This window comes from Dromiciops gliroides, chromosome 4 (genome assembly GCF_019393635.1).
Source record: "Dromiciops gliroides isolate mDroGli1 chromosome 4, mDroGli1.pri, whole genome shotgun sequence".
Lineage (NCBI taxonomy): Eukaryota > Metazoa > Chordata > Mammalia > Microbiotheria > Microbiotheriidae > Dromiciops > Dromiciops gliroides.
The window spans coordinates 482,700,811-482,988,348 of NC_057864.1; the positions used below are offsets into that span (position 1 = coordinate 482,700,811).

The 287,538-nt window shown below is 50.1% G+C and overlaps 1 protein-coding gene across 5 annotated transcripts; it reads right to left on the bottom strand.

Annotated features, from left to right (window-relative positions):
- Positions 1-12,618: 12,618 nt before the first annotated feature.
- Positions 12,619-174,347, bottom strand: VPS8 (VPS8 subunit of CORVET complex). Of its 5 annotated transcripts, none has more exons than XM_044001871.1 (48): positions 174,283-174,347; positions 163,528-163,741; positions 162,730-162,798; positions 158,225-158,355; positions 157,115-157,208; positions 146,655-146,687; positions 145,793-145,847; positions 142,857-142,862; positions 136,220-136,344; positions 133,357-133,443; positions 132,533-132,600; positions 130,519-130,672; positions 130,357-130,416; positions 128,668-128,775; positions 122,053-122,133; positions 119,881-120,051; positions 118,809-118,883; positions 118,311-118,346; positions 117,703-117,793; positions 117,337-117,383; positions 115,394-115,483; positions 101,157-101,203; positions 96,502-96,724; positions 95,106-95,195; positions 93,105-93,156; positions 92,079-92,121; positions 91,299-91,371; positions 91,017-91,136; positions 84,918-84,989; positions 80,217-80,336; positions 79,655-79,711; positions 77,701-77,783; positions 76,419-76,503; positions 75,698-75,796; positions 71,992-72,081; positions 68,883-68,929; positions 55,497-55,644; positions 54,885-54,974; positions 47,243-47,285; positions 46,265-46,368; positions 43,101-43,182; positions 42,707-42,789; positions 40,387-40,467; positions 38,853-39,022; positions 37,994-38,159; positions 30,158-30,211; positions 15,107-15,187; positions 12,619-13,315 (listed from the first exon to the last, which is right to left on the bottom strand). In XM_044001871.1, the coding sequence occupies exons 2-48, from the start codon at positions 163,678-163,680 to the stop codon at positions 13,166-13,168; spliced, it is 4,287 nt and encodes a 1,428-aa protein (XP_043857806.1). In that variant the 5' UTR covers positions 163,681-163,741; positions 174,283-174,347; the 3' UTR covers positions 12,619-13,165. The 5 variants fall into 5 exon arrangements, with proteins under 5 accessions (XP_043857806.1, XP_043857805.1, XP_043857804.1 ...); XM_044001870.1 differs by lacking the exon at positions 174,283-174,347 and adding an exon at positions 174,020-174,148; XM_044001869.1 differs by lacking the exon at positions 174,283-174,347 and adding an exon at positions 163,871-163,997.
- Positions 174,348-287,538: the final 113,191 nt, after the last annotated feature.

Consider the following 287,538-nt stretch of genomic DNA (forward strand, 5'->3'; position numbering starts at 1 on the left):
CAAACAAACAAACAAAGCCCCCGGCCAAAAACACTTTATGGTAATCAATTTTCCCTTAGTGTAGGAAGGATGGAACCAAAGAATTTTTTTTTTTTTTTTAGTGAGGCAATTGGGGTTAAGTGACTTGCCCAGGGTCACACAGCTAGTAAGTGTTAAGTGTCTGAGGCTGGATTTGAACTCAGGTACTCCTGACTCCAGGGCCGGTGCTCTATCCACTGCACCACCTAGCTGCCCCTTTTAATATATTTTTACTTTTTTTTTGGTGAGGCAATTGGGGTTAAGTGACTTACCTAGGGTCACACAGCTAGTAATTGTTAAGTGTCTGAGGCTGGATTTGAACTCAGATCCTCCCGAATCCAGGGCCAGTGCTCCATCCACTGCACCACCTAGCTGCCCCAAGAATTTTTAACAGTTGTTAAAATACCCATGGTCTGTGCTACTAAGCAAGACAAAAAAAAAAAAAAATAGCCAAGATGCGTTTTCAAATCAAATCCTATCTGAGTGAAATACAATTGTGGGCTGCCTTCCCACCTGTTACTTTCTTCTTATTGGTTCTATCCCCTACTATTCTTTTTAAAAATCTTAATAGTATTTTTTCCTGTTACACGTAAAGGTAATTTTCAACATTTGTTTGTATAAGATTTCGAGTTCCAAGTTTTTCTCCCTCTCTCCCTTCCCTCCCCCTCCCCAAGATAGAAAGCAATCTGATATAGATTACATATGTACAGTCACATTGAACATATTTCTGCATTAGTCACTTAACCCTCATTGCCCCATGAAAAAACAAAACAAAACAAAACAAACAAAAAACCAAGAATAGTAGGGAATGAGAAAAAAGAACTGTGGAATCTGGATGCATATTGAACCACACTATTTCTACTTTTTGTTGTTGTTGTTTTTTCTTTTTTTGAGGTTTTTCCCTTTTGTTCTGATTCTTTTATTTGTTTTTGTTTGTTTTGGGGGGGCACTGAGGGTTAAGTGACTTGCCCAGGGTCATACAGCTAGGAAGTGTCAAGTATCTGAGGCCAGATTTGAACTCAGGTCCTCCTGAATCCAGGGCTGGTGCTTTATCTACTGCAACACCTAGCTGCCCTAATTCCAAGGATATTCACCAGGTACAGTCTAAAATGTCAGTGCAATGCCACAGGCCAGCTTTGCCTGGCACTGGATAGAGCCTTTTCTGGTGGTGGGGTGGGGATTGTTTATGATCTGAGGAAGACCAATCTCAAATAACAAGCATTATTAAGTACCTATTATGTGACAGACACTGTGCTAGAGGATACAACATGGGAAGGAAAAACAGTATTGAACCTCACTTACTCAGGAGGATACCGCATCTAAACATCTAAGTGCATGTAGCTCAGGGTACCCCAACGACAGGGCTGGACCTGGCATCTGATCTTAGGAGCCTGATCCCATGGAGACCAGTTTCACTCTGGCTCAAAGCCCCTGCAGTGTTACTCCAGGGAAATAGCCAAAATAAAGTTTAGTTATAGCTTGGGTCCAGGTTTCCCCCAAACATCAATAACAAGAGCCCCAGCTTCACACAAGCATTCAATAAATAATATGGTTATTGGGTATGGGACAGGCTTTATGTCATTGCCAAAGAAAAGGAATATGATGCAAAGGACTCTCAGGAGCCCATGAATGAAACATTCAACTAGCCTATTAGACCCCCAGAGGGAAGGAAAACACACTTCAGAGGAAATCGAACAAACATTTCCTTTCATACGGTCCCAACTTGCCAATGGATTTAATTTTTCACCTGCCTGGAAATCCTTCATTGGCAATCCTTTTCTGCTTTCTGAAGCACACAGTTAATAAAGTCTTCCTTTAGGTGGTGGGTGCCTGAGCCCTGGAATTCAGGATTGAATTGGGATTGAGATTACCCTTGGGTAATCCCTTGGTGTGTGTGTGTGTGTGTGTATGTGTGGGTGTGTGTGTGTGTGTGTGTGGGGGGGGGGGTAATCCCAAGGGATCACACCAAAGCAGGCACTGCTCAGGACATCTCTCTTCTCTGATTAGATTCTGAGATTGTGCTGCTTGGGAAATGGAAAATTCCCCTTCTCCACACGGGAGGTTGGGATTCAGGAGAGGTGTCGTTGTCCTCCCTCTCAGGTCACATGCAAACACAGGAATCCCAATGCCATGTGTTTTTGCTGTAAATCACTATTGATATTCCTGGGGTACATGCATGTGTATGTAGAACTCACCCTGGCCCTAACCCTTCTTACTATCTTTACTGTTCTCCCATCTGGTCATGCAAGGGAAGGGGAGGGGGCTAAAAATGGCTAAGGTAGTGTCTCGGATCACTTTTATTATCCATGGGAGAGGGGGCAGCTCTAATAACAAGATTTCACACACACACACACACACACACACACACACACACACACACACACACACACAGTCTGAGACACCAGTCATCTTGGAGGCAGCACTAATGCCTGGAGACCACTCAGGAGTAGTAAGTGCTGAGACTGAATTTGAACTCAGCTCTTCCTGACCCGAAGCCCAGCGCTCTGTGCACAGTGGCACCACCTAGCGGAGGCAGAGATCATTCACAACTCAGGATCAGGAAAGACTAATTGACAGGTGTTGGAAGTCAGGGCTTCTGTGAGGCAAAGGTGAGACGGGTGAACACTGTGGGTGCGGAGGAATACTTGCACTAGTGTGTGTTTGTTTTTCTTTCTTTTTTTCTTTAAATCTTTTTTTTCCCACTCATGTCTGTGTGGGGAGGAGAAGGGCAGGGAGAGGTTTTTCTCTTCCTCCTGTCTAACTTTTCTCTCCCTGCTGTCTACCTCCCAGTGATTCAGCTGTTGGCATTTTTGTCTCTCATCTGTGGTGCTGGACATCGAACACTTTCTATGTCACTATGGAGGGAGATCCCTAGTGGAGTTCCTCAGTGATCTGCCCTGGGTTCTGTTCCATGAAACATTTTTATCGATGGCTTGCCTAGAGGCAGAGATAGCATGCTCAGCAGATTTACAGATGGCACAAAAGAGGGAGGGAGAGCTATGATGGATGACAGAGGCAGAATCCAGAAAAGCGCTCAGTAGGCTGAAATGATGGGCCAGATCTACGAAGGTGAAATTGAAGTTCACAGCTAAGCTGATTGGTGCTCCAATTCTGACCTCTGGATGCAGCAGATGACTTCTTTGGGAGAGACACAGGGCTGGGGTGAATGAGGATTATTACAGGGATACATACATTCACAGGAACATCAGTCTGTGAGGTGCCCCGGTAAGAATACATTGGCTCACTGTGGGCCCTGGACTAGCAGCTGGAATAGCATCAGTCCAAATGCTGGCTTCCGGATCACTGGGGACCTGGCCAATCCTGCTCACACATCACCAGGAAGGTGCTAGTGGTCAGCACCACTCCCCAAATGCTGAGCAACTCAAAGACCTTTCCTCACTTTCTCTGGGGAAAAGAGTGTTTGCTTGTTTGATTTGTTTTTCTTAAACATCCCTCAGGGGCTAGATGGGGAAACACTGACTCATGCAGTTTTTTTTTCCATTGAGGTTGGTGGTCACAGGAATTTAGTCAATTATGGTACCTTGCTAGGGACTTTGTGTCTGTTTCAGGATGAACTCTTCCATGGGTGGTACTGAGCAAGGTGAAGAGGCAGTACTGGGGGAACCTGTCCTCTCTCTGGTGGGAAAGCCAGGAGCTGAAGGAAGTCAATTGCTGGGATTCAAATTGAAGCAGAGAAGCAAAACTCAGGCTGTGCATCCATCAGATAGGCAACCAAGAATACAAGCACTGTCCTTTACATGGGGTTACATGGGGATGAATGTAAAGTCTTTTGTGAGGGTTCAAGAAGTCAACTGCAAAAATACAGGATGGGGGAAAGTCTAGCTAGAGAATAATTGGTGTGAAAAAAACCTGGGGGTTTAATAGACTGTGGACTCAATATGTGTCTGGCCTTTCGACCTACTGTGATCCTAGGCTGCAATAATGGAAGCTGTGTTCAGAAGGAGGGTGGGGAGGGGCAGCTAGGTGGTGCAGTGGATAGAGCACCGGCTCTGGATTCAGGAGGACCTGAGTTCAAATCCGACCTCAAACACTTGACACTTACTGGCTTTGTGACCCTGGGCAAGTCACTTAACCCCAATTGCCTCACTAAAAAAAACCAAAACAAAACAGAACGGAGGGTGGGGAAGAGTTCCACTGACCTCTCTTCTGACCACTTCTTCAGTATTCTGTTCCCTTCTGGCTGCTCTGTTTTAGGAAGGACATTGACAAGCTGACTCATGCCCAAATGAAGGCATTTCGAATGGTGAGACGACTGGAGTTCCTATACTGTCATTATCATCATCAGCAGCAGCAAGCGTTTATTAAGCACCTGCTGAATGCCAGGCACCGGAGATACAAAGATGAAAATGAAACAGATTCTTCCAAGTGGAGGGATTGGGGACATTGACTTGGAAATGAGAAGATTTAGAAGGGACAAAGGAGCCATCTTCAGATGTTTACAGGGCAGAGAAGGTGAGTGGGGCCGCCTCAGTAGTGAGTTACACAGACTGGATGGCCGTTGGACAGGAATATTGTGTGCCTCGGTGTTCCTTCAAGCTTGAAGATCCCAATCCGGGATTCTAGGTTGGTAGGAATTTGAGATAAGGAGCAAGGGTGCAAGCCTCATCTAACCGGAACTCATCGGACAGCCTCAGATCCACACCTCTGCCCCCAAAGCTCCCCCAAAGTCTAGGTCCGTATCACCCACTGGATTGTACCACCTGAGAGTTTCACAAGCACCTCAGATAGAATACATTAAACTAGTCTGGCCAAGGTGGGGAGGCCTGGGTTCATGTCCTTCTTCTGCCATGTACAGACTGTGTGACCCTAGGCAAGTCACCTCTCAGCGCCCCAGGCAAGGGGCCGATCTGCACCGGCGCAGAGAACTGCTGCTCCCTATACTGGGTCGGATTAAAAAACCAAAACACCCAACCTGAGCCGCCGCCCCCGCCCCCGCCTGCCTCTCCCCGGCAGCTTCTCTATTTCTGTCCGCAGAGTTGCCACCTCCTACTCACACCTGCCACCTTGGACTCCCGCTTCACCTCTCCCTTCACTCTCATTCCCCGTTAAAGCAGCTGCCGAGCCAGCGCTGCCAACATCCCCCTTATCCGCTCCCTCCTTCCCTTATTTGAAATCAAGCGAGACAGCTGAGTCGGTCAAAGCCAGGCTTCTTAGCAGGCCCGATCTCCCCTTGCTGGTGGAGTCTTCCCGGATTTCCATCCAACTCCCAGCTGCCCGAGGCCAGCCTCTTCTCCCCTCCTCTCCCCTCCGGCCTGGACCATTCCCACGGCCTTCGAACTGACCTTCTTGGCTCCATCCTTCACACAGCTGCCTCAGTCGTCTCCCTTGGGTGCTGCTTCCATCATATTGGTCCCCCCCCCCAAACCAGTGGTGGCAACCCAGGGTCAGTTGAACCAGACTGACACTCAGGGCCCCCCCCCATCTCTACCCACGGGCTCTGGAGTCAGAGGACATGAGTTCAAATCGCACCTCTAAAGCTTACTACTTGCATGATCCAGAGGCAAGCACAACCTCACTGGGCCCCAGTTTTGCTCTTTTCGAGGCAGTGGGGTGGTAGTGAGGGGGATGGTACATGACTTCTGAGGTAGCTGGACGGCCTGAGTTCAAATCCTATCTCGGACATATACTAGCTTTGTGACTCTGGGTAAGTCACTGAGGCCCTGCCTCAGTTTCCTCATCTGTAAGATGGGGATAATAACAGCACTGGTAATCTCCCAGGGTTGTCATGAGGGTCAATGAGAGAACACACATCAGTAAATGCTCATGATTGCGCTTCTGATTTTGAGAACCCCTCTGGCTCTAATTCCACGATTCGGCCTTTCTGGTTCCCTTCCCACCGTCTACGTTGCAGCCCCAGCCCCTCTCCATTCCAATGCCTTCCCTCTGCTAATTCTTTCCTATTAATCCTGCACAGAGCTTGCTTTGTGTGTATTTGTTAGCATGGTGTCTCTCCCACTGGATTGTAAGCTCCCTGAGGGCAGGGACTGTCTTTGGCTTTTGTACCCCCAGCACATAGCCCAGTGCCTGGCAAACAGTAGGCACTTAATTAATGTTTACTGAATTGAACTGGGTTACTACTCCCTTCCCTGCCTTTATTCCCATTGTTCTCCAAGCCTGGAATAGATTTCCCTCTTGCAGATGGATTCTCCACCACCCTGTTTATACATATCAGGAACCAACCGCAGAATCTGAGAGCGGCAAGAGACCTCAGCAGCCATCTCATTCAACCACCCAGGAAGGAATCCCCAGTGCGACATACCTGACAAGTGGCCATTCAGCCTCCGCTCACAGACCCCCCCCCAGGGTGAGGCAGCCCCTTCCTCCTCTGGGCAGCTTGGATTACTGGGAAGTTCGTCCTGACTTCCAGCCCCAATGGTCTCTTTGCCCCTTCTTCCTGTGGTTTTTCTCCCACCCTAGGATTACACGTGTTTGGGACATAGGGTCTCTCTCCTAGTTATCTTGGTGCCTATGGTTTCAGACTTTCCTGGTTTTTCTTCCTTTCCTCCAAAGGGCCTATTGCAACACCTCGAATCTGAAAGGACAGGCCCTCATTTCATCTCCAGGACCTTTCTAACAATGGACAACAGAATGCTTAGGGGCAACCTGCTGAATACACGAAATCCTATTTGAGAAGACAAGAGCTCCTTAGTGGGGACTAACAGACACATGTTGGGTAAAGTTCTTAGCTGAGTGCAAACATAAAGATCCAAAATGATTCCTCTGTGCTGAAAATGTAGTCTCTGATAAGGAACCTAATGATGTGAGACAGAACTGAAAGGACAGAACTAGCTTGCTCATGGACACCCTGTCCCAGAGCAGTTGGGTTTCCCAGGAAGTCACTGGAGGACAGTTGAAGAGCCAAAGAGACAGGAAAACTATAACAAGCAGACACAAGAACAGAAAGCATGTCATTCTGGAGCTGTTTAGTGTGAGGGAAATAACCCTATGCACCCTGATTGACCCAGAGCCCATTGTTACATGACAACACAACGTAGCTATTTGACATTTACAGTAAACATTCATAGTTATCAAGAAGATATTAAATTATATTCCTTATCCTTTAAAAAGGCTAGGAAATATGTAGCACACGGTAGGAAGGTGACCACCTGAAATGGTTAATTTTTTTTTAAAAGGAGATAAATTAGCCACACAGAAAGTTCCAGTATCAGGTGTGCCTGAGTAAATGAACCGAGGTCTACAGACACAGAATCACAGACTTTGAGAGTTGGAAGGGACTCATACATGAAAGGATACCCCACAAAACCATACACGACAATACTGCTTGAAGACCTCCAAGAACCTACCAACAGTCCAGTGCACTACTACACTATTTGTTTTCTTTACATCAACTCCAAATTGGCTCCTTTGCAATGGGTTCTGCCCTATGGGCTCAAACAAAATTAATGTAATCCTTCATCCACATGACACCCTTCACCCCACCTCCCCAACCCCAATCTTCTTTTTTCCAGGCTAAACATCTTCAATTTATTCAAATGAACTTCATGTGGCATGGACTCAAGAGCCCTCACTATCCTGGCTGCTTTCCTCCGGACCCTCACCACGTTGTCAATATCCACCTGTTACCCAGAACCAAGCACAAGGCTCCAAATGAAGTCTGATGGAGCGGAGTCTACTGGGACTGCTATGCTTCTGTTTTTGAAAGTTAAGCCCCTCTTAATGCAGCCTGAGGTTACATTGGCTTTTTAGGAAGCCACATCACATTGAGCTTGTGGTCCGTTAAGCCCCTCAGATCTTTTTCAGAGCAACTTCTAACCATGTCTTCTCCACCCTGGACTTATGAAGTAGATTTCTTGTCCCCAGTTGTAAGACTTTACATTTATCCCTACTGGATTCCATCTTATTAGATTCAGCCCAGGGTTCTAGTCTGCCAAGACCCTGGAGACAGAAAGACAAAAATGAAATAGTTGCTGCCCTCAGGGAGCTTCATTTTATTGAGAGATAATGGGTACACACATAAGCAAATACAAGTCATACACAAGGTCAGTACAGGAATTGAACTTTGAAGGAAATAAAGGGTCCTAAAAGGCAGAGATGAGGTGGTTGCATTCCAGTCATTGGGGAAATTCTGGGCAAAGGAATGGAGATTGGAGATGAACTGTCCTGTGCATGCAGCAGTAAGCAGGCCAGGTTGGGTTAACATAAGATTATGTAAAGGGAAGCCATGTATAAGAATCCTGAAAAGAGGTTGTAGGCAGATAGAGAAGAGCAGCCCAATAGAGAGGGTTTTACCTTTGTTTTTTCATATGGGGTTGATGGAAATTGTTTTCAATTTGGTTCAACATTCATTCGTTCATTCACTCATCCACTCATTCATTCATTCATCTATCCATTCATTCATCTATTTTTGTGTTCATTTGTGTACACGTTTCCCCTGATTGAACATTAGCTGCTTGAGTTCAGAGGGTGCTCCATCTCATTTCTGTGTTGTCAGGGCCTAGCACAGGGTCTGCCCTTGGTAAGCGCATGTTGACGGACCTAGCTCAGGCTATTTATGCTGAATGAGCCCACTCCTGTTTGGCACTCATGGGGCATACTCCGCCAGGTGAGGTAGGCATGATTTTTCAGGTGACCTGGGGGCACTGAGGAGTCCCCACACCGCCCCCACGGCATCCCGGCATGCTCAGAGCCCCTCACCCTTGGGATAGGCAAACTCTTTAATACCAACCAAAGTAGCGGCCAATTAGGGTGTTCAGGAAGGAGAACAAGGAAGCTGGGAAGGCGGGCAGCTCAGGCTGGAGTCGCCAAGCAGAGAGATCTAGATTGGACTCTAGGGCCAATAAGGACCTACTGGAGTTTATTAAGCAGAGGAGTGACATTGTCGGGTCCCTAATCCTCTCCATTTCAGTGCCTTCCACTGTTAATCACTTCCCGTATACCCTCAGTGCCACATGCTTTGCTTATTCTATAACGGCATGAGCTCAGTGAGAAGGAATGGGGTCCTGGGCACCCTCATTCCTACAGGTAGAGAGTATAGAGTGCCAGTGACAACCGTGCCAGGGATGGACTCATCACGCATCACTGGCCCTACTGGAGCAGTGGGAACACCCTGGCCCCTAAGCAAGTCCATCCTCAGGTGCAGATTCCTCTGGATCAGGGTTAACCTTGGGTCTTTGACCTTGGTGTGTATGTATGTGTGTGTGCATGTGTGTGTATGTATATGCATGTACATATATATAATTGGGGTGTTACATAATTGGTTTCCTTTGTAATCCTGTACATTTTATTCCATGTATTAAAACCATGCGTTATTCTCTGAAGGCTGCCACAGACTTCTCCAAACTGTGACCAAAGGAGTCCGTGACACACACAGCAAAGGTTCCTGTCCCTTGGTCTTGATCTTCTTGGAAGGGTTTGGTGATGCCTTGGGCACGCTGGGTCAACATCAAGGAGCAAGTCTTCAGTGAGTTTCTGAACCACCCATGGGTGGGGAGGCTCCTTGACCGTAGCCGAAGCCCCTTTGCCCCGCCTCAGCCTGATGTGCGTCGATCGAGATTTCTACAGCCTGAATGGACACGGATGGGGACATTTGGAGGACTGGACCCCTGTTTCCTGGCTGCACACCCAGTCAGGCTGGAAATGACTCCAATCACAGCAGAAACCTTGAAGACATTAGCGGGCTCTGACTGCACCAGGCCTGTGACGTTCTCCTTCTCTGAGACGCATCTCTCAGAAACTCCAGGAGTGATATGACATACCCTTGGCAGAGATTGCTTCTCTCACTAAAGCCAAGGAGCCTCTACGTGGATGAAGTCTCAAGGCCCCTTGATCGAGTGGCTAGCATATAATTATTATCCAGGACTTAATGTATGCAACATAATTAAAGTGGAACATCATAATCACATACAACCTTCTCTGCAATTTCAAATCTTGGGGGAGAGGTTCTCAACATGGGGTGTACGGAGCCTCAAGAGGGCCCATGGACAGATTCCAAGGGTCCATAAACTTGGGGCATAGACCATTTGGACAGCTGCAGTTCAATGCCATGGGCTTCCTTCGTAGTTAGATGTATTTTATTTTATGAATTTACCAGCATTATTGTGAGGAGGGGTGCCTGATCTTCTCCAATGTTCTGCCCAGAGTCCATGACAAACACACATTTAAGAGCACCTTCCTTGCAGACTTGCTGAGGGGCACAGAGATGTTAAGGGACCTACTCAGTTAAAGGGTTCAAATAGCTGTTTGAAGACGAATGTCTTGCTAGAGCAGAAGGAATTCACAGGGCTGCCCTCTGCCCTTCCCAGTGAGATCTGCTTCTCGAATGGAAATGTGTCCTGAGAACAATCCCTTGCTTACACAGCAGAGACTCAGTTACTGAATCTGCTATCTACTATCTGGGCAAATGAATCAACAGTCAAGAAACCTGGGAGTCAAGAGTCTGGTGAGTGACAGTGAGTCCTGAAGAGCCAGGCAGGAAAGAAGGAACGTGGATGTGATCTGGAGACTGGAAGAACTAAGAATGCCTGTGTTTCCTGGACAAGGAGGTCCCCTTTGGATGAATGGGCCAAGTGGGCATATTCCTTTTCCTGAGAGGCCTTTGGCCTGGGCTCTGTTGCTTTCACAAGTAGGGGACTTTGCTAAACCATCAATTAAGATGCATTTATCAACGCTGTGTGTCTGAGGCCCGGGGAGGGCACCCATTGGGGGAGCGAGGAATGAGCTCTCTTGCCCAAGGGCAGTGAAGCATGGGAGCTGGAGGGAACGGAATCATTTCTGGATGGACAAGTGGGCAGTTTCTGAGAAGGGACCGTGATGGCTGACACTGGATAGTTGCACAGGGTGGTGTCCGTGGGGGCCTTGTGGCCTAGGTTTTCCTAAGGGACAACATTTGCTTCCACAATGAGAACCCATGGGTCCCTCTGCCTGGGACTGGCCCCTCCCTGCCCTCCCCAGTCTAAGTAGACCCTACACCACAGGGCTGTGCTAACAATCCAAGCAGAAATGGGTCTCTGGGGCCACACACTGGCTTGGAAAACCACAAGTCACCATGATCTATGTTGTTTTGCATTTCACACCATTTTGCTAAGTATTTTCCAATTGCATTTTCTTCTGGGTCAGCTGCCCTGGGAGTGCTGTGGGCTGCAGGCTGGACCTCTCTTGTTTAGGGGGTAGAGGGTTGGACTTGGAAGACTTGGGTTCAAATCTTGCCCCTGATGCATAGTTGCTCGGCCTTGGGTCAGTTACTTAGATTCTCTGGGCCTCAGTTTTCTCTTCTGCCCGATGAGGGGTCAGCCTGGGCGATCTCTGAGGTACCTTCTGGCCATAAGTCTGAGTGGGATCTTATGCTCTTAGCTCAAACTCCATTAAGTAGCAAAATGCACCAAGGGTACAAAACACTTTTCACGCATTCTTGAAACAGTGTTCACTAGTCCTGGAAGTGTCAACGGCTCTGTCCCAATTAAGAAGTGTGAGGAAGAAAAAACTGCGGGTTTGTGGGGAGACTGAGCTTGTCAGGAACCCTCTGAAGAGCAAAAAGGAAGGGGGGGGCGCCACTCCTTGGAGCGCCTGGCTGGGGAAACCACTCAGGGGACCGTTATTCAGGTGGACTCCCCACCATCACTGAGGTCCTGGGTTCCCTGGAGACGCTGAGGATCAAAGGGTGGGCGGGGGCTGGATGACTGAGAAGGGGTGGCAGTCTCACTACCACTCCTTGGTGGTCATCTTTTTATGTCAATACTCATGTGGGTCTGGGGTCTCATTGTTCAGGGGCTCCCTCCCATGATACCCATAGTGACCCACCTTGTGCAGCTGTCACCCTTGGCCTTGCCTTCCCATTGGTTTGCCAGCACAGGCCCCACCCACCCTGCTGGGGGCCATTGTTGGCGAGGGCTGCCCATCCATCCATCCATCCATCCCTCCCTCCATCCCTCCATCTGTCTGCCCATCCCTCCGTTCGTCCATCTGTCCATCCAGCTCCTGTGAGGGGCCCATCTTTTTTTTTTTTTTTCCTTTTGGTGAGGCAATTGGGGTTAAGTGACTTGCCTAGGGTCACACAGCTAGTAAGTGTTAAATGGCTGAGGCCGGATTTGAACTCAGGTCCTCCTGACTCCAGGGCCGGAGCTCTATCCACTGCACCACCTAGCTGTCCCAGGGCCCATCTTTTTTGAGGCATCATGGCTACACTTCCTTCTTGCCTTTCCCAGAAGGAACATATTTCTTTTTCTACACAGATTACTTGGCTGCATCCTCACGTCTACCCCTGGCAGGGAGGGATCAGGTTCTTGTTACAATGAGAGGGAGAAGAGGGAGGCCTGGGGGGGGGGTTAACACGCCTTGCCCCAGGTCCCACAGCAAACTGGGGACATCGTGGGACGAGTGCCCGCCCCCCTCCCGGGCTCTCTCCATTGACTCCGGCCCCAGCAATGACCAACATGCTTGGGGCTCACAATGGCTGCTGCCCAGGTGTTACAAGGGGGAATTGGGGGTGGGGGAGTGCACTTCTAGCTATGGGAGGGCAGGTGCTCTGACCGCAGCTGGATCCCCGCTCCCCCTTTGCCCCGACTCAGCCTGATGCGGCCCCATCAGGATTTCTACTGTCTCCTTGACAGACAGACACCAGGCTGCAGAGTTAAAGGGACATTTATTGTGGCAGGGGCCAAATAAGAGCCGGTTTTCTGTCTCCTGACCTCTGCAGGGTATGCTAGCCACCCCCTCCTCTTCATTGTTCTCAGGACCCCTTTCAGATGACTGACGGCTTTCTTCTCGAGTAGCCCTCCCTTGTGTGCCCTTCCATGAAAGCTGGGGGTCAGGAGCAGTTCTGGGTCCCCTCCACGGACAGTCCTGAGGACCCCTGATGCTCCAACCTAGCCTGGGAGCAGGAAACCTCCGGTGGGAGCTTTGGGCCTCCCAGGGGCCCCCAATGAAGAGGAGAAGGTCATGTGGAACTGGGGTCTCTGGGCCGATCAGTTCCTGAGGAATTGGGAGGGAGACACATGATGGCGAGCAGACCAAGGACAGACAGAACCATTGAGCCAGATGTTGGAACAGGCTCGAGGGAGGCCTGAGACTCCAAGACACCAAGAGATGAAGGGACTCAGCCCCTCGGAAGTGGCCTGGGCTCCTCAGAGACGCTTCCCTGAGGGCCCAGCTCACCCTGGCTGGGACACCCTCAGTCCTGGGTCAGGGGGGGAGGAGCCAGGTGGAGCTGAAAGTTCTCATTCTGGAAGATGCTGTTGAGGGCAGGGCTGCTCTTGGAGACCCCGAGGAGCCTGTGACTCTCACTGCTTTGGGTCTGCGAGAGCTCCGTCAGCAGGGCCAGCTGCAAGACAGCGATAAACAGCATCAGAAGGGCCTCTGCCAGCACCCAGAGCTGGGGGTTGTGGGAGAGCCCATTACGGGCTCCCTTGGGATCACTGCCCCCCCACAACGATTGTAAAAAACGGGCGCCCTCACCCCAGCAATATCTGACACCGCTGAGCCCCTCCCCTCCTCCCCATCACAGGGCATGGCGCAGGGCAGTCCTCCATTCACTAAGGCTTTCTCCCTCCCTTGTTCAGCAATCATTCCTCTCATCCTTCTGGTCTTCTGGGTATGTGGGCTGTCTCCTCTTAAGCAGTCTCAGTTTCTTAGCACCTGGAGTGGCCTCCTCCTGTGCTAAGGTGCCATCCCTGGGCTTGGGCAGTATCTTATTATTATTATTATTATTATTATTTTTTGCAGGGCACTGAGGGTTAAGTGACTTGCCCAAGGTCACACAGCTTGTAAGTGTCAAGTGTCGGATTTGAACTCGGGTCCTCCTGAATCCAGGGCCAGTGCTTTATCCACTGTACCACCTAGCTGCCCCCTTTGGGCAATATCTTTGCCAAGAAAACTCCAAATGGAGTCATGGAGTCAACAACTCCTTAGCGTGCCCCTGGCACAGGCTCACTCTACCTGTGTCGCCTTGCTGACTCTCCCCAGGCAGCACCCCCTGCTCTAGTGGGGCTGGGCATGGGTCAGCTTGACCCTTCTGAGCTTAGCTCAGAGCTCCTGAGCTCAAGCAATCCTGCACCCTCTGCATCCCGGCAGCAGGGATCCCAGGTGGGTGGCATTTGTCATCACTAATGATCTCCCAGCTGTCCACTGCCCGTACATGCCCTGGCTTGTCTGGCTTATGCTCCGGGGCCAGCCCCTGAATACGCACAGATGTTTATCAGGCACTGTCTCTTTAGAAAAATGACACCCATGGGGGCAGCCCCCTAGGGATGCCAATGGCCACCCTATACTGCTGCCATCCCTGTCTCTTGCTGGTTTATCTGCTGGAACCAATGTCCTTGGCGGGGCCTGGCTGCCAACCCGGGCCCAGCTCCTGGTCGCTGGCTGCAGCTCCCAAGGAGGTCTCACGAGTGCTGGGCTGGGCCCAGGGCTGGACCAGGGGAGTGAAGCTCCTTTAACTCAGCTGTGCAAATGCCCAGGATGGAAACGTGAGTTGGAGGTTGGGGGGCAGCTGAGCTGGGGGGCCGGAGGCCTCGCCCCACCCTCCCAGGTCCCAGGAAGCAGGATCAAACAGAAGGGGCCTAAGAGGTCATCCAGGTCCACCCCTCCTCCCCTGCCCCCCGCCCCGGCCAAGGCAGGATTTCTCTCAGGGATCTCCACAGCCCTTCTTCCTTCAATGCTGCTGAATCTGGGCCGTCCCCTGGCGAGCCCTGCCATCCCCAGGGGCTTACAGCGCTCCCCTCCCCTCCATCAAAGAGCTGGAAGAGACATTCAAGGTCAATGCCCTTGTTTTGCAGATGGGGAGACCGACTCCCAGAGGAAGAATGACCTGACTGGGGTCACTGGGTATTAAGTGGCAGGGGCAGAATTTAAAGCCAGGTCTGCTGACTGCACCAGGAAAGCCTCTTGCTAGCCCTCTCCCTTTACAGGCCAGGATGCTGAGGCCCATGGAGAGACATCTTCCTCCCAGTCACACCAGCCTCAGTGGCCGGGCTGGCGCTGGGAGCCAGGGCATGTGTTTGTGGCTGGGTTTCTCTAAGCTGGGAAGGAGGCCAGAGACAGAACTCAGGCTTCCAGAACAATAAATCAGAAGAATGGAACTCAAAGATAAGCAGGAAAGGGGGGGGTGCTTTACCCTGGAGGTTCCCCGGTAAAGGCGGCAGAGCTGGTCGAAAGCCTGGATTTGCTGGGGATCCAGTCCTGGTTCTGATGAGGTCTGAGAAACCAAAGGGGACAAGCATTAATCGACTCCCCCCAACCTCCATCCCCACAGGGGTTCCCTCCCTCCTAAGGGGCTATGGGGGGGGGACAGATGGACACCCCGCTCTGGTACCTGGCTAGTGTTCCAGCCTTCTGAGCCTCCAGTCTGCAAACATGCACAACACAGGGAAACAAGCCACGGCACCAGGAGGGGCAAAGTCAACATGGAAACCGGGAGCCCCTCAAAGCAGAGCCCCACCAACCCCCCCCCCCACCAAGCCCTGTCTCCAAGGCGGGAGGCCCTGCCAGTGCGGCGCCAGGTGCACTGCAGACAGGCTGGCATTGCAGGGCTCAGAGGACGCCCCTGGGCATGTCCCTTCTGTGGGGCTCAGGTGCCAGGCCGCCCAGGGGCATCCTCTGAGCCCCCCAGGTCCTGCTGCACAGCCCTCCACACAGAAGGTAGACCAGGGGAAATAGGCCCCCATGTCTGCCACGCTCAGAGGCTTCCTGTGCCTTGGGAGGGCCAAGGACCATGGTCCCATTTTACAGACGGAGAAGCTGCAGGTCATTAAGCTCAGCTCAGCACCACGTGCTGGGCCCTTCTTGTATGATGAGCGAGTTCAGGGAGCTAACACTCTACACAGCTGAGTGGATACATACATGTGCACACCCCGGGACAAGCAGCACCTTGGACCCCAAAGAGACCCCGTCCCAGATTGAACCTGTACTGCACCCCCCCCCCGCCCCACCCCAGTCATTCTGAATACCCGGCAGAGACGACACGATGCTGGGAGGGGGGAGTGAGGCAGGATCCCCAGGCCTACATGGGGCGGGAGGCAGGGCCAGATGAACAGGAATGAACAGGAAGGCCTCGGGCTTATCCCTCCTTCCCTTTGCCCAGAAGTGTGCGCCAGTCTGGGGCTGAGCAACAGTTTGTATTGAAAACCAGAAATCATCGGGGCCTTCGGTGGGCAGCAGCAAGTTCAACGAGTCATTAAGAGCGCCGGAAAAGGGGAGAATGGCGGTGGCAGAATCTCAGGGTGAGGAGGGTCTTTAGATGGTCGGCCAGTCTGAGCCTCCTCGCGGGTGGGGCTGTCGGCTGTCCTCTGTATCCCCAGCACCTCTCGGCTCAGTGCCAGGCATACAGCAAGCGATTAATAAATGCTTACTGACGGACAGAGGCTGCTGTCCACCAAGAGGAAGGTGGGAGTCCTGCTGATGGGGGTGCGCCCCATTTGGAACCCTCTGAGAAGCTTTATCTCATGACAGAACGTGGCCAGGCTGGGGAGGGGATGGCTTCCCCAAGCATCTGAAGGGCTTCCTGTGAAAGAAGGCTTGTTCTGCTGGCCCCGGAGGGCAGGCACAGATGGAGCTGCTGCTGCTGCTGCTGGTGCGCTTCCTCCCATTCCAGTTTGGAGCGGACCAGATGCCTCTGCATCCATTCGGGGAAATGGGGAGGGGAAGCATAGGGGGCACTGGGAGGGACAGCGGCAGGATGGAGCTTGGAGTGCTGGGGGGGGGGGGCAGCTGGTATTCAAAGTAATTCCCGAACACGACTTTGCTGGGTGAACACCTGGTGCCTAAACAACAGCCCTGGAAAAGATGGGCCAGGAGCCCCCAGCAGACCTGGGTCAGCCTGGGGGGGAGGGGCAGGTAAGCTCCACCAGGGTGATCATTTGTGCTTTGGTTAGAAAGCCAACAGCCCCGTCAGCAGACGGCAGGTCGGGGGAAGAGCTCCATCCTGCACCGCTCCAGCCACAAACAGATCTCCCCCTGGCAGCCCCCCCACCCCCACCCCGCCCCGAGCACAGCAGCAGCTGCTGTTTCCTTTGTTAGAGATCCTGGCGTGGTCCCAGAAGCCTGCGACTGGCAGCCAGGGCGGGGGTCAAACAAGCTGAGACAGTGGACGGTGTGAGCAAAGCAAGAGGGACTGTCTTTCCTTCACTCAGTGATCCCAGGTGTGGTGAACCCAGCACACAGTGCCCAGCAGTAGGGACAAGAGCAGTGGCAGCAGCAGCACCGACAGCACATGGGACTTGAAGGTTCTCATCAGGCAAGCAATCAGAATCGCTCACCAAGTCAGCCTAGGAAGGTGACAGGACTTTACTGTCTCACCAGATATGACGGATTCAGAAACACAGAGAGATCCACATGAACGGACGCAGAGTAAAACGAGCAGGAACCAGGAGAATGAACGACACAGTAACAATGATGATGACGTTGACTGGACGGCTCTGAGCTACCCCAGAGCTTTGACCAAGCTGCGGGCAGGCAGCCTCAGAGAAGCTGATGATGAAACAAGCCTCGTCGGGGCTGATGGCCCAGAATGAGAGGCTCCTTCTCAGCTATGGCTGAAGGAAGGGTTGTTTTGCTTTAACATACTTGTTACGAGGGAGGCTGGGGTGAGGTGAGTTAGTAGGCAGTGACAGGTGTGAAAAAAATAAAAAGATGCATTAATGAAACATTTTCCAAAAAATTCCCAAGAGAAAAAAGTGCAGGAGAGTAGAAAGAGGCAATTTTGCTACTCCTCTGACTTGGTAGATTTATTTCTTTAAAAAATGAAAAAAGAAAACTGTATAAAAGGACACATTTTTTCACACAATTCTCTTCCCTGTTCTCTGCATCTTGAAATGGATTTTGATGTTAATAATGATAATGATGATGAGGGGCAGCTAGGGGGCGCAGTGGATAGAGCACCAGCCCTGGAGTCAGGAGGACCTGAGTTCAAATCTGATCTCAGACACTTAACACTTACTAGCTGTGTGACCCTGGGCAAGTCACTTAACCCCAATTGCCTCACTTAATTAAAAAACAAAAAAACAAATAATGATGATGGTGGTGGTGAAGATGGGGCCAAAGGTCAGAGCTCTGCTCTACAGCCTTTCTGTTACCAAGCCCTGGGTTTCATCAGGCTGGTCACTTGACCTTAGTGGGCCGGTTTTCTCATTTTTAGTACAGGAATATCACCTATCTCATTTTATTTCCAAGGGAAACGATGAGAAAATAGATGGGAAAGGATCTTGGAAATTAACATTCTGAACAAGGTATTATTGTAATTAAAAGCTAATCAGGGATTACACTGCAAAATCAGGAGCAAATGAGGGTGACACCCTTGCACCTCAGCCGTGGTGACTCAGGAGGATAGAGAGAGGGAAATCAGAGATTCTGTCCACGAACGCCGCCCAGAATAATTGATTTGCCAAATAAAAATCAGGCATAGACGGGGAAGCAGGAAGCAGCATGATTTGAGCTAAATCTCCATTTGGCAAATCAATCTATAGAAAATGTCTCTCTCAGTACTTTGAGATTATCCCAAACCCTAACCCAGGGTTGGATTTGAGGCAATTTCGCAATTGGAAGGGAAGGGAAGGACATCGGACACTATCTGCTCCTGCAAATCTCTTTTTCTTCCCATGTAATTAAGTCCACTGATAGGAGTTTAAAATTAAACTGAAGCTGAGCATCCCGGGCAGAAGCGGTGACAGCCGGCCAGTGACCTTGCCACACACTGCATTAGAGCAAATGTGGTAGAAGATGAGGTCTCAGTGATCTGTAAGAGCCCAAGGGAGAGGGGCTGTTGGGCTAACACAAAGCCCTGAGCACATTTCAAAGCTTAGCGATTCACGGATGTGGCGGAAATGAAGGTTGCAATGACATCAGCCAGAAGGAAAAGAAAACAAGCCGTCCTTCTGGCTCCATCGGCCCTTTTTCCGCAGCATGTCTGACCCCGGCCTGGCTCGAAGGCCAAGCTGGATCCTGGGCATGAATCGGGGGCTCCCGGGCTAAGCAGGTGTGAGGCCAGTGGCAAAAGGCTGACTTCTGACGATGACCTATCCCCCAAGCTCGTCTCTAGAAGTCAGCTTCTCTTGTGTGTTCACTCACTAACAGAGTGGCTCAAACCGCGTCAGAGGCCTAGGGCTCAACATCGGAGGAGAATAAATCTCCCCTATTAAAGATGCCACACAATCCCCCCTTGGGCTTTGTGGCGCCTGAGAGCAGAGAGTCAGAACACAGGGCCCTTCAAGGTGCTCTGTCTGTTAACACGGGTGACATCCTTCCCAAGAAAAAGGGGAGGAGGCTTTGCTGTGGCCTGAAGGGGCCCTGGGCTCCTAGACTCCCAGTCCTGGAGCCAGGCGGGCCCTCAGAGGCCACCATTCCCACCTCCTCATTTGCAGACTAGGAAAGGAGAGCTTAGCCCAACTCCTGGCACCTAGTAAACAAGGACTAGGGGAAGAGCAGAGTCCTGCTTCTCAGCCTGACTCTCTCCACTGCACTCCAAGGCTCTGGCCTTGGGCATTGGCCTGGTCACAGTCTCATGTGCTGCTTGTCCAACTCTGGCTTGGCTAAGTCTGGGGATGAGTCTTTCAGCCACAGGATCCCTCAAAAACTGTGGGGGTAATTACCCACCTGAACGAAGCCCAGGTCCTTACAGGACAAACAGGGAAAAGGCCGTGTGGATCTACCCATGTGGATTATGAAAAAAGACACCTGGCAGACACACCCAAGAGCTTCATTAGCCCTCCCCGACCCTTGCAGCAGGAGGGTCTGGATTGAAGGAAGGCCTTGACTGGCGGAAGGAGGAAGGGAGGCTGGGAGTGAACACAGGCTGAGGTTTCCTGAGCTAAGACAGCCTCTGTGGGAGCTGCAGCAGCCTAGAAGGTTGTGCATGTTCAAGGGCCTGAGAGAAACTGGCCTCACCAAACATGTGCCATTCCACCCACAATGTAGGGGCTTCCCTACTGATGCTCTACATTTGGTTCTTGGCCTCAGGTGGGAGGACCAATGATGGCTTCGTCGATATTGTAAAAAATACACTTACATTAAAAATGCTTTTTGGTTGCCTTGGTTGCAAGCAGGGCAGCTGGCTCAAATGAACAAACGAGCTAGATTGTGCTCATTGAGATTATGATCAAACAAGAATCCAGGTGGAGGCACGACTCTTAAGAGACAGTATCGGATCATTGATGAGTCTTCAAGACTGAGCCTGATCAATACATTCTCAATCAACACAGGGGAAAATATACCACTATGGTTTAAAACCTACAATCTTACAATTAGAAGAGAATCTCTAAAGGTCATTTAGGGATCTCTCGGTATGACAAAGAATTGGGGGGGGGGACCCAGACCCTCTAAGACTCAGCAACAGGCCAGGAACCTTTCCTAGAGCAAACCCGGCAATGTGGGCGAAAGTGTGGTTCAGAGAGTCAGTAACCATTCATTAAGCTCCTGCTCTGTGCTGGGCACTGGGAATGTAAAAGCAGAGGTCAGAGAGTCCCTGGGTGCAAGGAGCTCATGGTGTGCTGGGGAAAGGGACAAGTGCCTGGGCCGGTGACTACCAAACACATACCAAAGCAGCCCAAAGTAACTGTGGGGAGGGGGCTGCCCTCTACCCACCCCCACTGTCTTTAGCCCTGATATTCCCTCATCATCCTTAGGGTCCCATGCATCCAGCAGGAGGGCACAGCGCAGTGATAGCAATAATAGAAACTGGCACCTCCAGGGACCGTTAAGGTGGGTGAAGTATTTTCCATAGGGCTTATTACTTGGCCATGACATTGAAGAGCAGGCTGGCATTCTGCTGACTCGGCACTCCACCCGTTGTTTTTTTGTTGTTGTTGTTGTTGTTTTTTAGTTTTTTGGGTTTTTTTGCAAATAAAGTCTTTCTCCAAGTTGCACAAAAGCGGCTCCACCAATGCCTCGGCTCTGCATTGGAGGCCTGAAGGCTCAGGTCAGGGTCTGGCCCTACCCTGGTTCACGGGAGGAGATTTTTAGCTCAGAAAACTTGCTGAGTCTGAAATGTGAAGTCAGTTTTTACTGTGCCTAAGATGGAGCAGGCAATCTTAGGGCAGGGCGCGGCCGACACTTCACAGCCAGACTCATTACATCTGGTCTATTGTTTCAAACAATATCAGATTTATGATGGGAAAACGCCACCGAGGCTGTCTCAGCCAATCTGCCTCGTGGGCAGAAACCTCAGCTTCACAAAGAGCCTAAGAAATAACTGGAGGCTGCAGCCTCCCTCCCCTCACCCTGAGCTGGTGGCATTTTTGTTAGTCAGCATCAGCGGGGGATGCCAGGAAAGTGTGGGAGATCATTAACAAGCACAATAAAGGTTATTGCATTAGGCGGCCAGATGGAAAACAATTGGCCTGGGATGGAGGCCGAGGTGTAGCCCAGCCACTCCCACAACCTCTTGGCACCTACAGCGATGACTTCATGATGATGGAGAAGTGGGAACAGGGCAGGCCTTGGAGTCAGGAGGACCTGGGTTCAAGTCGAGCTCCTAACACAGATTAGCAGTGTGAGCCTGGGCAGGTCATTGCCTCAACTCTGAGTGGCCCAGATGACAGGAAGGAGTTTCTGAGCCAAGAGTCCTGCACTTGGAGTCCTGCACCACGGGCCCGGTCGGAGAAGCCCTGCCGGTCCACAGGAGGGCGGGAGGTTAAGGACAACAGATTTCGAGGAGTCTGAGTCTCAGTGTGACCAATGCAAACCTGGAGAGTATCCACCTGGAAGGTGTGATTAAGGCTTGTCACTCTGTGATTATCTGCCTGTTGCCTACTTAAGTAGAAGGTGTCAAACAATTACCCTGATGGATGCTGCTTCCACAGAGCAATTATGACAAAGAGCCTGCAGAGGCTCTGGGTCCTTAATGATTTTTCCATCAGAGGCATAATCGGTGAAACACACATGATAATGGCTCGGGCCCAGGAGCAAGGAACCCATGGGCTTGGAGGCCTCGGCTTCCACGAGAGCAGGCCCTGTGACACGAGCCCCATGAACCACGGCACTTGCCGCTGCAGCTGGGGGGCCTGGAACCACTCCACACAAAGCGTTTTTAGGTTAAGCTTTTCCTAAGAGTGTGATGGAAGAGCAAAAGAAGGTAAGATAAAGGGAAGAAATTGAAACTTTGCTAGGTGACTGACTGTACATTATAATAAAAGCAAAACCAGAGTAATAGGCCCAGCCTCAGACACTGCGCAGATGCTCTGATAACTTGAGACAGAGAGATCCAGGCTCTCCCTCCTGTCCAAGCAGAGGAACCACAGAACTTTAGAACCAGAAGGGCCAAAGTGGCCAGCCAGGCCAGCTCTGTCACCCGAACAGTAGTCAGCAGACCTCAGCCTCCCCAGCTCTGGTGAGGGGAATCCCTCCGGAGGCAGGCCCTGCCTCTGATGGCTGATAACCAAGGTAAGATGTGAATGAATCCCTCTTGGGCCTTGGTTTCCAATGATGGGGTTCGTCTCAGTGGCTTCTGAGGTCCCCTCGAGCTCTCACTCTAGAATCGATCCAGTCACTGGTTGGAGGTACACAGTAAGAGCTTAATAATTGCTTGCTGAATGAATGCCTTGACTGATTTTGTGTGTGTGGGGAGGGTGGGGCCAGGTAATAAACCAGGCATCCTGAATGACAGCATGGGGTTCTTCTCCGTCCCTCTAAGGGACTACCAATGAGCCAGGCTCACACTGGGGCCACGTGTGCAGGCCACTCCTGCTGGGAATCTGATGAGTTTTTAGGAATAAATACCAAGAATCAGAGGCCACAGCAGCCAGCTTGATTCACATGTGGGTCACGGTACTAGACAGAAAAGCCCTAATGATGGGACAGGAAAGAAGGGGCAGCCCCTGGGCCCCTGCAATGCTTGCCTGGCAACTTGCATGTGCCTGAGAGCAGCTCAGAGGGCCCCATGGCACTTGACATTTCTCTGATTTCAACCTTCACCCTCAGCCTGAGGCACAAAGGAGGAAATCTTAAATGCAGGATAATGGGCTGCTAGTGGTCCTCTCTAGCCCACACTCTGCTGGAAGGAAACCCCTCTGTCTTCTGGGTAAGAGCCCCATCAGCAAAGGCCTGGCTGGGGGAGTAGCCCCAACATAAGCGGATCACAGAGGTGCGTGCGGTTTGTTCCAGACACCAGAGCAGGCCGAGAGGAAGGCATCGGTCCAGATTTTCACCCCGAGGTCAGTCTGCAATGGCCAGTGCAGTGTGTGAGGCACGTCTCAGGGTGGTCCGAAGGCTGCCTGGGAGAAAGGAGTTGCAGGCAGACAAAGGCTCAGCCACAGGCCCACAAAGGGCCAGGAGAAAATAAATGCAAGTGACCTCATTCGACTCCTCAGTGAAAGTCACAAAGCAGCTCTCCTCTAAGTGGGAGAAAATAGCCCATTTCCACCCTCCACTGCCATGGGTCTTCAACTCCCAGCAGCTAAATGTGCTGGATCCCGTTAGGTGTCAAACACATCAAGCCAGGAGATAAGAGTACGATGACAGATGAAAAGAACTGTTATCACCATTAGGGAAGAAGAAGAGGTCTCCCACAGTTGACCTTTTCCTATTTGCTGTTGCAATTCAGAGAAGCGACGGCCAAGCACGCCTCCAATGAGCCCAGCGCCCACAGTGGAAGGCGGTGACACCAAGCTCCGTCCATCGTGTGCCAACGGTGCCATCTTGAATTCAGGACTGACAGCAATCTTAAGGCACTGAACACAGCCAACAGAGTAGCCCCTTGGCACCAGCCACACTCCTCCCCAACAGCCTTTAGCTGAGAATCCCAAGAGCCTGGAGCTAGAAGGAAAATGAGCCGGTCCACACGCTCACTTGAGTCTCCAAGGAGAGCATCGTGTAAAGCCTCATATGTACCAGGTGCCACATGCATTCTGATTCCCTTCCCTTGCCTTCATCTCCTGTGGGAAGGTCCTGTCCAGCATCATCCCTGACAAGCAGTATTCTGGTTTCTGTTTGGACTTCTTCAAGGACAGGAGGCTCCCCATCGAAAGGGCAGCTCATTCCATTCTGGTCCATTGGATTTAAAGCCCCCTCCTTTGAACTCTACCTCCTTGGTTCTGGTTTTGCGCTCGACAGCCTCAGAGGATAGGCCCAAATTTTGCCCTTCACAGATGGGAGATGACTGTGCCTCGCTGCCCCTTCCTCCCCTCTGAGGGGAGCTGGAGTGACCCCACCTGGGCCTGCCCTACTGGGAGCTAGTTCAATCATGCCTGTGGCAAAGCAGGATCCCCAGCAGGCCCTCTGTTCTATCTACTCTTTGGACAGAAAATCCTAAGAAGGAGAGAGTCCGACAGACACCGTACCTCCCCCATAGAAGTGCTGCCCTTCTCTTTGGGTGATGAGTGGTCCTAGGTGCCTGGGGGGAGAGAGAAAGGAGGCATCAAGGCTCATCTCTGCTTTCTGCCACCAGATTATGCTTCTGCACAATCTTAGAGCAGGAAGGGGTCTCTGTAGCTGCCAGTCCCAGCCCTGCCCCAAGTGGCTGGGGATAAACCGGGCATCTAACCACTGCTTGCAATCCCGCTGCTGGGCGGCTCTCACGGGTATGCCCTCAGACCAGGAGAAGGCCAAGGCTGAAGCATCCTTGTCTTTTATTCCAGGCTCTATTTCCCTTCACTTTTGTCCAACTAGTAACCAGCTGGGCTCAGGTCTGGCTAGTTGATACTGCAAGCCCTTTTTTCTGTTGTTATGGAAACACAAGTGCTGTGAGGCCTTTTCCATTCTTTGAAAAACCCCGACGAAAACAGCCCCAGTGCCCACCTTGAGTAGCATGTCCTATGTCTCTCTGCTCCTCACACCGGACGAGCTGTCTCCCACCTCCGTGCTTTTGTCCTGGCATGCTGTGAGGACACTCCGTCCTCACCTCTGCTTCTAAGAACTTCTCTTTCCTTAGGATGCAATTAGATGAAGCGTTTCCTGTTTCCTCCAAATGGAAGCCCCCTTCCTAGGCCTTTCACCTTAACTGCTTGCATTTATTCTGTACAAACTTACAAATGTACCTGGTCTTTCGCTCTAGAGAAAGTAAGTTACTTGAGAGTCGGAACTCTTTCTTTTTTGGTCTTGGTATCCTTAGCGTGTTGCACAGGCGTGGTGCCTGGCACACAGTGGGGTTTAATAAGTACTTTCTAACAGTTGCTGATGATGTTGGTGGCACAAACTCACCTCTACTCAGGACACAAATCAGCTCCCCAAGTTTAGCACCCACTGGAGCAATGAAGTGGTATTTGAGAGACAGGGCAGCGACAGCTACGAGGTTCAACACCATCACATTTCCAAAGGACGACCCCCCTTCTTAATCTAAGCCAAGTCCCTGTTGCCAGAGCTTCGGCCCCTTCCGGGGGAAGGTCCAACCCTTTGTGCCAGCCATGGGCTAGAGGATAAAGAAGCATCAGGGGCATTGATGAGAAGGCAGCACTCACACTGGGCACCGAGACTTGGCATCCTCCAAGCACCCAACTCCAAAGGAATGATGTAAATAGGGCCTGTGAGAACCCCTGGTGTGAAGGGCTTCTTTTTTTTTTTTTTTTTAGTGAGGCAGTTGGGGTTAAGTGACTTGCCCAGGGTCACACAGCTAGTAAGTGTTAAGTGTCTGAGGCCGGATTTGAACTCAGGTACTCCTGACTCCAGGGCCGGTGCTCTATCCACTGCGCCATCTAGCTGCCCCTGAAGGGCTTCTTAACAAAGTGGAGGAGTCTGGCCAGACCCACAGAGGACTGAGCAAGCACCACTAGTGCCCATCCCCTAAATCGAGATACATTACTAAGGGTCTGCTGTCATAGGAGCTGACTCGTATGCTGAATTCTGGCACAGATGAGAACTGTGGCAATCTCAGAGAACAGCTGCGGGGGTGTGAGTGTGCGCGCGCACACACGCACACACACGCACACACACGCACACGCACACACACGCACACACACACACGCACACACACACACACACACACACACACACGGCAGCATCCTAAAGAAGGACGGCTCTTACTCTCAGCTCATTGCTGACCCAGCACTTGACCAAACTGATACTGCAGGCACAGGCCCTGTGGGTTTTCCTTCTCCTGTGTTTGGTCAATGATCCTGAGGCTCTGGCTTCATGCGGTAAGAGGCTGATGCTGGCAACCATGGAGCCAAGATGGCGCCTTGACTTCGGCTGCCAGTGCAGCCCAAGGTGGGGCTATGGGAGCCCAGGGCTCCAAGAGGCGGCTTCTGGCCCTTGCCTTAGTTCCCAAAGCCTTCACTTGTAACAGAGAGTGAGGCCACACCTACCGACGTCTTCCCGCGTGGGAGGAGAATGAGCTTTCTTAGCTCCGCTAGGGGGTCACTGCACTGTTTATTTCTGAGGCACAGGTGAGGGGCATGAGCTGCCTCTCGGGCTTCACCTGGATCCAAATCCTGTTTCTGACAGTGACTGGCTGTGTAACGCTGGCAAGTTTCTCAAACCCATGTGAGCTTCCTCATCTGAAAAATGGGGCTCAGGATACCAGCCATTTCATGGGTCGTTGTGGAGAAAAGATGACATGATGCTGTAAAGCGCTTACTATTATTGTCATTGCATCCTTTGTGCTTAATCGCTGTTGGGACAGTGAAGATTCTGTTCTGGGCTGCTGCCTGCTAAGGAAACTTCCTCCCACGTGTCTCCAAATTCCTCATATTAGTCATTTCTTAGGATGCCATGCAGTTCCACGCCATGCCCAGACCCCATTTTGTAGCCATTCCCTAGTTGGCGGGGCCCATTAGTGCTGCCAGAGATGTTTGGCCTACCAGGCCCTTTGCCAAGTGTCTCTGTGATCCGTGGGGCGATGGCCGGCAGAGGGGTCTCTGGGTCGTCATTCAGTTCTGGAGATAACAGCGGTTTCCTGCTGACCCTTGCTGCGTGTACACCAGCTGTGAGAAGGGCCGCTTGGTAGTGGGGAGCAGGGTGGTGCAGTGCTTCGGGCAATGGCATTTCACTGGGATCCAGAAGCAAGAAACAGTCCAGAGCTGTCTCAGCCCCACCATGTCCTTGTGATCTCCATGGAGCCAATAGCAGTTTGAACATGGGCTTCTTCTCTCTGTCCGCATGATTTAGTTTTGCTCTTTTCTTTTTTCCTCTTGGAAGAGTCTCAGTGGAGACCGTATCCAAGGCAGAGAAAAGGGACCACATTTTTGGCACCGAGCCTTTGAAGGAGGAACCTGCTGTTAGCCAACTGAACGAGCAAGTTGTTCTTTCTGTTTTACGATTCTTTGTTGAACATGGATATAGGAGGAAATTGTAAAGAGGCCAAGGAGGGAGCACCCATACTCCCCAACGCTCCAATTATCAGAGAAAGAACAGGAGAGAAAATGCCCCAGGAGCTGCAGGTCTGCCGGTTGTTCAACTGTGTTCTTACATGGCACGAAGACACACAAACCAAAGCCCTTTCAAACAGCAATGGTGAATAAACGGGCCAGCAGAGCGATCCGCCTAATCTGTGCCATGTTTGCCACTAGGGACCAATGTGGCACCAAGGACAGCCAGCATCCCATCAGTGCCTGTGTGACCCCCCCCACGTGGCTCGGGACAAGAGATGTACGGAGCACCTACTATGAGCTGAGCATGTTCTGGGCATCGGAGGTACAGAGGAGAGGAAGAGGCTTTAGACGGCCGAGGTGGGAGTGGATATTCAGGGCAAGCCAGAAAGAGGAGGTGGCTTCACGACTCTCGGCACTCGACCCCACTGCCTCTCCAAGTCTATCCACCTCCTAAACTCTCAGGACCTCCTATCAGTGAGCCATCAAACAAGGATAACCTCCTTACTCCTCCTGCTCTGGCACCGAGCTGGTCCTCTTGGGAATGACCTTCACGATGCCAGTTTCCTCATGGTGTGTCTCCCCTTCATCAGCAGCGCCAGCACTTTCCCCTCAGTTGACTACTCCCTTTCCTGCTCTAGTTGTGCTGCGTTAACTCAAAAGCTTTTCAATTCCATGTAATCAAAGTGATCTATTAGATCTCTGGCAATCGCTGCCATCCCTTGTTTCATTAGGAGTTCATCCCCTGCCCACAGTGAATGTCTGGCCTCTCTTCTAATTTTTTTAATGGTATGATCTTTAAAAGCATTTTGGTCATGTGACATTTTGAATTTATTGTAAAATATGGTGCAAGATGTTGGTCCTGGCAATTTCTGCCAGACAGCTTTTCCAATAGTTTTCCCAGTAATTCTTCCCAAATAGGGAGTTCTTTCCTATGTAATTTATGTTTTGGGGTTTATCAAATACTGGGTTACTTGAGATCAATGATTTCTCATTTTTCCTTGTCTAGTCTGTACCACTGATCTACTTTTCTATTTTTGAACTGGTACCAAAAGATTTTAACAACTGCTGCTTTACAATGCGGTGTGAGGCAGCTAGGTGGCACAGTGGATAAAGCACCAGCCCTGGATTCAGGAGGACCTGAGTTCAAATCCAGCCTCTCAGACACTTGACATTAGCTGTGTGACCCTGGGCAAGTCACTTAAACCTCAATGCCCCACAAAAAAACAAAAAACAAAAAACAAACCCAATGTGGTGTAAGGTCCCAAAGTGCTACTTCCCCTTCATTCCTGCCTTTTTTGTTATTTTCCTTGGCATTCTAGACCTTCTGTCCCTCCAAATGAATTCTGTTCACATTCTGGCTAGGAGCTCACTTCTAATGGAAGAGACACCATGGACATAAACAGTACATAGCAGATACATGCAGGGATGGATGGCAGAACCAGAGGGGAGGGCACTCTAGGGTGGCTGAGGACACTCGGGCTGAGTCTTTGAAGGAAGTAAGAGTCCTAAGAGGCAGAGCTGAGGAGGGAGAACATTGAAGAGGAGGGACAGTAAGGACTGGACTGTGTTCCTCATGAAGGGGAGTGAGGGCTCAGAAGACAGCACTTTCCTCCCAACACTTCAGGGTGGGGAGGGGCTTGACTAGCTGACAGATCCCTCACACAGCCACGTAACTGTGGGCAGCACCAGAGAGAAGAGGCGCCACTGAGAGAGATCGAGGACAGGGCGTGTCAGGTCAGGGCATCCTCCACTCGTGATTTTGTCTCAAGCTGGCCCCGGGGGGGGGGGGGGCTGGGAAGGATCGCTAACACCCTGGACAGGAGTCAGGATCAGAACCGATGAGGAAAGAACAGTGGGTTGAACTGAATGAAGACATTTTGTAGAGATCAATATAAAGTCTGACACTTGGCATCTAAAAATTAACTCTGCAAGCAAAAGATGGCAGCGCCATGGCTGGCTAAAGATCTGCTAACCAAGTTTCAGTGGACCGCAAGCCCAGGCTGAAGGAAGTTCATTCCCCCTTGGACTGCTAATGAGGAGGGGCGCAGCTCGCAGTCCTCGTGCCCTGGAGGTTGGCCCCATAATCTGCACTGTGCTCCCTCCTCCCCATTCCCTCACAAACCCCAGAGCACAAGGCCCACATCAGCTCCCACTGGAGTCCTGGCCTGGTCCCTCCCAATGAGGAACTTTCTCTTTCCAGAAATGACTCTGCAGAAGCTTTGGTTTTACTTTCTCCTTTCCTCCACCACCACTCCCAGGAGCAGGTAAGCACCCTGAGGGCAGGTCACGCCCCAGCACCTGGGCACAGTGTCCCGGAGGCAGACGTTTCATGGACACTTGTGGCAGTGAATGACAAAATTGTAAGTGGGCTAGAAAAGGCACAGAAAGTTAGGAGAAGTGAGGAGGAAATCTGAGAAGCCAGGGCGAAGTCAGAACCTCCCAGCCCACCCTGGTCACGTGCTGACAAACAGAAGCGGAGAACGACAATGTGTGAGACGGTCATTCCTCAGAAGCTTAGAGAGCCCCAGGGGAAGCACCAACGTGAACCAATGGGCAGGGGACAAAGACCAGCCAGCCTGGAGAAGACCAACACCAACACAAGGGAGCTGAGGGACACAGGAGATCACCCAAAACCTCAGCAACAAGGGGCAGGTCGTCTAGACACACGCCCAGACCTGTCCTGGCAATGGACGCCACTGAGGGGCCTGATGAGACACCAGAGGGAGACTGCTGGCCCCAAACTGCCCGCAGGCTCTGGCTTCCAAGGAGGCCCAAGGCCCCCACAGAGACATCTACTGGGCAAAACCGCCATCACTTGGCACAAAGTTGACCAGAAGAGACAAAACAGGTGAGTGGGGACGGGGAAACGGGACAATCCTGGAGTCCAAGGAACATCGGCCACGTGTTTCGCGGCCTGGAAAAGAGAGTGAGCTTACCTTCTTAGCAGCAGAATCTCCGCGGGGTGAAGGACAGGAAGGAGACATTTTCACCTATGAGAACCAAGGACATTTTTGTTACGATCGTTTTCTGTGACGAAAACTCAAGGAATCGGGAGAGAACAAGAGCAACTGAGACGACACATTTTGTGTGAAACAGGAACGTCCAACGCCCACAGCTTGTGGACCTTGAGAGACCAGAGACATTGGCGAAGGAGGAACCCCAGGAGCATCAGACGCGGAAAGAACGGACAGGACAGCGGGCTCCACAGGGAGCAGTTTTACTGGTGCCTTCTGTTTTCACAATCACAGCCCCTTTCTGGATAGATTCACTTTCCCATGCAGGGGCTCTTCTCATATGACAAAGACAGTCAGTTCAGCACGGCTGACAGTGTACAGAATGTCCTGTGCTCTTGGCCCCGGCTGTCTAGAGGAAGTTTCTTTACCTCCTCTCCTGGACTAAGATGGGTTCTCAGTGTTCTCGGTATAACCTTTTAATGGCCAGCCAGAAGAGTCTGGAAGATGCTCCCCAAGTTTTCAGAGAATACGGCCCTGATGTCACGAGGGACAAAAACAGAATTCAGCTGCTGCTCTCCATCTCTCATCTCCCACGTTCACCTCCTAACTGCCCCCTCAGCTACGGCCAGGCCCCTCTCTGGTCTGCCTTCCCCCAGTGGCATTTCTAACATGGACGTGCCCGAGCCATCCCCTCTCCCTTCCCAAATCCATGTTCAAAGATCTTCCACGGCGCCTATCCTCTGGAAGATAAAGTCAGACTTCTCCATGGGGGGCACCTCCCAGAGTTCAAATCCTTCCTCGAGACCTTGAATGCTTCCAGCCTTGGTTTTCTCACCTGTAAAGTGGGCCTAAGCGTAGAGCCGAGCCATAGGGCTGTGGTGAGGACAGGGTGAGGTTCTCCGTGTAGCCGGCAGCCGCTGTAGTCCATCCAGTACCACAAACACATGCTTGCTGTGGACAGTCTGTGCCATGCCTGAGGCAGCCTCGAAGACTTCAAGTTGCTCAGAAGTCTCCCTGCATGGGTGCCCCTGCCTTTCGGTCCTGGTTCCTGAGCCCACGCTGCCCGCTCTGTGCCCCCCTCACACCAGGCACCGTCTCCTCCTAGCCTCCTCTCTGCGGGGCAGCTCTGGCCCCTCCCTCTGGAGCGGGCGCCCCAGACCTGCCCGCCTCTTTCCAGACTACGCCCTTGCAGGAGAATGGAAGCTCCTGGTTGGCAGGGAGTGACTCAGTTCTCTCTGCAGCTCCAGGGCCTGGTGCCTGGCAGGAGCCTAAGGAAGGTTGGCTGAAATCAGGATTGAAAATGACCTTGTCAGGCTAGAAAGCTAGGCCCGGATTAAAGAGCCAGACATTTCACAGGGATAAATATAAACATCTGGCATTTAAATTAAAGAGATAAATCTCACAAATCCAGGACGGGAGGAGGGAAGGGAACCGTTTGGCAGCAGTGGCTGTGACCAAGGTCTTTGTTTGCAGGAAGCTGAGTCTTCAGCTGCAGACACAGCAGCGCAGGGCTCGGATCCCAGGAATTCAACCTCCAGCACCCCCCTCCCCCCCTCCCCAGCCAGGCTGCTCCAGCTCAGAAGAATCATCAAATCAGTCCTGCAAAACCCATCTTCTGGCTCCCGCTCTCTGACAGGAGGGGGCCTGTTCCCTGCCCCAATGGAAGGGACTCTTGGCTGGCTTGGATCTTGACACAGCACGGGCCGACACAGCGGCAGGCACACAGGGAGCACTTCCTGAGGGCACCCTGCCTTTCCCGTCACCCACAACTGTGATCCTTCAGACACAGGGATGCTTTGGGATGTGCAGCCGCATGACCCCGCTGGGAGGATAAACGGGGCGGGGGTGTGTGTGGAGCAGCACTTTCCCCGGTGCCATCTGTGCCCTTCTCAGGGCGGTCAGAAGCTGTGCCAAGTACATGCCCAAGTGGGAGGGCAGCGGGGCCAAAACTACGCGCTTATTCCTCTGTTCAGTGTAGACACCTGGCCCCAGTTCTGCTCGTGAGACACGTTCGTGATCTCTTCTGAGGAGTCCCCAGCCCTTCTGTTGAGTGGGAAGCCCCCTCCCATCTGCACTTTCCTCCAGGACACCGTGACCAAGTGGCAAATACCTTGGCAAGTGTCAGTCTCAGGTTTAGGCCTTGCCTGGTATTGGTTAATAACAGATCCCTGAACAAAATTATCTACACAACTGCATCAAACAAGAACTCTTATGGGATCGTAGCATTCTATTCAATCCAATCCACTTCAACAAACATTTATTAAGGGGACACGCTGGCCTGCACAAGGAAGACAGAGCTGCTGGGGAACTGAGAAGTCAGGACAGAGCATGTGCCGGTCCAGACAAAGGATGCCCCGAAGAAGGCAGAGGACGGGCACTCACTATGGTGGGGAGGGGAGGGGTGGCCAGAAAGGCCTCCCTCACGCACGGCAGAGCCTGTGTTGGAGGAGAGCAAGCCTGCGAGGCAGCCTGTCCACACGCCTCTAGTAAACTTGCCCTTTGCAAGAACAAGTGCTTCATGCCTCACAGGCCTGTGTGCTACCCAGAGGATGGGGTCAGCGAGAAAGGTTGAAAGTGGTTTTCTGTCTGGGAATGCCATCTATTTTACACACACAAACAAATGTAAATATACACACATATGCATATAGGTCTATATAGACACATCTACAAAATACAGAGAACCACTTTCTATGGTATAATAGGCTTTCTATACAAACACATGCACGTGTGTATGTATAGAAGGCTGGTTATTATTTGCCTTCCCAGCTCTCAGCCCAATGTCTACATAGTGAATGTTTGTTCATTTGCCCTAAGAGAGGCCTAATAAACGTGAGCTGACCGACTGCTTTCCTGCTGTTGTGAGTTCTCTGTACTGATGGAATGCAAAGTCCTTCTCAGAAGGGACCGGTGTCCCAAATGCCTAGAACAGTGCTTTGCCGAAGCAACAGACGAAGTGTGAAAAATCACACTGAACTGGGCCAGTAACGGGAGCAGTAACGGGAGCAGTTCCTTCATTTGGCCTGGAGCCAGATCTCCACACAAGATCTGTTCTCCTGACTCACCTCACTGTGTCAGAGTTCAGCCGGTTTAATGCTTGCCCCTGATCCTCTGCGCTGGCTTTGTTGGGAAAGCCTAGAGTCACGGTTCCTTAGAGCTAGAAGGCATCCTGACGATCATCTCATCGAGGTCCCTTAGAGTAAAGATGAAGGCGCTCACTTCAGCTCATGTCTGGGTCTGAACGAGGGGAAATGACTCGTCCAAGGTGTCACAGACAGAGTCGGGTCTGGAGACCAGAGTGACTCTAGCCTTGTGCTCTTGCTCATCTTCTTGCGTGCTCTGGTTAAAATGATGGACAGCATTCAAATCTGGCACATTCAGATGGATTTCTGTACTTAATCTTCTGGGATTTAAAGAATATTGATCATTACTAGTGGAGCCCAGGATTTGAACCACTGTCTGCCCAGAATGCCCTTGAGGTCCTGGAGTCTCCGGATGGTGGTGGGGGTTTGCTAGGAGAGCTCCTGGCAGGCCCAGTCCAAATCGACAGCTCAGTTTACGGTATAATGAGCACAAATCTGCAGACCTTCAACAGCGAAGCGTCTAGAGCTGGATGTGAGGCTGGACAGCAAAGGAAGATCACAGGTGCCTGTCCAGAGAGAGCTGCTGTCTGCACGCTCGCGGGCTGGGGCTCGGGCACCCCTCATAAAAGCCCGGTTTTCCCTTACTGGGATTCCTCAAGGAAACACGTCTGGATCATCATCATAAGAACGCCAGCCAGCAGCTGCAGGCAGAGCTCCTCATTATTAGGAGCCGCCCTCACAACAACTCTGTTCGCTATTTCCTATTTAGCCTTGATGGGACTTGTTCCTACACAGGATTGCGTGTTGTCTCCCCCATCAGACTGCAAGCTCCCCGGGGGCAGCACTGCCCTTTGCCTTGCCTCTTTTTGTGTCCCCAGCACCCGGCGCCCAGGAAGGCCTCCCAGGGGTTATCCCGTGTCCCTGCCCCGTGACAGGTGGCCCTGTGACGGGCGACCCCGCGCGTCTCCCCGGCTGCATCCTTTCTGCTGCTGCTCCTGCAGGACTCTCATCTGTGACCTGTGGCAGTCTGCGTCCTACGCTTCCCATGTGTTTTCTTGCTGTCCTTCGGTTGATCCCATTCACGTTCTTCAGAGACCAGGGAGCCGAGGACTCATCACCGTACAAGTCATCAAAGAGCAGCTGTGTTAAGAAGCCAGGCCTTTGTTGTAGGGAGAAGCGTGGAGTCATTTAAAAAAATTAATCCCATCCACCAAAATCTATGTTTTTCTCCCTCTTCCCCAATGGGGGAGAAAAAGAAAAGCAAACCCTTACATCCAATAGGCAGAGTCAAGCAAATCTGTGCATCGGCCATAACCAGAAATCCTCTGTGTCCCTCTGGCCCGAGTCCATCCCATCGCGGGCAGGAAGGGGGCAGCACTGTCCTCGGTGTTCCTCAGGAACCATGGCTGAGCGCTGTGTGAGCATGGCTCAGGGTCATTTAAAGACTCACAGGACCCTAGAGCTGGAAGGGACTCCAAAGCCATTGTGTCCAACCCCCTCCTTTTACGGCTGAAGAAAACGAGGGGGTTCAGTGACACCCTGCCAAGCAGCAAGTGCTGGCAGGGGGATTCGAACCCAGAGCCCAGGACCTGTCCAGTTTGCCGGGCTACTCTGCTCTTCACTTCCAACCCAGCTTGCAGGCCCCTCACACAGAAACCAATAAAAATCCATGGAACGTTAAGACAAGAAGTAGCCTCCACGTGAACTCCTGCTTTGCTGATGAGGCTCCGGAGGCGAGGTCGGGCCCAGTCGGCCCAGTGCTCTTATGTGGCCGAAGGCGTTTCCTTCATGCTCTGGGTGAAATAGACGGCGCTGCGCAACCCTCTTGCCAAGCAAGTTTAAGGAGCTGCCTGTTCCCCTTGACCCTGAGAGCCGAGCACAAGATGGACTGGGTGGATCTCTCTTCCTGGCAGACCATAGGCTCCCTGGGGGCAGGTGGCTCCGGGGAGGCCGGCCGCCTGGGCCTCTGTTCCTCCATCTGGCGCCTCCCTAATCCCCACCCACCTGTCCCAGGTATCTCCAGGCTGCACGACTCTGGCCATGGTGCAGGGACAAGGCATTCTCAAGGCACTTTCCTTGTATCGAAAAGAAACCGTCACCTCTCTGCTCTTCTGCATCTGAAGACCGACCCCGTGGAAAGCGCATTAATTTCTGGCTGCTCTGTATTTTCAGAGCCATTTTGCAGCTACCAGGCACTGAAACCTCACTTCTCCCCATCTAAAGTCCCAGATAATGTATTTATAATGGGGAGTATCTATTTTTACAGCAGAAAGATCCCCCCAAACAGGCGCTGCACCAGCCCTCCTACTCGGCTACATGAATGTGAAATAAAGCCATAAATTAGCCAGAACAGGAAATAAAAACCAAACAAACAAGCACCGTACCACGGATCATTAACAGAAAATGATGACTGGTGATCATAAATAAAAAATCATCCACTGAATAAATAATTACTTTGAGGAGCTAAATCTTTCCCAGGGAATAAGATTTTCAAAATGCAGCCATCAAGAAAAATGTGGATTTTTTTTTCCAACTGGAAAACCTTAGGCAAAAACGGGAAAACCAAAGCACCCTTTCCTAGTAGAGGGGAAGCCCTTCCCTTGGTTTCCCCCGTATTCGCTCTCTCCTGCATATACCCAGCACTGCCCGCCACCTTTGGGGAGGGGGCCTGTGGCCTGCACTTTGGGCTGGCGAGCTCAGTTTTGATCAGATGCTGAAAAGATATGAGTGCTAGATGCCTTCCCTGAGAGCCAGAAGGGGGCTTCGGAGGTCATCGGGGCAGCTCCCTCATCAGAAAGAATCCAGGTTTGGACCGAGAAGCTCGGCTCCGTTACTTTGTTGGCCGAAGTGCAGAGAGATGAACAGTGTGGCTGCTTCTGGCACGTGATGACACAGGATGCGCCGCATGCTTCTGTGTGTGTGTGATGAATTTGTCTGTTTCATTTTGATTGTACGGAGAACTGGCTTCCTCTTAAAGTTAACGCCCACAAGGACGGCGATTTGCTACCATTTGTAAAATTGGGAACGCGCTACACTGGGGGAGGAGAGGATCAAATGAAATCCTGTATAGAAGAAGCTGCATAAAGAATTCTGCAAATGTTAGTTCTTGTTAGTAGGAATCTGATAAACACAATAAAAAGCAGAATGCCAGTTTGGCATCTGGCGCCTGGCATCCTGGGTTCCAGTCCCAGCTCAGTCACTTCCTGCTGCCATGACCTTGGGCAGGTCACTCTGAAGGCCTCTGGACGGCAGGAGTGGTTGGGTCACTGATTAATGCCTAGGATCACATGACTGCCCCTGTAAGCATGCCAACTCAGAAGAGGGGGGAGCACTGGGAATGGAATTAGAAAAATAGGGAGCAAGAAAGACAATCAATGAAACTGGACTTCCAGTGGAATCGGCCTGACTGGTGCCCGCCGCAAGGCTGAGGGCTGGCCCTGTGCCGTCAGCCTGTGGGGAAGGAAGGTGTGGGGTGCACGGGGCCAGCTCTGAGCCCCTGGGAAATGTTGCTGCTGAAGGAGCAATCGAGGCTCCCTCCTCAGCCGCCAGGCCCTCTGGGCACTCCTGGAGGGCAGCCCAGAGCTGGCCGCGGGGGGACCACTGGGGCTAGCAGGTAGTTGCCAGAGCAGAGGTGGGGACGAGGGCAGGGGACGGGGGAAGGTGCCGTTCCCCGACATTACTCTGCAGGCTCCAGGAGAAGGTGAGTTCCTTTAAGGGCAAAGATGCTTCCTTGTTGTTTCTGAATCCTGGCATCGGGCCCAGAGTTCGAATCCCACGAAATGAGGTGAACCCGTAGCCAGCAGCAGAGTCTGTAGCAGCCAGAGGAGGCCGCAGGGGAAGCTTTGTGACCAGGCCAGGGTCAATGAGAGGGACAGTGTGGGGAAGAGGACAGCATGGGAGCAAGGCTGGAGATTCTGTATGCTGGAGCCCAGGCCGGGGGGACTCGGGGCTTTCGCCAGCTGAGTGAGTGTCTGTGGTCCAAAGCAGGTGATCCCAGTGGTGATGACCGGCTTGGCTGCCCACGCCAGGGCGTGTCCTTTCAGGAAGGAGGGGGTCAGTTGACACTGCTCTTTTGGGGCAGGAAATACCCTCCCTGCGCCGGCAGTTGGGGGAGTATGAGGAGGAGTGTGACCCCTGACCAGTCATGGCCCCTCTCTGGGCCTCAGTCTCCCAGAAAGGCTAGGCTGGAGCACGTTTGAAGCACGGCACAGTCGTTGGCACTTCCCGTCACGGTGTTCCAGAGAAGTTTGAGCATTTATGTCCCACTGCCCCGCTAGATCGGGTGCTCACTGAAGGCAGGCGAGGGCTGCCATGCCTGAGCACACTGTGGTGCCCCACACCCTCTGAGGACAGAGCTCACTCCCTTGGGGAGGCAAGAACCAGAGAACCAGAATTAAGAGTGGGTTAGAGGGGGGCAGCTAGGTGGCGTAGTGGATAAAGCACCGGCCCTGGATTCAGGAGGATCTGAGTTCAAATCTGGCCTCAGACACTTGACACTTACTAGCTGTGTGACCCTGGGCAAGTCACTTAATCCTCATTGCCCCTGGTGGGGGGAGGAAAGAGCGGGTTAGAGCTCTTGGCTGTCGGGAAGACCTGGGTTCAAATCCTCCCTCAGCTACTTTCTACCTGTGTGGTCCTGGACCAGTCATTTGCCCTCCTTGAGTCTCGGTGTCACTATGGGTCAAATGAGTTTGACCAGGAAGCAATGGGCACCCGTGGTGGTAAGTGGGGTTCTTACCTGGGCCTGGGCGAGCTGTCCTTTCTTCATTTCAGATGCATTTTCACTGAGCTTCCCTATCTTGTTGCTTGAGTTGCACCTGTAGCACATCCACCTGGCCTGGCTCCCTGTGCCCACGGCGCACTCCTTGTTCAGCAGGCACAAGGAGTGATACAGGTGGCCACAGCTGCAAGACGAAGGCACCCAGTCACCCGCTGTGGACACGCCCTGCTCCTCAGGCCTGCGCAGCCCAAGGCCGGGGAGGCGGGTCCTCTGGGGGCCCCCCATCAGATTCGCTCCCTGACCTCAAGTCCACCTGCATTCTTCAAGGCCGAGAGGCCTAGACCATGACCCCCGAGTCAGTCCAGGGCAAACTGTGAGGAGGGAAAGGAGCTCTCCGGGCAGGGCCTGGCGAGGCAGCCACTAGCCCTGACACGATCCCCAGAGTCCTGTATAAATGGGTGCGCCCCTGGAGGAATCCCAGACGCCTACGAGGAAGGGCAGATCCCCATTCTGGGCCTCCCCCACCTCAAAAACCACACGAGGGGGCCACCCGCGCTCAGATAGAGCTGGATGTGGGGGCAGGACACTCTCACCGTGTGGCTGTGGGCAGGTCACCACCCTCTGTCCCAAGTGGGTCCTGACAGCCCCCCGCCAGGCTTCTGGGGACCCAGGAGAGAAGGCCCGTGAAGGCCCCATGGCCTGGAGGCTCTCTCCTTCCTGCCATCGCTGCTCACCAGAGGCCTGGATTGGTTCCGGGGACCACCTGGGGTGCAGACTGCCTGTTGGGGCAGGGGGATGCCTGCCGGGCTCCTCCAGGAGCCCCCGCACCCCTCTGGCCTGGGCCGCAGCCCCGCTGGAAGCCAAGGTGGTGGCGCACCTGAAAACGACGATGTCGTCGGCCACCTCCTGGCGCCTCTTGTACTGCTGCAGGCAGACACAGCAGGAGTCCTGCTTGGGGCTCAATCCTCTGGTGACTGACGCCCGCAGGTTACACAGTGACCAGTGGAGGTCGTGGTTGAGGAGGCTGGTGGTTGTTTCCAGGAGGGTCTAGGAGGGACAAGAAAGAGAACGTGCTCAACAGGGTTAGCAGAAGAAAGCTGGGAATGGCGACCACCGGCTGGTCTGTGACCAGAGGGAAGCTCAGAGGGGTTGAGGAGCGCCAGGGCTGAGGGGGCATGGGAGAAGATGGTGGGCGGGTGTCTGCCCTCGCCCGTGGCTCCTGTCCTGCCTGGGAGCTGCCCCCTTGGACCTGCGGGGCCTCCAGGCTTTCCAATGACTATGGAAATGGAAGAGAGTCCGGCTCTGTCACTTTACTACAATGACCGCCAGGAGAAGGTGCCTGGTGATTGAGCTTCCTTCTCCCCCCACCCCCTCGCAGCAGGGGGCGGCTCCCAACCATCTCCAGCTCTCTGCTGCCCTCCCTGTTCTCAGGAGCCCCTGAGCCAGTTTCAGCTGGGCCCTTGCCAGGCAGCGACTCCACAGCTGTTGTTTATATCCCTGGGGGTTCTTGATGTGGCTGGGAAGGTGCCAGACCACCTCATTTCAAAGCAGCACCCTCTCCCTGAGCCCTCACTTCTGCCTATTGCCAACTAAAGTGCCCATGGTGCCGCCATCATAGCCAAAGGGCATCAGCAGTCTTACACATAGCCACTAAAGACAGTTCTTTGCTTCTGCCCGAACTACCCAGTCTGGGACTTACTGAGAGGCTGACCCAATATGGCAAACCTGAGTTAGGGGGCACTGCAATTATCAAAACTGATGAGGTGGGACAGCTAGGTGGCACAGTAGATAAAGCACTGGCCCTGGATTCAGGAGGACCTGAGTTCAAATACAGCCTCAGACACTTGACACTAACTAGCTGTGTGACCTTGGGCAAGTCACTTAACCCTCATTCCCCCACACAAATTTAAAAAACACCAACAAAAAACAAAACCAAAAAAACCCAAAAAACTGATAGGTGTTCACTGACCTTACAGAAGGGGCTCAGACAGTATTTTGTGAGAAGATATAATTATGAACTTTTAAATGTGGAAAGTCTATCTGACACATTTACGACTGAGTTTTAAACTATGAATCAGTCAATCAACAAGCATTTACTGGTGCTGGGCACCAGGCTTCCCAGATAGACTTAAAAGTGAGCAGAGCTTATTAAGCTTTTATTTTGTCACTGGGTGCTTTTTTAGGCCAATTAATGTATATAAACAATGTGAAAAAACAAGCACAGACGGTTTAATGAGAGGGATTCCCCCTCCTTCCCACTCATTTTCATTCTGCACGATAAATTCCCAACAGCAAATCTGTACTAAAAAAACCAAAACCAAAACAAACAAACAAACAAACGAACAAACAAAAAACCCGGCTGAGATTTGTTTCTAGCATTGGGCAGATTTGGAAACCACGTGTAACTTTACTTGTTCATAGTTAAAGGTATCCAACATTCCCAGGATGAGTCCTTGGATCTCGCCAAGCTTTCCCCTTCCATAAACTGGGTCCTGCAGAAAAATTATCCCAAAGAAAAAGGCAAAGTTAGTCTGCATATTTTAAATGCTTCATGAAAGACATTAAGACATAAGAGAGAGAGGGAAGGCGTCTCCACGTTTTTTTTTTCTTTTGTCTGCCCATTCTTCCACTAATTTTCTGCAGGCCATACATGGGCTCCCCCCCACCCCAGTTACAACCTTTCTGCTTGTGTTATTGATGTTATTTAAAAATATATTGTTAGTTGACTAATGTTTAATGTGATTGTACCTATATAACCTATATCAGATTGCTTTCTGTCTTGGGAAGGGGGGGAAGGGAGGGAGAAAAATTTGGAACTAGAAATCTTATGAAAACAAATGTCAAAAATGATTTTTATATGTAACTGGAAAACAATAAAATACTTTTATGATAAATATATATATAGTTAGTTCTCAATGCCCATGGGCTCCCAAAGGCAGAGTGGGCCATGGCCCATCTTCTCAGGGCCAAGTCAGGGCCCCCACTTTGCAGAAACACTCATCTGGAAAATAGGGAGCCAAGCATGTTTTTTTCTGCCCAATTAATGCCTTTACAAATAAATCTGGTCTTTTGGCAAAGTATCAACAACTAGCAGAGAAGCCAAGAAACTTCTCAACATCAAACCCACAAGTCTTCATTAACCTAGCACAGAAGAACAACTTGGGCAGTCTGGGGATGACAGAAAAGAGACATTTTGAGGCTAACTTGGGGAATCAGGGAGCGTCTCTGTAGGTCATTTCTATATTTGTCAGGACATTCCACTTTGGTATACATAATTGAAAGGCAACATCAGGAAAAGTGGGTCCTGCTGGGACAACATATAAATAAGAGACAGCAGCTCAGTGGGTGCTCGATCCTTGCCCTAAGACACTGGAGAGAATCCTGAGCAGGGACGAACTGCTGAGGGCTCTCCAGCGTGTATCTGTCAACTACAGAAAGTGTCCGCCCCACGCACAGAAAGGGCCTTTGGAAATGCAGGCTTTCAAGAGACAGGCAGCTGGGTGACTCAGTGAATAGCGCACAGGGTCAGGAGTCAGGAAGACCTGAGTTCAAATCCGGCCTCAGACACTTACTAGCTGTGTGATCCTGGACAAGTCACTTCACCTTATCTGTACAGTGAGGTGGAGAAGGACACGGCCAGTATCTTGGCCAGGAAAGGGGGTCACGAAGAGTCAGACACGGCTGAAATGACTGAACAACAATAGATTTCCAAAAGAACTGACTAGTGTTTTCCTGCTGCTTATCTCTTCGGTCTCAACGATGGCTTATGGTCACATTTGAACCCTAGGCCATCAGGCATTCGCTTAAATGGGAATGCTGGCCTCAGCGGCCCAGGTGAGTGTGTAATTTAAGATTCTAAATGTGGATTCTAATCTGTTCCCCCAGTTTTGGGGGAAACTGACTAAAATCACTGATAAAACGAGTTTAGGTTTTTTAGGGGTTTATTGGAAAATAGAAAGAAAAAGATTGAGAACAGAATTCCAACAGCCTGGCATTCCTATCTTTCCTCAAATTTCCTGTGAAGTCCTCTGCCACCACCACCACCAAGTCAGGAACCCAAAAAACACCAGAGCTCTCCGTGCAGGCTCCCTCTCCTCCTTCCTGTCTCCTCCCAGAAAATAGGAGGCTCCTCAAGTTGATTGGCTGGTAGCCTTGATAGGCAGCACCCATGAGTAAACGTCATTTCCTGACGCCAAGGAAAAGCCACAATGCCTCTGTTTCCCACAGCACGTCTCCAGTAGGTGGCGTCATTCCAATCATTACATGAGTCAGGCAGGTGCCTTCTCCCCTACAGGAGGAAAGGTTTCCCCAAGGTAGGAAAGGATTTCTACGGGAATCTGGAGCGTCACAAAAGCAGGAAATGAAGATGAAGAAGAGGAGATGACTCATGAACACAGAGCTTTGAGACCAAACTGGACACAGTAGGGCAGGAACAAATGCAATAGCCTGAGAGGCCTCAGTGGGCAGGTGAGGAAGGAGAGGGAGCACAATTCAGTGGAAAACCACAACACGTGCCTTCTCTTATTTAATGGTGTCCATGCAGAGGTGAGCTGTCGGTGCCACATGACCAGGCCTAGGACCCTAGGGCTTTCCTATGGTCTGAGGAGGCGCAAACCCAAGAGCACTCACCAAGGGTACCGCAGGCTGGCCAGCGGCTTGGCCTTGACAAGCCAGTCAGAGTCTAAGGGAGGCGCCATGGAAGCCCCCGCACACCCCCTTCCCAGTACTTACTTGCAGGATTCGCTGCAGGATGGATGGGAGGGCGATGAAGGCCGCCATGCTGTTCAGCACCCGCATGGTCAGCGACTTCAGAGCTGCAATGGTGAGAGAATGGCCAAGAGAAGGACGATTAGCATGAGGATGCGCGACGTTTCCCGCTCAACCCGTCACTCCAGGGAGAGGCTCCCACAGAGGGCGGCTCATCCACGTGGCCAGACACAAGCTTGGCTCACCAGGAGAGACAACATCACTTGTAGCTGAGCCCTGTGATTGTGGCTCAGAGCAAATGAGCGACACGTGAACAGAGGGGAGGGGGCCAAGGGGAAGAGGGGGAGCCGCCAAAGTCTTGGCCCATGCTCAGTGACCATTCCAGATTTCTGGATGGGGTCCCTCCCAAGGGCCTTACGTTCTGCATGTCGAGGTGGTGCGGATGAGCTGGACAGCTTCTGAGGGGCCATCATCGCCTCCAACAGGGGAAACCAGAGAGCCTGCAATAGAAACTAAACTGAATGAGAGCAAAGCTTCACACTACTGAGGCCAGTCCTGTGGAGAGCCCCCTCCTTGGCTCTGCTCCAGACCGCACCCCAGTGTTCTGTGCTGTTTCCCTATTCATCTTGGTTGACACAAACCCAGATACCAAATGCACGGACGCCTCATTTACAAGAACCACGGACAATAGCAGCTACAGCCAAAAGAGACTAGAAATCACCTAATTCTTTCATTTTTTGGAGAAAATGGGGGAAAGTGAGGCTCATAAGGTTAAATGACGTGACCACAGGCAGCAAGTAGAAGAGCTGGGGTATGTTCCCAGTGGTGAGGGTTCCTGCTTTTAAAACAAACTCACATCACCCAAAGCCCTAAATGTGGTGGAACAAGGATCCCACAAACTCTCTCCTTATGAGACTTGTGGAAATAAAGCTGGGAGCATCAGTAAAATGCTTACTGCAAGGACAGAAGGACCACAACATGTGCTAGTTGGCATTTTGGAGTCCAGAGTATTCCTTTCTTGGTGACACACGTAACCCTCCCTTCTGCCACACCACACTCCTATTGCTAACAGAGTAAGAACAAGCATGGAAAGTTGAAGGAGGCTCCCATTCCTGCCTCAGATCAAGAACCACTTAAAGGGAAGGCCCGCTGCCTAGACAGCCCAAGAAGAGCATTTTGTGCCTGGCTTGTGCACTGCTCTGGGGAACTCGGGCAGCTCCCAGTCACTGGGAAGGAAAGCTGTTAAGTGGGCCTACCAATTCTTGGCTCATTCTCACTTCACGATGGAGAGCAATGATGGACAAAATGCAGTGAAAGGCCGAGAAGGCTGAGGAAGGGGTGGAGACCCAGAAGCAAGATAACGCCTTGGGACTTTCTCATGAATGCTTCAACTTTTTAAAGGGGTGGGTAGGACAAGCCATAGCCTGGGCTGGACCTAATCCCTTGCTAAATAAAAGAGAAGGGCTTGAGTCCACTTCCTCTCCCACAGAGGCAATGCCAACCCAACATTGAGGTGGCCTTCATGAATGTATCTTTGAAAGATAACAGCAGCATTACATACTAAGCCTGTAGTGACGTGTTTATTCCCACTGGTTTAAAAGGCACGGAGACTGAGGAGGGAGGGAAAGGATGACAGAGAGAGGGAATAACTGGGGTCTCTCGGAGGGGTTCAAGCCTCTCTCTGGGGCAAGGAAGGCTTTGGTTTGTGGGATGACCGGCTGCTTGCTAGGCTGCTGCTTCCTGGCATCCCCAGGCCTGGGGATCCTTCCAGTTCTTCCATTCTTCCACCTTTCCAGTCACTCGTGAAGCAGGATTTGTCTCGGGTAATGAGCATTCATTTCTTTTCAAGACTTTGAATCCCTAAGTTGTTTTGAGCTGAAGAAAAAGGATGAGGATCCAAGGTTTGATCTGTGGCCTCGTTACTAAGCTTATTTCCTGATGAGATTATTTAGAGCTCAGGGCATTATTGCCAAGCCTTCTGGGTCTTTAGAGATAGCTAGGTGGCTCAGTGGGCAGCGGGTGGTGCAGTAGAGAGAGCACCAGGCCTGGAGTCAGGAAGACATCTCCCTCAGTTCAAAACTGGTTTCAGACACTTCCCAGCTGTGTGACTCTGGGCAAGTCACTGAACCCTGTTGGTCTCAGTTTCCTCACGTGTCAAATGAGCTGGAGAAGGAAATGGCAAAACCACCCCAGTATCTTGGCCAAGAAAACCCCCAATGGGGTCGTGGAGCATGCTGACAGGCCAATGCTTCTGTGCTGCAGCGGCAAAGATGGGTTTATCCTAGTATCTAGCTGAACACTTCAATGTAACACCTGAGAAGTAAACAAGAGAATGGTTTTGGCCCCCTGGGGCCCATTCCACCAACCACTCGGGCCTCAGGCCCTGCTTACAAGGTTCTTCTCCATTTATCACCTTGGAAAAATCACTGTTGGCAAAAATGTAGCTGAGAAATTGTGCCCCTGTCCCCGGGAGGATTCTGAGTGGTTTAAAAGAAGGTTTGTCACAGAACCCGTGTTGTTCTTTCATCTCTATACAGCGAGGGATGGGGTGGGGTGGATGCAGTGGGTAGAGGGCTGTAGCATGATTGGAAAAGACCTGAATTCAAATCCAGCTTCAGACAATATCTGCCTGCAAGTCACTTAACCTCTGTCTCAGTTTCCTCAATTGCAAATTGGGGATGATAACAGCCTCAAAGGGTTGTTTTGAGGCTCAAATGAGATAATAATTGCAAAGCACTTTACCAACTTTAAGGCACCCGATAAATGCCCACCACCTACCATCGTCATTGTCACCCTTGGCAATGAGCTGGAAGCCAGAATGATACCAGCATTGAATGTACTCGCTGTGGTCTAGTCTGGTCCCCCAGCCACATCTGGCCCCCCTCCTATTTCTGTATGGCCTCCAGGCTAGGACCACACAGGGGGTGGGGCAGATCTGGCACCACACCCCTTCTAGCCCATCCCTGGTAGCCAAAGCATCCAGCAGGAGACTGGAGTGAGGAGGAGCCCACATACACCTCAGCCCTGGGGGGTGGGGGTGGGGGGCTGCCCAAAGTACCCAGCATCCCAGCTTTGTGAAGAATGCTTCTATGATTCACCTGTCAAGCTGCATTTCTTCAGTTATTGCCAGCAGCAGAGGCACTTCATTCATTTATTCCCATTTCCTCCTGGGAGTCAGTTACCCTCCCCTGCCCCAGGTGCCCCACAGACTTCTGGTGCTGCTTCTGAGGGTCTCATTTTCCTTCCCACCCACAGGGACCCAAGCGGGTGGGGGTAGCTGAGGCTTCTGCATTCTCCCTGTATGGGAAACTCTGGGAAATCCAGCCCCGGGCAAGGGGGCTGCTTTTCTGATTCAGCATGGAGGATGACTCCAGGGTGGTGAAGTCTTCCACACTAACCAAGAGGCCAATCAGTCCTGGTGATAATGTCAGGAATCTGCTCCTCCTGGGAGCACTCAACAGTGATTAAAATCCCATTTAATTAGACTCAGGTGGCTGAGAGGGCACCGCAAAAAGAATTCATTCCTCCTTCCAAGCCTGAAAGTCTGCTGCAGCCCCCGAGACCGGCAGGGCAAATTCTCACCTCTCGCTGTTGCTGGTTCAAACTGTGTGAATTCCTCTGGCAGAGGGCAATCGTCTCTACCAAGATCTCTTCCACGTCCTTGAATGAGGGGTCCTCTCTCATGTCTGAGTTGAAAAGACAACAGAACATCGCATGGGACGGTCACACTCCACCCCCCCCCACCCCCCGCCCCGAGGAAAGGAAATTGGCATTCTTCGTCTGACCGCAGGTCTTCACAACATGCTATCTCAGGCACGGCAGCAGGTGAATGGCAGGATGCTCCATGGAATAATAAAGGAAGACAACAGACTCAGTGCCATCCAGGCGGGGCCTGCCCTGGCATTCTGGAGAACTGAAGCTGGGCTCATCTCTAGCTCAGAGACAGCGTCTGCCCCATAGACCCCTCCACTCGCTGGGTCCTTGGAGGGCGGGCACTAGCTCTGGTGTGCTAACGGGCCAGCAGAGAAGAGCCCATGCTCACAGTCTGACACTGTGGGTGCCCACGTCAGAGGATTCTGTTCCCTCCAAGATGCCTGGTTATACTCCCACCACGAAGAACACAGGAGACCGCAAACAAATGACGGTCATCACTGGACTTCTCTAAGTGAGGGGCTGGAAAGACAACTCCAGACTGTTGGGGAGACTGAGACAAATTGCCTGATTTCCCTCAAGTCTGCCTGGTCTGCTCTTTGTGAAGCTTGCGCTTAAACCCAAATCACTCTGAAAAAGATGCTTATAAATGCAACAGATGTGATCTCATGGGTCAGTCAAGGATACTGCCCTCAACCTGAACTGCAGGAACCAATGTGGTTCCTGTCTTCAAGAAATGTATTATCTGATATGTGCAAGATCAGAGAGGGAGGAAGGCGTAATCAACAAGGCGTCCTGGGAGGAAAGGAAAGGACGGAGCCGGTAATGGGCTGAGGTAATCTAGGACCGCGTCGGCAACGAAGCATCCAAGTGAGTGCCCAGAATAAAAAGTGGCCATCCAAAACTTACTTTCACTCTCCTTTGTAAACTCCTGGAGCTTGCTCTGTAGTCTCTAGGGGGAAAAGGAAATGTTTCATATTTCTTATCTCCCAAACGCTTGATTTCTTTTTTAAAATTGAAAAACATTATTCTGACTTCCACATTCTCTCTCTCTCCTCACCCCTACTCCCACCCATCAAGAAGGCAAGCAAGGGGGGGCCGCTAGATGGTGCAGTGGATAGAGCACCGGCCCTGGAGTCAGGAGGACCTGAGTTCAAATCCGGCCTCAGACACTTGACACTTACTAGCTGTGTGACCCTGGGCAAGTCACTTAACCCCCATTGCCTAAAAAAAAAAAAAAAAAGAAGGCAAGCAAGGGAAAACCGTTATACACATGAACTCATACAAAACATTCCCCCATTAGCCAGGGTGCAAAACATAAAAGCAAGAGCAATGATGTAAGTTAAGAAAAATTCCTTGATTTCTCCTCAGGCCGTCAGCTCTCTCTCTGGGGGGGGAGAGCACTTTCCATCATGAGTCCTTTGGAAAGGTCCTGGATCTGTCCCGATCAGAGCGGCTGAGGCTCGCCCAGTGGGTCATTGATAGAATACTGCTGTTGCTGGCCCGGCTCACTTAACTTTGCATCTGTTCCTATGGGTCTTCCCAGGTTTTTCTCCTTCCTTGCAGGAAGGAGAGAGAGAATTTGGAACGCAATAATAATAATAATAATAATAATAATAATAAAGAATGCTAAAATGAAATAAATAACAAATTTATTTTTTAAAATGACGATGTGACAGGGTAGCTAGGTGGCGCAGTGGATAGAGCACGGGCCCTGGAGTCAGGAGGACCTGAATTCAAATCTGGCCTCAGACACTTAACACTTACTGGCCGTGTGACCCTGGGTAAGTCACTTAACCCCAATTGCCTCACAAAAAAACCAAAAACAAAAAACCCTAAAATGATGATGGGGATGCACAAGGTCCACCCAGGGAGAAAGGCCAGAGGAAGAGGAGAGAGGGGACACAGAAGCTACTGCCTCCACACTACAGGGCGCTGGTAACAAGGCAGGTCCACTGCCCTGCCGGGGCATACGGCCAGGATGGGGCAAAGTACCTTCCAAGACCTGTCAGACCTGATGGCTGTTAATTCATGTCAGCAAAGATAATGCTGCCCCAAGGACTTTAGAAAGCACTGCTACAGATGACACCAAGGACCTCAGGGGCACAGAGAGACCTTTATCATTGCTGACAGCAGAAGGCCAGGGCTCAGAAAAGGGCCCGCTGGAGGAGTGAAGACGGGGCCTGCCGATGAGATCGAGACTTCCGAAACATGGCTTAAGATCCAGGAGTGAGGGGCTTCCAGCCAGAGCCAGTGAGCACAGAGGTGCTGGCAGCCCCGCACATGCACTCCTAGGTATCCTAGACTTGGGGGGAGGATGCCAAGGACAGACGTGAGGTTCTTCTTCCAGAGGAACAGGCCAGACAGAGCAGCCCTGTGCTTCCTGGAGGGGCACCTGAGAAGCACGGGGGAAGGGGGTGCAGCACACCACATGGCCACACCCAGGTCGCCCACACAGAACAAAGAAAGAGACTGGGTTTGGGAACCAGATCCCAAGCCCGGCATGGGTACCTGACATAGCGGTGATGAAGGAGACGCATTACCCAGACATCTGCTGGAATGCTCTCTCAGCCAAAAGCAGATCGACTCGCCCCCTTCTGACCTGCCTCAATGATTCTTCCATCCTTCAAAAGGTGGAGCACCAAACAGGGACCTCCGGCTCTGGATCTGAGTTTCCCTAGTGTACAAGAGCTGGTTGCCAGGGTACGGGAGCCTTGAGGGAGAGGGACCATTCCATCACAGGATTTATGACAGAGAGGGAAAGGATGGTCAGGCACTGTCTGACACAGAGCAATCCATCCAGCCCCCAGGACATCATCAGTGTGAAAGCTTCCTGCACATGCAGGTCAGAGCCTGGCTATGAATTACTCCGTAGATAAGCTGTAAGGCTTCCTGGAGGCTCAGAGAAGCCAACTGGCTTACCATGGTCACACAGCTAATAAGGGGCAGGGGCAAGATTTGTACCCAGATCCTTCTGATGGCAGGCCCAGCACTGTAGCCACTACTTAACACTGCCTCTTTTGACCTGATAGGCACCTAGATTTTGGGAGACCCTATTTCAAAAGGCTCAAGCAGGACTACAATTTTATGAGGGGAAGTAAGCCAAGGAGAGAAGCAAATCCCTCAAGAATGGAATCAAGAAGGCACACAGAGAAACCACCCATGAGATAAAGGAGCCCTTCCAAGAGACAGAAGGGGAGGGAGGGAGACACATGAGCCCACACAGCCAGGCACCCTCGGTTGGTTGCCTCTGTGTCCATCTTCTGGATGTCTCTGTAAAGCCCAGTGTGGTATGGCCCTTTAAAAAGGGGCCAACAGCACTTCTAATAAAGGCCATATTTCTAAAATATATCGAGAACTAAATAAAATCTATGTGAATCCAAGTAATTCCCCAATTAAGAAATAGTCAAAATATATGAACAGGCAGTTTTCTGGTGACGAAATCAAAGCTATCGCCACATGAAAAAATGCTCTAACTCACTATTGATTAGAGAAATGCAAATTAAAACAACTCTGAGGTACCACCTAACACCTGTCAGATTGGCTACTATGACAAAAAAGGAAAATAATAAATGTTGGAGAAGCTGTGGGAAAATTAGAACACTAATACATTGTTGGTGGAGCTGTGAACTGATCCAACCATTCTGGAGAGCCATCTGGAATTATGCCCAAAGGGCTATAAAGCTGTGCATACCCTTTTACCCAGCAATATTACTACTAGGGCTTTTCCCCAGAGATCATAAAAAAGGGAAAAGGACCCACATGTACAAAAATATTTATAGCTGCTCTTTTTGTGGTGGCAAAGAATTGGAAATTGAGGGGCTGCCCATCAATTGGGGAATGGCTGAATAAGTTGTGATTTATGAATTGTGCTGTAAGAAATGATGAGCAGGCAGATTTCAGAAAAACCTGGAAGAACTTGCACGAACTGATGATGAGTGAGATGAGCAGAACCAGAAGAACATTGTACACAGTATCAATATTGTGCATTGATCAACTGTGATAGACTTGATTCTTCTCACCAATACAACGGTACAAGAAAGTTCCAAAGGACTCATGATGGAAAAGGCTCTCCAAATCCAGAAAAAAAAAAAAAAGAACTGTAGAATATGGATGCTGATTGAACCATACTATTTCTTTTGTTTTGGGGGCTGTTGTTTTTCTTTTTTGAGGTTTTTCCTTTTTGCTCTGATTCTTCTCTTATAACATGACTAATGTAGAAATATATTTAATGTTATTTTATATACATACATATATATATATATATATATATATATAAACCTATATCAGATTACCTGCTGTCTAGGGGAAGGGAGGAGGGAGGGTTGAGAGGGAGAAAAATTTGAAATTGGAAATCTTATATAAACAAATGTTGAAAACTATCTCTACATGTAACTGGAAAATAATAAAATACTTTTATCAGGAAAAAAAAAAGAAAAACCCAAATGTGAACATAACATGACTGAAAAACATGTGAACAAGAATCACTGTCATATACTTACCATATTAAAGTTTAAAAATAAAAATAAAATTTTTAAAAATTGGAAATTTTATAAAAACAAATGTTGAAAACTATCTCTACATGTAACTGGAAAATAATAAAACACTTTTATTAAAAAAAAAAAGGGGGAGCCAACAAGTGGTGGCACATGATTGTGATGGGAGAAGTGAAGAGCAGGACGGGTTAAGAAAACCTGGGAAGACTCACGTGAACTGATGCAGAGTGAAATGAGCAGATCAGGAGAGCATTGTGCAAAGTAACAGCAACACTGTGCGATGATCAGCTACACTGATCGATATAATGATCCAAGAAATGCCAAAAGACTCACGACGGAGCACGCTCTCTGCCTCCAGAGAGAGCTGACGAACACTGACTAGAGGAGGACCGGCACCCACACAGGTGCTGGTAGTTTTGCAAATCTACTTGGGAGGTATACTCAGCTTCCTGGGATAGCACCTATGGCTGACATATGGCTCTGGAAGGGTTGTTTAACCTTTTAAAAAATGAACAAGAAACACATTCATGGTGGGAAAAAAAAGATCTCAGAAGGCAGAGGATGGCTGGTCATGAAGGAGGGGAAATGGTGGGTGATGAAGAGAAGGCGGGGCTGCTCTCTGGTCTGTGACCAGGGAGTGCTCTCAGTGTCAGGGTGGGAACAGCAAGAGCACCAAGTGCCCTGGGTGGTGGTGACGTTGAGGCGCCGGCCAGTGTGAACTACATTCCAAGTCCTGACCAGATCAGCTGTGGTTGGTGCTGGGCCCTTCTCGGCGACCTCTGCACCATCATGGAAAACTGGGGAGGTTCTGCAAGACTCTCACATTCCCAGAAAAGGACGAGAATGGGGGCCATCAGCCGGTCAGCCTGATCCCCGGGGAGCCTCTGGGGCTTCTATGAAAGGGACGGCTAGCGGGTGTCTTGAAAAGGAAGCAGTGATCACAAAGCGCCAGCACAGCCCCTGCAAGACAGGTCCCGCCTGGTGAATGTACCAGCGATAAGGTGGCTTTGGCTGACGCCACGGTCTGGGACACGAGCCCTTGAACAAAGCAGACACTGGAGACCTATCTCTGACCCCCGGCAGCCAGGCTGAGCAAGGGGCTGTAAGCGCTCAATTCCCCACTCGGACCCTCCTCGTCCCCCACGGTCACGGAGATCCCAATGGCAGGAATGTGCTCAGGCCGGGGCAGGGCTCAGCTGGAGAATGGAGGGGCACGAGGAGGGGGGCAAGATGTGGGCTCCACCAGCCCGAGGGGAGAGACCCCACGTCCAGCTGGGGCTGCTCTGTCCTCCAGAAGTTACTCGGGGTAGAGGCTGAAGCTGGTGAACCGTGACTGAGCCGGTCTGGGAGAAGGCTGAGATACTCAGAGATCTATTCCCCAGGGAGTCAGCATTTAGCACCAGCTACCAGTGTGAGGCACTCTGCCAGGGGATTCACAAATATTCTCTCATTGGATCTCACAACAACCCTGGGAGAAAGGTCTTGTTATTATCCCCATTTCATATGGGAGGAAACCAAGGCAAGCAGAGGTTAAATGACTTGCCCAGGGTCACGTAACGAGTAAGGATCTGAGGCATGACTGGAACTCAGGTCTTCCTGGTCTGGGCCCAGTGTTTTATCTACTACACCAACTAGTTCCAAAGAAGAGAGAATCAAAAAGCGAGTAATGGGGAAAAATAAGATAAAAAGACTAAAATTACAAACAAATCTCAGGAGGAAGCAAACTCAATTAAAGACCTTGAACACAAGTAGATAAACCATCAGAGAAGACGTGAAGAGCAGAAGGGAATCCAGCTCCAGATGCGGGGAAAAACTCAGGCATCTATGAATAAATATCACACAACAAAGAGAAATGAATCAACACTCAGTGAGACTGAGGGCCCTGTGGACTCCCAAGAAAGCACGGAACCACAGCACGAGGTTTCTGAAGGGTTTAAAAGAGAATTACAAATTGTGAAAGCAGAGTCTGGTCAGCACAGCACAAATAATTAGCAGAAGAGAAAGACTTGACTCTGGGTAGTGGGTCTAAAAGAAACAAAAAGGGAAAACTGGGAAACTGACACAAATATGTGGAAGTAAAGGACAATCTGGAAGAAGATAAACAAAAAGCAACATCCTTAGAAGAAAACACGATCTCCATACAAGCAAAATATAATGAACTTGAAGATGAGATTTGCAGAGGTAGCTTAGATCTCCAAGAAGAACACGATAAGTCCAAAACACTATGACAAACAATATAAGAAAACTGCCCAGAACTTATGAACACAGAAGACAGCAGTGACAATCAAAAGAATCACAGATTGCCTCCAAACACAGTGCCAAGGCACCTAGTGGTTAAATGTAACGACTCTACTGACAAAAAATAAATTCTGCAAGTGACCAGGAGAAAGACCTTCAAATATAAAGGATAGAAAATCTGAATAACACATGACTACTCTGCACCCATCAGAAACCGTAAGAGGGAATGGAATGATGTTGCAAAGAGCAGAGGAACTCAAGAAGCAATGCAAGGTGATCTCCCCTTCAATCTCAACCTAATCATAAATGAAAAAAGACAGACATCCAATAAGAAAAGAGGCATTCAAACATTCCTAGACAGACAACAATTCCTCAGGAGATTATTTGCTTTCCAAACACGCCGTGCAACAGAAATAAGAGAAGAGTAAACAAGAACAGCATTCTAGGATAAGGACAACAAACAACAATAGAGAGACCACTAAGAGATTTCTTTCTCAATCTATATGAGGAGACAAGGGTGAAAGCGTAAGTCAAATAGAAGCGAGAGTGGGGAAACAGGCCTGAAATATCATGGATTAAATCTCACAACACCCCATCTCTGGGTGAATCACTGGTGTTTTTGGTTTTGAGGGAATAAATTACAGATTGGGAGGGCGCCTCAAAGGAGGGCAGAGGATGAACACAGAGGAAAATATGTGATGTACCTTAGTCCTGTCAAAGGAAAGAAAAGAATCTCCTCTAGTTTTCCAGGATGAAGAGAGTTTATGGGAGAATGAGGATGGAGGTAAAACGGTCATTGAGAAGGGGGAAAGGAAAGGCGCAATCTTGTCTCACTGGCCAGCACCGGGTGGGCAGCCAAGGAAGCCTGATGACCAGTGGTTATGAGGGAAGGAAGCACGCCTTCTTCATCTACGTATCCCCAGTAGCACCAGCCCAGGTCTGTAACAACTGTGAGTTAAATTCATGCTGGTCTCACTTAATGGTAAATCCCTATCATTTCCTTTTAATTTCTCAAGTGATTTGGCTCAGTACAGTACTGAGGATACAGTATTTCTCTGATGAGACAATGTGTGTGTGTGTGTGTTCATGCGTGCGTGTGATTCCAGAGAAATAAAAGTGAGGGTTTCTTGTATGAGAGAAAAGACGAACATGTACAGACAATCCAGACCTCAAGTGAGGAACCTCAGTGGTTGGGTAACCTTGCCACCCGCTCTGAGGAGGCATTCAGCTTCTCCAGGTGGGTCTGCTGGCCCTGCTCATCTGGGCTGCTGTATGGGGCCGCTAACCAGCGCCATGACCTTGCCTCAGCCTAAAGTGGGCCTGGGGAAGTGTGCGGGGGCAGAAGAGCATAAACCTGCTTGAAAGACTATCTGAATGGTGTCTTTTGGTTACCCTGCATGGCACTGAATAGTCTACGAGATCCTCACTGTGATGACTGTCAGCCTCCTGTGTGCCCAAGGACCAGCCTGGTAGCCACATCGAGACAGGCTCACCATCAGAATGGCCACAGGGGGATGTCGGCTAGCCACAGTCACTACTGGGAGCCACATTGGCAAGACCCCCGGATCCCTAAAATACTGCATAAGTATGGGCCTAGGGAGGCCACCCACCGGGCTCTCTGCTTAGCCTGACAATGCCAGGGCTGGAAGGAATCTTGGAGTCTGCCTTCTTCCTAATCCAAGCAGGCCCACACCTGGTCCCCGGTGAGATGAGAACCAATTCCATCTGAACACTGCCAGAGGCAGAGAATCTTTCAATCAGCTTGTGAAACTCATCTGAAATACCCTATGACTCACTCTCTCCGGATGTCAGCTTACCTCAAGCATTATTAAGAAAGCACCGTGAACATCTCCTTTCTTCTCTAAGAGGTAGGCACACACTTCAAGAAGCTGGTACTTCTGGGTAATCTAAAAAGGGAAGATTCAAATGATGTCCCCTTAGCACCAAAGAAAAGGACGATCAAGTTCTGAGACTGGAAATGAGAGCTTCGCTCCCTTAGTGGCCCATCCCTACAGCTTGGGAGCACTTTCAAACTCGGTGATGAGAAGATCTCTGCTTAAAAGACCTGAAATTAGGGGGGATTATGGCCAGTGCAGCCTCACAGAAGTCTTCCTGGGCATCCCCCAAGTGACCCCAGAAGGGGAGAGGTGCCTGGCTTCCAGCTCTAGGGCAGGGCCAGGACCTGAGTGTCCCCAGGGACAATGTCCTGCTTTCAGCCCATGATCCTGGCCCTGGTTTGGTGTTTTACAGATCTGAGACTCCCTTGTAATGCTAGCTCCATCCGCTCCTGTCTGTGGCAGTCAAGGCTATTTTTCTGGACTTCTCTCCCGGGCTTCTGGCTAGACTTGGGACCCCAGCTTTGTATTTCTCTGCTTTGGGGTCTTGTTGAAATGGCTCTTGGCTCCCCCAGCTCAGATTCAGGGCCTCACCTGAATGGTCTCCTCCAGCCGGTAGGACTCTAGGACCTGCAGAGTGTCAATCACTTGGTGGGGGTTGTACTGACACAACAACTCGATGAACTGCTCTGTGATGCTGGGGGTCACCTGGAGCGACTCTTGAGTCGTGGAAATACCTTCCCTGAAAAGAGAAGAGCCACAGGATTGGGATAACGTTGACTCTGGCTGCAGGGGGAGGCCAAAGGCCTGTGTCTCCGCCGGAGGGTCAGGACCTGGACAGCAGGCACCCAGATCATGCTGGAGAAGCCTGAAGCTTCTGCCTAGGCAGAGCATCCCCTGACCGAGCAGCATGGGCGGGGCCAAAAGCCCTTCTCTGATTCCCGAAACTACGAGGATTTCTCGTGAGATTCAAGAACAAGGTCTCTTTGGTATCATACTTGACCCTTTCTAAAGTGATTTCCTCCCCTACCCCCACGCCCCAGGAGATAGGATCTATGATTCAGTGCTGGCACAATGCATAGCATGCTAAGCCTGGAATCAGGAAGACCCGAGTTCAAATTCAGCCACAGCCCCTTGCAAGCTGTGTGACTTTGAGCAAGTTACTTGACCTCTGCCTGCCTCAGTTTCCTCACCTGTAAAATGAGGATAATAGTAGCTCATCCTTCCCAGAGTTGTGGTGAGGATCAAATGAGATATTTAAAGCACTATACAAAGGAGCCATTATTATGATCATTAACAATGCTAATCAGCATAAGAAACTCCTGATATGCAGCAGAGTAATTCCTGTTCTTTACAGCAACAGGGAGTTGCTGGGGGCAGTTAGAGGTGGTCACACATGTTCAAGACCACAACTTGGGAGTCGCCTGGAGGCCAAGTCTTCCTGCCAAGTCCAGCCCTGTGCGCTCATGGTACCAGCTGCTTTTCATGATGTACAGAGGGGGAAACCAAGGCCCAGGGAAGTTTAAGGACTTGCTTAAGAGCCCGTGGCCAGCAGGGAGAGGAGCCAGGCCTCTAGGTGGGGTCTCTTGGCCCCCAGGCCGCTGCACCAAGCTGCCTCCTGTCCCAGAATCTGATTCATAATTGATAAATCACCCTCCTGCCCTCCCTGTCACAGAGGTCGCCAGGAGCTGGTTCCAGATGAGCCTCTATTCTATGGGGGGCTCTACTCAGAGAACCTGGAGAAGGGACAGAAGGAAGCCAACACATGGATGGACAGATTGGAAACCACGCCTGGGGGAGACAGGTTAAAGGACCTACTCACTGGGCCCTGGGGAAGGAGAGGGTGGGGACGGGAGGGGCCACACTAATGAACCAATGGCAAGCACACACAGAGAGAGCCCAGAGCACCATTTCTGCAAAGAGGCTTCAACGGCAGCGGCCAAGGCTAGAGGCCAAGGCGACCCTCCTGGTGCTAAGGGCTTTGTACCTGTGACTTCTCCACAACGCCCATGTAAAAACTCTTGGAAGAGTGAAGACGAAGAAGACAGACTCCTAGAGGGGGCGAGCGAAAGCCCTCCTGGCTTTCGTCTGCTCCACGCTATTTCCCGCCTCCGCGCCTTTGCACCGACGGTCCCCCATGCCTGGGATGCCCTCCCTCCTCGCCGCCACCTCCTGGCTTCTTTCTAGACTCAGCTCACAACCCATCAGTGCCGAGCAGCACAGTGAGTCACACAGGAAGTGCTTAATAAGTGGTTGTTGACTGACCAACTAATGTTTTTTGAGGAATGAAATGCCCCAAGTTTCTTTTGATGAGAAGAGTCTATGCTCTAAGTGAGTGACATCTCTCTGGCTTGTGGCTCACTAGGTCAGGATATTGCCATAGGAGGCTGGCGTGAGAGTGTGTGTGTGTATGTGTAAGATTGGCAGGCTCTGTCTTCTATTTCCCCTGGCCCTGAATAGCTCAGAGTCCAGCACAGTGTCCAGCAGATGCTCAGGGGCAGCTGGTGAAGGAGGCTGTGGACTGACTGCCTTCCAGGGGAGACATGCAGGGCCAGGCTGGAAAGGCTTGGGATGGATGCAGGTGGTGGCTACATGCAAAGGGAAGGGAAAGGGGTCAACATGAAGTAAGGAAGCCTCTCCACTCAAGGATGAGGAAGATTCCAGAGCACAGGGGTTTGTGGCGCCCACATCTCGTGGCCGACAGCCCGGAGAGAGGCCGTCCCGTGCACAGTCCTCTTGTCCTTGGTGCCTCATCAATGTCAAGATGCTCTTCATGCATCTGACAAGTGAAAGACTGTGCAGGAAATGAAAATTAGCCCCAAACGCCTGCCGAGGAATCAAGGCCCTTAATTCCTTTCCAAATATTATCGACAAAGCCATTTACGAGGACAGAAGACGTGAGTACACATCACTTTAAGCACACGAATGGATTTCAATGCCTTCACCTGTGGGGAAATGCTGAGTCGGCTGGCCAATAATCTGCAACAGACTCATCTCGAGTATTTCAGCAAACGAACCGTGGCCTTGCTGGATCTCCATCCCGGATGCTCTCGCCAGTCCCAGACACGCTCGCTACCCAGAGAGGTCCCTATCGGCCTCCCATCACCCACCTGCTGACCATCTGCCCAGTCTTTTTTCGGCCTGTAGTTATGCTGGAGTGGAGAGACTGCCCCGTGCCCCAGCCTCTCTGCTGACCAACAACTTGTCTGATGCTGCTGAGGTCCTGAGAGGGGAAGGAGCCTGCCCAGAGCCACAGTCATAGGCAAAAGAGGCAAGCCTTGGGCCCGGTCACCCTCCCTCCAAGGCCAGCTCTCCATCCAAAAGAGCACATGCATAGCAGCCACATCACTCTGCACTTCACACCTGTCCCAACCATTCCTCTGGGAATCTCCACATGAAGAAGAGCCCTGGCTGTAAAGAAAGCCACATTTATACAGAAGAGGCCCTTCTCTCGCAGCTTCCTCCCCCATAGCGACCTTTACAAGAAGAAGAATCGTGGGCCAGGGGCCAGGTCAAATCCTCTTTGGTCCTGGCAGGAACTACTCCAAGACGAAGCCCTGCCTGTGGCTATCCTGGAAGAGGAGGGGCCTCCGGGCCAGTAGTGAAGAAAGGCAGCCAAAGATCTCAAAATTGACATCTTGATTTGGAAATATTTTCCAGGAAAAACATTTTATGTTGGACTAAAGGACTAAAACAAAGCTGCCCAGAACATCTGGTCCTTCCTCCAGATTCTCACCTAATCTGATCCCTTCATGTTTTAGGGAAACTGAGGCCCATGAAAATGAAGTGGCCTGACCAGAGTCACACACGTGTTACAGGCAGAGCCAGGGCTCATCCATCAACATGCATTCATTAAGGACGTTTAGCACGGTTCTAGGCGAGTGCCGGGTGTCGGAGCCATGTCTAAATCGATTGCTGTTCCCATAGCATCTTCTTTTTCTTTTTTTTTTTATTTTTAGTGAGGCAATTGGGGTTAAGTGACTTGCCCAGGGTCACACAGCTAGTAACTGTTAAGTGTCTGAGGCCGGATTTGAACTCAGGTACTCCTGACTCCAAGGCTGGTGCTCTATCCACTGCGCCATCTAGCTGCCCCTGTTCCCATAGCATCTTGCTACCTCTAGCTCATCAGTCATAGTCTCCCTCTGTAACCTGGTCTTGGTGACTCCAAGCCCTTCTCTGCTGGTCTCTGTCCATCTGGCTGCTTGGGCCCACAGATTCTGTTCCTGGAGCCCGCAGGGACAGCTACTGAGCCTTCTTCTTTCTGTTGACCATTCGGATGGGAATTCACATACATTATTTATAACACCAAAAGAAAGGCATGGTGTTATTTAGTAATGCTTAGGGAAAAAAAAAAAAAAAACCTTACATAGATATTTCAACTAGAAAAACCCAATTGCCGCGGGCTCTAGGATTTCAGCACTTCACGAGAACCATAAGCTGATTTTCTAGTTTTTTACTTAAAATCATGTTAACATTACCACAAGGCTTGTAATCTTGTGCTAATTAAAAAAAAGCAAGCCAGCATTGGGGCAAATCTCTTAAAAATGGCTTAAAAACATACTGCTTCTAAGTAGCAAAGATAGGGGCCTACCGAATCTGGATCAGATTGTGTAATGTGGGACCATAATGCCTGTCTCAGCCAAACTCCCTGAAAAGCCATCTACGCTGGCTACCTCCACTTCCTCTCTACTCCTCTTGAACCACTGACACTGCGTCCACATCACCAGGGATCCCTCGTGATGGCCAATGAGACTGCCTCTTCTCACCCCTCCACATATCGGCATCTCACGCTGGTGACCTTCTCGCTCCTCACGTATCTTCTCCTCACTGTTTCAGGACACTTTTCTCCTGGGTCTCCTGCCTGCCCACCCGTCAGCTCCCGCTCCGTCTTACTTGCTGCTCACTGCCTGCATCATGCCCCCTAAACGTGGACGGTCCCCAGGCCCTCTTCTCTTCTCCCTCAGCCGCTAGCCTCATCAGCTCCCACATCAACAGCTCCCGTGATCTCTCCTGAGCATCATCCTGATGTTACCGAGTCTTGGCTGCACGAGCCGGATGTCTCCATGCCTGCTGAAGGCCCCCCACCCCCGGTCCCTCAGCTCCATGTGTTGGGCATCACTCCTAGAGCTCACTCTCTGCCACTCCCGGAGCCAAGCAGGTGCCAGACCTGGCTAGCTCCCCCTCCACAGTGTCCTTCAGCAGATCCTTTCTCCCCACTCACACAATTACTGTCCTCGTTCAGACCCTGCTCAGCTCTCACCTGGATGCCCACAGGCCTCCTCTGCAGCCTCTCTGCCTCAAGGCCCTGCCCATTCCAGTCTCTCCCCCACGCTGCGGTGAAGGCGGTTTTCCTCTAACCCAGATCTGACCACGTGCCTCCCCTCCCTCACCCCCACCCTTATTGTTGAGTTGTTTCCGTCATGTCTTACTCTCTGTGGCCTTTTGGGCTCTCCTCGGCGAAGATTCTGGAGTGCTTTGCCATTTCCTTCTCCAGCACATTTTATAGATCAGATGAGGTGAAGTGACTTGGCCTGGGTCACACAGCTAATAAGTGTCCAAGGCCAGATTTGAGCTCAGGTCTTCCTGCCTGTAGGCCTGCTGCTCTGTGCATTGTGTGACCCACCTGCCGATTCCAGTGGCTCCCTCTTGCTTCAAGGATAAAATACCAACTCTTCCCTTTAGTCCATCACCAGCTTACTCCAATCTGTCTTTTCAGCCCTAATGGACACCCCTCCACGACCCATCCTCTGCGGTCTGGCCAGACTGGTCTTTGGCTCCTTCCATACTACACACTTTCTTGCCTCCAGACCTTTGTCCCAGCTGTGCCAGGTGCCTGAGCCAGGCTCTATCTATTCCTCAGCCTCTCTCCCTTCTCCTTCTGCAGGAAGCCTCCCCTGACACCCTCTTGGATTTGGTTGCTTCGCATTAATCCACACTGAATGACTTCCCAGTGGCACTGAATACATCTCCATACCTCCTTGTGCGGAGTGAGCTGCGTCATCGATGCTGCTGCTGATCAATTCTGCTTTCCCCAGTGGCACGGAAGCTCCCTACAGGCAGGGCCTCTTTCGTTTTTACGCTTGTGTCTCCCGTGCATCTCACAGTGCCTGGCACACACCTACTAAGTGTGGCATGACGACACGTTGCCTAGAATGGTGGGGAGGAGCTGCCTACCTCATTTCAAGGCTCAGCCCTTTCCTGATGTCCCTCAGTTGTTTGGGTTCTTGCTCCATCACTCCCCAAATCACCAAGGTGTGTATTTTGTATTTATCTCTGTACTTGTTCTCTATTTTGAGCAGAATGTTCCTTGTCCTTGAGGGCGGGGACTGTTCTGTCCTTTCCTTGAGGGCTGGGCAGACAGTAGATGCTTTAATCAATGCTCATGGAATTGTACTGCTTTTGGAGGTAGTCTTGTGTTGAGGCGAAAAACCCAGGTCAGATGGCTCCTGGGATCTGTCCTCACAATGTGGCCTCAAACGGGCACAACCATCCTTTCAAACCTTCCGTAAGACATAGGGGCCTGTCCATGCTTGCTAAGCCTCGTCTGACTGTCAGGCTCCAGCCATGGAACATGGAATTAAAACGGTACCCAGCCCCCCAGCTCCAGAAAATGGGGGGAGGCTTCACTTTGCTTGTCTTGGCCTAATTGACCACCTCAGCAAAGTGATTTATCCCCTGATACTCATGAAAAATACATTATACGGCTTCAATTACTCCCACAGCAGAGGTGGGCAGAACGGATCTCATCAGCGAAGAGCGACGAGAGCTAATGATATTAAGAATGGAAAGAACAATTTGTCTTTATAACCGAGCTCAATAACTGCACGATTCCTGTGCTGGCCTCGAGCCACAGAATAAGGAAAATGCCAGGCAGATCTCGGACACCATCAAATGAGTTAGTGCCCTCAGATGCCCAGAGGAGCTGGCAAAGGAGGTTGTGAGTGGAGCCAAAGAGGGGCAACTGTTCAGCTGCAGACAGGTGGGGGCCGTGCCTGGAGTGAGGAGGTCAGAGTCCTTAGAAAAGCACAGACTGGGGCCGCTAGGTGGCGCAGTGGAGAGAGCACCGGCCCGGAGTCAGGAGGACCTGGGTTCAAATCCGGCCTCAGACATTTAACACTTACTATCTGTGTGGCCCTGGGCAGGTCACTTAACCCCAATTGCCTCGCTAAAAAAGAAAAGAAATGAAAAGCACGGACTGGCCAGGGAATGACGAGCTTTCCTGTAGCCTTGTTCACCAGTCACCAGGACTGGATGGGAGGATGAGGTGGGCCACTTGCAGAGATCCCCAAGGTGCCACATTGTTCCCATCTTTGAAACACCAATATTTCCCCAGGGACTTTCTATGGCCACAGAGCACAAGGCCCTCGGAAGAATCATGGTGTGTGGGACGCGAAGCATGTGACAAGAACTGAAGCACGTCACAGCCAATTGGTGACGGCTCCCCCCCCCCCATTTTACAGACGAGGAAACTGAGGTCCAGAGCACAGAAATGGTTTGCATTTGGGCCCAGGGTCTCAGGCTCTGGAACCAGCACCCTCAACCCTGACCCGTGCCAGGCCACGTACAGCTGGAGAAGGGGGAAAACCAGCCACGGGCCAAGAATTAGCCATAAGGACAGACAGCCGGAGGGCTGGGTGGCACTCAAGACACGAGAGCAAGAACGAGAGGCCCCCAGCCCTTGGGCAGACCCTCTGTGAAGAACTGACAGAAAATCACGGCCAAGATCCACGGTCCAAGTGGGCAGAGAAAGTGTCTGGGATCCCCTCCCCGCAATGAGCCTGGCTTCCTTCATTTGAACCATATGGGAATACTAAGCCCCTGTGATATAAGCACAAGCTGGTTTCAGAGGCGCACAGGGACTAACAACTGGTGCCTGGGAGGGTTAGCGTGAGAAAGCCCTGGCCTACAAGGGGGCCCTTGGACTGAGCCTGGATGGGGGCCAGAGGTGGAGCTGTGGAGGGCCCAAAGGACGGGCCTATGCAAACCCCTGAGAGTGGGAGATGGAATGTTCTGGATGGGGAACAGTGAGGGGTCCAGACCTGGCCGGGAGGGGCAGTGCATGGAGCCGGCTGCGACTTCCCAATGCAGAATGAGAGGCGTATTTCTGGACAATGTAGGAATGTTCTTTGAAGATGAATTTGTTATGAGGGTTTCCTTTTTTATTATTATTCAGCTGGGGGGAATGTGAAGGGAAGGGAAATAAGGGTTCATAAACTGAAAACATGTTTAAAAAAGAACCCCAAGAAGAGTTTATGATACAATAAGAGAACATTATGAAATGCAAAGTGGATTGTTTTGATTACATTAAATTAAAAAGGTTTTGCACAAACAAAACCAATGCATCAAAAATTAGAAGGAAAGCAGAAAGCTAGGAAACAATTTTTACAGCCAGTGTTTCTGATAAAGGCCTCATTTCTAAAATACATAGAGAACTGAATCAAATTTATAAGAATACAAGTCATTTCCAAATTGAAAAATGGTCAAAGAATATTTCTTCAGATGAAGAAATTAAAGCTATAGTCATATGAAAAAAATGTTCTCAATCACTATAGATTAGAGAAATGCAAATTAAAACTACTCTGAGGTACCACCTCACACATATCAGATTGGCTAATCTGACAAAAACCAGAAAATGATATATGTTGAAGAAGCTGTAGAAAAGTTGGAATACATATATATATTGTTGGTGGAGTTGTGAACTGATACAACCATTCTGTAGAACAAGTTGGAACTATGCCCAAAGGGCTATGGGGCTAAGCAATACCCTTTGACCCAGCAATACAACTACTAGGTCTATATCCCAAAGAGATCATAAAAAAGGGGAAAAGACCCACATGTACAAAAATATTGATAGCAGCTCTCTTTGTGGTGGCAAAGAACTTGAAATTGAGGGGCTGCCCATCAATTGGGGAAAGGTTGAACAAGTTGTGGTATATGAATGTAATGGAATACTATTGTGCTGTAAGAAATGATGAGCAGGCAGATTTCAGAAAAACCTGGAAAGACTTAAGTGGACTGATGCTGAATGAAGTGAGCAGAACCAGGAGAACACTGTACACAGTAACAGCAACATTATATGATGATCAACTGTGATAGACTTGGCTCTTCTCAGCAATACAACGATCCAAGACAATGCCAAAAGACTCATGATGGAAAATGTTCTCCACATCCAGAAAAAGAACTATGGAGTCTGAGTGCAGATTGAGGCATATTATTTTCAACTTTTTTTGTTTTTTTCCCTTTCTTGTGGTTTTTTATTCTTTGTCCTGATTCTTCTTTTACAACATGACTAATGCGGAAATACGTTTCACATGACTGTAATGTATAACCTATATCAAGATTGGAGCAGGGGGAAGGGAGAAAAATTTAAAACTCTAAATTTTACAAAAATGAATGTTGGGGGGCAGCTAGGTGGCATAGTGGATAAAGCACTGGCCCTGGATTCGAGAAGAACTGAGTTCAAATCCAGCCTCAGACACTTGACACTTACTAGCTGTGTGACCCTGGGCAAGTCACTTAACCCTCACTGCCCTGCTCAAAAAAAATGAATGTTGAAAACTTTCTTTACATGTAATTGGAAAAAAAAAATACCATTAACTTAAAAAAAAAAAAGTAAGCACAAAAGGTACTTGTTTAATGGACTGTCTTCATGGCTTTTAGGATATTGGGAAAAAAACTACCAAACACTGAAACTTACCAAATCACCAATGGTTGGTGTTTTGTTTTGTTTTTTTGAAGACCTAAAATGATATAAAGGAACATTAGAAAATGATTTATCAAAAAGCATCTGGGGCCCAAGTGTTATTCAGATAACTATCACTGGGCAGATTTAAGTCCAATGCCATGCAAGATGATATGAGTTTGAGGGGCAGCTAGGTGGCGCAGTGGATAAAGCACTGGCCCTGGATTCAGGAAGACCTGAGTTCAAATTTGGCCTCAGACACTTGACACTTACTAGCTGTGTGACCCCGGGCAAGTCACTTAACCCCCAGTGCCCCAGGGGAAAAAAAAAAAAGATGATATGAGTTTGAAATAAAGCTTGTCAACATCTGGCATGATAGGGAACAATAATGAGTACACACAAGAAAGGGGTAAATACAAAAGAATTATTTTTCTGTAAGGAAGGAACTGTGCCTCCATCTAGGGCTACGATCTACACATTTTTAGACTGTATAAATGTCGATTTACTTGGTTTTCTAAAGCATGAGAGCCTTGTTGCAGAAGCTGAAACAAGAGTAGAGGAAATGAAACCCCCGACACTGACATGTTCAGAGGAAATGAGGCCCGACTAACAGAAGGGAGGTGGTCTTTGCGGGGAGTTGGTGTCACCGTCCACCCAAGGCCAACCCAAACCACTGTTTCATGGGATCCTTGGTTGTCTTCCAGTGCTTGTGATAGGGACAGGCAGGGATACTGTGATGAAGACGGCTGCTGCTTACATCCCTTTTGGCGAGGGCGGATCATAGAAATGTTGTGAATAACCTGACAAGATCCTATACAGCAAAGCAATCTGGAGCTTGACAGTCAGTGAATTCGACAAACAAGAGGCCACACGTGATGATGCAGAGGCAAGTGTGGACATGGTGGACGGGCTGTGGGAGGCCGTGGAATGATTTTCAACGTCTCTCCACAGAGGGAAGATGTCAAAAGAATGGAGAAGATCAGAGCCTCATTGATGACGGCGCTGAAGCTCACGTTTCCGTGGAGCCTTATTGATGATGGCGTTCAAGCTCACGTTTATGTGGAGCCTTAGCCTATGCAAAGCCCTTTCCATACATAGGTGATATATAGGTTTGCAGCATGGGATATAACAAAAGCACCTCCCTCCCAGAGTTGTGAGGATCAAAGGAGCTAGCACAGAAAGCAGCTTGCAAGGCCTCAGGCCATTCCTTACTGGTCAAGGAATAAGAGTGGGGGCAGTGGATGTTGCTCTGCTGTCTGCCAACTACCGAAACCTTGTGAGGCTCTAGCCTTAAGGGAGATACTCTATGGAGGAGATGACAGAGAAGTCACGGGATGGGAGAGTCAGGCAGAGGAGCTGAAGACCGGATACCACATCAAGAGGAATGGCTCCATCAAATGGGGATTGATTAGTCTGACAATGAATGCATTCAGCATTTGAAGATTTACCAGGCACTTTCCTTTCAACAGCCTGGGGAGTGGGGGTCACAGAAGGCAGAGTTGGAAGGAACTGCAGACATCATGTGGTGCCCAGTCACCTCCACACCCCTTCCTCCAGTGCCTGCTCTGGGTCCCTGGGCTCCTGGGGGTCTGACACAGACCCTCACTCTGCGGCTCCTCCTGGTCCATCTTTGGGCCTGTGCTGCAGTCAGATGCCCCTTCCCCATCCATCTGCCCGCCCCTCAGCTGCAGGGGTGATTTTCTTGGAGTAGGCTTGATCATACCACCTACAGCCTCCCCACCCCACCCAAGCCTCCTACAGGGTCTCCCTATCGACTCTCCCATCAAAATATTTGATCTCATCCTCTTTTCATTCCTATTCTCTGTCCACATTATAACACACATGACTAAGAGCAGTGACATACGCATATCATTTATAACAAGGGGAATCTCCGCACGCTGGGGGGCACATTCAGACATGTAGATGCCGACTCCCCCCACCCCAAAAAGGCCTGGAGAGCCCCGACTTGCATCGCACTCCCCACCTCGCCAAGAGGGAGGCTGGCCAGGCAATCCTGTCAGCCGCAGGGGGCTGAGGTCGCTCTGAACCCTGCACATCAGCACACTAGGGCCCTGCGAGACTGAAGGACTCGAGCCTTCCCTACCCTCCGCCCCCCTTTCCTGCCCTCCGTCCCTTCCCCAGGACCCAGGTGCAGAGCTGGGGATGAGCAGGCCAGCTGTGCGACGCATGAACGCGTAGAAGGGAATAGAGGTCGTGGCTTCCCAGCTAGGAGAGAAGACAGCTGTCCCTTAGATGGAGAGTGAGGCCTTGTTTTTCAAGCCAAGATGGCCCAGCTCCTTGGTACCTTCCTAATAACCCCTGGGAGTCCAGAGGCACAGACTCGGCAGGAGTCCAATGTAGAATCAACCTCCAGAAGCTCTATTTGCCTCTCAGTCAGCTCCCTCATTTTTCCTGCATTGTTCAATTGAATGTGATTCTGATATAGGGCTTGGAAATGCGGCCCCCCCACGATCCTTTTCTCAAAGGAAGTCCCCTACCCCTGACCTCCAGGGAATGGCTCACAAAGGCCAGTACCCAGAAAAGCTGCAGGAGATGGGGGGGGGGATCATAGTCCTCCCTTCATCGGCCCAGCCGCCTTCCCCTCAGCCTCCCCCCAGAGCTACACAAAGGATGCAAACACAGGAGGAGCTGAGCAGGACTCCAGGGGGCTCCATCTTGAGGAGAGCCGACTGCGGGGGGCACAGTCCTGCTTTGGGGAGCAGTGGTCCCAAGCCACAGAACTGGCAGAGAGAGGACAGGAATCCTTTAGAGTCTCACATCAGGCAAGAAATGTGCTTGTGGAGCCTTAGTGACTTGCAAACCCCCAATCCTTTTGTGTGCCGATGCTCCCCTAGACTTTGGAGGTCAATTAATTCACCAGCTCAATTATTTGCATTAAGCAGGAGAATTCTGGTACCGAAGATGCGGCCCCAGAGAGAGCAGCAGGAGAATTCAATCTGAGGCTTAGATTCCCTTACTGATGCTGCTTCAGGAAACATTAAGAAAACAAAGCCCACAGCTTGACCACAGGAAGTGACTGGTGGCCCTGACGATGTCAGGGAAGATCCAGAGGGATGGGCATTCTGCCCCCCCCCCCCGTGGCTGGCCCCCACTGTGGCCAGCCCCAAGCCCACAGCTGGGAAAAGCTGCTGCGGGTGGAGAAGGGGACCCAGAGAAGATCCTGTGTGAGGCTGGAGCAGAGATCCCCGAGGCCTGAGGGGGGATGAAGGAGGTGCCAGGGACAAGGCGAATGACTGACAAGCAGGGGCACTGGAGAGGCCCCAGGAGGACACGGACTGAGAAGAGGACTAAGGAGCAGGCTGGGAAGGAGGTGACAGGGATGACGAGGACGCTCTAGGGACAGCAGGGCTCCTTCAAGGGAGATTTTCTGAGGACACGATCCTGAAGGGACCTGACGAGGCACAGAACCAGCCACGCCCAAGAGGAGGAGCTGGAGGCCTCAGGAGGACAACTTTGGGGAGCAGGGGCCCGGCCATGCCCGGGGAGAATAGAGCGGGGTCTCATCTAATCCATAGGTCTCAAATGGATGACCCTGCAAAGCCAGGTGGCTTCTTGGGAGCCCCCTGGGATCCCGATCCTTTCCTGCCCGGGGCACTAGCTGCTCTGGCCCACATCCCTCTGACGCTGATGAGTTCTGATGAGCAAGCGCAGGGAGCCGCTGGGCAGCCCACCTCAGGCCAGAACGTCCTCTGGACGCTCAGAGCTTTGAGGTCACTTTCCAATTCAGGCAACTTCTAGCCGACTCTCCAAGGGCACAGCGGCGGCAAGCCGGTGCTGCCTGGGGTCCAATCCTGGCCCTGCTTCTCTATCAGACTCTTTACATCTCAGCCTTAGCAGAGGTGAGAGAAGGCAGTGGAGCCGGTCAGTCAAAGGGCCCTGGGTTTGAATCCTGCCAGTCACCACCCCCACGTGAATGACTGACCACGGGCAGAATTCATCTCTCTGAGGCGAGGGCATAAGAACAAGGTTGTGGGCAGGAGCCCCCGTGTGGAAGCACTTCCTAAACCCCATAACTAGGGCTCTGCCTAAAACACTACCAGCAGCAGGACAGCCACGGCCACCCGCTGGGGGGGCCTACACACAACATGCTGTGAATTACCAGGTGTGGCCAGGCCCCCCCCCCCCGCAACACACACACACACACACACACACACACACACACACACACACACACACACAGGTGCCCAAAGACAAAGAGAAAACCCTCTCTGGCTGATCTGCCTCCAGGCCTGAGCTGGTCCTGTCAGCGCAGTCTGGGGGAACCGACACATGCTTACCTCGGGTCAAGAAGGCTCCTCAGAAACTGGAACAGCAGAAACGGGCTCTGAGGAGGAAACAAAAATGACAAATGGGCATTAAAACCAAGCACACAGGCAGGCAGGCAGGCAGCGGACTCACCGAGGGCTCCCCCACGAGGCTGGCGCGATGAAGCAGGCTTGTTGAGGCTCACAGTCCCACCCCCTGTAGAGATAGAGCTTTAGGAAGTTCTTGGGGACCTGGCCCCTTCCCCTGGGGGGCTCCCAGGCAGGCTAGAGAAAGCATAACAAGGCCTCACTTCCCCCCCATCCCAACCCCCTTCCTGCCAAGGCACACCCAGAGGAGGCTGAGGGCCCAGGAAGGTCCAGAGAAGAGGTGTCTGCTTCTAAGATATATAGAGAACTAAATAAAATTTATAAGAATATAAGTCATTTCCCAGTTGAGAAATGGTCAAAGGATACGAACAGGCAATTTTCAGATGAATAAATCAGAGCTATCTATTGAAAAAATGCTTTAAGGGGAAGCTAGGTGGCGCAGCAGATAAAGCACTGGCCTTGGATTCAGGAAGACCTGAGTTCAAATCCGGCTTCAGACACTTAACACTAGCTGTGTGACCCTGGGCAAGTCACCTAACCCCAATTGCCTCACCAAAAAAAAAAGAAAAAAGAAAAAAAAGAAAAGAAAAAATGCTCTCAATCACTTGATTAGAGAAAGGCAAATTAAAACAACTCTGAGGTACCACCTCACACCTGTCAGATTGGCTAAAATGACAAAAAAAGGAAAATAATAAATGTTGGAGAAGATGTGGAAAAATTGCAACACTAATGCATTGTTGGTGGAATTGTAAACTGATCCAACCATTCTGCAGAGCAATTTGAACTATGCCCAAAGGGCTATGGGGCTGTGCATACCCTTTGCCCCAGCAATACCACTGCTATGTCTGTATTCCAAAGAGATCATAAAAAAGGGGAAAGGACCCACATGTAAAAAATCTTTATAGAAAAGGCATCTGCACCAGCACTACCAGTGTTGCCCCATCTTGGGCTGAGAAGCACACAGCTGCCACAGCGGGACTGATGGAAGGGTAACGTCTGCACCCCTGAAGAGAGTAAAGCTAAGCCAGTGGCCCTGCCCTCTCCCGGGGCTGGTCACTGGGAACCACAGACAAGATGGCAGCTCCCAGACTGAAGAATTAGCACAGGATCACGAGTCCCCCCCCCCCCCCCCCCCCGCCCCGTAAGGCCTGGCATGAAGCCTTTTGTCTGGTTGGCCGGTTTTGTCTCAGACAGGCTCAGACCTGAGTTCAAATCCGGCCTCAGACAAGCAGAAGCCCCCGGAAGGCCTTGGGGAGAGGGTTCCTGGAATTCCCTCTCTGTTAACCTCTCCCTAAGGCGGGGTGCTGAGTGTCTTATTGGACAGAACTGGGTGTCCAGTGGTTGTTTGCTGCCTTGGTGGGAGGCAGCTTTGGGGGGCTCTGGGGACACTGGGGCCTCAGGGGGACATCCCTGCCCGCCAGCACAAAGGTCCATGTGGGGTGCTCCCAAGGCTCTGGACTCAGCAGAACAGCACCCCCAGCTGAAGTTTAAGAGAAGACGCAGAGGAGATGAGGGCGGCCCAGACCTAAATGGCCACTTCAAACAAGTTCTCCAGCCTCAGCACTCCCCGGTCTGGCTGAAGGCAAAGAACATCAGCAGTCTGGGGGGTCACTAAGAACTGTTGGGTTTTCATCACCTACAAGAGGGGACGCCAGAGTCCCGGCAATGACAGAAGCTGGACATGGACAAGAAAACCCACTGGAGCATCAAGGACTCCAGCACCGGCAGGCACCTGGGCGATCAGGAGGAAGAGGAAGCCCTGGGCAGTGACACACCCAAGGTCATGTGAGCAGTGTGTCATAAGGGACATCAGCATGCATCCATAAAGTGCCAACTGTGCATCTGCCTGTGCTAAGCACTCAACAGTGACGCTATCATTGGATCCTCAGTCCTGGGGGCAGGAAGGGGGGATGTAAGGAAATCGAGGCAGACAGAGGTGAAGGGATTGGCCCAGGTCCCCCAGCTGGTGCAGGAGCAGACCTCAGTGGGAGCCCGAAGACTCTGACCAGGCCCCATGAGGCCGAGGCTGCTGAGAGGAGCCAACTGTGCACTGTCCCACCACAGGAGAAGCTACCTCTAGTTTAGTCCTGGAGGGGCCTGAGTTCAGATTCTGCCCGGGGAGCACTGATGAGCCCCTTCACACCCTAGAGCCTCAGTTTCTTCTCTGTCAAACAGAGGTAATAATGCCCGTAATCCCAGCACCACCAGACTGCCGCTGGACTGGGATGGATTCAAACAGTGTATCTGGACGTCCACGAGATCTGCCCGTCTCGGCCCCTGCTAGTGTGTACTGGTCACTTCTGGCCCCTTTGTGTCTCCGTGCTATCGGATACATCCGGGATGGGGCCTCGTGTCCCCAGGAGCAGAGCTAGGAAGGGGCATGGAAGGGTGTGGGGGCAGGCTTGAAGAGGCCCCCCAGGGGGGCTGAGGTGACTGAAACTTCTGGGCAGACAGATCACAGCCCTTCAGGGGGATACTCCAGGGGAAGCGTTCCATGCTCTGATCTGGACCCATGATGAAATAAAAACTGGAAATGTTACCAGGAGCAGTATGTGGGACACGGTGAAGAAATCCCCGGGGCCTCCTCGGCTGGACAAACAGCATCCCCTTTGGGGACCACCAGCAGGAGCCCGGAACGTGACTCTCCTAGTAGCTGAATAAGAGTCAATCCCCTAAAAAAGAGGGGGCAAGACTAGATCGGGGGTTCTTAGCCTGAGGGCCAGAGACCCCCATGGGGCTTGTGGGGAAATGTCAGGGAGTCCATGAACTTAGATGGGGGAAAAAACACCTTAATTTTCACTAACGTCTAACTGATGTGGACGGCTCCTTCCACTAGTTAAAAATGACCCTGAGATGAGGTCCCAAAGCCTGCCCAGACTCTGTCCCGGGGTCCACCCTGGGAGAAAGCTTAGGTGCCCCCAGAGGAGCCCACTGCCGCGTGCTCAGCTGCCCGTCTTCCTTCAGAGACTATCGTGAAAGGCGAGGTCAGAGAGGAGCTGGCGTCGGACCAATGCCACCTTCCTCCCCTGCTTACCTGGAGCTTCTGAATGACCACCTCAACCTGTCCAGAGAAGTGCGTGGCCACCAGCTCGGCTGCTCTGCAGGGGTTCAGAGACACGAGCTCCTGGATAGAGAGAAAACGCCCCATGTTACTCTGACAGCTGAAAAAACTCCTTCCCAAGCCAGAGATCTGAGCCCATTGGGTGGCCCGCAGCAAGATGCGGGGGCACGGCTAGAGACCCCTCAGCTGCGCCACCCTGGGTTCAGCTGGAGACGCAGAAGGAAGCAGAGGCAGCCAGAGACTTGGGGTCTGGGGAAGGGCTCAAGCTGCGACTTCTCTGAGAACAGCTGCCACCTGAGCAGAGGCCAGACAAACTGGCTGTCCGCCCCCTGACACAGTCCATGGGATCACAGGGTCCTGGACTGGAAGCAGAAGAACCCTGAGGTTTCACCTCATACCAAACAGTTGGCAAAGAAGACGAAAGATAGGACAGTCAATGCTGGAAGGGCTGAAAACAGGCCCACTGGTGCGCTGTTGGTGAACCTGCAATTTGGGCCAACCATTTTGGAAAATAATTTGGATTTATGCTAACAAAGTGTCTTCAATGTCACTTTGCCCCTCTGCCCAGTGAGCCTCAGGACTAGGGCTGGCCAAGGACGGGTCACACCCAACAGCCACAAAAACCCAGAAAACAAAGCCAGCATCCCATCCCATTCCCACTGGGGAATGATTGCAGCAGCAATGGGATGTTCTTCTACCATAAGAATAAGGGATTGTTTATGAATACGGAGGCACGTGGGGAATGAACGGATGCAGAGGGAGAAAAGCAAAGAGCCTAATGCCTGAACCAACAAACAACTGACTTGGGTTCCTTCCTGGAGGAGGCAGCATCGGAACAGGGAAGGGCGACCACCCAAGGTGTAGGTAGAACCAGCGTGGAAAGGCAAGGTCCCTCACTAGCACTTTGTGGACAACACACAGAGATGAGGCCTGGACCACAGGACATCTGTGGGCCTGAACTGGCTCAGACACAGGTTGGCCTGGAGGGTACCACGGGTCCTGTGACGTGGCTGTGACACAAAGCTGGGAGGAACAGTGCTGAAGGCTGAGGAAGTCCTCATGAACGAGGCCAGCATTAGGATCTTCCGAGGAGCTCAGGGATGTTTCCGTGTTCAGCCATCACATAAATGTCTGGACTCCGCGTTGGGGGACAGAATCTACACTCACTAGACTGAGGGGCCACGTCTCCAGCTTTAGAACTGACCAGGAACCAAGGCAGAGGCCTACGCTTGGGCTGAACCAACCACAAGAGGACTGGTATTGGCTGGGGGAAGCCGGCACTTGTGGAGAAAAAGGCCTGGGGACTGAGGGGCTCTCTAAGGTCGAGGAAACACTTATGAGTGAAGGGCCAAGAAATGACTGAGGGAATCTTAGCCGTGTTCACACAGGCTAAAGGGGCAGTTTCGTCCTGGTCCCCCGAGCCCACATTTGAGGAAGGACTCTGGACCCCCCCACACACACACACACATCATTTGAAGGACAGGAATATTTAGCCTGAGGGAGAACAGGTGCGCAGGAAGGGCTGGTAAAGGGGCAAGAAGAGACATCAGCCTTGCCTGCCTTGGCACCAGCTCATCCTGATGAACTTTGGGAGGACCTGGCCTTTTCCCAAATGGAATGGACTGCCTGGGGGAGCAGGCTAGAGGACCCCTGAATGGGCAATACTTTGGAGGGGGGTCCCGCGCAGGCAGGGGTGGACCCCTTCTCCACTGCTTTGAGACACTGCTTAGAGAACTGTGGGAGCAGGGGCACAGCTTGTCAGAACACTGGCCAAAGTGCTAGGTATGATGGGAAAGGGAAGAGGAGGAGTCGGGCTGAAAGTACATGCTGGAGCTAGAGTGGGTAAGAAACCACTCAAGGTTTCTTAGGAGGACATCATTTTTAGGGAAAGTGGTGAGGCAACAGGGGCTGGAGGGATGCAAGAGAACAGTGACTCAATCCTGGGATTGGGTAAAGAAGGCCTGAAGTGGGGAGTGCAGGGAAAGTGGAGGGGCAGGCAGGTGACGGACGTGAGGGGCACCGCAGACTGTGCAGAGTGAAGAAGACAGAGACTAACTGGATGGAGGAAGAAAGGAGAGGGCAGAGGCAGAGATGATGCGTGCGTGCGAATGTGCCCCAGACCCGACCCCTAATGTGTAAAAAGGCCCTTCCCCAGGCACAGAGCCCTGGCTGAACATGGGTCCCAAGGCTGCTTCCCCTTCATCTCTGTGGAAGCCTGGCTTTTGGCGGCCCTGCGGCTTCTGCCCCCAGAGGTCATACAGCCACTGGCTGTTAAGACCCTGGTCATTAATGAGGCCTTGGTGAAACAGGCTTGAGCAGCATCGAACAGCAGTGAGAAGCTACAAGGTGAAAAAATTTGCAGAATGAGGAGAAACAAAACAGCCAGTTGGCAGAAATGACTGTGGCGCAGAAGAAACAATTCCTGCTTCCCCAGCACCGGCATTTTGCTGAGGAATTCGTTTTCTTGGTGATTAATTCATCTTGAGTCACATTAGGCATAAAACAAAGGCCTCCCCTCCATCCCAGCCCCCGCACAAGGCCCGTAGTGCAGAGTGCGGTCTGTGGCTCGAGGGCCAAAAGGCCGCCCAATGCAGAGGGCTACGGGATCACACGTTTGCCTGGTGAGGAAATAAAAATAAAGCTTCGCAGCGAGCTGACGAGGCCTTTCTTGGGAGAGCAGCGCAGCCCAGTGGCTGATGCCCTGCACTGGAGATGAGGAAGACCAGAATTCAGGTTCTAGCCCCAGAGAGGGACAATCTTGAGGAAGAACTCAACCTGGCTGGGCCTCTGTCTGAGCTTTTATCTCAAACGGTCCCCAGGCCCTTGCTCGGACATGGCTCTTTTCTGAAACCTCAGGGCCGAGTCATCCACAGAAAAAGCCCAAAGGACAAGTGCGTGGCCCTCCTCAACTCTGTCACCAGATGACATCCCGGGTCCCGGACCCCAACTGCCCCAAGAAGCCCCTCACTCCTAAAAAGAGGAGTCACCTGACATCTTTGGGGAGGATGGGGCAGGAGGCCCCACCCCTCACGGAGCGGCACTGACGAGACCTCCGGCACTGCTGGTTTCTGAGGCGCTGTCGAGTTCTGAGCCCTCAACAACTGACCCCAGGACACCTTCCACACTGTCAGGGAGTGATCAGCTTTCTTGTTTCTGCCGCCACAGAAGTCTGGGCCCCGGACAGGGTCCGGCAGCTTCTCAGAGGCCCCTCTCCCAGAAAGGGGCTGCTCGAAGGGAGCACCCTGACTCAAAAAAGCCTGGGCGTCTGGGCCGGGGAAGGGGACGCTGGGGAGAGCCCAGACGTGCGACTCCTCTTCCTAGTGAGATCAGAGCAATGGCCCCATTGAAGGGAAGGATGTCACTGGAGGGAGAAGTGATGCCGCCCTTTGGGCCAAGGCTTCCTGAGCTGCCCAGGGTGGAGTGCGGAGGGGGGACGACTTCCACATTTATTCACAAAGATGATCTGGTTGCCCAAGGGGGAGCTGGGAAAGAAGTGCGCAGGTCTCCAGGAGGTCAGCGGGACAACTGAGTCTGGCATTTGAGAGCACATGTGAGTGACCTTGAGACTATGACAGCAAATGGACAAGGTGTGATCAAAATGGGATGAGTCGGGACAAGCGAGCGCACTGGGAGCCCCGGGGAGCAGGCCCTGCTCACTGGCACCTGGGCCATGCCTTACCTCGATGTGCTGCATGGCCTTCTGCCCCACGGACTGCTTCTCCTCCAGGCTGTGCCCAGGAATGGACAGGATGTTATGGATGGAGTTAAACACCTCTTCCTGAAAGTGCAGGAAGAATGTGGCTGAGTTCCCTTCAAATACTGGCCAACGTTTCACCTGGGGCATCGCCCCCTCCCCACCAAAGGGGTCTCTGTAAAGGGCAGCTTTGACCCCAACACCCCCCAGAGCTGAGCTCCCCATGGCCTCCAGGATCAAATACAGACTCGCCTTTGCCCCCGCCCCACCCCCCTTCTCCTTTTCTAGTATCATCTGTGCCTTCTGCCCTTCCTCACCCACAAGGCCCTTCCCCCACCGGCTCTGCGGGCAGACCTCTGGCCAGAGCAGTCAGAGGCCTGGGGCCCAGCGAGAGAGGTTTTCGGCATGAGCCCGGGCACAGAGCGTAGGCATCCGATGGCCGAGGGCCAGCATCGGCTCAGAGACCTAATCGTCAGCAGGGCTGGAAACAGTGAGGAACCGCTCGGGCCACAGAACACACCAAGACTGTCCAAGGCCGCAATCAGCATCAGTGGAGGGAGCTCCCTCATAAGGAAATCGTGGTGCCTGAATATGAACAACTGGAGGCCCCAGGGAGGTCTGGACGGCTGAGGGACTCTCCCTGCCTTAATGTCTAAGGAAGTAAAGCCCCGGGTGGGGAAAGAAGCAGAACAAGGTCCTTCCTCACCTCTCTCAGGGGGTCCCGTAGGTAGCAGTCGATAATCTTGTCGTACTGGTGTGCCCGCTCATACATAAATTCACAAATTTGGTAGCTGAAGACAAGAAAAGAGGCAAGTGAGTCCAGTGGGCAGGGGACACCTGCTGCCTAAGTGAGGCTCAAGTCCAGGTGTTGGGAGAAGCAAGCGAACAAGGGCGGGGGAGGGGGAGAGGGGATTTCTCTGGTTAAACACGGGAATGTCTGTTATCCGAGGGCTGTGCTCCCTTCTACCAAAGGAGCAACATTTGGCCCCAAAAGCCACAGGGGCCAAACGAGGACATATGTAGGGACCGTCAAATTGTTGGGCAAAGGCAGCCGGGTAGGTCTCATGACAAGTGTAGACAGGACCTCCATGAGTAGCATCGGGTGCCTTCCAAGGAGTCTCCTCTTCCCAAAGAATTAAAGATGGGGACAGGAGGGGTCACATTTCACAACCGAGGCAGATAATAAATGGCAGGATAACCACATCTGCCTTATTAGCTGCATGGTCATGCAGACAGAGGGCCAACCTGGTAGTGGAGAAGGCCAGGGCTCTCAAGTCCCATCTCTGACAAAACAGTCAACAGGGTGTTGAAGGAAAAACAGAGGCATAGGGGGCAGCTAGGGGGCGCAGTGGATAAAGCACCGGCCCTGGATTCAGGAGGACCTGAGTTCAAATGTGACCTCAGACACTTGACACTTACTAGCTGTGTGACCCTGGGCAAGTCACTTAACCCTCACTGCCCCACAAAAACCCAAAACAAACAAAACAGAGGTGTAACTCTGGGCAGATGTCTCAGTGCCCCAAGTGGGTCTCCAAGATTATGAATTAGAAAATGAGTCGCTTAGCGACATCAGCGAAGGTAGTTTCTGCACTGGGAGCTCCAAGCACTAATGAAATCAGAGATCTGGACCCCTCCTTGCCAAAACTGAGTGGTTGCTGAGAGTGATCGTGGAATTGATGGCAAATGCCAAGGAAACAGAGGCAGAGATAGAACTTATACCACCCGGAGGCTATCTGACTCCTCGGCTGATGCAGATGTACCCAGGACCCTTGGATCTGTGGCCTATATTGGGGGCCGGGAACCTCTAACTGCTTAGACATTAATGAATGAAGGACCCAATGCTTCAAACTTATTGTGATTACTACGATTGTCCCATCTCCTCTAAGATCAAAAGAATTGGCAGGGCATCGGTAGAATGTGCCCCAAGCCAAGGAACAGGTGCTAATGCCATCGGAGCCGACCCAGACCAAAGGTTTGGCATGACTCACAATTCTGCTCGCTCTGCCATCCGGATGAGCCGGCTCTCCTCAAACTGCACGATCCCTCCAGCTTGGAGCAATTCTAGGAGGACCTGGAGACATTGCAAAGCACAGTCAGCACGTTCCCTTTGATTTTTACCCCTCCCCCCTTTGGAAGCTGTGAAGGAAGGGTCAGGTAGACACATGGACTAGCTGGGCCCCCGGAGGAAACTGCGAACCCAGGAAGAGCCACAGAAGGATCCCCCAGTAGAGTTCATGTAGTTTCTGTCTTGCTTTTACAGACACAAGGGAATGGAGATCTCAGGCCTAAGACCATAATGCTGACAGTAGAATATTTCAGTTAAAAAATTTGAAACTCGGGGTGGCTAGGTGGCGCAGTGGATAGAGCACCGGCCCTGGAGTCAGGAGGACCTGAGTTCAAATCCGGCCTCAGACACTTAACACTTACTAGCTGTGTGACCCTGGGCAAGTCACTTAACCCCAATTGCCTCACTTAAAAAAAAAAATTGAAACTCTGAACTGAGCACCTACTTTGGTTTTGTAGGGAGCTAAGATCTGGAGAAGGCTTAGCTGGATGGATCTGCACACTTGGGACGTGACCCCAGCTGCAATCACCCTGTCCCACCCTGCCAGCCCTTGAGGCCAACACTCCCCCGGATTGGCTCCAGGGAACTAAAAATACCACTGGACACCAGATTCATTCCAAGCCTTCTGCTCTCTCATGACCCAGTAAGCCCTCAGGAAGTGTAAACTCTGCTTTCTAGAAAGACAGCACTCAAAGACTACACTGTAGGTATGAGAATGAAGGAAGTAAGAATGAGTGCTGACCGAAGGCCTAATTAAGAGCTGTCTTTAAATAGGCCTCAGAAAATATAATTAACAAGCCTTAGGCCAAGATCCTGCTGGTGAGGAAAGCACTCGTCAGAGCCGGGACCCTCTGCCACCAGATGTCACAGACAACAACAATTCTCTGAAGCTTCTCCCTTCTTGGTGTCCTCCCCAGGTGTGAATATTGAACATGTGCCCTATGCTGGCTGGCTAGGACCCCCCCCATGTGGGTGATGCCCCAAGAGGTCATGTGGGAAGCACATGCACTGGGAGCCGTCCAAGGATCTGGGTGCCAGCTCTGATGACCACTCCTTGGGTCAGACAAGATGCCCCTTGTAACGCTCATGTTTCCTGAGCCTGTGACTATTCTTCCCTATTTGTCTCCATGGGGGCTGCAGGGGAGTCTTAGGCTGGGCATGTGGAGGGGGAGGCTCCAGGCCTTGGGTGTCTCCCTATCCCCCAGCCCACTGTTAGCTTCACGGGCCCTAACAAAAGATGTCCACTTAACACACAAAGTTCTCTGAACTTCCTTTGAGTGAGACGAGCTGTTCTGCACTGGTGGTAGGAGTTTCCACACTAGGATCTCCCCACAATGAAGCAATCACAGATCTGGACCACAAATTCAAAGGAAGAAAGCAGAGCCTGAGCCTGCAGAGCTGACCATGAGAGGGGAGACCTCCAAAGGTGGCAGTGTGGGAGGGGGACCAGCAAACAGTCTTGGGGGATGCAGGGGTGGGGGTGGAGGTGTCTTTTTCTTTTTTTTTTCAGTGAGGCAATTGGGGTTAAGTGACTTGCCCAGGGTCACACAGCTAGTAAGTGTTAAGTGTCTGAGGTCAGATTTGAACTCAGGTCCTCCTGAATCCAGGGCTGGTGCTCTATCCACTGTGCCACTTAGCTGCCCCGGTGGGGGTGTCTTTATCTCTAACTCCCTGGGCTTAAGCTCACTGGACAAATGCCGCTGCCACCCATCCCCCCATTTCTGAGAGGCCATTGGAATGACCCAAGCCTCTGAGATACTAGCACCATGAGCCCCTAGGCACCTCCCTCCTGCTCAGTACCCTCAGCAAAAGCCAGTGTCTCTGGTCATGTCATCTTCCTTCTTGAAGTTCAGGGAGAGAATATTCTAGAGCCATACCTGCTGCCTCTCTGAATGTCGTGAGTCATCGTCGGGGCTGCAGAGGAATTCGAGAACCTGGCGAGAAGGAGACCCCTTCACTAGAGCCCAATACCCACCCATGGTGCCCCAGGGATAGAAGGGGTCAGTGACTGGCTTCCCACTCCCCACCACACACCTCCTGTGGCCCACTGAAAGGACAGACTCTCACTGACATCCTGAGGAGCTGTCAGGCCCGAGCTGGCCGATTCATGCTGATGATTTAATTTGTACCTGAATCGCGTTTTCCCTGCAGTTTGCAAACATGCCAAGTTAAAGCTAAAAGGAGCAAGGGCTTCTTGAATCGAATTGGTGGGCTCCATGACCCCTACCCCTGCCCCCCCACCCCACCCAGGGCCTAGGTCTCCCCACTGATTCCTTTTAGAAATGGTGCAGGGGGCAGCTAGATGGCGCAGTGGATAGAGCACCGGCCCTGGATTCAGGAGTACCACAGGCAGGAGTGTGGCCCACCGAGCAATTCTGAGAGCCAACGACCAGGCACGATGCCAGGGCCTAGCTGGCTCCTGCAGCCAGACTCACGTACCTGGTCAAAGAGCGTCCTGTTCACAAAGAGCGTATTGTCGGGCTTAGCGAGCTGTCGGGCGAGGAAGGTGAAGAGACACCCGACTTGAGAAGGAGTAAAATCTGAATTTTCCACCATGACCTAAGGAGCAAAAGGGCCACACATGCTCAACATGCCACCTGGCTCGACACAGACGACATGCATTAGAAAGGGAAGACTGGGGGGGGGCAGCTGGGGGCACAGTGGATAAAGCACTGGCCCTGGATTTAGGAGGACCTAAGTTCAAATCCGGCCTCTGTGTGACCCTGGGCAAGTCACTTAACCTTCACTGCCCTATTTAAAAAAAAAAAAAAAAAAGGAAGGGAAGACTGCCTCATTGCTGCAGACCATGATGACATTTTTATTAAGTGTACAGAGGTGGGACTGACCACTGTGGACAGAGGCCCAGGGAGAAGAAGGCTGCACCTGCTCAGCACTGTGGACATTTTTAGGATGCTCTGAGGCACAATGACACAGAGGGCAGACTAGGGCCCAGAAGAAACTTCCTATGGATTCTTGGCCGATCCCTGCTTCGTTGGGAAGCTGAAATACTCAGATAACCTGACAAGAAGCAAGGCTGGGAGAACTGGCCTGCAAAGGCCGCAAGCAGGAATCATACTGAAAGCTAAAACTAAGAAGTTTTAGCAGGAAGAAGAGTGCAAGATCTGGTTGGAGTTGGGAGACTGTGTGACCTTGGCCCAGTTTTCTTTATCTTCAAAATTCAGAAGTCAGCTCCTTTCCAGCCCTAAATCTATGATCCCATGAGCCTAGAAAAGAAGGCAGCCAACCCAAGCAAGCACGAGACGAGTAAAGGGCCGTACAGCGAATGGGTGCAGACCCCCCCCCCTGCCCCAGTCATTCGCTCTGTCCATCGGCTGGCCGAAAGCCCAGACCAGGCCTTGGCTTCACGAGCCACCTCCCCAGGCTACCTCCCCATCCGCCTGCCACTGTGTGGGCTACTGTCGTCTCCACTGAACGGTCTCAGGTTCCCTCTTTGCAGCCATGGCCCAAAGATGACATTCTTCCTTCAAGGACTGTGTGTGGGTGGCTAGCCTCCCCCACTGGTACCCTCTCCTCTCCGCGAGGAGCACCAGCACCAACGGCACGCACCCAACTTCGCTTCTGGGCCAGTGACCTATCTGAATGCCTTCTTTCTTCTCTTATTCAATGGCATATGGGCTAGTGACTCCCCATGGAAGCGAGCCGGACATTGCTAAGCTTGGGGAGAAGTGAGGGAGAGGCTCTTAAGCCTCTCACTTGTCTTTCCAACCCATTAGGACAATGTCATGGAAAGAACCCAAGGTCCTTTGGTCCCGGCCTGGCCACCAGCTAGCTGCGTCATCATCTAACCCCTGAACCTCGCTCTCCCCACCTGTGCTGGGAAGGTTAACACTTTGGTAACCTCTCTCCCCTCTTAGGAGTCAGAGAGCTTAGCTTCAATCTGCCCTCTACTCCCTGGATGACTGTGGTCCAGCCCTGGACCTGTCTGGTCCTCAGTGTTTGTATCTGTAAAGGGAAAGGAGTGCACTCTGCAGCCTCTGAGCCGTCTCCCAGCTCGACCTATGATCGAGGCTCAGTTCTAGGCCCGCCGGGGTCTCTCTATCACCCGCCTGCTTCCAAAGCATTCCTGCCTTTTCCATCTGTCCTCAAAGATCTCCGAGGCCCAGTCCTATCTCCGCTTATTAATCAAATGGGTCCTTCTAGAGGATTCTCTTTCCTTTAAGAAAATAAGCACAAACCCTGGGAACCTCCAGCGGCCAGAGGCTTCCCTCTGCCTTCCAGCCCAAACCATTCTCTCTCAGGAACTCCTAATAAGCACCACCATCTTCAAGGAAATTTCTCCCTGGCCCCCAGTAAACACTGCAAAGTACCAAGACCAAGCTTTCTCCCTGCTATGCAAGCCCCTTAAAGGCAGGGATTGTCAACAACCAAACCAAATCCCCAAACCCTACCCTTCACACACAGCGGGCATTTAACAAACACCTGCTGAATTCACCGTTAACCCGGAAATCTTGTCTCCACAGGGACTTCTAGGTTCCGAGACCCCTTGAGCTGGAAGAAGCCTCGGAAGTCCCCCGTTCTGACTGGCCCCTGCCCCAGATGCCATGCCTGGCCACACCTGCTGGAATCCTTAGGACGACTTCTTAGGAAATCCAGCCCAACGCGACCATGTTTTTAGGTTCTTCCTCACATCCAATTTGCATTCCTGCTCCGCCAACTCATTTTCTCCTAAAATATCCCTAATAGAGACAGGCAAAAACCTAGCTGCTTGTCCTGTAATGATGCAGCCTAAGCTACCTAAGTGTGGGTCCCTCCCTTCCCTACCAGGTCTGATTTTCTAACCTAATGATCTCTTCCAGCTGATTCACAGATCCAAAACAAGAAGAGCCTTCTGAAAGGGAGGGGGTCATGGGCCTTCTTCCTCCTAGGATTTCTAGGGAAACAGACGGCAAGATCTAATGGCCAGGGCACTCTGTGGATGCTGGGCCCAGGGCTGCCACTCATCAGCTGTGTGACAACTTCCCTGCCCTGGCCCTCAGTTGCCCCTCTAGAAACGAGCAGGTTGGACCACATGACCTCAGAAGTCTCTTCCAGCTTGGACTGCACACCCCTATGCTTTACTGCATTTTATGGACAAGAGAACCTGGTGGCTCATCCCCAGGGCTATGTAAAGGCACAACATGGTGGCTGTGGATTCTTCTGTCTGCAGCCTTCGACCTCTACTATGCTGAGCTGACCCCCGTCTGACCCCACCAATGGATGGGGCTCCATAGGTGCAAATCTGGGGAGGCCACTCCAGGGTCCTGACTGCAGCCACCATATGAGCAGCAGCATCTCCCAGGATGGCAGGCTGGTGGTGGGACTCACTGGGATGAGTTATCCTGGGGACACTGCTGAGCTTGACTCTCTATGGCTTCCCCAGGGTGCTCGGGAATTCGTCCTGACTGATTATATTCACTCTGACCATTTTCCCGGCTAATCACGGTTGTTTTCCACTCCAGCTGTCTCCAATTTGTGAGCCAACTATCTCCAACTTGGACTTAGCTAGGAAACTGCCACCATTTTCCATTTCAGTCCTCGGGTCACTGATGACAATCACGTGCCCGGAACCCAGGGTGTCAAATATCACCCCGTCTGTCCTAGACTCCATAAGGAAAGGGCCTGAGGGAAAGTCCCCAGGCTGCAGAGGCTCGAGGTTCTTGGTAAGTGAGCTCTTTGTGCCCAGCATGGGGGTAGACACCCCAGAAGAGGCTGCTCCGTCCTCTTCCACCAGGACAGAATGCAGAGGTCGGGGTCTGGTCCAACTTTGGAAATGAGCACTTAAGGACCCTCAGCCACAGGCTTGCTGGAGGCCCACCGTGGCCACTTCCTATGCTCCACAGAAGACATTTCTGCAGCCAAGGGGTGGCAGCTCTGTCTCCCGAGTGCGATTTCACAGACCGTCTTTCCCCCTCCGCTGGCTCCTGCCCCCCTCTCCCAGGCTGGCTGGTGTCTCCCAGGCCTCCCTGAATCCAGGTTTCCCTTCAAAAGCCAGTTTGGGTCTGCCCCCTACAGGAGGTTCTCCCTGCTCTCCCCAGCTGCTGGGGCCCTGCTCCTTCCCAGTGACCTTGTGTTTATTTCTGCATCCATTCTGGATGTGTTTATAAACAAACATGAGAGAATGTTAGCTGCTGCTCTGCGTTCCGAGTCTGCCACACAGGAGGAGCTTCCCAATGCTTGTGGATCAATACTGTGATTTTGCAGAAAGAGTACCAGCCCATGAGTCACGGGACCTGGATTCGAGTCTGATGCTGCCATGTCCTAACATATGAACTTTAGTTCAAGACTCTGTTCTTTTCTCTGACAAATGGGGAGAATGATTCCTGACTCCCCCGCTTAATGAAAGTCAGCACCTATGGTGCATCAGAAGGTTTACATAATGCTCTACAAACACTGTGTCACTGGGAAGCTGCTACTGTTATGACCCACTTTACAGATGAGAAAACGGAGGCAGAGGTTAGGTGACTTGTCCAGGGTCACTTGGCTAGCACGTGAGGCCAGATTTGAACTCCATCTTTCTGACCCCAGGCCTGGCGCTGTCTCCACTGCACCACCCAGCTGCCTGTTCCCATGAGGATCAAAGGAAAACATGCTTGTGGGAAGCTCTTTGAAAACTACAAATCCCTGTGGCCAAACTAGGGCACTGTGAGGTTACCACAGTCAAAGCAGGTCTGCTCTCTTCACATGGGAGGGTAAGCAGACCACTCATCCCCTTAATACAAAAGCATTCCTAGTTCTTCTGGGCATGGGGGGAAATTCATTCTATAGTGAAGGGCTCCCAGGGGACCAGCAAATGGCCTGGCTGGGACTGGGCCGACGTAGATGGGAGGGAAAGGAAATTGTCCCAGAGGTGACTAGAACGACAGCTCAGGCCTCAAAATAGCTTGTACCCAAATCCAGTCAGACTGGGGGGCGGGGGTGATCATCTCCTTTCCTTCCTAATCAACTGTCACACGTCATCTGGGAGCCCTGGTTAATGGGAGGGTTGTCACCCTTAACAACCGCAGAGACTGGCTCGTCAGAGACGTCGTCAGTGCCCGAGTGAGCAGCCATGATCCCCCGGCTCTGGTCAGCACCGACCTCAGACCCTGAGAGGCAGATGTTTATCCACAGCACCATCAGGAACATCCCCACCCTACTTGCCTTCAGCAAGATGTCCACAATCCGCTGCTGATACTCCAGAGCTTGCTTGTCATTTTTAAAATCTTCAAAAGTCTGCAAAGGAGAAAGAACGCTCTCGGTTACAAATCACCAATCACACATTTTAGAGGAGGCCCCACCTTATTCCTCAGAATAACTATAAATAAACGGCAAATAAGTTCACAGACAAGATAATTAGCCCTCTATGTGGCTTCTCTTTGTAAACAGGCTTAATGAGTATCCACTGATAGGGGCTGGGGAAGTCTGCAGCACGTAATTTTGCATGAAATTCTGGGACTTTTCTTAGTAAATAAAGCTATAAAAAGAGAATGGGGAAGAGTTAAGCAGAAGGAAGCAGGAGTAAGAGAAACCATCCCTATCCCCTCCCTCTTGAAATTCCTTTGTAGAATTTATGTACACACCGGCCCCTTTCAGACTGCTTCCATCTCTTCTCTACATAGGGCAGCTGGGTGGTGCAGCACATAGAGCACAGGCCTTGGAGGGAGGAAGACCTGATTTCAAATCTGACCTCAGATACTTATTAGCTGTGTGACCCTGGGCAAGTCACTCACTGTACCCTGCTTGCCTCAGTTTTCTCCTCTGTAAAATGAGCTGGAGAAGGAAATGCCAAACCACTCCAGTATCTCTGCCAAGAAAACCCCACATGGGGGCACAGAGAGTGACATGACTGAACAACACAAAATTCTCGGTGTATCTTAGATGTTCTTGGCATATCATCTTCCCCATTAGGAGCTCTCTGAGGGCAGGGTCTTGCTTCTGTCTTTATCCAGATCCCTAGCACTTAGTTCAGTGCCTGACATACATACAGCAAGCACTTAATAAAGACTTAATAACTACATGTAATTTTTTTCCTTCATTTTTCTTGCTTTTTTTTTTTTCCGGAACACAGCTAATACAGGAATATGTTTTTCGTGCCTCCTTCTGTATATAATGAGTATCCCATTTCTTGACTTCTCAATGGGTGGGCAATGGGATAGAGGGAGACAATTTGGACCTTAAAATAGAAATCAAATTAAAGAATTCATGTGGTATCACCTTCTTCTCCTCCACCCCTCACCCCATCTCAGAGAGCCAGCTCCTTGAGGTGGGGGACTGCTTTTCATTTGGTCTCTGTATCTTCAGAGCCTTTCTCACGGTACAGGATTAGCAAAAGTTTGTGAAAATGAATTGAGTTAGATGAAGAACAACCTGGAAGGAAGGACTGGGGAGAGAAGGAAAGAAGTGCCTCGGGCTCATCAGCCATCCAGGCTCCACAAGCTGAGGGGGATAATGGCCATTAAAAATAGCACACTAATTGTCAGGGAGAGTGACTGCTGTGATTTCCATGACAACCAAGAAAAGGTGACATTGGAGGCATCCCCCAAAGTTGCCATGGTGAAACTGTCCAAGTTCTAAACCTCTCCTCTCTATCTGGAACTCGGCTCCACTCCTCAACTCCTGCCAAGTAGTTGTCCTTGAAGATTCCCCTCAAGGAAATTCCATGTGGATTAAGAACATCACTGGGGCCTGACTCAAAGTACTGATGTGCAGAGGAGGAGGCAGGGCCATACAAGAGATGGTCCATTTGCCCAGGGTCACACAGGGAGAATGTGCCCCGGCAGGCCTTGAACCCAGGTGTTCTAAGTTCACACACTGCCCAAGCTGCCTCCTTGACGGTGAACACATTCATCTATGGCATAAGACCAATGTGGCCCCTGAAGATGGCTAAAACTTAGCTCTCAGAGAGAAGCCTTTTCATTCACATGCACAAACGTGGAAGGTTTCGTATTCCCCTGCAGGTGAAAAAGCAGCTGAAGACCCCTGCTCCGAAAGGAAGGGGAAGGGGATGGCTCCAAAAGGCAGATGGAGGAAACACAATGATCTTCACTTAGAAGGGTTGGCGGTCCCAGAGGGAGGTAACTAGGGGAGACAGGAGGACCTCCTGATTTCTCCACTTTTCAAAGGAGAGATTCTGCTCAGCTCTAAATGCCTTCCTGCTTGGAAGCAGGGGATAGACTACGTGGTGTCAGCCTTTTATCCTTTACAATGGAGGCAGCCTCGACTCCGCAGGTCCTCCCAGATGCACGCACACGTCCCCCAAGTACATGGCATGAAGCACTCACGGGATATACAGAGGAAGGGGCTGGCGGTGGTGGTGACGGTGGCTTTCTTTGCCCATTCTTCCCTTTGGCAGCGTGCATTCACGGCTTTGAAACAGATCCTGAAAGCTTATTTCTGTAAACATCATTAAGTGGTAATGCCTCACAGTGTGAATATTGTGGTACAAATAATGACATATTTTGGTGGCAGTGAACAACTGTCACCAAAATGACAGAGCATCATGAGAACATAATCTGCCGGCAATGTTTCCTCTAATTATAAAATCGTTCTTGCTGGAGGGAGAACAACGTGTAAAAGCATCTTGGTGGAGGTGAAGGGATCAAGCGATGATGGGGAAGAGCAGGAGGGCAGGAGGCACAGCCCTGCCCTCTACCAAGGCTCCGCCAGGGGGAGAAGCCTTGGAGTATGGCACTCCGTGCCTAGAACTCATCATTATCGAAGATAAAAATGACTGGCATTTATAGAGAACTTTAAGGTTTGCAAAGTGTCTGACATATTATCTCATTTCATACTCAAACCACCCTAGGATGCAGGTGCTGTCATTAAGCCCATTTTATAGCTGATGGAACTGAGGTCAGCAGGGGAAGTGACTTGTTCAGGGTCACCCAGCTAGGAAGTGTTTGTTGGAGGCTGAATTTGAACTCAGGTCTTCCTGACTCCAGGCCTAATGCTCTCTCCACTGAGCCCCTATGGGAGAACAAGCTTGGCTCCCTTTGGACAGGCTTCTTCCCAGGCACACCTGAGTGACTGTGATAGGAAGGGCTGAATGAGGCTGTTACCACCCTGGGATTCTCTCATTCAGGATTTATTCCCTTTTTTACCAAAGATCTGGTTCCCAAGGAGGAGCAGGAAGAAAAAAACGGGAAGGACCAGCATCTCTGCCAGGTAGGCTGGGCCCCTGTGCCGTACCGTCCTCACCATCCTTCCCATCTTCACCTTTGGGGAAGGGGCCTGAGCTGGGCCTTCCTCCCCATCCTCAGGCCTTCACTCTCCCCCTTCCCCTGGCATGGCTGTTTTAGCTTCTCTAATCTTGGAGCCCTTCACAGGCCTGACTTCCAACATCCTCCTCCTGCTCCCACGTCCAGCTGAAGCTGATACAACCAAGGCCCGCCGACTTTCACCCCCTCGTTGGAGGAGCGCTCCTTTATAAAGCACCTGCTGGATGCAATGGTGGCTAATTCCCCAGGAATTATCATTTTCATGATGCAGAAAATGACTGGCATTTATAGAAGAGAAAGGAGGGAAGGGTGGGAAGGGAAAAGAAGGCCATTACCGGGTCACGAGGGAATGGAAGCGATCATATTTTTTTATCCCCCATTCATCTTTAAATGGGTGCACTCCCACCCTCTGACTCAAAGCACACACAGAGTTGGTTTGTTTTGCTTTGATTTATTTTTATTTACAAGAGTTTCATTAACTAACGAGTAAGCTGGTTTTGTTTATCGGTACAGATTTCAGCACATGATATGTGGTTCTTTCCTGCCATGACGGGTCAGTTGAATTTTCCAGTTTCACTTGGGAAATACATGCAAAGTGGTACTGCCAGTGCCCAGTGGGTGAAATGACAGCATGCGGAGCTCGTCGTTCACTCCTCATTACCAGTGTTCCTTTCCAGAAGAACGTAGCATAGGTGATTATTCTGCTGGATGCTCTTCCTGAATCTGAGAAGTCACCTGTCCAGCTTGCTGCAAGTTTCACAAAGATCTGGCCTGGTGCACTGTTTTCACCAACGAATGGCATGGCTGTCCCGAGTGCCGGCTTGGGTGCCACGTCTGGCTGGCTGTCCGATTCTTCCCCATGGATACGTTGGTCCCAGGCCATCTCCTCCAGCCCAAGGAGCGTAGGAGTGGACTAATACATTCTCACCAGTCTGTCCTCTCCTACCCCCGGTGTGTCGGCTGCTCTGGCACAAGCCCAGGACTCTCCATCCTCCACCTCCTGGCTTTCCATCCAGTCATGTTCTGCTCTCCATTGAGCTGCCTTGCTTCCGGGGCCATAATCATAAATTATTCTCTGTTGATTGCTGGAATCTACACACACATCCCCCTTTTCTGTTTCTGCGGGTCCCCTGCTCCCTGTCACCAATGAGTATCCTGAGAATCCGACTCCTGACATCAGCTCTCTTTGTCTGCATGCTTCACGGTAATGATGCTCACACGGTCCTACTCTCCAGCCTAATTTTGGCCAGATTTCTGCTCCTTGTCTTTCACAGCCATTGGCTTTCACGTGGGCTGCCCTTCCTAATTTTCTGTTATCTTGCCATATTTTTGTTAGTCTGGTTGGTTTAGTTTTAAAGTGGTATTTTCCTGTTGTGAAACAGGCTCCCGTCCTCATCATTTCTATTGGCACTGTTTTCAATGGTTAGAAACTGTGAGTCCATTGTGCCCGTTCCCAGTCTGAAGGTTGGTTGTCTTTGACCATCTCCTGAGTTGTGCGTAACATTCAGAGAGTAACCCCATCGTCTCGGTGGGTGAGTTTCCCATGGGATGTAGCTTGGTGTGTCTGGGCCCCTGGGCATCACGTTGTTGGTGTCATCTGCTACTTGTAGTGTGGCTGTCGGGTCAACCTTGTACTGTTTGATTTTCTGTCTTTCTGGCCCCATCTCTGTTACCGTTTTTATTGCTAGGTTGAAAATTTCTTGCTCTCGACTTTCTAGGTCTAAGTCAGAAAAGATGGTCATTAGGTGCTGGAAATCTGCTGGACTTAGCCAGACACCCCAGGCTTTTTCACTGATCAGGGACCATGGTGTTAGTATTTGTGTGTGTCCGTTGTCTTCCCGCATGGTTCCTACAGCCGCAAGTCCTGTCCCTGTGCCCCGATAAAAATAGGATTTGCTTGCTGGCGTGTTTAAATGTATTTGCCAACCTGCGTGACATGTTATCACGACATGGTCTCCCTCAAACGTGCATTCGGTTGTGTTAGAAAAAGATCCCAGGACGTCCCCCTGCCCCTGCTGGCCCATTTTGTGCGTCGGCCGTGTCACTCATCGCTGAGGCTGCCTCACCCTGTTTTCCTCTTGCTGGGAAGCGTTCCCTGCTTGGTCAGTGAATTCATGTTTTGGCGGCTCTCTTCTAACTTCCCCGAGTGGCGGAGCTGCTTCCTTTAGACTTGGAGAAAGTCTCTTTTACCTCTTCCTGGGGGAGGGGCTCTTTGTGCTCACCCACCCTCCAGAGGCCTGGGGTTGTCTGTCCTCTGCTGGCGTGAGAGAGATGCACAGATTCACTCCTTGGGCTGAGAGCTCGGTGTGTTCTCTGCCTTGTTACTCTGCGGCAGAGTCTGATGGATCTGTGGGTTCTTTGCTGTCAAGAGTCTCCCGGGGAGTGTGAATCCTGTAACAGAGGAGAGGGGTTAGTGCTCTATGGCTGGGTGGATGTGGATGCTTGGTTGGCTAATTGGGGGAGGCCTGAAGTGCTCACCTTCTTCTCGAGGAGCTCTGTGAACAATGGTTCCCAGGTGAAGTCTGGCTCCGGAGCTAGCGTTATCTGCACCTGGGATGGCGAGCGGACGGCTCTGTCCTGAGCCCTCGTCCTGTCTGGTCCGGCTCCTGTGCCTTCTGTGAAGGCCAACTGTCTCCGGACTTTGATACCACTGGCTCCGCCTTTCTACGTCTCTTCCAATCCTGGCACAGCCATCCATCTCGTGGTGGAGCTTTCACTACTGGCTTCAGGCTGTTCTACCACCTACCATGCTACCAACCACAGCCACCCAGAGAGGTTCTCATTGCTCATCCCACAGAAACCCATGAGACAGATGTCCCTGCCCTGGGCATGAGGCCAAGCCTTTCATTTGAACACTCTGTCCTCTCCAGGGCAGGGACTGGGGTGTAGTGGAAAGGGCACTAAGTGTGGAGTCCCAGAAGCCAAGTTCAAATCCTGGCTTTGACCACCTGTGTGACCTTGGATAAGTCACTCCGCCTGAGCCTCCTCTGGGGATCCCTAAGGTGGAACTCTGCAACCATGAGCCCAGGAAAGGGCCACTTACCAGGGCAAGGACGTTCAGGAATTCCCTGGTGTCGAAGTGAAGCAAGGTGCAGATGTAGGGGTAGATCTCTTCCTCCGAGGAGGCCTCTGTGGAATGCAGGCGAATCAGAAACTCAAAGACCTGCAGACGGAGAGAGGGAGCGCCCATGATGCCTGACAGCAGTGGTGATTTCTGCCCAGGCCCAACAAGGCTGTCTGAGGGGCTGCCATGGGCTTCCGGCCCTCTTGGGGATGCCATGACAGACATCAGCAGAGGGAACATCGCAGATGGAGCAGCACGCACCTGATTTTTAACCAAGGGCACTAGATCTTCAGGGATGTCCCCCAGGGGATAGGCACGACCTGCCAAGCAGCAGCTGCAGAGAAAGAGACAAGTCTGGGTAAGAACACCCATGCCTCAAGTGCCTGGAGGCCTGCCCCAGCCCAAGTCCAGAAGCTTCTCTGGCTCTGGCCTGACCACGGACCAAGATCATCTGAAGACTCATTCTTAGGGAATCTGGGTACAGTTTTTGGACTGAGCCCCAAGTCTGGGCTTGTCACTGCTTTGCTTTTGAGGGTGAAGGGATAGGGGCTCACCCTGAAGTCATCAGGAAATCTAGGTAGGTCACAGATAGAAACAGGGCCTGGTTCCAAGCTCGCATGGGTTAGTCTGGCTCTGGCTCGGTCGCCAACCAGTTGGGCAGTGTGGGCAAGTCCCTTAGTCTTGCCTGGAAGACCAGGGTTGCTGTGAGCTGAGCAATGAGAACCTCTCTGGGTGGCCCTGGTTGGGGGAGAAAGCCATCAGGAGTGGTGGTGGGCAATCTTTTATTTAGGCCACGTGCTGGGGCTCTGGTGACTGGGGGTGGTGGCGCGGGGCAGGGGTGGGGAGTCAAGTCACTCGGAGGAGTGAGCCTCAGTTTCCTCATCTGTAAAGCAGAGGGGCTGGCTTGGAGGGCCTCGGAGGTGGCTCAGTCATCCCACACAAAACACAGCCTAGAGCCACTGTCTCCTCGGAGGGCAGGGGACAGGGAGAGACCCAGACCAGGAACGGGCAGAGAAGGTGCAGCTTCATCCTGGCACTTACCTTATGTAGACAAGCAGCTTGTTGCCCATAATAACTTGTTCATCTGCAATAGAGAGAAGACACTTAGAAAGCCATCCTTCCTCCACTCCTGCAGGTGGCTAACCTGGCCGGGGAAGCCCCAGGAAGCTTAGGGTACCCAAGGGGAGGAGGGGCTCTGAGCCTGGGCGGCCCTTCCTGTGCAGAGAGAGCTAAGCTAGGACCACTGTGGCCTCATCAGTGGATGAGGCCTCCGGGGTGGGGCAGAAACTGTGTGTCAATGGGCAGCAGGCTGATCGGCAAGGCCTTGGGGCACTGGTGCAATGAACAGAAGCCTCCGGGGCTTTTGGGTTAAGAGGTCATTGGCTCCGGACCCAGTGGGCAAGGAGCAGGGGGTTCCTGGCCTCAGGGACTGCTGACTGTCTCCTGTCAGCCTGAAGGTCAGACTCGCCCTGGTCGGCCTTGGGGAGCAGAACCAGGACCAGAGGGTACGGACGCACTGAGAAGTACAATGGGGGAGGGATCTCCTGAAGCAGCCCGCTCCTCCTCCTTGGCTACCAGCTGATGCTGAGGGATATCAGAGTGAGGACCCCTGCTGGGGCAGGGCCCGAGGATGCCCCCTAAGGACTCTCTTGTGTCTACTCTGTAGACTCTGGGAGAAGCTGGGGACAAATCGGGGCAGGACCAGCAGCTTCTGCTCCTGGTTTCCCTGCGGATGGTCTCTGCTCACTTGGGCAGTGCATGGCATTTCTGCCTCAGCTTCCTTACATGCAAAAGGAGACGGCCACCACACCCCCCTCCATCCCAGGGCAGCCGGTGTCTCCTGACTCCCCACAGCCCCTCCCTTCCTACATGGGCTGACTGCCGGGCCAAGGCAGGGTCCCCAGGGCGCCCACCTGCCCTCCTCCATCCTGCCTCCTTAGCTCCCTTCCTCTTCTTTTGAGGCTCTGGGAATCTCAGGGTGGGGGGAAGCAGTGTAAATCCCGTTGGACCTTTGCCCCCCACTGCTGTTTGCCATTTTCCCCCAAGCTCCCACAGGATGCTGCTCACCTGTCAGGGACTTGCCGGCACTCAGAGGAGGAGCAATGACCTTGAAAAGCTTCTGCATTTAAAATGAACAGAAGAATGCGCTCAGAAGGTAGGAGGTGAGCCACGCTCCCACCCCCACGTGTGAGGCCTCCGAGCCCAGGGGACTGAGAAGGCAGCGCTCCCCTTGGGCCCTTGTACCTGCCTCAAGTCAAGTGCTCCCAGTCAGGGCCATGAGGTAGCCTGGCTGAGATCGGGACCAGGACTGGGGCCAGGTGGCTGAGCATGTGCCGTGGCAGCATCCATCCTGCACCCGGCAGGTGCCGACAGATGGGGGGGAGTGCTCGTTCCCCCCCACCTGGCTCTGTTAGGGAACCTCCCTGGGCACCGCCCAGCTGCTCAGCTTTCTACCTGCCTGTTGTCTCCCTCACTGGACAGGAAGCTCCCTAAGGGTAGGCACCGTCTGGTTTTGTTCATCTTTGTATCCCCAGTACTTAGCCCATAGTAAGCCCTTACTAGGTGCTGATGGACTGACTGGTGTGCTGGAAGAGCCAAGGATGGCTGGGAGATAAGCACCAGGGGCCAGGTGCCAGGGGGGTTGGGGACAAGGGGGCTTCTGTTGAAGAAGGGCTTTAGCTCGGACGTGAAGGAGGCCGAGGAGGGAACTCCAAGCACAGGGGATGCCCGGGGAAAATGCTCAGAGTCGGGGATGGGAAGTAGGTGGTACTGTACAAGAAGACTGATGTGGAGCGGGGGCAGGCCATGAAGGGATCTAAGACTTGATCTTGGATTCCAGGGGTCATAGGGAGCCACTGGAGACTAGAGAGGGAGGAGGTGACATGCTCTGTCACCGCAGTGAGACTGTGGCCAGAGCAGGCTCCCATTTCATCTTCAGTAAGACAAGGGGCTTGGCCTGGGCTGTCCTAAGGCTCTGTCTGTCTCTAATTCCTCCTGTGTGAATATTTGGGAGGACGAGCCATCTCCTTGTAGGCCAGAAAAGCTGCTCCCGCATGGGCCGACTCTACATGGGGGGGGATGGGGGGCAGGGCCCAAGAAATGGTTTCATATGGAGAGAGAAACCAAAGGATGTTCCATGGAAATCCCCCGGAGGCTTTTTTCTCCAAGGAGATGAGGCGTTGAGTCATTGTCTCTTCTCTGAGTCCAATTTGATGGGAACTAGAAGCTGTTCCCAACCATCAGCCGTGTCAGGCTGAGTGTCTGCAGTGCTCAGGGAGGAGCCCCGGGCTGCTGCGAGGCCAAGGGTCACTGAACAGTGAGGCCCTGGAGCCGGCCCGACCCCTCCACAAAAGCCTGAAGAAGGCCCAGCTGCCAGGTCAAAACCATCCCAGAATCCTTTAGGACACGGTTCCCGGAAGGGGAGGGGAAGCCCAGCTTGGGGGAGGGCTTTCCCTCATTCCCAATCTGACTGAGGCAGGGGCAGGTGGGCACAGTGCTGGGGAGGTGGCCTGACTCAACCGGAAGGGCCAGGAAGTCTCTCGGGCCTCTCCCCGCTTCCTCACCAGGACTGGGGGCAGCCCCCATACTTCTCCCTGGGGCACCTTTCGCACCTGATGCACCTCTGCCAGAGTCAGGCTGGAGGACCCCATGGGCAGCCCCGGCTGGGTTCTAAGGCTTTCCCTAGGATCGTGCGTCCCTTCTAACGCTGCCTTCTGGGCATGCGCTGACCCTTTAAGGCAAGATCGGGGCTGCTGGCCGCCAGCAGGCCTTTCCCCTGTGGCCAACATCCCTGCTCCAACCAAGGTTCTGCAAGGGCAGTGGGCAGAACCCGCGTAAGAGGCTCTCCCGAGTTCGAGGTAGCCTCGGAATGTGCCAAGCTGCCCATCCAAATGGGGCAGAAAGGACAACAGACAGCAGGCAGGCCACGCCACTGACGGGCCCCCGGATTCAACCCCAGCACACGGACATCTGCTGACAGGGAGGAGTGACTGGGAGAAAGCGAGCCCCGTGCAAGCTGCCCGCACCACACTGGGCATGGCCACTGGGGTGGGGTGGGGGGGTGCTCACCTCCATGGGGCTGATGAACTCGTTCATGCCCCTGTTGTAGATGTAGATCATGGCATCGTAGAGACGATTCTCCCAGCACATGAGAACGACCTGCAAGAGAGAGTGGTGACTGCAGTGACCGCCGAGCCAGGGACACCTGCTCCAAAGAGAGCACACACTGCTTAAGCACCTGCTGTGTTCATGCCCGAGACTGTGGAGCCACTACCGTGCTCGGGGCAGGAGGGGAGACAAGACAGGCCCTCAAGAACTCACAGTCTGACCGGAGGGGCCGAGCCGGCCATATGGCGGAGGACAAGACAGTAAGCCTTGTTTCTGCAGCATCTGCAGAGCTTTCATCACGACCACCCTGGGCAGCACTATTTTCATTTGACAGACAAGGGTCATTCTAGGAAGGGACGCCGGCCCTGGGCTTCCTCCCTCCCGGCCCGACTTCTGTGTGGCTTGGGCAAGTCCTTTCACATCTCAGGGCCTCGGCTGGGCTCCAGGCTGGGCAAGGCGGTGGCTCGAGGTCACAGGCTGGGGCGTATGAGACTTGCCAAAGCAGCGTTTGTCCCGATGACCAAGCGAGGCTCTTGCTCCCCTAATTCTCTTGACCCAAAATGGTACAAGCTGAGGGTGTAAGACAACCTGCAGATGCCGATGGGCGGGGCCAGACGAGGCTGGGACGAGCCATGCCCCTCTTGGACACCTCTGGGGATGGCTCCTGATGTGCAGGCCCTCCAGCTGCCCCGTCCTCCTCCTCGCCCTGCTCTGACCTCTCCTTCCCATCACAACCCGACTCTATGGCCGGCCGGACCCAACAACACCCGATTCCTTAGGCACCTCGTCTAGCTGGTGTTCCCTCTGCCACCCACCCGCCGTCCCCATGCCCATCCTTGGCCTGCTCACCGCTGCCGGAGGAACCCCCAGTCTTGCCAACCCAGGCCACAGCAGCATCTCCCCCGTGGGCCTCCTCCACCACCTTCTCCTTCCTTCCTCTCAGAGGCGTCTCCCCCCACCCCTGACCTCATACTTAGTACTTTTGTACACACTTGTTGTATAAATGTCCCCTCCCTTGCTAGACTGAGCTCTCCTTGAAGGCAGGGAGCGGTTCTTTGTCTGTCTCCCCAAGGCTGAGCACCAGCCTGGCAAACAGCAGGCACTTAAGAGACGCAGACGTGTCCACACCACCCCTGAGGTGGCACATTGGCCCCTGGGGGCCGAGGCTCCCACGTGCACTTTATCTCCCCAGCACAGACATCCAGGATTGACTACTGACCCCCCCCACACACACACACACTCACACACACACACACACACACACACTCACACACACTCTCTCTCTCTCTCTCTCTCTCTCTCTCTCTCTCTCTCTCTCTCTCTCCCCCCCCCCCCCCCCCCCCGTTAGCAAACCCACCTGCTGGATGTCTAGGCTGGTGACGTCCATGTGTACAATCAGGGCTTCCACATTCTCCATCAGCTTCTTATCTTGGAAGTGAATGAGCAGATCCTTCATCACCTGGGCTGTGATCCCCACCAGCTGGTCACTTAAAATGTAAGGCTCCAGGCACTCCAAGAAGACCCCCTTGGCCACCGAGTTCTCACTGAACTTGTCATACATCTGGCTGAATAAAAGATCCCTACGAGAGAAGGGGAACAACAAATAACCTCAGCAGGGTTCACCAAGAGTTGCTCCCGGTGTGTGGTACCCCCCCCCCCTTGCCTTGGCCATGGGCCACGGGCCCATCTGCTCACCATGGCCTCGTGGAACCCCACACTTACTTCAGGGAAACAAGTCAAACGCCACTCGCTATAAGAGGAGACCTCTTCCCAATCACTGCATGGTTGGTCGTGCCCCCTCCCCACAGATGACCGCATTTATTTTGTATCCATCCCACACATACTTATCGGTATGTGTTACAGCCCTCCAGAGAAATGCAAACCCCTTGAGGGCAGGCACTGTTTTTGTACTGGTACCTTCCCAAGGCCTGACACATCATAGGCATTTGGTTACTGATCAGCGTCAAACCTTCCAACAAGCTCCTGTCCTTTTCCCTGTCTTAGTTCTGTTCTGGGTAAGAGTCTGACTCTCCCTGATGAATGTCTCACGGCTCCCCCTGCCTCACCTCAAATGCAACCTATGTAGACTTACGTCTAACTATGCTTATGTATGCCTATTTGGATCCCTACTTTCTATAAAGCAAGGGCAGCGAATGACAGGAAAGGAAGGAAGAAACAGATTTTTAGGTGGCCAAACAAAGAAGATGGCTGGTCTGGAGGTGGAATTGTTCAAGGCAGGCCACTAAGAGATAGTGGGATGGCTTCTGGATCTCTCTCAAAGGGGGGTAGGGGGTCACATTCTGCCTCCGAAGCAGAGAGAATGAGCAGTCAATTCAACTGGTAGCCAAGCCTCCCTGCCCCACCGAGGTGTATAACTAACATACCGTATAGGCACATGTACGTCCATACATGCACGCGCGCACACACACACACACACACACACACACACACACAAAGTATGCACATACATGCACACACAATCACATTCAGCCCTGGCTCTTGGGACGTCCAGCTCCCCTCCTGCTCAGCTCAGGTGTCACCTCCTCCAGGAAACCCTTCCTGACTGTCCTCCTTGTTGGCATTTTTGCCGCCCCCTCCCCCCAAAAGGGCCCACTTTGCCTTTTTATTTCAGTGCACTTGTTTCTCTTCAAGGGGAATGTGTGTTTCCTGAGCATGGTGCTTAGCACACAGTGGGTGCTTTCTGAATTTAATTAATGACTGGGTCTGTTTGTGAGCGTAAGAGTCCAATTATTTGGGGCTGAGCCCGTAATTTCATGGGTGATCACGCCCCACTCAGGGCAGGCAGGGAGCAGCGGGCCTCCTGCCCAGGCTTTCCTAAGTCCCATCTCCACTCTCCTGTGCTGCTCCTCTGAATATACTAAGAATTGAAAGAATCCCTATCCCCGGGAGAAAAATCCACTTCTTTTTCTTCAGGTGCCAGGCTATCACTGTGGCACACACTCTTCTTTGGCTTCAAACTTAATGGTGAGTGTTTCCTGCTCATGTCTTTTCTTTCTTTTTCTTTTTCTTTTCTTTTTTTTTTTTTTGGCAGTAAATGAGGGTTAAGTGACTTGCCCGGGGTCACACAGCTAGTAAGTGTCAAGTGTCTGAGGCTGGATTTGAACTCAGGTCCTCCTGAATCCAGGGCCAGTGCTTTAGCCACTGGGCCACCTAGCTGCCCCTCATTTCTTTTCTTTTCTTTTTTTTTGCAGGGCAATGGGGGTTAAGTGACTTGCCCAGAGTCACACAGCTAGTAAGTGTCAAGTGTCTGAGGCTGGATTTGAACTCAGGTCCTCCTGAATCCAGGGCAGGCGCTTTAACCACTGCGCCACCTAGCTGCCCCTCGTTTGTCTTCTAATCAACATTCTCAGCCCACCAGTAGCCAGCCCACAGGAGGCAAGGAGAAGGGCCTGAGGGGGTGGGGGGCTGAGAAGACTCCAGAGAGGAAGGAGAAGCCAGGATTTAAAGGGGGGACACTGGACCAGTTTGCTCTGGGCTATAGAGCATGTGGTGACAGAAATGAGCTGGGGGAGCCAATGGCATCTTTTAACAGCAAGCACAGGGGGAAGGGGACGAAACAGGAGGCAACATTCAGAAAAGAGGGGGACAAGGCCACCTCAGAGGCAGCTTTGTGAGGGACAAAAACCCCACAGTGTCCTGGGTGATAAAGGAGAAATGGAAGAGCAAGTCCAAGGCACCTTCTCCCATCATTCTGAGCGTGTTGGAAAATACCAATTGGTTTAACCCTTGTGGGTTCAAAGGGCAACCCCCCCCCCATCTTCCTCCCCACACCTGGGCCTCTAGCCCAGGGCAGAGCTGACTTCAGAACAGCTGCAGACCCAGCCAGGCACATCTTTCCTCAGTCTGGGACACCAGGCAATCAGGCTCGAACCCTGTGGGGTCTGGCAAAGATGGTCTTTCTGAGGACCCCCCTCTCTGCTAAGCCTCATTCTACTTAATCTCTCAGTTTGAGACATCTCTGCAGCTCGAGCTCACACAATCAGGGGCTGAGAGGGAAATGGCCAAGATCAAGTCAAGCATATGCTTCTTCGACACAAATTAGCAACGCTCTGCAAAGAAAGCCTTCATTAATTACGTCAGAAGTCGTTTGGTCCCTGTTGCAGACAGAGTCCTGAGATATATCCTGGGGAAGACACAAAGTTCAGAGAAGACACAGCCCCTGCCCTTATGTGAGGAGCTCACAGTCTAGAAAGGAGTTAAACTATAAATGAAGAGAACCACAACACACAAGATTATGTGATAAACACAAAAGAAAGGAATCAACATGTGAGGTCCGGGGGAAGAAATGGAATTTCAAGCTGCCTTCAAAGAATGAAGAGGAAAAATCAAAACCATCCCTAATAAATCAGCAAAGATACCAAAAGACAGGAATAGCCAATGTTGGAGAGATTTGGGAAGACAGGTACACTGGTACATTATTGGTGGAACTGCGAATCAGCAGGAACAATTTGGAGCTATGCACATCAAGTTAGTAAAATGTTTATACTCTCTGATCCAGAGATTCCACATATAGGGCTCATACCCCATATATCAAAATATTTAGAGCAGCATTTCTGGGGGTAACAAAGGATGAGAAATGAAGCAGATGATGATTGAATGCTTAAACAAATTGTGGTTATGACTGTGACAGAATGTGACGAGGTGTAAGAAGTGATGAATGTGAGAAATACAGAAAAGCTTAGAAAGATGTGAGTGATCTGATGCAGAATGAAGCAAAGGAAGCATTATACACAATCCCAACAACATCAATGGAAAGAATGACCACCACCAAACAACTGAAAGGGAATGTGAGAAAATCATGGAGAAAGAGCAAGGCCCCAGAGCTGCTGCAAGAAGGCCCCCTCCCAGTCCTTGCTGGGGTGGGAGAGAACGAGAGCAGAACAATTGCACAAGTTTCTCATCCTACTTTTCTTATTAAAAAATATTCCTTGTTCTATAGGATGGCATTCTGGGAATAGGGGGAGAGAGGGATACAGGGGAAATGTAGGTGATGTCTAAACAAAAGTTACCGATAAAAGTTATTTTTAAAAGATGAGGAGGAATGTAATAGGCCATGGAGGGGAGGGGATGGCATTCCAGGCACAGGAACAAGCACGAACAGAGGTGCAGAGGCAGGAATGCTGTTCAGAACACAGTGCGAGCCAGTTTGGCAGGAGCACAGAGGGCGAGGCTGGAGTGGAGTGATATAAGGCTCGAAACGAGGGCACTAGGAGGAACCCTGGACGCGCATCAAAGGAGCTTTACCTTCACGTGGCAAACAAAGGTGAACCAAGGATGAATTTTAAGCACAGGTGTGTGACACAACCAGATCTCTGAACACCAGAGGCTGCTGTGGCTTCCCTCTTAGTACTGGGAAGCACATTCGTTCAGTTGGGTCTGACTCTTCCTGACCCCATCTGAGAATTTCTTGGCAGAGATACTGGGGTGCCATTTCCTTCTGAGGCTCATTTTGAGATGAGGAAACCGAAGCAAACAAGGGAAAGTGACCTGGCCAGGGTCACACAGCTAGTGAGTGTCTGAGGTCGGTTCAAACTCAGGAATATGAGTCTTCCTGACTCCAGGCCTGGCACTCTATGCACTCTGGCGCCCCCTAGCGGCCCCGAGAAGCACACTCCCAGGCCCAAATGAACTCATTCCCCATTCCTCATGCCAGCTTCCAAATCCAAGTTGATTTCATAGATGCCAAAGAGGTCGTGCACATATTTCTTATGCATTTGCAACCAAAAGGCTCAGGTGAGGATGAGGTCAACGGGAGAGAAAAGAAATTAATGCCCAGCCTAGAGACCAGTCTCCCCTCATTAAAATCCCTCCCTCTGAACAGTCCGTGCCCTGCCCTGTGCTGCCCAAGTCAGGCTCCCCAGAGGAACGACTGGTCGGCTGGGGGTGCGGGTGTGCATCTGCTGAATGGGCACATCACATAAACCAGAGTCCGGGTAATAAGTTCATCAGAATAGAAGCAGGCACGGCGAACGGGCAGGGCCCAGCTCTTACCTGCGCTGCAGCCGAAGACAGTAATCGACGACGACGGGCACCGTGTCCTGTGGAGGGAGCAGAGAGGACACGTTAGATGGCCCACCTCTGCTCAGGAGGCAGACAGCACCAGACCACCACAGCCGGGGAAGCCGCCATCAGCCCACAGTTGGCACGACCTCACCAGTGTGACTGCTGAGGGTGGAGATGCCCCTGGCATAGACACACCGTCTGGTGCCCCATGAGGAGCAGGAGCACCCTTTACTCTTTCAAAGGTCTGCAGAAGGACGGGCAGTGGCGGCAGGAGCAGCAGCAGCAGCTTGCCCCTCTGGGAACGCTGCCTCATCCTGCAGCCCCACGCAAACGTGCCAGGAGGCAACCACGGGCAGGACCGTACACTGGGGAGTCGGGGAGACCCGGGTTCAAACCCTGTTTCAGAGACTCACCAGGCACAAGACACAGGCGAGCCTCAATTTCCCCGACTGTACAGTGAGGCAGTACTCCAAGGCCGCCAAGATCCCTCCTGCAGCCACACCTAGGACTCTAAGGGCTGTTCAGACGGCGGGGAGGCCGCTGGAGCATGCAGACCTCAGGACGTGTCCTTTGACCAGCAGGTTAGAACTGAGGTGTCCCTGGGCATTACGGACTACGAGGGTCTAATTGGGCCCAGAGGGGTGTGTGCACATGGGCATGTCTGCACAGTAGCAGCGCCGGGGCCCCAGGGATGACTCTGGTCACAGCTACTCAGCCAGGGGAACGTCTGGCCAGTCTTCTTGGTGAGAGGAGGGAAGGGGTCAGGGATGGTGGGGTTCTCCTGAGTGTGTCAGTCGATGCTCCGGTGATGTGATCAGGTCCCTCACGCCAGCCTTGCCATCTGTCCCTGTTTACCCTCTACCTTTTATTGCTACTCCCACCCCTGAAGGCCTGGGCAGGGGTTCACACCCATGGCTCCCCCCAACAACCCTGTGCTGCAGGGCCTACGGGCATTATTACATCCCCACTGCATAGACAAGACGACTGAGGCAAAGGGCCTTGCTCACCCACTGTCCCACAGTTGGTGATGGTCAGGAGCGGGTGGTGAACCCATTTCCCCTGACTCCAGGCCCAGTTCTCTTACCAGTGGGCCAAACTGCTCTGAACTCGGGGAGACTCTGATCCCACTGATGGGAAGTGAGGGGCCCCTTGGTTTTCCCCCAGGGCTTCTCCAGCTCCCACCGCCACCTTCTCTAGAGCCAAGGCTTGTGCAGACCCCCCCCCCTGCCATCTACAAGGAGCCCCCGAGCAGCCAGCCCCCCCTGCGGGCCTGTTCTCTCATCCCTGCATGACCTCCCACCTTCCACAAGTCACTCGTAACCCTGACCTGAACCCCAACCAGTCAAACAAGCACTGACTGAGCCACTGCTGGGCTTCCTCCAGGAGCTTACGGTCTGCCAGGGAGGCCTGGTCACAGAGGAGGAAGTGTGGGACATGCCCAGTATACTGCACTGGGGACAGGGCAGGGGGGAAGGAGCTGGTCCTCCAGCTGGGGTTCCTGGAAGGGAGAACATTACAGCAAAGCCAAAGCCAAGGGATGGAGCCAGTGGAGAAGCACCGAGGCCGGGGCTGGATGGCAGAACACAGGAAGGGGAGGCATGGGCAGGGGGCCAGTGACATTGGGAAGGGCCTTCATGACAAACAGAGGCATCTGTGACTTATCCTTAAGACAAGATCGGGGCGGGGGGGGGGCAGCTAGATGGCGCAGTGGATAGAGCACCGGCCCTGGAGTCAGGAGGACCTGAGTTCAAATTCGACCTCAGACACTTAACACTTACTAGCTGTGTGACCCTGGGCAAGTCACTTAACCCCAATTGCCTCACCAAAAAAAGAAAAAAAAAAGACAAGATCGGGGAGCAGCCGGGGGCACAGTGGATAAAAAGCACCAGCCCTGGATTCAGAAGGACCTGAGTTCAAATTCAGCCTCAGACACTTGACACTTACTAGCTGTGTGACCCTGAGCAAGTCACTTAAACCCTTATTGTCCCACCCCCCCCCCCCAAAAAAAGATAAGACGGAGCCAGTGAAGGTTTCTGAGGAGTCTGCCTAGCTTGCACCTTAGGAACATCAGGCCAGCAGCCAGAGGGAGGATGGATGGGGACACAGGGGGTCGCCTCCTGGAGGGGGAGGGGTCATGGGAGAGCAAAGAGCCAAGAACAGCCTCACAGTTCTGAGCCAGGCCGCTGGAAGGAGGGCGGTGGCCTCCCCTATGGGGCCCCTTGGGAAGAGACGGCAGGTTCTGCTGGATCTGCCATGTTTGGGAAGCCCAGGGACCATTCCAAGGGGCTGGGTCACAGAGACCCCAACGGGCAACTGGACTCGTAGCTCTGGGAGTCATCACATGAAATGTTATAGGAAACCTTGAGGCCAGGCAGTCAACAAGCCTTCAGTAAGTTCCCTGTGTGCCAGGCAATGTGCTGTGCACAAGGCACACAAGAAAGGGCAAAGATAGTCCCTGCCCCCAGAGCTCACAGCCCAGTGGGGAAGGGGGCCGGGAGGAACAACAGGCCAGTGGTGCCCACAGCATGTTCCCAGCCGGAAGGTGGGGGCTGAAGGAGACAGGAGAGCCTCTGTTGAGAGAGGGACAGGGCACTGATTAGGGAGGAGTGCACAAGGGCCGCCGGGCTCTCAGGGAGGACCTGGGCCACCTCAGGGACACGAGCTTGTCCGGAGTCAGGCAGCTAGTTTGGCGTCTCCTCCGGCCCTGTGCAGCAGCACACAGAGCGTGGGGGTAGACAGTGGGGATGACACAGGGTCAGGGTTTGTCAGGGCATGAAGCAGGAGGTGACAAGGAAGGAAGGAAAGCGTAGCCTCAGCTGACTCAGACGGAGGGAGTGGCGATCAATGGGAGCGGGAGGCAGAGGGCTATGGGTGCGAAGGCTTTGGCAGAGATGGATGATAAGAGGATGGTCGGATAAAGGAATGTCAGAGCTTGTGGCCAGAGCTCCGCGTGGGCACGGGGAGGGAGGAACCTGAAGAACATGCCCCAGAAGCGGACGGTCAACAGCTTAATGCTACAAAGGGGTCAAGAAGCCGGGGACCTGGGGGCAGCTAGGTGGCACAGTGGATAGAGCACCGGTCCTGGATTCAGGAGTACCTGAGTTCAAATCCGGCCTCAGACACTTGACACTTGCTGGCTGTGTGACCCTGGGCAAGTCACTTGACCCCCATTGCCCTGCAAAAAAAAAAGAAGAAGCCAGGGACCTGAGGAAGGCCCGCAGCACGGTCCTCCAAAGGACACGACCCAACGAGATGCCAGCATCAAACAAATAGCCTTTGCTTTGCCCTGTCTCTGTCTGGGATGGATCTGATTTTCATGCTTTCAGCTGGTTCAGTCCCCCAGGATTTCCCATTTCCTTGAGTATATCACAGCATCCATAAACTTTGCTCAGGGCTTAGGGGTAAAGGGTGAAGAAATGCCAACATGGGCACACACTTGTGGGCACACACTCGAGGTCCCATCAGCCCAGCATAGGGTCTGAATGACTTGGTGCCGACCACTCCAACCCTAGTTTATAGAGCATCATTTTTGGGACCTCAGCTGGTTGATGACGATCTATGAGTGTCTGCTGCATTAGTTTTCAGACCTTCCCTGCTGGAGCATCATGGAAACCCTCAGAGACGGGCACAGAAGGCGGCGGGAAATGGAGAGGCCCAGACTCAGGAAGCTCTTGTGGGGAAGCACAAGTCACTAGAGCCTCCTAGTGCAAGGGATTGATCAACAAGCATTTTCACACACCCCTCCTATGTGCGAGGCGCAGAAAAGGGGCATCCTTGTTCCTGAAGGAGATCTCATTCCATCATGGAAACAACATATTAAGTAAATCTAAAGTACATAAAATTGTGTAAAAACAGTGATTGATCAGGGTGCCATAGCCGGGTAGATCAGGAAAGGCTCATGCCAGAAGGGGGAAGCTGGCAAGGCCTGTAAGAGGCCGTGGGGAGGAGGGCGGGCATCCCGGGCATGGGCTGGGCAGAGCAAAGGCATATGTTGGGAGAAGGAATGGTGTGGAGGAAGAAGGCAGCAGGTCGGCTGGACTGGGACAGTGTACAAATGTGCAACATGTGCTAAGACTAGGAAGGGTGGTTTGGAGATAGACTAAGGGGTAGACAAACATGTTTGTGTTTGATTCCAGGGGCCACTGGGGGCTGCTGGGGTGACAGGGTCCAATCTCTGTTTTAGGAATATCAATTCAGCAGCTGCACGGAGAGTGGAGCGGAGAGGCGGGGAGACTTGACTGTATTGCAGTCCAGGAGAGAGGTGATTGGGGCTGAAACAGCAGTGGCTGCATGAGTGGAGAGAAGGGGGAGGACGCAGGAGATGCCCGGGAGGTACCATCAACTACAGCTGGCAACTGATTGGGGGAGGGGCACGCGAGAGAGACAGAAGCGTCAAGGATGGCCAAGGCAACGACTTCAACAGAAGCAGAGACTTTTACTGTGGGGGGAACTGTAGGAAATTGATTGTGATTTGGGATTTCCAGCCCATCTTTGCTTCATGATGGTCAGACTGAAAAGACGTCATCTTGAAAAGCCTAAGAGAAGATGGGTGTGTACTTGAAGAGATTATAGAAAAGAACAACTAAATATCTAAATCTCCTCCAGCAGGTCCCCTGCGCCCACATGGGCCTGGCCAGATTATAATGGGGACAGCCCAGGGGGCATGTTGAACCAAGTGGAGACTCGGCCTGGCTAAGGACCTCCCCTTCCTGTGGGAGAGGCAAAAAGGGGGGAGAGGGAAGCTGTGTGAGGGGGCTTTGGAGCCAGCCAGAGAGAGGCTGCATAGTGGACTCTCCCTGACAAACTACGGACCCCAGGTGGTGGTGAGTGGAAGCGAGGCCAGCTGAGCAGCAGGCAAGTTTGGGGTCTGAGTCAGTCTTTGCTAGAGCCAGGGAGCTTATTCATTTTCTCTTCCTCATTGTCCCAGGCTTTATTAACTTCACCTGTGTTGTAAATTTTGCTCCCTTTAATAAAACCTGGTTGGTTTGTAGAAGAGGCCATTGATCTCCTTTCTTATTAGTCTGGAGAAATTACTAAAAAAGGCAGTTTGGAAGGGAGGAAACTTTGGGCCTAGAGGTCTCTCATTATTTTCTGAACCCCAATATTACGGCGAGCCGCACAATTAAAATTTGGCCCTTACAGAACAGAGACACGACCTCCGCTTCAGACAGGCTGGGCTTGTACAGGGTTGTTCCTCCCTCTTAGGAGGGACACAACGGCTGGATAGGGAGATCTGGAAGCTATCTACTAGAGATCATGATGGGATCCCCAAGGGAGGGGGCAGAGGGAAAGAAAAAGCAGGGGCCTCCAGGACTCTGTCCATACACAGTTAGGAGGGAGGGTAGGGGTGATGAGCCAGCCACGTCCAGCACCCTCTCCATAACTGTGGAGGACCAGCCTGGTCACTGATTCAGTGTAGGCAACTCCCAGTGTGGAAGTGCCTCCAGGACTTAGAGTCTTAGAGAACTGCTTGGGCCCTGAGAGGTTATGTAACTTTGCCCATGGTCACACAGCCAATGGGTGTTAAGGGTAGACTTGAACCCAGGTCTTTCCTGGCTCTGAGTCCAGCAATGCAAATGCATTAAGATACTTAGAGCAACCCTCTTTGGAATAGCAAAGAATTGGAAACAATATAAGTGCCCATCAACTGGGGGATGGCTAGACAAACTGTGATACACAGATACCATGGAAGGCTAACATGCCGTAAGAAATGATGTGTGTGACAGATACACAAACTGATGCAGAGTGAAGTCAGCAGAGCCAAGGAAACAACATCACAATGACGACAATGGGGTAAACGCAAAGAACGACCACCCACGATGACGAAGAACAAACCACGCACAGTTACCAAGAGCAAACATGCCTGGAAGGAAGATCCAGGAGAGGACATCCCCCCGCCTCCCCACCGGCCCCTCCGTGGAGGTGGGAGGGGGCCAGAGCAGTTACATGTGACTCGATACACCAACCACTGGTGCGGATTTTCTTTCCCTCTTTACAAACGCTCTGACACGGGATGGTTCCCTGGGAGGGAGGAGGAAAGGGATAGATGGATGAGAATGGAAGAAGCAGAAGACATAAATGAAAACTGAAGCCATGCCGCAGGAAAAGGAGGACTGACATGTTCGGCATTCCTGAGCAGCTCGTATATCTCCCAAGATGCCGCATCCCTCCTGGGTCGGAAGGTTTGCCAAGGCTTCAGCCTTCACTTTCCCTTCCTGCTCTATCCAGACCCCGCCTCCTTCACCCACCCCCCCCACCCCCCACCCCCGCCAGGGTCTGACCTGCTTTCTGGACTGGAGGCTTGGAGGTCCCTTGTGTGTCCAGAAACATTCCCGAGGAATGGAATGCCACTGCCCTTCCTGTGCCCTTGGGACCCACCCACCCCAGATCAGAACAGGGTTAAACACCGTGAAGCCACAGTGAGCTCCGGGGGCAGAGCCTGTTTTTCTTCACATGCTTCAAAAGCAATGACTTCACATAATTAGAAACATGCCAAGCAACACTTGATGCAACTATGGATACTTTTTGGGTGATGAGAAATCGCGCCAGCACTTTTTGGCTGCCCGACGCTGAAACAGAAAAGGAGAAATCGGGCTCCGATGTCTGATGGGAGCAGAGAAACTGGGCAAAGAGGCCGTGAGGCCTCGAGTCCCCGGGCCGAGCCCACCAGTGACGGGGGAGATGAAGGGAGAAGACGCGGCCGGCAGATCCTCAGGGAGGCGCTCGGCTCAAGGCTCTCCACCTCTGCCCTTTGCCTCCTCGGCGGACCAGAGTGAGAAATGCTGGGAGCAGACGCAGCATCTGAGTTTCCTGGGGCCTTCCCCTCCTTCCCCACCTGCTCGCTCCCTGCTGCCAGGGCCTGGGACGGTGCTTTTGCTTCTGTCTTGTTTCCCTCTGGTGCCTGCCTGCCTAGCACCCACATACCCAGCGGTTGGCAGGAGCTTTTCCAAAACCATTTCTCCTAGGAAGGAGTTAACGAAAATCGGGAGCACTTTTAAATGGTCCCCAAAGACCTCAGTATGCTCTGCATACTTAAAATGTGATTGCTTAATCGACCAACTCGGAGGCAGGCTTAGATTTGGGTGTGTTCTCAATCTCTCAGGAATCATTCATCGGTTATCCCTCTTAGCCCATGCATCATTGCCTCTCCTTCCATCTTGAACCTCTCCCGTTGTTGCTTCCTTTCTGGCTGCCTAAACACACACTTGGGCCTCCTTCAACGTAACAAACCTTCACTTAACGCTGCCATCCACTCAAGGGAATGGCCGGGTTCTGTTCTCCCTTTATTTCATTACCAGGATCCCAGAAAGAAGCTGCCTCGTCCCTCATTGCTTTCATTTCCTTGCACTCCACTCAGGGCTCAGCTCCTTGACTCCCATCACACACCCGAGACCTCTCTCCAGTTACCAACAGCTGACTAAGTGAACCCCAAGGCCTTTACCCCGACCTGTCTGAGCATCCTCTGTCCCGGCCCCCCCCGCTACCCCCCAGGCTCCGTCCTGGGCCCTCTTTTCTTTCTTCTGTTCTCTTCCTGAAGATTTCATTTGCTCTCATGAATTCTGGTACCTTCTTACTCAGATGACCCCAGATCCAGTCGTCTCTTTACAAATCACAGCCTTAATCCTGGGAGCTGACCCCCAAGAGGTCCAGGAGAAGAAACAGCATCTTTATGCCAAGAGAAGAGGTTTCCTTTGTCCTCCAGTTCGGTTTCTGTTGTGCATCTAGGAACACGCCGATGGAAGGGCTCCCCTGGCTTCCCCAGCCTGCTGCCCCAATACAGGGCCCTTGGCTCAATCTCTCTCTGGCCTCTGGTCCTGGGTCCCCAAATGTCTCCTGAGCCTCTCGGATCTGTTCTTTAGCCCCGGGCTTCTGTAGAGGCCAGCACCATCTACCTGGCCACCCGGGCCCCGCCTCACACCTGTCCCTGGCCCTTCACTTTCTCTTACCCATCCCCCCCCCCCCCGCCCGGATTACACCATTTGTCAGCCCCTGATAAATCCACCTCCACTACATCCTCTCTAGGTAGGGGCCAGAGTCCCAGTCTTGACATTAAAGGCCCTGGTTTTGAATCACAGCTCTGACATTTACTAGCAATGAGACCTTGGGCAAGTCACTTAAGCTCGATTGGAGCCTCAGTTTCTTCACATGTTTAAATGAGAATAATACATATGCTACCTGCCTTACAGGGGTGTTTGAGTAAAAGAACCTTGCAAAACTTAAAAATGTCATTTCGACCAATGTAACTTTTACTGTTTCATTCACCACAGGACAGTGGAAAGAGCACTGAATTTGCAGTCAGAGGACCTGTATTCAAAACCCCCTCTGCCACATTCTAGGTGGCCTTGGGCAAGTCATGTAACTTCTCTCTGAGCCTCAGTTTCTTCATCTGTAAGATGAGTGGGGCTGGACTAGACGGTCCCAAGGTCACTTCCAGGCCTAAGTCTATGAATACATGATCTCGGACGTCCATCCCCTTCTCACCACTCTCGGGGCCTCCACTCAAGACTCATCCTCTCTCCTCCAGAGAGGATTTTAAAGACTTCGGACCAAACCTCCTGCTTCTCATCTCTTCTCTGTCCAACTCATTTTTATGCAGCTGATGACTCAAGCGTTCTGAGGGCCAAGGTTGACCGCTCTTCTGTTCACGGACCTCCGGCACCTCCCTACCATCTCTGGGATAAAAGAATAACTCCTGAGACCCTCCAGTATCTGGTGCTGCTCTTTCTTTCCATCAGTATTTAACACACTATCTGAAGTCCAGCCAAGCCAGACAACCTGCCATTGCCTGAACTTGACGTGCCTGGCACACATCTCCTCATCACTGCCTTTGGGGAAGGTACCACCTCCCCCAGGAAGCCTGCCCTGATCCCCCAAGGGAAAGAGTCCCAGTGTCCTTAGCCTCCTCAAGTCTTCCTCGAGCATGCAGTCCCAAGGATCTGTCCTGCCCTCATCACGCCCTGCCCTACCCACTGTGCTCCCCTGCCTCCAAAGAGCACAAGCTCGGAGAAGGCAGGGGCTGTTCCCCATCAGCGAGCACTCTGCCTCGCAGACACCGGGAGCCTGGCCAACACTTGCTGCATTTAACCCCAAGAGTTCACCTTCCCCTGTGGCTCAGCAAACATGAGACAATGCAGAACAACCCACTGCAATCTGGCCCATCTTCCCTCTCAAGGAGAATGGATCTAAAATTGGAAGAGACGGGCTTAAAAGGGGAACAAGGAGGGACTAGGAACCCAGGTGTGTAAGAAGGAAGTGAAGGAGCACCAGGGGGAAGCCAGAGGAGCCGACGGGCCTGCCCAGGGTTCCTTTTTGTTTGAGTGGGACCCTCCCCACTGACGTCTGTACTCCGTGAGCCATCCCCGGCAACCACGAGGCAGAAAAAGAGCTTGAAGCTGACAAGGGCCAACCCTCCAACAGCGACTGCAGGCCTGGGAAGAGCCACTGTGCCAGAGGGTACGAGGGCCCCCCAGGCCGTGCCCAGCATGCTCTAGGTCAGTCAGAGATGGGATCGGGTCAGCACACCTGGGCCCCAGTGCCAGCGAAGATCCTGGTGCTCAAACCCTCCGGGTCCTGTCAGAGACAGGATTAGGTTCAGGTCTCGGTGCTCTCTCCCAGATAACTTCCTGCCTCTCGCCGTTGCCAAGAACAAACTCTACCTCCCTCGTCCCGCTCCTCTCTCTCCCCGAGGCCCCTGGGGCGATGCGGTCAGTCTGAACGATGGTGAATTTCACCACAAACTCCCAACTCCCTTGTGACCAAGAGGGACAAACAGCATCTGGACATCTGGACGGCTGCAGGGCCAGTGTGGGGGGGGGGGCAGTCCCACAGTCTGAGCCCCTCCCTCCCCGTCGGCCCGACCCCACCCACTCTAGGCCCAAGTTTCCTCATCAGACTCAGTCTGACTTATTCAAGTATCTTGGGTTTTTTTGCAGGCAATGGGGGTAAGTGACTTGCCCAGGGTCACACAGCTAGTAAGTGTCAAGTGTCTGAGGCCGGATTTGAACTCAGGTCCTCCTGACTCCAGGGCCGGTGCGCCATCCACTGCGCCACCTAGCCGCCCCTCAAGTATCTTGTTTTAAAGCAACAAAAGCCATGGACTGACAGACATGGAAACAGTCACAAACACAAAGGAAATGAGCTCTCAATCAACGCCCGGGCAGCGATGCTCAGTCAAGAACGGGAGAGCCAACGTTAGAGAAGCCCTTTTCCCAGCCCCCGAGCCCGCCGCGACAAGACAAAGGGCTGGGCCAGCAGCGCCACCTGCAGGGGACCTTGCCAGCTACGGGGGGCGTGGCGGGGCCTCCTGGCAGAGCTGTACAATCCCAGCCGCCCTGACAGGTGCTCCTGATCAAAGTGAAGCAGACAGCCACTTATCGGGGATGTGTTCTAAGCACTTTGCAATTATTGTCTCATCTGATATTCACAACAACTCTGGGAGGTGGGTGCTGTTACATCTTACAGATGAGGAAACTGAGGCAAACGGGGTGAAGTGACTTCCCCAGGGTCACACAGCTAAGTGTCTGAGGCAGGATTTGAACCTGGGGCTTCCCGACTGCAGATCCAGTTCTCTGTGCACCGTGGCACCAGCAGGGGCCTCTTCAAACAGCTCCGTGATTCCTCTGTTGGAATCAGATCCACAAAGGGAGGATCATCAGCCCAGTGTTCTATCCTTCCACAAAGGGCTCACAATCCCGGGCCTCGCCCCCACGGGGACCCCCACCCTCTTGAGTCCTGCCGGGCATCATCCATGCTCTAGAGCTAAGCAGCTCACCTCCAGCTCATGCTCTTATGTTCACGCAGCTCGGTCTGCAGAACGCTTTAAAGTTTGCAAAGGGCTTCCCATGTTATCGCACTGATCCAAGCTGGAATCTGATTGATCCCCAATCTTTCCCCACCCCAAGTCTTCCTCAGCCCCGCCCCCATCTTCTCCAGGCACTATCAGACCCTGGGGGAAATCCTACGACCAAGCCAAAGGGCCCACCAGGAATGGGCAGCCGATCTCCTTCAGCTCTTCCCGAATCGTCTCCTTATTCCCCAGAGGCTGCTCTGAGCCTTCTCTTCTCTCCTCAAGCCTCCCACCCCCTCCCTCCCCTCATCCTTGACCCCATCCCCCATTCTCTGAGGAACAAGGGGCCTTCCTCCTTGTCAAGACCAAGCCTTCTACATGTACCCAATTCCATCCCCTCCCAGCCTCCATAGCAGATACCCCACTAGCATCCCACTGTCTCTAGCCTTCAGCCCCTCCCTGTCTACTGGCTCCTTCCTTCCTCCATACCTACGAACACACGCAGGTCTCCCCCATCCTTATAAAATGCCAGCTAGGTGGCGCAGTGGATAAAGCACTGGCCCTAGAGTCAAGAGAACGTGAGTTCAAATCTCACACTAGCTGTGTGACCCTGGGCAAGTCACTGAAGCCTGACTGCCTTAAACATCTGGGGCCATCTCCAGTCATCAGATGGCTCTGGAGAAGAGAGTGAGGCTGGTGACTGCACAGTCCTCCCTCACTTCTGTCCAAATCACTGGAAGCCATTCCATCTGTCATGGTCCTCTTCTAGAACGATGGACCACCCCAACAGAACACCAGCTACACCCGTTCCACCCCTTCCAGCATCATCCTACGCCTGGCTTCTCCAAAAAGCCGTGGCCCCCACTGGCTCTCCTCTCGCTCGCTCCTCCAGCCTGGGAAGTCTGGCTCCCAACCTCCTCATTGGCCTGGATTCACTCCCTCTGAAGTCACCAATGATCTCTGACACTGGTGACCTTGGCCTCCCTTTGGATGCTCTGCCCCTCGAGCATGCTGCTGCTCTGTCTTGGCTCTGCTCCTTCCTGTCCATCTCCTCATCAGTCTCCCAAGCCATGTCCACCAACTGTGGTGGCCCCCACGGCTGTCTTGGGCCTCTTCCCCCTCCCAAGTGAGCTCAGCGTCACCCAAGGATCATCTCTGCAGATCCTTTCCCAGCCCTCATCTCTCCCCTGAGCTGCCACTGGGCATCATCAACCTGCTATTGGGCCTCAAAAGACCGGACGCTCTGCAAACTCAATGTGTCCAAAACAAAACCCACAAACTTCCCCCCAAATTTCCCCTTCGTCTGACCTTCCCTATGCCTCCTGAAGGTACCACCATCCTTCCCCGACCCCGAGGAAACCCTCAGCTTCTTCGTCTGATTGGCAGACAATCAGCCGCCCAATCCTGTCTTTCTACCTCCACCACAGCCTGCCCATTGGCCAGTCTCGCCCAGGTCTGATGACCACATCACTGCCTGGTCAAGCAGTTCCAGTGGAGGGGGCAGCTAGGTGGCACAGTGGTAAAGCACTGGCCCTGGAGTCAGAAGTACCTGAGTTCAAATCCGGCCTCAGACTCTTGACATTTACTAGCTGTGTGACCCTGGGCAAGTCACTTAACCCCCATTGTCCCACAAACAAACAAACAAAAAACAACAACAACAAAAGAAGCTCTAGTGGCTCTTATTGCTCTGACTTGCTATACCCTGTGTGGCCTTTGAAGCCTGTCACAAGCCGGCCCCAACCTCCCCATCCTACCATGTCCTGTGTTATTCCTGTTCCTGACCTCGGGAGCCTTGTTGCTGGTCCTCACACAGGGCAGTGCACTCCCTTCTCTGGACCCTGTGTGCTGCCCCCCCTGCCCCCCCCCCCCGGCGCAAAATGCACTCTCTTCCTGCCTTTGCCAGATGCCTCCGAAGCTCAGCAGCCATGCCACTTCCTGCCCAGTCTCTTCCTGCTCCCCTGCTGGTCTCTCCCCCTTCACTGCTTGGTGCGGCATCTTGAAGGGAAAGGTTTTTCTCCCTTGATAGAGCGGAAGCTCCTTGTCAAGCACAGGGCCCACTTGCTGGTGTTCTCCCCATTCACAGCTCTGGAGCTCAGCCCCCTTTGTGTGTGTGTGTGTGTGTGTGTGTGTGTGTGTGTGTGTGTGTGTGTGTGTGTGTGTGTGTGTGTGAATGAGGGTTAAGTGACTTGCCCAGGGTCACACAGCTAGTAAGTGTCAAGTGTCTGAGGCCAGATTTGAATTCAGGTCCTCCTGAATCCAGGGCTGGTGCTCTATCCACTTTGCCACCTAGGTGCCCCAACTCAGTCCCCTTTTACATCAGCCTCACATGGCCTGGTGAGAGTGACCCTCCCGCGAGGGGCTCAGGCCTCCACCACGGGCCTCCATCTGCCGGTCCCTCCAAACCCTCGTTCCCTTTCACCTCCCAGACTCTGGAGCCGCTGCCCCCTGCCCGCCTCCTCCAGCGCGCCCTATGGCTCAGCCAGCTGGTCTCAGGAGGCCCCGAGCTCCCCTCCCTTCTCCTTTGGCAGGAAGGGCAGTGACAAAGGACCGTGATCTCCAACAGAAAACCCTTCCGGGACCTGCCATGGCGGCTTCCCCATCCCAGGGGTGACCAAGAGGAGGCCGTGGGCCATTACCCCAGGATGCTGATGCCATGCCCTTATTCCCCTCAGACTGACTTGGGGGAGAGCTCACACTTCTGCAGGGAAGAACCAAAGCCACCTGGGAGCTTCTCCCCTGGGCCACGTTTCTTGGGCACATGGTCCCTGACCTGCCCAGGGAGCACCGGTGCCACATGAGGTGCCCAGGGTCAGCAGTAATGGTGGCACATGCCAGATTCAGGGGGCAGGTTAGGTAGGACCCTTTCTGCCCCTCAACTGAATTTTTGCCACATAAACAGATTCTTTATGTATCTTCCCCCCAGAGCTCCACGGAACATCAGGTGCGATTCCCAGCACTGCGCCGCTGCCAGGATAACTAAGAAACCTCCACAGTTTCTCCTGGAAAGCCCCTGTTCTCTTTGCTCCTGAAGCAAAGGGGATCCCTGGGAAGCTGGTCTTTAACCCTTCTCCCCTCCACTGCCCAGCCCTGGGGGCTGAGCCAAGATGTCCTGAGCTTTCCAATCAGCCTATCATTCACTGACCCATCCTCCAGCCCCTCCTGAATGTACACAAAGACCTTCTGGTGTCTCACCAGCATCCTTCCCCAACCCAGTAAAAATTCATCAATAGCCCATGATATTCTGCTTACTTCTTTCCACAGGGAAAATAGGAAAACAGAAGGCCTAAAAATGTCCTTGAGCAAAAACATAATATATGGACAATATTTTTAAAAACGAGAATGGGAAGAAGCTACCACCAAAAGAATTCATACTGAAAAAATGTTCCTTCTTGTCCCTGGAAAGAGAGACCAAGCCAGGCAGAAGTGCTGTTAAACATACCTGAAAGTGCTGCTCCATCACCTGGATTTTACCCTGGTCTGGGCATTTTTTCAAAGCTCGGTCTGCACAGTGGAAGAGGATTTCAACCATCTGGAAAGAAACATCACGCACATCAAACAGCCTGCAGAGAAGGAAACCAGCCTGTAAAGTTTCAGTCATCACCACCAGTGTCAGTGGCATGGTCATTGTCACTGTCACCACCACCACCATCACCATTGGTATCACTGAGAGAAATGATGATGAATGACCAAGGACTGGGGGAGATTCAGATTTCCCCCTTTTTCTATCATCCTCATTTCAAGACCTCTGACTCTGAAGGTGGAGCTAACCAGCTCCCCCCACCTCTAGTTCGATCAGGCTTGGGGGGAGACAGATGCTTTTGTCTAGACTGCCCACGGCTGGGGGTGGGCTGGCTATAGGGATGGTCTCTGTCCAAGAGGGACAAGATTTCACTCTCAGTCCCTTATTGGCGTGAGCCCGCTTGTCTGTGTAAAGTCTGCCTCTCGTTCACTGTTAACCAACTAGAGTTCACTGCCACCCTCTGGAACACCTTTCTTCCAAGGGCATAGAAGGCACAAGCCCAGTGCCATGATTGTCCTTGGTCTAAGAGAGAGACGGCCGAAGGACCGTCCTTTTATGAAAATGGTGGCATTGTTAATGAGATGATCAAATTACCTAGAAATGGCATCTCTTGAATACTTTTAAAGGCCACATCGTCATTGTCACCATCATTGTTCTTATGATCATCATTACCCTCACCACCAGTCCCCCCCCCCCATTTTTAAGGGTCTGGTTCCTGAGAGCACTTGAGCACTGGTGGGATGACCGTCCATGAGGGAACCTCTGCAAGGGCACAGATGATTAGCCAGACCACAGGACTTGGAAATCATCTAATCTAGGGGCAGCTAGATGGCGCAGTGGATAAAGCACCAGCCCTGGATTCAGGAGGACCTGAGTTCAATTCTGACCTTAGACACTTGACACATACTAGCTGTGTGACCCTGGGCAAGTCACTTAACCTCCACTGCCCTGCAAAAAAAAAAAAGAAAAGAAAAGAAATCATCTAATCCAACATGTGCCATTTTGCCAATGAGGGAGCTAAGGTTCAGTGAGGGGGTGACTGCCCAAGGACGGACACACCACTGTCTTGCAGGTGCTGCCTCACCTCAGAACGTAAGCTCTAGGAGGGTAGGGGCTGTGGTTACTTTTTCTTTCAGCCCCAGCACTTGGTGGTGCATCTGGCAGGGAAAGAGTGAGAGCACCTGAGCGGCGGGGCTCCTCTGATTGCTATTCTGGCCCCGTTCGGGCATGTGACAAGCCACTTGACGTCCGCTGCCCCCAGCCTGTCTCTCAAAAGGAGGAGGTGAAGCCCAGTGATGCCCAAGGTCTTCTCTGGCTCTAAATCTAGCACGCTACAACCATCTGACAACTAGGAGCTCCTAGAATTCACTCCAGACCAACCGACAGGTCTGTTTTAAGGGCATCTGGGTATTTGTTCCTGCTTTTTCCTTTGGTCATTTCATTGTCCACATGAACCTTCACCAGAGGGAGGATGGGGAAAGGGGAGAGGAAAGATGTCTTCTGTGACCTTTGGCACTGGATTCATCTCTTCCTTTGGGGATCTCCTACTTCTTCAAGGACAGGTTCCCTCCCACAAGCCCAGAGTTAGAGAGCAGGCAGAATGAGGTGAGAGCTACAAGAAGGCCATGGGTCCGAGAGGCACTGCTCCCCTCGATCAATTCCACAAAAGACTGGACTTCCTGGGGAGTCGGGATACTTCCACCCATCCAAGGTGGCTACAGGTGGGCAAAGGTTGGAAAAGCACTGAAAATGAAGGCTGGGGAGGATGACAGATCTAGATGAAGCACAACCTTCCCATCTCCAGTAACCCTGGGGCACCACTTGGAGCTGTGCCAACGTCAGCATCTCCACAGAGAACTCACCCGGTCGGCAACCACAGCCTTCCGCTTACTAGCGTCCCCCGACAAGCCTGCGGAGAAACAAAACCAGGCAATGGGAGGCTGGTCTCTTCATCCTGAGTGGGTGCCAGGGGGCCAGAGCCTGGCAGGACATTCCAATGGGGACACACCTTGGAAAAGCAGGACCAGGCCCCAGAAGAGCGGCCCTTTTGCTCAATAGATGATCGGAAAGGGGACGTTCTCCTGAACAGGACCTGCCCCCACCTCTTCCCATAGTGAATGACCAGAAAGGGGCCCCCCTTCCGATCCTTTCAGCCTCTGCTTCATGAGGCATCTGTGGTACCCAGAGAGACCCCCCAAAAAAAGGAGCCGGGCAAAGAGCGGACTCACCAACGACAGCTTTTGCTTTCCCTTCATGGAAAGACCACGCGAGGGCCAGGGCCTCGGTCAGACACTCCTGTTTCAGGAGATGATCGATTCTCTGCAATGGAAGAAGAGGAGAAGCTGCACCACTCTGGGGGATGCCCAGGGTCTGGGCTTCCTCAAATGTCCCTGCATGGTGACATGCTAGAGCCAAGGTGGGCAGAGCCTGTAACTCCCAGGCTTAGAGAGCTGCCTTGGCCAGAGAAGCGAGCGATCCTCGCCTGGGTCGCACCCTTCAGGGTGACCTCAGGCCTCCCGCCCCCCTGAGTGAGGCCAGGCTGTGACTCACATTTCTATGTTATCTTGGCTCAGGCTCGTTCAGAAACTGCGGCTTACTATTATCACAGGTGATTTCAATCATGTGTATTTCTATTTTTAAGTAAATATTTTTTTAAAGAGCTCACTAGCACATTGGCCACATAAACTTGGCCTGGACATGAAAAGACATGAAAACTGGGACTCAGCATCAACAAACCATGTGACTCTTGCAGGACGGTTTGGCCTTAAGATTCCTAAAAGACAGAGACTGAAATAACTCTCACTCTGAGTCTTTGTTCGGCATGACTTGAACTCACCTCTCTCCAGCTCCTCAGTGTCATCACATAAACAGACTGAAGGCAAGAGAAAACAAGGGCCACATGTCAGGCTTCTCAAGCGACACACGCAGCACGAGTCCCACAGCCCCGGTCCCTCAGGGAGTCTTCCTGGCAACCCTCGGCCCCCTCGCGGACACCAGGTCGAACACACACAAGCTAATGGTTTATGGGTTCGAGCAGGCACAGAGCAATGGAGAGAGCCCTGCTTGACTGGGGGAGAATCCCACTGAAATGTGAAGAGAGCACTTCCCCAGGTCGGAAGGGGCCGCAGAGGTCAGTGATTCAGCACCCTCATCTTAAGAGAGGATGAAAGTGAGGGTGCAAATGACCTGACTTGGGTAAGGCCCCCCCCTCCCCCCCAGCCAAAAGACTCTCCCCCAGCAACCTCCCGGCCACCCCCAAGCCTTCCCTCAGTGTCTCTCTCACTCACACACACACACACACACACACACACACACACACACTGACAGGGCTTACTTTTGTCCCTAAATAAAAGATCTGGCCGCCATAGCTACTGATGGACTGATAACAAGCTTTCTCTCCAACCAGAGCCTAGGAAATAAAGACCATGGGCATTAGGAGAGTCGCACAGCAGTCCTGCCTGCCGCATTAAACCAATCTGCTTGTCGGGAGTGATCGTCTCTGCACACCCACAGGCACAAGGGTACAGAGCTTTGTGCTTTGAGGGGGTGGGGGTGGGAGTGGGGGTTGCTACTCCTCCAGGGACCACACCAGCATCACAACTCAAGGGGAAGCCTGGCGGGCATTCTGTCACTGAAACAAAACCAACCTGTTGCCTACAAAAGCCATGGATGAACTCCTGACCCCCCACCCCCACCCCCCGCCCAGGCTGCCACATAGGACGAAATGGAGGACAGAGCAGAGCAGACAAGAACCCAAGTGGCTTCCAATGATCCCCTGCCACATTAAGGGGCTGCCCAAGCACAGGGAGACGGGTCATTAAGACTGAGCAGAGTTCTCCCTGCAGGACCAGAACCCTTCACATGCTCTTCCTGCAGACTATGGGACATGGCCACAGTTTTGTTTTGTCGTTTTGGTGAGGCAATTGGGGTTAAATGACTTGCCCAGGTCACGCAGCTAGTGAGTGTCAAATGTGAGGTCAAATTTGAACTCAGGTCCTCCTGACTCCAGGGCCGGTGATCTATCCACCGTACCACCTAGCTGCCCCCGTGGCCACATTTTTAAAAATGTGCTAGAACCCCAAACTTTGGGGCAGGTCCTGAAGGTCACCGAGCAGATACCAATTAAAGGTGCCTGTCATCATTAGCTTCCCAAAGCATCTCAACAGCCATTTATTATGAGACCCCCCCAGGCCCTAGAGGAAGTTCATGAATCCCCAGGGTCCCAGGTTGAAAACACCGGTTTGGGAGGCATGAAACAGCGTCAGGATTCAGTGCAGTAACGGGGCCACGCTGAGCTGTCGGCTCTCTGCTGAGCCGGCCTGGCTGAAGCACAGCCGGGGTGAGGCCGAGGGAGTGAGGCCAGCAGCCTCCCCTGTGCCCTGGGATCCCGCCCTCCGCCTCCATACCAGGGCCTGGCTGACGTTGCCTCCAGTGGCCAGCGACTTGAAGTGACTGCTGTTGTAGACCAGCTGCACCTCGGAAATTTCCACCGTCTCCAGCTCCTCCTGCGTCAGCCGATCGATCACATGCAGCTTCTCCACACTGTCCAGGAGCACGATCGTCCGGGAATTGATCCACTGCAACCCAAGCACCCGGCCAACGAGGCCGTCAACAAGGGAACCAGCCAGAACCAGCCAGCTGCTGGGGAGAGGCCAGGGATGTCCCCTCCCCGCCAGGATGGCCACCCCCAGGCCGAGGCTTAGCAGGTCCAATCCAAAACTTTTTTTGTATGTTTGTGGAGGACAGGTGAGTAGTCAGGACAAGGATGGGTTCAAGTCTGAGACGCTGTGTTAAGAAAACACTACCGGGCAAGTATGAGAATAATGAAAACAATGATAGTGGTGGTGGTGATAATAATTTACTGTTCGGTGTCTGACTTTTCATAACCCCATTTGGGGGTTCTCTTGGCAAAGACACTAGGGCAGTTTGCCATTTCCTTCTCCGGCTCATTTTACAGATGAGGAAACTGAGACAAATGGGGTGAAGTGACTTGCCCAGGGTCACCCAGTTAGATCTTCCTGACTCCAGGCCCCATCCACTGTACCACCTAGCTGGCCTGATACTAATAATAGCTAACATTTACACAGTATCTGCATGTACCAGTGCTAGGCAGGCACTGTGATCCGAGATGTTATTATTACCCCATTTTATAGATGAAGAAACTGAGGCAAATCGCAGTTAAAAGCTCCTCATTTCTCAGGTGGCTGCCAGACTCTGAGACTTCCCTGACTGACTTCTCACCATGCCCAGGAAGCTGAGAATACACCATCCTGCAAGATCCCACAGGCCTTGTTCCAGCTCCTCACCACCTGTATTTCCCTGAGCTGTGGAAAGACCCAGGTGAGTCCTCCCTCTGATTTCTGCTGTCTCTGTTTCCACAACTGAGTTATCATCTGCCTGAATTCACGGGCTCAGGAAGGCAGTTTTCTTTCTGGCTTAGTTTAAGGGTGTGGTTGAAAGGGACCGTGACTAATATCAGCCCTGGGGACATGGGCTCATTGTACCTAAGTTTAACCTGGTTCCATCCCCCACCCCACCAAGACACATCCTCTGGCCCTGCCTGTCCTTGTACAGTTAGGGGAGGTCTGATGTCCCCCAAGGGGACAGACAGCATACTTGGGGCTTCTGATCCTCTAGCCAAGATTATGCAAGAGGCAGAAGGGTCCCATAAAACAATTAATGCTCCTTAAATGCCAGAGAGGCTCATGGTTATCCACGCCTGAATGGTGAACCACTTTACCTAGGATAGCCGACTGTAAGTCTTCCAAACTACCCAGTCCCCCCCTCCTTTCCTGAGGCACCCCCCTTCTCACTGGGGTCACTGGCCTGTCTGACCCCCTCTGTTAACAGTTATACATGGCACTGTTGATGAACAGATTTTGCTCAGAGAATGTGCCTCAGTTTCCCTTTATTGCATTCACTTGCCACAGACTGGGGCTGTGAGCCCCAAACCCCCACTGAAGGAGAGCGCTCGGTTCAGAGATTGCGTTTCTCGTGTGTCTGCCCTACTCTGGGGCTTTTCTGATGGACTTTCCTACCCCTTCCCAGGTCCTCTCCCCCTCTCCCCACCTGTCAGCTAGCTCACCTTTGTGTTTTGTCTTTCCCCACTAGACTGCAGGCTCCCCAAGGGCAGGGACTTTCTTTCTCTTTTCCTTTTTGTATGCCCAGCCCTTAGCCTGGAGCCCAGCACTCAGCAGGCGCCTAATACATGCTTATTGATCAGCTGCCTGACTGCCCAGGGTCACACAGCTAGGAAGCCTGTGAACTTGGGATTCCTGAGTCCAGGCCACAGAACCACCGAGGTTCACTCAGCAGACTGGGCCTGTCACCCCATCACCTCAACATCAGCCCTCGGGTCAAGCTGAGGCAAAGAAAGATGCCTGGGGAGGGAGTAGAGCAAGGACCTGGAATAGGTGCCACTGAATTCTTCTTGCCCCCAATCTGCCTTTCATCTTGTCAGCAGGGCACGAAGCTGGTTATTGTGAACCCTGAAGAGAAGACGGCTGGGGGAGGGGGCGGGGAGGGAGCCAGCTCTCACTGCTGCCCAGTGCCCTTTAAAGCCCCCCGGGAGCACTTACAGTGAAGTTGATGAGGTCATAGCACAGGTGCAGACGCTTTTGTTTAGTGACGTGTATGGCACCTGATTCATCTCTTTTAACCTGAGGACAAATCAAACAAACCACAGACTCAGACTAAGCATATTAACAGCCTTAATTATGGCGGAGTATAGAAATGATCCAAACTGAACAAGAAGATTTATAATAGGGAAAAGCACAACAGGCTAACCTTGCCCCCCCAACCATGCCCAAGGGTGGGGTACTGGTGCCACATTTCCTAGGCCTCTTTTGAGTCTCTCTGAGCCCAGGCCCCTGCAAAGGGCAATGGGGAAGGGGCAGCTGGACGGCCACAACAAAGGCTGAAGGACCCACGAGGGCTGTGGGGGGTGGGCGGCAGCGGGGTACAACACTGCACTGAACGGGCTTCTCTCATCTTCATCTTGATCTTTGTGTGCCCAGGGCCTAGGACAGAGATCTCATCTCTCTCTGGATGATTCCCACAATGACATATTCAGTCCCACCTCATCAACTGCCTAACGAGCACCTGACAATTCCCCTGGGTCTGAAGGCAGCATGTCCAGGGAGGATCTCATTACCTTTCCCCCCAAACTCTCCCCTCTTCCAAACTAAACCCATCTGCCAAAGGCACAGGTCTCCTCCCTCCCCCTCACCCCATGGGCCCATTGCTGCCCACGATTTCTCCATACCCACAATCCCATCTTAGTTCAGGTGCTCATCACCTTCCACCTAGGATCCTTCAAGAGCCTCTTCATGGGTCTTCCTGCCTCAAGTTTCTCCCCTCTGCAGTCCAGCCCTGTAACTGCCCTGGAGGCTTCACACCATCTCTAGCTAAATAAAACTTTTAAAGCCCTTTCAGCCTGGCCCCAAGTGACCTCTCTAACCCCACTGGACATCTCTCCTCCCCACCCCCCAGCCCTGGGGCCATCCAGCTAACTGGCCTCCTTTTCTGTTTCTCCCACGGTGGACACCCACTCCATCTCTGGTCCCAGGCCTGGAACGCACTTGCTCCTCATCCTCCTCCTCCATGTAGAAGGTATTGCTGGAATAGTCTTAGAAGAAACCAGGGATTCCAAACAATGGAGATGAGGAGTGAGTGAATTCCAGGCATGGAGGACAGCCTGGGCAAAGACACAGAGACAAGAGATGTTGATTCTCTTTGACCCAAAGATTCCCCTGTATCGTAACTGGTGTAGCCTCAATACCCGAAGGGTTTGACAGCAAGAAAAAAAAAATTCCTGTGTCCAAAAAGGCTTAAAGCCACAAACACTGGGCCTGATGACTAGAAAATGACTGAATAAATTATGGTCGATGAATATGATGGCATATTATTGTGCCATCAGAAAAAATACAGAGAATTAAAGGAAAAGAGGGAAGATCTGTATGAAATGATACACAGTGAAGAAAACGACACCCAAAGAACAACAGACACAACACACACAACAATGTCAATCAAGTGAGCCCAGGGACACAAGGACACTGGTCAGATAAGAGAGTCACATTCCCACCATGGTGTCAGAGAACATCCCTCCCTCCTGTTAGCAAATGATGAACTCCCTGTTTTCAGGGGGCTTGAAGAGAGGTGCTGGCAAGCGCCTGCTGGATCAAAACAAAATGGATCGATATTTAACTTTCCATTTAAAACATCCATGCCACCTTTTCTGGGATGGTGAGCGCAGCCTTGCAACAGTCAAACAGGAGCGCCTCCGTGACTTAAGGACAGTCACAAAATGGACAACGGGTATTTCCATCCCAATTTTTGCCGACATTCAGCTCCTGGGTCAGGCAGGCAGTTGTCAGGGCTGGTCTGAATTGCGGCTAAATCCATCTTCACTTGTGCAGACGGACTCAGTTTCACATCAGGTTTTCTGACTCGCAATCAGCCGGAGCCTTGGGATGCAAGGTTGTGACCTATGGTCCTCCTTTTTGCCAGTCCACATTTCGTGATCACGCCCTTTCTGGCCCTCTACATCCTCCCTCCCATCTGGTACCTCTAGTACCTCTCCTGTTCCTATTGACACCCCTCGTCCTGGCCACCGGGGAGTCAGCCACGCCCCAGCATCTTTCTGTACCCTCTATTCCCCATCCTGCTGGTCACATCCTATGTATTTAAGAAATACTGGACGGATGGCCACAAACTGATGTGTTTTCTCATTAAGCCCCATCTTCCCATGTTAAGCCTTGGGATGGCTAGTGCTTTGCTCAGTGTTCCCCATCACAAGCCGCTAGGACCCCTCGTCCTCCGAGGCCACAGCCCCTAAGGCCTCACGTCTCCATCAGATCACCCACCAGAACAGGCAGGTAAAGCAAGGGTTGCCCTACCTGTGCTGAAAAGGGAGCCGTCCTCACTGCCTGAGCCTCGGGAGGGGGGTAGGGAGGGCGGAGCAGCCTCCCTTCTGGGCTGGCTGCTCAGGGTGCTTACTCATGTCTGGGAGGACATGTGTGTGCCACATGTGCACACGCATGCACAAAACACAAATGGGATCACATAAACACCTATACATGCATGTGTACACAAAAACATCTGTTCTTCAGTAGACAAAGGGACAACAGGCTGAAAAAAAGGCCACCTCACTCACTAGCACAGAGATGAAAGAGGAGAGGCCTTGTCTCTCCAAGCATGAGACACTGCCAACACTCAACTGTTCCGATGGCCGTGTGATCTGCGAGAGGAACACTCGCTCCTGCACCGAAGCCACGTCCCCATCCACATCTGTCCTTCCTGGCTGCTCTCATCCTTGCCCTCCCCCAAGTTCACCACTGCTGTGGCAGCTGGGCTTCAGTCATCCTTCACTCTTGCATCTGACTGGCCCGTCTTCCTTCTTCCTTGCTCCCTCTGATGGCTTCTGTGTAATTCCTCTCCTTGGTGGTGGCAGGCTGCTGACACCCACCATGCACCTCACCGTGCCCTCTGGGGGAGCCTGGAGTGTCTGGTGTCTTTTTCTTTTTTTTTTTTGGCGGGGCAACGGGGGTTAAGTGACTTGCCCAGGATTACACAGCTAGTAAGTGTCAAGTGTCTGAGGCTGGATTTGAACTCAGGTCCTCCTGAGTCCAGGGCTGGTGTTTTATCCACTACACTACCTAGCTGCCCCCGAGTGTTACAGGCACATGGGAAAATACTAGTAGAAATGAGATGAGCCCTGGTTTCAGGGAGGAGCTGGGGGTCACTAAAAGAACCCCGCATTTCTCAAAGGCAGTCCAGCCGGATCCCCAATTCACTGTTCGTTTTTAGTGCTTGTCCAAGACTTGGCTAGGGATGGGTGACCTGCACTGGTGGCTTATCCAGCTTCATCAGGACAATGGGCATTCTTCATCCATTTAGCTCTTCTTGTGTGACCAGTCAGTCTAGTCATTCTTTCTATAGTAATGATGAATCTCATCAAGAAGCCCCAGCAATGTTATGGGGTTCAATGCAACCAACCTGCTGTCACCCACCAAGGGAAGCTTGTGGAGGACCCTGGCCCTTCCTAAGGAATCCCTCTGTGAGTCCGACTCTGCTGTGGATCCCCTCTGTGGCAGTGGTGGAGGGAGGCCTCTGGCTAGCGTGTGTGTCCCTGTTTTGTGCCTCTCTTGGCATAATGAGCAGAGCTGAAAAAGGGTTTCTGTTGCACTATTCGAGGAATCTGTAAAATTCTGACATGTGGGAGACCCTGGGTCAGGGAAGGCCTTTAGACAGGGCTTTTGCTCCAGTGAATGACATGCTTTTCTGTGGTCAGTGACAGTGGGGGCTTCCATTCTTTATATCCTTCCATCAGCTGTGGGACGGTACAGATGTGGTCTCTAAAGGAACTGGAGGCCTCCTCGTTCCCCTCTAAGAGCCCATCAAAGAAGGCCTAGGTCAGTGTGAAGATCATTCTTATTAAAAATTTAAGGAGCTGAAGAGGTTGGCACATGGGTCACAGTTATGGGTGGCTCACCTCTCTCGGGTACTAACACCGTGTCTTTGATGCCTTTGATGCTGTTCCCATCTTTAGACCCCTTGAGGATTTCTCCCTCAATGCCCTTGAGACGGTGCCACCTCTAACGCAGGCCTTTTCTCCATGTTTCGTGGTTTCCTCAGTACCACGTCTGGGTCTGAAATGGTACAGTCCAAATGCTGAGACTCCACAAAGCCTGGCGTGATGTGGGCACCGCCCTGGGCTCCTGGGGGCTGGGCCAGCGACACACAAGTCTATAGAGGCTGCTGTGTGCACAGAATGGTCCCAGCAGGAAGTCTGTTTTCCAAAGATCAGCCTCACCAGGCGGGGAGGGGCTTACCCCCAGTGGGCACAGCCCTTGGTGATGAATTCTTTGGTCTAGGCCACCCATGACCCAAAGAAAACTACAAAATGGCCTTCAGTCTCCTGCGGAAACTGTGTCAGAGCAGCAGAAAAGGGAGTGAAGCGCGACAAGAATCACGGTTTTCAAACCCTCTATAAACCTCTCCACCTGAGACCCTTGTCTAAGGACCTAAGGACGCTGTGGCCAAAAACACAATGAGGCTGCACCTGAGAGGAAGCAAGACTCCCTTCTGGAGAGGCCAATGAAGAGGTGGCAGAATGGCTTCCGTTGGGTCCTCAGGGGCAACGAGAAACAACATGGGGGTTTTTTTTGGGGGGGTTGGGTTTTTTTGGCAGGGCAATGAGGGTTAAGTGACTTGCCCGGGGTCACACAGCTAGTAAATGTCAAGTGTTTGAGGCTAGATTTGAACTCAGGTCCTCCTGAATCCAGGGCTGGTGATTTATCCACTGTGCCACCTAGCTGCCCCTGAGAAACATCATGTTATGAGCCATTTGGTCACCTTGTCTCTTGGTGCCCATCATGGGTATGTTTGAAAAAGACCACCATGAAAACAACCATAGCTTATGTGCCAACATCAGCTGTGGAAGACAAGGTAGTGAGATTTCTCTGATGAACAAAGAAAGGTCTTCCTACTTAGATCATAGTATACTGTGAGATCGAGTGACTTCAATGCAAAGGCAAGGATGGCAACAATCTGGCTGGCTCAGAAGTAAGGCAGGGGAGGCCAAAGACAGGCGCAGACCTCTCAACAGCCTCATGCCTGAAGATGGTGAATGCTTCCCACTCGTCAAGCACCCACATGTGCTCGGCACTGTGCTGAGCACTGGGGACACAAGAAAGGCAGAAAACAGCTCCAAAGAGCCAGACGCGGTGAGCACGAATAGCACCGCGTGACATTGGTTTGATTTTGGAGAGACAGGTAGAGAGTGACTGAGGAGTCTTCACTAAGGAGTGATGAGGCATGTGTGTACGCTAAGGTCACCGACTTCCTGGACAGAAAAAAGGAAGAGGCCAGGTTCTGAGTGGGCCTCTGATTTTACTGGGACGAGGACGTGAGGTGAGGAGGCTTCCTCCACCCACTCAGACAGGCACCTGCTCTGTCTGGAGCACCGAGAGGCTATGGTCACGTGACCTATAAGTATCTTGGGCAGGACTGAACCCAGTTTGTGTGGGCTTCAAGGCTGGTTTCCTACCCACTAGGCCATACTCTCTCTCATTTATTGGAATGAAGATAAAAATTCATACAAAGCCAGAAGAAGAATGAGAAATGATACAGCTAGCAATTAAAACAATTCCAACATGGCCCATTAAGATGAGTCACTGATGTGGGATAATGGGAAGGAAGGACATTCATTCTAGTAACCTCACACGGAGTTGGGGGCAGTAGGTGGCACAGTGGATAGAGCACTGGCCCTGAAGTTGGGAGGACCTGAGTTCAAATCTCATCTCAGACACTTACTAGCTGTGTGACCCTAGGCAAGTCACTTCGCCCCAATGGCTTCCAACATCCAGGGCCATCTCCAGTCACCCTAATGTATATCTTGCCATCGTACCCAGGTGGCTCTGGAGGAGACAGTGAGGCTGGTGACTCTGCCCAGCCCTGCCTCACTTCAATCAATTCACTACAAGTCATGACATCACTCTGATGTCACGGTCCTCCTTGAGAATGAAGGACAAACAACACAAAGAACACAGAGTTTAATGGCTGTGAATCAATTGCCGTGATGAAGAGCCCAAACACCATCCTGGTCAGGCCTTCCTGGGCAGAGCCCTCCAAGCAGCCAAGAGCAATTCTGGTTTAAAATGCCAACTTCCAGGGAAAGACGGAGGAGGCTGCAAGCATCGCCGCCCAATCAAGCAACAAGAGGCAGAAGAAGCAAGAACAAACGGAAAGAGAGCCTGGAGAGAGCCCCACTCAGGTGTGGAAGGTCTAAAAAGGTGTTTCCACAAACTCTTCACCATCAAGGCGCCCAGGCTCACAGAGGGAGGGGCGGAAATCACCCCGGAGGCCACTGGGGCCGACCCCCTCCTTTCACAAAGGAGGAAACGAAGGCCCAAGGGGAGGAAGTGACCCAGGTAGGAACTGGCAAAGCCAGACCCTGAACCCATGTCCCGAATGCCAGGGCAGCTGCACCATTTGTGAACAACGGAGCCGCCCCATTAAACATGACAACATCATGCACAATTAAATAATAAGCCACAAAAACAGACACCACCTCAACAGGGCTCGTTTCATAGAAACACTCTTAAAAAATGGGTGAGCTAGGAAGCAGATGTCGGGGTAGCGATATCTCCAAGACAGCAGACCCCCCCGCCCCCCATCCAAAAAGGGCTTACCAACAGAAAGTGAACAACGTCTCCTCTGCAAAAGGCCAGGGTGGGGTTCACGTAATTATTGGCTGCCACAAAATGCCAGGCCAGCAGCGGGACGCTGGAGGGATCCATCTAAGCAAGAAGGAAACGAAAATCAATCCTGTGAAGTGAGAGACAGCACAAGGGGGCACCCCCAGGAGGCCGGCATCCAGGCGAGTTCACTCCTACAAGGGTGGAAATCACCAGGAGAGCTGACTCTCGCACCACAGATGGAGAGGCCAGCCAGGGCAAGCCCCTCAGTGACAGGCCCACTCAATGGCTCCACACTGGTTTCCATGGCAACGTGCTGCTGTCCCATTTAGGTAACATTGGCATTTCCAATAGATGGATGGATGGACGTAATAGGTATGTGTGTGCTATGTGTGCATGCACATAGATGATGTGCGTAGACACAAAGTACATGTGTATACACGCACAGACATGTGTGCAGATACACAAAGTACACAGGTGTGCATGCACATAGATGATATGTGTGGCCTCACAGAGTACATGTGTGTGCACACACAAAAACAATACACACAGATACACACAAAGTACACGTGTGCATGCACATAGATGATGTGTGTGGACACAAAGTACGTGTGCAGACACACAAAGTACACAGGTGTGCATGCACATAGATGATTGCGTAGACACAAAGTACATGTGTATACATGCACAAACATAATGTGTGCAGACACACAAAGTACACTGGTGTGCATGCACATATATGATGCGCATAGCCACACAGAGTACATGTGTGTACACACACAAACACAATACGCACAGATACACACAAAGTACATGTGTGCGTGCACATAGATGATGTGCGTAGACACAAAGTACATGTGTATACATGCACAAACATAATGTGTGCAGGCACACAAAGTACACAGGTGTGTATGCACATAGATGATGTGCACAGCCACACAGAGTACACGTGTGTGCACACACAGACATAATGCATGCAGATACACACAAGGTACATTGTGCATGCACATGTATGATGTGTACAGCCACAGAGTACATGTGTGTGCACACACAAACCTAATACGCACAGATACATGCAAAGTACATGTGTGCATGCACATGTGTGGTATGTGTAGACACAAAGTACATGTGTATGCATGCATAAACATAATGCGTGCAGACACACAAATTCCTTCTCCCCTGTCTACTGAGGACTGGCTGCACCTTCCTTCACCATTCTTGAAGGAGGCATACATAAAGGACCAAGAGAATGACAAGGCCCTAATTAACCATTTCTGCCAGACTGAGCTCAGCACTAAACTCTAGGGGTATAAAGACAGTCGGGTACCTTCAGGACTTTAGGCGAAAAGGGATCAGAGGGGGCATCCACACTAATGAAATGACAGTTATTTATGAACCCACTTTTGTCAGAGAAGCGCACACACCTTGCTACCAGCACGGGCCGAGCAAGCAGCATCAGCCCCACATTAGGGCTTGAGGAGTGGGTGTGGGAAAGGCTCCCCTCTACCGTGTCCCAAAGCACCCTGCGAGTCACAACTGGGGCTCCAAGGCCAGGCCTCCAGCCTACACACTCAGTCTGGCCTTCAGAGAGAACAGGGCAGCACTGACAGGACAAGGCATGTTCCCAGTGTCCTCCACATTCCCTTCCCCACCCACCAACAAGAAAATGACTCACTCACTCACCCGTCCATAGGGAAAAGTCATCCACACTTTCAGAGACGGCTTCAGTCCAATGACCAATATCTTTGACAGAAAAGAAATGAGAGGAACACATGATAAACTCTGGGACTATGTTCAGATCTTGCTCGAAGTCTGCATGTGCTTCCTCTAGTGCCTAAGACCTACTTTAGTTAAGGATGCCATAGCCAGTAAGGAAAACTGGGTGATGGGGTGATCCTTCAGCTCAGCTTTGGCATGCAGAGGCTCGATACAGCAAACTTCCCCCTTGGACCCACTGAACAGGCACCGGGATTCACAGGTTCTCACTCCCATCACGCGTCTGAGAAGCACAAAGGAAGAATGCAGGAGAACATGTGAAACGGCAGCGCTCGGTACCTTTCAAAATCAACCATACGTTGTTGGGTGAAGAACTGTGACTGACTCGACTGTTCTCAACATTACAACAATCCAAGACAATCCCAAAGGACTACTGATGAAACATACTTACTACCCACCTCCAGAGAAAGAACGGATGTTGATGCACGAGACCTTTCACTTTCTCTCCTTTTTTCCCTTTTAATCAAGTTTTCTTGTACCAAAAACAAAGTCAACTCCTACATGCCTAGTGCTGGCCCAGCTGCTGTCAGTGATACAGCAAACAGAGGCAGTTCTTGGCCTCAAGAAGCTTAGAGTCTAATTGGAAAACCAGGGCTCAGGCCCAGGACAAGCAGAGAGCACCAAAGGGCCTGGAGCTGCCGGCACTAATCTCTATCCGTCGACTGAGAAGCCTTTATTAAGCACTTCTTGGGTTGCAAGCAAAGACAAAAATGAATTGTCCCCAACCCTACTTGGAGGGAGGACGAGGAGGCAACACGGAGGGGGCTCAGCATGTCCACAAAAGGCGCAGGCTGAATGCTGGCCCCTGCCCAGGGGGCACCTCATCGTATTCCTGCCTTGCAGACGAAAACATCCGGATTCATGGCCCTCAAAGTGACCAGAAGACAGCGTACGCCACAGCCCAGGTACCAGCCCAGGCCCTGCTCTCGTCTCTTTATTGACCCCTAACCCACCACCAAGGGGCAAGAATGAAGAGAAGGGGGGCCAAGAGGAAAAGTCACCTTCTTATACCTTTTGTAACAGAGCAGTCAGGGCCTGCACCTCCCCAAGGTAACGCTGACCAGTCACCTGCCACGGGGAATGTCTCCTTACTGAAGGAGAAAGATGGCGGGCAGCAGCGGACACCTGGGTCCACTCTCAGGGTGCCTGGCCAGCAGCAGCCACCTGACCTCTCCGAGCCGCAGTTTCCCTATCTGCAAAATGGCGCATGAGCAGGACTTGAGGCTCAAGTGAAAACTGGTTGGGAAAGAGCTTTGAAAGCTGTGAGCGCTTCTCAGCGGGTCCCGTCAGAGTACAGATGCCCCCAACTCCTCAGGGGTGACAGGAGGCACAACTCTCCCTGTTTTTAACGTGCCCCATACCCTGCTGCCCAGGGGGGTGCCCGTGGTTCCCTCCCCAGCCTTGGCACCTCGAGGAGGCTGCCAAGCAGCAGAGGAGAGCTTTTCCAGACTAATAGATAGAAAACAATAAAAAATATTGTTGCCGCTATAACAACAGTAAGAGTGAGAGAGCAATAAGAATAAGCCTAAGACCATTGGTGCTTGAATCATAGCTCCTCTGCCAGCCCTGTGCCGAGTGACCAGAAAGGTGGCAAGGACACCAGATCTGGAGTTGGGGTCCTGGCTTCAAACCCCTTTTGGGGCGTGGTCGTTCCACCTGGGGGGGGCTTCACTCCCCGCCCTGTGGAACCACATAAAGCCCCTGCAAGCCGTGCTATGCCTTCCTCAAGCATGCGGCTGGGGAAGCACGGTCCCCAACACTTCCTTCTCTCCCCCAAGCTGGTGGAAAAGGATGGGCTGGGAATCACCCCCTCATGGCTTTCTCATGTCTGTGTTTCACTCTGCCCATTTCACAGAGAGCTGCAAGGGGCCAGGACGTTTCAAGCCAGTGACAGCACGTCTGACTGGTCACAGAGGCCACCATCAGCCAGGGCCGGCCAAGGCGTCCATCCGCCGAGGGGCTCCCTGGCCCGCTGCCATCCCGTGAGCCGCTGCGCAGGCCTGCGTCTTATCTCGGCTTTCTACAATGTTAAGCCACAGTTAATCCCCTCCTTTCATCCCTTCCTGCAGCCTTGCTCACTTACTTAAACGTCAGCTCAAACACAGAACCGCCGCTGTCATTGCAAATGGCGAGGGCTGGGTCATCTGTAAACTGAAGAGAGGGGGGAGCGTTATTCTCCTGTCAGCTTCTCAATAGAATCGTTCATGTTGGACGAAGGTGATAACAAGCCCAGACACCACCCGCTCAAACACGCTATCAATCTGTGCCTTCCCCACGGCGCTCGGCCCGGCCCTTCTCGGAAAGCTCCACCACGTGTTGGAGAAGGGCCTGAGTGCTCTGGAGAGGAACCCACAAGTCCCAAAGTCTCCACGAAAGTGTTTGGCAGGGCCGGCTAGGGCAGCAGCAGAGTCCAAACCCTGCTCCACTTGATTCTGAAAAGCATCCAGTTTCTTTGTCTCAACATCATTCTCACACTCTCAGGATGTCAAGGACATGGGGCTATCTACAGACATGGCTGACCCTTTTATCCAGAACTCCCAGAACCACAGTGTTGGAGGGACCCTTGTCTAACCTGTACCTTTTTATAAATGAGTGGGAGTTTTTATGGGGCCTTTGGGGAGGGCGGGGGATAGGTGACTGGTTATCAGCTCAGTTCAAACCCTTGCCCCTGGACAGAGCCCTCCAGTTTCTGTTCAAAGCTTCCAAGGCCTATTGTGGGCTTGTCCAGTGAGGCCGACCTATGAAGCCCAGCAGGGCGGGGCCCAACTCAATGGGAGAAGCAAGCACAGAATGCTGCCCTCCATGTTCTGGGCTCCTGGTCAGCCAGATCAAGGGAGAGCAGTTACTCCTAAGACACCAACACAAGCTGTGGGGATGACGGGAAAAAGACAAGCACAGCCCCGTTACCTTAATGTGCAGAATCGCTGTTCCAGGCGGGTGAGCATCTGTTATTGATCTCAAGAGCTTCCCGCTGGCCAAGTCCCACATGGTCATCTGGAAGGCAATTAAGTGCTTTCAAAAACAAAGCTGCTTTTCATTTGACTCTTGAATTACAGAGTGTTCTATATAAAGGAAACCATTTTTATTCTTGCATATTTCTATTTTTTCAATAAATCTTAGAATAAGAAAACAAATTATGATGTATTCCATATGGCTTCACAATACAGGACACTATGCTCAGTGTATCATCATGGAAAGATGCTGCAATTCAAGGCGAGGAAGATCTGGGCCCAAAGTCTGGCTCAGACGCCAGCTGCGACCACAGACGGGATTATCGGTCCCTCCCTCTTGGAGCCTCAGTTTACTCAAGTGGAAAAAGGAGGCTGGTTATGACTGTGCTGCCAACCTCACCAAGTCATGATGAAGAAAGTGCTTTGTAAACCTCAAAGTACAAAGACAAAGTTATTACCTTTGGGTTTTTTTTTTTGGGGGGGGGGTCACAGACCTCTCTGGCAGCAGGCTGGTGAAGCCCCTAGATCCCCACCCCCTTCTCAGAATTGTGTTCTTAAATGCATGAAATAAAATATAAAGGACTTGAAGGAAAACCAATTCTATTGAAATAGTTATTAAAATGTAAAACATAAAATAAAATAACGTTCAGGGATCCCAGGTTAAGAATTCCTGGATTCATAGGAATATGAGACACAATATTACCTAATAAATATTTGGCCAGAATGTAAATCTTTGTAAAGGCCCCTGGTGGCATGGTGCAGAGAGTCAGGGAGACCCGAGTTGAAATCTAGCCTCAGACATTTATTAGCTGATGATCCTGGGAAAACTACTTAGCTTCCATCAGCCTTAGTTTCCTCATCTACGAATGGACCTAATAAGAGCCCCGGCCTGCCAGGGCTGTCGTAAGCATCACATGAGCTAACACGCGTCAGGTGCTTTGTCAGCCTTAAAGGGCTCTACGGGCGGGGCGGGGGGGGGGGATCCAACTTCTGGCTGAAATATTCTCCTCTTGATTTACAAACATACTAACAAAAGAATGATGGAAAACACGCCTCAAAACTGACAACAGAGAAGGCCTGTTAAGGCAGGAGGCCAGCCAGCGCCCCTCCATCTGCCTGCTCCTCTGCCCCGAGCCTTGGTCTCCTCCCTTGGCCCGACTGCAGCCAAATCACACGACTTCCGGCTCGCTCTTGAGCCCAGTGCCAAGTGTGCGCAGAACCCCTGGGAGGGTTTATTTATCTTACTTAAAGATCCTCCCTCCTCAGAGCAGCATACATTGTCAAGTGCCTGTGTGCTCATACAAATGGGAAGCCAGGAGCCAGGGGCATTTTGGTGTGTGGGTGCCAAGGCAGCAATTCTAGAAGCAGACGAGGGAGTAGGGAGTCTTCCAGGCAGGCAGACAGACAGACAGGCAGACAGACAGGAAGACAGAAGGGCAGAAGGGCAGACAGGAAGACAGACAGGCAGACAGGCAGGCAGGCAGGCAGACAGAAGGGCAGAAGGGCAGACAGAGACACAAACGCAGACAGGCAGACAGACAGACAGACAGACAGGCAGGCAGGCAGACAGGCAGGCAGAGACACAAAGGCAGACAGACAGAAGGACAGACAGACAGGCAGGCAGGACAGCAGCAGACAGGCAGACAGAAGGGCAGACAGGCAGACAGAAGGGCAGACAGGCAGGCAGGCAGACAGGCAGACAGGCAGGCAGGCAGACAGACAGACAGGCAGACAGGCAGGCAGGCAGGCAGGCAGGCAGAAGGGCAGAAGGACAGACAGAGACACAAAGGCAGACAGACAGGCAGGCAGACAGACAGACAGACAGACAGACAGACAGACAGACAGGAAGACAGGCAGGCAGAGACACAAAGGCAGACAGACAGGCAGACAGACAGAAGGCCATGTGTGCCGCTGGAGAAAAGGCCTTCAAAGGGAAGGGCATCAGGTGCCTGAAGCTTGGGAAGGGTCCATGGCCCCAGGTCCTGAGGGCTTGGGTTTCCATCAGGTCACGTCAGGTCACCGCTGGCTTCCTCAGCAAGAAGCCCTCTGACATCCAGCATAAAACCCTCGATTCAGCCCCACCCCTTATTCCCCCTGTGACTGGCTACAACCCAATTCCATTAAGTGGCTTCTCTGCGGGCTCCATGCAAGGCACTGGAACAGGACCCCCCCCCCAAGTGCCTCTATTCTACTTGGCGGGGAGGGGGGGGGGGACGACAATATGGGCCCAGAAAAATAAACATGAACTAGACAGAAAATAGGGGAAGGGCAGGAGGCATTGGTGAAATCAGGCAGACAGAGAACCTGCCGGGGGCCACACTCCAAGGTGGGGGAACAGCCAGAGGGCTAGAAAGCCCGGAGCCTGGGCTGGGTGAGCAGGACCAGCGAGCGGGCAGGTGGCAGAGGTTGGCTAGACCGTCAGTGCCAAGCACAAGAGCCTGTGCTTCACCCCAGAGACAAGAGGGGTCCGGTGAGGGTTCTACCTCGTGCTCCCGGGAGCAGTCGCCAGAATGACTTGGTGCCCTGGTCTGGCCTGAGGGGAGGACCCGGAAACCCACACCTGGGCAGGGGTAGAGCTGCGAGGGGCCTCCGGGTCCGCCTCAAGTCCAACCCTCTCTGTGGTAAAGACAAGGAAACTGAGGCGCAGAGACGTGAATGGGGTCTGGGTCACTCTGCTTCCCATCAGGCCATATCTGAACCTGGTCTCTCCAAGCTCCAGCCTCCCTAGCAGGCTCAAGGACGCGGCCGCACACAGAGCAGTGGCCGCCCCACATATGGCCGCCCAGTCGCTGTGGGCTGCCAAGCCTGGCCCATCTTACCTGCCCCTTGGCAAAGCCGCAGAGAAGTCTCGAGCAGTCGTGGTTGATGCTGAGAGCAGAGATGGCCCCATACTGGCCCCCAACACTGGTGCTGCCCAGGCAGAGGCGCAGGGCTTGATTCTGATCTGGGGACCACAAAGGAGAAGAGAAGGTCCTTGGTCACAGAGGCGCAGCTGCCAGCTGGGAGGGGGAGCCGAGGGCCTTTCCTTGTTGGTCTGGAGCCCTTTGGGGGGCCCTGTCAGCCCTCCCCCTTCCCCAGCTGCATCTGCCACTCGGGCCAGAAGAGAGCCAGGGAAAGACCAAGCAAAGAGGCAGAGGAGATGCGGGCTCGCTTCTGAGTGTGGGGAGGCTCCCTCGCCTCCCTCGCCAGTAGGGGTCATCACTGATCCGGGAGGGAGGCCCGGCGTCAGGGCCTGCCTGGCACCCTGGGCAGATAATGGAGCCTTTGCCAGGTCTCTCTGCACTGAATTCCTTTCTCATTGTTTGACAGGGCCCAGGTACCCTGGGACACCATCTCCTCCGGGCACTTCAAAGGCCTCTTGATCTGGACTGCACTAAACCAGAATCTGTGACTCTCTGGGCAAAGGCAAAACCCAAGTTCACCTTCTGACTGGCACCCATCAAGCTTGTTAGGCAAATGAAGTGCCCCAGGCTGAGAGCAGCCCAGGGTGGGCACCTCAGAAACACCTGCCTTTGTGCCGAGATTGGTATCTTTCCTGTACTTTTGTTCACCTGAGCCTCACGACTGCCCTGAGCGGGAGATACGTATGACAACCCCGTCTTAAAGAAGGAAAAACCGAGACCTAGAGAGGTAAAGCCCAATCCAGGTCCTCTGATTTCAGCAGCCTGTCTGCCACCCTCCTCATCAAGAGCAGCAGCATTTACGTGGCCGACAGCTTTACAAACGTTCCCTGGTTCTTACCCTCACAGCAAACCTGGGAAATGAATATCCTTACACCCATTTTACAGATAAGGAAGACACTGAAGTGGACAGGAGGGGAAATGACTTGCCCAGGATCACACAGCTAGGAAGTGTCTGAGACAGCATTTGAACTCAGGACTTCTTGACTACACGCCTCGCTCCTGTTCAGAGGGAGCGGCCAAAGGAGAGACCTGCTTCTGGCCCACACCACCTGTGTGACCCTGGACAAATCACTCAGGTCCTCAGTACCCCAGAAATTTTCTAAGTGAGAGGCAAGTTGCCAGTTTAATTACTGATCTGCACCTTTGTCCTCCCACTGGATGTTTATTCTAATTCATTTATTAAAGCAAGTGCCCTTGGGCCTTGCGGCAGGTCACACCTTTATGGCCTAACTCCATTACCTTTATGGAGACTGTAAAACTACATTTCTTTGCCAATAGGAAAGCACAATCCCAAAGTAACAGGGCACTGAGAACAACGCCTGACCATTAGGAGCCTGACATAAGGCGGCAAAGGCCCAGTTCCTGATACAGAGAGAAATGGAAGCTGTCTCCATGCCCCACCTTCAGAGCCGCTCCTCAGGATGTTCTTTTCTCCCTTTTGGGGGTCAGTCTCACTCTTCTCATTCAGCTCCTCCCATAACCTCCTGGCCCAGAAGAGTGTGACTCATCTTTTCACAAGTGCCCAAGAACATGGGGGCTGTTCCACCGGGCACCTTCCCTTCAAAATCTCCTCAGCAGAGAACTATGCGCCCCCTGCCAAGATCCAGAAACTGTCCAGAACACATCTGGATCATGTCTTGTGCCCCTCCCCTCCCCAAGCCCTTCCAGCCCACGTGGGTGAACAACTCCAGGTGGGGCAAATCTTCCCTCTTGGAGGCAGGACTGGGTTTTATGAAATGTCCACAAGTTGTTAAGGACCAAACCCACAAACAAGAGGGGGGATAGCGCTGAGCACAAGCATTTCTGGCCAGTAATGAGAGGCACCCACCCAGTAACAGGCTCCCCACGTGTCCTGAGGTCACCTGTGCCCCCTGGGAGTAGCATGATGGGAAATTCTTCCCCCACGTTGGGTTTCTGCTCAGCCCATCTCTCCACACCTTCCCCCCCCCCCGCCCCGTTTCTCCCATTTTCCTTCTGGGGCCAAGCAGGACAAACCTGCCCCCTCTCCCTGCAAGAGCCCTTTGCATACTTGAAGTCTGCCCCCCCCCCCAGATCTCTCCTTCCAGCCAAATATGCCCAGTTCATTCAGTCTTCTCATCATCATGGCCAACCTCCTCTAGTTCAACACTGTGATGAGACTGGGCTCACCTGGAATCTTCATTCCTCCTTCCCGGCCTCCCTCCCTCCCGGGCTCCTCTTTGTACCCAGCTCTCCCAAGATCCTTAGGCTGCAGGCTGTGCTACTAGATCAGCTGGCTAGGACCCTTTGGGTTAGGCAGGAGCCGAGGCTAAAAAGAAACAGAGGGAGAAGCGGCCCCTGGATGGGGTCTGGGTCACTCTGCTTCCCATCAGGCCATATCTGAACCCTGGTATCTCCAAGCTCCAGCCTCCCTGGTGGGCTCAAGAACACAGCCGCACACAGAGCAGTGGCCACCCCACATATTTGTAGAAAAGTGGGAGTAGGGCCCACCCACCCCCTACTAAGGCCGGGGCTGCTACCCCACAAGCAGGGGGGGGGGGCAGGGACTGCTCAGTGCCAGAGGATCTTCCATCCTCCCCCAACAATGTGCTTCAGACCCATGCAACACTTCAGAGTTCCTCCATGATGCTGTCACAGCATGACGGTCCTCAAATGCCCAGGGAGCAAAGTCAGGCCGTGCGAAGCAAGCACTAGCTTGCAGAATTACAAGAACTGTGATCACAGCTGGGGCTTTCTGAAATAAACTGGGCTAAGAACAAGTCTAAGATCTACTGATGCTGCAAAGGAAAGGTTCAACTCTTCATGACCCCATTTGGGGTTTTCTTCGCAAAGATCCTAGAGTGGGGGGTAGCTAAGTGGCACAATGGATTAAAACACTGGCCCTGGATTCAGGAGGACCCGAGTACGAATCTGACCTCAGACATTTGACACTTACTAGCTGTGTGACCCTGGGCAAGTCACTTAACCCTCATTGCCCCACCAAAAAAAAAAAAGTTAAATATCACCATAGCCTTTTAAGAGCAATTGTGAATGACTTAACTACTCTCTGCAATACAATGATCCAAGACAATCCCAAGGGACTAATGATGAAGCATATTATCCAGTCCCAGAGAAAGAACTGATATTGATTGAACACACACTTAAAAAAAAAAAGAGCACTTGTGGATTGTACATATATAACCTATATCAAATCGGTTGCTGTCTTGTGGAGTGGGGAGGAAAGCAAGGGAGGGAGAAAAATTTGGAACTCTAAATCTTTTGAAAATGAATGTTGAAAACTACCTTTACATGTAACTAGAAAAAATAAAATAAATTTTTGTTTAACAAAGACCTTGGAGTGGCTTGCCATTCTCCAGGTTTTTATAGATAAGGAAACTGAGGTAAAAAGGGTTATGTGGCCTGCCCAGGGCCACACAGCTAGTTTCTGAGGCAAGATCTGAACTCATAAAGATGAGTCTACCTGATTCCAAGCCCAGTGCTCTATGCACTTCACCACCTAGTTGTCCTCCTCCCCCTCTTCACCTCCCCTGAAAAATCTCACTTTCTGCCTTTCTTCCAGCTACAGGAAGCAGATGGAGGCTGTGGGTGGTGTGTCTCCAAAGACCCTATGAGCAAAGTTGAGTAGGTTTTATATGTTCTACTACTACTTGTCAATTCAAGTGTTCTGATAACTGAACAAAGCAAAGATCTGGGTGGGGGGTGGGGGTGGGAGGGCAGCTAAGTGGCTCAGTGGATAAAGCACCAGTCCTGGATTCAGGAGGACCTGAATTTAAATCTGGATTAGACACTTGACACTAGCTGTGTGACTCTGGGCAAGTCACTTAACCCCCACTGCCCCGCAAAAAATAAAAGAAGAGGGAGGGAGGGAAAGAAAAAGAAAGAAAGAAAGAACTATGAGGGGTGAAAAGAAGGATGGAAAGTGAGAGAAGTGAAGGGGAAGGAAATCTGAAAAGGGAAAAGAGACATGCAAGGAATGCAGAGGGGAAGGGAGGAAAGGAGGGGCCACCTACATGCCAAGCTGGAGAAAGAACCCGCAGCCCTTCCCCACCACCTTCCCCAGGCCCTGTGGCTCCCAGATGCTGCAGGCAGGTCAGCAAAATCTCCTGAAGCTTGGGCGGCAGAATGGGCCCTAATCCAGGACTGGCATGACACACTGTGTCCGGGTCTGGCTCCGTCACCCTTCACCCTGTGACTCTGGGTAAATGCCTGCTCTTCTCTGGGCCTCTGCAAAGTGAGAGAGAGTTGACCCAGACGACCTCTAACAGCCTCTTCCTACTTTCAATCAAGGATGATCCCTAGGCTATGACTGGCAAACTGTCAATGCCATGTGGCGAGATGATGCCAGTGGGCCATGAGCACAACTCCCAGGGAGGCTAAAACAGAGAGGGATGAGGAGAAGACTTAGATTGTGTCTGACTGATGCCCCAAAGGCACTGGCCAGCCCCACAACATGCCATGGGGCGGCCGATTTACTTCCACGGGATTTCATCCTGACTCAGGAGAGGAGGTGAAAATGGACCTTGGTGTAGGCATTAGGGTCCCATGATATAAAAGTCCCAAGGCAAGAAACAAAAGCAACATAAGCCCTGCTGATTGGGGTGTGTCATTTGGAACCTCAGAGTGGGAAGGCTCCCTCGGGCTTCCTGGCTAATTAAAAGAGAGGGAGCCCCGGAGTCGATTGGCCATTGGGGAGAAGGTAACATCCCTGCTGACAAAGATGTAGGCCCCACTGCCATCACAAGAGGAAACCTGAGGGCCTTGGTGGGCACAATGCAGACAGCTGCAGGGGTGGGCACCCTCTCCATAGCTGTACTCCAGACTGCTGGGGCTCCTTCCTTTTCACCCCAGCACCACGAGGAGAAGCCTTCACCCCTCCTCTTAGTCTGACCCCTGCTGACAGAGAAGGACCATCAAGTTAGGGGCCAACCTAAACGTCACATCCTGTCTGGCAGAGACAACCCAGCAGAAAGACCCTCTGAAGACCCAGGCCCTGGGTGCTGTGGGGCCATAGGCAAGTGATCCACCTCTGGGGATAATACTTCCTACACCTTCTTCCCGGAGTGACTGTGAGGATCAAACATGGGAAAACACTTTAAAAAGCATCAAGCGCTATAGAGTGTAGGACTTCTGACTGGACCATAAGGTGGTATTGGTGGTATGATACTGTGTTTTTATTCATTTTGATGACAATGAGATGCAGGAGGGAATAATGGCCGGAGGCGGCCTCAGAGCCAGGAAACCAGGATCGAGTGCTGCCAAAGCCCACGGTGCATGACCCCAGCAAAGTATTCTCTGAGTATTCTAGGTCAGTGACACCAAAGTCACAGAGAAATGGATTTCTCTGAGCCTCAAGCTGTCTTAGAAAACCACATGTGAACATTATCTATGTTATAGGTTGTAATTACATTTTCATCTGGTTGGGAATTCATTCTTGGGCCTTGGGTTTAACACCTCTGTTCTCGATAACTCAAAATCTACAAGCTGAAGAGAAGGGCAGGCCAACCTCCACCGGTCAAGGGACCCTCCTCGCCCAGCAACAATTCCCTATACCAATGAAATCCCAGGTCTAGTCCCTATCACTAAAATCCCACTAATAATCATTGAAAGGCTAGGTAGCACTAATAATTCAAAATTCATCTAAACTAGACTCTGTCAGATCTCTCGCTATGTAGATAGGTGTCTATATTTCTATAGAGAGGGGCTGTAGCTATATATAGAAACATGGACATACATATGTATACATACATGTTTCACGACACGTTTCTCATTACATTTTCCATTGGCTAGTATTATCCTTGTGCAATCCCAGAGTATGCCCAATTGAAAAGCAAATCGAGCTACCCAGCAGTTTTCTGAGTAGCACAGGAGAGCTGCAGGCAAACACCAATGTAGAGAATGCAGTCACCCAACCTCAGGCTAAATGGATGAATTATCTACTTGCTCATTTGACTATTCTTTCCACGATTCCAAATTCCATCATTTCTTGTCTCCACCCCATAAGCACAAGTTTCAAAAAAAAACTCTCAAAGGTAAAAACACCTCTAGAACATGGGAATGTGTCCCTGAGAGAATACTGTTCAATCTTTCCATTTCTTAGAGTGCTGGCATCCATCTCTCTTTAGCACCGTGTTTAACGAGGGGAAAAACCAACTACCCATGTTCTTGCCTTAGCTTCCATCTGCACTGGAGCCTCCTCCCTTGAGTATGGAGGGAAGAGGAAGAGAAGGCAGAAGCAGTCCTCAGGAAATGCTTGTGCCTCACTTCCTACAATGCCCCAGGCTCTGGCTGTGGGCACTCCAAGCCATCCAGGCAAGACCATGCCAATCAGCTGAGGACGGCTCAGTAGCCTGTAAAATCATATAGGAGCCCAATCCCTGCACAGGTTGGTGTTTACCAAAGGCAACCTCACCATGGGCAGTCTACGCTCCCCTAGCCCAGCCCAGCCCAGCCCGCCAACACCAGCTCTGCTGCCAGGCTACGCGGTGTGGGTCTCTGCTCCCTCAGAGTGCTCCAGCAGGCCAAAAGAAAGAGAGGAAGCCATGCAGGCCACATGCACAACGCAAATTCACTGTACCTTTTCCTTTTTCGGTCCATGGGGAAAAGATGGAGAAAGAAAGAAAAGCAAGAAGTCAATTTCAAACCCCATCATGATGGCTTGTCCGGGTAACTAAAGGCCAGGGAGTGAGAAGTCACGTGGGGGGCACAACATGACCAGAGCCCTACAGGCCAACTGGTGTTTCTAGCCTTCATGCAGATTCTTGGGCCTTTGATCTGAGAAATGAGAGAATGCACAGACATTCCCACTGACATGGGAAGGAGTAGCACGTTCAAATGAGGAACACAGAAATGAATTCCAAGAGAAGAAAACTCATGTGCTAAGAGGACCAAACCCCAAAACAAACTGTCCAGAGGCCAACGTTTGTGTCCATGCACCAATGCAAACCTGGGAGATGCTACAGTTGTCATCTCCCCTAGAACTCCAGAGAAGACAGCAGCCTGTGTCCGTCCACGTTTCAGAAATCATTGCTTATCTGTTTTCTTATCTACAGAGAGTGAGTTTTCTCTCTTTAAAATGGTGCCTGTTAATGAAGTCATCTGCATTTTGAAGGGAAGCTAAATGATGCTTATATAATTAGAATTCAACATCTGATGCTCTCTCTCCCATGAATATCAATGAAAAGGTCAAATGTAACCTCACGCGTTAGCACTTCCCAGCACATCAACAGACTAGAATTTCTTCAAGGGCCTTCAATTGGATTTTTAATTCGTTTGACAAGACCTCATTATCCAAACATTAAAATTTACAGTAATTGATGAGTTGGATTTATTAAATTTCACTATTATAAATTACAGCCAGAATATATTAACATGCTCTCCTAAAACATTCCAACTGGCATAATTTGTTTTTCTTGAGGGCATAGAATGGAAGGTGAACATCACAGATGTCCTAGCCTTTGGACTAACTAGTGCATGCTTTGGGAAACCTTCCTGGCCCTAGAAGAAACCAAGCGGTGGGCCCAAGAACCTGAGGACTAAGAGATCCAAAATGGCCTTTACTTAGCTCCCATTAAGCAAGAGACTTTAGGAGAATAACATGTGGATATGGTAGGCCTGTGGTCCACTACCAAGTGACCAGAGAAGACAGAAAGAGCATAAATGGGGCTACGAGAGACGGAGAACAGCTGAGATGAACGAAGACAAATCGTGTCTAAAGCACGGTTTTCTGGCAGATGAAAATGTAGCAACATGAGGCCACGAGGCACAGGGGAAGAAAGGAGGCACGGAGTTTGACAAATGGCTTCCTTGTGAAGCCGTGGGCAAGGGTCTCTCGCCTCTGGGCCTCAGTTTCCCCATTTGTAAAACAGGGGTGATGATGCTGGCACTGCTCAGCGGTGGCGCCCCATTCAGGAAGATGCCTCCACAGATGGTGTTTTGTGAGACATCTTTAATAGCCCCCAGCTAACCCTCACTGGGAAGTCATGGAACCGCAGCATAACCGCTGGCTGATTAATGTTGTTCCTGGGTTACCTAGAGACCTCTCGACGTTATTGCCCCTCCCCAACATGAGGAAGAGGGATGTGTGCATGTGAGTGTAGGAGTGTGTCTGTGTATACAGACGTGTGTGCATTTGTGTGAAAGTGGCTGTACGTGTGTATGTGTGAGCGTGTGTGAGTGTGTGTAGATAAAAATGTGAACTAACATGATCAAGGTTATTCCCATTTTTTCTCTTCGCCTCAATCCCTTTCTCTTGCTCCTCCACTTTGGGCCTTCTGATCTCTGCCTCCTCCCAGAACTCCTTCCGAGGCCCTTCTGCCTCCCGTCCAGCACACTTTCATTACAAAGCCAGCAAAGGCCAATATCCTGTTTTAGAAATGCAGGCCCCCATCTCAGCCGGCTAGGACAATACTTAAAATCACTCTTGCATGAGCGTTTCTTGCAAAAGCAGCATTGAGGAAGAGAAGGCCAACTGGAAACACCCGGTCCTGAATTCCTCGGACAACAAGGGTGAAAGAGCAGCCACTGGCCCACGAGAGTGGTGAGGTCAGCAGGGAGGAGCTGGGTGACCGTTCCACAATCCCCATTCGAACCCGCACTGTGTCTGGTGTGACGTCCCATGTAAGGGGGACGGTGTGAGGCTCTGAGGGTCCCTGAGGAAACACTGACAAGGATCACCAGGAAACCCGGCCTGATGACAGTTAGCCAATGCCATGGGTGCGTGAGACTGAGCTGAAGGCTGTGCTCAGGCAGTAAGGGGGCAGCTGCTAAGGAAGAACATGACCTCCTCCAGCCGGGGGCCGTCACACCAGACACTAAAGAAGGCTAAGTGCAAGGAGGGAGAGAAGCTCAGCACCTTCTTCCCTTTAGGAAGGAGGCTACACAGACGAGGTGGGAAGATGCTTCCCAGAGGCAGGGGGACTGACTGGGTGAAAGTGATCCTCAGGCCCTGGCAGCTCACGCTACACTCATTACTTCAGTTTTTCCCATTTTACAGATGAGGAAAACGAGGCTCCAAGAAGTCACAGGACTTGCCCAGGGTCACAAAGCTCCGTCAGAGTTAGAGACAGGATCTCAAACCACATCTACCTGACCCCAGGTCTGGTGCTCTGTCCATCAGACCAACCTGCTTCTGGCACTGAAAGCTCCCTTATCCTCCTAACACTCCAGGAAAGAGATCACAGGATTGGACCCAGGAGAGACCTTATCAGTCCTTAGTCCAGTTCCCTTATTTTATAGTTCTGGAAACTGAAGCCCAGAAAGGTTCAATCACTTCCCCCGGGTCACACAGGCCTAATGAGCAGAGGCAGGATCTGCACTCAGGTCCTCTGACCCCCAAACGCCTGGCCCATAGCAAAGAGGCACAATGGGCTGTAGCCAGAGAGGCTGAGTCAGCTTCTGTCTCAGCTGAATGAGGGAGATGCTGGTCAACTGGCCACTGTCTCCAGGACATCCCATCTCACAGGGAGATGGGCCCTCCCTATCTCAAGGAAACACAAGGGTTAATGAGTTTACCGAAGATTAAGGCCAATCCATGGGAAGTCCCCACTGCGATCAGACTGGACACGGCCTGGAAACAAAAGGAAAAGAGGGCAACATTCAGAGAGAAGGACCGACCGTCCATGCCCTTCTCCTGTACAACCTGACTGCCGACTGCTCCCTGCCCAGCCCAGTGAGGGACCAGCACATGGCCTGGCTGCCCCTCTCTGCTCACTGGGGGGGTCACACGAGGTCGAGGCAGCTTTCCAGCCACGCTCCCTCTAAAAGGCCACAAGAAGCACCAGGCCCAGAAGCGCACAGACAGAACCCCGTGGTCAGGATCTGGCAGTGGCCTCATTTGTGGCCCCATGACATACAAATTCAGCCGCATCCAAGCAGAGAGAAGGAGGTGATGTCGAGCAGCCCCATCTTCCCCAGGACGTTACTGGGACTGAGGGAGGCCAGGATCACTCTCTCACCAAGTGACCGACTATATGAAAAAGTCACCTAGGCAAAGGGAGGGAAAGATGAGGCCACGGGACAAGGGTATGCTCCCCCCCCACCCTCTGCTCACTAGCTAACAAAACCCCCAGCTAACAGCAGGGACATTGATGGACACCAGAGCTATTCGGCCCTCGGTTTACCACCCAGTGCAAGTGGGGGAGGAGTGTCACCCAGGAAACTAGAGAAGAGCAGGGGGGTGGGACCAGGTCAGCCAATCATGACTCCTTTCAAAGGAAAACGGAACCATGACAAGGGATGAACCTATTGGTTGTGGAGACCAGGTAGTGAAGTCTCCTGTCCCAGAAATGCAGACATCACAAACACTGACAATTAGAAAAACAAAGAATAACGACAAATTTGGTTCTGATTAAGACAAAAAGGAGCGTCTACTCACGATTGCAGTAGGCAAGCCGGCATCAACTTTGTCCTAAATGGGGGTGAAAAAGACAGATAAACATTCCAGGTATGTACCACCATACCCACCTGGAATAATGTTCTCTAGTACATAGGGTTACAAAGGAAACCAATTTAACGGGAATACAGTTACTGAGATATTTATTTTTTAAATAAATATTTTAAAATTAAAATGGAGGGTAGCACCAAGATGGCAGAATATAGGCAGCAATTCTGCTAAACTCTCCCCACCCCCCCACCCAAAACAACTTTAAAATAATGCTTCAAATTGAATTCTGGAATGGAAGGGCCAATAAAAGGTTGGGGTGGGACAGCTTGCCAGCTCAGAATGACTAGGGAGGTTGGCATGAGTGGTCTGTGGGGTCAGGGTCAGCCCAGAACACAGCACACACAGTGGCAGGACCGGCAGCAGGCCTTGGCGACAGCTGTGATAGCAGTAGCATCTTCAAGATCTCTCAGCCCAGAGATGGTAAGGGGGTCAGACAACTGGTCAGAAAGAGATGACACTGGGTTCAAAGCTGTTGCATTGCCCACATACAATTGCAGGTCACAGTTACAGTGCCTTGCAGTTGCAAGGGAACAGGAGCCCTGTCTGGGTACAAACCAGAGCACAGACCAAGACAGCAGTGACCATACCTTTCCCTGGATCATGACACCTTGGAAGAACCAAAAACTTACAGACCCCAGACTTAGCTCTGAAAACAGCTGCATGACAAAGCCTGAAGCACAGGGTAGTGCCCCCGTATCCCCAACCCCCATCCTAACTTCAAGTGAGCAGAGACCAACTTTACTATAAAGTTAAAAATCAAGAAATAAACTGAAAAAACAAGCAAAGAACAATAAAAAGGAACCTGACCATACTTATGGTGACAAGGAAGATTAAGACAAACTCAGAAGATGGTAACAGTGTCAAAATATCTATAAGCAAAGCCTCAAAGAAAACTGAATTGGACATAGCCTGATAAGAATTGCTGGAAGAGGGGCAGCTAGGTGGCGCAGTGGATAGAGCACTGGCCCTGGATTCAGGAGGACCTGAGTTCAAATCCATCCTCAGACACTTGACACTAGCTGTGTGACCCTGGGCAAGTCACTTAACCCCAACTGCCTCAGCGCCCCCCCCCCCCCAAAAAAAGAATTGCTGGAAGAACTCAAAAAGGATTTTAAAAATCAAATAAAAGAAGTAGAGGAAAATAATAGGCATCTATAAAAAACCTAATGGGGGGGGGGGGCAGCGCCGTGGATAAAGCACCGGCCCTGGATTCAGAAGGTCCTGAGTTCAAATCCGGCCTAAGACACTTGACACTTACTAGCTGTGTGGCCCTGGGCAAGTCACTTAACCTTCATTTACCCGCAAAAAAAAACAAAACAAAAAACAAAAAAAACCCCAAACAAACCAAAAAAAAAGCAAACCTAATCGGGAACAGAAAAGAATATACCTTTTTTTCAGTTGTACATGGCACCTTCACAGAAATCAAACATATGTTAGGGCATAAAAATCTCACAACCACATGCAGAAATATTAAATGCATCCTTTTCAGACCATAATGCAACAAAAATTATATCCAACAAAGGGCTATGGAAACAGATTAAAAATTAATTGGAAAGGGGCAGCTAGGTGGTGCAGTGGATAGAGCACCAGCCCAGGAGTCAGGAGGACCTGAGTTCAAATCTGGCCTCAGACACTTAACACTTACTAGCTGTGTGACCCTGGCAAGTCACTTAACCCCAATTGCCTCACCCCCCAAAAAAAATTAATTGGAAACTAAACAATTTAATCCTAAAAAAATGAGTGGGTCAAAGAACAAAGCATAGTAACAATAAATAATTTCGTTAAAGAGAATGATAACAATGAGACAACATACCAAAATTTATGGAATTCAGCCAAAGCAGTACTTAGGGGGAAATTTAGATTTCTAAATGCTTAAATCAATAAAAAAGAGAAAGAGTAGATCAATGAATTGGACATGCAATGAAAAAAAAAAGGAAAAAACAAATTTAAAATATCCAATTAAACACCAAATTGGAAAACCTGAAAAATCAAATGAGAGATTAATAAAATTCAAAGTAAGAAAAACCATTGAACTAATGAATAAATCTAGGAGTTGGCTTTGGGGGGAACAATAAAATAGATATATTATTGGTTAATATAATTTTTTTAAAAAGAAAGAAGAGACCCAAATTGCCAGTATCAAAAATGTAAAGGGCAAATTGACCACCAATGAAGATGAAATAAAAGTAATTATTAGGAGCTATTTTGCCCAATTCATCCAAATGGATGAATACTTAGAAAAATATAAACTGCCCATATTAATAGAAAAGGAACAGAATATGTAAATAACCTTATCTTAGAAAAAGAAATTGAAGAAGTCATTAATGAGCTCCCCAAGAAAAAATCACTAGGACCAAATGGATTCACAAGTGAATTCTACCAAACATTTAAAGAACAACTAATAATAATATATAAGCCATTCAGAAAAATAAGAAAAGAAAGAATCCTACACCAAATTCCTCTTACAATACAGATATGGAGCTAATACCTAAACCAGGAAGAGCAAAAACAGAGAAAGAAAGCTATAGATCAATTTCCCTAGTGAATATTGACGAAAATTTCTAAATAAAATACTAGCATAGAGATTACAGCAATATATCACAAAAATCATACACTATGACCAGGCGGGATCTATACAAGGAATGCAAGGCTAGTTCAATGTTGTTTTTGTTTGTTTGTTTGTTTTTTAGTGAGGCAATTGGGGTTAAGTGACTTGACCATGGTCACACAGCTAGTGAGTGTTAAGTGTCTGAGGCCAGATTTGAACTCAGGTCCTCCTGACTCCAGGGCCGGTGCTCTATCCACTGCGCCACCTAGTTGCCCTGGCTAGTTCAATGTTAAGAAAACTATAAGCATATTTGACCATATCACTAACAAAAACAACAAAAATCATATGATTACATCAATAGATGCTTAAAAGGCTTCTGACAAAATACAACACTGATTCCTATTTAAAAACACTACAAAGCATAGGAATAAATGGAGCCTTCCTTAAATAAGTAGCATCTATCTAATGCCATCAACAAACATTATTTGTAATGGGGATAAACTAAAAAGAAGTCTTCCTAATAAGATCAGGTGAAGCAAGGACACCTGTTATCACCACTATTATTCAATATTTTTACTACAAATGCCAGCTACAGCAATAAGAGAAGAAAAAGAAATCAACAGAATTAGAATATGCAATGAGGAAATAAAAAACACTCTGCAGATGATACGATGGTATACTTAGAGACATCTAAAAAACTAGTTGAAATAATTAATGATTTCAGCAAAATGGAAGACTATAAAATAATTCCATATAAATCATCAGCATACCTACATATTACCAACAATGTCCAGCAGGAAGAGATAAAAAGAGAAATTCCATTTAAAATAACTACAGAAGGGGGCAGCTAGGTGGCACAGTGGATAGAGCACCGGCCCTGGAGTCAGGAGCACCTGAGTTCAAATCCAGCCTCAGACACTTGACACTTACTAGCTGTGTGACCCTGGGCAAGTCACTTAACACCCATTGCCCCTCCAAAAAACAAACAAACAAAAAAATAACTACAGAAAATATAAAATACTCCTAAGTTTGCCAGTCAAGACAAACCCAGGAACTATATGAACACAAATACAAAACACTTTCCACACAAATAAAGTCAAATCTAAACAACTAGAGAAATATTCATGGCTTTGTAGGGAGGCCAAGTCAATAAAATAAAAATGACAATTCTACCTAAATTAATTTACTTATTCAGTGCCATACCAATCAAGTTACCCCAAAATTATTTTATAGCACTAGATAAAATAACAATATTCACATGGAAGGAACAAAAGGTCAAGAATATCCAGGGAATAAATGAAAAAAAAAAAAGTGAAGGAAGGTGACTTACCACTACTAGATCCCAAACTGTATTACAAAGCTGTAATAATCAAAACAGTGTAGTACTGGCTAAGAAATGGTGGTGGATCAATGCAATAGATTAGACATACAATACACACTAATATTTGACAAACCCAAATATCTAAGAATTTGGGACAAGAAACCACAAGTTAACAAAAACTATGGGAAAACTGGAAAGCAATTTGGCACAAACTAGGTATAATATCTCACACTGTATAGCAAGATAAAGTCAAAATGGATACATTATTGGGGCAGCTAGGTGGCATAGTAGATAGAGCACTGGCCCTGGATTCAGGAGGACCTGAATTCAAGTCCGGCCTCAGACACTTGACACTTGTAGCTGTGTGACCCTGGGCAAGTCACTTAACCCCAATTGCCTCACTTAAAAAAAATGGATACATGATTAAGAAATAAAGGGTTATATCATAAGAAAATTACCTTTCAGATTTATTAATGAGGTAAGAATTTATGACCAAACAAGAGACAGAGAGCATTACAGGATATAAAATAGATAATTTTGATTGTATCAAATTAAAAAGTTCCTTCACAAACAAAACCAATGCAGCCAAAATTAGGAAAAACAGGAAACTGGGGAAAATATTTTATAGCAAGTTTCTCTGATAAAGGCAACATTTCTCAAACATAGAGAACTGAGTCAAATTTATAAAAATATGTGTCATTGCTCATATGAGCAAGAAGTTTTCAGAAGAAGAAATCAAACCCAGCTATAGTCATATAAAAAAAAAGCTCTAAATCCCTATTGATCAGAGAAATGCAAATTAAAAGAACTCTTAAGTACCACCACACACCGATCAAATTGACTAATATGACAGAAAAGGAAAAATGATAAATGTTGGAGGGGATGTGGGAAAATTGGAACACTAATGCATTGTTGGTAGAGTTGTGAACTGATCCAATCATTCTGAAGAACAACTTGGAACTATGCCCAAAGGGTTATAAAACTGCATACCTTCTGACTCAACAATACCACTACTAGGTCTGTATTCCACAGAGATAAAAGAAATGGGAGAAGGACCTACAGCTACAAAAATATTTATAGCAGCTCTTTCTGTGGTGGCAAAGAATTGGAAATTGAGGGCATGTCCATCAACTGGGGAATGGCTGAACAAGTTATGGTATAGGAGTGTGATGGAATGCTATTGTGATATAAGAAATGATAAGGGGGTGTGGTTTCAGAAAAACTTGGGAAGACTTACACGAACTGATGCTGAGTGAGGTGAGCAGAAGCAGGAGAATATTGTACACAGTAAGTGCAATACTATATGACGATCAACTGTGAGTGACTTAGCTATTTTGATCAATACAATGATCCAAGACAATGCCTAAGAACTAATGATGAAAAATGCTAGCCACCTCCAGAGAAAGAACTGATGGAGTCTGAGCACAGAGTGAAGCATAGTTTTACATTAAGTCTTTCCTATACCTGAAAAAGAATCCTCCTTAAAACCTACTCAACAAGTCATTATCCAGCTTTGGCTTGAAGATCTTCAAAGGCGAATTCTACCCCCTTGGGAAGCGACCTGTTCTCCTTCAGAACATGCCAAATGCTTAGCCAGTTTTTCCTGACATTAAGCCTAAAGTGTGCTCTGCGGCTGCTGCCCCCTGTGCCTGGATTCTGCCCTCTGAGGCCAAGTGCAACAAAATGTACGAAAGGACCATTGTAGGCAGTAAAAACAGCCTACATGTCTATCAGGGATCAATGGTCCACATAGCACTTTGCACCCACTACTTCGTTTGAGCTTCAAAACCCCAGGGGAGGTAAGCACTACCAATATTATCATCCCTGTCTTTTAAATGAGGAAACCGACCTGGGAGGGGGTAACTCACTCAGTAACACGGCCACCAGGCTGATGTTTACAAGGTGGGTTCTGGACTGGAGCCTTTGACTCACAGTCAGTCCCATGCTCCCTTCCCTAGATGCTGATGCCTCCCTCTGGCCTTGGACAAGGTACAAAGGCACCCGGCCCACTATGCTAAGACATGACAGGCCAATAAAAGGCTTTGGCTAACACGGGAAGAAGGAGGCATGTGGCTCAGGACTGATGGATGCCAGAGGAAGACAGCAGGCTCTGCACCAGCCCTCATTTGTAGATACCACAAGGTGTCTTTTGGGGTCTCAGAAGGCATTGCGAGCTAAAAGGGCCCTCTAAACTAACACAATCTGAATCACTTAAATCTATCCACACACTCCATACATCAAACCAAACCCCAAAGAGTGAGACTCACTAGAACAAGAAAAGAATGCGACCATGCCCACATTTCTTCCATGGCTGCTTTCCAAGGCTGGAGGCCTCAGGACGTCCTGATGGGTCATTTTATAACCATGAGTATGGTTGAAACCACTACCCCATACCATCGTCCCCCAAGGGAAAGGAATGCGATATCCCTTACACGTTATGCAGTTAACCTGGACAAAAAAGTGGATCAAACAAGGGGCAGGAACGCTCTTCAACGTGGATGAGACAACAAATAGTGGAGAGAAGACTGAGCTGTTCAATACTGGACCAGAACAGAAGGAACCAAAATGGTAAAGAGAACTAATGCATGACATCAGAAAGGAGAGTAAGGACGGCACCTGGGCGGCCTCAGTGAGCCCACGTAAGATAAAACTGCTCAGCCGCCATCAGTGACCTTTGAGTAGCAGCTGCTCAGCAGGGCTGCAGAAGAGCAAAGGGGTTATCACAAAATTTCTATTTGCATACACTCTAAAAGATTTCCTTCCTTTCTGAAGGTTTCCCTCCTCCCTCCCTATCCAGGGAGCCATCCTTTGTAACAAAGAAGAAAAAACAAAGAGGGAAAGCGCAGTTCAGCCACACTAAGCAGACGGGTAACACACGCACTGTTCCGGCTGCCCTAATGTTCAAAACGGAAAGAAAATAATCTACAAACAATAGGACAAAGAGCTTGAGTCCAACACTTCCTGGCCCGACTGGAGAATGTATTTGATTAGAATGCCTTATTGAGGAGACGGCTAAGGGAACACCTGGGAGGGAGGCAGAGTTCCCGGAGCCAACTCACGCTTAGTGAAATGAGGTCGCACTGGACTGCAGTGACAGGGCCGCTGTCATAAAGTAGATAGAGTCTGCCCAGGTTTTAGCAAAGGCCCAGGCAGAGCCTTTCAAAATATTCTCATGGAAGAGATGGTACAAGTTGGATGGCTGGACCCAAAGACTTACTATTATTAATGGTTTGATAGCGCCTTGGGCAAAGGTCTCCAGTGAAGGACCCCAGGGATCTGTGATTAGCCAAATGCTATTAAGAAATATTATTGATGACTTGGGTAAATGCATGAATAGTATCTTTATCAAATACCAAAGACATAAAACTGGGAGGGATAACTAATGCACTGGAGAAGAGAGTCAGAATCCAAGAAAGATCTCAACCAGCTTGAACACTGGGACAAAAAGATAAAGCTGAATATAGACCAATGTAAGTCTTACACTTGGGTTCCAATAATCAACTTCAGAAATGCCAGATGAGAGAAGCATGGTTAAATGATTGCTTGCCTGAAAACAATCTGAGGGTATTAATGGACTCTAAGCTTAATATAATTGCAACCTAAAAAGCTAACATAACCTTGGGTGTCACTTCCTCAAATGGGGGTGGGGGTGATAGTTCCTCTGTATTCTGCTCTAGTCATATCACATCTGCAGTTCTGGGTTCAGTTTGGGGAATCCCATTGATAAACCAAAGTGAATTGAGAGGAGGGCAAGCAGGAAAGTGAAGGACCTCCTCCAGGTCATGACAAGTGAGGCCAGGTAGAAGAAAAAGCTCAGAGGAACATGGCAGTTATCTCTAACCTCTGGGAGAATGGGTGAGTAGTTTTCGTTGGGCCCCAAAATGCAGATGGAGGAGCAATGGGTGGAAGATCCAAAGGCTGAGAAAAAATGAGCAGCAACTAGAGCTGGTCAAAAGGAAGATAGGCCACCTGGGGAAGCGGAGGTGTCCCCCTCGCTGGGGGTCTTTCTTTCCTCAGAGAGCAGCTGTATATGCTCCCAGGATTCCTTCCCGAGTGTGGCTACAACCAGATGCCCAGTCCACCTCTGTGATGATGTCAGTGGATCAATCAGTACAGAGGCCAAGAGACCAGAGACCCAACTGGTAATTGGAAGACACACAATGACACCGTGACCCAGGGAAGCAGTTTCCACGTGAGTAGACCAGAGAAATCTAGCATGGAGCTGGAAGAACAAGGGGAAGCAAGCCCCTGGAAGCTATTAGGAGATCACCCTTTCTGCCTGAGAAAAAAGAAGCTTCCTTAAAACAACAGATTTATCTCATCATTGTTCAAGGCCTGCATTCTCAGCCCATCTCAATTATTCAAAATATTTTTAAACTGAACAGGTGGGTCAAATGATTGCTCTGCTTTGTCGTAATTTAGGGAAGAATGGGTTTCATCACCTACATGAGGATTAGATTCAGAAAGCACCGTGGAAATGTCATCCCTCAACAGGTGGTTCCCATTCCAGCAAAGAGGAGTAAGTCCCTACCCAGAGGCAGAGAGTGGCAGCTGCCCAAGTTCCCTCCATCATTTGCCCCTCTCTCTAAATGGGCTCCATTTGTCCACAAAACGGCTCGGCAGCAACACCGTGCATGCCTTGGCTGCAATGTGTGCCCAGGCTGCAGGGATGGTCCAGACGTTGGCCATCTGGTACAAGATGCTGCTTCAGTAAAACTCCAATAGGGAATGAATGCTTTTAAGGCCTCCTGATACCATCCCAATCCCACACCAACCTTGCACCATCGCCAAAAAGCAAAGCATTTCTTTCTAGCCCAAAGATAAAGTGCAAAACAGCCATTATACCCTGAAAAAAGGACACCCAAATCTGAGTTACCATCTCCAAAGCCTGCCATGATTTAAAAAAAAATAAAGATAATGACTAGGAAGCTGGGGAAATCAAGCTACATGGAACACAGACCCCACGCCCCACAAGAACCCCAGAGGACAGACACTCCAATACCGTCACTTTTCTAGATAAGAAAACTGAGCCTCAAGATGGAAAATGCTCCTACATCCAGAAAAAAGAACTGTGGAATCTGGATGCAGACTGAACCAGACTGTTTCTACTTTTTGTTGTTTTCTTTCTTCTTTTTTGAGTTTTTTGTTCTGATTCTTCTTTCCCAACATGACTAATGCAGAAATATGTTTAAGGTGATTGTACATATATAACCTATATCAGATTGCTTACTGTCTGGGGAAGGGGGGAGAGAGGAAATTTTAGAACTAGAAATCTTATAAAAATAAATGTTGAAAACTAAAAAAAAACCAAACCACCTGAGTCTAAGTGAGGAAGTGCCTTGCCTGGGGTCAGAAAGACAGCAAGTGGCAGAGCCGGGGTTAGAATCTGACCCTGAGGCTCTGAATTCAACACTGTCTCTACCGCACCATGATGCCAGGTCCTAGGCATGCCAGCTTAAGGCTCTGAAGTCGGATGTGTGCTTGTGAAACGGGCAAACAAAAGGTCAGGCAAAAGACTGATTTCAGTTGTTTCAGTTGCGTCCGACTCTTCATGACCCCATTTGGGGTTTTCTTGGCAAAGATCCTGGAGTGGTTTGCCAGAGGAAACTGAGGCAAATGGGGTTAAGTGACTTGTCCAGGGTCACACAGCTGGCAAGTGTCTGAGGCCAGATTTGAACTCAGGTCCTCCTGAATCCAGGACCAGTGCTTTATCCACTGCACCACCTAGCTGCCCTCCCCCTTTTTTTTGGTGGGGCAATGGGGGTTAAGTGACTTGTCCAGGGTCACACAGCTGGCAAGTGTCTGAGGCCAGATTTGAACTCAGAAAGAGGAGTCTTCCTGACTGGAAGCCCAGAGCTCTGTGCACTGTGGCGCTCCCTAGTGGCCCTTGGGTAAAATATACTGAATCTCTTTTCTTTGGCAAGGAAAGATTTCTATTTGACCTCAGCCTTCCAAATCCTCTATTTAAAGGCACTCAAATTCTCTCCAATCCATAAAGCTGAACTCGCCTTCACTCTCCTGCGTGAACAGACCAAGCCAAGGCCCATCTCTTGGAAGGAAGCAGCCTCCCCCACATGGACGCTCTGCTCCTGGAGGAGCTGAGCTAACAAGTGAAAAGGGAGGAAAGGGGCCAGGATCAGAGCTGTGGTCTCCTGAGGGGGGAGGAAGAGAACAGACAGCCAGGATGTGTCAAAGGCAGGATCTGAACTGAGAAGCCCCTAGCTCAGGGGCTGCTCTACCCATTCCACCACACTGCCTGCCTGCCTCTCTTAAAGGAGACACAAGAAAACGATCCCTGTTTTGGCTTGCTCCCACCAGCCCGCCCTCCCTGAACTGGGCACTGAGTAGGTGCGTTTCCCCTCGAGACCTCAGTAACGACCTGTGTGTTAAAATCCAGGCACACAACATCGCGAAGTCAGGCTCTACCCGTGAGCCTGCAGCAAAGATGGCACAGTGCCCGCGGTTCTGTTCCTTCTCACTTCCGTGGGCCCCAGAGCCAGGGGAAGGAGACCCCGTACTTACGGCTGCAGAGACGATCTGGGCCGAGATCCCTTTGAGCAGCGAGTGCCGCATGACTGAGCCGTGGAGTGAAAAAGAGTCAAGAAGTTTCTTCTTCCTAAAGAGCCCAAATAGGAGACTGAAGCTGAGGGCAGCCCTGCGACATTTGCTGGTTCAGCCCACGACGCCCAATCCCATGAAGAGGCTTCCCGGCTGGCCTTCCCTGGCTGCCCCTCTTGGGGGGGGGACGACAGCAAAATCAGTGGTGAGCATTCCTGTGATGCCTGACAAGGGGGAGGCCCTGTCCTCCTCCTGTGACACTGTCACCCCCTGGCAAGCTGACTGTGAAGCGTCCCCTATCCTCCTGGCTCCCCCATCCCCCAGGCCATTTCAGGGAAGGTGCCCGGCTGGGGTCAGCTCCTGGAAGGAAGGCCGGGCCTGAGAATCACCTTCCCACACTCACTCTCGTTCCCGCTGGGCTTTCCTCAGTGCCCCCCCCAAGGCGGATTACGCGCCAAGGAGCAGCACCCGAGAGCTCCAGAACTGTCATGGCCAAGACATCTAAAGAGTTACAGACGTACCGACATCTGCCCCAACCTGGAGAAGGCACGTGAAGTCAATAAATCGCATGCATCAGGCTTTCTCCATTCTCTGTTCTTTTCATGTTCTTCCCAGGAATTTGGGAAGAAAAAACCAGTCCAAATGGAGTTATTTAGGGTCAAAGGTCTTCTTTGCATCCCTTTAATCATCTTTGGGCTTCTCCTCTGAACCCTCGCGGAGGGAATACAGGAATGCTGGGGCTGCTTTTAAGGGGGGAAGGAGGGAGTGGGGCAAACAGGGCCCAACTTCTCTTCCCCATAACAGGGTGCTGGGCTGGCCCCCCTCTGAGAGGTCACCGACCCAGGCTGCCGGGGAGGGGAGGGCTCCATGGTTACCGCACTCATGATGCACCCCCGATCCTCCACCATTTCCAAGCCCTCTAAAGCCCAACTAGTCTCTTACTTCCCATCAAGCTCCTTTCTACTTCCTCTGCAGAAACACAGACATGCAACTTGTCGATGACGCCGTATATAACTTCAAAATAATAAGCAAACAGTCCCTGCGTCTGCTGGACGGGCCTAGATGCCTCCTTACCTTTTCAGATTGGTTCGATCACCACTGTCCGAGCTGGCCACTGACGACGTGTCGTAGGAGTGGGTGTCGAAAGTGTCAATGTTTAACAGAGTGGGGTCCTCAAGAATGAAGGACTCATCCTCATCGTCAGTCTAAAAGACGGGAAGGAACACGGTCACCACACCGAGTGCTTGTGCCGAGGATGAGAAAGTCAAGGTCAGATTCATGGGCAGAAGCACAGCCACATGAACAACCCAAACAAGGCACAGATTGCTGAGTTCTTCCTCTCAGCCACATTCATCCCGGGATGTGGTTACGAGGGAGGTCCAGGATTATCAGTGAAATGTCGAGAGGCAGCGTGGTAAGGTGAATACCGGGCTGGCCTCCGACTGCAGAAGACCCGCGAAGGCCTGCCTCTGACACACACCCCGACTCAGCAATCCTGGGCGCTCCCCTTAGCCCTGTCAGTGTGCCCAGAAACTCTCCAAGGCTCTTAAAGAGAAGCTGATGATCTACACTGGACACGGGAGGCTCTACACTGAGAGGTCCCTAGGCCAGTGAAATCACATGCCTGGACCCCAAAGCATCTCCCTCTAGCAGAAGCTGTGAGTAACACTGTCGTTTGTACAGTCGTTCACACGTGGTCCCCCCTTTAGACTGAGCTCCTCATGGGCAGGGACCAACTGTCGCCTTCCTTGGCATCCCCAACACCTGGTACGGGGTCGGCCCATAGTAGGAGCTTAATAAATGCTGCCTGGCTCACTGACTGCTTTCCTCTACTTAGGGTGAGAAAACCCACAGCACAGCAAGCAGAGTGATCTGTGACTTTATGATTCGTTTTGATTTCAAAACAGAGATTCTCCACTAGTTAGTGCCTCACAGTTTTAACAACTGAAGGACTACATCAATGTATCCTTCACTTGTGTCTTCTATCAGGAGACTAACATGTGGCCAGCACATAGGAGGGGCTTTAAAATGCTTGGTTTTTTTTAATTTTATTCATTTTTTTTAAATGCTTGTTGACCAAGATAAGGTCAAAATGGGTACGTGATTTAAACATAAAAGGTGAGACCATCAGCAAATGAAGGTAGCATGGAAATCTTACCTGTTATAGCTACAGTTAAGGGAAGAATTTATGATCAAACAAGAGATAGAGAGGGTCGCAGGAAGTAAAATGGATCATTCTGATTATGTTAAATTTTAAAAGTCTTGCACAAGTAAAACCAAAGTAGCCAAAATTAGAAGGGAAGCAAGAACTGGGGGAAATTTTTTTTTTACTCCAAGTTTCAAGTTTCTCTAATAAAGGCCTTATTTCTAAAATATTTAGGGAACTGAGTCAAATGTACAAAAATAAGAGCTGTTCCCCAATAGATAAATGGTCAAAGAATATGAACAGGTAAGTTTGCAGAAGAAGAAATTAAAGCTATCTATAGTCATATGAAAAAAATGCTCAAAATCACTATTGATCAGAGAAATGCAAATTAAAACAACTCTGAGGTACTACCACACACTTATCAGATTGACTAATATGACAAAAAAGAAAAATAACTGTGGGAGGAGATGTGGGAAAATTGGAACACTAGTACACTGTTAGTGGAGTTGTGAACTGATCCAGCCATTCTGCAGAGCAATTTAGAACTATACCCAAAGGCCTATGGGGCTGTGCATACCCTTTCATCCAGCAATATCACTGCTAGGTCTCTATCCCAAAAAGATTAAAGAAATGGGAAAAGGACCTATAGCCACAAAAATATTTATAGCAGCTCTTTTTGTGGTGGCAAAGAATTGGAAATTGAGGGGAAGCCCATCAATTGGGGAATGGCCAAACAAGTTGTGGTATATGATTGAGATGGAATACTCTTGTGCTATAAGAAATGATGAGAGCGGTGGTTTTAGAAAAACTTGGGAAGACTTATATAAACTGATGCAAAGTGAAGTGAGCAGACACAAGAGAACACTATACGCAATAACAATATTATTGTACAATGATCAATTGTGAATGACTTATCTCTTCTCCACAATACAATGGGACTAAAAAAATTACGAAGGACTTATGATGAAAAATGCTATTCATCTCCAGAAAGAAAAATGATGGACTCTGTGTGCAGACTGAAGAATATTTTCTTTCATTTTCTTGGGTTTTTTTTTTTTTTTTACAGCATGGCTAATGTGGAAATATACTTTGCATGACTTCGTATGTATAGTGGGCATTATATTTCTTGCCTTCTCAATAGATGGGGAAGGGATCAGGGAGGGAGAGAATTCTGAACTCAAAATAAAAATTTTTTTAATGCTTATTGATTTGACTATCCCCACCATTCACCCAAACTGTGTCTACAAGTCACTGTAACTTTTAAAAAATTGTTTATTATAAACTAGAAAATTATCAACAAACATGAACATTTTGATATACAAGGACCAGAAAATACTACATACAGCTTGTTCCTTTTCATCCATATTCAGTTTAATTTGGCAGCACCAACACTGCCCTCCTTGTCTGTGTCCCCTCTTATCCCCCCTTTTCTTCTCTATATTTTAAAAAACATTCCATCGACACTTTTCTTTCTACTTACCCCTCTTTCTGTGTCTCTATCCCTACTGCTACCTGCTCTTACTCTTCCCCCTCCCTCTTGGCTCCTGGAGGCAGACTCTACTCATCCTCCTCCACCCCTCAGTCTTGCCACATAGCCAGTGCATCTTCTTTCTTTGTCTCCCACTCCTCAGTGGCCACAGGTTGTAACCCGCTCACACCAACCACATGCCCTTCCATCACATCTTTAGTGCTTCGGAGGCCATGCCACATCTGTCCCAGAACTCTGTCACACAGTGACACCAGCAAGAAGCTTGTAGTGAGAACATGGGCCTTTGAGGTAACGGGGTCAGCCAGGAGCGGTACAGTTTCCTGAAGGGGATCCAGGCTGCTCCCCTCCTCTTTTACTCTCCAGGCCCTGCTCACTGTCCACCCGCCCCAGATGTATGCACATCTGGACAAAGTCTATTGGATGAAATCTGGTCAACAGATGTCCTTCATCCACTTGATCTTTCCTGTGTGGATGGTCAGGGCCACTCCCGGAGTGATTACAGATCGCTTGCAGGAAGCTCTGCAATGTCTTGGGACTTGATGAAATCAAAATCAGCACATCACCCACAAACAAGAGCCAGGGACTTACCAGCCACAGACAATTCCTCCTCAGAGTAGGCCTCTACACTGGGTGTCCTCCATCACCGTGGCTAATACTTTCGGCATTTTATGCCTTGTCGGAGGGTCAGTGAACGGGACCATTTCTGTTGTTTTACCCTCCAAGGGATACTTAATGATCCTGCTCTATGAGTGGTAGACACCTTGTTGTAAAAGAGCCTGTAAGGTGGCTTTTGCTTCTATTCATGCTTGTAAATCAAAGCAGCAGAAAGAACACTGGCTTTAGGATCAGAGGAAATGGGTCCAAAGCCAGCTTCTGCTCCTTCCTGGCTGGGCTACGGCTCCCTCTCCCCTCCCCCATCAAGTCTTCTCTCCAGGCTCGGCAGCCTGGGCTCCTTCACCCTCTCCTCTTAGGGCACATCTCCAGACCCCGCTGTTGGCTCTCCTCTGGACACCCTCTAGTTGAGGATGCCGGGCCCCAAACTAATACTAAGCTGGTGCTGACCAGGGCAGAGTCTCCTCAGTTGTTGACACTATGGGGCCTCTGCAGGGAAGCTGAAGGCTGTGCCAGATCTTGCTCAGACTAAGCAGTCACCTGGAATCTCCTCATCCTTCCCAGGGACGCTGCCGGGCAGCCACACCTCCCCCACCTTGTACCAGAGCAACCGTTTGGACTGGAACTGGAGGCCGTCACACTGATGCCCACTAACTTCTTCATTTTAGCCCATCCATCCCTTCAGCCTGTTGTGACCTTTTCTGAATCCTGTCATCCCTCCGGGCAGCTCTGAGATTTCACACTGGCAAACCTGAAAACAGGCCAACTCAGATTTCATCAGAATCATTCACCAGAAACTCTGCAGCACCTGATTAGAGAATCCCACCCCTCCAGTGCAGGAGGTCGGAATCCTGTGTACGTCACAGCCCCTTTGGCAGACGCATGAAGCCAATGGATTCCTCCTCAGAATTGAGCTTTAAATGCAAAAGGCTAATGACATACAAAGCAAGTCCATTCTGCTAAAATGCAAGCATCAAACCATTCCTTAAAAACGAGTTCACAGACTCCCTGGTCTACACTCTTTGGACTGGCCTCTTCTGCCACCTGAGCCTTCACCTACACACTCACGGATCTAGACAAGGAAAGAGATCTCTGATGCTCTCGGCAGCTTCTTGGTAGTGAGCGTAACCAAGACAAATTGTGGGACTCTTTTCTATTTTTCTTTGGGAGGCTGTGGAAACAGCCGGGGGATCAGAGCATGGAACACTCACATGGAATCACGGTAAGGCCCTAACCAAAGTCATCCATACAGACCACAGCCTCAAAGGTGGACTCCATGTCAAATGACAGAAATAAAGAACCTTCATCAAGACGACGACGATGATCACCCACCTCATTGAGGATGCTTTCTAGGGTGGGAGGGGTGTCCACCTGAGGAATATCAAACTCCTTGTCATCGATCTAGAAAATAAAAACAAATGGACGGGCAAGTCATGACATGGCTCTTCTCTCCTGTCAAGATGGCGGTTAGGGGTTCTGACTGATCTGGGGGCAGGACAAGGGACCTGAGCTGCCTCATCGCCCTTGTCCAGGCTAAACCAATGTCAGTGACCCCTGGGCTCCGGGTCGAGAGCGAGACAGACAACCACCTCTGCCACCCTGACACTCAACTGGTAACACACTGGCCGATGAGCAGCGCTCAGCAGGCTCTCCACCCCCCTTCCCACCCCCACCCCCACCCCCTTCGTCCCACAGCTGGAAATCTCTGCTCCCAGTAATTATCACAATCCCAGAGGAGTCCGTCTGAATCCTGCGAAGGCCCAGTGAACTCATCAGTAGAGGAAAGTCCCAGAATGGAAATACCTTCCCCGGATGCAGACTGGCAACCGGCGGGCACCTCAGTCTCAGAGAACTTCCTGGGACGCTGAGGGATCAGGGGCTGTGCCCAATGTCCCTCAGCCAGTGTGGGCCAGAGGCAGGACTTGAACCCAGGTCTCTCTGGCTCTGATCACTACAGGATGCTGCCTCTCACATAAGTGCTCCACAAGGCCTTTCCTGAGGTCCAGCTTTTTGCTAAGAGGTATCGTCTGGCCACAGACACACAAGCACTCGCTATCATCAGAACTCCAAGAGCCTGTGCAGGGTCTCCTGTGTCAGTGATCATTGCTTGACCGCAGCCTGAGCTCTTACCAGCTCACTTCTGAACTCCAGACCCTTGTCCAGGTCTATGCAGGCGAGTGTGGGGAGTGAGGCCTCCAACGCCTGGGTCAGGCCTTCCCCGACCCCTCCTCGGGGCGAGGGGGCTGACGCCTCTTCACACTCCAGATCAATCTCGCTTGCCATCTTAGCTCCCGATCACAGCATCCAGACAGGGCCAGGCAGGGTCTGTTTTCTCTCTTCGGATCTTTTTCAAAGAAAGGAGAGAAACCACACAAGTTACATTCCCTTCAGTTTTCAGTTTCCTAACAAGCTGGATAAGTAAAGCCTCTGTCAGAACAGCGTGGAGTCAGGAAGACTCGGGTCCAAATCCCACCTCAGACTCTTGTTCACCGGGAAACCCTCGACAAGTCCATTAACATCTCTGAGTGAGCGTGTCTTTTAATGTTGGAGTCCAACAGCTTCCTCACCTGGAAGATGGAGGGTTGGAGTCACCGCCCACAAGGCTTCTTCAAGCCCTAAACCTAGGATGCTGTGACTTCATTACCAGGCAGGCTCTATCCCAAGGCCTTAAGAGGAAAGGGTCTCCACCTCATCTAAAACTATGATCCTGGGATCCTGTCAACATTCAAGTGTTTGAACGCGGGCAAATAGCCACCGACACCTTCCCTAGTCATAAGCGAGGCATCGCTGTTCCTCCTCTGTTGCCGCTCGGCTCCCTCAGCCCTGTCCTCCCCCAGGGACCACCTTCTAAGTTGGAAGAGCCTCACGAATCCCACACCCAGCCCAGATGCTGACACTTCCCATCTCCCCACCTTGGAAGCACTCTCCTCTCTAGACCGGCCATGGCTTCAGTCCTAACCAAGCATAAAACAGTCAGTGTGTGTGAATTAGTAAGTGGGAGATGGAGGGGGGAAAGGAGGGATGGGTCAGGCCAAAAGAAGCCAGCAGCAATGGACTAGGGGCCACAACTGAAGGCCACCCCACGGCTGCCATATTCCCCCCTCCCACCTGTAACATCTTACCTCCTGATAGCTCATGAATCAACTGAGACTCATAGGGACTATGTGTGGGTGTGTACATGTATGGGGACACAGGAAAGCTTCCAGAGCAAACAGGCTGGTCTTAAGATGCTGGTGACCAGGCTCGCAGGGTCAGACTGAGAGATGAGAAGGACCTTGGGGGAGGGAAAGGGTCATGTGGTCCAACTGCCCGCCTTCAACAAATGAGGTGAGAGTACTCAGGAAGATGGGGCCCAGCTTTTTTTTTTTTTACCTCCACTGAAGACATTGGGTAGAAATGGGCTGAAGTTAGAAGGGTTCTGTAGCTACCAGGAAGACTCACTTGATGCCTGGCCAACCCTGGGCCCGTCCCATCCCCCAAAATCCCTTCCAGTTCTATATCTGTGACCCTCTGCATGTCCTTAAATATCAGGGCAGGTTCATAAGGAACATGCAGAATCTTCTCAAGAAGATTCTGAGACACATGTGTGTATGTATACACACACACACACACGCACACACACACACGCACACACACATACGCACGCACACATACGCACGCACGCACACACACACCACCCCAACAGTCAGATTTACAGATGATGTAGATTTCGAGACCCTCAGCCCCTTTCCCAGCAGTCTGCCCCACACAACGCAGACCCCACAGGATGATGGCCCCCTAGCCATAGAATTCATCCTTAAGTGGTCAGCCTGCTGGCAATGAGCCTCTGGGCACACTTAGCTCTGCTAGTACTCAGAAAGCAGACTTGGTCAGCTGCTAGGACCATTCTCAAAGCTTTCCAGCATGGAGAAATCAGCCATACCTTACCTACCTGTATATTGTAATGATTGGAGTGACTTTACAATATACATAAGAAAGTATACAAAGGATGAGAGAGACTGACAGAGACAGAGAGATAGGAGACAGAGACAAAGACAGAGACAGACAAGGAAACAACCAGGCCTGGAGAGGTTACAAAAAGTAGCTACTGGGGGCAGCTAGGTGGCACAGTAGATAAAGCACCAGCCCTGGATTCAGGAGTACCTGAGTTCAAATCCAGCCTCAGACACTTGACACTTATTAGCTGTGTGACCCTGGGCAAGTCACTTAATCCCCATTGCCACACACACACACACACACACACACACACACACAAAATAAAATAAAAAAAAACAAAAAGCAGTTACTGGCTCCTGACTCACCTTTATCAAGACCTCCCTTCAGCAGGCCAAGGGCCCAGCTGCTTATATAGGGCTGCATTTAAAAAGTAAATTACAAATGATGGATAATCATAAATACTATATGGCCATCTGCACAGACAACAGGCATATATTTCTGCCTCCCTCCCAGTCTGGGATGGCTTGGGTCAAGTTCTGTATCCTTATAGTTTGAGGCCTCCGGGTCCTCCCAGGTTCTGCCGTGCGGACGGGGCTCCAGGATGGCCCAGACAACAGCCCAGGGCTGCCTTCCTGGTACCAGTCAAGCTAAGTAGACGAAGAGGGTCATCGCCATTTGGGGATGAATTCTGGGACCACGTTGGTACATGAAACAAATAAAAATATGAAGGCGACCCTCGCATGTAGCCCCTTCTGCTTCTGCATCGCTGGTGGCAGAGTGGTGGACAAAGAGTCACTAAGAATCCACGTAGGTTCTAGAGCACTTGTAAACTTGGCTCCTCATACCCAAAAGTCTTGGTGCAGCTTCAAGCTCACAGACCTCAGGATACCCTGCATATAAAACCTTCCAAAGAAGGTTGGACCTTCACAACTTGTCCTAACATTTAAAGAGGGTCAAAGGTTCACAGATATAGGACTGGAAAGGACTTCTGAGATCACCTAGTCCAGTCTCTTCCTTTTACAAAGAGGCCCAAAGAGTAGAAGGGCCTACCCAAGGTCCCCCAGGGAACTTCTTAGGCTCTCCCCCTGCAGCCCATTGGCTGGTCTTGGTGTCTTTAGAAACAGATGGAAGACTGAGGCCCCAACTGCCTTGACAGCATCGCCAGGGCCTCTCCAATTCTAAATCTGAGGTCCTGGAATCCCAGCTGCCCCACCCTGCAGCTGGACAAAAAGCTCTGTGATAGGCTGGCACCGCAGCCGTTTATCGCACAGCTGTATCCATCCAAGCCGAGTGATGTGGCCCCTCTGTTCTCAGATCCCACCCCCAACACCGTGACGTTTCACTAACAAGCCATCAGGGAGGGCAGAGGGCTGGCAGGATGGAGAACAGCACCCAAGCACCCACAGCATTTCATGTCAGCATCCCCAGACTTGAGGTGGCTCTGAGATTCCCCCGAGATGGAGCAGCACTGCCCTCTGAAAGCTGGACCTCCTTGGGAACCCTCAAAGACACCTGGGGTGGGGGGACAGGGCTGGGGGGTTCAGGTCATACATTGTCTGTCAATCGATTACACACATCTAAGTACTTAGCAAGTGGGGTTTTTTATGCTGATGACAACATATGGGAAGTGCACTGTTACTCAGTGTGTTCCAGCGCTTCACTCTAGTCCACCATGATGCCTCAGAGCTAGAACAGAGTGGCCGTCAGGGGCGTTTGGAGGTCACGGCATCCAGTCGATGGATTTCACTGAGCCAAGGTCAGAACTAAACGGAGACAACCCCCCCCAGTTTCCTCCTTCCTGGCCCAGTGCTCCTCCCTCTATTCCGGACTGGTGACCTAAGTGCTCTTCGGTCACTCGCATCTAGCCAATCATTTCCCTTCTGATACACGGGTAGCTTATGTTCCTACCTCCCAAACCAATCCCTCTTTAAAAAAATAAATAAACAAAGGAGAACCCATTCCACAATGGCATTTTTCCTTATTTTTTTTAAAACCAACCAGTGGCCAACCCGCCCCAAAGTTTTATGACACACCAAGAAGCTAAGAGTCTCTCCCTTCCAAGACTCTTCAACTAAGTGCTTCACTGCAGCTTACAGGTGGCTGATGAAATGCCCCCTCGTGAACTCTTAAGAGAACACCAGCCTCCCCCGTCATTGCTCAGGCTTACAAACCATATATCATTTAATTTTTAAATGCAAGTCTGTAATTAGTTACGCCCTTAGTCTACTGAAATCACGTAGCGCAGGAGAGAGCCAAGATCATGCTAAAGATGGGTTGAAAGATAATACTACCTTGCCCCAATCTCTGCAGACCCAATATCTGGTAATAAAAAGGGAATAAGATTGATCTATGAGGTAGAAATGGGTCTTTACAAAGCCACTGCTGCTACCACCTGCTGGAGGGTCAGTCTATCTGCCAGAAGTCTCTCCCTACTCCAATCCATGATCTATTCAGTCACTCAAGTAATTTTCCTAAAGCCAATCATGGTACCCCCAACTCAGTAACCCTCAGTGGCTCCCTATGGCCTCCAGAATCAAATACAAAATGGTGTCCTTCATAACCTGCCCCTTCTCCCTCTCTAGTCTTCTTACACTCTCTGGTCCAGTGACAGCGGCCTCCCTTCATCTCTTGGCTCTGAGTTTCCCTGTCTGTCCCCCATGCCTGGAACACCTCCTACAGCCCCACTTCCTACAAGAAGCCTTCCCCAGCCCTCCTGGTTCCAGTGCCTTCCCTTCGTTCATTATTTCCTATTCCTCCTGTGTCTAGCTCATTTGTACAAGTCTATCTGCTCATTGTCTCCCCCATTAGATTGTGAGCTCCCTGAGCCCAGGGACTATCTTTCACCTCTTTTTGTATCCCCAGCACTTAGCCCAGGACCTGGCACATAGTAGGTACTTCATATGTTTACTGACTGACCAACTGTGTTCTTTCCTGAGCACTAGAAAACTGCCTTCACAATAATCAGTCCAGATGCATCTCGATCTTTCCTAAGGTCAGTCTTTTCCCCATAAACCAACAAGTGAATATTAAGTGCTGAAGGCACAGTGCTCTAGTCGACCAGCATTTGTGAAGCACCTACTGTGTGCTAGACCCTGTCCTGAGTGCTGAGGATCCAGAGAAAGACAAAGACGGTCCCTGCCCTCGAGGAACTCCTAGTCTATCGGGGCGACAACAGGCCAACAACTGGGTACAAACGAGTCCCAGAACAGCTAAAACAGGCAGGATCGACAGAGGGAAGGCGATGTAGCCAAGGAGGGCTGGGAAAGGCTTCTTAGCTGAGACCTGAAGGAAGCTGGAAGGCCTCAAGTGTGGAGGGACAGCAGAGCTGGGGGAAGGCTGGCATGCCTGCATCGAAGAGGAGGCAGAAAGGTAGGGAGTGTCCAGGCTATGAAGGGCTTTATGTGCCAAGCGGAGGGTTTTCTGTTGATCTGGGAAGCCCTGGGCAGCCAGTGGTGACTAGTCTTGTTTTAGGAAGATCCCTCTGACAGGGAGAGTCTTGAGACAGCTACACCGTCCCCCGTCCCCTGTCCCCCCCCACCCCCCAGCAGCTACTGCCTGGGGGGCAGATAATGAGTTGAGTTTAAGACGTCCACTGGACATCCAGTTGAAGATGTGTGACAGGCAGCTCACAATGAGCACCTAGAACAGGGTTTGAGGGGACAGGGCAGAAGGAGACACAGAAATAGATAAGGGAGCCATTTGCACAGAGATGAACACTGAAAGCATGGGAGGTGAGATCACCAAGAGAAAAGACAGCCCAAGATGGGGTCCCGGAGACCCCCCTAGTTAGTGGGATGACTTGGGTGAGGGTCCAGCAAAGAGATAGAGCAGTCAGACAAGGAGCAGGAGAACCAGGAGTCAGCAATGCCACGAAAACCTAGAGACAAGAGTCTGAAGGAAAAGAGGGTGCTCAACAATGTCCAAGGCTGCAGAGAAGACGAGAAAAGGTCATTGGCTCTGACAATTAAGAGAGCCCCAATAACTCTGGAGAGGTAGCGGGTTTGGGCCAGACTGCAAAGAGTTAAGAAGAGAGTGAGAAATAAGAAGCGGATTCTGCCTTCTCAAGGAGTCTTAGCCCCAAGAGGGAGAGGAGACAGGGGCCAGCAGCCAGGAGGACAGACAGATCAAGTACAGGTTTCCTGAGGATGGGGGAGCCATGGGCATGTTTGCAGGCAGCAGGGAAGCTGCCAGGAGATGGGGTCTGCAGGTCAGTAAGAGAAGGGACGATAGCGGAGGGGAGCAATCTGCTGAAGGCGGGATGAATGGGACCCTTTGGGTACACAGCCCTCTGTGTAGGAAGAAAGAGCTGCAGAAGGCATCGGAGCTGAGGGAGACACCGAACAGGGGGAAGAGGGAGATGTCCACCAACCACTTCCATGCTTTCAGCAGACTAGGAAGCTGGGGGAGGGGAGCTCTAAGAGTAGGGGAGGACAGCTGAGATCGTCCCATGTAAACCTGCAGGGGCCCCAGTCAGCGGGTTCCTACTTGTCTTCTGTGGAGTGATGGCGGGAAGCCAAGGCTGGCGTCTGGCAGGACAAGAGAGCAGAGGGAAGAGGACAGTGTAGACGTGGTTCGCTATGGGGTCATGCTGGGGAATGGAAGAGAGCATAGCCAGTGCAGGGGTGATGGCCTAGGAAAGAACCAAGGGCACTGGAGGTCACAGCAAGGACCTAGAACAGGGTTTGAAGTGATGGGGCAGACAGAGAGATGGAGAGATGACAGAGCATGATCAGTGTTCCTGAGCACAGAAGCCTGGCATCAGTATTGGGGATCGAGGTCCTCCCCCCATTCGTCTGCCATAGCAACTGAGGTTCTACCCCTCCACGTTTGCTTGTGGGGTTTTTGTTTGTTTGTTTGTGGGTGTTTTTGCGGGGCAATGAAGGTTAAATGACTTGCTCAGGGTCACACAGCATCAAGTGTCTGAGGCTGGATTTGAACTCAGGTCCTCCTGAATCCCGGGCTGGTGCTTTATCCACTGCACCACCTAGCTGCCCCTGCTTGTGGGTTTTGTGAGTGTCGGGAAGAGTGAAGGCAGCACAGTGCCATCCTGGTGCCAACCCCCTTCACTTTCCTTTCCCATGAAAACTAACACTGTCCTTAGTGTTCCTGATGACAACACCTGGTGACCCTGGCCAATCCACCTCCCCAAGGTTGCTGTTAATGGGGAGTAAGAGAGAGTCAATAGGGGACAAACAAATGGGATGGTCTGTCCATCAGAGCAGGAAGCTTCATCACCTTCAGGGGCATCCATTCACCTCCCCACTAAGCACGGAACTGGTGGGGGCTGCGGGTTGGCCCAGAGGGATGCAGAAGAACAGGACAAAAATGGGAATCGGTCAGGGGAGCAGTGAGTGGGGCCAGCACAGAGTCCTAGGTACACCAAGAGAACAAGAGCCTTCAGGGGCTCCCTGCTGCCAGCTACATGAAGTATGAACTCCTGATGTTGGCATGTAGGGCCTGGCACAAGCAAGGGACAGGCAGGATTCAAAAGTAGGGCCTGACTCTAACATTGTCACTGGTTCCACGGCCTCCGCTACCCCAGGACTTGTGTGTCTACATCTGAATCCATTCACACTTCTTGCCTTCACCAACTGAACAGGACACAAGTAATCAGACGCTGCCCTGGCCGTCCCCAGGCCTCCCCACCTCATCATGTTCTTGTTCTAAGACCTGGCCAGGCTGGAAGGGCCTTGCCTCTCACGGGCCTGATCCCACGACTGATCGGCAGGCACGGAAGCGTCAGTGCTCCATCTGTGTGCCCCTCTGTAGGTAGCCTCCTTGGGGGGTCCTCTGGAGGCTCCGCCATTCGGGCACCAGACTTGGTGCAGACACCAGAGCAGCCCCAGAGATAGAGGAGCCTCAGCCTCCCTGATGACAGGCAGAGCCCCCCACGGCTGGGCCTGGCCATGCTCATGCAAACATGTCCTCAATCAGACTTGAACAGAATTCGGGGCACATACTGACCACCCACATCCGATCACAGGTCATGCCAAAGACAGGCATGCACACATCACATGCACAAGCGCGCGTGCACACACACAAACACACACACATGCAATAACACTGTTCACTCACAAGTAAGTCTGCCCAAGCCCAGCTGGCTTAACAAAGCCTAGCTCTGCTATCCATACATCTGCCCACACTACCCCCGCTTTGTGCCCCCTGGGAGCCCTCCCTCCACAGACACTGACTCAGCAGCCTGGAATGGTGTGAAAAACTGCAGAAATTCAGTCCTGGTTCCCTCTCATTTCCCCTCACTGGATCTGTTTCCTCATCTCTAAAATGGGACCGTGTTGTGCTTGCCTGCCGGCCAAACATGCCAGGATAAAGAGAACTGCATAAAAGCATTCTGTAAACTGCAAAGAATGGGAGCTGGCACCATGACTTCCCCTTCCAAGAGGAAGGTGTGAGGCCCTCCCGGATCCTCACGCCTTCCCTTACTGACTGCTGCCTTAGCCAGTAGCTCCTGAGGTGCATGTCTTACTGTCCCCAGGACAGTGGGGGATCCTCAAGAACGAGGGACACCACACCCTGCAGGCCACGCCCCTCCCTCCAGGGGCCTCGGCTAGAAAACCAGGGAGTCTGACCAAGGTTGCTTCAGATCTGGAAGAAAGAGCAAGACACTAGCCCAGGAGGTGGGGAAGCAGGGACGACTGCTGCCATTTAACAGAAGAAAAGACGCTGGGGAGACAGTGACATCAAAGATCGGAGGGCAAATCCTGGCTGCCTGTGGGACCTGGGGCAAGTGAGACCAATGGGGCATTCATCAGGGGTGCCTAAGAGCCAGGGCCAGGGCTGGATGCTGGAGCCTGGAAGAAACAAAGGAGACTCTGCCTGCCCTCAAGGAGAGTACTGTCTCCTGGAGCAGGAAACACAGACTGAGGCAACAAGAAGGCGCTAATCCGTTCTGGAAGGGGGGACAGACCAGCAGCTCCCCCGAATCTGAACGGGGCCTCCAGTAATAACAGCCAGCACCTGGTGTGGCTCCCAGGCCTTCAGGTGGCTTGGCTAATTCTTTGTGGAATCAAGGACAAAACGCGGCAACCCTGCAGCACGTGCAGGTAGCTCTGGGAAACTGGCCCCAAAACAGGGTCTGACGGGGAGAGTGTCATAGCCAGGCCATCCCTACACCTGGGCCAGACCGGGCCCAATAGGATTCCTTTTTAATCCACTCACATCCGATGGCCAACACACGTGCCTGAGTGATGGAAAACGGCCTTTTACCAAAGGTTCCCAGCAAGCCCTGGACTTATCCAAGGATCCCTCGGCCAGCCTGGGACAAAGGGGCGTAGATTCCACAGGCTGCCTCAGGCTTCCACCCCAAGAGAAGCCGCCCAGGCCTGAATCCGCCCAGGCCTGAATCCGTAAGGCCCCTGGGGAGGCCCCTGAGCCTCATCAGGGTCCCCGCACAACTCCCTCTCAGGCAGTAAAGGTTACAGAGAAGGTGTCTCCCCCACCCTACCCCCCGGGGTGGAAGGAGTTTCCACAATGGAAGTGCCCTGCACCAATCAAACCCCCAAAACCCTGTCACCCCCCCCCCCCATGAGCTTTTCTTCCTTCTGAGCTTATCATCTCATCCCTGGATCACTCTCTTAGGCTGTGGAAGGAGGAAGGGAGAGGAGGGAGAGGGGGAGGAGGGAGAGGGGAAGGAGGGAGGAGGGAGAGGGGAAGGAGGGAGGAGGGAGGGAGGGGGAAGGAGGGAGGAGGGAGGGAAGGAGGGAGAGGGGAAGGAGGGAGGGGGGAGGGAGGAGGGAGAGGGGAAGGAGGGAGGAAGGAGGGAGGAGGGAGGGAGGGAGGAGGGAGGGGGAAGGGGGAAGGAGGGAGGAGGGAGGGAAGGAGGGAGAGGGGAAGGAGGGAGGAAGGAGGGAAGGAAGGAGGGAGGAGGGAGAGGGGAAAGGAGGGAGGAAGGAGGGAGGGGGAAAGGAGGGAGGAAGGAGGGAGGAAGGAGGGAAGGAGGGAGAAGGGAGGGAGGAGGAAAGGAGGGAGGAAGGAGGGAGGGAGGAGGGGGAGGGAGGAGGGAGGGAAGGAGGGAAGGAGGGAGAAGGGAGGGAGGAGGGAGAAGGGAGGAAGGAGGGAGGGGGAGGGAGGAGGGAGGGGGGAGGGAGGAGGGAGAAGGGAGGGAGGAGGGAGAAGGGAGGAAGGAGGGAGGGAGGAGGGGGAGGGAGGAGGGAGGGAAGGAGGGAGAAGGGAGGGAGGAGGGAGAAGGGAGGGAGGAGGGAGAAGGGAGGGAGGAGGGAGAAGGGAGGGAGGAGGGAGGGGGAGGGAGGAGGGAGGGGGGAGGAAAGGAGGGAGGGAGGAGGAAGAAGGGAGGAAGGAGGGAGGGAGGAGGGGGAGGGAGGAGGGAGGGAAGGAAGGAAGGAGGGAAGGAGGGAGAAGGGAGGGAGGAGGGAGAAGGGAGGGAGGAGGGAGAAGGGAGGGAGGAGGGAGAAGGGAGGGAGGAGGGAGGGGGAGGGAGGAGGGAGGGGGGAGGGAGGAATTAACAGCCACAGGGCTGGATGCCGGGGTTCTTGGGCAGGACTGACCCTCCACCTGCTCCAAGGAGAGGGAAGGGGGCACCTGGCGGCTCGTTCTCTGCTTACTCACACCGGGAGGCTCACTCCCTGTTGTCATCCTCACCAGCACGGGAGGCTTATTACCCCGAGGCTGTCAGGACCTTTCCCGGCCCCTCCCCCCGGCCCCCTCTAACCTGAGGAGGGGTCTGGCGCCCCTCTCTCCGCCCCCGCAGCTCCCCACGCCCCGAGGGCAGGGGCGCCGCCGGCCTGGCCAGACCTACAGCCTCCGCGCGCGCGCTCCTCCCACCCGGGGGCCCGGCTGGGGCCTGGTACGGAAGCCGGGAAGCTCCCGGCCGGAGTCGCTTCCCCCCCCCCCCCCAGCACACTCCCTCCCCCCCACCAACCCGCGCGCTTCCCCCCTTTCCCCCTCTTTCTGGTCCACCTCAGGACGAGTTACCTGCCCCCTCTTCAGTCACGGCACAGCGAGCCCCGCCCCCTCGAGAGTACGCATGCGCAGTGCCGGCCGGAAAGCTTCCACTTTCTCTTCCTCCTCTCTTCTCCCTCCTCCTTCCTCAGCGGCTCCAACCACGCCCCCATTTAAAGGGCCAGGCGTCTCTCGTCTCTTTAGGCTTAGGCGTCTCGTTAGATACTAGACCCGGAGCTAGGAGGTCCTCTGAGTCAATTCTCTCGTTTTACAGAGGGTGAAACTGAGGCCCAGGAAAGCAAAGTGACTTTTAAACACAATCTGATAAATAACGATAGTTTGTGTGTGTATTTATATGCATGTAGGTACGTGTGTCCCTGTATTATAAAATATCTACCTATGCACACAAACATGCACACACAGGCACAAGCTTCCATGTGTGTATACATCCACGTGCTCGGGCGTATCTACATTCATGCATGTGCGTCTGTATGATGCATTGTATACACGTGTGTGCCTGTGTCTGTGTGAAGCTCTGGACAGGCATCAGGTGAGCGTGTTCTTGGAATCAGGAAGAGCTGGGTCCAACTCCCACCACACACACTTCCTCCTGGTAGGACCCAGGTTGAGTCATTTCCCCCACACACCCCAAACTCACTCTGCCTTAGTTTCCTGATCTGTAAAACGAAGGGACTGGATGTGACGGCGTCTCCTGTCTGGTCTAGCTCTAAATCTATGACCCTCCAGCCAAGACTTTGCATGGGATCTCACTTGATTTGCAGACCTGATCTCATTGATAACAAAGATGAGGTGAGAAGAGAGAAAGCAGCAAAGCAGCCATGGCAGGAGCAGGAGTTAGCTGCTAGAGAGTTGATGAGTGCAGCAGGGGCCCAGCCTGGAGGCAGGGACCCAGGTGTTCTAGATCCAGAATCGGAAATCTGCCCGGCATCTAATGCTTCACTTGCCTCTTTGTATTACCCGCACCCATCACGGCACCGGACATAGCATCAGCCCTGAATAAATCCATCCTGATCCATTGATGGATGGATAGATAGATTGATTGATCACATCAATGTTCCTGCCCCTGGAATCTCTGAGCAGAGACCCTTCATCAGGGAGTAGAGCATGAGAACCCTCATCTGTTTATGACACCCCCATTGGGCCCCATTCTCCCACCCCCTCCTGCCTCTCCAACAATTCTGGATAGCTCCGTCTTCAGTCACCCAGCTACCAGTCTTCCAAGTAGTAGCTACTGCCTCACAAACTAATTGGTAACATCTTGATGATAGCGGCTGAAATGCTGCAAGAGTGGTTGTCTTTTTTTTTTTTTTTTGCAGTGACTTGCCCAAGGTCACACAGCTAGTGAGTGTCAAGTGTCTGAGGCCGGATTTGAACTCAGGAACTCCTGAATCCAGGGCTGGTGCTTTATCCACTGCGCCACCTAGCCGCCCCAAGAGTGGTTGTCTTTTTAAAGGGGACTACTAGAGAAACAATTTGAAGCCAAAGGAATGACTCTCTAATGGTAGAATTTTAGGCACTCTCTGGTCAGCAGCTGGGGTCAGGGTGCTTTTCAAATCATCACACATAGGAAAGGATCACCTCCACCCACAAATGGCACAGAGGGATTTGGAGGCAGATTTGGGCTCTATTACCTGCCAGCCATATGACTGGCAAGCCAGCTTCCATAAATATGGAGAGAAAAGCAAAGCTTTCCTTACTGTTTCTCTAGTTTCCACCTGGATTGGGGTCCCCTACAAAGAAGAATCATAGGAGCCTAGAGCTAAAGCCAGAAAAGACCTCAAAAGTCAGCCAGCACACCCCATTCCACCCCCATTTTACAGAGGAGAATACTAGGGCTCGGAATGTTGGAACAAGGTCACAGGGGTCCTAAGTGGCTGAACATGGATTCCCACTCATGTCTATCAGGTGACAGGTTCAGTGCTCTCTACCGTACCACAGTGCCTGTCTGGGGTAGGAGACTAGTGCCTGGATCTTTATGTGGAATGTCATTGTCCTATTGAATGGGGCTCTTTATTTTTATTTTTCTTAGTGAGGCAATTGGGGTTAAGTGACTTGCCCAGGGTCACACAGCTAGTAAGTGTTAAGTGTCTGAGGCCAGATTTGAACTCAGGTACTCCTGACTCCAGGGCTGGTGCTCTATCCACTGCTCCACCTAGCCGCCCCGAATGGGGCTCTTTAAAAAGACAGGCTAAAAAATAAGAAGACAGGCTAGCCAGCTTGACAGGAGGAACAATCAATCACTAGAAGCAATGCCAGGTCCTGGGCTGGGCACAGGGCACATAAAAACAACAATGAAACCATCCTTGCCTTCAGAAAGCTTACATTCCAACAAAAAGACACATAAGTAGATATAAAAATAACTACAAAATCAATATAAGGTGGAATAGACCCGGCTGAACTATACTAACATTTCCCTCCAAACAACTTTAAAATAACACCTTGAATAAAATTTTAGAGCCACAAAGCTTCTCTGAAAAGGTCAAAGAAAGACATCTTTCCTGAATAAGAAAACTTAGGATGTCTTGCAGGAGAGGGCTATGACACTGGAGTGGGCACACACACATACACACACTTAGCTGGGTATAGAACTCTATCTCACCCAATAGGGAGAAAAGAGGGGAAGAGCATAAGAGATGGGGGAGGGTTGAGAAGAAGGAGGTGGGGGGGGGTGCAGCACTGGCCCTGTATTCAGGAAGACCTGAGTTCAAATCCAACCTCAGACACTTGACACTTACTAGCTGTGTGACCCTGGGCAAGTCACTTAATCCTCACTTCCCCACCAAAAAAAAAAAAAGAGAGAGAGAGAGAGAGAGAAGAAGAAGAAGGAGGTAGGATTAAAGGAGGCAGTGGTTGGATAAATAGAGGAAAATTGAGGGAAATGTACAGTCAGTGAATGGGAATGGGAATGGGAATGGGATGAGCTAACCCATAGAATGGAAGCAGATGGCAGAATGGATTAGAAACCAGAATCCAACAATAAGTTGTATATAAGAGACATACACACACAATTGAAATGAAGAGCTGGAGCAGAGTATGTTATGCTTCAACTGAAGTGAAGATGGAAGTGTTGTCAATCATGATCTCAGACCAAGCAAAAGCAAAAATAGACCTAATTGAAAGAAATAATCAGGGAAACTATATTTTGCTAAAAGCTACTAGACAGGGGCAGCTGGGTGGCACAGTGGATAAAGTACCAGCCGTGGATTCAGGAGGACCTGAATTCAAATCCTGCCTCAGACACTTGACACTTACTAGCTGTGTGATCCTGGGCAAGTCACTTAACCCTCATTGCCCTGCAAAAAAAAAAAAAAAACAAACAAACAAGGGGCAGCTAGATGGCGCAGTGGATAGAGCACCGGCCCTGGATTCAGGAGTACCTGAGTTCAAATCCGGCCTCAGACATTTAACACTTACTAGCTGTGTGACCCTGGGCAAGTCACTTAACCCCAATTGCCTCACCAAAAAAAAAAAAACAGAAAAGAAAAAAAAAAACCAAAAACGATGAGGGGAATTGGTTTAAAAAAATTGCAAGACCTATATGAACTAGTAAGGGAGTAATGTATAATAAGGTTGGAAAGGCAAGGTGGATGGGAAGACTTATATGAACTCATGCAAAGTGAAATGAGCAGAACCAGGAGAACATTGTAACAGTAACAGCAACATTGTAATAATGATCAACTGTGAAAGACTTGGCTACTCTGATCAGTACAATGATCCAAGACAATTCCAAAGGATTCATGATGAAAAATGTTCTCCACCTCCAGAGAGAAAACTAATGAGCTCTGAGATTGAAGCATACTTTTTTTAACTGTCTTTGTTTGGCATTTTCTTGGTACTTCTTGAATGTGTTTTCTTTTGCCACATGGCTAATATGGAAATATGTCTTGTATGACTTCCCATATGTAATCAATATCATATTGCTTGCCTTCTCAAAGGGTGGGGGAGGAGCAGGAGGGAGGGAGATCATTTGAAACTCAAAAGTGTTTTAAGTGAATGTTAAAAATTTACATGTATTTAGGAAATATTTAACAAGGTAAATAAAAAAAAATTTTTAAGGTATGGCAAAGCACAGTTGTGAAAAGAGAACTGTTTATGTTTGGTCCCAGAGGCAATAGGGAATTATAGGAGTTTATTGAACAGGGGAATGGCCTATACTTAGGAATATCCCTTTGGGTGGAGGATGGGAAGGGAGAGAGTAGAGGCAGAGATACCAATTAGGAGCCCTTTACATTCCAGCAGTAGAGTCATGTACATGACTGTTTCTTCCTCCTCAATAGTATAAGTGAGGGGCAGCTAGGTGGCGCAGTGGATAGAGCACCAGCCCTGGAGTCAGGAGTACCTGAGTTCAAATCCGGCCAGACACTTAACACTTACTAGCTGTGTGACCCTGGGCAAGTCACTTAACCCCAATTGCCTCACTAAAAAAAAAAGTCCGTGAGAGGTCATAAGGGTGCTTGCCATGGGAGTGGAGACAAGGGGATCTATTCAAGAGATGTTTTGAAGTAGAATCCAATAAAACTTGGCAACTGATTGTATATAGGATGTAAGAGACAGTGAGGAATTGGGCATGACCCCTGGGTTAGGAACATAGATGGATAGAAGAAATAGAAATAGGCAGGGCATCGAGGTGCAGTGGATAAAGCACTGGCCCTGGATTGAGGAGGACCTGAGTTCAAGTCCAACCTCGGACACTTGACACTTACTAGCTGTGTCCCTGGGCAAGTCACTTAAACCTCATTGCCCTGTCCAAAAAAAGATAGAAATAGGAAGCTTTGATTGTGAGGGAAAGATAATGGACATGTTGAGTCCGAGATGCCTCTGGGACATCTAATTGGCTATGTGCTGGAAGCAGTTGGTGATGCAGCACTAGAGCTCAGAGGAGAGACTGGGGCTGCATCTCTAGATCAGGGAGTCCTCTGCATGGAGATGTTAATTAAATCCTTGGGAGCTGATGAGGTCACAAAGAGAGAGAGAAGAGAAGAGGGCCCTAGGGAGAGCTTTGTTGTAGATCCTCAGTTAGGGCATGGGACTGAGAAGTCAGTCAACAAGCATTTATCACATGCCATACCATGTTTACAAAAGCTCTGGAGAAACCAAGAAAAGCCAGAAAAGGTCCCTGTCATCAATATACTCACCTTCAAATGGGGGAGGCAACATGAAAATAACTGAATGTGGAGAGAATGGTGTCATAGAAACCTGACGAGGACCATCCAGAGGAGGGTGGTCAGCAGCAGCAAAGGCTGGATGATGGCAGATTCAAGGTCCTTAGACTGGGCAATTAAGAGATCATGGTTTGGGACAGCTAGGTGGTGCAGTGGATAAAGCACCGGCTCTGGATTCAGGAGGACCTGAGTTCAAATCCAGCCTCAGACACTTGACACTAGCTGTGTGACCCTGGGAAGGTCACTTAACCCTCATTGCCCAGACTACAAAAAAGAGATCAAGGGTGACAAGAGCTTGGCTCCAGTTGAGTGCTGAGGTCAAAGCCTTATAGCAAGGTGTTGAGGAGTGAGCGAGGATTTGAGGCAATGGGTCCAGACAGCTTTGCTCAGGCAGTGGATAGATGGAATGGAGGGAGAAATGTAGGTTACAGCTTGAGGGGGCCAGACCACCCAGAGGGAAACAATGCTGGGTAGGCATTGCCTTGCATGGTGGAGGTCTCCCAGTCCCTCTCTCAGGTGTCTGCCTGACTTGGAGGCTAGAGAAAGGCCTGAGAGAGTCCCATAGGAGAAGGAGCTAAGTCAGCCGCTTATTTCTGAGCAGGGATTCCTGGGAAGAGTCTGAATGGGCTCCTGACCCCAGTGGCTTCCTAGCCAGGGCTGAGGAGAAACGGTGTATGAATGATCTGATGGGGGAGGAGGGGACTGGCAAATAACAGTCCTCTACCTGCCGTCTCTTCGGCTAACACTCAGGGAGAGTTCCTTTGGGAAGAGTAAATACCATCGGCAGCAGGACTGACAAAAGAAAACACGCTCGCATGCGAGTTTAGAATGTCTTTACTGCCTGAAATAGGCAGGTCATTAAACACAGTACTGAGCCTCCCCAAGGACCGTGTGTGCCCCTCAGATAAAGGGGTCAGGGGACGCCTGCCCTTCTCACTGACTGCGGCGCAGCTGCCTGGGGAGTCTCACTACTGTGTTTTATGATCTATTTCACGCAGTAAAGAAATACTCAATTAGAACGTGACCGCGTTTCCTTTCTGGCCTCACAGAACGAAGGAAGGAGATAAGAATCGGGGCAGGAATGAATGAGGGCTAGGATATCTAGTGGGAGATTTTCCTGTGGGAAATTCCAGGTGAGAGCAAAAATGGGAGGCAAAGTGGGACTGAATTTATGAAATATAAGAGGCGTGTCGCTCTTGTATAGTCGTAAACCCTAGGCTGAGACTAGAGGAACCAGAGTTAAGATAGAAAGTCTTCTGGGGGCAGCTAGGTGGCGCAGTGGATAAAACACCGGCCTTGGATTCAGGACGACCTGAGTTCAAATCTGGCCTCAGACACTTGACACTTACTAGCTGTGTGACCCTGGGCAAGTCACTTAACCCCCATTGCCCCACAAAAATAAAATTTAAAAAAGATAGAAAGTCTTCTCCAGGTAGGATGCCTTCCTAATTTATTATCCTCCTCAAGCACTTGTGGAGCACCCACTATGGATTCCTATGAGGAAGTGGGGAAAAAATCAATGAAGGTCCTAGAAGAGATAATAGAACATCTCTCAGTGGAAAGGTAGGGGATTACTGGGGCAGACTGTTGCTTGTGTTTTCAGAAGAGGTCGCCATATTGAATATTTTCATTTACTTGTCACAACTAGACTTCATTAGGGTTGTGTCATTCCCCTTTTCTTGATACCCCCGACCCCTGAAATGACTATACTGTAAAGGACAAAGGCAACTAGGTGGCTCAGTGCAGTCAGGAAGACTCTTCTCCAGCCTCAGACACTTCCTAGCTATGTGACCTTGGGCAAGTCACTTAACCATGTTTGCTTCAGTTTCCTCATCTGTAAAATGAGCTGGAGAAGGAAATGGCAAATCGCTCAACTATCTAGTTTGCCAAGAAAACTCCAAATGGAGTCACAAAGATTTGGACACAACTGAAATGACCGGATAACAAAACAACAAAGGCCAAAGGCATCAGTTAAACTTTTTTTTTTTTTAAGAAATTGAGTCTGGGGGGGGGGGCGGCGGCTAGGTGGTACAGTGGATAAAGCACTGGCCCTGGATTCAGGAGGACCTGAGTTCAAATCCAGCCTCAGACACTTGACACTTACTAGCTGTGTGACCTTGGGCAAGTCACTTAACCCTCATTGCCCTAAAAAAAAAAAAAAGAAATTGAGTCTCTTTGTGGCTTCACATTTTAATTCATGAGAACTCCCCCTCTTTTGGGGCTGACTTCTCTTTTAGAATATTAAGCTGGGGGATGCTTCTTGTTCTTCCTAAGCACCTTTTGAAATCTGCTTTTCCCAAATCTAGAATATAGTTCAGTGTATAACTGATTGTTTTCTCCTTTACTGCTAGGAATTCTTAGACAGAGTGATCATTTTCCCTCAAGGTCCCCATTTTTTTCTACTTCTGTAAAAAAGTACATAGCAATCACTTAATTTTTGTTTATTGCACTGAATAGATTTTTTTAAAACTTTTTTTTTGGGGGGGGTGGGGCAATGAGGGTTAAGTGACTTGCTCAGGGTCACACAGCTAGTAAGTGTTAAGTGTCTGAGGCCAGATTTGAACTCAGGTACTCCTGACTCCAGGGCTGGTGCTCCATCCACTGCGCCACCTAGCTGCCCCTGAATAGATTTTTAAAATTAAGTTTTTAAAATGCCTTCTGTTTTTACATCATAGTCATTACAGGAAATTCCCTCCCCCCACCCCCAACCTTTCTCAAACTCATCATTTCAAAACCAGAACTCAGTCTTGGGACAAAGAAAAACAGTTAATGCTAAACACCTGATTCAGTGACTGAGTCTGATAGTGTATACAACATTCTACTTTAGTAGGTGGCCACTTCTCTGCTGGGCAGAGAGAATGGCTGCTCAACTTTTAGAATTAAATTATCATTGGGGGGGGGCAGCTAGGTGGCACAGTGGATAAAGCACCAGCCCTGGATTCAGTAGGACCTGAGTTCAAATCCAGCTTCAAACACTTGACACTAGCTGTGTGACCCTGGGCAAGTCACTGAACTCTCATTGCCCCCCCCCCAATTACCATTAAGGCAAGCTAGGAGTTATTTGCTGCTCAGCTTTGAACAGAGAGTTCTTACAGGTGTCTCGATAATTAACATTCCCCTATAACTACTGTATCATGCCTCTGGGCCAGGTTTTATTTCCTGAAGTTATCATCTTTTCCTTCTTTCTGTTCAGTTGTTCTATGATAACAGTTCTCTGATTTTTTTTGGTTGCAGGACCTAAAAAAGATCTCTCTCGGATCTTTAATTTATGTGGGTTTTATCTACTCTTATTTACATCGAAATGAAAACTTCTGAGTATTCTGATAAAAATGGTTTTGTGAGACATAATTATTTGTAACCAGGGTCTGTCTTAGAGACTCGATCCTGATGGAGGAGGTTAAAAGGGCTAATAGATAACCTATCGATTGTCGCTAAAAAGGGTTAGCAAATAACCTAAGATTTGATCAATAGTACCTGAAAGGGTTAACAGAGAAACTAAGCTTTGTGTTCTTATCGACAGAACTGTGACCAAGAGGGCTCAAGTCCTTATCAACCAACACCAGCAACAGAGAGAGTAACCAGGGACCACTGACCATGAATAGCCATTAATATTCCTCAATGACAGGACACCTAGAAACCAGACCTTAAAGTAAAGAGATACTAAAAACACTGAGACCCTCTGGGTCAGACAAGTTTAAGCATGTCTTTAGGAACATTCGCAGAGAAGGCCAAATGTGTCCTTAGGTTTACCTTTTTTTTTTTTTTTTGGTGAGGCAATTGGGGTTAAGTGACTTGCCCAGGGTCACACAGCTAGTAAGTGTTAAGTGTCTGAGGCCGGATTTGAACTCAAATACTCCTGAATCCAGGGCCAGTGCTTTATCCACTGCACCATCTAGCTGCCCCTCTTAGGTTTACCTTATGGCAGAAACCCCAAAAACACACCTCCAAGGAAAAAGGTGCTCACCTTGGAGGTTGTCTTAGGACCCCAGGAAGTTCAAATTAGATTAAGACTTCTGGGGCAGCAGGTTGGTGCAGTGGATAGAACACCGGCCCTTGGATTCAGGAGGACCTGAGTTCAAATCCAGCCTCAGATACTTGACACTTAACTAGCTGTGTGACCTTGGGCAAGTCACTTAACCCCAACTGCTTTACTCAAAAATAAATAAATAAAAATAAAAGTATTAAAAAATGAAAGAAAGAAAGACCTGTCCTCCAATGAGGAGAGCTTATTTGTTTGAAAGAGGATATAAGCATTCTTTCAATAGTTAGCCCAAGGTTGGGGGTGTGGGGGTGGCTATCAGTCCTTCATTTTAGTATAGACTATCTCCAAATTAAGTTAACCAGTCAGAGGTAATTAGACATCCCTCAAGAACACCTCCTCTTCAAAGGGCATATAATCTGTGACCCTACCACCATTAGGGATCTAGGGTCTGAGAGAGATAGCCATGGATCATTCTTTTATTAATAACCTTCTGGATTATTAATAAAATAACTAAATTGCCCAGAAATTATCTTTCATATTTTTAATCATCACAGTTTTGACCTTGTACACCCACTGAAAAGATCTCACAGACCCTCAGGTGTCCTTGGACCACACTTTGAAAACCACTAGTTTATAGTGTGTTCTGATAATCATATTGCTTCTGTTTCTCTCAATTTTCATTCAAATATTCTCCATCATGCTGGTCCCTAGATTTCTTCATATGAGCATCAAAGGGGGGAAGCTAGGTGGTTCAGTAGATAAAGCACCGACCCTGGATTCAGGAGGACCTGAGTTCAAATCTGGCCTCAAACACTTGACACTTACTAGCTGTGTGACTGTGGACAAGTCACTTAACCCTTATTGCCCTGCCAAAAAATCCCCCCCAAAAAAAAAACTGCATATGAGCATCAAAGGTTGGATGAGATTATAGATTGAGATCTTGGAGACCTTAGAGATCATCTAGCTCAACCCCTTCATCTTACAAATAGGGAAACTGAGGCCCAGAGAAGGAAGTGACTTGGCCAAGGTGATGTAGGTAATAAGTAGCTCTGAATCCAGGTCTTCTGACTTCAAAGCCGATATTCTTCCCACTATATTGTATCTTCTTTTGAAGACTTTCTGGTGATCTTTTATTTTTACATCACTTTTGCTTTCCAATGTAGTAAGTGTATAATGGTGGCCCTCTCATGCCAATCTTCATCCAGATGTAAATTGGAGGATAGGTGAAAAAAAGGGGGTTCCCATATAAGCACTAGTTAAGATTCTGAAACAGGAAGACTACAGGCTTGTACCATTATATTCCTTCCCACAAAAAAAGAGGGGAAAAATAGCTTAGCAAAACTAGTCAGAGCAGCATTTGAGTCTTCACCTCTGCAAGGAAGGAAGAGAAGTGTGATGAAATGAGATTTAGCAGATACTCACAGACCCATCTGGAGATTAATCGAGACTGATTGAATCAAGTGAGAGTGATTGACTGCTGATTAGCCTACTTCAAGTTAACTAGATTGTAATCACACCTGGCTAGCCCTTAATGGATTTGGAGGCTACCAACCAATCAGCTTGAAGCAGCCTGTAAGGACCGCCTCTGTTCCAGACCTATAAAAAGCTTCCACAATCAGTTTGCCAGAGGGTTCCTGATTAAAGCAGGCTAGTGGAGGAGGACTTCAGGAAGAACCCAACCAGGCTGGAACTCTAGGCTAGGTAGGACTTCTTTTTCTTAACTTTCTGAACTCCTTGTAAATATCTGTATGCTTTAATAAATGTTTAATGCCCAAGGACTGATGCTAAAGCTTCTAATTTAAGGCGACCACAATTTAGATTTTAAACATCATAGAAGGCTTGTGTCTCCTTAATATACAATGTACTCTACTCCTTTCCCTTTTAATCTATTCTATTCTTAGTAAGTAGGAACTAGATAATGAAGTAGAGCTCTCCTAAGTTCAGATTCAGCCTCAGACACTTACTAGCTGTGTGACCCTGTTCAAGTCACTTAATTTCTATTTGCCTCAGTTTCCTCATCTGTAAATGGGGATAATAATAGCATGTGGCTCCCAGGGTTTTGGAAGAATAAAATGAGATAACATTTGTTAAGCACTTTGCTAACCCTAAAGTGTTATATAAATAATAGCTATTGAATATGGCATAACTTTCCAGAGCCAGCCATGCAGCCCCTCCCAAATCCTGGGGATACTACGGAGTCAAGTTTTGCTGCTAGTTCCTTTCATGGAATTCATTTCCTCTGTATATTGCCAGGCTTCTCTGTTGTTTATCCCCTCCATCTATCATTCTCTATCTCTCCTCTGTTTCTTGGTCAAAAGCCTAGAAAAAGCAGTCTCCCCTGATGCCCCTACTTGCTGATAGCCTGAAACCCCTTAAGACCTGGCTTCCGTCTCAACCATTTCTGAAAGTTCTGTCCCAGCCACGGAAGTTTCTCTCTCCAAGGTCAGCAGGGGTCTCTTTATGGCTCAGTTCTCATCCAGCCTGACCTCTCTGCAGCATCTGACACAGCTCACCTCCCACCTTCTCCTCCTAGACCCTTTCCTCTGGCCCTTCAGGACAGTTCTGCCGGGGACATTCAGCCCGACAGATCCTTCCCAGCCTCCTTTGCAAATTCATCCTGGCTTTCCTGCCCCTGTGCAGTTCTGTACTGAGCTCTCTTCTCTTCTCTTGTTTGTGATCTCATCAGTTCCATGGGCTCCAAGATCTCTACACAGATGAGTCCCAGATGTACATCTACTTCTAGTCTCTGTGCAGAGCTCCAGTTGTTCATCACCAATTGTTTATTATATAGTTCTAACTGGATGTCCCATGGGCATCTCAAACTTATCATGCCTCAAATAGATCTCAGGATGTTTCCTCGATAAACCCTTCCCTCTAACAAGCTGCCCTATTTCCATTGAGGATAGCACTGTCCTTCCAGCCATCCAGGCTCAGGAAGACCCAAGTTCAAATCCAACCTCTGACACTAGCTGTGTGACCCAGGGCAAGTCACTTAACCTGAGTTTGCCTCATTTTCCTCAACTGTAAAATAGTATAATATAGCACTTACTTGACAGGATTGTTGTAAGATCAAATGAGGTAATAATTGTAAAAATGCTTAACCCAGTGCCTGGCTATTTGAATGCTTAGTCCCTTCTTCCACCAAAGCACTATTTCCCAACTGTGCATTTTCACTGGCTCTCCTTTATGTCCCTCATTATCTATGCCTCCTGGCTTCCTTCTAGTACTAGATAAAATCCCATCTTCTATAAGAAGACTTTCCCAGGGAGCAGTTAGGTGGTGCAGTGGATAAACCACTGGCCTTGGGTTCAGGAGGACCTGAGTTCAAATCTGACCTCAGACACTTGACATTTACTAGTTGAGTGACTCTGGGCAAGTCACTTAACCCCAACTACCTCACCAAAAAAAAAATAAAAGAAGAAGACTTTCCCAGAAACCTTATTGCCAGTGCCTTCCGTCTGTTGAATATCTACAATTTATGCAGTTTATATAGAGTGGTTTGGTTTTAATTATTTTTATTTATGTAAATAAATATTTCCCAATTACATGTAAAATTTTTTAGTAATCATTTTTTTTTTTATTTTGGGTTTCGAATTCTCTCCCTCTCTCAGGTCCCTCGCCCTTCCTTAAGAAATAAGCACTTTGATTTTGATTATACATTTGAGGTCATACCAAACATATTTCCATATTAGCCATGTTGCAAAAGAAAATACAAACAAAAAATAAAGTTTTTAAAGAGTATGTGTCAGTCCGTACTCAGAGTTTATCTTTTCTCTCTTTCTCTCTGGAAGGGGATAGCATTTTTCATCATGAGCCCTTTGGAATTGTCTTTTATTATTGTCTTGATTGGAGTAACTAAGTCTATCACAGTGGATCATCACGCAATGCAGGCACAATGTTCTCCTGGTTCTGCTCACTTTACTTTGTATCAGTTCATGAAAGTCTTCCCAGGCTTTTCTAAAAATTTGCCTGCTCATCATTTCTTACAGAACAATAGTGTTCCATCACAGTCATCATATACCACAACTTGTTCAGTCGTTCCCCAACTGAATGACATCTCCATAGTTTACAATTCTTTGCCACCACAAAAAGAGCTGCTATAAACATTTTTGTACATAGAGGTCCCTTTTCCTTTTCTTTGATCTCTTTGGGATGTTGCTGTTGTTCAGTGGTCTCAGTCGTGTCTGACTCTCCAATGACCCCATTTGGGGTTTTCTTGGCAGAAATACTAGGGTGGTTTGCCACTGCCTTCTCCAGCTCATTTTGTAGATGAGGAAACTGAAGCAAACAGGGTGACTTGCCCAGGGTCACACAGCTAGTAAATGTCTGAGGCTGAATTTGAACTTGGGCCTTCCTGATTTCGGGCCTGGCACTCTAGCCAACTAGTTGCCCCTCAACAGTGCATTAGTATTCCAATTTTTCCACATCCCATCCAGCATTTGTCATTTTCCTTTCTCAATAAGGGATTTGGTTTTTGCAGTTGAAAATGTTAATAAAAAACAAATGTAAAATTTTTTAAGCAGCCACTAGGTGGCAACAGAAAGCCTGAGAATTACAGCCTAAAGCCACCAGATGGTGCCTAAACCCAGCGGATACACCAGCCACCTCCTGGCTAGGTCAAAGATGCATTGGTGACACCTTAAAGCTGAATGGCTTCATATAAACATGACCTAAATGGAAACCCATACTAACCCATGAAGGATGAATGGGATTTGGGTAGGCAGAGATGAAGGGAGAACATTTTGTCTCCACTCTCCTCAGAGATATTAAGGCAAACCAGTTTGCTAGATCAAAGGGCGGACCTGCATTCAAATTCTGCCTCTGACCAACATTAGCTGTATGGTCCTGGGAAAGTCACTTTGCTTCGTTGAGCCTCAGTTTTTCCTCTATAAATGGGCATAGGGATACCCATAGCACCTGACTCATGAGTGATCCTCAATTGAGATCAATCATTTACATGCCTTAAAAGTTCTATATTGATGTTGTTTCTGGTTATTCTCTAAAAAACCTTTTAGGGGAAGCTGGGTGGTGCAGTGGATAGAGCACCGGCCCTTTAGTCAGGAGTACCTGAGTTCAAATCCAGCCTCAGACACTTAACACTTACTAGCTGTGTGACCCTGGGCAAATCACTTAACCCCAATTCTTAACCCCAATTACCTCATTAAAAAAACAAAACAAAACAAAAAAAAACTTTTTTAGAACTGATAAGAACTTTAGACTCCAACCAGTTCAAATGGCAAAGAAGGAAACAGAATTGTAGAGAAGTAAAAGGACTACATCTTTAGGTTGTAATGTAAGATTGGTGCTTTTCCCAGTATTCCTGATTGATCTGCAAGCTCAGAGAATTTTATCCTCTTTCAAAGAGGAAACAAGGTACAATGGACAGAGACTCGCTGGCCTTAAAGCCAGTAAGCTGAGTTGTAGTCAGTCCTGCCTTGGACCCATCGAGGCCATGTGACCCTAGTCACCTCTCTAAGGCGGTACGTTACAGAGAAGGTGCTGACCTGTATCAGTGGATGGGACTTCCTCCTCTGGGAGTTCTTTATCTCCCCAGTGAGGTCCAGGGGCCCTGTCCTCTTCCCTACCCCTTTCAAATCGACAGTTTTTTAGTTTTTGGTTTTTTCCCAAATAGACCATCCTGTCCCTGCGGCCAAGGTAGACAACAGTTTATGGGCAGACTGTGAGTTGGCAAAAATATGATAGAATAAGCCAACCCTTCCACCCCCATGGCCAATAGAACAACCGCAGCATCCAATCTGTTGAATGGAAAGTTACTAAAGCATATTGGCATTCATTCATTCATTCAAAAAACATTTACAGAAGAAGGCATTGTGCTCAGTAAGCACTCTGGGGAGGGGCTGAGAGAGGGTGGGAGGGAGGGAATCAAGACAATGAGACTCAATCCCTTAAAAGGAGCCCAGTCTGAGAGGGGAGAGATTACACTGGAGCTCTAGGGCTTCTGATTCTGTGCACACAGTGAAACAAGATAGCATGGGAAAGGGCAGTAAGAAAGGAACAAAGTTTGATATTGGTTCAAGGGAGGGGACAATCACTTCTGACTGAGAAAGGTCTGGTGGCCAGAGTGCTGACCAAGAAGACCTGGGTTCAAATCCTGCCTCACATACTGACTAGAGTAACCCTGTACAAGTCACTTAATTTTTTCCGGATCTCAGTTTCTTCATCTGTAAAACAAGGGGGCTGGACTTGTTGACCTTTAAGGTCCCTTCCAGCTCTAAAGCGATGACCCTATGTAGACCTATTGTAGGATCAGACAATTTTTAAGAGCAAATGTTATTCTTAGAGAGAGTTTAGTGAAACCAGCTCATTTTGTAGATAAGGAAACTGAGGCCCAGAGAGTTTAAGTGAATTACACAAGGTCACACAGTCAGCTAATAGCCAAGTTGGAATTAGAACTGGACCTAGAAGCCAGTAGGTTACCCATAAGCAAAACAGTTGAGCCCCTTCCCTCATCTGATAAATGAGGAAATGAAAATTCAGAGAAGGGAAGTGAGTTTGGACCCAACCTTGAAGGACAGGCATGATTTTGACAGAGTTTGAGGGAGAACATTCCATCTCTCACTCTCACTGTTTACTGGGGACCCATCTCTCCTGTCTGAAGATCACCCTCCAGTTTCCCTCTTCTCCACAAAAAAAAAGTCTTTTTTTCCCCCTTTAGGACCAAGTGGAAGATCAAGGAAGGTCATCGTTGTTTGTCCTTTGTTCTTTTTTTTTTTTTTTTTTGCAGGGCAATGGGGGTTAAGTGACTTGCCCAGGGTCACACAGCTAGCAAGTGTCAAGTGTCTGAGGTCGGATTTGAACTCAGGAACTCTTGAATCCAGGGCCAGTGCTTTATCCACTTTACTAGCTGCCCCCTGTCCTTTGTTCTTGAAGAGGACCATGACATCAGGGTGATGTCATGACTTGCACTGAATTGGATTTAAGTGAGGGAGGGCTGTGTAAGGTCACCAACCTCACTCTCTCCTCCAAAGCCATCTGGGTCTAGTGGCAAGATATATATCAGATGGGGGGGGGGGAGGCCAGCTAGGTGTCGCAGTGGATAGAGCACCTGTCCTGGAGTCAGGAGTACCTGAGTTCAAATCTGGCCTCAGACACTTAACACTTACTAGCTGGGTGACCCTGGGCAAGTCACTTAACCCCAATTGCCTCACTTAAAAAAAAATATATATATATATATCAGATGACTGGAGATGGACCCAGATATTTAAGGCAATTGGGGTTAAGTGATTTGTCCAGGGTCACACAGCTAGTAAAGTATCTGAGGTGAGATTTGAACTCAGGTCCTCTTGACTCCAGGGCCAATGCTCTATCCATTGTTCTATCCACTGCACCACCTAGCTGCCCCCTCAAGGAAGGTCTCCTTGAGGTTGATGGAATAATGTTCATGGACAAGGAAAAGAAGGCAGTACTACTCAACTCTCATTTTGTTTCTGTTTTTCTCTCCCAAAGAGAATTAATGATCTTCAGGCTGCGGGGTGTTAGGAGGGCAGGCCCTAAATAAAGAAAGACGTGGCCACGAACTACCTCCCATTCTTGCAGATGTAATTGCTGAACCACCATTCGGGATCTTTGAAAAAAATCATGGAGCATGGGAGAAGTTTCTCTGGACTGGAGATAGGGAGATGTGGTCTCAGTGTGCAAAAAGTGAAAGAGGGTAAATCAAGAAGAAAGGAAGGAAAGAAAGAGAGAAAAAGGGAGGGAGGAATGAGGGATGGATGGAAGGAAGGAAGGAAAGAAGGGATGGAGGGAAGAAGGAAAGAAGGGAGAAAGGGAGGGAGGAAGAAAGGAAAGGAAGGAAGGAAAAAAGGAGGGAAAGAAGGAAGGAAGAAGAAAAGAAGGAAGAATTATTCATATGGAAAAGGCCTAGGAGAAGGGATGAGACCTCCAATGCAGTCGGGGGCACAATTTTGTGCCACCGTTCTGCTCAAAAACTGCTTTCTATTTTCTTCATCTTTGTCTATATATAGCTCAATAAATCAGAATGTATGTAGTAAGCGCCTGTTGTATACCAGGCTCTGTGCTAAGTGCTGAGGGCACAAAGACGAAAATGAAATTGCCTTTAAGGAGCTTACATTCTATTGAATATACCCCTATCACAGTGCTTGGTACACAGCAGATGCTTAATAAATGCTTAGGGTTTGATTGACTTTGGAAGGGACCTCATCAGAGACCGCCTAGTCAAACCCCTAATTTTAACAAATGAGGAAACAGGCCCAGAGAGGGTACACAAAGGTTGTAAATGACAGAAGCTACTTGAGGCTGGATGTCTGGGAGGACTTGCTAATGATTAGGGGGTCCAAGAGGGGATGGGCTGTGTCTGGGAAATTGTAGGGGCTTCTTGATCAGGTCTGGGTTATACTTTGTGTCCTCTGACGTTCCAGCTCACAGATTATCTGATTCCCCAAAAATCCCCAGCGTGGCTGAGGCTCCATTTCTACAGCATGTTAACTCCTGTAGTTTGTTTTCCTTTTGTCTTTGCATCCTTGATGCCTATGAACAGTGCCAAGCACACAGTAGGCATTCAATAAATGTTGGTTGGTTAATTAATTAATCTGCAAAGGGCTTAAAACATATCTTCGTGCCACTCGATCCTGGCAATCACCCTGTGAGGTAAATGCTAATTACAAATGAGGAAACTGAGGCTCTTAGCAGGAAAGTGGCCTGCTCTGGGTCAACAGGCACATTTCTTGTGGCTGCTCAGCCTGAAACACAAACAAACAGCTCTGTTCGAGGGCTCACTCATGCAGAGCCCACAGAAGCTCCCAACTCCATCCTCTTTACAAGCAGAAGCCAGTCTCTGGAGGGAGGGAGCCACTAGGGTCAACCTTCAAAGGAAGATTGAATTACCAGAAAGTCAGTAGAGGTGAGGGCATCCCAAGGGCCGAGGAACCTTCTGGGACTTTGCCAGGAAGATGACTGTTTCTGCCCTTAAAGCCTAGAAGGGGCAACCTTGGGAAACAGGTATCGGCATTCTAACAGTCCCTGCCTGGACTTGGGGCTCTTTTGTTCCATGTTCAAGGGTCATTGCCTGCTAAATCTAGAGGCCACCTTGCCCAGCGCTCTCTTTTTACAGAAGAGGAAACTGAGGATCAGAAAAGTTAAACAACTGGCCCAAAGTCACATTGTTGACAAGCATTTATTAAGCATCTACTGTGTACCTGTGCACTGTGCTAAGCACTGGGGATACAAAGAAAGGCAAAAGACAGTCCCTGCCCTCAAGGGGTTCTCAGTCTAATGGGGGAAATGGCATGTAAACAACTAGGTACAAACGAGCCATAGAAGAGGAAACATTGGAGATAATCTCAGAGAGCAAATGAGGCAGTGACAGAGGCAAAGCTTCAGATCTAAGTCCTCTGACTCCTAAGTCACCCTCTTGCCACTATATTATGCTGCTTTATCTGTCTAGCTATCATCTACCCATCTATCGACTTATCTATAGCTATCTATTATTTATCATCTATCTATCCATCCATCCACCCATCCATCAATCTATCATCTATCTACTTACCTATTACTTTTCCACCCATCATCCATCCATCCATCTATCTTATCCATCTATTTATCGACTTATCTATCTATCCATGCATTTACTTATTTCTCTATCTATCCATCCACCCATCTACTTATCTGAGTATCTTTTCTTTTACTTACTTATCTGTCAGTCTACTTACCTGCCCATCTATCTGCTTATTTATCTATATCTACTTATTAAAACAAGTCATGCTGATGTTTTTTGCTTTTATATCACAGTCATAGCTGAAAATGTGGCCCTCTTCCTAACCGGGCCCTCCCTTGTAACAAAAACAATAACTCCCAACGTAGTGTCCGAGGTCTGACAACATGTACAGCATTCTGCCCCAGTTGTCCCTCACCTCTCTGCCCCAAGGACGGAGGTATGTTCCCTTCTCTTGAGCCATTCTTAGCTTTTTAATGACTTAGAGTTCAGCCCCCTGTTAGTGATCCATTCATTTACATTTCATAACATGTTTATCTTAATGTGAGACTCCGGTAAATGTCAGGATCCCATGAAATGAATGCATGATCTAATTTTGTTCAGGGCTGGGGAAGGGGGGCGGAGAAGGAGACACTTATTTAAGTCAGGTGTTCTCAAGATGATTAACTAAGAGGAGGGGCCTAGGTATAAACCACTGCTCAAGAGGCCTATTGCCTGCTTATCAGGCTGGGAGATGTGAATAATTTAGCACATTTTAAGCTGCATTAGGCACTGTTGAGGATTAATCTTCGGATATTTGTCGACCACATTAACTCCTACCTGTCTAGAAGCAGCCCTTTCCTGGGGAGAGGTTGATAGAAAAGTGGGGTGGCCTCCTTCTTACGCTTGAAGGTCCCAGAGGTGTCCGTGGCCATGATGAATGGGTTTCAATGCTCCCGTTGTCACTGGGCCCCCTTCCCCTGCCCCTGGAGATCCAAAGCTGGGAGCCCTCTCACCCAGGAGGCCATGCATGCTAGGATTGGCTCCCCAGTCCAAATCCTTAGCTCAGCCAGCCTCATCTCTGCCCAGACCTGTTGGGGGAAGGAAATCTCCACTGCAAAGGATGGCCTGTCCAGGGCGGGGTGGGGTTCACCATGAGGCTGTTGGTTCTTCCTCCTGCTGTAGGACAGCTAGCCTAGCTACTACTGAGCCAGCCGGCCTTCCAGATTTCACTCTTGTTTGTGCTGCTCAGGTGAGGACCCCCATGAGAAAGATCGGCCGGGTTCATCACAGTATGGGAGAGTGTGCTGGCTATGAAGTCAGAGGCCCTGCCTCTGCCACTTCCTGCCTGGGTGATCTTGGGCAGGTCAGTCTCTTTGATCTGTGGTTCTATGAATTTTCTGGGCTTTGACTTCCTCGCTGATAAGATAAGCAGGTTGGAGTGGATGAGGCTCTGGGTCTGGGGTCATCTATCCCACACCCGCCAACTGTATCAGGACCCAGCTCCTGGACTTTCAGGAACATCAGTCATGTGCTGTGAACCTCCCTCATCCACTGGGAACAGACTTCTCTTCATTTTGGTCTCATCTCTCTTCTTAACCTGACCTTGGCCTTCTTCCAATGAAGCTTTCATCTTTTTCCCAAACCCCAGATCAATGGGAGGAGGAGGGGAAGGAGGGGGGAGGAGGAAGAAGAGGAGGAGGAGGAGGATAATTGGGAGACTCAGCCTCTTCTTCCTTCCTGTCTCTCCTTTCCTTATCGTTTCTTGGCTGCCATCTTCCCATTTCTCTTCACATAAAGACTGTCCACAAGATCGGCCCTTCTGTATCTCTGCCATTTTCATCTTCTAGTCACTGGGACCTGCTTCAGACTTCCAGGATGATGTCAGCACCCAGCTTGCCCCCCTCCTCCCCACCTGGGCCCCTGCTAACATCCTCAGGGATTCTGATGGCCAAAGAGGCTGGTGACTCATGGGACACCTGACTCCACAGCTCCCCTCGATCCTGGCCTGGACTCTGTTGACTTCCATCAGTGCTCGCTCACCTCTTCACTGCCTAACTTCCTGTGAGGGAAGAGGGGAGATATGATCCCTGCCCCCCCCCATTCCCCCAGCTCAGCTGACATCATCATAAAGAGAGTCAAGCATGAAGAGGTTTAAATGTGCAGACAAGAAAGAAAGGTGCTTGTCTCGTGGTCCGCTTGTGAGAAGCAGATCCCCAAGAAGGAACTGCTTCTTTCATTGGCTGAACAAACAGGCTAGCCAGCCTCGGGAGGTTTTAACAAGCTAACCAGTGGATAAGCCCTGGACTTGGGGTCTGGAAGGATTCAGGTCTTGCCTCAAGACCCTTATTAGCTGTGTGACTTCAAGCAAGTCACCTATCTCTCTCAGCCTCAGTTTCCTCATCTGTAAAACAAGTAGAACAATCCTTCATTGCCTACCTCAAGAGGTCAAACTGGGATAATGTCCACAAAGTGGACCTGCATGCCATGACACACTGATTACTGGTGTGTTCTATTTATTTATTTGTTTGTTTGTTTGTTTTTGCGGGGCAATGACGGTTAAGTGACTTGCCCAGGGTCACACAGCTAGTAAGTGTCAAGTAGTCTGAGGCTGGATTTGAACTCAGGTCTCCCTGAATCCAGGGCCGGTGCTCTATCCACTGCACCCCCTAGCTGCCCCCCTTATTGTTGTTTTAAAGAATAAAACCAGCTAAGTAGAATTTTGAGGAGAAGCTGAGTGATCCAATGGATAAAGAGCTGACCTCAGAGTCAAGAAAACCTGAGCTCCTAGCCCACTTCTGACGCATCCTTCCCCTCCCTAGGCCTTAAGACAGCTCAGTTAGATTCTAAATTACAAAGCAGGTGCACAATGGCACCTGTGGAGAGGTGTTCTCACCACGGGAGTTCCCCTAACACCAATGAAATCACAGATTCAGCCCCATGCTCTACTGCCATCCCCCCCCAACCCCGCCCCAAGCAGCATTCAGGACCTGGCTGAGAGTGGAGAAAATGAATTGCTAATGGAGTCAATCATTGACCTGGGTTTGTGGCATTTTTCAGCAGCAGGAGTAGGCCTGTTTAGAAGCTTCCTCAGGCATGAAGGTGACCCTGGGATTTCAAACCAACCAACCTAACATTTACTGATACCTTTTGTCTTTTACATCACAGCCATTTCCACACATCAAATGAGTTAATAATCTTAAAATGGTTTGCAAACCTTAAAGCACTATGTAAATGCTAGCTGGCATTATTGGTTTTGTTATTATTATTATTATTATTTTATTATTTATATCATTCCCCCACCCCACCCCTGCCTCTGCCACTCCTTAGTGAGTTTTCTTTGTAACAAGGAAAAACCACGTGGAGGAGGCTCAAGCCCCCTTCTCCATGTCTGGCTCACATGGATCGTGTTGTCTCCATCATCTCCCACCTCTCCACCAAAAGGAGCCTGGTGTATTTCCTCCGCTCTTCTTTGGAACCAAGACTGGTCATCAGATTCTGCCCATTCATAGCATCACACCCAATAACGCACATCGATGTGCATAATCACATGTTGTGTTTAGCTTCTCTGTGGTCTTTTCATTCATACTCATTGGTCTTTCCATCCAGCTTTTCTGGTGCTGCTGGTTTTCCTTCTGCTTTATTTCATACAAGTCTTCCCATGTTTTTCTGAATTGCCCATTTTCATGGGCAATAATATTCCATGACTTTCATTTATCCATGTTTGCTCTTTTCAGTCACACCCCAACCAGTCCCTCCCCTCCCCTCCCCTCCCCTCCCCTCCCCTTCTCTTTTTTTCCTCTTTCTCTCCTTGCATTGAAGTGTGTCCTCCTTATGACTAGTGAAAAATAAATACATTGGTGGGGGCCCGTGAGCTATGGTTTGGAGAGAATTCTGGGGCAGCTAGATGGAGCAGTTAGATGGCGCAGTGGATAGAGCACCGGCCCTGGAGTCAGGAGGACCTGAGTTCAAATCCAGCCTCAGACACTTAACACTTACTGGCTGTGTGACCCTAGGCAAGTCACTTAACCCCAATTGCCTCACCAAAAAAAAAAAAAGAAAAAGAATTCTGACCCGCCCAGCACCTGGAGCCTGGGGTAGCTATCGAGGGCCTGGGCAAAGGTGCATAGAGGGCACAGATGGTGTGCTGCCATCATGGAAGGATCTTGCCTCTGAGAGAGAAATGACAGGACACAAGCCATCACTTGGCTACTATCTATTGCTTCTTTTGTGGCATCCTTCCACGATCAGTCCTTTCTGTGTTGATTTCCTTGGCTTTGGAGAGTTGCTGGGAATGACTTCCCGCCGGCTTCTGGCTTTGACTGCCCTGTGAGCTCTGCTTCCCCTGTTCGGTTTGCTCACCAGCATCTCTGCCTGGACCACACCCTGCCCCCCAGTGGTGTCCTATCCCTTAGGCCCAGTATATGGCCATTACTCCCTGGCACTGGTGGGGACCTATCTCCCCATCATCCCCCCACAACAAGACACGACTGTGCACTTCCTCCCCAATGTGTGGCTCAGAAAATGGCTAAGCCACCTGCTGACCTGTGAACTGATGAAGCCAAGAGGCGGAGTCACGTGGCTGGGGGGAGCTCCCCAGTCTACTCCACTGGCTGTTCCAAGGAGGCTTTGGCGTCCTGGAGGAATGGATGGGACAGCCACAAGAGCCTGAATCTAAAGCTGGCAGGGACCCCAGAGTCCATCAAGCCCATTTGGCACATTAGGAAACTGAGGCCCAAGAAGGTCAACTGACCTGGTCAAGGTTAACCTGGAAGTCAGTGGCAAAAAGGGAAATTCAAACCCAGGTCCTTCCATGCTAAATCCAACACTCTGTGAGACCATGAGCACAACCCAAACAGATCTATCCAAGGCCCAGCCTATTTGTATATGGGGGGTGTCTCATGGTAGCTCTCCTCTCCCCCTCTCCAGGCCAACCAGTCCCTCCACCCACCCACCTATCTGACTCTCAAGAAGGGTCAAGAGTTCATGCCATGGAAGGCCTGACTGGGGAGACTTGGAGGACGTGGGATCTGACGTGGACCGTGTGGTCACATAGTCACACAGTCAGAAGCAAGGGGTGCAAGGGGTACCAGGGCCACTTTAGGTTTGATAAAAGGAACCTCTTCCTACATGGACCAGTCAGCCTCGGGGGTTCAGGGGTCACTCTTCAGAGATTCAGATGCTCATAAATTCATAGTCTTCAGAAATTTAGAGCTGAAAGAGCCCTCAGAGCTCACCTGGTCCAGGGGCTCTGCCCCTGTTTTGTGGGTCCTGGGGACCTCTGGGAAAGCTCATGGACCCCTTCTCAGAACTATATTCTGTTTTTTTCATCCTTTACTTGGATGTGATATTAATAAATTGAAACATGCCTAACCCAAACTGTTGTATATAGCAATAGCAATTAATTTTAACAAGTCTCTTCTGAACATCCATAATTCTTTGTACCATTCTAATGACAATTGCCTTGTATTTATTTGTGTGCATATCCTATTTATCAATACTTCAATATTTCATCTTCTAGTACTTTATCCCCTTCTATGGTGGGAAATACATTCCACGTCAGAATCATATTCTTAAAAGCGTCCAGTAAGACAGTAGGATTACAAAGCAAACCGATTATACTGAAATATAGTTACTGAAATCTTTTGGAAAGACAGGTTCATACAGCCCTGGGAAAGAACACCCGAGAGAGTCCAAGCTAACCTCCTTGCCTTCCCTAGGAGGGAACTGAAGCCCAGGGGGGTTGATGGACTCAAATCAGGTTATAAGTGTTAGAGGTAAGATTTGCACTCACATCTTTGCCTCCCTCTTTGCACTCAGGCTGGATGGCATGTTTGGGGTGGAGGTGGGGCACAGGGTGCAGATTCTTGTTTTGTTTTTAGGCCCTGACTAGATGTCCCCGGGCCCCTCCAATTCTGAGTTCCTGTGAGCCCACTAGGCTTTGGGGGCCTCAGCTCTGACCGACCCAGATGCCTCAGCTCCTAGTGAAAGCCAACACCCCCAGCAAACCCCATGACTTCCTCGTGGCTGTGGGAACAATGGGTGGGCACCCACTTGGTGGGGCCCTGTGACCAGGAGGCCACGCCCTGGTGGGCCTGAGTGGGAAGGCATGGGAAGAAGCATGCATGCAACCGCCCCCCTATGGTGGTGAGCCCTCATTGGCTGCTCTTGCATAATCCTACCTATTGTGCAGGCTTTGGGAAAAGTCCTCTCGTCCTCAGAGCCCTGTGGGAATCAATGCCTACAACTGACACAGACGCTGTCCTCCCCCTCCCCTCCCCTCCCCCTCCCCCTCCCCTCCCCTCCCCCTCCCCCTCCTCCTCTCCCTCCTCCTCCCCTGGCTTCCCTGCCAGGCCCAGAGCCAGAGTGTCCTGTCTAGTGCCAAGGGCAGAGGGAGCTTGTGAGCAGAAGCTCCCAAGATTTAGAGCCAGAAGAGATGGACATTGCATCCCAACTCCCTTATTTTACAGACAAGAAAACTGAGGCCACAGAAGTGAAGTGACTTCTCCAAGGTCACACAGGCATAAGGAACAGAGTCAGGATTTGCACTCAGATCCTTTGCCCCCAAATCTAACGCTTCTCTATCTATACCAGGGGGTTCTTCTTTTTTGTGTCCTGGCCCTCGTCAGTGATCTGGTGTAGCCTAGGACCCCTTCTCAAAATCATGCTTTCAAATACATAAAAGACATGGCATTACAAAGGAAACCAGTTATACTGAAATACTGTCACCAAAGAATACATATTTTTAAATGTACATACCCTCTGAAATCTATTTCCTTGTCTGTAATATGAAAGGCTGGAATGAGATCAAAGCCCAATGTAAAAGCTGCTTGTTATTATTATTGTTGTTGTTGTTTGTGACCAGGCCAGAGGCCCGGGTTCTGCAGCTTCTTGTACTATTTTAACCACAATCTTATTTTACTTGGAAAATTATATTAATGCCTTAAGGTTTTTTTTAATTGGTATTTCTTGCTTTTACATAACCCTGACAGGTTTATCTGCCTCTCCCCAGCCATATACTCTCCCTGTATTCCCCACACACACATTCCCCAGCCAGAGACCTAGGACTCTTGGTCACACAGAAGAGTGTGACGTTGGGGTTCATTGTGCCTTGACTAGGGAGCCTTGAATGCCATCACCAGACAGGCCCCCTTACTGCTGATACTTGGTGGGCTGGAGTAGCCGGCAGAAATGGTGATATGTATCCTCGGGAACACCAAGGAAGAGACAGTCTGATGGAGATCTGAGAAAGTGAGAAATGCAGGGTGACTTCCCAGACCCCACCCATAGGCACTTGATTTGTGCCCCAGCCCGAGTGTTTGGCTAACAGGGAGTGTGTAGAGGTCCAAGGATGATAAACCCTTATGTTTCTAACAGCTGATGCAGCCTTTGGCATCAAGGAGCTTTGGGAGGAGGGTGGCGTGTGGCTTTCTCTCCCCCCTCCTCAGCCTGATGGAATGTCTCACCAGCCTTTGGCAGTTCTGAGGCTTTCCAAGGGGTGCCAGAGGCAGACGGTTCATTTAATAACCGGGAAAATGGATTCACCTATGCCTCTATCTTGATGCCCCCAGAACTCCAGGCCCAATTCATCATGGGCACTCACTTTGTTGACTTCATCTGGCCTAACAGGCCTCACGTGGTTTCCCCCTATACACAGTAACAAAGCCAGTGTCTGGTATTTAGTAGGTGCCTAATAAATGCTTATTAATTGATTGGTGGACACTGACGGATGCATCCAGGGTTGCTGTGTGGCTGTCTTCCCACAGCACTGTTTTCCTCCCTGCCCCTTATTCTGTGTTGGGGAAACCAAATGCCAAAAAGAATGGCATGATAGGAGAGGAGGAACTACTTAGAAATAGAGCCACATTTCAGGTGTGAAGGCTCCATTCCCAGGGAGCCCTTTCAGTGTTAGGACCTAGAGCTTCCAGAGGCTCAGCTAAGGTCAGATAGATGGGGCAAGCTCAGATCTTTTCAACTCAATCATCACTTTTGTTCCTTTCACTCACTCACTCTGTGCCGGGCACCATTCTGGGGGGTGGGGGGAGGGAGTAAGAAATGAAACAACTCCTGCCCTCAGGGAACTTACATTTTATTAGGAGGAAATACCATGTGCACAGAGAAGCAAATCCCAAAAGGTGGCCCAGGAGGTATAAAGGGATTTCTGAGGGGGATGGCTCCAGGCCCAGGGAGTCTGGACTGGGGCTTGGTTAGGGCTCTATGGACTGAGCCCAATAGGCCCTGCCTGACCCTCCTACACCAGGCCCACCTGTTGGCCCTCCAAGCTGGTACAGAGCCAGCACCTGCTGGGGCACTGTCCCTCTGCTCCCCCTGGGGAACCCCCCTGGGCTGTCTTCTACTTCTGCCCCCAATGGCCTGGTAGCGCATCATTGCGTCCCTGAGGCCTTTGGCTCCCGTGACTGGGACAGGAAATCCTTGTGTGTGTCGAGTCGTGTGTGTGTGTGTGTGTGTGTGTGTGTGTGTGTGTGACAAGAATTTGCAGTAGATGGGCCCATAACACAGTAGGGAGGAGCAACATACAATGGCTTCACAAACCCTAGAGCACAATATAAACATGACGTGTCATTAGTGGCATTATCTGGGTGGCCTTGGGCAGGTCTCTCCACCTGTGCAGGACAATAATAACAACCAGCTTATGTAGCACTTTTAATTTTCAAAGTGTTTATAAGCATCTTATTTTATCCTTGCTACAAAATGGGGGGGCACCAAACAGGCCTTGGGTGCTTCCAGCTCAGGATCTCTGGATCCCACATGACCAGCACCCCATGGCTTCTCCCTTGAGTCCCAGCTAAAACCCCACTGAATGACTGTCCCTCCCTCTTCATCCTAAGGACTTTCCTCCACTGATTATCTCTGCTTATCTTGTATGTGGCTTATTTGCACTGAGCTGTTTATGCTTTGTGTTCCCCATTAGATTGTGAGTTCCCTGAGGTCTGGGATTGTTGACTTTTGGGGTTTGTTTTGCCTTTCTTTGTATTCTCAATGCTTAGTATAGCGCCTGGCACATAGTAGGTGCTTAATAAATGTTTATTGACTGGCTGCCTTTATCCCTGGTTAGAGGTGACAGCCCAGAGGGATGAACTGCTTCCATGGGGTGTTGGTAAGCATCTGACCAAGGTGGAGGACATCCTCTCCTGAGCTCCACCTCTTAGCACCATGGAGGCCACAGTGAGTGATTTTCCATGACCCCAGTTCACCCAACCCTGAAGATTCACCTTTCCCTGGAGGATCACCCTGAGGACGTGGGGCAGACAGAGTGCAGGGCCTGAGCCCCACAACAATGCTACTGGGTCCTTCCCACCCTATCATCCAGGCGGCTGTTGGTGTCCCCTGCTGAACTCTGCTGTAATTGTCCCCGATTCCATCGATCCCAGTCCATCCAGAGCAGACCCTTTGATGTAAACTGTGGCTTCTGTCCCTGTCGTTTCCCTTCGGGGGGAGGTCCTCTGCATGGGAGTCTCTTTGGTCTGGAGCTCTCAGCGCTCGTATGTATCGAGCTCCCTGGGCAGACTGGTGAAACCTGGGGAAACTTTCTCTGAAGAATGTCTGTAAATGCACAAAGGGAACCACTGCATTGTCTATTCTTGTTGTTCAGTCGATTCAGTTGTGTCTACTTCTCTGTGACCCCATCGGGGGTTTTCTTGGCGCAGACACTGGAGCGGTTGCCATTTCCTTCTCCCGCTTATTCGACAGATGAGGAACTGAGGCAAAAAGGGCAAAGTGATTTGCCCAGGGTCACACAGCTAGGAAGTGTCTGAGGCCATATTTGAACTCAGGTCTTCCTGGCTCTGGGCCAAGAGTTCTACCCAGGGCACTGCTTAACTGCCCTTATGTGACATACATAACAATGAAAATATTTCAAAACTGGGTTCACAGACTTCTAGGTGAGGAAGTTGTCCCTTGCTCAAGCCTGGTTCTACAGGGAAGAAATAAAGGTTGGTCACACTCGACTTGCAATCAACCAGCCAACAAGCATTTATTAAGCACCTGCTGTTTGCCACATCCTGGCATAGAAGGACAGAAACATAACAGCCCCTGCCTGCCAGAAGCTTACATTCTATCAGGGGAGAAAACATATACACAAATAAATACAAAACACCTGGAGAGCAACTCTAAAGTAATTAGGGAGGGGGCATTTGTGGGAGGGGAGGGGTCCCAGCCAGGAGGTTCCGCTTGAGCTGGAGATAGCCAAAAGTGGAGGCAAGAAGGGAGGACATTACCGGGAGAATCAAGGTGCAGAAGGTCCTGGAGGGCCAACGGGAAGTCACTCAGTTTGCCCAGAAGATAGAATGGGTCTAGGGAAGTCTTCAAGGAGCCAAAGCCATGGACAAACTGGAATCGAATGGCTACTGCACCCCTGGGGAGTCTGCACTTGAGGCTTAGGGCACCAGGCCTGGCTGTCCTCAGAGCCCTCCCAGAAACTGGGCAATGTTCTCCTTCCCTATCACTCAGGCAGCAAGCTTTACCAGTTAGACATAGCATCTTCACTATATGTCTCTTTATGCCCTGGCACAATGCCTGGCACATGGGGTCAGAGATCCAGAGCTGTAACCCCTTCTAAAGATGAGGAAACAGCCCAGAAAAGTTAAGTCATTGGCCCAAGGTCACACAGCTAGTGGGTGTGCCACCCAGGTTTTCCTGACACCAAGTGCGGTGTTTTAACCCTTATGCCACGCTGCCTCTCACAGGAAGCATATGGGCATGCAGCAGACTCAATACATGCTTGGTGAATGGAATGAAATGGAATTTTCATGGTCTTTGTTATGATGGGCTCACATCAAGCACCCTAAGCCAAATCCCAGAATCCTTGGTTGCCCCCTCCCCCACATACCTCTTCCTGTCCTAGGTCACACATGTGCCAGGGCTGTTCAGGGATGCTGGGGAGGGCACATCAGGGAGGGGCGAGAACTCGGTCTGGCATGTTGGATTTTACAGGAAGGGAGATGCTGGGGAGTACCCATGTACACACGCACACGCACACACACACTGCTGCCTGCCAGTCATGGAGCATGAAGGTTTCCAGCATGGAATATTCCATATCTGGAGGACTCCAGAGTAGGGGTGTGTGGGGAGAGTACCAGACTGGAGGAGGGGGTGTGTCTTCAGCTGATTTAGACTGCCACACCCCCACTAATTGTTTATGAGAAAGAAAAGAAATACACTTGAAATTTATGTGGGATTTCAGAGTTCATAAAATGCTTTCTATACGTAATGGGGGCTAAAAGGTGAGCCCCGCCCACCCTATCCGTCAGACCCTGGGCCACTCCCAGAGGGCCCTTGGTCTGGCTGAGCACTGGGACTGTGGGATGACCCAGCAAAACTTGGGGAGCTGACATCGCAGTTCCATCCCTCTCCCCCAGAAGTAGTCCAGGGTCCAACACTTCCGATGGGGTGTGGCTCACCTGCTTGTTCTCATTACACACACGTTAGTTGCCTCATTAGAGCCTCATAACCCAGCAAGGCAGGTACTTTGGGCATTATTAGCTTCATTTTACAGATGTCGATGTGGAGGCCCAGAGAGGTTGAGTAAGAAACCCATTTCTACACAGCTCGTGTCAGGATTTCAACCTGTCTTCCCAGCTCCAAGCGTCTACTACACCATGTTGCATTTCCAAAGTAGGATAGACATTATGAGAGGTCATGAACAATATCTCTCATGCTCTGATTTTCCTACTGTGACTATATAATTCCGCTGTAATAATTAACGAGGATTGTTTAAGCACCTACTATGTGTTAGACACTATTTAGGCAGTGGGGATACACAGTCCAAAAAAAGTCACTGCTGATCAATCAATCATCCAATCAACAAACATTGATTAAGCATCAGTGAGGTGCCAGATACTGTCTAGACAGTGGATGTATGAGATCGGTAAAACTGTCAGTAAATAAACCAAGCATTTATTAAGTGCCTACTATGTGCCAGGCCCTGTGCCAATCACTGCTGGCCCCATGGGGAGCTCTCAGGCCCAGGGAAGTGGGTGTGGTGGTTGTGGCTGAGCATGGACAAACCCTCCAGATGGAATGAGGGTCCCTTCTTCATGGCTGATACAGTGAGCCTCATGCTCTAACTCTTCTCCCCTTGTTGTGGGTTTTTTTTTTAGGTAATTGGGGTTAAGTGACTTGTCCAAGGTCACACAGCTAGTAAGTGTCAAATGTCTGTGGCTGGATTTGAACTCAGGTCCTCCTGAATCCAGGGCTGGTGCTCTATCCACTGTGCCCCTAGCTGCCCCTCTCGGGTTTTTTTCTCCCCTTGTTTTTTGCTTTGTTTTGTTTTTTGGTTTTTGGTTTTTTTTAGTGAGGCAATTGGGGTTAAGTGACTTGCCCAGGGTCACACAGTTAGTAAGTATTAAGTGTCTAAGGCCGTATTTGAACTCAGGTCCTCCTGACTCCAGGGCCGGTGCTCTATCCACTGCGACACCTAGCTGCCCTCCCCTTGTTTTACAGGCTCCCCTTGACCTGCCTGCAGAGGGGCACAGTGAAAAAAATTTGGAACCAGAGAAGCAAGGGTTGACTTCTGAGTGGTCATTTACACCCTATTAATTTGCCCTTTAGCTCTCAAGCCTCAGTTTCTCCCTCTGTTAAATGAAGTGGTTGAAGCAGGTGGTCTTTTGGGTGCCTTCCAGTTCTAGGTTTACAACCCCTGCCCACCACCATAAACTGTGAATAGATAAAAGGAAATGTTAGCCCAATCTGCCCCAGAGGTGATGGGGCTGCTTCTAGTAACTCAGACTGAAATGTTACAGGCCCAGGGAGGGGCAGGCCTGACACCCTGGGCTAGTGACTTTCCATCAATGCTTCCCCACAAGACACAGCCTGAAGCTCTGGCGTGGTCTGCAAGGGCTAGGGCTGGCTGAGCAGGGGAAGTCTTAGACTAAGGCTGGGCCCAAACCCAGTGATAAGAGGTAGCCCCCCTCCTGATAAGGCCCTCCCAGGGAATACAACGCCCAGGCTCCAACCGCCCAGGGCCACTCTCCACCCCAGATGGTCCAATGCTTTGGAAGAAGGCTCCTTGCAACTTGGTGCGGATATGTCCTCCTGCATTGACCACAACTGCTTTCCTTGATTACTGCTAGTGTAAGAAGGTGTGTGTGTGTGTGTGTGTGTGTGTGTGTGTGAGAGAGAGAGAGAGAGGTGTGTGTGTGCATGGGTGTGACTGTGTGTGTGCATACCTAGACTGGGCTGCCCAGTCATTCCCACCCTATGACTTCCCCTGCAAGAGCAACGAAGCCTGGTACTGGTCTGTATTTCCAGCTGTTTCTCCTTCCTTGGAGAATCCCAGGCTCCTGGCAGGTTTAGCCAGCCCACCAGCCCCTGGGATGTCTGCTCAGGCCCACAGCAATGCCAGCAGGGCAGAGGGAAAAAGGCATGACTGGCGCGTTGCCTTGGATAAGAACATCTCTGGCCACAAAAGGGGGTAGACAAACTGTCGTTCCGCAGAGGCCTTTGGCTTCCTTTCCTGACCCCCTCTGCAGGGGCCATAGCAACTTTCCACAAGGGCTCATCCTGAGCCTTGGGTCTGGTGACCCAGTGAACTCGGCTCTGCCACGGATGGTGCGCTCTATTTACTGAGCGCAGCTTTGGCCTCACCCTCTTTGCCCAGCAGGGGTCTTTCCTTTGACCCCTACTCATTGCCCTCAGTCACCTACAGGCAGCTGCCCATCTCCCTAGAGGACAAGCATCACCCACGGGAGCGAGAGAGCAGAAGGACAAGAGTAGGCAGGAGTGAGCCGGACCTGTGACGGGCAAGACAAGATGGGGAACAGGTGCAGTAGAAATGGTCACTGCAAGGGGGCGACTAGGTGGAGCAGTGGATAAAGCACTGGCCCTGGATTCAGGAGGACCTGAGTTCAAATCCAGCCTCAGACACTTGACACTTACTAGCTGTGTGACCCTGGGCAAGTCACTTAACCCCCATTGCCCTGCAAAAAAAAAAAAAAAAAAGAAATGATTATTGCAGAATCTAAAAAAGACTGGGGGAAAATACAACCAGGAGCTGATGGGGAGAAAGCGACAAGGACTGGAAGTCACGGTGGAGAAGACCGCTTTGAGTAGAAATGAGAGAGCAGGGAGAAGGGCTACAAAATGGCAGAAAGAGGCAGGGATTTTCAAGTTCAAGTCCTTGGATGCTCAGAAATTCCCAATGATGATGAAATCCAAAGTATGACTGTGCTTGTGCATGTAGGATAGAGACTGGAGGTACTGATATTATCGGGCATTTATACATGCTCTATGTATATTACCTCATTAGATCCCCACAACAACCCTTTGAGGTAAGTGATCTTACAATCCCCATTTTACAGATAAGCAAACTGAGGCTGAGAGAGGTTAATGACTTGCCCAGAGTCACAGGGCTAGTCAGTGTCTGAGACCTGGATCTGAATTCAGAGCCTTCTGACTCCAGGCCCAAGGTTCTAGCCACATGGAGGTTAACGATAGCTAGCAATACAAGGACACTCTCCCTTCCTCTCTCTGAAGAACTTTGGCATCCATTGAATCACATGGGAAACCCTGGCGCAGGACCACCCGGCATGGAGTGCCTGCATCAAAAGTGGCACTATGCTCTATGAGCAAAGCGAAATGAAATAGGTCAAAAGAAAGATAGAGCCATCTCCACTCCAAATGTTCACATGTACTATTTGTGCCTGATTTGTGGTAGAGCCTTCTGACTTTGTATTGGTCTGATCAGCCACAGCTGGACATACTGTAACCTTGAACCCCCTGACAGAGCATGTCATTTTGGTCCTGTTCAAGAACAAAGGATAGCACCCAACCAACCCATAGCTATTTGTCACAAAGTCAGTGATCGTTGTGTCCTCGGGGACGACATCATCTGAGTCCCTTTCTTGAGCATACCTGTGATGGCATCCAAGAGACTGGCAATCAGTGACTATAGGACCTTGACACTATTCTGTTTCTTGCCTCCTCTGACTTTTTTTTTCCCTGGGCTCTTTGAAGAGCTGCTTTTCCTGTCACCTAAGTATGGGTGTTCCCCCAAGCTCAGTTCTCAGTCCTTTGTTGTTTTCACTTTATACTCTCCCTTATAGAACTGATTCACTCCCAGTTTCAGCTATCACCCCCATGCAGATGACTCCCAGATCTGTATCTCCAGCCCTGCCCTCCCACATAAGCAATAGTGCTTCCTGGGCATTTCAGCTCAAACATCCTGACATCATTTCGATGTGTACAAAGTCAGAGTCATGTTCACTCACCCAGTGTATCAGTCCATATGACCTGACTACAAGGTGAGACCCAGCCAGAGAGGACTCTTCACAACCCTATTTGGGGTTTTCTTGGCAAAATACAGGAGTGGTTTGTCATTTCCTTCTCCTGTCCATTTGACAGATGAGGAAACTGAGGCAAACAGGGTGAAGTGACTTGCCTAGGGTCACACAGCTAGTAAATGTCTAAGGCTGGATTTGAACTCAAAAAGATGCATATTCCTAACTTCAGGCCCAGTGCTTGATCCACTGCACCCAGTTGCTGCCCTTATCATTGATGAACTTAGTTTTATTTATGCTCTGCCTCCCCCATTAGGTTGTACCTTCATAAGGGCAGGGACCATGTTTACCTGTGTTTGTATCCCCACCACTTAACAGTACCTGGCACAAAAGAGGGGCTTAATAAATGCTCCTTGGATTGGATAAAGGGTGAGGCTAGTCCTGGATGCAGATCGCATTGACTGTCATAATCCAGGGTGACACGGGAGCATGGGGTTTTTCCACTTCACTGTCCGGCCCTACTCTTGCAAATCTTTTTGTAGCTCATTAGCTTCTATGGACTTATTGCTTTCAGCTGCCAGGCAGGAACTTGCACGGGGCAGTCAGAGCTTTGCACCAGGCATCGATATCTGGAGGGTGATGATCCTCTCTGGGACTCAGTTTCCTCATATGGAAAGTGAGAGAGTAGAACCAGATGATCAGAGTCCAGTTCACTGTCTTCTACTCCATCCCCAATCCATTCAACCTCTCCTGGCCACGATTTCCTCATCTGTAAAAGAAGATTGGACGACACAGCCTTTGAAGCCTTTTCCAGCTCTACATCGAGGATCCCAAGATTCCTTTTGACCATTCTGGTTTCCCATGATCCCTTTTGCTGTTCAGTCTCAACCACACATGGGAAGAAAAGGCAGAAACATCAGGCATCCAGAGCTTAATGAGACAGCCTCTATACTATTTACATTCGTATTTCCATGCAAAATATACTCCTCCCCTCAAATCCTCATCCTCATTGCCCTAGGGCTGGTCTGTCATTAAACAGCAGAGCTCAGACATAGTTGTTAACTAGTAAGCAGATGCTGGTCACATCGATGCTTAATAACTGCTTGTTGATTGCTTAAGAGGTATGTTAACTGATCTGGAAGAATCTATAAACTACGTATGAATATATGAGATATATAAATGTGTGTGTATAACATACATTATATATATATTATGTGTTTTATATATATATATATATATATATAAAATAAAATGACATCATATCTGTTTAACATTTTCTCCTACAGTTCCAAGAAAGATCCCCAATATTTATGTTTATCTTACTTTAGGCTCATTCCCCTCCTCTCTGCCCCCTCCCTCCCACTCTCTATTGAATTTGCCCCAGGGGCTGGATTTCCTAGTTAAGGCTCTTGTCAGCTGGAACACCCTCCCCGCTGGCCCCGCCATCATTAACCTCCATGGAATTTCCAGGGCAGCAGACATTCACTCCCCCCCCCCCCCCCCCCGCCCACCAGCTCCCCGTTCCTGACTTCCTAATTTTCTGTCAATGACACTCCCCCTTCTCCCAGCCACACAAGCTCAAAATATCAGAATCATCTCAGTCTCCTCCCTCTCCCCTACCACACACATCCATGTCTATCTCATCAGTCACCACGTCCTGCCGATTCTTTTAGACATCTCTCAGATTTCGACTTCCCCTTCTATCCCCCCAACCAAGGCCCTCAACACTTCACGCCTGGCTTATTGCAATCCCTTCCAGCATCTCCCCCATCTAATTAATCCTGCCTGATTAGTCTTCTGAAGGCATGGCAGCAGCATCCCTTTGTACCCTCTCTTTCTGCTGTATTGGGGGGGGGAGAAGGGGAAAGAGAGAGGGGAGGGAAGGAGGAGTAGAGGGGGAGGGGGATAAAGAGGGAAAGGGACTGGCAGAGAGAGAGGATAGAGGAGAGGAGGGAGAGACAGAGACAAAGAGAGAAGAGAGAGGAGAGAGAGACAGAAAAGGAGGAGAGAAGGAAAGAGAAAGAGAGGAGAGAAAATAGAGGAGGGGATGAGAGGGGGAAAGAAAGACAGAGAGGGGAAGAGAGAAAAGGAGAGACAGAGAGATAGAGAAAGAGAGAGGAGAAAGAGGGGAAGAGAGGAAGGAGAAGAGAGGGGGAGAGAGAGAGAAAGAGAGGAGAGAGAATGGAGGAGGGGAGGAGAGGGGGAAGAGGAGGGTGCTGGACTCAGAAAGATTTGGATTTCACTCCTTCATTTTACAGATGAGGAAATTCAGGCCTCTAGAGGAAAAGTGACTTGCCCAAGACCACATGACTGGGACTGGCAGGGCTCAGCTTTGCAATCAGGCCCACCCCCCATAGCTCCTGGCCTCTTTCTGCTGCACTATGGCAGCATTTTAATGGGTCAGAATCTGTGTTGGTAAAGGAAGTTCCCCACACCAGGAGTTCCTGGCTCCTTCACAGGTAAGTTTACATGCATACAATCATGTGTACAACATGTAAAGCATACGAGCACATGTGTATTATGCACATGACACACAAACTACACATTATTATCTGTTTGTGTGTACCAACATATAACATGTGTCATGCAGACATACACATACATCTATATGTAAACTCATGAGAAGCAGCCAGGGCAGAGTGCATTAAGAGATGCCTTCAGCACAGAACATTTGGGTTCAAGTCCTAACACCAACAAACCCTGGACCACTCTCAAAATTGCTAAGCAGGTGTGAATCTGCATTTCTAGAGGGAGTTTCCACACCAGAAGGTTCCTATGTTGAGGTCTGGTTGAAAAACCAAACCCCAAAACACATCCCCCTTCCAAAAAGCCCCACTCAGTTCAGAGTGGCTGGGACTGCCTGCTCTGCCGCCTGCACCTCTTTCCAAGGTCCTGACCCCTTTCAACCCCTCTTACTCTTCACTTCACACTGCCCCCGGACATTCCGCGGTCTTCAGCCACACTGGGGAGCTGTCATGCCCAAGCCATCTGCCCTCCATATTTGGCAGGCAGCTCTGTCAGGAATAGCTCTGAGCTCCCCCTGACACCCTCTTCCCTCTCTTGCTTCTCCTGCCTCTGGGAGTCATCCTTCAGCACCTCTTCCAGAGCCACCTCTTCTTCTTCCTCCTCCTCCTCCTCCATCCCCCCTCTTCCATTCTTCTATCCTTCCTCCTCCTCCATCCCTCCTCCTTGTGATCCCTCCATCCCTCCATCCATCCTCCTCCATCTCTCCATCCATCCTCCTTACCTTCAGTCCTTCCTCTTCTTCTGTCCCCCCTTCCCTCCTCCGTATCCTCCATCCTTTTTCTTCTCCATCCCTCCTTATCTTCTATCCATCTTCCTCCTTCACCCCTCCATCCCTCCTCTTTATCCTCCACCCTTCCTCCTCCTCCTCTTCCCTCCTTCCCTCCCTCCCTTTCTCCTCCTGAATAGCTCTCCTGTGTGGCTTCACCCTTAACTCTTTGCTCTTCTCCATCTTCCCTTTCTCCTGAAGAAACCTCATTCATATTTCAAAGGTAAATGAATGACCCCAAATAAGGAAAGTCCCATAGAGTCTTGGTGCCTTGGTGAGCACTTGCTGGCCCCTGCTAAGGCAGTGGGTTTGGTGGGAAGAATCCTGGAGAGGAAATCAGGAGACCTGGGCCTCACTCAATCATTCAATCGACCAATCACTAGTATTAGCACTTGCAATGAGGTGTCTGTGGGCTAAGCAGGGGGATACAAAGGCAAAGAGGAGACAGTCCCTGCCCTCAAAGGGCTTACAATCTAACCAAGGCAAAGAAGGCTAGGCTCATCCACCTTGAGCTAGCAGGAACCTCAGAGATCATATAGCTCAACACCCTCACCTGCCAGAAGAGGAAACCAAGTCCCAGAGAGGCAGGGACTTGCCCAAGGCCACATAGGTAACAATTGGCAGAGCCAGATTTGGGACCCAGTCTTGGCAAGGAGATGCTCTCTTCTCTGAAGGATCTGGCTTCCACAGTTCTGGTCCCAGGCCTTCTACTGACTACTGGTGTGACCTTAGTCAAGTCACTGCCTGTCTCAGACCTTTCTTTGGTCTTCTTCATTTGCAAAACCAGACAGTGGGCTAGGACCAGGTGTCACAGAGCAGATGCAAAGGAATGGTGGGGCTGGAGATGGGCAGCTCCTGGGTCACAGTGAGGGTCAGGGTCAGGATTTGAACCCAGGTCCTCTGGGTCATTTAGGGAGATCCCATCTGACCCTTAGCCTCTAGGAACCCAGGCACTCAAATTCTGGTCTGCACCATGTGCATGAGTGAATGACCTCCCTCCAAAGGGACCAGCCTGTTTACTCTGCTGGAGAGACTTGTGGGCTAAGCAGGATGGGTGGCAGCTCGAGGTCTGCCTTGAATACTTCCTCTCCAAGGTGAGCAGCCGAGCCTGCACGCCTGAAATGGGTCCTTCTCCCAGGTCCTCCCTGGCCTGGAAGTGCCTTGACTTCCTGGTGGCCCAGCTTCTTTTGCTCTTAACTTCCTCCTCCAGACTGAGCTCCTGCAGCCCGTAGCCTCTGGCAGCAGGTGAGATGAAGCACCTTCAGGTGTCCAGGCAGTTATGAGGTCAGGGTCCCACTGGCCCAGGCCTGCAGAGGGGCTGCCCCCCCAAAGCAGTGCCCCAGAGGGTGCAGGCCCTGGGGCCAGGCCCTTCCTTCTCAAGGCCCAACACCCCAAAGCCTTCTGTGTCTTTGCAAAGGACACTGGGGTCAGTCTCTTGGGCCTTGGCCGGCTTCCTCAGCTGCTTGGATTCAGCCCAGGCAGTACCCACGTCAGCAGCTCCCCAGGATTATTAAACTTCAAGGAAGCAAATGTGAAGGCATCTCGAAATCTTAATGAATCTCCTGCTCTGAAGGAAAGGATTAAAATCGAAGAGGCAAAAGGTGGAGGGCAGGGAAAGGAAGGAAGAAGAATGGGGTAGAGAGAGAGGGAAATTAAAGCAGTCAAGTATGATTCCAGCTAAACTGCGGGGGGGGGGGGGCACAGGGAGTGGGGGACAGAGAAGAGTGGGATAGAGATAACAGAGAGAGGGAGGGAGGATGGGAGGGAGGGAGAAAGAGAGAAGAGAAAGGAGAGAGAGGTGAGAGAAAGAGTAAAAGGGGGAGAGGAGAGAAGAGAGGGAAGGAAAAAGAGGGAGGGAGAGAGAAAAGGAGAGGATAGAGGGGGAAAAGGAGAGAGAGGTTAGAGAAAGAGAGAGAAAAAGTAAGAGGGGGAGGGAGAGAGAAGAGAGAGGGAGGGAGGAGAGGAGACAGGAGAGAAAAGAGTAAGAGGGAGGGGGAGAGAAGAGAGGGAAGGAGAGAGGGAGGGAGGGACAGAGAGAGAAAGAGAGAGAGAGAGGGAGGGGAGAGAGAGAAGAGAGACAGATAACAGAGAGAGGAAGGGAAAGAAAAAAAGAGAGGGGAGAGAGGGAGGGGGAAAAGAGAGGAGAAAGAGAGTGAGTAAGAGGGAGGGGAGAGAAGAGAGGGAAGGAAAGAGAGGGAGGGGGAGAGAAAAGGAGAGGAGACAGAGGTTAGAGAAAGAGTAAGAGGGGGAGGGAGAGAGAAGAGAGAGGGAGGGAGGGGAGAAGGAGAGAGGAGAGAGATGAGTAAGAGGGAAGGGGAGAGAAGAGAGGGAAGGAGAGAGAGGAAGGGAAAAAGAGGAAGAAAAGAGGGAGGGAGGGGGAAAGAGAGGAGAAACAGAGAGAAGGAGGGAGAGAGAGAAAGAGAGAGGGAGGGGGAAAAGAGAGAGGGGAGAGAGGGGCGGGGGGAAAGAATACACAAGAGTGCAAAGAGAAAGAAATCTCTCACGAGGCACTGGACAGAATTCAATCCCAAGGATGTTCTGGGAGGGGAGGGGCGGGGAGAAGGATCCATCTGGAAACAGAGAAGAGGAAATAAGAACAGAATTTGCCTCCTTGAAACCTTTCCAGGGAAAGGCTACAGCTGGGAGGGCAGGGAAGGGACTCAGTCTTCCAAGGGGGATCAAAAGCATCCTAAGGGTTTTCTCCTCTGGGTCTTAGCAAAGAAGGATGCAAAGAAAACTGAGGGCTACCCAGCTCCTCAGATCTGCTTAACTAGAAAAGTGCAGTGGGGAGAGAAAGGATGGGAAATTGGGATGCCCGGGCTGTCACAGAGTCCTTGGAACCACGGCTTCCATACAGGGCTGACACAAGCCAAGGGTGAAGAGGGGCTGGGAATCGAGGGGCTGGAGGCGGCCCCCTGGGAGGGGGGAGCCTTGCTGGAGCCTGGGAGGCACCTGCCTGATACCAGCACCCGGGCACAGCTGGCCTGGATTTTCTTCTTAGGGAATCTCAGACCCCCTCCTCAGAGGGGCCTCATTGGGCCCTGCAAAGGGGCAAAGCCAAAAGCCGGAGAGGCAGAACCGAGTCACAGGCCTCTGCCCCCTCAGCTCATTCTGCATCCTGAGATCCCTTCCTGCTACTGCCCAGGAAAATGACAGGCCCGGAAAGCATGTGCAGGCCTGGTTTAGGGCATGCCCTGAGGCCTTAACAAGGTCAGAGAAGGGAGGCAGCATCAATCCCACTCCTCTCACTTTATAGTCCCCTGGGGCCCAGAGAGGGAAAGCAACTATGCCAAGGTCACACAGCTGAAATGCAGGCCCAGAATCTCCTCATTCCAGGTGTGGGGCTCAGTCCTCTGCTGTGGACCTGAGTAGTTCAGGTACTGGCCCCATGGATCACTAGGTCCAGAAGTACCCCACCAGCTGTGGGCATTCACTGCTCAGGTGGTAGCTCTGGCTCCTGGACCCTGGGAAAATACTCTGTGGTCCAAGCCTGCCTCTCCCCAGAGATGGCCGCTCCTAACTGGCCCTCCTATTGAAACTCGGAGCAGGCAAGTAGCTGGGGAGAAAGGTGTCTGCCCAGAGATTGTAACCTTCGTTGTGAATGGTAAAAAGAGTGACATTATTGAGTCAGCTCATTCAGGAGGAACTATGGTGGAGAGGAGAGAGTGAGGACAGAGAGGTGGGGGCAGGGAGACCAGTCCAGCTGACCCAGTGGCCCAGGAGAGGAGAGGGATAGAGGCCTCCACCGGGGGGACTGAGAGACAGTGGTTTCCATAGAGATTATGGATGTTGATTCACATTATTTCATGTTTAGGTTAGCTTGCTTTGTCTATGTTTGCTTTCGTGTTGTCTCCCTCATTAGACTGAGGGTAGGGACTGCCTTTTGTCTCTTTGTAGGTGCTTAATAAATGTTTACTAGGAACACAAAGACAAAAATGCCACCAATAGTTGCTGCCCTCAATGTGCTTACTCTCTATTGGAAAGAAAAGAAAAGATTTGGTCCCGGGTCTCTTCTCATTCTAAGTCAACTCACTGCTCCCTTCATTATATTAGGTAATAATAACTGTAATAAAAACCAATATTTAGGTAGAGCTTTCTAATCTCAAATAGAATACAAACTCTGAGGGCAGGGATTATGTCATGTTTATATTCCCAGTGTCTCAAACACGGTAGAGACTCAGTCAATGGTTGTTGAATCGAATTCAATTGAATTGGTGAACAATACACATTATCCCACTCCATCCTCACAGGATAAATATTATTATTGATGTGTCATTATTCCCATTTCCCAGATGAGGAAGCAAAAGTTAAGGGACTTACCCAAGGTCACATAGCCAATACGTGGCAGAGCTAGGGTTCAAACTCCAAAGTCTTCATTCTTTCTATCATTACTATACTAGTTGGAAATAAAAGGAAGAGCAGGATTTGGTGATTGATAAGAGGTGGAGGTGGGGACAGGGAGGAGCGGGATGAGATGATGAAGTGCCTGGGCCAAGAACACGGCGGTCCCCTTGTCCCCAAACCAGGGATCTTCCGACCACTGGACATTTCTCTTTTTCTTAGTTCTGACAGTCAATGAGACCAGAGATTCCTCACCAAGTGGCAGTTTCTCCAGACTTCGATGGGCTGGCCCTTGGATAGCAGGACACTGCCTTTTGTCAAGAGTACACCTAATACCCAACCAGTAAATTAGAACTACCCTAAGGTTGCATTCCACTGATAGAACCCTTAGAACCCAGAGACATTCTCATTCCACAGCTGGGCACTGGGGCAGGACTTGGGCCTGGGAGTTCTCACTGATGTTTCAAGTCACTGGGTGGCTTATGGTGTCCTTTCATTGTGTGAGTCATATGTCCCAACACCAACATTATTCTCCAGGAGTCCAGCCCCTCTGATACTATTGTAGGACCTCTTGTTTGCCTTGTGGTCCATAGACACCCCCCATCCCGAACTTTGGAGGCTCCGGTGTTGCTCCCAGAGCAAAATCAGCAGTTCCTCTGCTGTCTGCAGAGCTGAGCACCCTCCCTCCCCCCCCCCCCCACAACCTGAGTCCTCCCATTGACTCCAGCTGAATTGCAGCTTCCTATTCCAACTTCTCAAAGTTCTTTGAAATTCCTCCCTTGTTCTCTCAGCCTGTAGCCCAGCCTATAGTGTGACCTGGAGACTGACAGCAAGTTTAATGAGCATCCTCTTCCATCCATCCCCTCTCTCTCTCTCCCGTCATTCATGTGTTTAATGAAAATGCTAAGCAGAGCCCTTTCCCTGTGGAGCTGTGTTGGAGATCTATCCTGCCCCCAGGGCCCAGAAGGGGCTTTTAGGATAGCCCTTTGAGGAGGGGTCCCTGCCCCATCCACCCTTTGGTCTTTTCACTCCCCCATGGAAAAGGGCAGTCTGAGCCCATCCCCTAACCAGAACCATGACTAGGAATCTGCCCCTGGAGAAAGTACAGCCCCTAAAAGGGCCCTCAAATGCAGCATGAGAGAATGGGGGGGGTGGCATTTGGACAGCAAGTGGCTTCCTATTTTAACTCATTTTTGCTAATCAGGTGCTAAGCTCCGTTGTTTCTGGGTTGATGAAGGACTACATTTTAGCACTCAGGGACAAAGCCCCGGTCACTTCTCCCTAGTTACAGTCACTTCTCCCTAGTTACGGCACTACCTCTTGACTCCAGACTTTTCCCTGAGCTTGGCTACAGAGCGTGGGAGGATAGAGCTGGAAGGTCACTTATAAAGATGAGAAAACTGAGGCCCGTGGGGGCCTTGGAACATAGGATCAGATGCTCAGTTAGGAAAGAAGATGTGGAAACTAAGTCCAGAAAAATATAAGTGACTCACCTGTGTCTCACAATGAAAAGGCTGGGATTCACAAGATTGCAGGATCACTTTGACTAAACCCTTTATTTTACAAATGAGGAAACTGAGGCAGGTGGGGTTAAGAGACTTGCCCAGGGTCATGTAGCTAGTAAGTGTCTGAGGCAAGATCTGAACCCAAATCCTCCTGACTCCAAATTCAGGTCTTCATTCATTATGACACGCTGCCTGGCCCAGCATCCCCATTTCATCCTGGCTGGGTTGTGGCTAAAGGTCTGAAGTGTAGCCACCAGGGGGCACTCGAGGCCTTTCTGGGTAGGGCTCTACGCGGGAGTCATTGCCAAAGCCAGATCCCTGGGTAGGATGGGGGTGGGAGAGGGGGCCTGGGAGACTGACAGCCCCTTTGGGATGAGGCCCAGGCCCAGCCTTGGATGGATCTTCTCTCTGCTTCCGGCCCAGGCTCTGCACAAAGACCAGACCCCTCCTCTCCCTCCCCTCCCTTCCCCTGCTTCCCAAGCCGAGCCCTGGGATCTGTCTGCCGGGATGGATGCCGGAGCAAACTCCAGCAGAGTCAGGACTGGGGGTTAGCCTGCCCAGAAGAGAGGCGGCAAGCGTGCTTGTGCATGGGCGGGGGGTGGGGGGGACGCTGTCCACCTCACCTGCCATCCTAGGGGCCTGGAGAGTGGGAGGTGGAAAGAGCGGCCTCAGTTTCCCCATTTGTGAAATGAGGGGTCAGAGTGGATGAGCTGCATGACCTTGCATCAGTTGCTCAGCCTCACTAGACTTCGATTTCCTGAACTGTAAAATGAAGAGATTGGAATAAATGCCTTCCAAGGCCCTTGTAACCCACACCTAGGATTATTGGCCCCTTTCAGCTCTAACATTCTCTGAATGGATTTAGAGGGAGGCCTCCTTCGGACTCCTCCCAGCCTCTCCTACCCCTGGTGTGACCAAACCTTGGGCATCTCTTCCCTGCCTGTCTTTCCCTCTCAACACGCTTAAGTTTGTTGGAGCTGGGAGGGGCCTTAGAGGTCACCCCATCCATCCCACTGCCCATTTTACTGTTGGGAAAGCAGAGGCCCAGATGGAGGAGGGGATCTGCCGGAGACCCCCAAGCTCTCGACTGCCAGATCCAGGAGCAGGAACCCAGTCTTTTGGGTCCTGGGATAAGGGCTCTCACCACCACACCTGGCTGAGCAAATGCATTTGGGGAACCAAGGCAGGGGAAGAGCCTGCCTGGAGGCCTAAGTGCACATCCACAGAACAAACACCAGAGCTGGAGAGATAAGCCAGAGCAACCCCTTGGGACTGGGGGCCCAGGCACTCAAAGACAAAGCAGCAGAACAGGGAGAGGCTTTAGGGGCATTTGTTCCGATCTCCACTCTCCCCACTTCACAGTTAAGACGACTGAGGCCCAGGGAGGGTCAGTGACTTCAGGAGCTAGAAGGACCTGAGACATCATTGAGTCCAAGTGCCTCCTTTTACAGACTGGGAAACAGGCAGGTGAAGTCACTGGCCCAAAGTCACACAGGTAGTTCAGTGCCATTGTTGTTGTTGCTGAGTCGTGTCCAGCTCTTTGTGACCCCATTTGGGGTTTTCTTTTTTGTTTGTTTTTTGTTGTTTTGTTTTTTGTGAGGCAATTGGGGTTAAGTGACTTGTCATGGGTCACACAGCTAGTAAGTGTTAAGTGCCTGAGGCTGGATTTGAACTCAGGTCCTCCTGAATCTAGGGCCAGTGCTCTATCCACCGCGCCACCTAGCTGCCCCCTGGGGTTTTCTTGGTAACAAGCATATACTGATCACCCACCTGTACCACTATGCTTAGGCAATGGGGATGCAAAGAAAAAAAGGGACATCTTCCTGCTCTTGCTCTTGACAAGCTTATATTGTGTGGCTTCATTCAACAGTAAAATGCTACCTTAATGAGACTTAAGTGCCCACGATGGGTCAGGCACTGGGCTAATCATCAGGGTGCCCTAACCTGGTCTTCAAAGTATGGCATCTCCTCCCATCCCTCCATGACCCAAGTCTTCATTCTCCAACTCCCCCAAATCACTGCAGGACCTGCCCCTCGTTGGGTGGCGTGCCAATGTCCCTGGTCCTCTTCTCTCTCTCTCTCTCTCTCCCTCTCTTTGCAGGGCAATGAGGGTTAAGTGACTTGCCCAGGGTCACACAGCTAGCAAGTGTCAAGTGTCTGAGACCAGATTTGAACTCAGGTCCTCCTGAATGCAGGGCCAGTGCTTTATCCACTGTACCACCTAGCTGTCCCCCTCTTCTCTCTCTAACCTCTCTCCCTTGAGGATCTCACCAACTCCCCAGCTTCAGTGCTGTCTCAATCCCATGATCCCCAAATCTCAATCACCAGCCTCCGTCTCCCTTCTACACTCCAGTTCTTCCTCACCAATGGCTGCTCAACAACTCGATCTATTGATAGGCATTTATTAAGTGGCTGGCACTGGGCTAGATAAAGTGGGGGTGGGGTACAAAAGCCACCAACAGTCCCAGGCTTCAACAATATCATTGAAGGAAATGTCATGTACCCTTGAGTGTAATATACATCACGCACACAGATGTTCAATGATGGCATATAAACTATGTGTATATGCTATTTTATCTAGAAAATACAATACATATTGCACCTCAAACCCAGCACATCCCACACTGAGCTCATCTCCTCCCATCAATCAGCCCGGTTCCCAGCTTGACCTACTTCCATTGATGGCACCACCAACGTCCTCCCAGTTACCCAGGCTTGACACTTCGCAGCATCCTTGGCTCTTTCTTCTCCCCGCATCACTTTTCTTCTAAATCATTGGCAAAAGCCTCCTGAACAGTCTTCCTGCCTCCAATCTTTGTTCCTTTCAGATATGGGCACCATGCAGCTACTAAAGTCACCTTCCTAACCCACCGTTCTGACTGTTATTTCCCACTGTTCAAGACTATTCGGTGGTTCCCTGTAAGCAAATCACTTAACCTTTGTTTGCCTTAGTTTTCTCAAATGTCAAATAAAGATAACAGCCTCTACCCCTCAGGTTGTTATGAGGATCAAATGAGATCATATTTGTAAAGCTCTTGATTTTGTAAAACACCTTGGAAGGGACCCTAGAGTTTATCGAAGCCAAGCCCCTCATTTTAAGGAAGATCAGAGGAAGGGGGGTGACTTGGCCAAGGTCACACAAGCATGTCATGTGGGAGCTTGGTAAATCCAGTGTTCTTTCCTCCTGCTTCTTCCTCCAGGAAGTCTTCCCCCAGATTCTTTTCCCCTCTATCTCCCCCCACTCCCCACACACTTCCATAGGAAGTTTTGCTGCCTCATGTAAAATCAAGAGTTAATTCCTGTACTCCCACTTTCACTGGAAGTTTTGTGAGTAAAGTACTTTGCAAATCTTAAGGCAGCGGAAACGGGAAGTTATTCTTATGATGATTTGTGTAAAGACGTTACCATAGTACTTTAGGGTTTACAAAGCACTTGACTTTCACTGGGGGTGATAGTACCCTGAGAAAAAGTGGCTCTGGGGTCTCAGTTTGGAAAGTTACAGGGGCCTATGCATTATCTACTATGCCGGGCTGTCTCATATGCTGACTAGTAGACTGTAAACTCCTTGAGGGCAGAGATTGTCTTTTTGTTTTTCTTTCAGTTTTGTGTCTCTAGTACCTTGCATATTCAATATCTGGCTCTTAATCAGTATCAGAAAGCAAAGGCAGCATAGAGTAGTGGATAGAACACTGGACTTGAAGTCAGAAAGACCTGAGTTCTAATTCTGCTTCAGATATGTCCTTGCTGTGTTCTTGTCCTTACTAGACAAGATACATCACCTCTATGGGCCTCAGTTTCTTCATCCATAAAAATGTCATAGGGCAACTGGGTAGCTCAGTGGATAGAGCTCCAGGCTTGTAGACGGAAAGACCTGTCTGGCCTCAGTTACTTACTAACTCTGTGACGCTGGGCAAGTCACTTAACCGCTTGCCTCAGTTTCCTCATCTGTAAAATGAGTTGGAGAAGGAAATGGCAAACCGCTCCAGTGTCTCTGCCAAGAAAACCCCAAATGGAGTCACAAAGAGTCAGACACGACTGAAATGACTAAACAACAGAATAGGGAGGTTGGACTAGAACCTCAGCCTCTCTGAACCCGTTTCCTCTTCTGTAAAATGAGGGTGCCAGACTTGATCTCTGTGGCTCCTTCCCGCTCCAGCTCTAATCCTCTGACTCATAGTTTAAAACCCCTGGGTGTCTACAAGCCATTTTCTTATTCCTCTTCTCCCTTTGGCCAGACAGCAAACAGAGAGAATCAATCTCTTCCTCTCTCTCTCTCTCTCTCTCTCTCTCTCTCTCTCTCTCTCTCTCTCTCTCTCTCTCTCTCTCTCTCTCTTTCTCTCTCTCTGTCTTTCTGTGTTTCTCTGTCTCTGTCTCTGTCTCTCCTCTCTCTCTCTCTCTGTGTCTGTCTCTCTGTCTCTCCTTTCCTTTCTCTCTGTGTCTGTCTGTCTCTGTCTCTGTCTCTCCTCTCCTCTCTCTCTCTGTGTCTGTCTCTATCTCTCTCTGTTCTGTCTCTGTCTGTCTCCGTCTCTGTCTCTCTCTCTCTCTCCCAGGCCAAGCTGCCGCTGAAATGGCAGCGAGGGATGTTTCTTTATAATTCAACCCCTTGAAATAAACCCAGACTCAAACACAACAGAAACACACAAAATGTGTTGTTAGTGGGACCCAGATGGAGAGCGGGAGGCCCAGCAGGTGGTCCCCATAGAAGGCCCTTGTCTTGGGAATCTCATTCCCTAGCTCAGTCCCAGTCTCTCCCTGAACAGAGGGACCCCCTCTGCCCCCTGGCTGGCCACCTTCTTGGGATAGCTTCCTCAGGGAGCCGGATCCCAATAGGGGGTGGGGTTTCCACTGGCTCCCTGGTTCAAGGGATTTAAAAAGAGAAAAAAAGAGAAGAAAAACCTTTCGAGCCGAGCACCTGGATCTGCGCCCCCCGCCCCCCAACTAAGTGTAAGCAGTAAATGAAGACATCTGAACCAAATTCTCCGAGGAATTCCCGGCGCCTACTGCTTCTCATTAAAGACTTACAACGTTCTCTATTAACATATGCAAATCCAGCTCCTATGTGGAGCTGGGGGAGAAAAGGCTCTTTCTTGGGAGGCGATAGATGCTGCTTCTGAAGGTTGCCTGAGTCAGGCCACATCTGGAGGTTCGTGGGTGGCTCTGGTGCCAGAATCTGGCCAGGACATGGATGACCTGGGGCGGGTCCAGAGCCTAGGATGGTGACGGCCTTCCGAGGATCACCTGGGGGTGGTGAGCCTGGGCGGGGGGGGGGGGGGGGGGGGGCGGAGTCGCTCTCTGCCCTATCTGAAGGGCCCGCAGGACAGGGAGAAATGGCTGGAAGATACCGAGAAGCCAGCTTAGGCTGTGAGGATAGATTCAGAGCTTACAGGGCCCTTAGAGCCCTTCTGCTGCACCTTTTTCTCATATTACAGATGAGAAAACTGAGGCCCCTCACACGGGCAGTGACAGAGGCAGGTTTGGAACTCCCAGTCTTTGGCTACCAATCCAGTATGCTTTTTCTGGGGGCAAAGTGGCATGAGCCGCCTTGGGAGGTAGGGAGCAAGTTTAGTATTCAGAGGAAACCTTCCAGGACTTGTGTGTGGGGGGGTGGGAATGAATTCCCTTTTGGGAAGCATTGGACTGGATGGCTCCCAAGAGCCCTGAGATTCTGGGCGACTCTGGAACTTTGTCACATCCTTAATATGTAGCTAAAGTGTCTGGAAAAGGCGAACCTCTCTAGTAACTTTGCCAAGAAAACCCCACACGGGATCATGAAGAATCGGACACACACGTCTGAAACAACTAAACCACAAGACCTTAGGCGAGTCACTTAACCTTTGTTCCCTCAACATAACTGAGGCTCAAATCAGGTATTTGTAAAGTGCTTAGCACAGTGGCTGGCACAGCTGGGGCTATGTAAATGCTTATTCTTTTCCTTGGTCAGTATTTAATTTAACAAAGACTTAAGTGCAAACTATGTATGAACCACCATGAGAAGTAATGAAAAAATGAAAAAGACAGTCCTTGAGGTTCCAGTCTGCTGCGGACAGACCAGCCTGTGCATACAAATGAATATAAAGGATCCCCAAAGAAAGACTCGGAAGAACGATAGCTAAAATTTAGAGCTTCCATGTGGAAGAAAAAAAAAAAAATATATATATATATATATTTCAAGAATCCAGAAAGAAGCAGGTCAAATACCAATATGAGGTACAGGCAGTATTGCACAAGACCTGACAACTTCTAATGTGAGTGACAGGAGATCTTGTAATATGATATTCCAAAAGACAAAAGAGACAAGTTTATAAGCAAAAATAACTTACCCTGGAAAGCTGATGACAGTCCTATAGAGGGGGGAAAAGGTATCTTTAATGGAATAAAGAACTTTCAAGTTGGAAAGATCAAAGCTGATTAGGAATTGTGAAATACAAACACGTGTCAAGATCAACCTACAAAGGTAAATTTGTTTGAGCAATTGTAAAGAGGTTTGTGATGATATGATGTTAATGTTCTAATGAGAGAGAAGAGACAAATATCCTTTTAGAACCCTAATAATATCTTCAAATGGTATTGAGGGAATTTAATAAAAATGGGGAGCAGGGTTCTGAGGGTTTCAAGAAGAGGAAAAGAAGAGAATAAAAGTAATATACTAGTGTAGCAATGAGGAATAAGGGATTAGATCTTGCCTTTTCTCATAATTGGAGTGTGAGAAAAATGTTAAAAATTTGGAGGAAAAAGTGGGGGAGGAGTAGGCATCACAGAAACCTCTTTTATCTGAAATGAACAAAAGGAGGGTTGAACACATGCCGTCACATGTGCCCCCACACACAATTTGATGTAGAAATATATTAAAAAAAAAAAAACAGGGAAAGAATCAGGGACGGAGAGGAAGGGGTTAAGAGGAAAGATAATATCAGGTCACAGGCAAAACAAACATTCTGATCCCAAAGAGAAGATTAGGAGAATAAAAAGCACTAGAATTTCAGGGGGGTGCTTTAGATCACCTTTTAGACAGCCAGGGAATGGCGGAACAAATTATGGGTCTATTATTATTCTGTAAGTAATGAAGAAAGAGATGATTTCAGAGAATCTTGGGTAATATGAACAGACAACAGTTCACAAAAGGCCAGCATCATCAAGACCAGAAACTCTGGTAGACTCGAGAACTGATGGATGCAATCAGCAGCCAGGTCTCCAGAGGACCTGGGCTGAAGTGTGCCACCCACCTCCTAACAGAGAGGGAAGGGACCCAAGGGACAGAGACAGAGACATACAACATCTCTGGGCATGGCCATTGGCAGGATTCCTTCTGCCCGACTAATGCTTATTTATTAAGAGGGTTCTTTTCTACCCTTTGGTTTTTAGTTTGGGGGCTTGACCCGGGAATTGAGTATCAGTAATAGTGATGTCAAAGTGGGGGGCACTGAAACATCTCTGAAAGGCACAGAAGGGAATAGAAAGAAAGTCACAAGAAAGTGGAGATGAGTAGGACAGCTCGGAAAGTGACAATATAGAAGGGGTAGTGCACTTTTTAAAAAAGCATTTATTAAGCACTTACTATGTACTGGACACTGTCCTAGGCATGGGGGTGGGGGGGTGGAAGGGGCATACAAAGAAAGGCAAAAGTGGTCTCTGTCCTTAAGGGGATTCCAGTCTAATTGGGGGAGACAAGGTGCAAATACCCTTGTTCAGATAAGACATTAACAGGGTAAATGGGAAGTGATCTTAGAGGGAAGACATCATCCATAGGGGAGGTCATTAGATTTTACTCATCACAAGGAGGAAGAGGAAGAGAAGAGGGAAGAAGAGAAGCCACTTCTGGCTCTGCTCACCCCATAGGAGATTCTGGATGGAGACCCAGCAGTGACACAGAGGGCTCCTTTCCCAGTCAGGGGCATCTTCAAGCAGTTGTGGTCTTCCAGCTGTAGCCAGTGCTCAGCAGAGGGGGTGGGGCGGTCTCCCCCAGGGACCCTGGAACATGAGTCTCACTTCATCTGCATTGCCAAGCAGGGCAGAAGCCTCCCAAAATGGCCTGGCCCGGGGAAGGTGGAGGGAGGCTCTGGGGAAGATGAAAAGGCCTTCACCCCCATTTACATTTCCAGTTGGCTGTGCTTAAACCTTTCCTTTTGACAGGTCTCAGAATCCATCAGGTCTGTGGGTCCCTGAGCAGCTGCCACATCCCAGTTCTACTTCCCCAGATGTCAGGGTCCAGTGGTTAGTGCCCGGTGACGGTGTCAGCTGCTGTGCACAGGAGGGGAAGGGAGCTTGTCGGCGGGTTCCCCAGGCGAGGGCCAGCTGTAGGGGCCCTTCACAGGCCGACTCCACAAGAGGAAAACCAGGCCTTTGTAAGCCCTCCTCCAGCTGACACAAAGGCGGCCTGTTTGGACGGGTGAGGGGAGGGGGAGGAGGGATGCACATGGGAATTCTCTTCCACCATTTGTGGGGACTCGACCCTTGGGGGAACAGAGATGCTCAGGATCTCTGAATCTCAGAGCCAGAAGGGACCTCAGTGGTCAATGAGTCCAACCAAGGCATGGAAGGAATCCCCAGGAAGAGAATGTCGTAAAAAAACAAAACAAGCCAGACCCCAACTGAGGCCCCGAGGGCTCATCCTGCTCTCCCAACTTCTTTTCTGGGTGATGCAGAGGAAGGTACGACCTCTCTGAGCCTTAATATCTTTTTTTTTTTTTAGTGAGGCAATTGGGGTTAAGTGACTTGCCCAGGGTCACACAGCTAGTAAGTCTTAAGTGTCTGAGACCGGATTTGAACTCAGGTCCTCCTGACTCCATGGCCGGTGCTTTATCCACTGAGCCTTAGTATCCTAAGCCCATATCACCTAGAGACCTGGGACGTGCCCTGAGGCTACCTGGTCCCACCTCCTTATTTTGTAGATAAGGAAACTGAACCCCCCCCCAGCCCCCCCAGCCCCATCACAGTCTGAATTCTTCAGAGGCAACACTTGAACCCCCTTGTTCACCACTATGAGCTTGGCCCTCCATCCACATTCCTCTACTTGCTGGTCTCATTTCATTAAACCAGGTGACACTGAAACAGTCTGAGAAAGCAGGAGATCTTAGCCTTGTACTGGGGGTGACCTGGAGCCCCCCATGTCATCTGATGAAGCCTGAGGACCCCTTCTCAGAGCCTCAGTTATAAGTGCTTACAATAAAGTGCATCATTACAAAGGCAACTGATTCTAGTGAAATAGCCACCAAATTTTATTAAAAAACAACCAGTCCAAGTTCATGCCCCCCAGGGTCTGCTCATAGATCTCCAAAGCTCTGGAAAGAATCTCACGGGGGTGGGGGGAGGCAGGACATGTGGCTTCACAACACCAAGGGACTCAGGACTGGTTGGGAAGCACAGGGACCTTGGGAATCACCCACCAAGGCCCTAAGGAAATCACTTAAAAGGAGGGAGAGACTATGATATTGTTGCTAACCTCAGATCCCTGGATCAAATGACCTTTCTGCATTTTCATGGACTCCAAGAGCCCTGCCCCTTCACCAGGTGTCCCCTTTGATCCTGGACTCAAGGGGCCAGAGCCATCCATCCAGGTCTAAGGCATAAAACTGAGGGGGACTTGGGAAGTCGAGTCCAACCCCCTCTTTTTACAAAAGAGGAAAGTGAGGCCAGGAGAGGTTATCCTTAATCAAATTGTCTCTTCTAAGCAATGTCCATGGCCTAAACAGTTCTGACCAACCCCCCTATCTCCCTCCTGGCACCAAGGAGGAATCTCTTGATTCCTGACCTGCCTTCTCTCTTCAGGGCATACAGAGCATGGAACCCATCTCTCTTGAACCAGTAGCCTGAAGTGCTGACCAAGAGAAAAAAATGTACTTAAACAGAATGAGGATCTGATTCCAGGCCTGGACATCAGAAGAGTAGAGTTGTCCAGAGTGGGGAAAGGCATGGAGAGAAGAGTCACTGGGATAGACAGGGTGGCCCAATTGGAAAGCACATCAGACCTGAAGTCAGACTAGCTGGATTTGAATCTGGGCCCTGGTACTAACCAGCTTGGGGCAAGTCACTCTTATCATAAGATCACAGATCTAGAACTAGTCCAACCCCCTTATTTTACAGATGAAGAAACTGAGGCTCCAAACCCTGAGTAACATTCCCAAGGCCACATAGATACTAAAAGACAGAAACAAGGGTTAGACCCAGACCCTCAGTCTCTAAATCTTGTGTTCTTTGCTGGGTACCGTGCTGCAGGCCTTTGTTTCCCCATTTGTAAAAGGAAGGGGGAGGGAAGTAGGGTATACTGACCATTGACTGGAACTGGGCCGAGGTGAAAGTGCTTAAATTAAACAAGGACAAGAGTCGAGTCTTTGTGATGGGGCCGTGGCAAATGCGCACACAGGCACACGTAGAGGACACACCTCGGAAAGGGTCAAGAACGTTGATGAAGCCATGCGTCACTTAGTGCAAACAGCAGCAGGGAGAAATGATTCTGTTCTTTGATCGTTGCTCCCTGGGGCTGTTCCATTAGCGGGGTGACGGCAGGACACTCTTGTGTATTTTCCCCTTTCGATCCTGTGCTATCGGCTCCATGTTGGCAGGCGGCTTCCTCTTGGACAGGAGGTGATAGCTGAAGGTAATGTTGACTTTGAATAGAAATTCCATCCATCACCAGCATGGGTGGGGGTGGGGGTGGGGAGAGCCAAGGACTCTGGGGAGCTCTGGGCTCTGGAAGCCTGGCGGGGACCAGAAGGGGCAGGTGAACTGGCAGCATCTGGGATGGCAGAATCTTTTACCTGGAAGAAATCTTGGAGGCCTCCTAGCCCAGCCCAGCTCAGAGCTGGGATCCCCTCATTGATCAAATGAAGGTGTTGGGATGAGATGGCCTCAAAGATCCATTTCAGCTCTAAATGGACGATCCTCTCTTGCCTCAGTTTCTCCATCTGTAAAATGGGGATCCAGGGGGTAGGACTCAATGCCTCCCAGCCCCTAGGTCTATGCTGTGTGAGCTTAAGGTCTTCCACGATGCCCACCTGAACAAGAATCCCATCCACCACAGACCTGACAAGTGACCTTCATTGGAACCTGAAACTTTCTGAGGTGGGTTATTCTGCTTGTGTTGGGAAGTTTTTCCTGATGTCTAGCTGTAATATACTCACTGTGACTTCTACCCATTCATTACTCATAGTTTTGTTCTCTGAGGGCCAAGCAGAACAACTTTATTCCATGCTCCATGCCCCCCCTCCTTCAGATATTTGAAGACAGTTCTCACATCCGCCCTGAATCATCTCTCCTCACTTCCTTTGACTGATGTTCAGGGGTCATTGTCTCAAGGCCCATAACATCAATAATAATCCTCATTTCTATAACATAGCAGGTACTTTCTTCATAGGAAGCCTGTGAGGTTGGTTTGGGTGAAAAGGATCTGGGGGTCTTAGTGGACCATAAGCTCAAGAGGAGACAACCGTGCAGCATGGAAGTCCTCAAAGCTAAGGGGATCTCACCCACTTCAGGCTGCACAGTGTAGCCCACCATGCTCTGTCCTGATCAGGCAACATCTGGAGTGTTGTGTTCAGTTCTGTGCATCCAATTTTAGAAGGAGAGTGATAAGCAGGCAAGCTTTCAAAGGCACATGACAAGGATGGTGAGAGAGCTGGAGACCAGGCCATCTTAGGAGTGTTTGAAAGAACTGGGGATCTTTAGCTGAGAGAAAACATGGCTTGAGGGGCTTCTAGGTGGCACAGTGGATAGAGCAAGAGGATCCGAGTTCAAATCCAGCCTCAAATACTAATTGTGTGACCTTGGACCAGTCACTTTACACTGTTTGCCTCAGTTTTATCATCTGTAAAATGAGCTGGAGAAGAAAATGGCAAACCAGTCCAGGATCTTTGCCAAGAAAATCTCAAATGGGATCACAAAGACTCACACACGACTGAAACAAGTTAGCAACAACAAAAGAGGTAGCCCACAGGGCAGCAGGTTACCTTGGAAGGTGGTGAGCTCCCCGTCTTCAAGCAAAGACCAGATAATCTCTTGTCACAGACACTGCAGAGGAGTTTCTTGTTCCTGGGTGGTTGAGGGACCTTAGAAGCTTCCTAATCTACCTACTTTATTTTATAGAGGATGAAGCTACCATTCTAACTAAATGAAATGACTCAAGAAGTTCATGCACTAGTGAAGTGAGCAGAACCAGAAGAGCGTTGTGCACAGTGACAGATTAGTAAACTGAGGCCCAGAGGAAATTAATTCACTTACTCAAAACCACACATGTAATGAGTTTGCCTCAGAAACAGGATCTGAACCCAGATCCTTTGATACCAGAGCCAGTGGTCCTTCCACTGTCCACACCAAATAAGATTCTGAGGGTCCCTCCCAGATCTAAAAATCTAGGATGCTACAGTCCCGTGCATCACCCTCTGCCCGGCTGAGTTGACTTTTCAGGGAAACTCAAAAGAAAACATCCCTCTGGCTTTCTCCCAAACTCAGGAAAAACGCTTCCCTTATAAACCCAGGACCCTGAAGCATTCTGATTCAAAGAGCATCTGCCTGGGGAATTGATAGTTTTAATCATTTCCCAAGCCAGCCTTGCTTTGCTTAAATAACTATGAGCTGGAGCTCAAGTGGCATGGCCCCATTCTCCTACTCTTAGGTTCACTTTTCAGCAGAAGGGAAAGCAAGGGGGAGGCTGCATGGTTCAATGACAACGACTGAAGGGTCCGAATCCTGGTGCTGCCACTTCCTACTTAGGTGACCTTGGGCCTGAGCCTCTGTTTTCTCATCAGTAGAAAGAGGAGGTTGGACTAAGTAGCCTCTGAAAACACCTTCACCCTTAGAACTGCAACACAGGTCACTTCCCCTCTGGGCCTCAGTTTCCCTCTCTGTAAAATAAGGGGGTGGAAGCAGATGAACTCAAAAGACTCTTCTAGCTCAAGATCTATGATCCAAGTCTCTTCTCTCTTCTGGAGCTGTTTCCCCACTATATAAAATGAAGGGGGGTGAAAGTCAATGACCTCTAAGGGCCCTTCTAGCTCTGATTCAGTGAACCTCCTTACATCTCCATCCTTTCAGAATCACACTGGAGAAAACCAGAGGTTTACAGCAGCTGTCTGCACCACCTGGACTCCTGGGCCAGCTCTCATCCTAGGCCATTCTGGAAGAGGAAGGGTTGGCCAGCTGTTAGAGAGCCTTAGCACCCCCCCTTCCTTCCCCCAGCGCCGCCCCCCCCCCCCCCGAGCCCCAAGCTTCCAGGACAAACAAGCCTGCTGTCAGCTTGCCTTCTCACAGCTGGAAGGGTCAGATCATCAACCCAGCATCAAGCAAAGTAAACAGACCTTGTCCTGCCCAGGGCCCAGATACCCTTTGGGGGAGGGAAGGGCTCTGGAAGTGTCTTAAGATTTTCCAGTTGTTTATTTTTCGAGGTTTCATGATATTGTCCATGCAGGCAGCAGAATCCTTACTCCTGCTAACAATTAAAGAGGTTTTCTAATTTAGGAGAGAATGTGATTTAAAAAAAAAAAAAAACTAGAAATGGAATAGGAACAACCAAAGAAATGCGCACAGAGAAGCCAGCCTCATGGGTCCCCAAGTTGCAAATCAAGCAAGCAAGCATTTTAAACACCCCCTGCTATGTCCCAGATGATGTACCGCGTGCTAAGGGCACAATACCAGGCAAAAGCCGTCCCTGTCCTCAAGGAGTTTGCAAATCTAACAGCTAGAGAAGGAGCTAGATTGGGGATTCAATACACACTCAATCAACAAACATTTATTAGGCACCTTCTATTTGCCAGGCATTGTGCTAGGGCCTGGGAGCAGAAGAAAACAGAAACAATTCCTGTGCTCTTGGATTTTAGAGCATAGCTAGGGAAGACAGGGAAGGAATTGAAGGAGCTTTTAAGGCACTTAGTACAATGCTGGCTTAGAGTCAGGGCAGTATAAATGGTAGCTATTATTATTAGATAGAGGGGCCGCTAGGTGGCGCTGCAGTGGGTAAAGCACTGGCCCTGGATTCAGGAGGACCTGAGTTCAAATCCGGCCTCAGACATTTGACAATAGCTGTGTGACCCTGGGTAACCCACATTGCCCCACCCCCAAAAATAAAAGCAAACAAGCCTTTTTTTCAGTGCCTACTATGCACTAGGCACTGGGAATGCAAAGACACAAAGAGGCAAAGAAAGCCTCTTGGCCTCAGTGAGCTCACATTCTATTACTGCTAACCATATGTTTACATATGAATTAATACAATGTATATACAAAATATCTTCAGGAGGGTACTAGTAACTGGGACATCAGGATGGATTAAGTACCTAGCACAATGCCTGGCACATAGTAGGTGCCTAATCAGTGCTTGACAATTGGTTGGTCAGAGTAGATCTCCAACAGAAGATGATACTTGAGACATGCAAAAAGAAATTTGAAAAGGGGTTGAGTTCAGTTCCACAGATCAGAGAATAAAGCCCCTCTTAACTTCTTGGATTTGTAATAATCCTCTTTCTCCACCCTGCATGTTATCCTCTCCCCCCACCTTAAATATGCTTTAAAGCAGTAGTTCTTCAACTTTTTTTGTGTTAGGGACTCCCTGGGTAGTCTGGTGAAGCAGAGGAGCCCCTCCTCAAAGGTAGGTTTGTAAATAAATAAAGTCACATGGCCAGGGTTACAAAAGAAACCAGTTGTGTTGCAATGTAACTCTCAAAATATATTTAAAAACATACAAGTTCCTGGACCCCAGTTTAAGAGTCTCTGCTTTAAGGAATCCTGAGGGAGCTGTGGAAGCTGATCTGGCGTGACCAGAGAAACACTTTTGGAAGATGAGTCTGGGAGGGCGTGTAGCCCAAATCACAATAGGGACCTGACACAATAGATCGAGAGACCTATGACTAACTTTCTGTGTTTTGGGCTACTCGACACCAAAACAAGGAAGTGAAAGATCTATCGGGCAACTGACTTTTTTTTTGGATGTATGAAAACACCAAAGAATTACAGACTCACAGAGTCCCAGAAAAGGAAGCGACCTTCAGGATAAACTAGTCAAACCCCTCCCTGAACCAGAATCTCTTCATACCCAACCAGGAGTCCTCCATTCTCTCCTTGGAAGATCTTCAGTAAAAGAGACCCCATGGGGCAGCTAGGTGGCACAGTGGATAGAGCACCAACCCTGAATTCAGAAGGACCTGAGTTCAAATCTGACCTCAGACACTTGACACTTACTAGCTGTGTGACCCTGGGCAAGTCACTTAACCCCTGTCAAATGAAGGAGATTAGATTGGATGACTTCAAGTTTCCTAGGAGCAGTATCCCCCTCACCCCGATGTCCATGGAATCACTGATCTTTACAAAAGCTAAAATGGAATAGTTACTTCCCACCAAAGTTCCCAACATTCTCACTCCAACAACCCAATTTATCCTTGTGGGCAATAATGAGATCTAAAATGGAACCTTCCCTCATTGGTTCTGCCACCTTCGGAGGGGTGAACTTGACATTAAAGCAGGAAAGAATTATTAGCTTCTCTGCTTTGGATTAAGAGACACCAAGAAATGTCTGCATAATAATTACAACATAACTGGAGTCCCCCATCAAAAGCCAAACTTGTTATCTGTTTTCCAAAGTCCTCAGCTATTTTCTTATTTGTTTAGGAGTGTCTTGGTAATACTCTGATGATAATATTGCTTCTGTTTAAACCTCTACCAATCTTTGTCAAATTATTCTTCACAAGAAGGTCCAGCAGCAACAGATAGAGAAAGTCCATTTAAAATGACTATAGACAATATAAAATACTTGAGAGTCTACCTGCCAAGACAAACCCAGGAACTGTATGAACAGAACTATAAAATGCTTTTAACACAAATAAAATCAGACCTAAACAATAGGAAAAATATGAATTAGTGCCATACCAATCACACTATCAAAAAACATTTTACAGGAGCAGCTAGGTGGCACAGTGGATAAAGCACTGACCTTGGATTCAGGAGGACCTGAGTTCAAATCCAGCCTCAGACACATGACACTTAACTAACTGTGTGACCCTGGGCAAGTCACTTAACCCTCATTGCCCTGCAAAAAACCCCCAAAAAACAAACAAACAAAAAATTATAGAGCCAATTGTCCTAGACCATACTTTCCTTGTCTGGTTCATTTTGAAATAAATGGTTGATTGGATGTTATGTAGATACAAAGAAAGCCAATTTTTATCAATTCAGGGTGGAAGTGGATTAAAACACAAACATAAGATGCTAATCTCAGTAAAGGAGATAATCCCTCTGTTTCTGATTTTAGAAAGAAACGTATTGGTTGTATGGGAGGCAGTGAAGTTTTATGAAAAGATTTCTGGATTCCAAAGAACTACATTTGAATTGTGATTCTATTGCTGTATGACCTTGGATGAGTCACATCTACTCTGGGCTTCAGATTCCTTACCTATAGAATGGCCGGGGGGGGGGGGGCTGTATTTATCTATTGTTTTTAACTATAACAATTGAATACCAATAATTAGGACAAGGAAATGTCCTCTAGGTCAGAAAGACATCTGAATGGCTGTGAACAAGGAGATCTTACATAAATGATGGCACGAGATGGTTCCAGCTCATGTCTAAGTACTATTTCAGCCCTCAATCGATGATTCCATGATATTTTAGCCAAAATACCTACCATTTTCTCCCTCCCCCAAACTTACAGACACTTAGCAATCCTAAGCCTCTGTTTCCTCCTTTGTAAAAAAAAAAAAGGGGGGGGTGGAGTAGATGATTTCGAAAATCTCTTTCAGCTCCTTTAAACAAACTATATATGCCATATGTTTCAGCCAAATTTTGGTCTTAAAATTATTTATTGCTGCAAACCATTGCCAAGTAGCCTCAAAATTTATGAAGAATTCGGATACACAACCCACAAAGCCTTTCTCATACATTATCACCTGGCTGCTTCTCATCTTCCTGGGAGGAAGGACCGAGGGGAAACTGGGAGGCCGATACCTCTTCCAGAGCAGAGAGTGATGCAAGAGAGGAGTGGCCACCCTGGAGAAGCTACACATCACAGTCAGTCAAATGACTCGGAGGTGACTTGGGCTGACGTTGTCAGTATCTCTCAAAAGTGAGTCAGTGGGTTTGTATGTCTCTAGAGGTCTGAAAGGGAAAGTCAGAGACCAAGTGCAGGAGGGCCCCCTGCTCATAATGTTGGCTCCAATCTGGTTAGGGATATCTGAACGGAGAGAGCTCAAGAATGTAACAAAGGTGGGGCAGCTAGGTGGCACAGTGGATAAAGCACTGGCCCTGGATTCAGGAGTACCTGAGTTCAAATCCAGCCTCAGACACTTGACACTTACTAGCTGTGTGACCCTGGGCAAGTCACTTAACCCCCAAAGCCCTGCAAAAAAAAAAATACCCAGGGCCAAGAGAGGAGTGTCTGGTTCAAGGAAGAGCCAGGAGGCCAGTGTCACTAGATTGAAGACCATGTAGGAGGGAGCAAGGGGAAGGAAGACTGGAAAGTGGGGGGCAGATTGTGAAGGGCTTCGAATGTCAAGTAGGAATTTGTATTTGTTCTTGGAGGTAACAGGGAACCACCGAAGTGTTGAATGTCCAACGGCTGCCATGAATCAGTCACATAAATAGAATTCATTTATTCATTCAATAAACATTTCTGATTTGCCCAGCACTGAGCTATGCTAGGCTGTGAAAGCTATAGGACAAAGATTACATCTATCTATTCATCCATCACAATGAATTTGTAAGGGACAGCTAGGGAGTGCAGTGGATAGAGCACTGGCCCTGGAGTCAGGAGGACCTGAGTTCAAATCCAGCCTCAGACACTTAACACTTACTAGCTGTGTGACCCTGGGCAAGTCACCTAACCCCAATTGCCTCACCAAAAAAACACAAAAACAAAACACAAAAACAATGAATTTGTAAAGGGCCTACTATGCGCTAGGCACTGTACTGGGCAAAGGTGGTAAACATACAAAAACAAAACAGTCCCTGCCTCCAAGCAGAATATACAGTATATTCTTTTAATTTTTTTAAACATTTCTTTTTGTAAACATGTAAACACATTTAAAAAAAACATTTTGTTGTTCGGTCATTTTTTAGTCATGTCTGACTCTTCATGGCCCCATTTGTAGTTAAGATTTGTTCCAAATGAATACAAAATTGCCTTGGGCAAATGGGCCTCAGTTTCCTTATTTGTAAAAAGAGGAGATTGGACTACATGGCCTCTGACATCCCTTCTAGCTCTAGAGGTATGCCCCCACAATCTCAATTTAATCACAGTGGAATAGAAATAAATTCATTTCTTTAGTCATCATTTATTGGGCACCAAGTGTATGCAGTGACATGTCATGTACTATATAGGTATGAAAAAGATGAATCAAACACCAGGAGAAGTAAGACAGGCACTGATCAATCCTCTGGGTACATCGAGGGCAATGAACAGTCGTAACCAATGTTCGTTCATTTGACAAATATTTAGTAAGCTTTTACTGAATGAAATGAGCTGGGAATGCAAAAGGAACTAATCCATGCCTTTATGGAATTATATTTCTCCTGAGGGATATAGCGTGGAAGCAGATAAAGACAGATCTAATTTGGAAGGGATGCAACATGTACATAGATAAGGGAGGAAGGATTATACAGCAGAAAGAGCAGTGACTTTGGAATCAGAACATGTGGTTCAAAAACTGCCACTACCTATATCCTTGTGGGTAAGTCACCTAACCTACCTGTGCCTCAGTTTCCTTAAAAGGTGAGGAGGGAGTGTGCTCTAGGCATGGGCTACAGTCTGGTCAAATGCACAGAGGCAGGAAAAGGAGTGCCAAAGCCAAGGAACAAATAGTCCAATAGGAACACTTTGTGAAGGACAGTAAAGTGAAATCAAGTTAGAAAGTTAGGTTGGAGATCGACTGAAGAAGACTGAAGAATGTACTTTTTATTCCGTATACAATGGGGAGCTACTGAAGACATTTGAGCAGAGGAGTGACTGTCTTAAGATTATTTTGGTGACCATGTGGAGGGTGGATGGGAGAGGGAGGAGACTGGCTATGGGGATGGAATAGAGGGCTATGGAATAACCCCAGGAAGAAGTGAGCCCAACAGGGACTAGAATCCCAGAATCGAAGAATCTCAGAAAGTCAGAGGGCTGTTAGTGCCCATCTTGTCTGTCACACCAAGAAACAGGGAAACAGCCACAAGAAGACCAGGAGGAAAAGGTCTTGGTGGGAGAATGAGGAGGCTCCTTTTTTTTTTTTTTTTTTTGCAGGGCAATGGGGGTTAAGTGACTTGCCCAGGGTCACACAGCTAGTAAGTGTCAAGTGTCTGAGGCCGGATTTGAACTCAGGTTGTCCTGAATCTAGGGCCAGAGCTTTAACCACTGCGCCATCTAGCTGCCCCCAGAGGAGGCTCCTTTTTGGAGCAGAGGGAAGCCAAGCTGGACCTCAAGAAGTGGCTGGACGTCCCATCCTGACTCCAAATCTGGGGTCCCATCCACCCCCTCGAAACGTTGAGGGATATTGGGGAGCAAAAGAGGAAACTATTCTACGAAAATCCGCCTGACTCATTGCCTGGGAGCTTTTGTAGGGAAACTCTCCAAGTCTCTGTTTCTCTGTCAGCAAACCGGGAGAAACACGAAGATCCCCACCTTCCCTCCAAGGCCTCTGGTCACCATGAATAAGGCACCGTAAGCAAGATGGGAGAGTAACAGGAGGAAGGTGGATCCAGGAGTCTGGGCTCAGCTGGTGACTGGCTGTATGATCTTGGCCAAGTCACTGACCTTCCAAGGAGAGGAACCTCTCCCTGTGCCCCAGGGAAGACATCTGATGGATGGAATGAAGCCCTTTTATTCAGAAAGTGCTCTGAGTCCTTTGGGAGAAGGCTGCTTTGTCAGAATGAGGAACTCTAATTTCTTCAATGCTGGGAGAGGCAGTAGGGACTCTCATGAACCCAGCGCTGGACCAGGAGTCCAGGAGACCTGAATTCAAATCTTGCCTCTCACACTTCTTAGCTGTGTGTCCCTAGGAAGGTTGCTCAACTTCTCTGAGGAGCAAGTAGCTCCAAAAGGACCTACCTAGCCTGGAGCATCGATGAATTGGATTAGCACCAGGGTCCCCAAATCGGGGAGAAAAAAACAATAGAAAGGGACCCCTTGACTCTCTACCTTTGAAATTTCTTGACCTGGCCAGCACCTGCTAATCCATCTACGGCTCTGTGGCTAGAGTGCCAGGCCTGGAGTCAGGAAGACCTGAGTTCAAATGAGGCCTCAGACACTCACTAGCTGTGTGACCCTGGGCAAGTCACTTAACCGTGTTTGCCTCAGTTTCCTCATCTGTAAAAATGGGGATAATAGCCTCCCAGGGTTGTTGTGAGGATGAAATGAGAAAATAATTGTAAAGAGCTTAGCACAGGGCCTGGCACACAGTGGGAACTATATCAATGTTAGCTATTATTTTCAGTCAATCAACAAGCACTGCCACAATGTGTTGGATCCTGTCCTATGTGCTAGGGAGACAAAGAAAAACCAAACCAGTCCCTGTCCTCTGTGAACCTTCATCTTCCTGAGCTTCCTTCCAGTTATGACCTATACCTATGACCCTATGATTGGAAGTCACTTCAACCACCAGGCCTCAGTTTCTTCATCTGTAACATCAAGGGCTTGGTCTCAATGGCTCTGGGCTGCCATCCTGTAGTTGGAGTTTCCCCGTGGTGAAAAATGTTACGTCTCCTTCTTGTATCCTCACTGTTCCGTGGGCCAACAAATACAATGGAATCCTGGATTTAGAATCTGAATGGATTTTGGAGGCTGTAGGATCCATCCCTCTCATTTTACAGATGAGGAAACTGAGGCTCAGAGGGAGTTAGTGACTTGTCCAGGGACACACAGCTAGTAAATGTATGAGGCAGGATTTGAACACGGTTCTTCCTTATTCCAAGTCCAGCGATGGCCTGCCTATCTATCTCTCATTACTCCTGTTAGTCCTGTTAATTTTTTTTTCATGAAGGACCCAAACTCTGCTCTTTGTGACTAATTATCTCTCTTTTTTAAAAGTAATAAACATCTTTATTTATAGTTTGGGGTTCCTTTGTGGCTAATTCTCCCAAGTGCCCCTTTGTTTTCGATATGGCCATTATCCCCAAAGACTCTGAATGCCAAGCTGAAATAGCCTGAGTGTCCTGTCTAATTCAATCTGAGATTCATTTATGAGACTCCTATTGTATGCTAGGTACCAGGAACACAAGACAAATGACAATGACCTCCAGGAGTGAAGGTTTTACTGGGGGATGGTGAAGTGTGTGTGGATATAGATAAATTAATGTAAGGGAATTGGGGGACTGGGGTGGGAGAGGGGGGGTCACAACAGCCAGGGTCAATTGACCGGTGTGCTAGGAGCTGGGGGCAGAAGACAACAGTGAAACAATCCCTGAGGAGCCGGCATTCACGTGGACGAAACAACATCCAAGCACAGAGCCGACAGAGAAAACAGACACAAAGTAACCTGGGATAGGAAGTCACTGGCAACCAAGGGGAATAGGGAAATCCTCCCAAAGAAAGAAGGCAGCAGTTGGAGCTGAGACTTCAAAGAACCCAGGACGTCCAAGAGGTGGAGGTGAGGAGGGAGAGGCTGCCAGGCACGGGGAACAACCAGTACAAAGACACGGAGGTGAGAGATAGAGTCACGTGTGTGAGCAGATCTGTGCGGTGTCTGACTATGCCCAGTGTTTGGAGAAGAGGAACAAGGAAGGAGCCTGCAGAGGGAGGAAGAGGGCTGGTTGGGAAACAGGAGTTTCTATTTGATCTGAGATGTAATAGGAAACCATGAATTTATTGAGTTCAGGGGGTGGCACGATCAGATCTGAACTTTGAGAAAATGACTTTGGCAGAATAAACTCAAAATGAATCTGACGTAGTTTGCTGGGGGTGGGGGGTGGGAAGGGGCCATATGTGGCTGGAAGGACGCTAGGTAACCTGGGAAATCGGGTCACTGGGGGCTCAGATATTCAGCAGTCTCGAGGTGTCTCAGATAGGGTATCCAACTGAACTCACCAAACAGTAACTTGAACCTCCTGGAGAGACCATTGAACTAACTCAGCTTCCCCACTGGGTTCTTGGAAGAAATCTAGCACCAGCACAAACCCTCAGGGGTCACTGCCAGCAAGTGTCGCCTTCTGTCTCCCATTCCTGCTGTTTTCCTCTCTCCCTTCCTTCTTCCTTCTCCTCCCTCTTCCCTCCAGAGGAATGGGTGGGTCCTGGGCTGCCTGCCAAGGGGTGGACCACAATGGGTGTGGCTTCAGAGAACTATTGGAATGACCCCCTCCCCCCTTGGCTCCAAGTCAATCAGTCAATCAAGAAGCATTTATTAAGCACCTACTATGCTGGGCTCTGGGATACAAAACATAGTCTGCTCTCCTTGAGCATGAAGTCTAATGAGGGAGACAACAAGCACTGTGCCAAATACACTATAAATATGATCTCCTTTTAGCCCCATTTTGCAGATGAGGAAATTGAGGCAGAGAGAGGTTAAGTAACTTGTGCAGGGTCACACAGCTGAGTGACTGCAGTCAGATCTGAGCCCATTCATTTCCCTTCTCCCCACCTGAGCTCTATCCATCGCGCCCCAACACGAGTCTCCACAGCCAGTAACATGTAAACTCCGAGAAGGCAGGGACTGTTCTTGCCCTGGTTCTCCAGTGTTTGATATAAGCTTGATAAGTGTCTGGTGATTGGTTGAGGATTCCCAGTGGGCTTAGCCTCCAGCTGGTACAGAAAGTGACCAGAGGTGAGAAGAGGACCTTGCTTTCTGTCTTTCACTTTCCTCAATTGCACTGGCTGGGGACCTGGGTCTGAGTGAGGATTATTCACTTATGACACAGCAGTAACCCCAGCATCCATCACTCTCAGGGAGATGCCTCAGAGGAGGCCGCCGGGCTAGGAACAGGGTCACAGTCAAAGGAAATCTAACTGCCCTTCTAATCTACCTCCTTCCTTCAAATGAGATAAAAGCTGGAGGGACTGAAATGAAGACACCCTGCCTCTATCCCTTCAACCTCCGGACCATAGGAGGCAGTTAAATTAGGGCTAGGCAATGAGGGCACTGTCTCAGGATGCTGAAGTGTAAAGGTGCTAACAGTTTCATGCCCTGATCTGCTTCTTCCCTTCTCTGGAGGCCATACCTCAGGTGAGCTGCTTTCATCCAGGCCATGCCCAGGTGATGGGGGCCTCTTCCTTTCCCCTCTCTCCACTTGCTACACCTCTAACCTTTGGTACCCTGGTTCCCTCAAACCCTGCCTCCTTGGCACTGGCTCATCCTTCTGTAGCAGACAAACCTCACAGTATCCCAGGGTTCGATTTCTACCCCTAGAAGGAAACTCCTCTAGCCTGTCTCCCCTCTGCCCCAGGCACAAAGTGCTAGTTAAGGGCTCTGGAGACCCCAGCTATCTGACTCCATCTCCAAATGTCCCCCCCTTCCCCCACCTCCTCCTCATCTATCTGACCCCTTTCTGCAGTTTCTATTCCAGTCTAAACTCTTGTCCGCCTTCCAGGCCCTCCCACTTAACACTCCAACATCTGAACCCTTCTGCCGGGCTGGCTCGGTCCTCCCCCTCCTCTGCTTCTCCCTTTGGTACATGCCAGTCTTGCTCCCTCCTCTCTGCCAAGTTGTGCCCCTCCCTCTCCCCTCCCTCCAATATCTGGTTAAAGACAAACACCCTCCATGAAGAAACCTTTCCAGACCAACCTCAGCCACAGAGAGAGGGAGGAGAGAGAGGCACAACTTGGCAGAAAAGGTCTTCTCATCTAATCTGCTTCTCTTACAGGAGAGGGAACTGAAGCCCAAACCACATAGATAGTAAGATTTGAATCCGGACCCTCCGACTGCAAAGTCAATGCTTTTCTGCTTGGTCCCAGAGGGCAGAAATGGGGCAGTGGATGGAAAGTGCTAGATGTCAGGGAAACCGAGCTGCCTCAGGAGGTAGCGAGTCTTCCCTCACCTAGCGGTCCTCAAGTAAAAGCTGGATCTCCTTGGGGCATCCCCTTGTCACTTTTGCTCCCAACAAGCCCTCTTTTCAGTTGGAGAAGGGGTAGTAAGTGTCCTGTGACTCCCTAAGGCCACAGAGGAGGAGGGAGAGTATGGAAGCCATTACAGTCAGAGTACCAGGGCTCAAATTTTGTCTCAGATGCTTTTTGTGTGATCTTGGTCAAATAACTAAACTTTCTAGCTTCCTCCCCTGTAAAATGGAGTCAATGTCCTCAGTGATCACTTTCACCTCTATCTTTCTGATCCTAAGATTTTAAGCCATTTCACTTCCCCTGCCTCAGTTTTCTCATCTGTAATATCAGAGAGTTGGACTAGAGGGCTTTGCAGGACCCTTCTAGCTCTGAATCCATGGCCTGGTAGTTTCCTCTTTTACCTAATTCTTTTCGAAAAATAGGTGCTCATCTCAATTGCTTTTATGTAGCAAAAAAGGCTTCAAGTGCGGTTAGCATCCTTTAAACTTTGGCACCCTGGGACAAAGTCCGGGTTGGCCTACCCTGGTTATAGCACCAACTAGAGGGGACTCTTGTTAAGGTGCTCATTGGATTTCAGGGCCTCTGGGCTTTCCCCTGACTCTGAGATTCTGTGGAGAATCCTATGAAGGGTCTAGCTGAGGGCGGGATGCACAGGCTTAGCGAATGAATGAATTCATTTCCTGAAGACCTATCCACCCCCCTGAGGCCCCAGATCCTTCTTTTTTGGCCAGCCGTGCCCCTCACCTCAAGAACTCTGCTGAAGTTAGACTCACTTCCTTCTGGAAGCCTTCCCTGCCCAACTACACAGAGAAAGCTGAATTCCAATGTCCACCCCCCCAACACCCCAACACACACACACACACACACACACACACACACACACACACCAGAATTCTATATGTCTGTAATTAGGTCATGCTTGAATTATGCTTCTCGTGTCTTCTTCATCTGTATGTTTTGTCTTTCCCATTAGATTGTAATCTTTTTGAGAGACGTTAGTTCTGAAGCTGGAAGGGACTTCAGAGGTCATTGAGGCCAACCCTCTCATCTTACAGATGAGGAAACTGAGGCACAGAAAGACTTGTCCCTAGATCACACCTAGAGTAGGTGACAGGTCTAGGACTCCAAACCTTTGTCCTATACCTGCCAGTTCTGCCCTCTTCACCCACCTCCCATCCCATATCTGCCCAGTGAAATCCTCTCTGATCATCGTTTGGCTGAACCTCAGACAGCACCTCTTTCCCCCCCAGTGGGAAGAGTGGCCCTCCTTAGGCACCTCTTGTATCTGTTCACGGTCCATTTTGTCCTGTGGTTATCTGTGTGTGTGCCCAGTTGTCTTTAGTAGATGGAGCGCTTCATGAAGGTCTCCTTTGTTCTGGAGCCTAAGCCAGCACCAAGCATAGGCTGGAAGAGGGACTATAGCGGAGCCAGCCTCACCCAGTCCAACCACCGGGTTCTGTCATCTGCTGTGGCCCCACGGACCCTGCCTGAGAATGAACCAAAGGTTTCAGTTAGAACATTTCCATTGAGTTTGCTTCTTAATCAACAAAGTTAATTCTTTTCCTTTTCACAAACATGAATTCTTGGCAGTCAGAAACAAAAAAAAAAAGGGGGGGGGAACCTTAACTCAACATTACTCAGATCTTTGCTTCTTCCTATTTTTTTTTCAAGCCAGGGCCCATGAGAATTCAGTGCAATGAGAGAAACCCCAGCCCAGATGAATGTTTGTGTTAATAGAAGCCTGCAAGTTATTTAAATGTATGTTTAAATATGTGTGTGTCTGCATGTGAGTGAGTGGTCCAAGATAACATGTCCTTCAGTAAAACCGTGGGGAATGAACAGGAATCAGAGCCCCTCCATCCTCCCAGCCTGCCTGGGGCCGATGGAGCATCGCCTCCCCACAACAAAGTGGATTCTGAGGGCCTGCTGTCCATCTCCTGCCAGTCAGAAGGAGCAGAGCTCCCCCACTCTCTGGCCAACGTGCCCTCCAGTCATGTGGAGGAGCTAGTGAGCTGTCCACCTGAACACTGTTGGTGCCAGGGCTGCTGATCCAGCCGTCTCTCCACCTCCTCCCCCACCCACCCTGCTCCCCTCACTGACTGACTACCCTTGTCTTCAGATGAAGCCAGGAGGGGAAGAGCAGCTGAGGGAGTAGAGCTCATTGTCATGGACCCTTGGTAGAGCTATACACAAAGCTCCCCATATTTTCCCTCCCCAGAATCCTCTGGGGTCAGACTCTTAAACCATAGAACTTAAAAACTTTAAATTTTTGTTTCACGTTTATGATCTTTTGTTTATGTCAGTCACGACATCGATGTTCCCCCTAGAGCAGGTTCCTTCCTTCCCTCCTTCCCTCCTTCCCTCCTCCCTCCTTTCCTTCCTTCCTCCCTTCCTTCCTTTTTTTTTTAATCTTTCTTTCCTCTTCTTTTTTTGGCGGGGCTGTCAGGAAGACCTGAGTTCAAATCTAGACACAGACACTTGCCAGCTGCATGATCCTAGTCAAGTCACTTCACCCTGTTTGCCTCAGTTTCCTCATCTGTAAAATGAGCTGGAGAAGGAAATGGCAAACAGCTGGAGAATCTTTGCCAAGAAAACCTCAAACAGGGTCACTGGGAGTCGGATACGACTGGAAAAAATGACTGAATAAAAACGGGGAAGTGGACTGAACGGTGGACTTGGGAGTTGGGAACCAATCGATCAATCAACAATCACCTACTAAGTGTATACCATGTGACAGGCACCGTGCCAGGAGGAGCTGGGGACAGGAAGGTAAAAAGGAAAACTCAATCAGGGAAAACAGCATGCATCCCTAACCCTATAGCAAGGTCCTAGCAGAAAGCAAGTACTTCATAAAGGCAGACATTGTGATTTCTTGATATCAAGAAATCTTTTAAAAAACATAGAAAGTAAATGCAAAGTAACTGGGCTTGGGGGGAATCTTAGGAGCATCAGCAGGAAAACTTGGGTTTAGATGCTGCTCCTGACTCGGCCCTCTGTCACCAGGAGCAAATTATTTCCTTTGTCTCAGCCTCTGATAACTTCCTGAAGTGTATCTGCTGTTATGGATGAACTACAGTCTCTGTGGGTGAAGGGAATCCATGGACCCATAAAATAACACATCTTTGATGAATTAACATAGACACACACGATATCATTCACATATATGCATATGTGTATACACTCGCATGTACACTGTATCATACAATGCACATTGTAGAGACGCTCATACACATGCATGTGTATGTGTCCACATGTACATATGTACAAATATATAGGCGTTGTAGGCATGTATGTGTGCCTGTGTACATACATGTGTCGGTATAGACACTGTGTGAATGTATACGTGTATCCATATACGTGGATATTTCTATATGTATATTATATATGCATTGCCTTTTTCTGTAACCTCCAGGAGCCGCATTTCTGTGGTGTAGATTGTGTAGATGCTGGAGAAGAAGGGAAGAGGCAAGCAGGTATCCACGTCTTACATGGAGGTATGTGATAGCAATCACAGAAGCGGCCCTGGAGTTAAGCAAACCAAGTCATGACATTGGGGATGAGTCAGCCTGTGTATGCCTCATTCTAGCATCCACAGTGGCCCACCTCTCTGCAGAGAAATGGTAGGCAGGCTCCATTGTTGGTCTCCTCTGAAGAAACATAGTGCTGTCTCTGTCACTTCGCAGCTGTATGGCCCTGGGTCAGTCATTTCACCGGAGCCTCAGGCTCTTCATCTGTCAGAGGGGGCAGACATAAGGCCTGCAGTGCAGACCTCAGAGGCTCAGCGAGATGTCTCTGAAGTGCTTAGGGAGTCTGGAACCCTTTCGGTGAGGCTGCTCTTGATTATTATTAGTAGCCGCTCCCCTGATCTGCATCTCCAGCCAGGAATTCACAGCTTGGAGGACTTGCGGACACATCCCCCCAGCTCCCTGCAGCTCCCCACCTCCTCCCTTGACTCTGCCTCCTGAGCCAACTGATGCTTTTCATCAGCCATGGGCTTTGTCCATTGAAGAGGGGTTGGCGGACCCAGCTTCCCGATGGCTCCAGGAAGATTAAGCAGAGCTCCTCATACATGGGGCTCTCCTCCTCCCTGGATGCCTCACTCTGAGCCCAGCCCTCAATGGTTCCCCTGGCCTTGCCCTGCCCTCCCCTTTCTCCCAGAGGTCCCCACTCCTCTCTCCCCCAGAAGCCACTCCAGTGCTTCTACCTTCTGCTCCCCAGTATCACGAGCTATTTGTGTGACATGCTCTGCTCTCCCTCCCTCTTACCACTCCCGCCTTCTCAGCATCTCCCAAATCCAGCCTTTTCCATCCAATCACAGTCACCCTCCCAGCTGGCTCACCTCACCCCTATCCCCTGGACTCTGGCGACAGCCTGCTCGTCGGTCTCTCTCCCTGTCCAGTTCATCCTTCCAAGTGATCTTCCTAAAGCACGGCTCTGACCAAAGTCCCCTCCAGACTCGAGAAACTCCAGTGGGTCCCTCCTGCCTCCCAAAACTCTTGGGGAGCATTTAAAGAGCAGGACCATCCGGCCACAGGCGGCTTTCCAGGTTGATTGCACATGACTCTGAGTCCAGCCAAACATACTGTTTGCCTTATAGAACGTTTATCTCCCATCACCATGCCTTTGAACAAGCGTGCCTCTTCCTTGTGCCTGGAATGCTGTCCTTCTTCATCTCTGCCTCATAGATTTCCTAGGGCCCTTCCAGGCTTAGCTACTGGGGAGGGGATGGGGGGGACAGGGGGAGGGGGGAGGGCGAGGTCAGTCTTGATGTTCCCTTGGCCCAGTCCCTCCTCCTACCCTCCTCCAAATGCTTTAGATTTATTATGTATATGTTTAATATTTACTTTCCTGTGTCATTTCCCTGATAGAATGTAAGCCCTTCAAGCGCAGGCACTGTTCAAGCCAGGGGATTGTCACAATGAGAAATCCCAACTACACACACATAAACATGCACATATACATAAATACACATATATTAAACACATGTTTACACATGCATGTCCACGGGTATGTGGGTGCACATGCATGTACATGTATGTGTGTACATGTACGTACACGTGTGCACCTACACATATATACACACACACACTTGTCTTTAGCCAGATAGACATCAGAAAGAATTACAGAATGAGCAGCAAACGAGGGGCAGGAAGTCATATGAATACAGGGCTTTATTTACTGTGCACAACTGTGATTTCACTATTAGAAGGAACTCCAAGTGAGGAAATTCCCTCTCCTACCGCAGTCCAGCACCTTCTCAGAACCTTAGGGTCACAGACCTAGAGCTGGGAGGCACCTCAGAAGTCTCTTTGACATATGAGCAAACTGAAGCCCAAGGTCACACAGGTACTAAATGTCAGGAGTGGGATTTGAACCCAGGTCTCTTGCTTTTCCTTTCAGAGAATTGTCCAATGCACAGATAAGGGGTGAGCCTGAGATCTAGATCTTCTTGATTCAGACTCTTGACTAGGCTGCCTTTCAGCCCCTTACTGGGAAGCCTTTGGAAAAGGGAAGGCAGTGTGGTTTAGTGCTCAAACCTCACCTCTGATGTTCACTCCCTCTGTGACCTTCTGAGAACTCTCTTCCTCTCTCTAGGCCTCAGTTTCTTCATTTGCTCCGATGTGAGCTCCCAGGTCTCTTCCCACTCTAACACTGTCTGATGGCCCCCAGGAGCAGCCCTCTGCCCCTGCCCCTACCCCCAAGATGTCCAGTTTTCCCCCTGTTGGGCCCGAAGTTTCTCAGTGGCAGAAGCTGCCTCAGCTTCAGGTGAGCAGTTCTCTCCATTGAGCCTCCCCATGTGACTGCTGGGAAGCCAGAGTTTTGGCCTCCTTGCCTTCACGCTTGACTTGAATACATCCCACAGAGCCTGGAGACCAGCCCGTCCTGTTTCCACTGAGCACCAGACAATAGGAGGCTGTCATAGGCTGGGTTCAAGGACGACTTCTCTGATATTGCCGGGTTGTTAGCTTTTGAGGCAGTTGTTAAATTGGCTTTGGAAGTGGGGGGTGTCTTCAGAAATTGGGCTAGCTCTAGGACAGTGTCCCAGCCTATGTAGGTAGAGGTGTGGATTTGGCTCATTCATTCATTTATTCATTCATTCACAACCATTTATTAACCACCTACTATATATGGATATACTCAAAGTCCTTTGGATTCTCCCCCTAAACCAGTTTTTAAAGGAAAAAATAGATTGTGGATTTTAGAAGTGGGAGGAATGGTTGAGATATGCTAAGTGCCTGACTGGGGGGGGGGGGAGGAGAAGAAGGGAAGGGAACCAAGCTGTTGATGCTGATGTACAAAGGGAGGACAGTTCATCTTCCCCCTCAAAGCTCTCTCCTCTGTCCTCTGCCGGCTGGTGATTCTTTCCCCCCCAACCCCCCAACATCTAAACTGTCATCATCTCCAGCTCCTCCGTCAATTTCCCTCCCGATACCCCCACCCCCACCCCCACAGCAGGCTGTTGTTAAATCTTCTCACTTCTTCCCCCACAGTCACTTGGAAATCTGCTCTTTTCTGGGCCTCCGCCCCCACCATCGGTACCTCCAGCCCCCTCTCCCTTGTTCTGTCCTAGCTCCATGGGTGACGCCCACAGAGACTCCCCATCGGGAGGCACCAGGAGAACTTCCCTCTGCATCTTACCCCTTATTTCTCTCGGCCCCTATAGTGGAGCCAGGATTTATCAGTGGGAGCTCAGCTCCCCCAGTGCAAATCACGACCCCTCGACACCTCCTCATCCTGTGAGATGCTTTTGACTTCTCTTCCCATAAATCCTCCAGAAGGGATCCATCCCATGTGCTGGAGGCCCCCTCTGGGACTAACCCCCCTGCTTCACATCTGGCCCAAATCCTCCACCCTGCAGACAACAACGGTGGGAAGACCCGGGCGGCAGAGGGAGAGGGGCCCGCTAACCCCCACCCCCACCCCAAATTCCAACAGGGCATAGATACTGCGGGCTCTGGGCTTTCTCAACTCCTCAGGCCCCAGCAGGGTTGGAAATCAGAGAGAGCCGAGGTGGGGCCCTGTTGCTTTAAAAAGTGCAGGGGCTCCTCGGTTGATTTACATGTGGCTGGTTTTATACATAAATCTGCATGTCAAGCCAGAGGCTCTGTGCCAGGTTTCACGTTTATGTAACCTAAAAGTAAATGAAATCAACTCCCTCCCTGTGGCAGGGGGTGCCAAACTGCAGTTTCCATCAGAGTAGCGGCTACTAATAGAATTCTGGCCCAAACCTATGTGATCCCATCCCTGCTGGGTCTATCAAGACCCGCCCCCCCCCGCCCCCCCATGGACACAACAAGGACAATTTCAGTGACTTATGATGAATGGGGACAAATAATTATCACCATCATCTCTACCAAGACCACTAGCATTTTTCTGGGACAGCTAGGTGGTGCCATAGGGCAAACAGTGCCAGACCTGGAGTCAGGAAGACCTGAGTTCAAATTTGACCACAGACATTTACTAGCTGTGAGACCCTGGGTAAGTCATTTCACCCTGTTTGCCTCAATTTCCTCATCTGTCAAATGAGCTGGAGAAGGAAATGACAAACCACCCCAAATGGGATCATGAAGAGTCAGGCATGGCTCAGTGACAACAAAACATTTATCTAGCATCTTAAGGTTTGCCAAGTGCTTTGCCCAGATCATCTCACTTAATTCTCACATTATCTCCAATTAATAAATGAGAAAACTGAGGCTGAGAAGTTAAATGACTTGCCCAAGGTCCCTTCCCTTCCCACCTCTCCTGTCTTTATTCTGCCTATACTTAGAATTCATCCATGTGTTCTCCCTGGATCAAATGTATTTTCTTGGGGGCAGCTAGGTGGCTCAGTGGATATAGTACTGGCTCTGGAGTCAGGAGGACCTGAGTTCAAATTCAGCCTCAAACACTTGACACTTACTAGCTGTGTGAGCCTAGGCAAGTCACTTAACCCTCCTTGCCCTGGAAAAAAAAAGTATTTTCTTTGTAAGTAGGGATTGTTTTATTATTTGTCCCTGCATCTCCAGTGCTCAGCACATGACAGGTGCTTATCCAGTGTTTGTAGAGTATCAAGTGGTTGAGTAGATAAAACAGACCTTGAAGAAGAGGAGCTGAGTTCAAATCCTATCATTTTCTTATCTTTGTGACTTTGGGCATTTAGGTTCCCTCTGCCTCAGTTTCTTCATCTGTAAAATGAGAGGGTGACCTCTGGTGTCTCTTCTAACCCTAGATTTTTGATTCTTTGATCCCAAGACTTGGGTTCAAATCCCCTTTCTGCCGCTTACTAGTCATGTGACCTTGGACAAATCACTTAATCTCTCTAAACTTCAATTTCCTAATCTGTAAAATGGTGGTAACAATGGGAGTACAGTGGAACAAGTGCTATGTTTGGAGTCAAAGAACTTGGGTTCGAATCCTGACTCTGCTATTCCTAAAAACTTCCCTACATCTCAATTTCCTTTTCTGTAAAATGGAGAGGCTGAATTCTGAGGTCTATGAGCCTATGCCCTGAAGTCCCTATTCCTCAGGGTTGTCATAAGGTTCACAGGACAGAAAACACTTTTCAAACTTTAAAAAATGATGTATTATCAAAAGATCTCTTCCAGTGTGTGGAGGGCAGTTCCTGGTCCCAATAGCTAGTGCCCCACCCCAGATAATTTTGTATCTGTGTGTGTGAGTGTATGCATATACATATACACACATATACATGCAATGTATGTATATATACACAGATACTATATATTACACACACACACACACACACACACATATATATATATCTTGGGGGGGGAGGGCAATGAGGGTAAAATGACTTTCCCAGGGTCACACAGCTAGTAAATGTCAAGTGTCTGAGGTTGGATTTGAATTCAGGTCCTCCTGATTCCAGGGCCCTTGCTTTATCCACTGTGCCACCTAGCTGCCCCCTATATATCTCCACATGTATTACAATGTAAGCTCCTTGAAGGCAGGCACCTGTTGTCTCTCTATCCTCAGGGTCTAGTAGGTGGTCTGCAACATAGTAGATATTTAACGAATGTTTGTTGATTGAATTTTTGTTATTCTTGCTTCCACCAGGCAGTTAGTTCTTTGGACTTCTCCTGGTACTCAGGAAACATTCCTCAAAAGAATGACCAGCCCATCCCAATTTAAAGGAGAGAACAAGCCCCAACTGGAAACTCCCAAAGTGGTTTTGCTTTGTTTTTAAATCTTACTCTTCAAGTTCAGCCTGGTGTCATTTCCAAGTTACCAGGACCGAGTTGAACCTGCCACAGCAGACAAACCCCATCTGACATTTGTTTGTTCTCAAGCCCCTCGTCAAAACCTTCAGACACAACACAGGGTTTTATTTTGAAAAGGGGACCCATAGCAAATCGCTTTCTTGCCAAACACAATTGTCTGCTTTTTCCCTTGTTCAGAGAAATCCGTGTAGTTGGGCTCCTCTCAGTTGCCTTTCCCAATGACTCCGCTGTGCTGAGCTCAATGATCGTCGTCTTGTCATCCTGGGACCAAACCGAGTGCCAGCCCAGGGAGTGGGGAGGCAGGCTGTCTCTCGTCTCTGTCTCTCACTTTGAAGTTTCTAAAAGAGATGAAAAGCCTGAAGCAAACTCGCCAATCTTCTTCCTTCTTATCAGCACTGAATTGCAGGGCAGGGAGACTCATTTAGGGGTCATCTGAGCCATTCCCCTGCCCCTAGGCAGAACTAAAGTGGGATTAGAACAGGAAAATTAAAATCAGTCTAATTTTTAACACCCTCCCCCCACATCTCCAAACCTAAGGACATTCGGGCTCCCCCAGTGAGAGGCACTGGAGCCCAGTTTTACAGAGAAAGTTTGGAGGTGGGAAAATCAGGGAGGAGAAAAGCCAAGCTAATGAATAAAGGGTGGAAGAAGAAAGTGAGAGTGGGATGAGGGAGGCAGAGAAGCAATAGGAAGACAAAGGGAGAAGGAGCCTAGACCTAGGTGGGTGAAGGGACCTGGTACCCATCTAGTCCAATCCCCTCGTTTTATAGATGGGGAAACTGAGCAGAAGGTGGTTAAGTCACATAGATTAGAAGCATCAAAAGGAGCGCTTGAACATAGGTAGTAGCCCTCCCAGGCCCTATTCCCACTACAGCCTCTGTACCTGTGGGTGGTGGTGGTGGAAGTAACTTGGGGAGTGGGGGGGAAGGGAGTTGTGCTCCAAACCAAAGAGGGAGATGAGAGCACCAGTAACTCTCCCAGTTGATGAGCAGCCAGCCAGGGGGAAAGAGGGAGGCTTCAAGGTTGTATTTTTTTTTTATTAAATTATTTTGTTAAAAATCTCCCGGGGCAGCTAGGTGGTGCAGTGGATAAAGCACCAGCCCTGGATTCAGGAGTACCTGAGTTCAAATCCGACCTCAGACATTTGACTAGCTGTGTGACCCTGGGCAAGTCACTTAACCCCCATAGCCCCGCAAAAAAAAAAAAATCTCCCAATTACATATACATTTTTTATCATTTATTTTTTAAAATTTTGAGTTCCAGGGGCAGCTAGGTGGCACAGTGGATAAAGCACCGGCTCTGGAGTCAGGAGGACCTGAGTTCAAATCTGGCCTCAGACACTTGACACTTACTAGCTGTGTGACCCTGGGCAAGTTACTTAACCCCAATTGCCTCACCAATAAACAAACAAACAAATAAATAGATAGATAAATAAATAAACAAATGAATGAATGAATTTTAAGTTCCAAATTCTCTTCCTTCCTCCCACCCCTCCCCTACTAGTTGAAAAGGCTTCAAGACCATATTTTAAAACATTCTGCTGTTATTCTTTCCTTTTTTATGTTACTCTCCATTTGCCCAGTCTTTTGCCAACACAATGGCCCTGAAGAGAACTCTGCATTTTAACAAAGACTTTGCTTAACAAAGCAAAATATTTCAACACAGTGGCTATGTCTGAAAATGTGTGCCTCATTCCCCATCTGTAGTCCACCACCCCTCTTTCAAGAGCCAAGAGACATGTTTCACAGTCAGCCCTCACTGAAGCCTGAGATGTAAATGAGGCCTCTGGGTGGAAACAATTTGCAGAGGACTGAAGGTTTGGTGTCCTCTGGGGCAGCTGGGCCCCCGATGAGCTGAGGAGGGTCCCCCAAGAGAACAGGGGTAGATGGAAGAGAGGAGGAGGATCAGAGCAGAGAGCCCAGGCTGGTTCCTAAGCACGCCAGCAGCACAGTGTCCCCTGTGGCAGGTAGTCCTTCCTCCTCTTTCCCCACTCCCCTCCCTTTTGTCTTTCCCCTAATAACCTCTGGCATGGCTTTAGATAATCCAAGAGGGAAAGTTATAGGATGTTATTATCATCATTCCCATTTCATAGCTAGGTAAGTGAAGGCTCCTGCTGTGTCCCACAGCCCTAAATGTCAGAATTCAGGGCTCACCAGACTCCAAGTCCAACATTCTTTCATAGGGGTCACAGGTTTAGAGCTGAAGGGACCTCGGAGGCCATGGTCTAATTCCTGTATTTTACAGAGGGGAAAAAGAGGCCCCGCCAAACCACACTGCCTCGCCCCTCCTTTGGGCCATCTTGTCCCAAGTCTGTGGGGCCTTACCCGCTCAAGGTAGGTAAATATGATGGGGGAGGAAGGGGAGAGGGAGACTGGCCAATGAGAGCCCAGCCCTGGGAACAGGCACAGGCAGCTCCTGGTTACATAAACTAACTGCCCTGAGCTCCTGGCTGATAAGGCTGCTACCCTCTCTAGAAGTATTTAGAACAAGATGTTAGAAGCCCAGGGCAGCAGGATGGCATAGGGGACCACAGGGTGGACCTTGCGCCCTCTGTTCAGACCCTGCCTCGGGTCCTTGCCAGCTGTGGGATGCTAGGCACATCTCTCCACCTTTCTTGGGCCTCTGGTATTCCTCTTGTAAAATGGGGTCAATAAGAGCACCTCCCTCCCAGGTTTGTTGTGAGGATGAAGAGATGATGTGCATAAAGCGCTTTACAAACCCCCTCATCGCCAGAGGAGAAAATGGAGGGGAAGTGACATGCCCAAGGTCACCCAGGCTGGGGGTCTCCTACATTGGACCAAGTGCCTTTAACTACATCCTCATTATTCTCCCTCAGGACTAAATCCTCTTCTTTATCCAAAGGAATGAACATCTAATGGAAGAGATCACGGTATACATTTATTAAGTACCTTCTGTAGGCCAGGCACCGAGCTAGTCCCTCGGGATACATATATAATTGTGAGATTAAGGTGGGATCCTGGTGAAGTGAAGAGAGCCCCAGCCCTGGAATCAGTGGACCTTGGGTTCAAATCTCACCCTTGATGATTATTGCCTGTCAACTCATCAATCAATTCATTCTCTGGGCCTCATTTTCCTCATGTGCAAAATGGGAGGGTCAGAGTCGACGGCCTCCTGAAACTGCTTCCAGGAGCTTTTGTCCCATGTGCTTGAGATAGGCAAGTCCCCACTCCCACAGAGCAGTCTGCTAGCTGGGTACAGAGAGCAGGCCAGGGGAGAACTCTCTGGGTTTTCCCAGTCCCCTCCAAACCTCTGCCAGGGTGAGTGATGCCTTCCATCCTGACTCCGGATACCAACCTGCTTGGTCTTTCAGGTGAGCAGGGTCAGCTGGGGATTAGAGGAATTAGGGGGTGGAGAGGAACCGGTGGGGAGATAAACAAGGGGAGGAGAGAAAGAGCTGGTCATTTAAAGGAGGCCCTGGATGATGGAAACAGCTTCTGGGGATGGGCCTGGAGAGACCACTAGTAGGATCCCAGACTCAGAGCCCAAATGGACCTTCAAGTCCATTTTAGAGATGAAGACACTGAGGCTGAAAGAGGTAACAAGCTAGTAAGTCCCAAGGGTGATACTGGAACCTAGGGCTTCCTGACTCCAAATGCAAGGCTCTACCAACTGTGCCCCCCAACCCACCCCGTGCTCCTTTAGAGGAACAAAGTCCCAGGGGCTCCCATCCAGCCCCTCGCTCACCGTGTTCCTGTCCTGACATTTTGGGAGCGCCAATCTGAAAAACACCAGTCTGGTCAATATTTGCTCCTGATGCCCTGAGCTCTTACAGCTTTCTTGGGCAGAGGTGATAAGCCAGTTGGAGGTAGGCGAATTCTGGCCCCTGCTTGACTGTCTGGCAGGTGACCACTCAATTCAGCCTCGGAATATTTTGAATAGCTCACAAGTCCATGCAGATACTCTCAATATACCCACCAGGGAGGGGAGAGGGCTGGCGAAATGGATTCTCTTTGTTGCTGAAAACTAGCATCTTGGGCTGACTTAAAATCATGAATTAACACCTTTCCTACCAGATGGTGGCTGAGCCACTACTGCTCTCTCAGCCCAGATCCTAAATGGGGCTGAAAAGGTTGGGAGAAAACCCCCTTCTCCTTTAATTAAATGAGAGCCTGAGATATCTGTTTCAGCCTTTGAAAAATGATACCCAGGGAAGGCCCCGTTCCCCAAGCAGAGAGAAGAGGTGTGCAGAATTCATATTTCAGCTTGTGTTTTGTTTGGGGTTTTTTTTGCCCCTGTGTAATTTAATAAGGTGACTAAAGCTGATTGGAGATGATTGGGCTGCATGGATGCCCTGCGCAGCCTCTGCCTGTGACCCGTGGCTGCCAGGGTTAGGAGGTGAGGGAAGGGGATCCTGGATCTAGGCGTGAGGGGGGTGGGGGGGATGGGCTTCAAAGGCTATCTAGTTCACAACTAATATGTGTCTGTGGTAGGACTTGAACGGAGTTCTTCTTGACCCCAAATCTAGCACTCTAATCCCCTCTGCCACCCAGATGCCTGAATGAGGAAACTGAGGCTCAGGGAGACTTGCCCCAAGTCCCCCATCTAGTAACAGTGTAGGTCAGGCCTCTGATTCCAAATTCTAGAGCCTCTTTATTGGATTGATAAGGACACAAAGGTCCAGAGGAGTTAAATCACTTGCCCAAGGTCACACAGTTATTGAGCAGGGTTGAGCTTTTTCAGTCTGGCCTCTCTCTGTTGTATTAAGAAGAAGGAAACCCCCCATATTTGGTCAAAGCCCCCAAGCAGACATCCTCCAGCCAAGTTTCGTCGCATAAATCTGCCTGCCTGACCTCTGGCTCCCCTCCTGGGCTCTGGATGTCAGCCACTGACCCCCGACTCCAAGTCTGAGTCTGGATACAGGAATTCTGGGAAGGATGGGGCTGGTATCTCCCTTGAGCACACAAACCTCAGGCTCTCACTTACCCCTTCCACTCCCCCCACAAGTCCAAGGGTCTCCCCTGGTGTACCTGCCCTACTGCCTCTCACTTTGCAATCGATCCCAGGGCTGCATTTGGGGTTGGAGGATCCCAGTTCCAAGTCTGTCTTGGCCAAGTCCTTGACTAGGTGACCTTGGACAAGTCATGTCCCTAGGCCTCAATGTCATCATCTTAAGAAGCTGAACTAGATGACAGTCCTGTGATCCCCTCTCTGGGCCTTAGTTCCCTCATCTATAAAATGAGGGGGCTGGACTCAAGGGTCTTCGAGACCCCTTCTGCCTCTAGAGCCACGATTCTATGATCCCTGGGCACCTGACCGAGCCAGTCTTTTTTTTTTTTTTTTTTGTGAGGCAATTGGGGTTAAGTGACTTGCCCAGGGTCACACAGCTAGTAAGTGTTAAGTGTCTGAGGCCAGATTTGAACTCAGGAACTCCTGACTCCAGGGCCGGTGCTCTATCCACTGCACCACCTAGCTGCCCCTCTGACTGAGCCAGTCTTACAACAGCTCTGGGAGGGCATTGGGTGGGGTGCCAGGGAATGCAGAGAAATGACTTTTGTGTCCTGTTGCCCTGAGGGGGCTGGGCCAGGAGCCATCCTCACATCACTGACATTTTACAAGGCCCTGGAAGTGTGCAAAGTGCTTAGGAAGGATGACTCTGCACACAGTAGAAGCATAATTAACGCTTGTTGTGATTGATTGTATCGGAGGAGCTGTTTCTGGGTGCTGCCACAAAGGTGAGCCAGGACCCTGGTGGCTACCTCTCCTAGTCATAGGATTCATCTGTCCATTTATTCATTCGTCTTAAGAGTATTATGTACTAAGAACTGTTCTAAGTATCAGGCATACAAAGCACAGAATCAGCATTTATAAAGCACCTCCTATGTGCCAGGCATTGTGCCAAGCAGTTTACAAATTTTATCTCATTTGATCCTTACAACAACCTTGGGAGAAAGTGCTACTATTATCCCCATATTACAGATGAAGAAACTGAGGCTCAGAGGATGCAAGTCATAGGATCAAGGGAATGGATGGAGAGCTCAGCTCACTTCCACAGCACTGATGAAATGCTAAGGCGTGGCACAAGGAATCCAGGTCTCTTTCCTCATTAAGATGTCAATTAAGCAGGGGCTATTTCATTGGCTGTATCTGTATCCTGAGTGCCTGGCACACCATAGGTGTTTAATAAATGCTTGTGAATTGTTGACCGACTGATCGAGGGCCAGCTGTGGAGTCAGGGAGACTTGGGTTTTAGTCTTGCCTTTGGCTTTGACCCCAAGTGAGTCCCTTAACTTCTCATTGCCCCAGGCAGCCTTCTAAAATGAGGTACCAATCTCTATCCACAGAGGGAGTCACATAGGAAGCGTACTAAATCAGTGAAATCACTTATTCAGACCAACATGTGCAAGACCCCGGCCCTCAGCTTGGAAAGGATATCAGATAGCATTCAGTCCAAGTCCTTTCTCTTAGAGAGATGGAGCCTGGGTCTCCCACCTGGCACTGGGATTCTCGCTGCTGATGGGGGAAAGGTGCCATCACCCCAGTGCCCACTCCTCAGAGTCTCAGAGTCTCTCCTTAACTTTTCTTCACTCTCTTTAGCAGCTCCTGCTCTGTCTTCTCTTGGGTTCCCCCTTTCTATATGGGTGACATTCTGTGTGTGTGTGTGTGTGTGTGTGTGTGTGTGTGTGTGTGTGTGTGTGTGTGTGTGTAATGCTAACCCTCCGGTCACGTGACTCTGGACAAGTCACTTAGTCTCCAAGTGTCCTAAAAAAGAGCCAGAGGGATCAGGCGGGAAGTGGGCTGGGTCTGGAGAAAGAGACCTCGCCATTCCCCCATCAGGCTTGAACCAGATGTCCTCAGAGGCCCCTAGAAGTTCTCCCATTTACATTTTCAGTTCAATTTCATTCAATAAAGTATGAGCCTACTGCAAGCCAGACACTGCTAAGTCCTGGGTGGACATCAGGAGCCCTGGGTGTATATCTCTTTCAGACACTCCCTGTGAGCTTCTCCCTTCACCTGTAGGGGGAGAGGTAAGACCAGCGGGATGCAATCTCAACAAGTCTCTCTCTCCCTCTCCCTCTCCCTCTCCCTCTCCCTCTCTCTCTCTCTCTCTCTCTCTCTCTCTCTCTCTCTCTCTCTCTCTCTCTCTCTCTCACACACACACACACACACACACACACACACACACACACACACATACACACACATTTTTTTTAAAGCACTATTTCCAAATGGCACCCCCCCTTTTTTTCCATTTTCAAAACCCTGACCACTTTCCTCTCAACCTCTTTATTCTGCCTAGTAATTCAAAAGTGGTTAAACACACACACACACACACACACACACACACACACACACACACACACACACACACACACATACACACACACCCCTTGTCCCTTCTTGAAAAGACTGTCTGCTTATTTTTATTTTTCCGATTCAAAAATGGCTAATGCATTTCCCTTTGCATCTAGCAAATGGGGACCCTCAGGGAAAGGATGGGGGAAGCTGAGCCAGAGGGAAAGGCCAGTGGTCATATGCCTCATGAAGATTTATGGAGTTCCCGTCTGATCCTGGAGAGCTGGACTGCTCTCTTCTACCAAAGGTTTAGGCCTGGAGTTTCAGGGAAATATATAGAATCTCAGAGACACTACCTTAATTTGAGTCATTTGGGTGGGGTTGTTGTTTTCTCTCTCTCTTAGAGTTATCTGCTCATTTCCCTCTCCTCAGCCCAACTGGATAATCGATGAGCAGGGAAAACAAGGCAGAGGACAGGAGTGACAGCACCTTCCGGACCCGTGGACAAGAAGTAAAGAGGTCATCATTTTACAGGGCTTACAGAATCTCAGCCTCTCCCCTTCTTTCCCCTCCCCTAGCTTTGGGGCTTTAATTCAGCCTCAGCTGATCGCTAAAACTACCAGGGAAAGGGCATCCACCCCAGGAACCCCCAGAAGGCACTCCAACAACAATAACCCAGCCCTGCAAATTAGTGCAGGCCCATAGGCCCTGTCCTGAAAGACTCTGGGCAAGTGAGAAATTGATCCAGAATTGAAAACAAACAAATCCTTTGTTCTATTATCTCCTGTTCAAGGACTTTGCTGAAACTTCTCCTCCTCCCCCTCTTGAGTGTCCTCCCTCATCCTCCAAATGTCTAGGTGGTTTTGTGTGTTTGGTCTTTGTTGTTTCCTCCCAGTAGAGTGGAAACCCCTTGAAGAGATGGGCTGGTTTTGGTGTTTTTTTCTGGCTTGGGACTTAGCACAAGATCCAGGCAGTTAATAAATGCTTCTCAATAGAAGTGAGGTTTTTACGAAGCTAAGATAGAATAATAAACAATAAAAAAAACATAGCCAGGCAACTGTTAGGGCCCCCTTCACCCATCTCCTTTCTTTACGTGATATTAAATATCATGTGTGACCTTAAAAAACAACAACAAACAAACTTGACTGATATAACTGGTTGTCTGATTGACAAGACCAAATGAAATATCTGTTTTACCTTTGTGGAGACAAGTGATTTCCAACCAACCTTTTGGGCGTTGCCAAAACAGATGATTTTACTCCACAAGAGGGAGTGGGACATGTTGAATACAGTGCTGGAATCTGCAGGGGAGGAAGGATTTGAATTCTGCTTCTTAGGCTCATGAACTGGGACTATGAGCAAGTGATTGAAGTCCTCTGGACCCATGTTCTTATCTGTAAAATGTCAGGGGGCAGCTAGGTGGCGTAGTGGATAGAGCACCGGCCCTGGAGTCAGGAGGACCCGAGTTCAAATCTGACCTCAGACACAACACTTACTAGCTGTGTGACCCTGGGCAAGTCACTTAACCCCAATTGCCTCACCAAAAACAAAAGTAGGTGTGGGCCCCACTGGCATAGCCACAACCTCATTGTCATGGCCATCAGCAGTGGCCTCCCTGTGACCCAGGGAACTGCAGGAAGAGTGGGCGAGTAGCCCAAGTTTGTGTTGGGTTTGCGCGAGAGTCTTATCAAATAGAGGCAAGGGGCCTTCCCTGAACAGCTTCTTGGGCACTGAAGAAGCTCAGGAATAACTTGGTCTTGCAGCAATAGCACAAGCCCCCATCAATCAATCAAAAGTAAAGGGGCATTCAGTTATTTGATGAAAAACAGGAAATAATGTATGATTGGCTGAAAGAATCAGATACACTGCTAGTCCTAGATAGGACATAGCAAACTTGTTTGGATTTGTCCTTTCCAAAAATAAGCCAGGCCAGTGATTGTTGAATCTAATGGTAAAGGACTTAGGAGAAGGAATTGCCCTTGGACGAGGAGGGGAAGAGGAGAATATTCTCTCTCTCTCTCTCTCTGTCTCTGTCTCTTGTCTTCCTTCCTTCCTCTCTCTGTCTCCTCCTCCTCCTCTCAAATGACCAGGTGACAAAGGTCAGGAGTTCCCAGCAGTATCAAGCAGAGCTGGTAGGAGTGGCCCTAGAGTAACAGTGACTAACAACAGCATCTGCATCAAGAGTGGGAAGACACATCAAAGACAAAACAGACAATGGAGGAAAAACAGCATCAGAACTCAACTAGGGCTCTGATGCTCAGAGTGCAGTAGGAAGTTGTATTTCATAAGGATTCCACAAAGAGAGAAAAGCACTTCCACTAAGCAAGATCTTTAAGTTGACCCTCTGGCCATAAACAGCCTCTAAGTTTGAGCCTACTTTCCTCAGTGAACTTGTATGTACAAGGGGAGAGTATAACTTAGATTAGGGGTTAGCGGATGTTTCTTTAATAACTGCTTAGTATGGGGACAGCTAGGTAGCACAGCAGATAAAGCACTGGCCCTGGATTAAGGAGGATCTGAGTTCAAATCCAGCCTCAGACACTTGACATTTACTAGCTATGTGACTCTGGGCAAGTCACTTAACCCTTATCTTAACCCTTATTGCCCCGCCAAAAAAAACAACAACAAAAAAACCAAAAAAAACTGCTTAGTAAATATTTCTTTTAAAAGTTGGGCAGCTAGGTGGTGCAGTGGATAGAGCACTGGTCCTGGAGTCAGGAGGATGTAAGTTCAAATTCGACCTCAGACACTTAACACTTACTAGCTGTGTGACCCTGGGCAAGTCACTTAACCCTCATTGCCCTGCAAAAAAAAAAAAAAAAGAAAAGAAAAAAGAAAAAATTAAGTCTGGCTGATAATCATTGGAGAACACACTGGTAGGGGCTCATAAGTAATGGTACTAAAAACTCCAGAGACTCTCAGGGTTATCCTTATAACCCGGAGGGAATAGTTGTTAGCTACCTTCTGGGGACTTGGGAGAGTTACAGAAATAGTCTAGAAAGAAAATTGAATTAGATTCAAGGACCTAAGAGGGCTCTTCCCATTGTGATTTTGTCATGGCTGTGTACCTTAATTGATAGTAGCGTTTCTAATGACAAACCCACAAGTCCTCATACTAGTGACACCTAAGTGGACAGTGGATAAAGCCCAGGCTAGACATCAGGAAGAATGGAGTTCAAAACCAGCCTCAGACACCAACAAGCTCTATGACCTTAAGCAAATCATTTAACCCATTTCCTCATCTGTAAAGTGAGGGATAATAATAGCACCTACCTGGTAGGGTTGTTGTGAGGATCAAATGAGATGATCATTGTAAAGTGCTTAGCACAGAGCATGGCACATAGTAGGTGCTTCATGATGCTTGGCAAATAGCCGGTCAGTCAACAATCATTTATTGAGTATGCTTCCTATGTGTCAGGCACTCTGCTAAGTAGCTGGGATACAAAGAAAGTAAAAAACACTGACCCTGCTCTCAAGTAGCTAACATTCTAATTGTGGAGACAATGTGCAAAGCCCTGTCTTCACTGGAGATAGGGAGAGTTTAGATGAAAGGCCATACCAGAGGAAGGGCCCGAGGGCTGTGAGGAAGCCTTGGGAAGGACCAGTAGTGCAATGGTATGCTCATGGCTTTAGGGTCAGAGAACTTGGGTTCGAATTCCACTCTTACCATTTGCTACTTGTGTGACCTTGAGCCACTCCTAGAACCTCCATAGTCCTCTGGGTTTTTTTTCATCTCCAAAATGAAGGCATTGGCCAACGTCCAGTTCAAAATCAGTGGTCTCTGAGGTCTCTTCCAGCTCTAATCTCCAGTCCCACGATCCCCGGACGATAAAACGCTGCCCCCAATTTGGCACCGTGTGTCTTCCCATCCCATGGGCCTCGCGTCCATTTTTCTGTGCCGCCCCTTTCTCTGTTTTAGGGCTTCTCCCTGCCGGTGCCCAGGGCGCATTGGAAGGAGACAGCTTTCAAAACCAAGTGCTATCGAGATCGGCCTTCCTGAGTGGTCACAGGCCATCTCTTCTGACCCCTGGTCTTGGCAGGAATATTGCCACGGAAGCTTTCGTCCTGCTATCCGGTTACTCCCCACTCCCGGAAGGGGAGGATGGGGCTTGTCACACTGAAGAATCCAAGTGGGAAAATTCATCCTGGAACGAGCCCCTAACTCCATCCAGCCTCCTACAAAGCCAACAACCCTTGGACCAGAGAGGCTCTGGCTGGTCACAGCCCAGAGAAAATATTATTGTTATTATTTATCATGATATGACCTACACGATCGTACCCAGGCCTTTCTCTGAGAAGCAACTGGGCTTCTATCTCCTGGAAATGAGTCCCAGCTCCTTCATTTAGGCTGACCCTCTTGTTTTAATGTCAGATTTCTTATTTCCTTTGTACTTGATTGGCTGAAGGCAATGGACTGGCCTGGCCTCAGCCTTAACAGCAGGTTAAAGGATGTCTGCCTGCCTTCCTTCCTAACAAGCTCATCCAGGGCAGCCCCGGCAGTGAAAGGCTCAGACACCAAGCTCCAGAAGGAAAGCAGAATGGATGGGGAATCACATGGACTTCCAGAAGTCAGAGAAAAAGAACACTGGGCTTCCCTTGGCAGTAGCTGGACAGGTCTGTTCAGTTAGTCAGCTCTTTATCAGCTGTGCCATCCTCAGACACTGAGGGAACTCCTTAAAGAAAGGCAGGGGGGCAGCTAGATGGCGCAGTGGATAGAGCACCGGCCCTGGAGTCAGGAGTACCTGAGTTCAAATCCGGCCTCATATACTTGACACTTACTAGCTGTGTAACCCTAGGCAAGTCACTTAACCCCAATTGCCTCACCAAAAAAAAAAAAAAGAAAAGAAAAGAAAAGAAAGGCAGGACTTGTATCTCCAGAACTTAGTGTAGAGCCTGGTGCTGATCTGGTGCTTGCTCATGATGGAGGGACACCTTTCTCATCTTCTAGGGGATGGAGAAATCAAAGGCTCATGACTTCAAGCTGCAAGGGATTTTAGAGGCCATCAAGTCCAACCCCCTCATTCTACATTTGAAGAAACTGAGGCACATAGAGATGAAGCGACTTTAAAAAAAACATAAGGGGCAGCTAGGTGGCACAGTGGATAAAGCACCAGCCCTGGATTCAGGCGGACCTGAGTTCAAATCCCGCCTCAGACACTTGATATTCACTGGCTGTGTGACCCTGGGCAAGTCACTTAACCTTCATTGCCCCGCAAGAAAGAAAGAAAGAAAGAAAGAAAGAAAGAAAGAAAGAAAGAAAGAAAGAAAGAAAGAAAGAAAGAAAGAAAGAAAGAAAGAAAGAAAGAAAGAAAAGAGATGAAGTGACTTGCTCCAGGTCACATAGAGACAAAGTAACAGAGGTGGTGTTTGAATCATAGATTTAAAGCTGCAAGGACCCCCAGAGCCCATTTAGTCCCCTGCCCCTCATGCTACAGAGGAGGAAACTGAGGCTCGAGGAGAGAGGGCCAAAGCCTAGACCACACAGTTTGTAAATGGCAGAGCCATATTTGAACCCGGGTCCCCCACTCTAAGTACAGTGTCCTTTCTATGGGACTAAGTTGTTGTTCAGGTGTTCAGTCACGTCTGCCTCTTTGTGGCCCCATTTGCGGTTTTCTTGGCAGAGACACTGGAGCAGTTTGCCATTTCCTTCTCTAGCTCATTTTACAGATGAGGAACTGAGGCAAACAAGGTTAGGTGATCTGCCTGGGGTTACACAGCTAAGTGTCTGAGGCAGGATTTGAACTCAGGAAGAGGAGTCTTTCTGACTCTAAGTCCCTTGATCTATGCACCATGGTGCCACCTGGCTGCACATAATATAATATGTACATATACTAAAATAATTATATTTGTTTTTTTTCACTTGTGTCTGGCTCTTTAACACCCCATTTGGGGTTTCCTTAGAAAAGATACTAGAGTGATTTGTCATTTTCTTCTCTGGCTCATTTTACAGATAGGGAAACTGAGGCAAACAGGGTTTAGTGACTTGTCCAGGGTCACTGTACTGGGTAAAAGATACAATCCATGTCCCCAGGGAGCTTCCTGCTCAGTTGCTCACATCAATGATCTTCTTCCTATGATGCCCTCCCTGTCAGCTTCTTAGCCAATGTGGTCTTTCTATTGTGATCAGGCTAATAAAAGAAGCAATAAATGCATTTATGGAGTCAGAAGTAGCTTGGACGATGGGCTGGGTATGGGTTAGCCCAGGAGCAGTGGGAGAGGCCGGTGGTGAGAAGCCTCTGGCCCCTCTGAGCCTCACCTATCTACCTCCTGGCTTCCCCCAGCCCCAGCCCAGAGCTAGAGCCCAGGCCCCAGTACTCTCTTTGGTCTGCCTGCTGGGCCAAATAGATAGGGATGATGAATCTGAAACTGAAGGGGGTAGCCAGAGGGTGGAGCAGCCCCATAAATCTCCCAGTAAGTTCCTGTTTGTTCAATTTTCAAATGTAATTGTAAGTATGAGGTCTGGATTTAAAAGAAAATAATAATGCCTTTATCCTTCCCTGTCTTTCTTCCCAAAATTTCTCAGCTTATTGCCTTGCAAATCTCTGAGGGCCATCCATTTTACAGATGGGGAAAGTAAAGTAAATACTCAGGATGTTTCTCAAGGTTGCACAGCCAGTCCCTGGGAGCACAGGGTCTCCTGAGCTTCCCCTAGCTCACATGTCTCTGTTTCTTCAAAGGGCAGGGCCTGTGTCCTATCTCTGTGCCCAGGCCCACTGTGGGGGCTCAGGGATCCTTCTGATCACTGTTGTCATTGCTCTAAATTATTATTGTGCTTATTATAATAACTAGTGGGCAAAGTCTTGTGGGTGTTGGAGAGCAGATAATTACCAAGACCCCCAAATTAAGGCAGTTCTTTGGGGACCCCACCCCTCCCACTGGAGGAGCTGAGAAGCAAAAGGTTGCCTCGGGGGCCTCAGAAGAAGAAAAGCCCAGTGAGAGGAGACAAGGGAGGAGGGGATGGCCAAGGCAGGCAGAGGAGGAGGAGGAGGACAAACCGGTTTCACCAGGGGCCAAAGGCGCTGGACCTGGGAAATTCTGGGATAGGGCCTGGGAAGGGCGAGATTCTGTACAGCATGGAGTCCTGGCTGCGTTGGCAACGTCTCACATGTGCAGACAGGAGAGCTGCCAGCCTGAGCCTGATCTGCCCTCGGCCAGTAAGTCTGTGGTGTGTGGGCTGGTTCTAGAGTCATAGAGTATGGATTCAAATCCTGCGTACTGCCTCTAAGATCCTGGGAAAGTGACTTCCCTTCTCTGGGACTCATTTTTCTCATCTATAAAATGAATGGATTGAACCTGATGACCTCCAGCATCCCTTCCCGCTCTAGCTCAATGGACCAATGGTCTCAGTTTTCCCAAGATGCCCAGCAGCATGATGGACAGACTGGGCTTCCTGACCCACTGACTCCTCCAGGTGTCTGGGGACAAATAATTCTCTCTCTCCTGTGCCTCAGTCCCCCCCCCCCCAAAAAAAAAACACAACCCCACACCAAACAAACAGAAAAAAAAAACACCAAAAAGGAGATGAAGCATGATCTCTGCACCACTCCCTGCCTTCAGGGGCAGCAGAAGACAGCCAGGATGGGACATCTTCAGAGGATGAGGAAAGATAACAGCAGGCTGGTTTATTATTATTATTATTATTATTATTGTCATCAGCATCATTTTGTCCTGTAAGCAACGGGCCTGGGTGACTCATTGTCTGCACCCCTCAGCCCTTGCTGGATGCCTCGTGGCTTGTCGCTGCCTGCCTGCCTGCCTGGCGGGAGATTCCTCAGCAGGAAGAAGCCAACACCCCCTTTCTCAGCCTCTGCAGGGAGTCCAGGGGCCAGGCTGATGGTTTCAACTCTGAGGGGCTCAGACTCCTCTGCTCCAGGAGACAGAACTTGCTGCATATCAGTCTGACCTGACCTGGGCAGGACAAGTCTGCCCTGAACCAATGAGGACTGCTGAGGGGGTGGCTGAGCAGGCTGAGCAGCACCAGCTTGAGCTGGACAGGACTCTGAGGCTATCTCAACTAGAAGGGACTCCAAGGCTATCTCATCTAACCCGCTCGTTTTATAGAGAAGGAAACTGAATCCTAGAGAGTACAAGGGGCTTAGGGTCATGCTGGAAAAGAGGTCAGCAGCCCCTCCCGCCAGCCCCTGCAACTTACACATTAGGAAACCAGGACCTAGGTTTAGTCATTTGCCTAAGGTCGTCCAGGCGGAAAACAGCAGAGTATTTATTTATTTGTTTGTTTGTTTGTTTGTTTATTTATTTATTTGTTTTGCAGGGCAATGGGGGTTAAGTGACTTGCCCAGAGTCACCCAGCTAGTAAGTGTTAAGTGTCTGAGGCCGGATTTGAACTCAGGTCCTCCTGACTCCAGGGCCGGTGCTCTATCCACTGCGCCACCTAGCTGCTCCTACAGCAGAGTTTTTAAAGGTGACAGTTAGGTCATGGGATCCTAGATCAGGGCTTGGAGGGCCCACAGAGGCTGCCTAGGCCCACTCCCTCATTTGTGACAGATGAGGAAATGGATGGGAAACCTTCCTAGCCAGGAGAGCCACCCCAACCTTTGGACAGAGGCCCATCGTGGGGGGCATCTGTGATCAGGCAGGGGCTAGGGAGGCCCCATGGCTTATGGGCTGGTGTCAAGGACTCTGGTTCAAATCCTGCCTCAAACATTCCCAGACTGTGGGACTCTGAGGGAGGCACCAGGAGCTTTGCAAATAATCTGAGCTCACTTCTTTGTTTTGGGGGTGGCTCTCTGGGAGGGAGAAGGAAGGATCCAACCCTATAGGTAAGTGTTGTCATTGTTCCCATTTTATAGATGAATAAAGTGAGGCAAAGTAATGTCCTCAAGGACACATAGCAGGATAGTGTCAGTGCTGGGAAGTCAGGTATTCCAGGGATCTGTCCACTACAAACTGGAAATCTCCCAACATGCTCTTATGATGCTGACCTCTGAGGACCTTCCCAGCCCTGAGCCTGTGAACCCGGGACTTCGGGGAGAGGACAGCCCCTGGGGGGAGGAGGTTAGGGTGGGGCAGAGCCGGCTGATGGCTGTACAGGTGACCACTTCCCCACTCCAGACTCCTGGGGAGTCTGGGGAGTCACAGCAGTCAGGCCTGAGGGGACCACCTCACTGCCTCGGAGGGGCCTGGATGCCAGGATGGCGAGGGAAGGGGTTTCAAACACAGGAGTCTCTGGGCCAGGCCCAAAGGCCTGCCAGTCCACAGCAACCCCTGCTAAAGGTTGGTCCTGGCTATGGGCTCCTCAGGCATTACATGTGCACAGCCAGGATATCTATGTGCACAGCTGCCCCTTATCCCATACCCAGAGGCCTGCGGGCATCCTTCTATAAATATGAACCAAACAAGGATGACTCATAAGCCAGCGTGCACACACACTCACACGCACACACGCACACACACACTCACACACACGCACACACACACTCACATCCCTCCCCTGTGGGTTGCCTGCCAGGACATAGCTAATCATTCCCGATTTTGGAGTGGGGGGAGGGGGCGAGAAGAATTTTGCCTCTAGCCCTGTGACATCTCTGCCTATCTTAGTCTTCAGCACAGCAAAGTGGGTACAGCTAGCTGGGCCCCTCCTACCGGTAAGACACCATCCTCGCCAGGCAGGCAGGCAGGCACCGGGTTTGGTTTTCCTGGTTTCCGGTTAAGAGAGGTGACCAGAAAGAGACCAGAACCTGAAGTCTGTTCATCAGAGCCGACTAACCAGCTAAGGAGTTACCTAAAGGCCTTGACTTCCCCATCCACCTCTGGACCAGCGTCTCACAGATGAGAAGTGAGGGGGCCCAGGACCACAAGGGGAACTGAAGTTTGGCTCCTCCATGGGCCTCTTCTAGGAATCTCAAACTCTCGAGGACATTCAGTTCAATTCAGAGGACATGGGTTGAATACCTACTATGCTCCAGGAACTGTGTTCAGTACCAGAGACACAGAAGAAAAAATAAAAATGTCTCTTCCCTCAAAGGGCTTACGTTCTGCCAGAGGACACAGCGTGTACCCAGACAAGTACCGAGCAGACCGAGGGTTTTTAAGAGGGAGGAAGTTATCAAGAAAGGCCTCAGGTGGGGAGGAGGCCCCTCAGGCCCCGGTGTTTCAATGGAGACTTTCTGAGGTGAGGCATATTCCCGTTGTCTGTGCTCTCCCTGGTCTCTTTGCTCTTCCTCTACTGTGAATGAGGATAATTATAGCTGTTGTTTGCAAGGTGTTTCAAGCTCTCCAAAGGGCTGCACACACACACACACACACACACACACACACACACACACACACACACGATGCTCACAGCACAGCTGGGAGTTGGGTGTGACGGCATCATTAGCCCCATTTTACGGACAGGGAAGCAAAGAGTGCTGGAGAGAACTGGATTCAAATTTTGCTTCTAGCTGTGAAACTGTGGGTAAGGCATCCAGGCCTGTTTCCTCATCTGTAACATGGGTTTGCTGATCTCTCCCTTCTGACTGTGGTGGGAGGACTAAGGAAGATGCTGGGTGTCAAGCACTTTGCAGATCTTAGAGGAACAGAAAAACATCAGCCAGTTTTAGTGAACTCGTCCACGCTCCCTGGGCTCAGACACAGGGCTCCCTTGGTCCTCTGCTCCTTGCCCTGGTCCAGACTGTTTTTCCCAGGCCGTGCGCCCCGTAGAGCTTTTCTCATCCAGCAGATCTGTCGGCTGGGTCCTGGAGTGCTCTACTTTGGTCCAGGCAAGAGGATGGGCCGAGATTCGGGGGCAGCCATTCCTGGAGCCACCAACTCCTGCTCTGAGCAGGTCGCTGCTAACAGCCAGGTGCTGCCTGCCTCCCAGCCCCCACCAGCGGCCTTTTCCTGAGAGGGCCCGTTCCTTGGGCAGTCGGGTTGGCATCCACAGATTTCCAGCTTGCAATTTATTTTGCATAAAGTAAACTTAGCGAGCAGAGAACACAGAGCGGGTGGGAATATATTTGGCTTTGAGACGTCAGGGCACTGACAGGCATTTCCTATTAGCTCTTGGAGAGCCAGCAGACCAGCACGGCTGGGTTTTGCTTAAGAGGTATAATGCCCCTGCAGCAGAGACAGCTCATTCATTAGTTATTCCCAAAGTCAAAGCCAGTGGAGGCCTGCTAAGCCAACCTCACGGACCAGCTGCCCAGCCAGGCCGGCAGGGACAGTGGCACGGGGCCCAGGCCACCGAGACCAGGGCCGGGGCAGGCCCGACACCACCTGTCCATCTGTAGGCCTTCACAGAGGGTGGGGCCCCATGAAGCAAATGTCTCCCTGCCATGTGCAGAGGGAGGCAGGAGCCAATCAGAGGATCCCCTCCCGGGCACTTCACCCCTGAGTAAGACCCACAGGAATGTGAGGGTGGGTTGGACAGGCTCCATTGTTTGGACTGGGGCCGGGGCTATGAGGAGGAACTGGAACTGAAGACTCCTGTTTGTCAGGAGCCAAGGCTCCTCTTCACAGAATCGCAGAGAGGATCCTAGCGCTCAAAGGGAGTGCCAATGCCTTCCGGATCAAGGAGACGGAGGTCAACACATGCCCAAGGCCATAGGTAGTATCATAGGCAGGATTTGAACCCAGGGCCTCTGGCTGCAAACAAAGTGTTCTTGTGGTTTGAAGCAGAGATTCAGGGACCTTAGAGGCCTTTTGGAGATGGAGACTGACAAGAGGCAATTTAAGAGGCCTCCCATACTTCCTAGCTGTGTGACCCTGGACAAGTCACTTCACCCTGCTGGCCTCAGTTTCCCCATCTGTCAAATGAGCCTGAGAAGGCAATGGCAAACCACTCCAGCATCTTTGGGGTCACAGAGAGTCAGATGTGACTGAAACAACAAAACAACAACAACAGGAAACCTGAAATGCCTTTCCCTCTGGAGGTACAGGCAGTTTGGTGTTAGGGTGTGGGGAGAAGGTGGATCCCACCAAAGGGAGGAAGAGTTTGTTTTGTTTATCCGCTCTTGTGAAGCCTTTGGGCTTTGTATCATCTGCACAGTAAAATAAAGGCTGAACTGTACTCAATATATATTTGTTAGCTTAAGTGCTTGCATGGGAGTGGAGGGGCATTTTTCTCACATCTGTAGTGACCTAGCCGTGACCTTCATTCAGATGTTCCCAGGGAAACTCCAGGAGGGACCAACAGGGTTCAGAGAGACTAAACTTTTGGAAGGGCTCATGTCATCATCGAACTGGGGGCCATGGGTTGTGGGGAGTTACATGTAGGGAATTGTCCCAAAGCAGAATGGGTTGCTGTGCGAAGTAGGGACTTCCCCCCCCCCCCCCCCGCCCCACCATCAGCCGACTTGTCAGTCAATCCTATGTGTGACTGTGGGCAAGTCAGTTCATTTCTGTGGTCTCAGGGTCTCATCTCTAGACATGTGAGCCTATAGGCTAATGTTAAAAATCTCTCAATAGAAGGACCCTTCAAGCCCTGGAAAACACTTCTCAGAAGGAGATGTCTGGGGTCCGGAATGGGGAATGGAGGGGAGGAAGAAGCAGCCCCCGACTTGTTCTACAGAGGCAGCATGGGCCAGGCAGTTGGATGGAGAATGAATGGGTCAAAAGCAGATTTGGGACTGGGACAAGCAACGGGGTCACTTCTGGAGTGACCATCAAGTAGTGCCCGTGTCTGGGCTGCAGGGAGACCAGTGTGTACAGGTCATTGCGGTTTGGGGTTCATTCTGTCTCCCTTCTGCTATTCTCTGCCTGAGTCGAGAATTCCATCCACGCTCACTTGAATGGAATGTAAGACAGGGACTGGCCAAGCAGAACTCCACAAATACTCAGCATAAAAGCTTCCCTAATCCCCAGCCAATAAGAGGCGAACCCTGGTGCCCGTTTGAAAATTCCCATGCAGAGGCAAAGACCCGGAGGTCGGAGAGCTCTGTGAACCCAGCAGGGTGCGGGGGTCAGCCTCATGAGCATCTTAGCCGGTGGGCCTGAGGAGTACACTCCATCCCCATGTGCCTAGACCACAGAGTGGGGAGGGAGGCAGGCCAAGTGAGCACAAATAGAAACCGAGACAGAGGGGGTGTGGGATGCAGCAACTTAGCCCTAAGGACCACGTGCCAATCAGACTGTGTGCTGATGTGTTCCCAATGGAAGAACACAGCTGACAGTAAGAGAGGCAGTGGGAAGTGGGCAGAAGAAGAAGGAAAGAAGACGTAGATATTGTTAGGCAGGAAACCTGGGTTTCAGACCTGCTACAAACTCTCTGTGGGACTTGGGGGAAGTCTTGACCTTGCTGGGCCTCAGTTTCTTCATCTGTAAACTATCTCCAAAGTCTATTGCAACTGCTGAAGCGTGACTGAACAAGCCCTAGAAAGTGTTGGGCCCGAGGTCTCCAGTAGCCTACGACAGTAGCGACCCACCACTGAGGCCACTGGGCGACCACCGGGACCTAGAACCCCCTGCCTGGTGTGGACCCAGGATCAGAGAAAATGCCAGGCATGGAGGTGGTGGAAAGGCCTGGTATCCTCCCGTACTCAGCCAAGCTGCCCGTACCAAGAGCAGAGCAAAAAGACTCAGGATCTCAGAATCAATGCCCCATCCTGAGTGCCGGAGCTGAAAGGGAGTGAGAGACGCTGGAGACCAACCCAGACTCAAGCATGCCAGGCAAGTGACCATCCGGCCTTTGCTTCCTGAATATCTTCAGTGAAGGGAAACTCACAACCTCCAGAGACAGGACGTTCCACTTCGAGGGTGGCTCAACGTTTTAGGAAGTTTTCTCCAACATCAAGCCTCATTTTGCTTCTTTTCAACTACTCCCCTTCCATCCCTCATCCCCCACCCTCACCCCCATTACTCCTGGTTCTGCCCTCTGAGGCCAAGCAGAAAAAGCCTGGCTCCCCTTTCCTTCCCCTGTTCATGAGGCAATCCTTCCAAACGCTGGATGACAGCTGTCATGTCCAACTGGTCTCCAACGTGATCTAGTCTATCCCCTACCAGAGCAGCATCCCAGATCAGGCTTTGTCTGAAGACAGCTGGAGAGGGGAGCTCAGGGCCTCTGGAAGGTGCCCTCTGGCTACTATCTGGCTCTCCTTCAAAAAAGAAGGCTGCCATGGGAAAGGCCAATGGTTTGATCTCAGCTCTGACCTTCCTGGGTCCATGAGCTTCAGCATCCTACTTCATCCCTCCAGTCTCTGTCTCTCCCTGTTCCCCTGTCTCCCTCTCTCCCTCACTCCCTCCCTCTCTCCCTTTCCCTTCTTCCCTTCCTCCTTCTCTCCTCTCTCTCTCTCTCTCTCTCTCTCTCTCTCTCTCTCTCTCTCTCTTTCTCTCTCCCTCCCTCTCTCCTTTTCCTTCTTTCTCTCCATCTCTCTCCTTCTCTCTCTTTCTCTGTCTCTTTCTCTCCCTCTCTGTCTCTGTCTCTGTCTCTCCCCTTCTCTCCATCCCTCCCCCCTCCTCTCTCTCGAACCCTGTCAGAGTGACCTGTTTTCTGAACTCTGTGCTGTATCTCTGTCTTTTCTGGACCAGAAGAATGAAAATCCCAGCTTTGAGCTTTGTATTTAACATCTGAATGTTGTCCCTTACTAGCCATGTGTGTTTAAGCAAATCCTTTCCCTGGCTCAGGGACTCAGTTTCCTTTCCTGTAAAAAGTGGTCTCTGAGTTCCCTCCCAGCTAGTTCCCAGATCCAGGATCCTGGAATCTTGTATCCTGCCACTCACTTCCCACCTGTGTCTTGGGTGGGTCCCTTCTCCTCCAGGCTCTTAGTTTCATCTTTTATAAAATGAAAGAGTTTGAACTAATTGCCTCCCCCGCCCCACCACCCCCAGGTCCCTTCCAGCTCTAACTCTATGATCCCTATAGGCCACAGATTGAATGGACCTTAAGAAGCCATTTCATGGGACAGGCCTCCAGAGATCCCCTAGAAACTTTGGGGAACTCCAGGTATATGGTGACAGCCCTTGGGCCCTTTGATGGTGGTAAACACTCTTTGGGCACCTTGTCTTCACGGTGGGTGATGCAGAAAACACTGAGTGGCCTCTCAGTCCTCTCTTGCCCAATGCTGGTGACACAGGAGTTCAAAGGGGAAACAGTTTCTGGGTCACTCTCTCTCTTCATTGGATCCTCTAGGGGGGCATCAGGTACCTCTGAGATTCCAGTGAGGGGTGGGAGATGTTGGGTGGCCCTTCCCCTTCTCAGCATCATAGTGACCACTCACTCTCCTGCAGCACTTAGAGAAGGGGGAGTACATTCAGTGACCCTGTTCTTGGACTCCTGGGTCATTTTTCTTCTTCATATTTCTTTTCCTGAGTAGATGATTGATCATCAGTCTTGAGATGGGCTTGTCTAGGGTTGGTGGTAACCTTAATGGGTTCCGTGGGCCATCAAGTCCAATTGTCCAGTGGCAAGAGGAGTCTCTTCATCAGAGAAGATGACCTTTGGCAGGAGAATAACCAAACCATTTGTTTGGACAGTGCAGAGACTAGGTGAAATGTGGCCATGCCTATTCTGTGCAGCCCACAAATTACTTTCTGATGAGGAATAATTATCAGCCTCATGGGAGAGAATGTAATAGCAGCAGATATAGTTACTGAATCCCATTTAAGTTGTTCTGTCAATGAGTACTATTAGTCTTTCTATTTTAGCATTTCTTATGTGTATAGCAAATAAATACCTGTCCCATACCTGATTCATATTAGACAATGAGGGCCTCCTTTTGTGCAGGCCCTAGACATGAGTCTAAACCTAAGCTTTAAATAATTTGTCTCTGAGGAATCAAGGTGTAAGGAAAGGGAGCCTTCCCTTCCTCTTATTAGAAGCCAGTCTATCTAAGGATTGAACCATGCATGGGTTCAGAAGGATCCCTTGGCGAGAAGGGAGTGAGTAAGGTGACCCAGTCCCTCAGATCCAGCAGCAGTCACTTATTATGGTCAAACTAGGACAGTAACTGACCTGGTCAAGGAGCAGAGGAAAGGGGGTCTCCCCCACCGGGGCCACGGCCAAGAGCAATTCTTGTGTGAGTCGAGGCAGGATGTAGCATCTTGTGAGGATGAAACAGGAAACATGCAACCCTTCCTAGTACCAGCCCTTTCCTAATGAGGCAACTGTCAAAAGGGCCTTTTCCTTTAATCTGACATTGAGACCAAATGCTGCTAACGAGAGCCCCTTCCCCAGCCCCCACCCCCCAGGCGTTGCCAAGACAACCTATATGCCTTTAACATGAAAGAAAGACCTCTACATTTCCCTGAGAACACAAAAAGGAAAGTGATTCCAGGTTTCTGGGCAAAGCGGTCTAAGGAGTGGGATGGGTTAGGGGACGACGGGCAGAGCTGCTGGTCTCTGTATGTATGCACCATTTCGTCTGCAGACCTCAGACCCACAGAATCTCCTGCTTCCTTCAGGGGCCACCTTCTGTGAGGTTTCCCCTGTTCCTCTGTTCTTAGCAATCTGCCCACTACCCACCCCAGAGAGAATCCAGCTCCGATACGGACAGGCTATGTGTCAGAGTAGAGAAGGCACTGACATAGAAAGGCAGTGTGGCCTAGGGGTTAGGAGATATTTGGGTTCAAATCCTGCTTCTGACACTCACTAGCTGTGTGACTTTGGGCAAATCACTTACCCTCTGTTTGCCTTAGTTTCTGTTGGGGGGACTTGCAATCTGGATCTGGGGGTGGGGTGGGGAAAGAATGAGAGGCTCATCATGAATCTTGTAAAATGAAGAGATTTCTTAAAAGAGGAATATATGAGGGACAGCTAGGTGGAGCAGTGGATGGAGCACTGGCCCTGGAGTCAGGAGGACCTGAGTTCAAATCTGGCCTCAGAAACTTAACACTTATTAGCTGTGTGACCCTGGGCAAGTCACTTAACCCTAATTGCTTGACTTAAAAAAAATAAAAAAGATAAGTATGAGGGGATCTGAGATAATGGGTTATCAGTAGGATATGAAGCCTCCATCCATATCCTGTATATCATCCGGCAGACCGAGATATTGCTTATCAGCTTGCCAGGGTCATGCTCGGCCACACCTTATTGCTGAGCTGCTTTTCCCTTAGGAGAGTTATAAGGATTCCTTGAGGGTTGGAATCTTTAGGTTTCTTGGGGTCTCCCTGCATTCCCACAACAGTTTTCTCAGCTACAAAATGGGGATAATGATAGCACCTACCTTCCGGGGCTGCTGTGAGGATCAGATGAGATACGTGCCTGGCACACAGTAGGTGCTATTTAAATACTGGCACATAGTAGGTGCTATTTAAATGCTTGTTCCCTTCCCTTTCCCTCTTCCCCAATTTCGTCACCAGGAAAATGTGTGATCTTGCGACCTCTTAGGGCCTTGGCTTCTTTTTCAGCTGTAAAAGGAGATGTTAGCACCCGAGGACCCCCAAGGTTCCTGCCAGCCTGGATCCAGTGATTCTAGCCAGACCAGACCAAGTGGAGAAGCCGGAGCTTCCCCCATCCTCCCCTCTCCTGCCGCCCTCCTCCCTCCACCAAGGCCCCTCCCCTTGACTCTGTGAATCTGGAGGCAGAGCAAGAACTGAAAAGAGCCCTGTCTGGGGTCTGGAAGGACCAGCGAGCAAAGTTTGCCATCTGAAGATGAGAGGCCCCGGCAGGCTCCGACTGCAGAGACAATGTCACTGGGGGGTGGGGGGGGGGGGGGTGAGCCTTAAGCAGCACCGAGCCAGGGAATTATCTTAATGAATACACTTCCTTTCAATTGTCTGGGAATATCGAGATCCCATTAGAATGGGGAAGCAATTAGAGCTAATAAAGATGAATGCGCAGGGCGGGCGTAGCACGGAATAACAAATAGGCCAGCCCCGACTGCCGGGGACCCCTCTAATCCACAGAACTGGCAGCCCTGAAAGGGAGGTTGGGGGTAGGGGTGGGAGGGGAGGAAATGCTTCTGGGTTGTTCCTCAAAGACCCCTCTGTCTGTCTGTCCCCGCCTCCCCCCTGTAGATCAGGAAGGGCAGGGGCCCAGGCCCCCCGTGGGTCGGGAGGGAGCCCAGTAGGGATGCGGCCGGAGGCCCCTGTGGGAGGACTGTGGGCTTGCTCCTGGAGATGACTGGCCACTTGGCAACGACCATTCAGATGCGCTCCCAGAAGGGGCTAGGCCAGCTCCCGAGGCATCCCTCCAGACACCAGCCCCCTCTATTGCCTGGGTCCCTTTGTAGCCGAGTGGTCAGTGCCTTGTTGACTACCGGGGTTGGGGAGAGAGGAAGAGATGGGAAGAGGAAGAGAAAAGGAGGAGTCTGAAGCCTGGGCGGGGCAGGGCTCCCCAGACTCTCAGAATTTTGACCTTGGTAAGAACTTCTTCCATGATCCACACAGGTTCTTGGACTAAGTAAGAGGTACAGTGAGTCATAACCAGGGAAACCGGAGTGTACCCTACTCTTCGTACACCGGACACCTCATTTCACTGGGGAAAATTTAAGCATTTACCCAGACACTGGGAAAAAATAAATCCAGGATTTGGAGTCATATCTTAGCTCTATTAAACAGAGCAGTGTGACCCTGGGCAAGTCCCTTCACCTCTGCACTCTTGGTCCATCTCAGCTATCAGTGGAGTCAAATAATTGCAAGAAGCACACAATGCAAATGCTCTAAACACAAAAAATGTGTCTACTTCCTTGTTATCCCTTTAAATAGAATGATAATCAGAGAACAGCTAGCTATCAGCTGATCCAAGCATTGGCTTTTTAAAAAACCAGGACACACTCTCTAGACTGGATCAAAGAGAATCAAGAGTGATAAAGCAGCTTCAAAGAACATGACCTCTGGCAGCAGAGAAGAGAGCAGGATGTAGATTCAAGAGACAACTAGCCTTGGGGACAGCTAGGTGGAGCAGTGGATAAAGCACCAGCCCCAGATTCAGGAGGACCTGAGTTCAAATCCAGATTCAGACATTTGACACTAGCTATGTGACCCTGGGTAAGTCACTTAACCCCTGGGGGAGAAAAAAGAATATAAGCTCCTTGAGGGTAGGGCCTATCTGTTTCGACTTGTACTCCCAGTGCTTAGAACAGGGTTTGGTGCTTGTTTGTTTTGTTGTTCAGTCTTTCAGTCCCATCCCAGTCTTGCTGATCCCATGGACTCTTGTCCATTGTCCATTGGTTTTTCTTGGCAAAGAAACTGGAGTGCTTTACCATTTCCTTCACCAGTGGATTAAGTGATTTGTTGAGGTCACACAGCTAGTGAGTGTCTGAGACTGGATTTGAATTCAAGTCTTCCTGACTCCAGGCCCAGAGCTCTATTCACTGGGCCACCTGGCTGCCCCAAGTAACTCTGGGGCATTTTGAACTTTATTGCCTAAAGTGTCTTTCCCCTCTCTTGGTGTGTACATTTCTCATCCTTTTCCCGAAACCCAGGACTATGGTCAGTGTTCTTTATAGACTTGAAGTCTGGACAATGGCTCCCTTCCCTTGAGGAGATAATAACCCAAATATTTGTTTTTATTCCTGTCACACAGCTTAGATATGTTCACCATTCACTGGCTCCAAAAAACGAATTCTTGGACTCATTCATCCATTCATTCATCCAACTACAAACATTGTGAGATTTCTTGAGTACCTACTTTAACATCGTGGTGCAACAGTGATTGGGACTTCAGAGGACTGATAGTGGCCTCCTGATGGCAAGGAGATGGGGGTAACTCACTGGGAAATGACAGTGACATTTTAAAAAGAAAGAAAGAAAAGAGCTTCAACAAAATATTTTAAAAGGAAAAAAGGAAAGAAAGAACAGCTATCTGGGAGACAAAATCTGGGCTCTATTCCTGGCTTTGTCACTGGTTGACCTTGGGTAAGTAATTTCCCCTCTCTGGGGTTCAGATTTCTTCTTTCTTTCTTTCTTTTTGGTGAGGCAATTGAGGTTAAGTGACTTGCCCAGGGTCACACAGCTAGTAAGTGTCAAGGGTCTGAGACCAGATTTGAACTCTGGTCCTCCTGAATCCAGGACCGGTGCTCTATCCACTGTGCCACCTAGCTGCCCCCAGATTTCTCATCTCTAAGATGAAGAGATGCTCTTTAAACCCCCTCCAACTACAAATCCCATAATGTCTCATTTTGGACTGATATCCAAAGATGCTTCAAGTCATCTGCATATCGATCCTGGGAAGAAGCAGGACCAGGAACCAAATAGGATTCATTTACAGCAAAATCTAGCTATTGGTGGGCATGGGGAACGGCACATTGGGTCTGCTCAGAATCCCTCAGTCTGTGGGCCAGCCCCACCCTTACCTGTCTCGTGCTGGGCCTCCCCTGAGCCTCTGAATTTATGCTGGTGGCTGGGCCCTGGTGTGGCCCCTTCCAGCACCAGATGACCCACATCTGTGACGACAGGTTCAATGCACAGAGAAGGAAAGACTCTCAGAAGTTTGCAACTCAGCAGGAGAGAGAGGACATGCACGTAAATAGGGACATCACAGGTGTAAAGAAGATTCCAGGGTGAGGAGGTGGCTGGTCCCAGCGGACTGGGGAGCAGGGGAGGCCTCCTAGGAGCAGACACTGGGCCTGAGCTTGTGAGGAAAGAGATGATTTCAGCAGCAGGAAGTGTTAGGGTGGGTTTGGGGTGGGAACAATGGTGGGAGCACAGGAGTTGAGGTAGGAAAGTGTGGGAGGGCAGAGGGGCAGCCAGTCCAGTTGGGAGGGCAGGATTTCCGAATGACAACGCTCAGCTGGAAAGACAGATGCTGACTGTTGCTTACGCCCATTCATCTTTGCTTTTCCTCTCCTCTATAAACAAGTCCCTCACCTTTGTTAGAGACAAAAGAGAACAAACCCATTCATGTAGGCTCGCATTCATTCATTCATTCACTCATTCATTCATTCATTCATTCAACAAAATGCTGGTTAAAGGCCTGCTCTGTACAATGCCAGACACTGGGGGAGTTATAACGATAAATAAGGCAAAGTACTCTGGGAGAGTGACCCATTAGGGATGGACTGAGTCAAATAACCTGAGTTCAAATAGCACCTCTGTTCTTTACTCTGTGGCCTTAACCTAAGACCTTTAACCTCTCTGGGCTCATCTGTAAAATGAGGGTCTCAGAGGTCTGTGATCCCGTGATACCTAGTCTCAAGGAGTTCCCAATCTCCTGGGAGTGGTAGGGCGTGGCCCAAGATAAAAACAACACTAATGAGTGTCCCGGGAGTTCACCAGGATGGTAGAAGGTGCAGTGAGATCATTTGAGGTAGGGACCACTGGCAAGGTTTTTGTGGAGGTTCCTGGGCTTAGAAGGATGAATGAGACCTCAACAGGCAGAGATGGGAGAAGGGAAGCTCCCTTAGGGCAGCCAAGTGCCGGATGGATGAGAGGATACTGGGGTCATGCTCAACTTGGGTTACCACTAGAAGACCTAGGGGGCAGCTAGGTGGCACAGTGGATAAAGCGCCAACCCTGGATTCAGGAGGACCTGAGTTCAAATCTGACCTCAGACACTTACTAGCTGTGTGACCCTGGGCAAGTTACTTAACCCTCGTTGCCCCCCCCCCCAAAAAAAACCAAAAACCAAACCAAAAACCTAGGTGGAGGTGTCTAGCACCTAGAAATTTGAGCCTGGATCTTGATAGAGACAGACAGAGAGTGAGAGGGAGACAGAGGGAGACAGGGAGACGGAGACAGAGAGAGAAACAGAGAGAGAGAGAGAGAGAGAGAGAGAGAGAGAGAGAGAGAGAGAGTGTAAGAGAGACAGAGAGAGAGAAAGGTGTCAGGGCTGGAAATCCAGGAGATGAAGCTGTGCCCATTGGGTCAGGCCCACTGTAGAAGTGGCCAAGATGCTGTGTCTGGGGACAAAGAGGCAGCAGAGGGGACACAGAGAGCAGAGTGAGAGGTGGAAGAGGCCCTATGGAAGCTAAGAGAGGAGAAGCTATCAAGAAGGTCCTTGAATGCCCAGGCCTGGTTGATGGCATCAATACTGAGGAAAGGAAGAGGAAGACTGAAAAGGGGGCACTCCCCCCCGCCCCCCGACACTAGCGCCTGGATTCCCAGTGCGCCGACAGCTGAAGATCCCTTGTGTCTCCCATGGCCTCCTTGACTGTTGTACAAAGAAGGGCCTTTCCTGGAACTGGTTTTGCTGCTAAAAATGCCTGGGAAGATAAATACTCCAAAAATGAGGCCCGCACGGCCCAGAGGAGGCCTGGGCCTTGGAAAGGAAGAGCAGAAACTTAGAGGCACAAAAAATCGCTTTTGGAAACAGCCTGTCTGGAAGAAGACAGAGAAGGGGTTTCACTGGGGCAGGTTTAGAAAGGAATTTGGCCTCGCCAGAGAGCTTGTCCAAATTCCATTTATTACAGAGCACAAACATTGTTGATGGTCATTACAGGCTTGGCAGGGGAGCCTCCCCCACAACGAATCAGCCCAATTCCCTCCTCTCCAGTCCTCAGAGACACTACCAGACAAGGTCCGTGGAAGATGCGCCAGCCAGACGGGGATTGTGCCACTTCCCTCCCTGGCCAAATAGGGCTTGATGACCCACGAGCCTTCTCTTCCCCTTAACCAGCAGCTTTGCCCCTTGTAGGGCTGACTTGAGGATACCCCCTCCCATTTCTATCAGTCATGTACAATGAGCTGTCATCAACAGGTTGATGCATTAGAAAGAGGCAGAAAACCTGGGTTCCCATCTGGCCTCTGACACTGTGAGACCTTGGACAGTTGCTTAAACTTAATGTGAAGGGGCTAGATCGAATAGTGAATAGAACTCTGTCAGGAAGAGCTGAGTTCAAATCTGACCTCAGACACTTGGTAGCTGTATGACCCTGGGCAAGTCATTTAACTCTGTTTGCCTCAGTTTCCTTAACTGTAAAATGGTGATAACCACAGCACCTCCCTCCCAGGGTTGTTGTAAGACTCAGATGAGATAATATTTGTAAAGCACTTTGTCCAGTGCTTTCCTTATCAGTCATATGAAGACAATTTTATTCAGTTACAAAAAGCAGCCATTTTGTCTTCCTGTGGAGGTCTACAGAGCAAATAGAAATAGCAAGAAACCCTAGTAATCACTGAATTCTTGAAGCAGCGTAGCCTGCGGCAGGAGGTCTTCCCCTTTTCTGTCTCCTGGCCCCCTCTGGAAGCAGCCTGAGGACACTCAGGGTCCCCTTTTCAGAATCTCTTTTTAATGCATACATTAAAATACATCAAATTACAAAGGAAACCAATGATATTGAATATAGTTATCAAAATATTGTTTAAAAATATATTCTTGGACTCCAGGCTAAGTGTAATGGAGTAATGGTGTAATGGTGTTATGGACAGAGAGACAGCCTCTGGCTTAGGAAATCCTGGATTCAAGTTTTGCCTTGGATACATGCTGGCTGTGTGGTGATGGACAGGTAACTGGCCTGCTTGGGGTCTTGGGCAGCTCTGACAGGGGCAGAGCTGGGACCCAGCGGCGTCGGCAGAAGCTGCCTTTGTGGGCCTTCAGTTGTGCCCCATGGAGGGTTTTCTTGGAAAAGATACTAGACTGGTTTGCAATTACCTTCTTTTTTTTTTTTAATTTTTTTTTTTTTTTTGCAGGCAACGGGGGTAAAGTGACTTGCCCAGGGTCACACAGCTAGAAAGTGTCAAGTGTCTGAGGCCGGATTTGAACTCAGGTACTCCTGAATCCAGGGCCGGTGCTTAACCACTGCGCCATCTAGCTGCCCCCTGCAATTACCTTCTACGAGGGAATGTCTTACACAAGTGAAATCTCAGGTCCTGTCTGCCAAGAGTCAGAATTGGTTTCTCATCTCTCTCTCTCTCTCTCTCTCCCCCTCCCTTCTCTTTCCCTTCCCTTTCTATCTCTGTCTCTGTCTCTGTCTCTCTCTGTCTCTCTCTGTCTCTCTCTGACTCTGTCTCCCTCTCTGTCTCTTTGTGTCTCTCTGATTCTGTCTGTCTCTCCCTCTCTGTCTCTGTCTATCTCTCTGTCTCTCTCCATCTGTTTCTCTCTCTTTTTTTTTTCAGGGCAATGAGGGTTAAGTGACTTGCCCAGGGTTACACAGCTAGTGTCAAGTGTCTGAGGCCGGATTTGAACTCAGGTCCTCCTGAATCCAGGCCAGTGCTTTATCCACTGGGCCACCTGGCTGCTCCCTCACTCTGTTCCTCTTTGTCTCTGTCTCTCTCTCCCTCTCTCTCCTTCTCTGTCTCTCTGTCTCTATCTTTTCCTCTGCCTGTCTGTCTGTCTCTGTTTCTCTTTGTCTCTGTCTATTCCTCTCTATCTCTCTCTGTTTCTCTTTGTCTCCATCTCTCTCTGTCTCTCTCTCCTTCTCTGTCCCTCTCTGTTTCTGTCTCTGTCTTTTCTCTTTGTTTCTGTGTTCTCTTGCCTCTGTCTCTGTTTCTCTGTCTCTCTCTCCCTCTCTGTCTGTCTCTCTGTTTATCTTTATCTCTGACTCTGTCTCTGTCTGTTTCTCTGTCTCCTGTGTCTCTGTCTTTTCTGTCTGTCTCTCTGTTTCTCTTTGCCTCTGTTTCTCTGTCTGTCTCTGTTTCTCTGTCTCTCTCTCCCTTCCTGTCTCTGTCTGTCTCTCTCCTTCTGTCTGTCTCCCTGTCTCTCTCTCCCTCTGTTTTTCCTTGTCTGTTTCTCTCTGTCTCTGTTTCTCTTTGTCTCTGTCTCTCTGTCTGTCTCTGTCTCTGTTTCTCTCTATCTCTGTCTCTGTCTCTCTCTTCCTCTTTGTCTCCTCCTCCCTCTCTGTCTCTTCTTCTCTGTTTCTTTTTGTCTCTTTCTCTGTCTCTCTCTGTCTCTTCCTCTCTGTTTCTCTTTGTCTCTGTCTCTCTCTCTGTCCCTCTCCTCCCCCTGACTATGGGCAGCACCTCACATCTCAGGTATTTTTAAAGGCCTTCCTTTGACCTTTCTCCCTCCTCAGATGATTGTCCCAGATCCCTCCTCCTCTTTGTTGCTAAACTTGTAGAAAAACAACCATCCTCACCACCCACTTGCTTTTCCAAGCTGGCCCAGGCTCCCATTCCCACCACTCACCTCAGACCCACAGCAGAGCTCAAAAGTGCAGGCACCATCACTGAAGGCCCAAGGCCTTTTCTAAGCCTTTACCCTCCTAGACCTTCTTCAGCGACCGTCCCTCCCCCCCCTTCCCCCCCCAACTCTCCTCCTTCAGCTGCCATGTCATGGCCCGACCCTGCTTCTACCTGACCCTTCCTGGTCCCTTACACGAGCTGCCATCCCCTTCTTGCTGGTTAGCCCACTTTGGGCCCCTCCTCAGACTAAGAGGATCCTAGAGAAAGGGGCTGGGAGGACCCTCAGAAGCTGTCAGATCCAAGTCCCTCATTTTACAAAGGAGGAAGTTGCTGTTCAGAAGTGAAGTGACTTGCCTAAGGTCACGCAGGATTGGAACCCTCTCTCTCTATCTCTAATGCCAACTTCTCCCTTGGCCACATTTCTGACTCTGCTGAACGCTCCCACCTGCACAGCCTACCTTCCTCTCAAACTCCAGAACAGAACGCACCGTCCAGTTCCATTGCATGACACTTGTTTGGCACAAAGACAAAACAAAACCAGCCTGGCCTCGAGGTACCTCCTCTCCTTCCCCTCCTCTCCGTGGCTCTGCTCCTGTTGAGGGCACCACCACTGTCCTCCCCCAACCCAGGCTAGACCCTCAGAGCTCTCGGCCACATCCCTGGCCCTGCAGGAGCAGCAGACTCTACTTTGACAAGGTCACAGGGAACGTCTCCTCTCTCCACTCACAGGCCCCATGTCCTGGTTCACCTCATAACCTCTCCCCAATGATCATCCTAACCTCCCAAGTGACCTGCCTTTCCTTATACGATGCCAAAATCACCCATCTAAGGCACACGCTGACTAACCACGTCACTCCTACACTCAAAAACCATCAGGGGCTCCCCATGACCTAGAGGATAAAATCATCTGGGCCGGACTCCCCTTCACTAACTCTGGGCTCTGGCCAAACTGGGATCTCACCGAGCTGTCTCCCACCTCCATGCATTGGCACGGTCAATCTCCCATTCCCAAATGGTACTTCCTCTATTGTCTCTAACCTTTGACACCTGACCTTCCTTCAAGGCCTCAGTCAGGTGCTGCCTCTTCCGGGTAGTCCTCCCTGATTCCTGCACCTGTAAGGATTTGCTCCCTCCTCAAATCCCTTATGGAACATCATCTAGACAGGCAGCTAGGGCAGAGCTATACCTCACTGTCTGTCAGGAGGGGAGCAGTCATTTTGCATCCAGCTTGTATTTTTCTGTGAGTCTGGTGTTTCACTGCCCACCCCCACCCCCATGCAGGCTCCTGACTGACAAAGCTTGGGATGATCTTCTTGTCTTTGCATTCCCAGCACCTGGCTCAGTGCCTGGCACATAGGAGTCACTTAATAAATGCTTGTTGAAGGAATCAGTGGATGGGTGAATGGATAGATGGATGGATGGATGGATGGATGGATGGATGGATGGATGGATGGATGGATGGATGGATGGATGGATGGATGGATGGATGGATGGATGGGTGGATGGATGGATGGGTAGACAGACACGGATGGATGGATGGAAGAAGGATGGATATGGATGGATAGATGGACAGACTGAAGGATAGATACAGATAGATGGATAGGTAGACAAATAGACAGACAGACACATGGATGGATGGATGGATGGATGGATAGATGGACAAATGGATTGGATAGATGGACATATGGATGGAAGGATGGGTGGACAGATACAGATAGATGGATAGATGGATGGATGGACAGATGGACAGATGGATAGACACATGGATGGATGGATGGGTGGACAGACACAGATAGATGGATAGATGGATGGATGGACAGATGGACAGATGGATAGACACATGGATGGATGGGTGGACAGACACAGATAGATGGATAGATGGATGGGTGGATGGACAGACACATGGATACATGGATGGATGGATGGACAAATGGATGGATGTATGGATGCAGAGACACAGATAGATGGATAGGTTGATGGATGGAAGAAGGATGGACACAGATGGATGGATGGACAGACAGATGGATAGATGGATGACTATGAGAAGGTAGAGAGAGAAGAGAAAAAGACCAATAACAGATGAAAAGACAACTGCGTATTTCTGACCCAATGCCATGCCGTGAAATATGCTGATTGTAAGTCAGGGATAAGGAAAGAAGGAGCCGGGCAACCACGGCAGAGGACTGGATTTTTTAAATCTGTCCACAAGGGTCCCTAGAGGAGCCCAGTGTCTCCTCCTGTCTCCGAAGGCTTGGGAAAACACCATCACCCTCAGAGGCATCTCTGGATCTGAACCCCTGGGAAGCAAGCCTGCCCACCTCCTCATCTTTTAGGCAGCATTTGCTCTTCCCTTCAGCCTGGCCAAGGCTTCTGCTGCCAACCGCCTCTCCTTGAGAGGCAGGCTCACCTTAGGCCAAGATCATCATCCCCTAACCTGGAACCACAACATCTCAGAGCTGGAAGGAGCCTTCCCCGATTTCTCATCCAGTGGCTCACGCCCACTATGTGTGCACTCTGTCGTCATCCTCTGGGTGACTTGCAACTTTTACTTTGAAGGTTTCCTGACTCAGAGCCACGGTATGAATGAAAGAATATTGAGATTGAAATGACAGGGCCCTGATGGAGGGAGCAGCTTAGGGTCATTAAAAGCATCCAAGAGGTGTTGGGTCCCAGGGACTGGAGATGGGGCTTAAAGGGAGGACCAAGGTTCAGATCCTGCCTCTGACACATCCTGGATAGGTGATCTTGGGCAAGGCCCTTAACCTCCAAGGGCCCAGGCACCCCTCTGTAAAAGTGCCCATTGCAGAGACACCGAGGCCCTGCATGTGGGAGCGGGGTGGGGAGGGGCGGGGAAGGAACAAGTATTTATTTAGTACCTACTATGCCCCAGACTGTGCTTTTTTTTTTTTTTTTTTTGGTGAGGCAATTGGGGTTAAGTGACTTGCCCAGGGTCACACAGCTAGTAAGTGTTAAGTGTCTGAGGCTGAATTTGAACTCAGGTACTCCTGACTCCAGGGCCGGTGCTCTATCCACTGTGCCACCTAGCTGCCCCTAGACTGTGCTTTAACTTGGAAGAGGGAGTTTCTTCCCCTAGGAATTCCCTGTTCCAATGAAATCACTGATCTAGTCCCGATCCATAACCAAGCCCATTCTCCTACCCCTTGTTTCATTCAGGACCTGATTCTAGTCCATTTTCAGTGTCTATCTAAGCCATACAAACTGCTGGGTGGCCTTAATGGTCCCTCCATCCAACTGCATATCCTCCTTGGAACATTCTGCATCCAGGACATGACTCAACCTGCGCAATGTCATGCACAAATAATTGCACCTGTAGGACCTCCCCACCTCTAGGAAGTCTCTCTGTGATTTGATCCCTGCCCTGGATCTCTTCCATGGCCTCTGTGGGAGTGCACATCTCCCTGTTTGGGACCTCACTTGGCCCCGCTGAGCAGATGGTCATTGAACAGAGTCCTCTCTGTTGGGACATGGGTCATGGCATCATGTGAGCTCATGAGGTATGTGTGGGAGATGCCTTCATGGAAGAGTGTCTTTAAGAAGGTATTTCAGGGGGCAGCTAGGTGGTGCAGTGGATAGAGCACCAGCCCTGGATTCAGGAGTTCCTGAGTTCAAACCCGGCCTCAGACACTTGACACTCACTGGCTGTGTGACCCTGGGCAAGTCACTTAACCCCCATTGCCCTGCAAAAAAAAAAAAGGTATTTCAGGTATTTTGAGAGATGTGTATAAAACTTGACATGCTCTGGTCAGCTTCCCCATACTGTGCCCTCAAGCCATCAAGAGGAGGTGCTGGGAGTCCAGCATCACAGCATCATAGATCTTGAGATAAAGGGGTCCTTAGAGGCCAGCTAGTCCAATACTCTCTTTTTTTGGAGGGTGGGGTGGGGCAGTGAGGGTTAAGTGACTTGCCCAAGGTCACACAGTCAGTGTCAAGTATCTGTGGCCGGATTTGAACTCAGGTCCTCCTGAATCCAGAGCCGGTGCTTTAGCGCCACCTAGCTGCCCCAGTGCTCTCTTTTTACAGACAAGGAAAGCAAGGGAGGTAAAGTGATTTGATCTTGAAGAGAACTTGGAGGCCGTCTGTCCCACTCCCCTCATTTGACATTTTGAGGAAGCTGAGTCTCATGGATAGAAAATGACTAGCCCAAGGTCACACAGGTAGTAAGTGAAAGAGCCAGGATTCAAATTCAGGTGCCCTGACTCCATATCCAGCACTGACACCCCCCCCCCGATGCCTTGGGGTTCCATTCCTGTTCCTTTTTTCCCCCAACTAGTACCAAGGTTCAAGGCTGCTCACTCCAGGACTGTTTGTGGAATGCAAGCAGAACATGCTAGGACCAAACTTCCTGTTGAGTTGTGAGCCAGTCCATCTGGCTTTAGAAAATAGAAATTGAACCTCATTTGAAAGATGCCAGGGGACCTCAGTCTTTAGAGGAACACTGATATAAATTCTTTCATAGCATGAAAAATCTTGTTTAAAGAGTGAATGGCTATTTCTCTAAGACAAGCATATCTAGGACTGACCCATGATCTGTCTGCTCCAGAGAATCTCTCCCTTTGGCCTTACAATGTCATTGACCTCCTTCCTTCTTCCTTGGCCTTCCTTGCCTTTCTACCATCAGTGAGAAACTTCTCTGTTGGCAATGATATGAGCAGCAGTGGACCTAGGACTCCTGGTATTGGGGGAGGGGGATTGTACCACCTATTCTTGCCTTTGTAAAAGTTCTTTTTAAAAAGCTAATTAATTCTGGCTGATAATTAATGGAAAGCACAATGGATGGGGGCTCATGAGCAACATTACTAGAAACTCTGTTCCCTTAAGGTTATCCTGAGAATCCTATTCAACTGGGGACTTGGTACCCAATGCAAGTGGGGCTCCAAGAATTGACTCAAAGTGGGCATTACACTAATTCAAACCCAGTGCTTTTTCCACTACACAATGCTGCTCTCATTAGCCAACTAAACATTTTATTAAATATCCTGTGTGCAAGACACTGAA

Bases quoted from the DNA above. Each gene is read 5' to 3' on its own strand.
- VPS8 (XM_044001871.1), bottom strand. From the start codon at position 163,680: ATGGCAAGCGAGATTGATCTGGAGTGTGAAGAGGCGTCAGCCCCCTCG. The intron at 162,799-163,527 runs GTAAGAGCTCAG...TTTATTTTCTAG, and splicing joins TGGAGTTCAGAAGTGAGCTG to ATCGATGACAAGGAGTTTGA. The intron at 132,601-133,356 runs GTAACGGGGCTG...CCCTCTCTTCAG, and splicing joins CAGCGATTCTGCACATTAAG to TTTACAGATGACCCAGCCCT.